Source organism: Pelodiscus sinensis, chromosome 5 (genome assembly GCF_052426305.1).
Source record: "Pelodiscus sinensis isolate ZL-2025 chromosome 5, ASM5242630v1, whole genome shotgun sequence".
NCBI classification, from domain to species: domain Eukaryota; kingdom Metazoa; phylum Chordata; order Testudines; family Trionychidae; genus Pelodiscus; species Pelodiscus sinensis.
In genome coordinates this window covers 23,761,576-24,042,132 of record NC_143056.1, presented here as the reverse complement: position 1 = coordinate 24,042,132, position 280,557 = coordinate 23,761,576, and the positions used below count along the sequence as shown (strand labels likewise).

The 280,557-nt window shown below is 44.2% G+C and overlaps 5 protein-coding genes across 16 annotated transcripts; 3 read left to right on the top strand and 2 right to left on the bottom strand.

Annotated features, from left to right (window-relative positions):
• Positions 1-10,078: 10,078 nt before the first annotated feature.
• Positions 10,079-77,304, top strand: YY1 (YY1 transcription factor). 6 transcript variants are annotated; one of them, XR_016349595.1, is made up of 7 exons: positions 10,082-11,014; positions 33,126-33,288; positions 44,502-44,543; positions 44,751-44,811; positions 50,661-50,819; positions 53,553-56,654; positions 57,508-77,304. XR_016349595.1 is itself a non-coding variant. In XM_075926571.2 (6 exons), the coding sequence occupies exons 1-6, from the start codon at positions 10,321-10,323 to the stop codon at positions 53,733-53,735; spliced, it is 1,302 nt and encodes a 433-aa protein (XP_075782686.1). In that variant the 5' UTR covers positions 10,082-10,320; the 3' UTR covers positions 53,736-77,304. The 6 variants fall into 6 exon arrangements, 5 of the variants coding, with proteins under 5 accessions (XP_089634484.1, XP_089634485.1, XP_075782686.1 ...); XM_075926571.2 differs by having other exon boundaries at positions 53,553-77,304; XM_014573930.4 differs by lacking the exon at positions 10,082-11,014 and adding an exon at positions 11,040-11,829 and having other exon boundaries at positions 53,553-77,304.
• Positions 71,242-82,149, bottom strand: SLC25A29 (solute carrier family 25 member 29). Its single transcript, XM_006123783.5, has 4 exons — positions 81,731-82,149; positions 79,925-79,968; positions 74,356-74,439; positions 71,242-73,372 (listed from the first exon to the last, which is right to left on the bottom strand). The coding sequence occupies exons 1-4, from the start codon at positions 81,762-81,764 to the stop codon at positions 72,629-72,631; spliced, it is 906 nt and encodes a 301-aa protein (XP_006123845.2). The 5' UTR covers positions 81,765-82,149; the 3' UTR covers positions 71,242-72,628.
• Positions 82,150-105,907: 23,758 nt separating this feature from the next.
• SLC25A47 (solute carrier family 25 member 47) lies at positions 105,908-120,165 on the top strand. The gene is made up of 6 exons (XM_006123784.4): positions 105,908-106,124; positions 113,355-113,398; positions 114,778-114,849; positions 115,297-115,479; positions 116,328-116,598; positions 119,167-120,165. The coding sequence occupies exons 1-6, from the start codon at positions 106,097-106,099 to the stop codon at positions 119,445-119,447; spliced, it is 879 nt and encodes a 292-aa protein (XP_006123846.1). The 5' UTR covers positions 105,908-106,096; the 3' UTR covers positions 119,448-120,165.
• Positions 120,166-123,944: 3,779 nt separating this feature from the next.
• WARS1 (tryptophanyl-tRNA synthetase 1) lies at positions 123,945-157,314 on the bottom strand. Of its 4 annotated transcripts, XM_006123786.5 has the most exons (12): positions 157,162-157,314; positions 156,294-156,462; positions 150,712-150,906; positions 148,807-149,017; positions 142,291-142,399; positions 140,632-140,751; positions 139,777-139,959; positions 137,466-137,566; positions 136,062-136,174; positions 134,489-134,662; positions 128,568-128,708; positions 123,945-127,055 (listed from the first exon to the last, which is right to left on the bottom strand). In XM_006123786.5, exons 3-12 carry the CDS (start codon positions 150,823-150,825, stop codon positions 126,897-126,899), a joined length of 1,425 nt encoding a protein of 474 aa, XP_006123848.1. In that variant the 5' UTR covers positions 150,826-150,906; positions 156,294-156,462; positions 157,162-157,314; the 3' UTR covers positions 123,945-126,896. The 4 variants fall into 4 exon arrangements, with proteins under 4 accessions (XP_006123848.1, XP_006123847.1, XP_006123850.1 ...); XM_006123785.5 differs by lacking the exon at positions 156,294-156,462; XM_006123788.5 differs by lacking the exons at positions 156,294-156,462; positions 157,162-157,314 and adding an exon at positions 157,012-157,146.
• A 43-nt stretch (positions 157,315-157,357) lies between these two features.
• WDR25 (WD repeat domain 25) lies at positions 157,358-280,222 on the top strand. 4 transcript variants are annotated; one of them, XM_075926566.2, is made up of 7 exons: positions 157,358-157,545; positions 164,696-165,431; positions 224,179-224,326; positions 247,957-248,087; positions 277,096-277,266; positions 279,333-279,473; positions 279,902-280,222. In XM_075926566.2, the coding sequence occupies exons 2-7, from the start codon at positions 164,757-164,759 to the stop codon at positions 280,121-280,123; spliced, it is 1,488 nt and encodes a 495-aa protein (XP_075782681.2). In that variant the 5' UTR covers positions 157,358-157,545; positions 164,696-164,756; the 3' UTR covers positions 280,124-280,222. The 4 variants fall into 4 exon arrangements, with proteins under 4 accessions (XP_075782681.2, XP_075782682.2, XP_075782680.2 ...); XM_075926567.2 differs by lacking the exon at positions 157,358-157,545 and adding an exon at positions 157,637-157,784; XM_075926565.2 differs by lacking the exon at positions 157,358-157,545 and adding an exon at positions 157,649-158,198.
• Positions 280,223-280,557: the final 335 nt, after the last annotated feature.

The window sequence follows — 280,557 nt, the reverse complement described above, 5'->3', positions numbered from 1 at the left end:
CCTTTCTCATCCAGTAGAATTGGCTCAAAGACTGATTTTAGCACCTAGTTACCATGGTGATGAGCATAACAACAATGCTTAGATAATTATATTATATTGTACTATCTAGTGAAATTCTTAAAGTAAAACGTACACCAAGAATAGTTTTCAGAGTCAATCAGTTTTGAAGATTAATCTTAACAACTTTTTTTGCATTGACAATTCTTTTCTATGTCTCTGTGAAGTTATGATGGTAGTGGATAAATGAACATCCAAATGGAAAATTCTGTTCCCGAAAGAATTCCATCTTCTAAAAAGGGAAGAAGGACAATCCAGGGAACTACAGACCAGTCAGCCTTACCTCAGTCCCTGGAAAAATCTTGGAAGGGATCCTCAAGGAATCCATTTTGAAGCACTTGGAAGAGGAGAATGTGATTAGGAATAGTCAATATGGATTCACCAAGGGCAAGTCATGCCTGACCAATCTGATTAGCTTCTATGATGAGATAACTGGCTTTGTGGACATGGGGAAGTCAGTGGATGTGATATATCTTGACTTTAGCAAAGTTTTTGATAGTCTCCCACAATATTCTTGCCAGTAAGTTAAGGAAATATGGATTGGATAAATGGACTGTAAGCTGGATAGAAAACTGACTAGATTGTCGGGCCCAACAGGTCTTTTTCTGCTGAACTGTTACCTAGACAGTCAGTCCCCAGCCTGTAATACTGCTTGGGATTCTTCCGTCTCAAGTGCAAGACTCTGCATTTGTCCTTGTTGAACCTCATCAGATTTCTTTTGGCCCAATCCTCTAATCTGGTAGGTCACTCTGGACCCTATCCCTGCCTTCCAATGTATCTACCTCTCCCCTTAGCTTAGTGATCGATGGCTCAATGTCTGATTGGCGGTCAGTTTCAAGTGGAGTGTCTGAAGGATCGGTTCCAGGGCCAGTTTTATTCAACATCTTCATTAATGACCAGGATGAGGCGATGGATTGCACCCTCCACAAGTTTGCAGATGACACTAAGCTGGGGGAGAGGTAGATACGTTGGAAGGCAGGGATAGGGTCCAGAGTGACCTACCAGGTTAGAGGATTGGGCCATAAGAAATCTGATGAGGTTCAACAAGGACAAATGCAGAGTCTTGCCCTTCGGATGGAAGAATCCCAAGCAAAAGGACCTGGGGATTACAGTGGATGAGAAGCTGGATATGAGTCAACATTGTGCCCTTGTAGCCAAGAAGGCTAATGGCATATTAGGTTGCATTAGGAAGAGCATTGCCAGCAGATCTAGAGAAGTGATTATTCCCCTTTATTCGGCTCTGGTGAGGCCACACCTGGAATATTGCATCCAATTCTGGGCCCCCCCACTATAGAAAGGATGTGGACGCATTGCAGAAGGTCCCGCGGGGGGCAACCAAAATGATTAGGGGGGCTGGAGCTCTTGACCTACGAGGAGAGGCTGATGGATTTGGGCTTATTTAGTGTGCAGAAGAGAAGAGTGAGGGGGGAATTTGATATCAGCCTTCAACTTCCTGAAAGGAGGTTCCAAAGAGGATGGAGAGAGGCTGTTCTCAGTCGTGAGGGATGGCAGAACAAGGAGCAATGGGCTCAAGTTACAGTGGGGGAGGTCTAGGTTGGATATTAGGAAAAACTATTTCAGGAACAAAGCGGTGAAGTACTGGAATGGGTTACCTAGGGAGGTGGTAGAATCCATCGCTAGAGGATTTTCAGTCTGTTTGACAAAGCCCTGGCTGGGATGATTTAGTTGGGGTTGGTCCTACTTTGGGCATGGGCTGGATTTGATGACCTCCTGAGGTCTCTTCCAGCCCTATGATTATATGATTCCTGTTTATAATAGTATAAAGCATAGACTGGAAAGCCATCTGCATTGTACTGAAATTGGAAATAATTTATTTTACAAAAATTTTATTTTGTTCTTTATTAGGATTTATGGTTATTTTCTCAGTTATGAGAGACAGAATTGCTGTTCCATGTTATGAGTACTGAGCTACACCTAGGGATTGTAATCATGGACAATGCTGCCGTTCTGGGATTTCAGGAACAGTTTTACTTTCATTCTAGGGTTCCAATACCAATATAAACTGTTAATAAATCTCAGACAGGTATGCTTTTGCTTTTAAGGCAACAAAATATTATATAAATAGGGCTCGACAAACTATGTAATCTACTCACCCATGGCGAGTAGATTACAACCTGGAAGAGCTGGGTTCGGGCGATCTGCGCATGCGCAGAACACTGGACAGTGTGGCTGGCAAGCGGGGCTCGCCACGGCTCGGCGAGCCCTGTAAATAGATATTAATATTCCCTAATTAAGAATATACATGTAGGGCTGTGTCTAGACTACATGCCTCTGTCGTCAGAGGCATGTAGATTAGACACATAGGCAAAGTCAAATGAAGCCGCGATTGAAATGATCGCGGCTTCATTTAAATTTACATGGCTGCCGCGCTGAGCCGACAAACATTTGATCAGCTGTTTGTCCGCTCAGCGCACTAGTCTGGACGCTCCCGCGTCGACATCAAAGCACTTTGTCGGCAGCCCCGTTATTCCTCGTGGGGTGAGGTTTACCGGGCCTGCCGACAAAGGGCTTTGATGTCGGCAGGGGAGCGTCCAGACTAGCACGCTGAGCAGACAAACAGCTGATCAGCTGTTTGTCGCCTCAGCATGGCAGCCATGTAAATTTAAATGAAGCCGCGATCATTTAAATCGTGACTTCATTTTACTTTGCCAAAACAACAAATCTACATGGCTCCGTCGACGGAGCCATGTAGTTTAGACGTACCCTAGGGTATTCTATTTTGTTTGGTTATTTTTCACCCTATTTCTGTGTATGCATTAAATTTACATTTCAGCCAGTATTTATGTTCCTGAACACAAATGGTACAGACCATAAAGCAATTTAGGCACCTAAACTTCAGAATCAGGCTGCATCACCTGCATCATCGGAGCAGCACCACTGCCATCTTGAAAACTTTTGCTTGGCTGCTAGCTAGCCCAGTAGACACCAAACTTCCCCATATAAAAGTTTCCTAGGTAACTAAATTATAGACTCTCCCTGAGTCTAAATTTGCACACAGATGCTTCCCTATAGGTGCCCATGTCTGGTGTATTTTCAGTATAGTCTTTTGAATTCCCAGGTCTCATTTCTGTCACGTGCTCTCTAGAGCAGTGCTCTCCAACCTTTTTACATCCAGGATCACTTTTTAAATGTCAGAACAAGCCAAGATCTACAGCCCCATCCTTCCCCAAAGATCCCACCCCTTCCTTGAAGCCCCGCCCTCTCTATTCTTCTCCTCTCCATCATTTGCTATCCCCAGCCCTTATACACTCTACACTGCTCCCTTCCCCCCCCCTCCCCCCTATTCTTCTGAAGGAAGAGGTTTTTCCAACATTTGGCCTGTCTAGACTGGACCAAATGTCAGAAAAAACCCTTCTTTCGGAAGCCCCCTTATTCCTTGTGGAACGAGGAATACAGGGGTTACCGAAAGAGCCTGTTTGCTCTTCCACTATAAAAAGAGGAAGAACAAACGTGTCCCTGGATGCGGAAGTTTTTCCGGGATATCTTTGGAATCCTGGAAAAACTCCTGCAGTCTAGCCGTACCCTCACTGGGTTGAGACAGAGTGTGTCGGCTCTGGGCTGGGAATGAGGGATTTGGGTGTGGGAAGGGGTGAGAAGTGCAAGTTCTGGGAGGAAATTTGTATGCAGGAGGAGGTGGAGAAGGGGATTTTGGCTCAGGGAGGGGGCTCCAGGCTGGGGAGTGTTAGGGTCAGATGGAGGGTTGGGGTACTAAGCAAGCCACAGGCTTGTGGATGTGAGGGTGCAGGAATTTGGGTTGGGGTATGTGAGGGGCTCAGAGCAGGGAGGTCCAGTGATGATAGGCTCAGATCTAGGTTCTGAGTAGTGGGGTTCAGGAGTGTTATGATGCTGCATACAGATGGGGGCTTGGCCCCAATTGGGGGGTTTGTTGGCCAGACTTCATTTTTAAATAAAATACAATGTCAAACACAAAAAGTTTCTGCATTGTCTTTATTTATGAGAAGGGTGGGGAACCTGTTTTGAGTCAGGGGTCACTGACGCACAGAAAAGTCAGTTGGGGGCCACACAAGTGAGATGCAAAAAATAACTCCTCCAGTAACCCTCCAAGCCTCACTAATGTGGCCCCAACTGTGTTAGTGGAAGCAGGGAATATGGTACTGGGGAAGGGTGCTAGTGGGTGTTAGGGTGGGGGCAGGGTGCCAATGGGGGCAGGGAGCGCCCCTCCCAGGAATCCTCCTCTCTCCCCTGCAGAGGAGGAAAGCCCCAGCATGCACCTCCTCAGAGGACAACTCCCCTCCCCCCAACAGAGGAGGGAAGCCCCGGAGCATGCCTCCTCTGGGGACGACTCCGCCCTCCTGCAGAGGAGGAAAGCCCTCCTGTGGGGACCTTCACCCTCCCCCCCAGAAAGTTTCTGGCACACCACAGACCTGGGGGAGAGAAGCACCCAGCGCATTCCAGAACCCCCGGAAGTGGCATGAAGCTGCAGGACTTCTGTCCACACCACAGGTAGCTGACACTACCTCCATTGTCGCTGGAGGTAGGTAGTGGGGCTTCTTGGGCCTGGGGGAAAATGAGGGGTGCCCCGAATGCCTTATGATCGACTGGTCGAGCCCTCATGATTGACCAGTTGATCGCGATCGATGCATTGGTCACTATGGCTCTAGAGGGTTTACATACAATCCTTTATCACGATAATGGCTTCTACGGATATTATAAGAAATGGCCGTATCAGTTACAATCCTCTAACCATTGAGCAATGGGATAGTCTGCTGTATGGGTCCCTTGGTGTATCTTGTTGAAGCAGTTCTGCTGTAGATAAATAATGAGTGAATAGACTAGAGGATTGGACCCCTGCTCTCCCACTGCCCAGGTGGGTACCCTAAGCACAAGCTACGGAGTCTCTCTAGCTCTTTCCCTGGCCCAATGACTATTTAATGACAGTGGAACAATCATTGGGCCAGAGTGCAACAGAGAAAATATATGTGAAAATGACACTGCGGTCCCGGGGTTAGAGCACCAATGTAGGAGTCCCTGAATCCTGTCCCTCTGCACCAGTCATGTTTCATTATTTCTTGACAGTAAAAACGTCAACAGGAGAGAGTTAGGGACTACCCATCTCAGAATATCCCATAGCTCAGGTGTAGAGAACTTTCAAGAGTGTACTTATTGGGTAGAGTCGACTGCTCACTTCTGCCCCCCGTTCTGCCTCTGTATCAGGGTGGGGAGCAGGAGCTGGTGCTGGGGGGGGGGGAAGCCAGCTTATAAGCCATTTCCCCTTAGCACCATCTCCATGGTGCCATCTGCCCCCACTCACTGCTGTCTCTGTTAGAGGTTGGGGGGCTCCTCCAGTTGTGCAATGGATTAAAGTACCTGCCTCCAGAGTGGGAGATGGAGGGTTCAAGCCCTGCCCACTCTGGGGAAACCCATCACCAGCTTCCCTCCTGTCCCCCTCACTGCTGTCTCTGTTACATGAAGCAGCCCCTGCCCACAGTGGGGGATCCCAGCTGGGTAACTTGTGAAGGACCTTAAAGATAAAAATCTTATCTGATGTAGAGGTGAAGGCAGAGTCAATGAAGAGACTGAAGCTGACTAATACCCCCTCTGAAACCTTCCTATGGTTTAGCTTTGACAGTATTTCAATCTATACCTCAGTCTACATTTCCACCCTGAATTTACCTCAGGTTTCCCCCTCCTTGTCTAAACTTTATCAATAGAAAGTATTTCCCAGGTAGCGGTAATACCTGCTACAATTAAGCTAAGTGTACACTGCAGGTTTTTTGCTCAAAAACGGCCAATTTTTGTGCAAAACCGCACGGAGCATCCACACCTCAAGCGTGTTTTTGTACAAGAAAATTTACAGTAGAACGGCAGAACTGGGGGCTTTTTGTGGTATAGGTAGATCTCTTTCTAGAAGGAGTAACTCCATTTTGCGCAAGAGTTCTTGCGCAAAAAGGTGTGTATGGACACTTAACGGGTTTCTTGTACAGAGAGCCTATCAGAAAAAGCACAGGTGCTCTGATGGCCATTGTTAATGACCATCAGAGCTTTCTTGCGCAAGAGCATCCATCCAGTATGGACGCTCTCTTGAGCAGAAGCGCATTGCTTTTGTGATGAGCTTTTGTAGCATGGATGCGCTTTTGCTCAAGAAGTTTTTGCAGAAGATCTCTTCTTACACAAAAAGCCTGCAGTGTAGATGTAGCCTGACATCACAGAATTTATTCTGAGCGTGACAGGGAGCTGCCTCCCTCCGCTCAGCAGGACATGCCCCCCTGCACTCTGAGCGCAGGGCAGAGGACACGTTCACCTGGTGGCCTGGGGCCTTAGGACCCGGCGCAGGTCTGCACCATGGGGATGAGGCATCTGACTGCGCTGGAGAATGGGGCCCAGGCACTTCCGGGGAGGGGGTGAAAGGAGCCCGCAGTGGGCTGTCACCCCTCAGCACCAGCCCATAGGACAGGTTGGGGACGCACGCTGGGGTCATTCTCGGGTGCCAGCCCACAGGACAGGGGGCGCAGGCTGACGTCATTCCAATGCACCAGCCTACAGGATGGGCGGGGGACGCGCGGATATCATCCCCAGGGGCCAGCCCAAAAGGAGGGTGGCTGGTTTAAAAAGGGGAGCGCACCCAAAGGACGGGGGGAAGGAAGATCCTGGCTAGACTACGAGGCCATGCTTCCCCCCAAAGGTGCCGAGAACACAGGGAGAAACCCAAGAGACTCTCAGGGCCAGAGGGCCAGCGCAGCGTCTTCAGGTAGCGACAAGGGGCAGTTCTCGAGTGAGGGACCTGGGACTGAGTTGGAACTCTGACGACGCCGGAAAACTCCAATAAGGCAAGCAAGAGAGAGACTAAAAGGCAAGGCTGGGTGTAGCTGGAACCAGACTAGGAGTCCCGGGGGAACCCGCCTTGCTACACTGAGTATGAGCCAAGAAAAGAGTTTGGTCTTAAGAACCAGTGACTTTATTTTCCACTAGGATGTAAATGTGTCTGATATTTGAGGTCATTTATAAGCAATTCACAAATACTTACCTATTTCTAAAATGGCCTAGTATATATATTTTAAAGACAGTGGTAAACAAAAACATCAGCCTTAATATAGAATAGATTGGTGCTAGGTTACAAGGGAAGTGATATTTTCTTCCACAGCTATTCAAATATTGGGTAGAATGTTCTGGATGATACAACTTTAACAGGACAAAGGATGGAATATTAGAAGCAGAGCGATCCAAGGCAGTGGGTTTTGGCAGTTTGGGAGAAAAAACAAAACAAAAAACCTTTAGTGGTAGTAGTAGCATAGAAAGAAGGGGGGTTGGTTCTGGAGGAGAAAGACAGTTAAGTTGCTTGAAGTATGTGAGACAGGAAAAAAATAAGTTGAAAAAAGGGAAGGGAAAAAAAAAAGAAAATCATTTCTAGTAAGATTAATGAAGAACACAAATAGCCCCTGGGGGAAAATTGTGTTGATCTTGGAAGGAGAGAGGCTGTCAAAAGAAGAAGAGAGAAGTGTGACAGAAAGGTAGGGCCTAAACTAGGGATGTTAACTATTATTTGTGTAAATGTGTAACCATTGGAAATGGGTGGGGAGGCAGGAGCCAGTGCTCCGGGAAGCCAACTTTTAATCTAGCTCTGAGAGCACCACCTCTCCCCTCCCCCTAGTGCTGCCCAGATGAAGAGATAGCAGTGTGGGGAGCAAATATGCATAGGGAGTCAGCTTGAAAGCCACTTTCCACGTGAACTGACTCCCACCTTCCCTTTCATCCCCCATGCTGTTGCCTCTCTATCTACCGTGGGAGCTGGTGCTTGTGGGCAGCCAGCCTTTAAGTGGGGATTGGCCCCCATGCTGCTGCCTCTGTGAGTAGTCCTACCAAAATCAAGGGCTTGCAGATCAAGTCACACAGAGGAGGAAGTATGAGAGCACAAAGTTAGAAAGTGATTAGGAAATAGGGATACCTGTTGGTTATAGTCTACATTTACTATATTTTAAATCTTTTCTATATCACATTGAAAAGCTACAGCTGATTTTTCATATGACTTGTTTTGATATGATTTCATCTTGTTTCATTAAGGCACTGATCACTTGAACTCTGTTTCATGTTTGAAGTTTTGCTGAACTTGGCACAAGTATACTAGGCAGCCTACACAAATTGCTGGAGATGGTTATTATTTGTCCTTAGTAGGGATGTAATAATGTAGTCGATTAACCGATAAGCAAAAGCTTATAGGTTAATGTATAGCTTATATGAATTTCCTCCCACCCTTACCAATAATTTTTTTAGCAGGCTGGCCAGCTGCCCAGCTGTCTTGGCTCGCGCTGGTTCTGGGACCAACCACCACTGTGGCTCAGACCCTGTCCCTCCCCCGGACAGTAGCTGCTGCCTCTATATCAGAGGCAGCCACGCGGAACGACAGGTTTTTAAACTGTTTCCTCTTGCGGACCAGCTCCCACCTGGCACCCTGCGCTGCTGCCTTTGATACAGAAGTAGCAGTGAGGAGTGGCAGGAGGCTCCTCGGAAGTGGGACAGGAGTGCACTGGCTGCCGGCCTCACCCCTGGGGATTATAGAATAGTCAACTAACGGGTAAGAATTCATTGACTATTCAATTAACCAATATTTAACATCTCTAGTCCTTAGGGCTATGTCTACACTGCAGACTTTTTGCGCAAGAACTTTTGCACAAGAGTTTAAAAACAATTTTACTGTGGAATTCCTAAATAAGTTTGAATCATTTCTATAAGCTTTTAAAAGGAATTCATTCTTACTAACTGGAAACTTTGAATCAAATTTAGTTTGACATTGTTTAATCTGTGACAAAATTTTCCCCAACCCTCCTCCTTGAGAGGACGAGTTCCAATGCAGCTATTAGTCATTACTGTTTTACCAGACCAACACTTACCAACAAAACACTCCAGTTTTTTTTCACTGTACAATTACCTAACTAATAGCAAACACGGTAGAATTGGGTTAGACTACTAGTGTTCTTAGATTGCTGCTCAGAGCAGGTCCAGGCCACAGAGAGGTTTACCAGCAATCGGATCTACAGTCTTACACTAGCGTTCCCACACTGACACTGAGATATGGTGGGGAAGGGGAGGAAGAGAGACAGAAGGAAAATAGTTAAGATACAGCTTGAGTTTTCCTTTAAATAGACAAGAGGTAGTAAGTAGCAGGTTCTTTTGTAGTTCGCTAGAGGTTCTTCACTTTCGAACCTAAACTGTTTGACTTTTTCTCCTTCGACAGACAGACGCATAGCAGTGACGAAGTAAACCTAATTATCCGAGCTTGTGGAAGTACTGTAGGTTCACAATAATTTCCTCTTCGTCTTACCTATTGCACAGATCCCACTGCAATCACCTCCGAGGGTGCATGTCTGCCGGTTAATATTTGATTTGGCCACACGGCTTAAAACAGCCTTTCCCTGAAACACGGGGACGCGCTGCACTAAAACGGCATCACCGCAATCTGATGCAAGTTCGTTAGAAAGCGTCAGACGCACCGCGCGAGGCTCGCTGAGCAGAGCGCTACCGGACCTCGGCCTTAGGAACAACAACGGAAAACGTCCACAGGCGGCGCCGAGCCAGGTTTTCGGAGGACGGGAGCGTGCGATCTCCGGGGCTCCACCACAGTCGGCTGGCTCCTCCCGCCGGAGCGGCCGGGCTTCCCTTCGGCCCGGCAGACCGGAGGGCGAGGCGACGGGGACGCGCTGCCCGGGGCACGCACAGCGCCGGCATGTCCCGACCGACGTTGAGATCCGGCGGGAAGCGGAGTCAAGACCCTAGAAACCTCGCAGAGCGTCTCCTCGGGGGGCGAAACGAGCGGCCGGGACAGCGTCCTCCTTCCCCAATGTCGGCGCGGGTCTTCCGCACGAAGCGGGGATAGGCTGGGATGAGCAAGGGGGCGTGCCCTACTGCCCAGCGATAGGCTGTTTATGGAAAAGGGCGGGGCCCCGGGGCCAGACGCTCTCCAGTAGGCTGCCAGGAGGTGAGGGGCGTGACCCCGGCGCTAGGCGCGGTGTGATAGGCTGCTTAGCGTGAGGGGTGAGTCCCGGCGGCGGCAGCAGCAGCAGCCTCCAGGGGCTGAGGTCCGTCTCGGTGGAAGTCTCGCGAGGGAGCGTAGCCGGGATTTGGCGGCTGGCTGCCTCCCTCTCTCGCTGGCTGCGAGGAGCTGCCTGGTGTTTGTGTGGAAGGGGGAGGAGAAGGAAGGGAAGCGAGAGGAGCCCGAGTCCCCTCGCCTGCCTACCGAGGGGAGCGGAGCGGACGCCCCCACCCGCTCGTCCCCTCCCTCGGCCAGCCATGGCCTCGGGAGACACCCTGTACATTGCCACGGACGGCTCGGAGATGCCGGCCGAGATCGTGGAGCTGCACGAGATCGAGGTCGAGACCATCCCGGTGGAGACCATCGAGACCACCGTGGTGGGCGGCGAGGAGGATGAGGACGAGGACGACGAGGATGAATGCTGCGAGGAGTGCGGCCCGCACCACCCGCCCCATCACTACCACCACCACCACCAGCCCATGATCGCCCTGCAGCCGTTAGTCTCGGACGGGGATCCCAGCGGAGCAGGGGGCGGCGCGGGCGGCGGCGGCGGGGGGCAGCTCCACCTGCACCATCACCAGGAGGTGATCCTGGTACAGACCCGCGAGGAGGTGGTGGGGGGAGACGACTCGGACGGGCTGCGGGCCGACGACGGCTTCGAGGACCAGATCCTCATCCCGGTGCCTGCCCCCGCCGGGGAGGACGAGTATATCGAGCAGACCCTGGTCACCGTGGCCGCCGCCGGCAGCAAGAGCGGTGGGGGTGGTGGCTCGTCCTCGGCCGGAGGGCGCGTTAAGAAGGGCGGCAGCGGAAAGAAGAGCAGCAAGAAGAGTTACCTGAGCGGGGGAGGCGGCGGCGGGGCCGAGGGCGGTGGAGGCAGGAAGTGGGAGCAGAAGCAGGTGCAGATCAAGACCCTGGAGGGGGAGTTCTCGGTCACCATGTGGGCCTCGGGTAAGTGCGCGTCGGGCCCCTCCCTCCCCGGGCACTAGGCCCCGCCGGTGTCCCACCAGCTCTGCCCGGCCGGTTTTGTTTTGAAGGGAGGCCATGTTTTGATGTGTGTGATGGGCGCCGCCATGTTCATCGCCAGGGCAAGTATGGCGGCTCCCCCGAAAAGATGGCGGGGTCTGCGCTGCTGCTGCTCCTGCTCCTGCCCGGCTCCGGCGGGGGGAAGGAAAGATGGCGGCGGCTGCCAAGATGGCGACGGGGGGGAGGGGAGCGGGAGGGGAGGCAGCGCGCTGCTGGCTCCTGGAGTAGGCCGCAATGGCGTAGTTTCTGCAGCAGGGGGAGGCGGGGTGTGCGGGCGGGCACGGTGCGGGGCGAACCCAGCCTCCTCTCCTCGCCCCTCTATTGGCTCCATCTCCGCCCCCTTCGCTTCTCTTTCTCCCCCGTTCCCTCTCCCCTGCCGTCGGCTCTCTCCCTTCCTTGCTCCCGCTCTTCAGCGCTCGGGTCTCCGCCTCTTCTCCCCCCTGCCCGTGCTGCCGCCCTCGCAGTAGCCTCCACCAGCTCCCCTTTCCGCCCAGTCTCGCTCTGCCGGGCGGTTCCCTCCCCTCCCTTCTGTCCGCCGCGCACCCGGGGCCCTATTGGGCTGCATTTTAATGCTGAACATGGGCCGCAGCCCCGGATGACGCGTGTACTTCAGGCCGTGACCGTTATTTCAGGGGGGCGGAGGGGAATAAATGGCTGCCTGAGCGCCGCCTGCTTCGGCTCCCTAGCTGCGAGCTGGTCGTTGGGGGCAGTGGGAGATTGCAGGCGCTGCTTGACGAGGCGTGAGTGCTGTGCTTGGGAAGGCATTTACAACTGTCTTGATTCCAAGCGAGCCCAGTGGGTGAGCCAGCCTCTGCACTGAGTGCTCCAGCCCTTTGCCATAGAGGGGTTGGGAGTGGGTGGCTCCTCTGGCTGTCATGCGGAGTATAGGCTAAGAGAGGGGAAACACCTCTCAAGTGTGGGGTGGTGGTGGTATGTCTATATCTGGTGGATACCAAAGTGTTAGGGCCCTTAGATATACCCAAGATAGGAGCCTGGAACTCTCCACCCCCCCCCCCCCCCAGAAGGAGGGGGTGGATCTTATGTCAGGGAAGCATTGGTCCCTGGTGGCATCTTGGAGGGTGGGAGGAGGATTTGGCTGTGGATCCTATCCTGGCCTTTGAAATGTTCCAGCTCTGCCTTTTTCCGTTTAGTAATAGTTGTGTCAGAAGCTTTTCAGTTCATCTACATTTTAGGAGCAAATAAAAAAATGCACCTGGCAAAGAAAGTTTTCGAAAAGAAGTGTGATGTCTAGCATGATATAAGATTTTTAATCTTTTATGATAGGAATAATGAAAGGTCTTGTCTGCAAAGTTAGGAATCAATCTGATTTTGTTTCTGGATTGCTAATGCCTTGCAATGCGTTTCATACTGTTTTCTTCCCCTTGTTTTAAAAGTTCTTGGTAGATTTCTGGAAGAGACACAATATAGTAGGTTGCCTATCAGTGCAGAGTTGTTACGTGCTGGGTGTTTTGGTAAGAATCTATAGTTTGCTGGTATTAATGTGTTTAGCAAATGAGTTATTTGCAGACATTTATGAATATAATTCAGTGTCATAACTTTTACAATGCATATTGTTGAGAGAACTGTTTTAATGTGGCTGTTGCATGAGTATTGAGGAATTCAGTCTTCCCTTGCAAACTATTCCTAATGTTAAAAACTTAAACAATGAATGGTCCTGCAGCACCTTAGAGACTGACAAACAATGTAGACCATATTATGAGCTTTTGTGGACACAATCCACTTCATCTGAAGAAGTGGATTGTGTCCATGAAAGCTCATGATACGATTTACATTTTTGTTTGGTCCTGCAGCACCCTTAGAAACTTTCATTGTTTAAGTTTTTTTCAGTTACAGACGAACTGGCTACCCTTCTGAGATTCTTTCTAACTTGAGTACCATATAACTTAAAATTTATACTCTGAATTTTAACTTCTAGTGGCCAAGTAGGTTGGAGAGAGAAAAATACAGTTTATACTAAAGCATCACCCACTGTACACTCGCGTCTGGCTATAGCTTATGCTTAGTTGTGGTTTGTAGAAGCTACTGTTAAAATAGCTGAAAATAAACGACAGAGGAACAACTGAGTAAAGGGCTATTGGAGACTGTCAAAATCTGTTTGTGACACTGTGCATATGAATTCTGCACTTCAAAGTGCCCAGTTGAGTGCTTGCTTAAAGTTTATGCATACAAATTAGTTGGTTTAAATGAAGCATAATATCATTAATGAGCCTGATTCTCTCATACATACCCATTTTACATTATGGTAACTTCATTGATTTCGGTGTTTTTTTTCTTATTACTAATGAGAGGAGAATTTGTGGTGGTTTTTTGTTTGTTTGTTTTTAAACTGCAGCTCATCTGAAGTGAGTTTTACCCATGAAAGCTTGTGATAATATATATTTGTTAGTCTTTTAAAGTGCCTCAGGACTACTCACTTTAGGTTATGAGTAACATGGCTTGACCCTCTGAGACTTCCCTCTGTCACAGTTTATCAGAGATTTTGAATCACACTGGCACAACAAACTAGATTACAGGGTAAATGTGGTGCAAAGATGCAGATGCTTATTTTTAATTCTTATACTAATAGTCTTCTCTTGGCAATCAAGGCAACTTTGTTAGGGCAGATCTACATTGGGACCTTACTGACACAGCTGCATCTCTTGAATGTGGTATTTGTATTGGGTATGAAAAAAATCTAGACCCCCCCCCAACCAGTTAAACTGTTTAACTGCTAAAATGGGGGGCAGCTTGGTCGGGCCACTATACTAGGAATCTTAAATAGCTATTAATTGTATAGTCATGTAACCACACAAAATATTATTAGTTACATGACTATTTGATAGTCCCTGGAGGTGGGGCTGGCACCTAATCTGGTCTGATACAGAGGCAGTAGCATGGGGTGGCAGGTGTGAGTTGGTCTGTGAGGGTAGCCAATTTAAAATCAGCTCCCTCATAAACCTAATACAGAGACAGCAGTATGGGGCAGCAGCAAAGTATGAGTTCCCCACAGACAGAGGCTGTGCTGGCATCCCACAGAGCAGCTTCTGTCTGCAGCAAGCCATGATTACACATTGACATCCCTCGTGAAAGATTAGCTGGTAAGCATTATTTTTAGTGGGTGATGCTTACTGGTTTCAGTTAACTCTTAACTGGTAGGGACTGAAGCAGGGGGCTGCTCTAGCCCAGAGTGGGGCCCGCCATAGACAGGCTGCTCTGGTTGTCTGTGATGTGCCAGGGCCCGCTGTGAACAGGGCCGGGCTGGAGTAGCCTCTGTCTGTGGCAGGTGTGTGCTCCTGTCCAGCCTTTCGGGAGGGGGAAGTGCCCCTTTAATCAGTTAAACATCACATCTAACCAGTTAAGTAGGACTTTGAATTCCTACTTTACTCTTATGGGAATGCCTATTTATCAATGAAGATATTCTAGCACCTCTGTGTAGACATTAGATACTTCTGTACAGTGTAGCTGGCTTCATAGACATGTGTAGTTAATGTTATGAGGGTCACCAAGACTATTCAGTAGGTTCATCCTATAAAATGTAAAAGCAGAGTCTGGAGTGGTGTGTGGGTGTGTGTGTGTGTATATATATGGTGACCATATCTTCTGAACCAAAAATAGACACACAGGAGCCATGCCCCAGCCTAATTAGCCACACCCCCATCCCTAGACCCCTCCCACCTGTCACATAAAGTCCCACCCTTGGAGGTAGTACTTCAAGGGTTAAGGTAGGCACGTGACCAGAAGTAAAAGGTGTTGTGTGACTCCTCTAAGAACTCCCATTGTCCTCTGCCGATAGAGATGGGTTTGGTTCCCACAGGACCTCCCCATGCAACTATACTGTAATTGCATTAATCCAACTTTAATTGCATTAACTTGGAGGAGAGGCCTGGGCTGCCTCTATTCAGTGATTATCGACTTTTTGGAACGTGAACCACCTGGCTCAGTGTAAACCTTGCCATGGACCACCAGTTGCTAATGGAAACGCACCATTAATTACATAATTATGCTTGAGCTATTTTGCTAGTGCTGCGGATAGGGTGAATGGTTTAATTTAAATTATTAAGCAGACTAAGTGTTAACTTTCTTGTGTGTGGTTATCAAACTTCATTTTAAATACAGTAAAATATTAATTTGACCAACACAAGGTTTCAATGGTTTCTTTACGGTAGGGGCGGGGAACCTTTTTTGGGTTGGAGGCCACTGACCCACAGAAAAGTCAGCTGGGAACCACACAAATGAGAAGCAAAAACAACTCCTCCAAAAACCCCCAACCCTCACTCATCTCGTCCCCAACTGAGACACCTCGATCCTCTGGTGTTCCAGCCCACAAGGTATGGGGATGGGACAAAGAGGACTGAGGTTCAAGGTAAGGATGTTAAATGTGGTTATCTGGCTAATAAAATAGTAAATGCAATTTGTATCAACTACGTGATTAGTTGATAGGTTCCACTCTGCAGAGCCACAATGGGGGTAGCTGCAGGAGCTGGCTGAAGCTGGGACTCAGCAGTTCTGGCTCTGGGAGCCACCCATGCTGCAGCTCTGCATTTTAAATATAAGAGGAGCCATTGAACTCTTACTACATTTAAAATGCAGAGGTGCAGCGACTGGCGCAAACTGGGCCTGCTCAGTCCCAGCTCGCACTGAGTCCAGCAGCCCCTCTTCACGGCAGACAGACCAGTCCACCATCAACAGGGAATGCTTGGCAGCAGCAGCAGCCTCTGTCTGTGGGAGTCCAACTTCCATTGGGATCCCCACAGAAAGGGGCTGCTGCCAGAGTAGCTTCTGCTATGGTGAGCCTCGGCCTGCCGTGGACAGAGGTTGCTTTGCAGCAGCCTCCTCTTTCTCTCCTCTTCCCCGCACTTCCCCCCCCCCCCCATCCCTCCACGCTTCTGATAGAGCCGGGGGGAGATGGCACAGCAGAGACTTTATGGGGGGAATCGGCTTTTAAGCCAGTTCCTCCAGCACCAGCTACTTCTCTCTTCTCTGCTACCTCTCAGAGGGAGGCACTAGTTCAGGGATTCCCAAAGGCCACATTTATTTTTCTGGGGCTCTGGAGTTAGTGGATTTTATGGACTCCCTTAGGCTTGGGCGTGGGGGACCAAAAAAAGGAGTTCAGTATGCAGGACAGGACTGCCATTATGTTGGATAGGGATGGGGTACAGGATCTGGGCAGTAGGGATGGGTTGCAGAAGGGGGAGAAGTTGCAGGGTCTGTGTGGGACGTAGGGTGCAGAGACTAGTTGGGTGTAGGGTCTCTGGCCAGAAGGAAGGGTGCTGGGCGGCAGTTTGGGGTAGGGAGTCACGCCAGGAGGGAAGATACAGGAGGAGTCTTGGGGCAGGGTGTCTGGTCAGGAGAGTATAGGAGCAAGGGGAGGGTGTCAGAGCAAGATGGAAATGCAGGGTTTGGGGGGGCAGATGGAAGTGAGTGAAGGGGATTTTGGTGCAGGGCCTGGGCATAAAAGGGGACATTTACCTGGCTTGGCATCCCCTTGCAGTGGGGAAAGCCTCCAGACAGCATGCTGTCATTCCCCCAGGGGTGGGAAGGGAGAGGGAGCTCAGCCCTCCTCCCCCGCACCCCCGATGCAGCAGGGATCCCAGCGCAGCTGTGGGGTGCAACACCAGGATGGGCTTACCACTGGGTGGGCATGGTGATGTTTGAAGAAACCCCACCCTTCCCCGCCAGACTAGGCTCATTGCCATTCCCCCAGAGGGGTGAGAGGAGGCACAGGGGAGAGAGTGGCAGCACATTTGGGGAGGGGGAATGGGAACTGAGCATGCTCCGAGGGAGTGGCAACCACCCCACCCAGGTTCCGTGCAGCCTCTTCTGGGGCACAGGAGACAGTTCAAAAGCACATGGGAGCATCTCCTTGGTACCTTTTGCCTTGGACCCTGCCACCCCTCCCCCTCCTGGCAGAAGCAGCTGCTATAACAAGCTGCTGCCTGCACATGTGGAGGGGGAGGCTGCATGGCTGGACCGGGACCCCATGTGACAGAGGTAGTCCCATGGGGGATAGTGGTGGTGCAGTAGGTGTTACCTGCACAAATTTCTCCATCCCTTCCACACTGTAGGGACACACACTTTTACCCAGTTCCTAGGGCTCAGGGTGCAACCCTGTTAATTTACACACCCACCCGTACCCAGTTCCTAGGGCTCAGGGCGCATCTTCCTGCAGGGTGGCAAGATCTTTAGCCACTGAAAGAGCCTCACACAGTAATATCCTTATCTTCTATTTATTGACAATTCCCAAACAAGCAGAATATACATGTTAAGCACACCATGTCATGCTCACCAATCCTGATAAAGACAGGCAGACTTTCCCTGTTGGCCAGGCAAGGTCAGTCTCTCTGGATCTTAGCCGCTACACATCATGGTTGTGCAGGAGAGTCCTGGCATCTCTTATCTTAGGCTGGGTCTCAGAGGTGAGTAGTTCTTCTTGGTGTTCCTTGTCTCCCTTTGGTCTTCTTCCAGCCTTTTGCTTCCTTCCTTCTGCTTCTGTTACTTCTCCTTCTTGGACCCCAGTTTATATAATGAAACCTGAGTCTTGCTTAAGTGTACCGTAACCAATTATTTTAGTATAACTTTACTAACCAATCATAACAATTACCTAACCAATCATATGCCACCACCTTAATTGATTTACACGTAGCAAAATTAATTATACAACAGACAGAAACAGTTACAAACCAGACTATCACAGTCAAACAATAGGAAAGTGTAATGACACTGATCATAGAATGAGGATTCCACAACCTCAAGTATTGATAAGCAGTTTCTTGCCAGACAGAATAGTGTGACTTAAGTTTTCTTTACCCATCTTGAGATCCTTTTCTTTATCTGGTGACAGTGGGGGAAACTATCAGGACAAAGTTGCCTCCTCACAGCCTGGTGTGACACTTTTTAATACAATTTAGATGGAATTGTATGCGACTCCAGGCCTTATAGTTAATGGCTGCTGCTCTTCAGTCTGGCTGCAGAAGGCGGCTTTGGTTCAGGTCTAGCACAGGCTTTCCAATATGGCTACAGAAAAGCCATATTGTTACAGTGGGTGGGGTAATGGCCAGAACCACACACCACCAGAAGCCTGTCCCAGCTGGCAAAGCTCCAAAGGGAGCTGCCTACGCACTATGGGGGGAGGGGGGAGAGGATGGTTGTTGCTGCTGCACTGTGCCAGGAGCAGTGGCGGTGCATGGACTCAGTCACTTCTTCCCACAAGTCCGTGTCCTCATCAAGTAGTGAAATGTCCAGTAAGGCTTTTCAGGACATTGCACTACTTGATGGGGCACTGGGACAGGGTACTTAAAATTGGGACTGTCCTGGAAAAATTGGGACACATGGTCAGTGTGGTATATGAACACAAGTAAAAGTCCTGAAACTTAACAATTAAGTCGGTTTTTTCAGAATTTCCAGAGTGTAAACAGAATGGGTACTAGAATAACATCAAAAGCATATCCCCAAAACTCCACTTCTCTTTACAGGGAGTATACTATTACCATGAAAGATATTAAAAGTTTGACATTGTGAATTTCACCTAAATATGGTTTACATTTGTGGCTTTGAAATGTTTATCACTGATCCAACTAAGTTAAAACTGTATACAGTGTGGAGTGAACAAATCATTAGTTTTCAGGGTTGTAGCCATGTTAGTCTGTAAAGGTGAGGCTACACAGCCCCGTAAAGTCAAAATGAGACAAATCTTAGATTTTTTTCAAAATAGCTTATTTTGAAATTTGGAGTGTCTACACTGTGCCAGGTTTCAAAATAACACCCTATTTTGAGACACCCTTGTTCCAAGAGGGTTAAGGGATAACAGGGATGCTGAGTTAGAACAACGTGCGTGCACTGAAAAATATTTTGAGATAACGGGCGGCTTGTTAAAACATGGGGTAGTTATTTTATAGTAGTACTTCCAGGGTTGTGATAGACATGGGCCGTAAGTAAAAGGTGTCCTGTCACTCCTCTAAGTACTCTTCCCACTGTCCTCTGCCAATAGGGATGGGTTTGGCCCCCCGCAGGATCTCCCCCCCCCCCATGCACCTATAGTGCAGTTGCATTAATCCAAGTTGGATTGCGTGATGAACTCTAACTGAAAACATTTAAAAACAACACATAGTCCTGCAGCACCAGAGGGTGTGTCTAGACTACATGCCTCCGTCGACGGAGGCATGTAGATTAGCCAGATCGGAAGAGGGAAATGAAGCCGCGATTAAAATAATCGCGGCTTCATTTTAAATTTAAATGGCTGCCCCGATCTGCCGATCAGCTGTTTGTCGGCAGATCGGGGCAGTCTGGACGCGATGCGCCGACAAAGAAGCCTTTCTTGATCGACACAGGTATGCCTCGTGAAACCAGGTTTACCTGTGTCGATCAAGAAAGGCTTCTTTGTCGGCGCATCGCGTCCAGACTGCCCCGATCTGCCGACAAACAGCTGATCGGCAGATCGGGGCAGCCATTTAAATTTAAATGAAGCCGCGATTATTTTAATCGCGGCTTCATTTCCCTCTTCCGATCTGGCTAATCTACATGCCTCCGTCGACGGAGGCATGTAGTCTAGACACACCCTTAGAGACTCAACAAAATATAGATAGTTTCATGAGCTTTTGTGGGCACAGCCCATTTTAGATAAATGGAGTTTAGGGGTCCTGGGTATTCTCTGCTATTTATTTGTACCTTGAACCCTTGAACTCTATTCATCTCAAGAAGAGGGGTGTACCCACAAACTCATGATACCATTTACATTTTTTGTTAGTTTCTAAGGTGCTACAGGACTATTTGTTGGGTTTTTACATTTTTTTTTTCAAATCTTTAATTGATGGGCAAGACTTTCTTATTTAGGAATTGAAATTCATCAAAGAGAAGACTAAACAGGTGGTACGTCAAGACCTAGATTTGGTGTAACTTGCCTCTGGGTATTTGAATGGGGAACCAAGGACCTTTTGCCTTCAGTTGAGCAGTATGAATTACTGCTTATTAGTTTTCCAATATTAATGAAGTGCTTTTCTGCAAATGAGCATTACCATACACCTTGTAAAATCATGCATGTATGGTAATCTATTAGATGTGAGCCTATGTATTTAACTTGATTATTTACTTTTGTTGAATGATTAAATCCGTTACAGTACTGTGTGTTGTTGGTAACCATTTAGGCTTGTCTAAGTGCTCCTGTCTCCTTTTTGTATTCTGCCATATCAGAACTTGATAATTGCAAGGTTATTTAATGTTAGTTTGAAAACAGTAATACTTCATAGCAGTTCTTCAAGCTAACTTAAGCTTTCTAGCTATTAAGCTGACTTCCTATATAGCACAATGATCCCTGATCTATCAAATATTTCTTCAAATTATTGCGAATTATAATAAGTCTTTAGTAGTACGGAGAGGCTAGTCAGTGGAGGAACGTGCTTGCCAAGTTCATCTCCGAGGTATTCTTCCAGTGCCATTTATGATTTGAGAAAATCGTCTCTGGGATGAGTGGTACTTACTGCTCGCTCTGAGGAAAAAGCCCTGACTTTATAATTGTAGTGGGGAAAATTCTGCAACTTTTGTGGCATAAGAATACACACTTTTTTTTATACACCTTCTTAAATGCAATGTATACTGATTCAATATAATGCATTGCTGTTCATCTTTCTCGCTGAACAAAATCTGTAACTTACTAGATCTGTTGCTCTTCGTTGTACCTGGTTTTGGTGCTGGTTTTGGACTAGGGATGCAAAATCGCAGTTAAGCAGCAAACAGGTCAAAGATTAGGTTAACCTAAATTTGATCCGGTTAACTGGCTACATGGGGTCAGGGCAGGGGTAAGGATGTTAAATGGCGTTTAACAGCTAGTCGATGGAATTTCCCTCTACTAATTGGTTAGTTGATAAGGGGGAAAACTGCAGAGCTGCATTGGGATTAGCTCCCAACCCTAGGAGCTAACCCCACTGCAGCTTTGCTTTTTAAATGTATTAAGAGCCGCCAGGCTCTTAGTACGTCTTAAAAGCACAGGCGCAGCAGGGAGGACCAGGCATAAGCTGGGGACTAGGTGATTCCTGGCTCATGTCAGTTCTCCACTATGCCTGTGCCTCCCCTGCCCTCCCATGTGATGTGAAAATGGTGCTGAGGGAGAACTGGCTTTTTAAGATGGCTCTTCCTCCCCTTTTCTCTCCCCCTCCCCCCCCCCCCCCCCCGTGCCTCTCTGATAGTAAAAATTTAAAAATCCCATTCTGTTAGTACTCTTACTGAACCTTGTTAAAGTGCTGTGCATGGACCTTTTTGCCAACTTGAGAAGATAGTATTGAAATTGTAGTTTCAGAGACTTGTATGTATTAATCTCTAAACTGAAAAGACAAGGGCCTAGACTTCACGCGCATTGTATAGATTCAACTAAATTTGCACTTCATTCTGTGAAGTCTCTTAAAACAGACTGACTAGCAAAAATTGATTTCATTTAATTTGGTAATACCATGAAAGTGTTGCATTGATTTAGTTGTGAAGTTTCTGAGAGTAGACAAGGACTAAGTCATCCCCTTCAACTATTGTGCATTGTTTAAAAAAACCAGAAATACACATGAATGTTGTGTGCTCAGACAGGAATTAACAAGATTACTGCTAGGAGAATTCGGTGGCTGTGTGGAATTCGTGGCACTTTCCCCCCCTCCCCCCCCTCAAAATAATAGATTCTTCTGGCGAGGCACAGCAGTTGCATCTTGTGCCCATCAGGGGCTGCTGTAGTGTCAAAGATGTCAAACAGTGGGTGGAAAAGGAGAGACTTGTTTCTCACACTGTGGTCAAGTAAAGGATGGGTAAAGATGGGCACATGGAGCTGTTGGCATGTGTTCGAAACTGGAGTTCAGAATGGCAGAGGATGTGGTGGGAAGGGAACACAGACTGAAGTGTGAGATCAGGAATTAGTGGGGAGACCGTATTGATCCAGGGCTTGAACAGAAAAGGGGCTTATGGGACACTTTGGGGAGGGGAAGATGCCCCTGCCTGAATGGGATAGGGGGCAGCAAGGATCTGCATGGGGGAGGTTCCTCAACTTCCTAACAATCCCCTCTCCCAAAAAAACCCTGTTCCATACTTCTCCCACCCCACAGTCCTCCAGGCTCCTTCTCTCCTTCAGCTCCTACCTCACCCATGACTCCCCCAAGTGTTTCCTTCTGAGGTGTGCAGGAAATACGTTTCTGCATTAAAGTACAGTAAACTTCCGATAATCCGGCACCTTTAGGACCCAGGGGGTGCCGGATTATCCGATATGCCGGACTATCAGAAGGGGGGGGGCTATGGGAGGTCTGGAGTGGGGTGGGCGGAGATGCCACCCCCAGACCCCTCATAGCCCCCCCCTTACGATAGTCCGGCTCTGCCCCAGGGGTCCCCGATTCAGCTGCTGCTGGTCAGTTTCAGCAGCAGCTGAATCGGGGATGCCTGCAATAGAGCAGCTGTGGTGCTGCCGGGTTGGTCCCGCAGCTCCGAGAAGCGGCGCTACGGCACCAACCCAGCAGCACTCCAGCTACTCTTGGGAACGCCTGGGACAGAGCAGCTGGGGTACTGCCCAGTTGGTCCCGTAGCGCTGCCCCTTAGCGCTGCGGGACCAACCCGGCAGGACCCCAGCTGCTCTGCCCCAGGTGTCTGGATTCAGCCAGCTAGTGAAACTGACGCTGCTGGTCAGTTTCAGCAGCGGCTGAATCCCAACGCCTGGGGCAAAGGAGCTGGGGTGCTGCCGGGTTGGTCCCAAAGCACCGCTCCTCGGCACTGCGGGACCAACCTGGCAGCACCCCAGCTGTTCTGCTCCCGGCTTCCCCGATTCAGCTGATGGTCAGTTTCAGCAGCAGGTGAATGGGGGAAGCCTGTCCGGCTGCCCCAGCACTTCCCGGAGTCCGGAGCATTGGATGCCAGACTAATGGAGTTTTACTGTAGTTCATTTAAACTATAAGTTACATATTAAATAGATTCCTTACAAGACACATTAACACAAAAATAATTTCCTTAATTCCCTTTCCTCCCTTTTTTTGAGAAGAGATGGACTTGTGTGTGTTTAGACACATTTGCTGACAGGTACTTTAAAATAAATAACCCAACTAATTGAAACAGGTGTGTTTGTTTCGATGTTTGTCACAGAATTCCCTCAGAAATACAAGATGTAGTGGTCTTGGGGGGGCTAAAATACGCAACCTATAAACATAATATATATTAGTTCCATCTCAATGGGCCTCCTGAGTTTTGAGACTTTGTGCTGAAGTTAGGGCAGGGGGGGCTATACTTTTTGATGGGGGGTGGGGAGGTTAGGGATGTTTAAACGTTGATTAGTCAATAAGGGCACCTCTGCTGTTGAAGTGCACACTTCAAAGGCGAAAGTGGTGTGAGGAGCACGGGGCTAGCAGGGGACTGAAGCATTGGACTCCCCCACTGGCTCTGTGCTCCCCATGGCATTTCAGAGCAGCAGCACTCATGGAGCCCAGGGTCAGTGGGGAGTCCCCAGCTGACCCTCGGCTCCACATGGTGCTGTTGCTTTGAAGCACCCCCTTCTCTTCCTTTCACTGGCTGCCTCTTTCTGATGGGGGGGGGGGAAGCGGGGAGCAACTAGTCATTCATGTCCCCAATGGGGGGGGGGGGAACATGCACTCCAAGAATATGCAAAGTGGCTGAGTGCCTCATTCGTCTATTAGAGGAGGTGCGGGATTTGGGATGGAGGTTAGGTCCTGAAGGGAGCTTGGGGTAAGGCAGGGAGTTTTGGTGAAGAAGGTGATTGAGACCTCAGGCACTGGACTGGGGTGCAGGGGCTCGATTGTTACCTATGGCAAGGAATTGGGGTACAGGAGGGGGTGAAGGGGTTTGAGTTGTGTGCTAGGGCAGGAGGGGACTGTGATATGGGAAACGGGATTGGGGGCAGAGGATTTGGGTATGTGGAGTAGGGAGCTGGGGTGCTAGAGACTGGCTCTGGTCAGGAGAGTTACCAGCCAGCAGCCCAGCACTTCCTGAAGCAGCCTGCCTGCCCCGTCCCCACACAGGCTTCAGCCATGTGCTCTCTGAATAACTACCAGCCCTGGTGCGGAGGGGGCATGATGCTTCTTCACTGCCTGTTACTGAAACAGGCAGCTCTGATTGGCCAGTTTCTGGGAAAAAACCAGCCAATGGGATTGTGCCTGGGGCAGGATCTGCTCCTAAAGCCTGGCCGCCCACCTGCGCCACCCCGCGTGCCCCCTGCCTCCCCGGCCCCTGCTTCCAGGCTCACAGATTTTAAAAGGAAACCACCAGGCAGCCTTGCGTGTGGGTGGGGCGAGGCAAGTGGGGAGCCTGCCTGTGGCTCCCTGCAGATGTCCCTGGGCCAGATCTGGTGGCTTGGTTTTCCTTTTTTTGCCCAGGCTTGAGTTAGGGGGTGTGTGGTTTTTTAAGTCAGTTTAAGATTATGCTTAGCCTTGCATAAAAGTATCTAGGAAGTTTTGACTTGTGAGCTTTGTGGGCTGTTATCTTTCTAGCATCTAGTACTGCCTGTTAGGAGCACAGGAATTGCCATACTAAGCAGACCAGACATCTAATGCCTGACTCGTACTTCAGGAAGGTGCACAAATCTCCATGTAATGAAGAACTGAGATTGGGTGCTTATAGGGAGAACTTATTCCCAATTGAGGCAAGTAGTGAGTGAACTATGTCCTCAAGAAGAGGACAAACTTTTTTTCGTTCTGATTCATAGAATCATGGATTTCTTTGTATCAAAATATTAATTTGCTGTCAAACTTGGAACAGTCTATCTCTCACCCTTATAATTGAAAAACATGACATTTAAAAAAAAAAGGATATATGAGTGAGTCTCATATTTGTAACATTTTATTTATCAAGTTGTCTCTTATTTGGCTGTTTCTACCCTAGAGTCCTAGTCTTTCAGTTTTTAGTCAAATTGTCTTGGTTATTTTAATCATCTATTTAAAATGAACTATAATGCCTGGTCACCATATAGAGAAAAGGTGTTTTTTGTTGTGGGGGTGTTGGTTTGTTTGTGTGTGTGTGTATTGTGTGTGTTTTTTTTTTTTTTTAAAGGGTCAGTTTCAGACTTGCTCTTTGCAATTAAAATGAAAGTACACACGACATCTAACCCCCTTTCCTCCCCATGAGTCCTCCAGTAAAATAGGAGATCATATTTCATGTTCTTGATCCTCCTACAGGGAGAGAATTTTTCTTTATGATGGATATGGAAGTTCTAAATCAGATAGAGGATTTTTAAACTGGATTTGTAGGTACAGGCAGTCCCCGAGTTACGCAGATCCGACTTATGTCGGATCCGCAGTTACGAACGGGGCCGTTCCTCTCCCTGGTCTCCAGCAGACCAGGGAGAGGAAGCAAAGCGGCGGAACACGTGGGCAGCGGACAGGGCTGTCCGCTGCCCACGCGCTCCGAGGCTTGGCTCTGCTTTGCCCCCCGCCCCTCCGGTCTGCAGACCAGGGGGACGGGGGGGGGGGCAAAGCAGAGCCAAGCCGCGGAGCGCCCGGCCAGCTGACAGCCCAGTCGCGTCTGGGCTGTCAGCTGATCACGCGCTCTGCGGCTTGGCTCTGCTTCCTCCCCCCTCCCCTCCCCCCCCCCCCCCCCGGTCTGCAGAATGCAGTACAGCACTGAATAGGTAAGAACCGAATTTTCCCAGCAGTGGGCAGCATTTGTTTCTAGTTCTGTTCAGAGGAAAAATCTAGTGTTGGTTGTTTGAACAAGTGCAGTAATCTTTAGTACCAATCCAGGACTTAGTATAGAAAATCTCACAGTGGTCTGAGGACTAACATTCAGTTGTGGGCTCTTCAGCATTTGCTCAGTAGCTGACGATGTGTCTGCTTTGTTTAATGCTGATTTATTGGCTTAGTTCTTAGAATAAAATGTTTTTGCTGTGTTACAAGGGGGATGAGCATGGACATGTACACACAGTCCTTTTGGTGCATTAAACACTTGTTCTGCTCTTATCACCACTCTCCCTCTTCTTATGACAGCCGCACCATTACATTTTTGACTAGGTGGCCTTTAAGGTCAGGTACAGGTTAAGTGTAACAAAATACTATCTGGAGGTGACAAATGTTTGTACTATTGCTTAGCTAGGGAGGAGCAGACGGGTCACCCCCAAACCAATGAGATTTCTGGCTATGCTGCAGTGAGTTACCTTGGAATAATTGTAAGTTCTGTAAGAACTTTTGTGCAAGGCATATTACTTTGATCACTGAAGGACAATATACCTTGATGTAGGAGGAATTCATTGGTACTGTAACTTCATAATTCCTGACACTGTGACTTTCTATTCCCTTACACTGGATGTTTGTTGAGATGGAGAGCTAATTGCACTGTCGTGATTAAGGTGACTACTCGACTACCTGATAAGCGTAGGCAGCAAGTGGGGGGGAGACAGCTTAAAAGCTGGTTCCTTCCAGCACTGTCTCTGCGGGGAGTGGGGGAAGCAGAGGCACTGGGGGGGGGGGGGCAAAATGGCGCAGTCTGGGACTGCTCAGTCTGGACATTGCAGCTCTGCTTTTTAGATGTAGTAAGAGTGGCTCGTACTACGTTTAAAAAGCAGAGCCACAGTGGAACCCCTTGATTGACTAATCAAGTAGTTGATTGAGTATTTGATGGAATTTCCATTAGCTTCCTAACTGCTATTTAACTTCCACTGTCCCAGTGTTTCCTGGCATCTTTACATAAATGTTTAAATGGGATTTTACATCCCTAACTTCAGCAGTTACCCCTGTCTACAGTGGGGGAGAGGCTGCTTGCAGTGCCATCGGCTGCTCTGGCCAGGCCGGAGTAGTGCCCTGCACCACATGCAGCAAGGGCTGCCATTCAACCATTAACTAGTAAGCATCTCCTGGTAAGCTTTTTCCAATGATAACATGGGCCAGGACTTACCCATTAGATGCTTACTGGTTAACTGGTGGCATACCTGCTTCTAGTTATGACCAGATCAATGTGTGCAATTCATGTATCATGTATCAGGATGGGGTAAAGAGGACAGAGAACAGCACTGCTCACAATATGAGCAATGTACATTAAAGGAAAAGCATCTAGTCCAGGGTTTCCCAACCTATGGGTTGGGACCCAAATATGGGCTGCCATTACATTTCAAAAGGGTCACCGGGTGTCTTCCCCAGGCGGCTCTTATGAAGCTGTTCACACATTTTTTTTGAATTGCCCTGGGTCACCAAGTCTTCCTGGATTGTCAAAATGGGTCCCCATCTGGAAGAAGTTGGGAACCGCTGTTCTAGTCAATTAGATGGGATGGAATGAAAGTTGTAATGGGAGGTTTGGTACTTAACTGGAGAATGTTGCTCGCTTTTCAAAAAAAAAAGTCTTCCAAACATAGTAACTAAGCAGTCCTTTTCCTGGAAGATGTCAGCAACCAATCGCCACAGTATGCTGTGTTGGCACAGAAATTTTCTTGTATGACTTTTAACTCTTCTTGTTCTTGTCCAGAACAATGCTGAAAGTGAGTGCAAGACCATGACTATTGGCATAGAATACTACATATTTCCCCACCTACAGAACTCTATTCCAGATTTTCAATTAAAAAAAACCCTCACCATGTGATAATGAAGATAATACTGAAAAGGGTGGTTTAATATTCCATCAGTTTATGCTCCTCTTCCCAAGTTGATGGAAGGCCTGAAACACTAACTCTTAGGTGCATCTTGTCCTATGCCTCTACTGAGGTTCAAAGACTGCAAAACTTGTGGTATCTTGAGGATTGGTGGGGGGAGGCTGCAAGAATTTGGCTAACGAACCAGGTAACAAGTGACTTGTTCTTGTGCCCTTTTAGGAGTTGGTGCAGCTCCCTTATGCACTTCCACTTTCCCAGAAAGGGGATTTATTTGAATTGCAGTATATTCTCCCTATTTTGTCATTCATGGGGTCAGATAACCGAGATCTCAAAGTAAGTCATCTAAACAAAATTGACTACAGAAGCTAAAGATTCAGTCATGGCATTTGGGAGAATTTGCTACAGAATTTTGTCTTTTTGTGCCACAAAGTGTGGAGGATCCTAATGATCAGGTCTAATAAATATGACCATTTCCACTGTTCCTACCACAGTGCCAGGCTGCTGCTTGATGAGGTGTTTTGGACACCTTTCAATTTCCAGGTAAAATCCAATAATACAATGTCATTACAAAGCACATTCTAACTTAAAATCGGGCACGCAGAGTAGAGTTGCATCAAAGTCAATAAGTTGCATGTAAGGGTACAACTTCACAATACAGTTAGCTTGAGCATGCTTGAGTTACAGTTGTGAATAGTTTTCCTTCACAATAGTATCACTAGGAGTTTGAAGGTGCCCAACTTACACTTGTGTATCACATATCCAGGGCACTGGAAATGTCCACTAGGAAAAACTTCCACTTCAGGTCTAGAGTTTACTCAAGCATCCTCTCTTGTATCTTCAGCAGAGACACACGATTCCACTTTGAGATGTCTGTATCATGCTAAATGTCCTCTTACAATCTCTCCTAATTCTCATAAAGGCTGTATCTTTGTATGTCCCCTGCAAGATTTTAGTTAGTCAGGTCAGCCAAACAAATATTGGAATTTACACTCTAAGGAGAGAGTGCCGATAGTGTCTTTGCATACTGATAAAGTGGTTCTTGGGGAGGGTGGGGGGCAAACCTGGCATTTGTCCATAAAGTCAATTCTAGATAGAGCACATTAGTCCTGTCCCATTTTACTATTGGAAAAGCTCTGGCACGTCAAGTATGTGAACACAGTGCTAAACATATGTTTAGTTAAATACAAAATGTTCAGAAAATAAAGATAATCTGTAGTAGGGATGTAAAATCCCATTAAAAATGTTAACCAGTTAAACTGTTTAACTGGCCCATCGCACTACAGATAGAGGTGGGGGTGCTGGAGCACATTGTGGGCTGCTCTGGCCAGGTGGGGTGCCGATTAAGTAAGTATGATGGTAAGGATTAACCCTTTACAACCATGTGAAAGCCCAAATTAGGGATGTAAAGCGGGGGGGAGAGGGGGTCCTTAAGCCTAAAATATCTAGGTAAGTGGTCCTGTGCTTAGAAAGATTAAATTTAAGTGCATTCCAGGAGCTACCTCATACCCAGATACTCTTGACCCATCTCCTTCTTGGGGATGCAAAAATGTAACTGCTAAAAATCATAGTGACTGCCTGCGCTGTGGGGTCTGCCGTATAAAGCTAGTATTTAAGCTTTATATTTTAAGCTTCCCCTGGCCAGAAAGAGGCTTTGTTGCAGCAGCAGGGTTGTTCCTGGGGAGGCAACTTGCAGGGGGAGTGGCCAGGCCTGCCATGGATAGGGGCTGCTCTGGTGGGCCCTGCAGGGCTGGAACCAAACCCTGCCTGAGGCTCTACCTCCTACTGGTTAACCTTTTTACATCCCTTCTTTCTTCAAGGCCCTCTTCTCCCCGTCCTCATCTCCCCATTCCCATCCTCACTCACTTTCACCAGGCTGGCAGGGGATTGGAGGGCAAGCTCTGATCTTGGACTGAGGTGTTCAGAATGTGGGAGGGAGCCTAAGCTGAGCCTGAGGCAAAGGTTTGGGGGCACAGGTTCTGGGAGGGACTTCGGGTTCAGGAGTGAGGCTCAGGCCTGAGATACCACTTACCTCAGGCAGTTCCTGGGTGGTGGCTTGATGTGGCTAAGCCTGCCCTGACCCTGTGCCACTGCCAAAAGCAGCTGGCTTGTCCAGCAGCAGCTCTGCAGCTAGAGGGGCAAGTGTCTGTTAGCTTCCCTTTGTCTACAGGTACTGCCCTCACACATTGGCTGTGGTTCCTGATCCTGGCTGAAAGGAAGCTGCAGGACAGTGCCTGAAGGCAAGGGCAGTGTGTAAAGGCCCCTTCCCAACCTCTTTCGGAAGCTGCTGGGGTGAACTAGCCGCTTCAGGGGCAGCGCAGGGGGAAATTGGGCTTCGTTCCAATGTATTGTTGGAATGTTAGCAGCCAGTTTGGCTGCAGGAGCCTCCAGAAAATTGAGCCTGATTCCAGGAGATGCCAGTGTTCTGCCCATGGATGGAAAAAATTAGAAGGAATGAATTTGTTTGCATGATATTGAAGTAATTTGCACTACCACTAGAAACCAAAAACTTAAGAGTTTTTTTTAATTACCATAGGGATAATTATTTCAGCTATGACAGGATAGACATTTTTGAACTCACTACTCAAGAGTTAAATTTAAGTAAAAAACCTAAAATAACACACTTGTGGTGTTGGTGTTACTGCTTTTAATCTGGATGTGAGTGTGAAAGATAATATTTGTGTAAGTGACAAAGACACTGTGTGAGGGTGACAGATTTCTTTGCCCCTTTAAGTATGCTGAACACATTCAGACATGGGAGCAGCTGCCAGCAAGCTTCCTCCATCCTGAGCTCTGTTGCATGCCCCCCACCTCTAAAAATGGGGTACAGCACTGGGCAGAGGGGAGATACCTTGACATCAGTGCTCCCTGCCTTGTACAGCAAGCATGAGGCTCCAGGCGGCAGCTCCAAGGCAGGGTGCAGGAGAAACATGGTAGTGGGGGAGGGACACCTGAAGTGCCAGCACTTGATTGCCTCCCCACCAAACAAGTCAGGATCACCTGGTTAGTGACCACTGATCTAGGTGAATCAGCCAGCAACTGAGATACAAGGTATAGTAGATTCTTCACCTGTGCTAGCTCCTGTGTAATTAATTGATTAGCTTAGCCTGGGTATGAGCTAGTGATGCTTTATTCACCTGTGTGGGGCTAGGATTTCTGGGGGCACATCCCATGGTTCTTTGTGCTATAGTAAGTTAAGCTGCTATATGCATTGTTCTAGTGAATTGGATCCCCTGTGGGTAGGGGCTTGCTCTAGCTTGGCGGCCCCAACCTGCTCCTTTTAATCAGTCAGCTGTTAAACATATTGTTTAATGGGCTAACTAACAAGGTTTTACATTCCTAACGATAACTGCACATGTAGCTTAGCCTGCACGCTCACTACAAATGGTGGGTTACCAGCTGGACTGAAATCCTCACTTGGACTTTTTCCTACAGCCCCACCTGAGTCAACTCACAAAAGCAGAAAACATCAGTAATTTGGGGCAAAAGCATTTTGTTTGTGGAAAAGATTGGTAATAGAGCCAACCCCTGAGTAAGAATATGGCTAATCATGTGGTAGAGAGCTCTTCACAGCAGTAATAGGCTCTTTGGAAATATATGCTGGTAAAATATAATTACTATATACAGGCAGTCCCCGGGTTACGTACAAGATAGGGACTGTAGGTTTGTTCTTAAGTTGAATCTGTATGTAAGTCGGAACTGGCATCAAGATTCAGCCGCTGCTGAAACTGATCAGTTTCAACAGCAGCTGAATCTGGACGCCAGTTCTGACTTACATATAGATTCAACTTAAGAACCCCAGGCATCCCCAAGTCAGCTACTGCTGAAACTGATCAGTGGCTGATTCCAGGAAGCCCGGGGCAGGAGCTTCCTGTAGTCAGCCACTGGTCAGTTTCAGCAGCGGCTGACTTGGACGCCTGGGGCAGAGCAGCTGGGGTGCTGCTGGGTGGCTGTCCGCTGCCTGCGTGCTCCGCGGCTTTGCTCTGCTTTGCCCCCCTCCCCCGGTCTGCAGACCAGGAGGAGGGGGGGCAAAGCAGAGCCAACCCTCGGAGCGCGGGGGCAGCGGACAGCCCTGTCCGCTGCCCACGTGTTCCGCCGCTTTGCTTCCTCTCCCTGGTCTGCTGGAGACCAGGGAGACGAACCCCGTTCGTAACTGCGGATCCGACATAAGTCGGATCCGCGTAACTCGGGGACTGCCTATATCTGAGAGAGTGAGTCTGTTTGGTTCAAGAACACCTCTTCAGTGGTAGAAGCTAGAATTACCAAATTTGGTTTGCAACTTCCTCTTATAACTTAAAGCAAGATCAGGGTTTGGTTGTTCCCAGAAATGGGATGTGTAGGGAATGGGATTGTTTCTCAAACAGAAAGAGAGCTGTGGTAACAAAGAGAGTTACACTGCACAGTGACCACAGGTGGTATCAAGCAAGAGTGCCCCTGCCTCCCCAACTGCCCTGAAGCTCTGTGCAGCAGCTGGAAGCTAGGCAGCACAGTTCCTGCTGCCCCAGGCTGGCCCTGCAGAGCATCCAGTGGCTGCCCCTTCCTCTGAGGCCCCTCACACCTCTCAGTCCCTGCCCTGACTCCTGCATTCCCCACATTCCCTGCCCTGAAGGACCTGAGCAATGTCAGTACATTTTCTAGTATTTCATAATAGAAGTGCAAGCTTGGTCTCTTGCTGTCTTAGGGAGGATATTGAATGCTGTAATGTCTCAAGAACTGTAAAGAGATCCTCTTTAGGCTCTGTTTATGCTACAGTGGTTCAACATAGATGCTTCCTATAACAATGGAAGAGGTTTTTTATAGCTGTATGTTATCTACCTCTCTGAACGGCAGTAGTAAGTAGGTTACTTGAGGAAATATTTTGTTAATCTAGCTGCAGCTAGAGTGAATTAGTGTCAACCTAAATTTTGCATCTTTCACAATCTGTTTTTCGTAGCCATAAGCAATGTAGCTAACTTGACTTAAGTGTTAGGTCTAAATATCAGGTCAAAGTTAGATAAATTGTGGTTTGCTGCAGGGAGCCAGGTCAGGAATAGGAAAGCAGATGTTTTATTTTTTGTCTTCCTTTTATCTTTTACATACCTGTTTGGCTTTGGTTACTAAAATCCTCCATCAGATTATCAGTGTTTTGCCTTCAAAAATAATCTCTGGAGGAGCAATATGCTCTTATCTATGTCACCAGACATATTTTGTGTGTGTGTGTGTGTGGTGGATTTTGGAAAGTATGTTTCATCTCTGATGATTGCTAGTTGTCGCCATAATTTTAGCACTATAACTAGATCTGTATACATCTAATTAAGAGAGGGGTGTGTGTGTTCACCTTGCCCAATTCCTTTTAACTGCTTACAAGTAGCATAGGAATCTAGAAGTGTTCTGACTTGGCTAGAGAACGTTAGAATTTGGCAGTAGCGAACTAGCATTGAAATACTGGTCGTGCAAGGCTTATGATAGATTTATATTGTTTGACTTTATATATGTAAATGTCCAGCGTAATCTTGTCTATTTCAGATGATAAAAAAGATATTGACCATGAAACAGTGGTGGAAGAACAGATTATTGGTGAGAACTCTCCACCTGATTACTCAGAGTACATGACAGGAAAGAAACTTCCTCCTGGAGGAATACCTGGCATTGATCTTTCAGACCCCAAGCAACTAGCTGAATTTGCTAGGTAAGTCACAAAAGAATATATGTTTTAAATCTAAAAAGAATTAGTCCTTTGTTTTCTTAAACCTTCAAAAATGTGAATACTAGCTGTCTAATTACTTTTGCCTGACTCCATGTGGCCTATATTACTTCACATAAGGAGCCTGTGAAACATTCAAAGGAACTTGTCATTAGAATATTCTCAGTATTTTGTTTTCATTAACCAAATGCTATAATCTTCTAAAATTTGATTTGTTTTAATTATGGCAGATTTCCACTCCCTGATCTTTAGTCTTTTGTAGGGCTTATAGAAATCAGATGTTCTCAAGTTGCATCTTCACGTGTGTCCTTACTATTGCTGTTTGAAACATTACATGAGGCTAGAAATGCATTTGAGTGAGAGAGTTACTTCTTGGTTAGGCTTGACAAATCAGATGTGGGATAGTCAAAAGTTCATCAGCACAGTAAGGAATAGGGATGTGAAAAGTTAACCTGTAATTGATGGGGGCTGGAGCAGCTCCCCAACCCAGATTCTGCTTTAGTCAGTTAATCAGTTAAGCATTATGTTAACCTAACGTTTAACTGATTAACCAAGATTTTACATCCATAGTAAGAACATCCAAATGTTCAGTGCTCTATCAAATTTAGTTTTTCAACGACTGGTTCTGTACAGTTTCTCAATCTGTTGATCCATATTTTCTTAGTAAGAGAAAATATCTTACTTTACCTATTTAAAAAAAAGTGTTTCCTGCAGGACCACAGTGACATCACCATATAACTCTGGATCCTGCAGCCCCTCTCCTTTGTGGTGGGTGGTAGTGGGACTCACGGGAAGGGGGGGAGGAGGACTGGGGTGCACACTGGCCCCCTGAACTGCTGCACAGTGGCTGGCTGAAGCTCTGTCAGTCACCAAGTGGCAGGAGGCAGCCAGTGTTTTAAAAACAGCTGCTTCATTGCATTGGTGGTGGAACCTATGTGTTGGGGGATGGGAGGGAAAGTACCAACCTGGCGAGGAGGGGCCTGGGGTCAGTGGGGAGGTGCCTGGGGGGCCGCCTCCACCTCCCCAATGGGCCAGGGAGAGTCCTGAAGTTGCTTATCTCTCATGAAAGGGGTTGGTGAGCGGAGTGAGCAGGGAGTGCAGCCCCCTAGTTTTTTATATCTTCTTTATAATATTGCAAAAAAACTTCAAAAGAATAAGGTTGCATAGTGAGCGCTAAAGTTCAGGAAATATAAGTATAGCCACAGCAGGGGTAGGTCCCAGAGCTGGCATGAGCCAGAACTGAGCCAGCCTTGCTCAGTCCTGGCTCATGCCAGGTCCAGCAGCTTTTAAGCTGGCTCCCCACAGCACCAGATCCTCCCCTCTTCCCACTGCTGCCTCTGATACAGTACCAGTACAATGGATAACTGCGTGGAAGAAGTCTAGCTGCAGTGACTGCAACTGAGCAAGGAAGAGGGATTCCAGCTCACTCAGCCACCGACCCCCAAAAGCTGAACCTGGGCAGGGTGCAGCCTGTTGCAGTCTTTTAGCTAAAGCAGCTCTTCATTGGGCAGCATTCTCCTGGAAGAGGCACAGGCCCCTGTCTCTTCTGGTCCTGCTCTTGTCCCACCTCTTATTCTCCTTGCCTGGCTGGCTGCTGAAGGAGCACTTGACTGCCGGTGGAGGTGGGGGGGCAGTTACCCCTTTTTGCCCCTCCCATGAGTCACCAATCATCTTCCTTCTATGTTTTTTAGGTGATAGCACAGTAGGACTGAGAACAGGATATAGTCTTCCTGTTGTTTGTGGTATCCAAGTGGCTCACCAGCAGGTAGAAAGAACTACTTCGGTAAACACATTTGTGTCTATGAATGGGCACGCTCAATCTAAGGGAAGCACATGTGCAGTTTAGCTTGCCTGTAGGAACTGTGTGGCACTAGAGTATGCTCAGTGCATGTTAAATCTGATTGTAAAGCTGCCAGCTTCTGGTAGCCTTTACTGAACATGTGCAAACTGCAGTATTTCTCCCCAAATTAGGCTAACATACAAGCCTTTGGGAAGACTTTCACAAGGATAGCAAGAAGACAGATTGCTGGTAACGTGATTGGAGCATGGGCTTGAAACATGGTAGTCAAAGTGTGGAGGCACTAGAACATCTCAATTAAATGGTGACACAAGTTTTTTAATGTTGGTAAAAATATATTTTTTGCTGTCCTGAATGCTAGGAAATGGTTAAACTGGGATTTTTTCCTTTAAAATTTCTAGTTAGTGGGCCTGCAGCAGACCTGAGAATTCCTCCTGTGTGCTTATAATATGTAGGTGTTGTAGTCCTACATTTTATCTATAACAAACTAATTTCAAAACAAGGTTCTATTACACGAAAAACATTTGCATTGATCTTAATTTGTCAGTATTATGTAGAGGTATTTTGTCAAAGCAATTTAGTTCTGTATATATCCTGTGTGTGTGTATATTGCTGTGGCTGCATCTCATTAGGCTAGTTAATTTGTTTTTAAAAATGAATGTAAATGTTTGGTTCTGGTGTGCTATTTATAACTGAGTGATTATCTTTGTTACAGAATGTATTTAATGCTCCTCTGGATATTTTAATGTGAATCATTCTTGAAAATACTAAATGTTATGCTATGGCTTGTCTTAATACTCAAACTGTTGTTGATAGTTGTTGCCAGGGTTGGAGTTTGAAGTTTTTTAGCTTTAACTATCACATGGGTTCTGTTGGGTCTTGTGCAGTACTTTTGTTTTTGTACCAAGGAGACATTTTTATAAAAAATATGATTTGCTTATTGTTTACTTTTTGCTGTCTTAGAATTTCTAGTGAGTAGCTCCATAAACCAACAGGAAAATTAAGTTTTGAGCACACAATTGTTCAGATTAGGGATGTAAAATCCTGTTTAAATGGTTAACCAGTTAAATGCCGCATTTAACCTATTAACTGATTAAAGGGAGGTGGGTGGTGGTGGGGGTGCTGTAGTCTGCCTGGAGCTGCCTCTGCCCTGCTGTGGACCAGGGAGCCGCTGCAGCCCCTGTAGGTTAACCAGATCCAGTAAGCCTCACTTATTAAGGGCAAAGCTTACCGGTTGACTATTCACAGCCCTAATTCAGATTTTCCTTGAAGTCATTTTTGTCTTTAAGGTTATTTCATCTGATCTTGCAGCCATTCCTGTGCTATTTGAATACCTTAGGAATGCTGTCATAATTCACAAACCTCAAAATTACGGGCCATTATGTGTTTATCACTGTCAGGCATAGTCTGCCAATATAATTGTGATGCATAGGAGCAGTAGGATGGACAAAACCTTCCTAAAATAGTAAACGCTTGTAGAAATTGCTTTCAGTAAATCTCTTTTAACACCTTTGCTTTTCATAGAATCATAGAATACTAGAACTGGAAGGGATCTCGAGAGGTCATCGAGTCCAGTCCCCTGCCCTCATGGCAGGACCAAATACTGTCTGGACCATCCCTGATAGACATTTATCTAACCTACTCTTAAATATCTCCACAGGTAGAGATTCCACAACCTCCCTGGGCAATTTATTCCAGTGTCTGACTACCCTGACAGTTAGGAACTTTTTCCTAATGTCCGACCTAAACCTCCCTTGCTACAGTTTAAGCCCATTGCTTCTTGTTCTATCCTCAGAGGCCAAGATGAACAAGTTTTCTCCCTCCTCCTTATGATGCCCTTTTAGATACCTGAAAACTGCTATCATGTCCCCCCTCAATCTTCTCTTTTCTGAAAGAAATAAACCCAATTCCTTCAATCTTCCCTGACAGGTCATGTTCTCTAGACCTTTCATCATTCTCGTTGCTGTTTTCTGGACCCTCTCCAATTTCTCCACATCTTTCTTGAAATGCGGTGCCCAGAACTGGACACAATACTCCAACTGAGGCCTAACCAGCGCAGAGTAGAGCGGAAGAATGCCTTTTTGTGTCTTGCTCACAACACACCTGTTAATACATCCCAGAATCATGATTGCTTTCTTTGCAACAGCATCACACTGCTGACTCATATTCAACTTGTGGTCCACTGTAACCCCTAGATCCCTTTCTGCCATATTCCTTCCCAGACAGTCGCTTCCCATTCTGTATGTATGAAACTGATAATTCCTTTCTAAATGGAGCACTTTGCATTTGTCTTTATTAAACTTCATCCTATTACCTCAGACCATTTCTCCAGTTTGTCCAGGTCATTTTGAATTATGACCCTATCCTCCAGATTAGTCGCAACCCCTCCTAGCGTGTATCATCTGCAAACTTAATAAGCGTACTTTCTATACCAATACAGGCAGTCCCCGGGTTTCGTACAAGATAGGGACTGTAGGTTTGTTCTTAAGTTGAATCTGTATAAAAGTCAGAACTGGCGTCCAGATTCAGCCGCTGCTGAAACTGACCAGCGGCTGACTACAGGAAGCCCGAGGCAGAGTTGCTCTGCCCCGGGCTTCCTGGAATCTGCCTCTGATCAGTTTCAGCAGCGGCTGAATCTGGACGCCAGTTCCGACTTGCATACAGATTCAACTTAAGAACCCCAGGCATCCCCAAGTCAGCTGCTGCTGAAACTGATCAGTGGCTGATTCCAGGAAGCCTGGGGCAGAGCAACTCTGCCTCGGGCTTCCTGTAGTCAGCGCTGGTCAGTTTCAGCAGCGGCTGACTTGGGGACGCCTGGGGCAGAGCAGCTGGGGTGCTGCCGGGTTGGTCCAGTAGCGCCCAGAGCGGTGCTGCGGGACCAACCGGCAGCGCCCCAGCTGCTCTACCACAGGCGTCCGGAGAAAAGCCTGGACTGCTGGGGGGGCATACTAGCTGCGCCTGCCCCCCCGCCCCCCAGCAGACCAGGGAGACGCAGGCGGGGGACCGAGACGCACCGTCTGGGCTGTCCGCTGCCTGCGAGCTCCCCAGCTTTGCTCCCCGACTCCCTGGTCTGTTGGTCTCCAGCAGACCAGGGAGATGGGGAGCAAAGCCACGGAACATGCCGGCAGCGGGACAGCAGCGGCGCGTCTGGGCTGTCCGCTGCCCGCGTGCTCTGCAGCTTTGCTCCCGGTGTCCCTGGTCTGCTGGAGACGGTCCCCAGCAGACCAGGGACACCCGGAGCAAAGCCGGGGAGGCGGAGGGGTCCTGTGCCTCTGAGGCTTTGCTATGGCAAAGTCCCGTGCCTCTGAGGCTTTGCTCCGGGTGTCCCTGGTCTGCTGGGGACGGTCCCCAGCAGACCAGGGGCACCCGGAGCAGCTTTTCTCGCCCCGGAGGTCGAGGTGGCGGGACCGCTGCGCTCTGGGCGGTCTTGCTGCTTGCGAGCTCTGGGGCGAGAGAGCCCTGTTCATAAGTGCGGATCCGACATAAGTCGGGGACTGCCTGTATCTAAATTGTTGATGAAGATATGGAACAGAGCCGGTCCCAAAACAGACCCCTGCGGAACCCCACTTGTTATGCCTTTCCAGCAGGATTATGAACCATTAATAAGTACTCTCTGAGTACGGTTATCCAGCCAGTTATGCACCCACCTTATAATAGCCCCATCTAAGTTGTATTTACCTAGTTTATTGATAAGAATGTCATGCGAGACCGTATTAAACGCCTTACTAAAGTCTAGGTATACCACATCCACTGCTTCTCCCTTATCCGCAAGACGTGTTATCCTATTAAACAAAGCTATCCGATTGATTTGACACGATTTATTCTTTACAAATCCATGCTGGCTGTTCCCTATCACCTTGCCACTTTCCAAGTGTTTACAGATGATTTCCTTAATTACTTGCTCCATTATCTTCCCTGGCACAGAAGTTAAACTAACTAGTCTGTAGTTTCCTGAGTTGTTCTTATTTCCCTTTTTATAGATGGGCACTATATTTGCCCTTTTCCAGTCTTCTGGAATCTCTCCTGTTTCTCATGAGTTTCCAAAGATGATAGCTGGAGGCTCAGATACCTCCTCTATCAGCTCCTTGAGAATTCTAGGATGTGTTTCATCAGGCCCTGGTAACTTGCAGGCATCTAACTTTTCTAGGTGATTTTTTACTTTTTTTTTTTTATTTTACCTTCTAAAATTACCCCCTTCCCACTAGCATTCACTATATTAGGCATTCCTACAAACTTCTCGGCGAAGACCGAAACAAAGAAGTCATTGAGCATCTCTGACATTTCCAAGTTTCCTGTTACTGTTTCTCCCTGCTCACTGACCAGTGGGCCTACCTTCTCCTTGGTTTTTCCTCTTGCTTCTAATGTACTGATAAAAAGTCGTCTTGTTTCCCTTTATTCCCATAGCTAGTTTGCACTCATTCTGTGCCTTTGCCTTTCTAATCTTGCCCCTGCATTCCTGTGCTGTTTGCCTATATTCATCCTTTGTAATTTGTCCTACTTTCCATTTTTCATAGGATTCCTTTTTTATTTTTAGATCATGCAAGATCTCGTGGTTAAGCCAAGGCGGTCTTTTGCCATGTTTTCTATCTTTCTGACACATCGGAATAGCTTGCTTTTGGGCCCTTAACAATGTCCCTTTGAAAAACTGCCAACTTTCCTCAGTTGTTTTTCCCCTCAGTCTCGATTCCCATTGGACCTTGCACATCAGCTCTCTGAGCTTACTAAAATCTGCCTTCCTGAAATCCATTGTCTCTATTTTGCTGTTCTCCCTTCTACCCTTCCTTAGAATTGTGAACTCTGATTTCATGGTCACTTTCACTCAAGCTGCCTTCCACTTTCAAATTCTCAACCAGTTCTTCTTCCCTATTTGTTAGGATCAAATCTAGAACAGCTTTTTCAACCTTCTGAAATAAAAAGTTGTCTCCAATGCAGTCCAAGAACTTATTGGATAGTCTGTGCCCAGCATATTTTCCCAACATATCTGGATAGTGGAAGTCCTCCATCACCACCAAATCTTGGGCTTTGGATGATTTTGTTAGTTGTTTAAAAAAAGCTTCATCCACTTCTTCCACCTGGGTAGGTGGCCTATAGTAGAGTCCTAGCATGACATCACCTTTGTGTTTAATCCCTTTTAGCCTAACCCAGAGACTCTCAACACTTCTGTCTTCTATGTCCATCTCCACCTCACTCCAAGTGTGTTCATTTTTAGTATATAAGGCAACACCACCTCCCTTTTTTCCCTGTCTGACCTTCCTGAGCAAGCTGTACCCTTCCATACAAAAATTCCAATAATGTGTATTATCCCACCAAGTTTCTGTGATGCCAAGAATGTCATAATTGTACTTATTTATTAGCACTTCCAGTTCTTCCTGCTTATTTCCCATACTTCTCGCATTTGTAGATAGGCATCTAAGATCCTGATTTGACCTTGCCTCCCAGTTTTGCCCTGACCCTCCTTTGTCTCTCTGCCATTGTAGCCCACGCTCCCTCCCATGTCCGTCCCATCTCCCAGGTCTCTATGTTCTCCACTTACCTGTGGGCTTTGCTCAACTGTCCCCGTCAAACCTAGTTTAAAGCCCTCCTCACTAGGTTAGCCATTCTGTATCCAATAGGGTCTTCCCCCTCCTCGTAAGGTGGACGCCATCCCTGCTTAGCAGCCCTTTCTGGAATAGCATCCCATGGTCGAGGAAGCCAAAGCCTTCCTGGTGACACCATCCTCACAGCCAGGCATTCACCTCCAGGATGCACCTGTCTCTGCCTGGGCCCCTACCTTTGACAGGAAGGATCGAAGAGAATACTACCTGCGCTCCAAACTCCTTCACCCGTACCCCCGGAGCCCTGTAGTCACTCCTGATCTGCTCAGTGTCACACCTCACAGTATCCCCACATTTTGTGTCTTTAAAACTTATAGGGCCCGTTTTAGAGAGAATTAGTTACCATGTGTATAATTCAGTTTTATAAAAGGACGGATGGGTGGCACAGTACACAGGTTCTGATTCTCTGCCGCCTGTTTTGGTGTTTGGGGCTTCTGTCCTGTTTTGTGTTGGGAGTTATTCTCTCCCCCTCCCCCCCCCCGACCCAATCAACTTGATCAAGCTCTAATTTTCTCTTCTCTTTGGTTAAAGCTTACTAACAATTTCAGTTTTTTCTTGCGTTCAGCTATCTAAATCAAGGTAAATGGAGCAGACTACAAAACAGGAAGAGAATAAAGTGAGAGCATTGAAGTTTGGCCATTGATTAGGGCATATGAAGGGCTTAGCGGCTTGTTTTTTGCTACAGTAACAAATAGTCATATTCAGTGTGCAGTTTCTTAATTGTGACTGAAAAATGTCAGACATGCTGATCACTTGAGGATTACTAAAATTTTACTCATCTAGTAATATTTTGAAAGTGACATGGTCTACCCCCATCGCTGTTTTTATGGTTTAACAATCTAGTCATAATTAGATTAGGTTTTTCTCTTCCTTGTTTCTGTGTACAAAATTCATGAGGAAATAGGAAAACTGGCTACACAGTGTTATGTAGAGGGGCTGTTGGTGTCTTCCATTCTGTATGTTCATAGAAGAATACAGTACTGTTTTGCAGAAATCACCTTATTACATGCTGCTTATTATCCATGGGAAGTAAGTTCTGAGGCTACAGTTAATCTCCAGATCCACAGCCAGCTGTAGGTGCATTAATATGAAAGGTGCCTTTCAATAACCTAGCAATTTTTTTCCGTGCTCTTCTGTAACCATGAGCTGGCAGATACCATTATGGCAGCAATTTGCTGTTCCTGGTCTATGGGAAGGGACGTGGGTTGGGCTATCACATCTCTGCCTTTTGGCTGAGACTATTCCACGATTGTCTGATACTAGAACCTAGTCTAAGTAAGCAGCAGCTGTAATTTTGCTGTTTATGGACAGTGGTATCTTATTTTTCTGGGGGGAGGGGCATATTTATTTAGAAACTGTAGCTTAAGCTGGGCTTTTTTTTTTCCTGAGGACTGTTATGTGGCTGAACTATTTAGAAACAGCAAAAGAAACTAAGGAAGAGGAAGTAAAATGTGAAGAAAGAAAGGGGGAAAATGGGTGGGAAGTTGCCACAGCCTTGAGTCTTAGTCATAACGTTCTCTCTCTATCTTCTTCCTTTTTTTTTCCTTTTAGCTCCTCCGTTTTTTTCATCTATGCGCCTCGGCTGTGTCTACACTGGCACCCTTTTCCGTAAAAGGGATGCTAACGAGACACTTCAGAATTGCAGATTCCGCGGGGAATTTAAATATCCCCGCGGCATTTGCATGAACATGGCTGCCGCTTTTTTCCAGCTCGGGATTTTGCTGGAGAAAAGCGCCAGTCTAGACGGGATCTTGCGGAAAATAAGCCCTTTTCCGGAAGATCCCTTATTCCATCAGCCAGCTGTTTTTGAGACATACCCTATGTATTTGGCAATAAAGCTCAACAGCTCTGTCCAATTGTCACATCAAGACGACTTGAAAAAGCCAGTTGACCAGTGCCCTAATGATTGCACCTGCTTAATACTGTGAAGCACCTTGAGGCTCCAGTTGTCATTGTGATAAGTTGGACTTGGTGCTCAAGTCTGTCCTGTATCTCAATGGTACAACCCAGAAATCTCTAATTTTCAACTATCCAATCCTGGTTGGGCTTGCTTCCTAAGTAATTGGGCATAAGACAAGGCCCTGATCGTATTACTGTGTGCAGTCAACTGTCAAGACCGCTTGACTTCACTTTATCTCAAAGCTACTCACTATTTTCTGAAATAGTGGGTCACCTCAGACCACCTTTATGGAACAGTGGCAACAGGTGGTGTGGCACTGTTTTTGGAGCAATGGCACATTTCTTAGCAGCCAGGCAACTCAGATCTGTGTTCCCTAGACATTCAGGATTAGTGCTCTCAAATCCTTTAGAATAATCATCTGAACCAAAAGATATCCTCCTTCATTAGTGGGATGTGTTGTGGTCATGGACTGTTTAACTTGCATCTTTACTGTTGGGGCTTCCTGCTCCTATGGAGCTCAAGAACTGTGTGCTATTTGGTTATAAAATGCCCTGTTATATTGATGGATGGATGCAGTTAACTGTGACACAATTCCTTGTTTGTGCCATCAGATACCAGAAGAAATGGTAGCTAATACTAAGTTGATCTATCAAGTAAAGAAGATATCTCTGGTACCAAATTAGCTGACTATCCACTTAGGGAAAGAACGACAGAGCTAAGGCACTCCTGACAAGATGATTCTGGTGTTGGAAGACACACATCCCTTATTGGGGTTGAGGAACGTGGGTGGTCCTTGTTGCGTCTTTCAAAAAATAATTGCCACTTCTGAAATGCGTAGAGTTGCTGTGTGGATCTTAATCCATATATTTACAAGACACTATTTGGTAGAGACTTCCAGATTGAATAACCATTTTGGTAGCACTGATCTGTCATTTGCTTAAGCAGTATTCATACTGTCAGTCTCCAAGCAAACAACTGTTTTGGTGGCAATGTTAAAAAAAAAAATCACTTCGATGTAAGAGCTAATTTTAACATTTAATGACGGCTCTTTGAGATGTATTGTGTCTAGGAATTCCATAATCCAGTACCCTTTTCAGATATGAACTTCTTTGGGATTCTATATTGGTGAATAGGCAGATATCTAGGGTACAGGGACAGCGTGAATAGCTTCTGTGGGTATCACAAATAGAATACATGTAGATAATTCATTTAAAAGAAGCTACATTTACTGTAAGGGAGGACACTTTTCTGTTTTCAGAGGATTACAAAGGAGCTTTACCTTGGGGCTGTTGTTGTTGAGATATTTCAAGTCATTTAAGATTAAAAAAGTCACAATTGCATTGTTAAAAAATAATAGAATACCAGTTTATATTTATGAAAATTTTGAATGTTTTCTACATTTGCTAATGTATGTCAATTTACAGCATAGATAAAATGCCATGCCAAAGGCCTGTTTTCACCTTCAACTGTTTTTACTTTGTAAATAAGTGGGCAGTGTTATCTCTCATAAATGTAGATAAACTTGTTTCTATTAATGTTTGGCTGAAGGAGTAGGACTGAATTGATTTAATAGATGCTAAAGTTTTATATTTTGTTTTTTGAGTGGAGTTATGTGAAGGGGGAAGAAAATTCTACATTTGTAAGTTGCACTTTCACTACAGAGATTATAGTACTTTAATTGAAAAATACTATTACATATATTTGCATTGTAAAAAGATAAAATATAAAATGAGCACGGTTACTTTATTCTATAATGTAACTGAAGTTGTTATTTTTGAATGTAGAAAACATCTAAAATATTCATAAATTTAATTTTTTTGTTAACATGATTAAAACTAATTGACTTTTAAAATATAATTACTTTTGTGTTGCTTGTTAACTGACAGTTCTACTTTTAAATGTACAGTGTTCTGTATCAGAGTTCATCTGAAGATCATCAGATTTTAAGGTTTGTATGGACTAAACTGCTTTTTTGAAAATGCAAAAATACTGTATCTTTAAATTTTGTAGTGAGGGGAAAATACATAAATAAATTCCAAGTGCAGTTGATGTGTTTGTAACTTGAAGGATTTTTAAATATTAAAGCCAAGAGGTTTTTCAGAGAGTTGCTTTTATACTCACAGTATCCTCTTTTTTCCTCCTTTTGTCTTATAAGAATGAAGCCACGAAAAATTAAAGAAGATGATGCTCCAAGAACGATAGCATGTCCTCACAAAGTAAGTGATAAGTCTGTCTTTAAGATACAGCTTAAAGCATTTCAGTGATCAGTCCCTTGGGGAACTGAATTTGGTGTGGTTAATTCTTTCTCTGTTAGGGAAAGAATAAACTAAATATTTCTGTTAAGGCTAAATATTGAGGCCTATTTCTTTAAATACAGTCACCTCCTCTTTAGGTGCTTTCTAGATGCTAAAAGATTTCTTCAACTCTTCCAACAAACTGAATTTTGTAATGCAAAAAGGAGCCTTATTTGCATGTAAGGGAGGTCATAGGAGGATGGCAGGGCTCTTTGTCCTAGTAATGTAATTTTCCATTGGACACTATGAAGTACGTCGTTAATCCTTTAGACTCAACCCAAAGCATACTTCTTTAAGTTTCTGTCTTGCTGTATCTCATCTGGTTCGATTATATTGTTAACTTGGAGGATCACTGGAAAACTTCATTCAGTAAAGGTCATGGGTGGTAACTCCCCAGCTCAGGTATGTGGATTTGTACAAGAACTAGCTGTGCAGACATAGTGGCAGTGACAGACGCTCAAGCTAGGCACCTGAGCTCAAACTATTACTGGAGGAATTCTGCTGCTGTGCAATGCAGAATTATGAAGTAATTAATGTTGCATCTGCAGAATTTCCTTTTTTGTCTCTGCAGAAATGGGCTGCAGATAGGGGGCCACAAGACCCAGCACAAAGCTAGGGGGATTCCCAATAGCTGCACTTAGCACACTGAAAGAAGGAAGTGGTGGTGGTGTGCAGGAAATTCTTGCAAGTCTAGGACCTATCATCAAGCTGTTTCTCCCTCTGGATTCTCTAGGAGAGTGTGTCTCTCCCTATTCCCCACAGGGCTGTAGGAAAGGAAGGGCAGTGACGTGGGAACTGGGTTGTGGGAGGAGAATCATCTCTCTCTACTGCTAAGGGAATTTTTGCTGACTGGCATTTTGAAATACCAAAATAATTGAAACTGGCATGATTATATAAGTGGTGTGTGTTGCCCAGTTTTCAGAATTATTTTAAAATATTGAATTCAGAATTACCCCAGGTCTAACTCAAGCCCATCCTGGCTCCAAGGTAGTCTGGCTAGTGTGAGCCTGCCACAGTGTCCACACAGCTATTTCTAGCACGCTAGTGTGAGCCCTTCTAGCACAAGTCTCTATCCAGGCTATCTCCCAGCTGCATTGTAGATATATACCTAGGCTACGGCTATACATGCTTTGCCGAAAGAGGCAATGCAAATTGTGTATTAGCATTTTCTCATGCCTCATTTACATGCTCTTTTGCTCTGTTTTTTGCACAAAAACAAACTGTATGGACATTTCCTTTTTGCGCAGAAACCCCTTTTTGCGCAAGATCTTTATGCGAGGCATAAAGATTTTGCAAACCCCTTGTGCAAAAATGAACTAAAGTGTATGCAAATGAAATATGAGAATGGTAATCCGCACTTGATTTGTATTGCCTCTTTCGGCAAAGCATGTAGTGTAGACAAAGCCCTAGAGTCTAGGCGCTCGGTCTTTCCAGACTACAGTACTTCTTTCAAGAGTGATTTTTGTCTTGGGTTACCCCAAATTTCAGTTCACTCAAAACTTAGAAAATCAGACACACACATGCAAGTATCATAGCACACTTAACTGACTGCTTGCTTATTTTTACCATCAATTTGAATATTAATATTGTACTTTTATTGTATATTATACAAAGCAATATTAACATTGTTTGTGAAATTGTAGTTTGTATTGACTTCAGTAGTGTTTCTCATGTAGTCTGTTGTAAAACTAGGCAAATGTCTAGCTGACTTTGCATCCCCTAAAAAACCTGAGTAGCCTCAGAGGTACAGATTAACCCAGAATGAGTCACTGCTCTGGACTACTTAATTCTCAGACCTTTCTGTGGCCACTACTTAAAGGAGGGCATTCATATCCCTTCTCCTTAAGGTTAGCACTTCTGTAAAAATGTCTCTATAGCTACTATATGCTGTTGTCGTAATGCCTGGTCCATAGTAACTTAGAATACTTATTTGATGGGGTGAACTTCTTCTTAAATGGTCCAAGATATTCTGAGATCTAGATGTACCCAGCCTTGATTATGAAGTCATTACAAGTTATGGGACTTAGGCTCACACTACCTACATACCAATAATGCTTGTCTGGGTAGATATTTAATAGTGTTCATTGCAGATAAGTAACTTGTAGAGAAGATGTTGTTCCATACTAGGCTTGAGCCAAAGTGTCCACTCTGGGAGCATTGACCTCCTGTTTAGCATTTAGATGGTGACTTTTACTCTCATGGTTTCAGGATGCAAGTTCACCTTTCCTTAAAATTGGAGACCTGGAGTTAAATTATTCTTCTCTCAAGGAATTATTCTTCGCAACTTTGATTTAATCTTGCTCTTATTTCTCTGCTTTAATTCTGTTTCTAATGTTGTGTTGTCAAGTGGGAGAACAAAAGTAGTATTTACTGCTTCTCTTCCACTTCCTCTCCCAAAAAAGTTCCTTTATCAATGTAGGAGTAGCTCTTAGGGCAACTTGGTTACATCTGCGTAACCAAAAAAAACCCCAAACCTCTCAAGTCTTTGTTTCTTCTCTGCACGGAATAGTTAGGATTTTTAAAAACAATATAATTTCCCCTTCCAGTATGTTGTGTTTTTTTTTTTTTTTATGTTGCTCATTTGTGAAGTTCAGCTTTTGAATAAATACATGGAAATCTGAAAGCCTGTTAATCAAAAGGATTGTAAAGCTCTTGGGGAAAACTCTATTTAGATGTGGTGGCTCCTTGGCTTTTCTGAACTTCAGATGTGTTCAGATAAAATTATTGCCAGGTTGATGGAAGTAGCTTCCAAAGAGTGAAGCCTGCAGATTGAAAGGTGGATCTCTAAATCATTTGCTGTTTTTTGAGCTTGTACTTCTCATGCAGTTGTGGTTTATTTTCATGTACACTCAAAATTTATATGGGGTCTGAAATCCATTAACAAAACAAGGCACTATGAAAATGTTTCATGCCTTAAGAGATCCATTGACAAGTGAGTTCATGTGTATTCCCATCTTATCTTTGTTCACAAGGAAAGCCCTGGTAGCTAAGTTAACTTAGGTGGGTTGAATTTGTAAGGGTGTCTATCTTTCCCATGAAATTCTGTTTTGATCCCACAAATCCATTGCCTCAACTCTTATGCTGGTGGGGTGGGGGGGGGGGGTGTGAGACCAAGAAACTCATCCTGTTGATATTTAGGGCCCTGTGAAATACAGGTTGAACCTCTGAAATCAGGATTCTCTGGTCAGCAACATCCATGGTCTGGTAGGAATATGGATATTGCTGGACCAGAGAGGCCTGGCTGCCCTGTTTCAGAAGTTCATCCCCAGAAAGGCTGGCAACAGCAAGGAGCGCAGCCCTACACCTTGGTAGGGAGCCTTGAGCTCCCGTTGCCCAGCAAACTCTGGCTCGGAGCCATTCACATCCTGAAGGTGCTGGACAAGGGAGGTTCGACCTGTAGTTTCACTGTGGATTTTTGGATTTGTTCTGATTTCTTCCCCCCCTCCCCCCAATAATCTGATATGGTTTTTTAATCAAAATTGTTTGATACATTGACAATTAAGTAGCCTTATAAATACATTAAAATACTCAGTATTAGGATTGCAATGGATAAATACTAGGATTGCACCGAATAAATGTCCTATAAGTTAACAAACATCCAGCAGATATGCAGTAAAAGTAATACTTACTTATTTAGGGCCCTGCATGGACACATTTCTATAGCGATGTCTAGACTGCAAGCCTCTTTTGAAAGAGGCTTTTTTGAAAGTATCTTTCGAAAAAGCCTCTTTGAAAAAGAGCATCTAGACTAATGGTAAGCCTCATTTTACAAGGAAGAACTTTTTTCAAAAGAGCTCTTTGAAAGAAGGTGTTCTTGACCACAAACAGAGCTTTTTTTGAGAGAGAGCATCCAGATGGCGGATCGCTTTTTCAAAAAAAGTTGTGGCTGTCTAGATGATCTTTCGAAAATCTTTTGAAAGAAGCTTTTTCAAAAGAATCTTTTGAAAGAAGCGTGTAATCTAGATGTACCCTAAATGTGGCTGTTGCAATCTGCTTGCCCCTGCAGTTCAAGTGCTGGGAACAGCAGGATTCTGTATTTATGCTTTGATTCTGAGAGTCCATTCATTTTCATGGTAGCTGGCCAAAAAGACATTAAGGGACCTTTTTCATAATATAGTTAGCTTGTTTTATATAATGGCATATGTATAAAATATGAAGCTTCTTACTAACATTGTAGCTAGTCATCTTCCTTTTGTAGACTAGTTTTGTAAAGAGATGATTACAAAGTTAGGCTTGCTTACCAGTATACGGGAGGGTGTGGCTGCCTTACAATATGTAGATAAGAGTCTCTGTCCACTAGTACATGGGATTCAAGAGACACTGGCTGAACTCCTAGATGTCTCTGATTTGCTAGGTGACTTTGGGTGTCATCCTCCGTGCATCAAGTTCCCCACTGTAAAATGGGTATTTATATTTACCACTTTTGGTTAGTCCTTCTAGGGTCTGATGAAAGCATTACATAAAAATTAGGGGGTAACATTAATAAGTAATTAACTTCTGTCCCTCATCTAGGTATTGGTTGGTGTTTAGTTGTATTTATAGTTTGCAGGACTGTTGGAAAAACACTTATTAAAAAGGATGCTTAGAGAGAGGATGGCAGAAACAGACCAACTAAGAAGAAATAAGAGCACAATTGATTGTAAGAAAGGGGATAGAAGAAATGTGTGGTGAAAGAGATGGGGATTTTAAAGGTAGCATGAATATTGATAAAGTAGAATACCTGGGAAAGTAGGATTCTGTAAAAATGGACCATAATTTTCCAAATCTCGGCATGGGAAATCAGTAGATTGGGAGTGCGCAGAAGAGGATAGCTCAGGCAAGATCTGTTATGACTAAGTAGGACTAATCTTGTCTTGAGTCTGTCTGCAAATGCAGTATTCAAAAAATAAGTGAAATCTGCAGATTCAAGAAGTGGGGGGTGGGCTCACTTTACATGGAGGTCAGAGACTCAGGAGTGAGATCTGTATTCTGCTTTCCTATGATGTAGCTACCAGATTGTGGCCTTTGGGTGAGGGGATGACAGGTGATGGCATGTAGGATCGAAGTTTTTGGCCCCACAAGTCAGGCTTCATGACCCACCAGGACCAGATCCTCCTTCCCGCTTCCTAGAAACCATACAGCTGTTACCTTTGTAATTCTAGTCAATTTGTCAGATTCATTTTGCTCTCAGTGCATTCTTCTGTAGCTGCTGTGCCTTGGAGACCCTCTTGCTTCTTTCTCTGTCAGGAACGGGAAACAGACAAAGAAAGAAGAAAGAGGGACAGTAGGAGATGGACAGAGACAGACAACACTTGCACCAAAGAATATGGGGCCCACCAAAGGTAGCGGTGGACTACCATCATTTTACCTTTTGCTAGCCCTTGGACTACCATGAATTTTTGTTCAGTTTATTCACCTGTGCTTCTGTTAATAGGATATAATCTTATGGGGAAGATGCAGTGTTTTATTAATAAAACTTGACTACATGTAGTACACTAATGTTGTATGGGTGAGTAGAGGAGTTTAATTCTCCCCCCTCCCCCCTCTTAAATTTATATTCATAGTCAGTAGTAAGCTGTGGTGATTTTGCTGTAAAGTGTTTTATATTTTTAACCTAAGTCAAAGTAAAATGTGTCATTGTGAGGGGATATTTCTTTCCAGGGCCAGCTTCTATTAAGATTTTTTTTTTTTCAGGGAGAAGGGGGTAGTAACTAAACTTTCATCTATGAAAACCCTAGAAATTTTATCAACTTGTTTGTGTAGTGATTAAGTTTATTATTATTCTCTTTAAGGGATGCACAAAAATGTTCAGGGACAACTCTGCTATGAGGAAGCACCTGCATACTCATGGTCCTCGAGTACACGTATGTGCAGAATGTGGCAAGGCATTTGTGGAGAGCTCCAAACTAAAACGACATCAACTAGTTCATACTGGAGAGAAGCCCTTTCAGGTATGGTCCCTTCTGAGACATGCAGATGTTTGCTTTTTTAAAAAACAAAAATTAAACTACAAGAGACTGTGTGCTTAGCTGACTTCCCTTCCAAGGAAGCACCTTTTCTCAAAATAAAATTGCATGTGGTGACTCAACATGCAAAATCAAGGCATGATCCAAAGTCTATTGGTACTAATAGCAGCCTTTCCATTGAATTTACAGGGTTTTGGCTCAGATCCTTAGAGAAGTTAGTCCAAGGCATAAGTTCTCTGGTTACTAATTGTTCATACTTAGGCAAAATCATGATTGTCTGTTTCAAGGTATATTTTGGAAATTAGTAGTCTTTCAATATTGTATTTGAGAACTCTTTGCCTCCTTTTTTTTTTTAATGTGATGTCTTTTTTTCCAGTGTAAATAAGGCCTCAGGTTATGCTCGTTAGGATGCATAAATGGATTGAATGTCTTTCACTACTCAGAATCATACTATGTAGCTTATCAGATCAAGATCACAAAGCTAGACAACAATATATTTATTCATTGTGTGGATTTTTCTTTAGAGTGGTTTTTGGAACACAATTGTAACCAAATTGCCTGAATACATTAAAATCTACAGTGGGGATGCTAAAACAGTTACCTGTGGGGTGAAAAATCGTTTGTCTCCACTTTGTCCTCTGTGTCAGCAGACACTTATTTTTCTTGCTCTATTTGATGCACTATTGACTAAGATGCTTAACTTTCAAGTTCTGAGTGTTAGCTTACAAATTAAAGCCATCAACTACCCACTGAATATTCTCTGATGCTGACAATTAATGTAGGAGATTCTTGAACTCTTGCCACCAGAGGGCCCCAGCCTACTTCCTATGATAAATACCATTCAAAAATTACTGTAGACTCTGAATTATACAACATGTAGAAATAAGTGATTCATGTTAAGATATCTATTTTTCATTAGTTTCTTCAAGAAACTAATTTGTCACAAGACACCAGTGATATTCTAAAAATGAGATTTTTTTTTTCACTACAAAACCCTCAACTTACAATTTTTTTGTTTGTTTTTTCGTGGTTTTTTTATAGTCACAAAATATTGTTCCTAGTAGCTATAAGAATAAAGTCCACAAGTCATTATCTGCATTACTAATCTCTAAGTGATTCTCTAGCTTAGTGGTTAGGGTATTCACCTGAAGATGGGACACATGAATTTAACTTCCTGTGTAATTAACACAGCATTGAGCAGAACAGGAAGTGAGACTTGATTAGATTAATGCCAAAAGGCATCACTCTGATAATCTATAGTTTTCATAGAACTTGATGCCTTGAAATCAGTAAGCTTTTTCTAGAAAGAATATTCCAGTGGCTGTGGAGATTTTTTTGTTAATAAATTTCTTTTATTTGTAGCTCCCTATCCCTCCCTAAAAGAAAAATCTGATCCAGGCTTTAACTACTCTGTGTTCATTTAAAGACAGTTGAGAAGCTGACTCATGCTTTATACTTCTCCCTTTTATTTTGAGTTGGCAACAACTCATAAAATATTTATTTGAACAGTAGCCCATCTCTCTCCCAAAACAAGGGGGAAATGGCAGAGTCTTTCAGAGCCTCTGCAGTTGAATGCAGTCTAGCTGCTTTTTTAGAACAGGTGAGAGGGGAGTTACCAAGTTCTAATGTGACTCTTTCCAGCAATCTCCTTTAGAGATTTAAAATCCTGTTTAATCAGTTAACTAGTCAACTAATTAAACAGTGGTGAGCAGGAGCTGCTTCTGGCTCCACATGGGGCCCGTCAGAGGGGCTGAATTGGCTGGGAGCTGGCAGTCCTCCACCTGTGGCAGGCTGTGGGTTGTTCCCTGGGTACTGGTTAATTGTTACCAGTAAGCATCACCTATTAAGGCTGCTGCTTACCGGGTGACCTGTTAACCAGTTACCTGTTAACATCCCTAATCTCCATTGCTTTGCTAAACTAAGAAGGCTCCAATTCTGCCACTGTTTGCAGTTATGGGTGGAAGACCTAATAGGGAATAGAGAAGTCCTCAGCTTTTTAGACCATCATGTGTTAGCTGTAACGTCTTCAAAACTTCTCCCAGAAACAAGCATGCAGCTGATATAGATCAATAAGTGTGGTGTCATGATCAACACAATTCATCACGAAATAAGCTAGCTCTGCACTAGCTTCAGTTTCATGGTGGATGTATGGGTATGCAGTGCTTATAGCTGTAGCTTGTTCTGACTGAAAGGTTGAGGGAAAATTAAAGTGAACAAATTGACCTTAACTATTGGTTGTTTAATAGTATTGTAATGCATAGTATTACTTCTGATTTTCAGCTAAGTCTCTTAATTTTAGCTAAATTTCCTTTTAAGAATGCAAAGGAGGAGTGTGTAGAGTAAGTGCTTGGCTTTTACAAGCTTGAAGTTTTGTTGAATCCAGAATTATTATTCATAGTAATCTACTATGTATATTGCAACTAATTTGAGGAAAAAATACCAGTTATCGGTTTTCTCCTTAGGCTTTCACTTAAAAAAAAAAATCATGTTAGATGATATGTAATGAATGATGTGCATATATGGAAAGACTGGCAGAGTTGTCTGAGGCAAAGGTAGTTTAATACTGCTATGAGTTTTCAGGGAAAATGTACTGCAGGATCGGGACCTAATATTGGTAAAGGGAATCCAGTAATGCAACCAAGAATATCTTGCTGACTTAACAAGTATCTGTTGCTCCAGTTGAGACTGTTTTTAAGCTATCACCTTTCTTTTCAACAGTGTACGTTTGAAGGATGTGGAAAGCGATTTTCACTGGACTTCAATTTACGCACGCATGTGCGAATTCACACTGGCGACAGGCCCTATGTGTGCCCGTTTGACGGATGTAATAAGAAGTTCGCTCAATCAACTAACCTGAAATCTCACATCTTAACACATGCTAAGGCCAAAAACAACCAGTGAAAGTAAGCGAGAAGAAAGCTCTTGAACTCTCAAAGCATCTTACAGGAGTATGGGAATAAATATGGCTCCCCTTTGTATATTGTTTCTAGGAAAGAATTTAAAAAAAAAAGAACCCTACCCACCTAAAGGACACGTTTTGATAAAGTAGTAAATAAAATAAATAAAAACTTTTAAGATGACGTTGCTAAGATGCTCTACCTTGCTCTGTAATCCAGTTTCAAGAACACGGTGTTTTGTAAAGTGTGCTCCCAACAGGAGGGGACAGTACATGAACTTGCATCAAAAAGAGACAATTCTTTATACAACAGTGCTAAAATTGGACTTCTTTTCACATTCTTATAAATATGAAGCTCACCTGTTGCTTACAATTTTTTTAATTTTGTATTTTCCAAGTGTGCATATTGTACACTTTTTGGGGATATGCTTAGTAATGCTATGTGTGATTTTTCTGGAGGTTGATAACTTTGCTTGCAGTAGATTTTCTTTAAAAGAATGGGCAGTTACATGCATACTTCAAAAGTATTTTCCTGTAAAGAAAAAAGTTATATAGGTTTTGTTTGCTATCTTAATTTTGGTTGTATTCTTTGATGTTAACACATTTTTGTATAATTGTATCGTATAGCTGTAATGAAATCATGTAGTATCAAATATTAGATGTGATTTAATAGTGTTAATCAATTTAAACCCATTTTAGTCACTTTTTTTGGAAAAATACTGCCACATGCTGATGTTCAGTGTAATTTCTCTTTGCCTGTTCAGTTACGGAAAGTGGTGCTCAGTTGTAGAATGTATTGTACAGGCACTGACCTTTTATTAACACCTGATAATATGTACATCCCATGTAATAGAAAGGACAACAATAAAACAGTGGTCCTAAAGAAAAGAGTATGGCAGAAGATAATCTGTAAGCACAGTCTATTTTCATTTTCTTTGTCCAGAATAATTACAGTTCTTGAACCTCCCAGAAATTGGAAGCTTAAATAAAACTCAAGTTTCCTTTACTTGGCATTCAATTACAATGATTTTTGATTAAGTAATACATCTGTAGCAAACATAATATACGAAAGTGGTAACTTTAGTCAGAATTGGTGACAGTAATCCTGGATTTGGGAGTAACCTGGACTCCCATTAATTGGGATAATGGAGTTGGAGAATTGGTGGTGTTCTGCCTCCAGAGCCAGCCAATCAGTGGAACCAATACAGTGCTTTTCTCCTTAGTCAAGGTAAGGGGTAAATGGAGTAGAGGTGTGTGCATGCCTGCTTCTTTACTTACCCAATGTATGGAGTTGGTTTGACTACTGGTGATGTCTGACTACTAAGAAAACTATTTGTTGCTTGGTTGAGCTAGCCTTAAAGTTTGGATCAGGTGCAGTAATGGAGATCTATTTGGAGTAAGGAACAAAAGACCTGAAAATTCCCAATTAAAAACACTAAGTTTTTAACATACACTATTATTTTCATGATTTAATCAGAAGGGATTACTAACTCTTGTTACAAATGTTGAGTAAGAAATCTGCATGTTCTGTAGTAAACAGTGAAAGAATAACACATACCAGAATGCGCACAAAAATTCATGGGTATTGTCTTAAAGGAATTTCCAAAACAGACTTAACATTCTAAAATATTGGTAAACTTCTCTGCATCTATGTGATAAGAATATAATCCATCAAGATTTTACAAGTTTAAACTTCTGTACTGCAACTTTTTTCCCAAGTTGTTGGATTTCAGTTTCAACTAGCAATGTTAACTAGTTACACAACCAATAACCCAATTTCCATATAGCAAGGATTTTCATCTACAAGTGATTTTATTCCTAAAACAGATCCTGCATCTCTCTGGCTTTGGGAAGTTTTAGGGGTAGAAGAAAAGTGGAGTGTTGGCTAACTACACTGGAGTATCTGTAAGACAATATTAGTTTTGGGATTTTTTTTGTAATGTGGCTTGGGGGGGGGGCATAGCGGTGAATAATTCACAGTTAGCTTCTATTCGCATTTTTCTACAGAAACTGATCATTATAGTTGCATAAATGTGGCATTTCATTTTCTGAAGGGGACAGCGAGAACTTAATCTAGTGTTACTAAGCATATGTCTGCATTTTAATACTTCATGCATGGTGTCTGAGTGTCTTTACCTCAGAAGGTGTATTTCTTTCCCCTCTGTGGGAAGTGGTACCTATTTTGTTTGACACTTCTTTTGAGGTTGGTTGCGGCTGAAGCAAGCATTGTACTTTATCTTCAGCCAATTTTGCCACTGGAACAAGAATGCATTGGAAGCCAGGTTATTGAATTTCATTCTGTATTGGTCTGCTATAAACATAACTCACCAGTGTCATCTAGTGAGTGGGGGGAGGGATTGCTCAGTGGTTTGAGTATTGGCCTGCTAAACCCATGGTTGTGAGTTCAATCCTTGTGGAGGCCATTTGGGGCAAAAATTTGTCAGGGATGGTACTTGGTCCTGCTGTGAAGACAGGGGACTGGACTCAATGACCTTCAAGGTCCCTTCCAGTTCTAGGAGACAGGCAATCTCCATTAATTTTTTTAAGTGTCTTTATATTGTGTATGGGAAAGCAGAGGTCCCATTGAGCAGCTTGGGTCAGAGTATTGGATCTCCTGAGTAGATGCTGACTCATTATTAAATGGGGTATATTCACAATTGTGTTTTACGTAACTTTGGTGAATGATTAGGAATACCTATAGAATAAACCTTATTTAATAGCTTATATAACTAAATTAAATTCACTTCTCTGAGTAGCTTTTAAAAATATAATTGGCACGTCTTATTCTTAAAGCTCTACACTTCACTGATTCATCAACTCCCATTGTGGACTTTGAGGATATTGCAAGCAGGAGGAATTCAACACTGCCAGTCTGCTACCCACAAGAACTTGCATCATGCCACTGAGCCTGCAAGCAAGTTGAGGTAAGGGGAGCAAAACTTTGCTGGGGCCCAGCGCTGTTGTTGCCAGGGAATTTCGGGGAAGGGGCATTAGTCTGTGCCCTATGCATCACGCACATTTGATAACCCAATTATTCTTACACTTCCTGTATTCCAACTCTGAGGGGAAGAACTTATGCTTATGTGTTAGGTCTCTGTTCTCAAAGCATCTGGTCTTGAAATAGTCTTAAACATGCTCCAGGTAATTTGCAAACTGTTTCTACCATTTTCACTTTCAGCCTGCCTTGCGAACATCAGCAAATTTGATGTGGTATAGGGAGGAGGTAGTCAGTACATGGCCAAAGCCCAAATCCAGACTGAGAGCCTTTTCAGCAGGTAACTTTGGTCCGGGTTTCAGCCCTGCATGGGGTGTAATTCAGTCCCAAAGCACGTCCTGCAGGACTGAAGCACCAGTTCCTGGTGGGCTGAAGCCCTGAGTCCAAGCATGCTTGCTTTGGGGCTGGAGCCCAAGCAGAGGCATGCTGAGACTTAGGGTTTCAGCCCTACTGGAGGTTCTTGGATCAGCACTTCAGTCTGGCAGGGAGATATGGGGAGCAAGGGCGGAGACAGGAGGCTCCTCAAACATTTATCAAAGATCAATCTGGTGCACCTGAACTTAAGCTATGACGATGGGAGCTCAGCTGCATGGGTTGACAGCCAAAAGCCAAGTAGCCCCTGGGATGCTACCTGTCATCCCTAATGAAAATCTAAATGGGCACCCCTGGGTTTCAGACCCTAGAGTGAGACTGTCCACAATTCCACCCATGCTGCTGAGGCTGCTTATTTCCTGTCTTGGAGAAACCTTTTCTGATTGGCTGTTTTCCTTACTCCCAATCAGGGCTGCTGCAGGAAGCCGATGGGTGCTCTCTGTCCCTCAGCAGCTGCCACTTTTACAGGAGAGAGGGAAGAGTTCAATGGCTTGTGGCAGCTCTGAGATTTTCTTCCCTTTTTACTCTTGAGCCTCTGCCTCTCCCTCCCTGCCTCCCTTCAGTCCTGCTGCAAATCACCGCTTCAGCCCTTTCTGGAGTCGTGTTGGGATTTGGGACTCTTCACCACTCTGAAGCCTCAAGAACTGCAGAAGGCGCAAAGGGGAGCCAACATACTCCCACCTCCAGTGTTTTTGACACTTAAGGTCTCCGTGTACATCATTGTGTTTGAAAACCCTGAAATTAAAACAGTTAAGTGTTGGTCCACCCTTCCATTTAATTTGTAAACAAACTGGATGTTAAAAGTGGGAACAGCAATCAGCTCTATGAAACAAAGCATATGAATTTTGACCCGGGTTCCTGTTTAGGATCACGCTAGATTGCATCCTTTAGTGAGGCATCCTTCTGCAGAGTATGGCTACTGCAGCTGAAAACCCTGTTTTGCAGAGATGAAAGACACTGATGCCTTCAGACAACTGCCACGTTGACACAACAACTGTTAAGTGCATTGAGATAATGGCATAGGATGTTTTCAAGCAGTTGAGAGAAACTGGAAAACTTGCCATGGCAAAGGATGAATCTTAAGATATCAGGGACACAGCACAGCCTAGCACTGGTTGGGGTTTTTTGTTTTCGGTTTTTTTTGTTTGTTTGTTTTTTAATGAGAAATTTGGAGGGAGGAGGTCTTCCTTATGACATACGAGTGAGGATTTGTTTAATTCTGTTCAAACTGTTCTAAGTCATGTTTGAAAGTGACTCAGATTGTCAGTTACTACATATGTTGCTCCTGCCATGATTGATACTCACTGACGGCTCAAAATGCCTGCAAGATCTGAACTCAATTTGATTTTTTTTTTCTGTCACTGCATAATCCATCAAACCACACTTTGTGGAAGGCTTAGTGGTATGTTTAAATGAATATCAGTGGCGATTTGAATTTGTCAACTTTCTTCAGTCTTAACTCCTCATTGCAACATGGACACTTCTGAAAGAAAACTTTTCACTTGTTTGAGGATGACAACTGCTAGTTGACCAAAAAAGTACTAAGAAAGCTGTGGGAAATTCGAGTTCATGTGGAAGATGTAATATTCAAGGGAGAAGAGCATAAGAGATACAAGCATGAGTACCTTGGTCTTCCTTGTTGATTTTTTTAATAGGCCACTTAAATTATTTCAACTTAAAGCTACAGGGGAGAAGTCACAAAAATGTAGTGGATTTCCACAGCAGTGTCGCTGTTTTTTGTTTTAACGTAATTTCTTCAAGAGTGATTTGGAAACTGGGGAGATGCTGCATCTCCCAATGTTGCTAAGCTGCTGGGACACTGCAGATGTGAAACAGATGGCAACATCTCTGGACCAGCCTCTTCAATATGTCCAGCATAGGTTCCAAGAAATTGGAAGTGTTAAAGACCTCTTCCTGTTTTTGTAAGCCCATTTGTGGTACAAGCAAATGGCACTTAGTGTGATTAAACAAAAACATCCTTTCTAGATGTTGAATACTACAACTGGAGCTTGCTGAATTACAAGCAGATGAAGCACTTAAGATGCAGCACACTGAAATGACATTGAAACTGTGTAGACCATCCCTGCATCCCCACTTAAGGAAGGTGGCATTTAATATTTTGACTGTTTTAGCTTGACATCTGAGTCAGTATTCTCAACAATCATTAAATCACATAATTGCTCCATTCTGATTGACAATCATATGTGCAATTGCCTTCATCTTGTCTTGATTGACCTCACTGCAAACTTAAAGGCCTTTGTTCAGCAGAGGACATATTCCCATTTTTTTTTCCCAACTGATGGCAAGTACTATAGTTATTTGATTCACACAGTTTATTTTAAATGTATGTTGCTGTATAAAATTACATTTTTGTTTTTCAGTACAACTGCTATGGTTGTAACAAGTATTTCATTGTAATTCGTAGTCATTCATTCTTTGCTTAATATACATGTAAGTGGGCATATTTATTACTGGAAAGACTTGAATCAGAATTCATAGAATACTAGGACTGGAAGGGACCTCAAGAGGTCGAGTCCACTCCCCTGTCCTCATGGCAGGACCCAGTACTGTCTGACCATCCCTGATAGAGATTTATCTAACGTACTCTTAAATATCTCCAGAGATGGAGATTCCACAACCACCCGAGGCAATTTATTCCAGTGTTTAACCACTGTGTACTTAAGGTTTTTTCAAACTCGGACTAAATGCTGAAAAGTTTTGAATGTTTATTATAATGTAGGCATATCTGCATATAGATTAGTTTTTTTTTTTTAAAAAACTAGAACCAGTTGTAGTGTGCTTAATGCTAATATTTACATCTGTTGGATATTTTACTAAGTATTTTCTCAATCTCAGATTAATTTGTTTTTCTGGCTGGGTGGCTGCCCCACACTGGCTTGAAGGGCTTAAAGCAGGCTGGAGGGAGCCTGCACAGAGTCCTAGCCGATGGGGGGGGGCAGGAGAAGAGCTTGGAAGGAGCCAACCAGAGGACAGCTTGCTAAAGCAGCCCAGTATATAAGGAGGTGCTCAGGAGAAGGTTGGGGGGGGAGGGGAGAGAGAGAGAGAGAGATGGGGAAGACTGGCTTGCCCTTGAGACAAAGGGGCTAGATCTCAGTGGCAGGTGAGACTTAAGGATTGCTTATGCTCCCATCCAGGGGTGACATAAAATTGTGGTGAGTACTGCTTTAAGAGCAGTGTCCTAAAGAGGACTTTGATCTGGGAGCGACATGGGTCCAGAGTGGTGATGGGTGAGACACCTACCAGAAGGAGGCATCTGCTGAAGATAGACCTAGTTCCTGAGTGACCAGCAGGAGGCACCACAGCTGGGAGTTGTGACCTGTTACAAGTCTTATCTTGGAGGTTATTTTTAGGTTTTAGAAGTTTTTATTTTATTTTTTTATTCCGTAAAAATATAAGCAATATAGGCCCTGAGTATACTTCACAGTATTGTATGTGTTCGTTGAACAAAGGCACTTTTCTGGAGTCTGGAACTTATGTCTTGGGGAACCCCATTGTTAGTAATAGTATAAGTTGAATCTCTCTAGTCCAGGACTCTGTCCAGCCCCAGATGTTGCTGGAGCACTGTGGGGGTGAGGGAGGAATGACTAGCAGAAAACGAGCACGGCAGGACCACAAATGTTGCTGGAGCAGAGCTTCGGGGCAGCTGGCAACCAGAGCCTGGCTGGGGCAGGCAGCAGGTAACTGGGGCCAGCGTCTAAGAGCAGGCTAGCTCCTATTTCTTTAGACATTCATAGCTTTCACACTGCAGTAAGAGCTTTGCAATATCCTAATGAAATCTACTCCCTCAACTTTTGTGTGTATATCAAATAGTCTCAATCTAGGTGGAAGGATGAATAGTACCACACTGACATTCTAATACAAGGCAAGGTTGTCTCCTGAAGGGAGCCTTGAAGAGCCACAGGCTACATCTCAAAGAGCCACTTGTGGCTCATGAGCCATGGACTGAATAGTGCCCGATAGGTGCTAAAGAAGAGGAACAGAGCACAGGAAGTCTCACTTCCCCCAAAACTTGCCGCCTGTGTATTTCCTGGTCCTGTCCAAAAAAGGAGGTTCTTACATTGGGGGATGGGCCCATAAATTCAGTGGAGATGAGATCATTCTCTTCGGTCTTTATGCGGTAAGAGGCGGCAGATGTCTTGGCTGACTGGACTGGCTCACCAGGTTAGCTTCTTGCCCTGAAGGAACTCTTCCAGAACTTTCTCTACCTCCAAAGGTGGAACAGGCTGAGTCAGCTCCTTGTGGATGGTAACCTGGTTAATTTTGTCCTCTTGTTTTCCTTCTTTTTGTGTGTGGTTCTGGCTTTTTAAGCGCTGTTAAAATTTTCCCAGAGTTCTGAGAGGTAATTGTGAGGGCTTAAATCAAATGATCCCCTCTGATTATCCCTGATAATGGCTGTAATGGTATAAAAGAAGGGGAAGAGCATGTCTATTCCTTGTGCTCAACACTCCTGGCTGAATGCATTCAAGGAGAAGTGTTGGTTGTTGCTACCACAGCTAGAAAAATAGGGTGCTAGTGTTAATAGAGTGCAGTCACAGATAAGGTTGTAAGTGACTGGTTGACTATCCAATAAGCATGTGCTTATAAGAGAGTTGACTGAACCTCTCAGAGAGAGGCAGCAAAGGGGGGTGCTGGTGCTGGGGGGGAGCTGGCTTAAAAGCCAGTTTCCCCCAGCACCCATCTCTGTGGGGGTGGGGACAGAGGCGTAGTGGGGAATTGGCGGTGTTTCCACCTTTGAAATGTAGCAAGAGCCCCACTCCTGCTACATGTCAAATGCAGAAGCATCACAGAAGCAGAGGGTGAGTGGGGGACTCAAGCAGCTCCCCGCTGGCCCCACGCTTCCTGCGTTTGCAATGTGCAAGAGCCCCAGAGGAGCTATAGTTCAAAAGCAAAGCCTGTGCAGGGAGCTCGGGGCCAGCTGGGGACTCAAGCAGACTGCCCCGGAGGGAGTGCAGGGCCAGTGGGGGACTGCTTGAGTCCCACTCTGGCCTCATGCTCCCCCTGCGTTTGAAACGTATCAAGAGCCAGCAGGGCTCTTGATTCATTTCCAACACGGAGGTAATTGAAGTTTATACAAATTACATTGATTTCGATTAGTTGATTAATCTAAATTTAACATCCTTAGTCACAGATAATGTCATGGGCATGCCTTCCCGGTGTGCTGACAAAACCACTGACAGTCGCCTCCTTGCTTTCTATGGCTTCTCACCACCCTGTCTCTCCCAGCCAAGGCACAGAGCTGAGCTAACTACCACTCCCCCAAATAAAAGAACAATACAGATCCTGAATCTTTTCAGGTCTCAGGAGAATGTAGTTTTGGGCCCAGCTTCCAGGAACCCAACCCCAAATGGGATCAGAATCCCAAATAAATGATTCAGGTAAGCCCCCTTTAACAATGAAAGGAGGATGTACACATTGATTTGTTCCCCTAGGGAACAATTATTTATACTGGGTTTGATAGTAAATAAGTGATTTTTATTAAGTGCAAACAGTAGGATTTAAGTGGCTGCAAATGAAAACAGGCTGAATTTAAGTAGATTACAAATTTAAAATAACAGAAAAAGAGCACAGCTAGTTCTGACCTACTAAAATGGTTCTTATTTCAGGTAAATCTGTAAGCCAGGGAAGCTCTTTTTCCCCTGGGGTCTTTGGTTCATTGTCTTGGGAGTTACATGCCAGCCACAGGCAAAGGAACAGCTAGCTTCCCATTGTTTTATAGATTCCACTTTGGATGGGAACTTGAGTTCTCTCCTCCACCTTCTATGGAAAATTACCTGGTCAGACCTACCCGTTGGGATGGTCATATGTATTCCTAAGACTGACCACTGCTTAGCCTCTTTTGTCCTTTGAGTCTGTTTACAATGATCACTCAGACTTTGAGGGGAACACCCTTGATGGTGTTAATTTCTACATTGAAAACCATAAAGCATTCTATACTCCGTATTTCTAACTTTACATACAAGAGTGAAACATACCAAAATAACAGATACAGATCCAGCAGATTCTTACATTAAAATGGACAGGTTACATGAGGTATTTTGTCCAAAGCATCTAAGTTATGCATATTTGTGTCCATAAGTCAAAGGTCTCATGGTGGCAGGGGGCTGGTGTCTGGTAGTGATGCAGGATGCAGAGTCACGTGTCCCCTTTGGATTGGGGTGCCAGGTAAGCACTCCACCCCTTCTCTCACATACCCTGTGTGACGTAGTGGGGGTATTGGGCTGCTTTCTATGCTGGCTCTGTGCTAACCCCCACTGGCTGCTGCTGGTACCATAGCCCAGAAGGACAGGGAGTGAGATATTATGCAAAGAGGGTCTCTCAACCTGTCTGACCAGCTACCCCCCAAGGAGAGAAGCAAAGGAAGGTGGAATGCTGCCCTGGCCGGGGGGCAGGACTGGAGGAGAGTGAGTTAGTTTCTGTCTGGGATCATGGAGGAGACAGCCTAGGAAAGGGGCTGGAATTTAGGGGCCCAGTTTTCCCCCTTATCAAGGAGGGCTGAGGCATCCTAGGCCTGCCCTATAACCAAATTACATCTGTGCTGTGCTGTATCCTGGAAAAGCAATAAACTCCCTCTATTTCTACTGGCTGCTGTTCGTGCCACTTCGGGGGTGCAGGAGACGGGGGAACCCCAACGCGTCGTCACACTGGTGTCAGGTGGGATGCACTGCACCCTGTGGATGGAGCTCCCCGTGGCGAGCGACAAGGCGCAGTAGAAGCAAGAGCCCTGGAGCCAGGCATGCTGGAGACAGAGCGAAGCGGTTCCTGGGAATCGTGGGGCGCTGCAGCACTAGACTGGTGAGTCTGCACCGAGGGTGACAGACGGGTTCCTCAGCTCCTTTGAGAGGGCCTGTGGACTGCTACGGGTCCCCCCAGATGACTGGCTGCAGGAGCTCATCCCCACGCTGAACCAGGAGGTCACCGGAGTGCTCGGTCAGCTGGAGGACCTACAGCCAGGAGATTACAACCGAGTCAAGGAGGCCCTGCTGCACAAGTTCGGGCTGACCCCCGAGATGTACAGGAAGAAGTTCCGGGGGGTACAGAAGGAGCCACGGGAGACCTATGTGGATCTGGCCTCCCACCTGGCGCAATACTGCCGCAAGTGGGTGTCTGGAGTTGGAGCCCAGACCGCAGAGGAGCTGCTCAGGCTGTTCATGATGGAGCAGTTCTATGAAGTGTACACACCCAAACTGAGGCTGTGGCTCAAGGACCGAAGACCAGAGGACCCCCCCCAGGAGGCCGGGAGACTGGCAGATGAGTTCATGGAGAGCCGGTCCGGGTGTGAACGGGATTCCTGGAGGGAAAGGGAATCGCGCAGAGACCGGATCTTGGCTGAGCGACGGCGAGAGTCATCTACGAGGCGAGCCCAAGAGACGAGTCGTCTGTGCCCCCAGAGAACCAGCCAGGGCCTGGACAGACAGCCCAAAGGGGCCCGCAGGGACTAACTTGCCAGCGCTGTGGGCAAAAAGGCCACAAGAGGGCTCAGTGCACCGGGTCCCATGATTGGGGACTTTCCAGGGTTAACTGGCTGGGGCTGGAGGAAGGGCAGGCTGCCCCAGAGGCAGGGGCTGGCTGGCAAACCTCAGCTGAGAGAGGGGAAGGATGCTCAGTGCACCTCCCCTGGGAGGTCTGACCCTCGGGAGGCAGATTTCTCCGTGTACCGGGTGGGGGCAGGGCGGCCCCTACGGAGCGAGTGCCTCATACCCCTGGAGGTGGATGGTAGGAAGGTGACGGGTTTTTGGAACACGGGGGCGGAGGTGACGCTGGCCCGATCCAACATAGTGGCCACAGTCCAGATACTACCCCACACGCAGCTGACCCTGAAGGGCATAGACGGGTCCCTGTTTAAGGTGCCTGTAGCCAGGGTGCATCTGAAATGGGGGGGCCAAGGAAGGTCTCAAGGAAGTGGGGGTGCACCCGCACTTGCCCACCGAGGTGCTGATGGGGAATGACCTAGAGGAGTGGCCCCATGAATCCCAGCGGGCTCTAGTCACCACCCGGAGCCAGAGCCAACGAGGGGCTGGTAACCTGGATCCAGGGGAGGCCTCCCGACAGGGTCCTCAAAGTACCATCACGGTGGACACGGGGTCCAGCCAGGCTGGGACTCCGGGCCGAGGCAAAGGTGGGGAACAGGTCCCGATCCCTGCCTCAGCGGCTGAATTCCAGGCTGAGGTGCAGGCAGACCCCTTCTTGCAGAGGCTGAGGGACCAGGCTGGGCTCCGGGCGGCTCAGCCCCTGGGGGGAGGTGGCCAGGAGAGATTCCTGTGGGAGCGGGGGTCCCTGTTCCGTGAAAGGCTTCCCCCCAGGAAGGTGAGGGCATGGGGGGGTCCAGCGGCAGCTCATAGTCCCCCAAAAGCATGGCCTCAAGCTGCTGTATTTGGCCCAGGATGTCCCTGTTGCGGGTCACCGGGGGATCCGGAGCACCCGGCTGAGGCTGCTCCAACACTTCTACTGGCCGGGGATATTTACAGCCGTGCAGCGGTACTGCCGGTCCTGCGATTCCTGCCAGAGGGGCGGGAAGGCCCAAGACAGGAGGAAAGCGGCTTGGGGGTCCCTACCCCATATGGAGGAGCCTCTGGGCTTGCTGAGAGAGTTATGGGAGGGGAAGCCAGCCCTGGATGGAGCATCAGGTGTGGAAGCCGCCCTGGCTGTCCAGAGAAGGCTCGCTGGGCTCATGACCCCGGCCTGAGAGACTCTGGCCTGAGATCAAGGCCAGGGGAAGGGTGGGTGCAACCACTAAGGACAGGCCTGTGCCAGTCGCCCTGGAGTGGTGCAGCGAGTGGACAGAGGGAAGCCAATTCATGTGGGGCCTCGCCACGGCCGGCCTGAGTCAAGGGGAGCACCCATGTGCCCAGGGCGGGTTCCCACGCAGAGGACCCGAACTTCCCTAGGTCACGAGCGGAGTGACCCTGCTCAGTTCGCTCTTGGAGGGGGGAGAACTGTGAAGTAGTGGGGGTATTGGGCTGCTTTCTATGCTGGCTCTGTGCTAACCCCCACTGGCTGCTGCCGGTACCACAGCCCAGAAGGATAGGGAGTGAGACATTATGCAAAGAGGGTCTCGCAACCTGTCTGACCAGCTACCCCCCTAAGGAGAGAAACAAAGGAAGGTGGAATGCTGCCCTGGCCGGGGGGCAGGACTGGAGGAGAGTGAGTTAGTTTCTGTCTGGGATCATGGAGGAGACAGCCTAGGAAAGGGGCTGGAGTTTAGGGGCCCAGTTTCCCCCTTATCAAGGGGGGCTGAGGCATCCTAGGCCTGCCCTATAACCAAATTACATCTGTGCTGTATCCTGGAGAAGCAATAAACTCCCTCTATTCTACTGGCTGGTGGAGTCTGTTCGTGCAACTTCGGGGGTTCAGGAGACGTGGAAACCCCAACGTGTCGTCACACCCTACAGCATTTTCCCTGGCCTGGCAAGATTTTTAATCTAGCATACCATGTTTCCCAAGGTTTCCAGACTTAGAAGTTCAAGTGTATCGAAGTGTTCTCTGAGGATTGGAGGGTGGGACGGACTGAGCATTCAGTCATGGGTTTTATTGCTACTGCTGACTACAGTGGGACCTTAAAGTGAAATGGTTTTTGCTTCTCTTCCCCTTCCTACTGTAAAACAGGGATAATTGCCTCCCTGTGTCCTGGGATAAAGTATAATGTCTTAGTGCACCTTTCTTCTAAGGCTGCCAGTCAACACTGTAATACGTTCCCTAAACCAAATTTGAGAGATTTTACTGGGATACAGAAACTTTTGAAGTAGAAATTTGCCCCAAACTAGTGTTCATCCATCTCATGGAAGAGCTGCCTTGGCAAGGAATAAAGAGCTGACATGTGTATTCCCTTTAAATAAAGAGCGCCCCAACTGTATGAAATCATAAGACATTTAAATATGCCAGTGTATTTTGCTAATAAGTAAAAATGGGAGTTGTCCGTAGCACAGTTCTGAGGGGGCCTGCTTGGCCCTTTTGATGTGCACTGGTCCATCTAATGAGTCGTCATTGGGTCTTGTTAACTGGGTCTGCCCATTCTGTTAAATGGGTCAAAGAAAGGAAATAGTTGCAACAGTTGTCCTTCCACGTAACAGCAGCATAGTTTCCAATTCAAAGCTGTACCCTAAACCAGTGCTTAAATTGTCCAGTTTCTTTCTTACAAAGCGAGAGTAGGTGAGGTTTTGAGACCTAGAACTGAAACTCTCTGTAAGAGGTAGGTGGTAGTCTTAGCTGTAGTGGTCAAAACCTATAGTTATTTAAATGGGATTTATGACCTCCCCCACACTGTTTTGTTAATTAGCATGCAAGGGAAAGCTAATAAATAGAGGAAACGGTAGAACACAGTCCCTAGTACTGAAAAACTTTTATAATAGAAAGATAAATTACACACAGTTCTGAGAACTCTTTGGCTTTTTAATGTAATTTGAGAGCAATGTGTTAGTCTGATGTAGTCCCTCAATTGGCTAGCTGTTAACAGCAGGTGTATGTCTCCTCCATCTCAGCTGGGGTGAAGGTACACAACATTCAATAGCTGTGTGCCCAGTTATCTAGTAATTGTTTGACTTACTCCATGGTATTTGAATGCTTTCCTGGAAAAAAAATCCTTTGCAACACAAACACTGAATACTATTGAGGTGTTAAGCTACTGCCTAATTTATTTCATAGTTAGAAGCAGCACAGATGTTTGTCCATGTCCTCGTTGTATGCAGTGCTGTACTCTTGATTGTTTCAGTATATTAGAGAGAAAAGAGATCTTCAGCCACTTTGTATTGGATTAACTTCTGCTGGTGAAAGGTGTTAGCCCTTGTGCAAACCTGAAGATAAGCTGTGGAAGTTTGAAAGCTTCTCTTGCCAACAGAAAGTGACACAAGGTGGAAAGGCAGTACTTTTTCTTGTCTGTCATAGGGATGCTAGCAAGTAGTCAACTACCCAATAGCATAAGCTTCTCCCTTGCCCCACGGAGGCAGCAAAGGGGGAACCCAAGCTGTTGCTGGAGGGACCCAGCTTAAAAGCCAGTTCCTCCCCCCCAGCACTGGCTCTGTAGTGCTGCCTGCCCCTCCCCCACCACTGCTCCATCAGAGGCAGGTGGGAGGGGGTGGGGGAAGAGGGGAGGCTACTCCAGCAGCAGCCCCTGTCCACAGGGGTCTCAGCAGGGAGTTGGGCACATTGTGGGCAGGAGCTGGTGCCAGAGCAGCCCTGATGGCCACAAACAGGGGCTGCTGGACTGAGTGCGAGCTGGGTCTGTGCAGTCCTGGCTCTTGCTGGTCTGGGATTCTGCACCTCTGCATTTTAAATGGTAGTAAGAGCCTGGCAGCTCTAACTACATTTAAAATGCACCCAGCATTAGCTGGGTGAGCCAACTCCTGGAGCTATCCCTGCTGTGGCTCTGCAGAGCTGTCCTAATCGACTAATTGTGTAGTCAATACAAATTTTATTGACTATATAATTAGATTAACTGCAATTTAATTTCCCTAGTCCATCCATTAGTGGCTTAGCTTCTGTTTTGGCTCACTGCAGCAAGATGGTTGCTTTCCACCACCCTGTTAACAGTAGTAAAACATTTTTTGGAGTTCTGTTTGAACTTTTTCTAGTGAACCTGGCTATTGTGTGGTTTGTGCAAAGTGATGTGCCAACCCTTCAAAGTGTGGCTATAACTCTTCCTACCCATCACAACCCTTCTCTTTCCTTGGTGAAACCACTTCTGCTCTGAGGCTGCATTGACTCTTTCCATGCCTCCTGCTCTTCCAATGTGCTGTTGCTGCTAGGATAGCTGAAGCAGTCTGGCAATAATTGACAGGTCATGGTTAGTTCTTAAGAGCAAACTGATTGATTGCTGTTTCTTTTCATTAAGTCTTCTATGTGGTTGGGAAACAAAACCAAGTGCAGATAATTCAGCTAAGTCAAACATGTGCCTCCCTCTGCCAAGCATCAGTAAATATAGTGAGACATGAATTGCCATGGAGATCACCCCACTGCTGGTAGTAATTAGATCATGTTCCTTAGGATCACATAATACCCATCAGAAAAAGCCTGCTCATCCCAAGTGGGTTTCTCCTCATAACAGCCATATGGGGTCAGACCAAAGGTCCATCCAGACCAGTATCCTGTCTGCCTACAGTGGCCAATACCAGATGCTCCAGAGTGAGGGATCACAACAGGTAATCCTCATGTGATCCCTCCTGTCACCTACCTCCAGAGAAACAGGCTAGGGATACCATCCTGCAATATCATACCCTTTTCTCATCTCCATCAAGTGCAGCATGGTTAGGTTTATAGCCAAGGCAATATCCAGGTCTATATTTCCTTTAACTGGACTGTGTAATTGGCTGGTGCATAATTGGCTGGATAACCGTAGTCAGAGTTGTTAAAGGTGCTAAATCCTGCTGGAAAGGGATAACAAGTGGAGTTCCTCAAGGGTCTGTTTTGGGACCTGTACTGTTCAATATCTTCATCAATGACGTAGATATTGGGATAGAGAGTACGCTTATTAAGTTTGCAGATGATACCAAACTGGGTGGGGTTGCAACTTCTTTGGAGGATAGGGACATAATTCAAAATGACCTTAGCAAGTTAGAGAAATGGTCAGAGGTAAACAGGATGAGGTTTAATAAAGAGAAATGCAAAGTGCTCCACTTAGGAAGGAACAATCAGTTCCATACATACAAGATGGGAAGCGACTGTCTAGGAAGGAGCATGGCAGAAAGGGATCTAGGGGTCATAGTGGACCACAAGTTGAATATGAGTCAACAGTGTGATGCTGTTGCAAAAAAAGCAAATATGATTCTAGGTTGTATCAACAGGTGTGTTGTAAGCAAAACTCGTGAAGTCATTCTGCCGCTCTACTCTGCACTAGTTAGGCCTCAGCTGGAGTACTGAGTCCAGTTCTGGGCGCCACATTTCAAGAAAGATGTGGAGAAATTGGAAAGGGTACAGATAAGAGCGACAAGAATGATTAAAGGTTTAGAGAACACGACCTATGAAGCCAGGCTTCATGAACTGGGCTTGTTTAGTTTGGAAAAAAGAAGATTAAGGGGGGGGACATGATAGCGGTTTTCAAATATCTAAAAGGGTGTCACAAGGAGGAAGGAGAAAATTTGTTCCTCTTGGTTTCTGAGGACAGGACAAGGAGTAATGGGCTTAAAGTGCAGCAGGGGAGGTTTAGATTGGACATTAGGAAAAAATTCCTGTCAGGGTGGTCAAATATTGGAATAAATTGCCAAGGGAGGTGGTGGAATCTCCCCCTCTGGAGATATTTAAGAACAGGTTAGACAGACATCTGTCAGGGATGGTGTAGACGGAGCTTGGTCCTGCCTTGAGGGCGGGTTGGTCCTGCCTTGAGGGCGGGGGGCTGGACTCGATGACCTCTCGAAGTCCCTTCCAGTCCTATGATTCTATGTAAGAAGCCTCAACATGGCTTTTTAAATATTATACCAGTAAGCATGAGAAGTCCCAGTAACAGCTTGCATTAACTGTGCATCCTGTTCAGTCGCCTCAGAAGTATGATTAGGGTTTAAAAAGTGGCATTACTGGGTTCTTAGTTTTTCTTCTATAAAAGTTTGCTTTAACAGAAAAGCTCTTCGTCCTCTTCCCTCCCCCCGCCCAAAAAAAGACTAGCAACTCACCCTGCGTTCACATGTGACTCTGGCTCAAGCATCAACTTACCTCTGATCAACAAGCCAGCATAGTGCTGGAGAATTAGCACAGCTAACAAGAATAAGTAAGTAATCAGTACTATAAAACTAAATAGTAGGCACAGAGCTGTTGTATAAGGAAGTGTGGTGTACCTAGTCACTCTTCTTGAGACTAGCTAATTAACAAGTGTGGAAAATAGTGTGGCGGGGGAAGGTAGCTGGATCTAGAAGACAAAATCCCTAATATCAGGATGTCTGGTCACCTTACTCTTCTGGCCACAAACTGTTTTTAAAGATGTTTCAAGTTGCTGACTGGTAAAATGTTGCTGTTTTCAGCATGAATGTGAAAGCTGAGCTATGGTAACAAGCCATAACTAGCAGGGGTGGCAGGGGGGAGGTAGAGGGAATAAATTCTTTCAGGCCATAAAATTTACACACTTTTGGAAGCCAAGTATTTTAGACCACTCAAAAGGTATGTTAAATACAGATGTTACAGAATTACCTCTATAGTCATAAGACTGAAGTAAGTTAAAATTTATTTCCTACATTTATATTACAGTCAAATACAGAATGCTATACAGAGGTGTAATTGTTTTCTCTGAACTGTGCATATACATATTAGGCATTTCACATTCAGTTTGAATCTCAGTGCAAGTAGGCACCAAAACACCCAACATACCTCCAAGGTATAAAGAGACATACCAGCTTTACAGGTTTCTCCAGTATATTTTGTTACAGTACAAAATGCTATGAACTGAAAGGGTTTTTTTAAAAGCATACACATATTGCACCTGTCCCAAACAGAAGTAACATGTTCAACATTCACTACCTCAATGAGCAAGCATGATGCTTTTAATGTGTTTCTCCTTCTCCATTTTTGTGCCATACAATGGTGGTTCTTATTACAAACTTTAAATAACTGTTAAGTCACTAAAATAATCCCTCTGAAGCACACTAAGAATTACCATGGATAACAAAAGGTTCCCCAGAAGCCTTTTCAGTATGACTTCATTTCCAGGTGCTGTAACCAAATGCAAAGTAAACTAGGATTGTGCAGATTAAAATTTGTCACCATCAAACCCTAATCTCATTTTAGGCATTGCAGCGTAACACCTCCAACCATTACTCCTCTATGGAGTATGGAGCCTCCACCTCTATGTAAAAAAGTGACTCTATACAAGTGACCCAACAGTTTAATATTAACAATTTGAGCAGTAACAAAGAAAGGACTGTTATGTATCACTGACTGCCATATTGCCTATTCTGAGAATGGTGGGAGTGACATGTAGTTACATAAAGCTCCCCAGAAGAATGAAAGCTGCTTGCACTAAAACCAGTTAATATGCCATGCAAACACACAAATGAATAAAGTGGAAGGCAGAGGCAAATCATGCTCTCAATCTCACCTGCCTTGAGTTTAACTGCAATTTAAAGAAACATGTAGGGGGATTTGAATGTTCCCTTTAAGCACAATGAAACAACTGTATAAAAGGAAGAGAAGTTTAAAAGGAAGAAATTTTATGGAACAGTTCCAGTTTTAATGGCTACAGGTATCCCTGTCAAATACAAAAAAATGCTCTTGTATTCAAATATTATCTACTTGGTCATTCAAAACCTGATTGGAAGAAAACCTGGTTAGAGACGAGATTCTTCAGACCACATGTAGCGATATGGCAGCAGTGTCTGTACAGTATGTTTCTAAAGTCAGATCTATACATTGCCTGCATTTTAACACTTTGATCATTAAAGGCAAACTGCTTACAGAAGTGATGAGATGAAATCCTAAGTAACAGCTTTTATACAGATAAATTGTGTAAACTCTATATAGATAAAACGTTTACAAAAAGCCCCATAAGATTAACAGAAAATAAACACGTAACAGATGTTAGATCACTGAACAATGAATTCATAAGCTTGAAGGCTGCTGGATTGCTGGACCTGGCTCACATTCACGTAGATTCTCTTCTGACCTCATATACATAAGGAAGACTGTTACAGTGGCAAAAGTAGCTGCATTGACTGGAAAAGCTCGGAGAAGTGTAGATGTAAGACCCCTTGTAAATACTCTCAAACCTTCCTCATGGTAACTCTTTCTAATGCAGTCCAGTATTCCATTGTATTGAACAATTCCTCCGACTCCATCTGCCTGAAGCCGGGACTTGATCACATCCACAGGGTAGGTTGACAGCCAGGATACAATTCCTGACATTCCTCCAGCCAACAACAGTTTGGGGATGATGTAACTATCCTCCACTTCACAACCTAAGTATCTGGTCAAAGAGTCGTATGTCAGGAAGTAAAAGCCAAAGCTTGGTGTCTCTCTTAGGAATGTGGAAACCATGCCCTTGTTGATGCCTCTCAAGCCTTCCTTTTGGTAGATTTTAACCAAGCAGTCCAGAGAATTCTTGTAATTCTTTGACTTTAGATTGTATTCACCTGTTCCCTGAAGTTGCATTCTTGTCTTAGCTAACTCCATAGGACAGCAGATAACACACTGAATGGCTCCTGCTGCTGAACCTGCAAGAAACTGATTTAGAGGAGTGTCTTTTCCAAGAGCACGAATGGTGTTTCCCTGAACGCCAAAAACAAGTGCATTAATGAAGGTAAGTCCCATCATTGGTGACCCAATACCTTTATAAAGTCCAAATGCCTAGAAAATAAAATTAAAAACAAATAGCTATTTAAGAATAGTGAAATGATTTTCTAAGATGGCACAGAAAAATAAGCGCTTCTACAGTTCCAATACTACTGTTGCGTTGACTTCTCAATGTCTGGTAGGGGGAGAGATTCACTTTGTTTGCATTAAGGCAGCAGTCTGATCAACAGCTAGCACTCTAAAAAGCATCTCTGTAGAAGGCCAGTGCCAGTTAAATGTTTAAAGTTACTGACTGCAGTGTCAACTGACCATCTGGTCTGACTTCCTGCCTACACAAGCCATATTTTACTCGGCTATGTGTGTGTCCAAACTAGTAACTTGTGGTTGAATTAGTTTCAGAAAGACTTCCAATCTTTGTTTAAAAACTTCAAGTCAGTGCCTGAAATTTTCCTGTCTGCATCCTGTTACTGCACAATTGGCTTAGAGGAGCTTTTTAGGGGTAGAGCAAAGCTTCAGTGCTCCATCCTTGCCACCCTGTAGAGGTTGGCCTAGGCCTGCTATGTGCCTCCCTGAATGTTCCTCCATGCCCCACTGAGAGACTGTCTGACTGCAGGGGTCACCAACCTATGGCTCACAAGGGAACCAAATGTGTCTCTTTTGGGAGATGCTGGGAGTTCCCTAGGTGTGTGCCTATTTCTGCCCACTTCCTTGTGCAGCAGCGCTCACCTTCCTGGCTGTTCCCAGGGCAGCTGCCACAGGGCTAGTGGCTGCCCGGTCACTCCTGGGGTGGGCTGCAGGGGTGGGCTGCATGATCCCAGGATCAGCCACACCACAGCCCACGCTGTAGCAGGGTCATGGTGTGGCTGTCACTGACAGCTGCATTGTGGCTTCAGTTCCAGTTCTTTTCAGGTCTAGATTAGTTCCAATGCTTTGTCAATCTGGTATGAATTTTTGGTGCAAACACTTAACTGTTTATAACAGTACCATGTATCTAATCTCATTAAATGCATCTGTTATATAAAAAGTTGGCTACTTACTGATTCCTGTCTAATTATAGACTGAAAGCAGTGGAAGGTCCCACGGTAGAGAGGCTTCTCTATACTTTGGACTTGAAGACGCACCTACAAGAAGTTCAGTGGGGAAAAAAATTATTTGCATGGCAAGTTCGATGTATTAGATACATTAGTGCTTGGTACCTATATAAAGAGAGATACTATAGTAGTGTCTACACAAAGCACACAGTTAAGATACCAGAGTGCCATAAATGGCTACTTGCAGTCATTTTACAGATGTTCAGAATTAATTGCTTTTGAGACAATGATAAAACCTTTGGGAAAGGGGGAAGCATTGATTAAATCAAGTCCTATTTACAGAAATAGAAAATATTTAGCCATTTTGAAAGTGCAATGGGGGGGAAGTGGTTATAAGTTTCACCTACGCTAAAAACCAAAGCCACCTTAATCTAGATTTTAATGATATATTTAACACTTAGGGATGTAATTGAGAATTTTTATAACCATGAATGTGGCCAGTGACAAGCTATCAGTCCTCAAATAAACAATTTGAGAATCTCTATCAAGATTTTCAAGACTGGCCAGTATTTTGTGGGTACCCAACTTAAGACACCTTAGTGAGAGCTGATTTTTCTTGGGGTGAGTGCTTAACACACACTGAAAAATCAAGTACTGCTAAGAGGATTTCAAATTGAGCACCCAAAATCACAAGGCTCTTCTTTAAAAGCCTAGGCCTGCTTTATATTTTTAAAAAGTGATATCCTAAAGTGTTCAATAGGCTTTAAAGCATATTTCTAAGCTATGAGGTGGTAAATGATCTTTATTCTGATTTATATATACTCCCCATGCAACATACTTCACCCTTAGATTTTCTAGACTAAAATGGTATATTTTTGGTCAGAAAGATGCTACCATAACTGATGGTGAGATTGGATAGGATGTGAGAAGGTGGCCCCATATTATATATTTAAGCTAGGTCCTGAAGACTCAAATTTGATTCCACCCATCCACCCACTCATTTGTCTCCTGCATTTAAAAAAAATGTACATTCAGATACATACACACACACACACAAAAAGCCATATTCTAGTAGCTAACACAGCTGTAATTTGTTACCCATAAGCATCACCCAGTGATACTTACCAGTAACCAGCAGCCCAGCCTATAGGATCCTGGTTAACTGATTAACAGGATTTTGCGTCCTAAGTAGCTTCTTATCATGGTAGTTAGAAACAACAAAGTTCTAGCTTTACCAGAGTGCAGGATTGTGAGCATTTTGAGGGGATACCTATAAGCCGTCCAATATGCTACAATTTCAAAGTGAAAAACCACATTTAAAAAAAACCCTAATTCTAGAGACCAGCAGTTTCCCAATCTTCAAGATGGATTCTTGACCCCAGTAACTGCTTAAAACTCCCACTGGTGTCAATGGAAGATAAAGCAAAGACCACGTGTGGGTCATGAGAGTTTTTGGCCAGGGCTTTTTGTTGAAGCTTCATAGTTTAGTTTCGAAAGTAAGTGTTACGGTGTTTGAGAAAAATCCTGAACTTTTAAACTGGGCCATGTAATATGTAAACTAAGTATCATGGGTCACTTTTAAAGAAGTTTGAACTAGCTAAGCAGAAGACCCCTTTTTTTGCCTGTCTAGAGATCTGCTTAAATCTCACTCTGTACTGAAATTTTATTTAAACAGATCATAGCATCTTAAATTTTCTACAGATAACTGAATAAATCAATGTGGCATGAAGGATTTATCAGCCCAAATTTGGGACTATTACAAGTAGCAAAGCTGTAAAATGAGCTATTAAGATTATTCCAAATAGTTCTTAAAGTTTATACTACACTATCATGAATAAGAATTTATTTTTACTGGTAGTATTTTTCATATCCCCTGGCTGTAAAGCCAAGTTACCTTGTCCCAACTGTACAGGGCATCCTTGCTTTGTCACCCTAGTATATATCCATTCTGCACTAGTCGTTGACACTTGTAGGAACCAAAGCATTAAGTCCTCCCCTTCCCCAGTCTTAAGTCATGCCAAAAAAAAAAACCCTAATTTGCGCAATGGAAGTCAGCTGTGGGGAACATTCAAAAAAATGTGGAATTTCTTAGACTTATAGCGAGGGTATATTATTTCCAAGGCCTAAAGTTTAAGAACAGGCCTGTAGGTGGGAGCCAAAACAAAAAAGTAATCAATATAATGGCCTTCTGTTGATACACATTTTAGTAGTTAAGTTTCTGGACTGTCATTGCTCATTAAAAGTGCTGTCATATGAGTGGAAATCAGGTAAATATTGCATTTTATTAATATCAGCAGAACTGACTCAAATGGGGCCTGCTTGTTGTGTTGTCTTGCCTTAAACTTTGTATTCATACCCATCAGTGTGAAAGAAGCTATTTGTATATGTATATGCAACCACACTTAAGTTACGGGCCTCAGAACGTGCTGTGAGTATCTTTGTGGCCCCCGGGGCTTCCAAAGTTGAGTAGCCCTGGTATAATGCTTCAATTTGTAGCCTTGACTGTGCAGAAGTGAACCTATCACTGGTACAAGATTGATACTGGCCTGAGGCTTGAGAGGTGGTAGTATTAGGCTTAAAACCACCAAGTTTAGAAGGGAGCAGTTTTTTTTTTAAATGGCAGCTGTTTGAAGATATGTCACAACTGGTCAGGGAGACAGGTATTAACTGGTATAGTGGAAGTAAGTGTTGGATAAATGCATTTTAAACATGGCAGTGAGCTATGGATAACGTTTTGAGCTGCAAATAGTTTGACACTTCCATACTATGTATTTTGGCTTAGTGTGCAAAGCTACAAAATTATTCTATATCATTAATCTACTGAAATTATCTTCCTCCCTGCACGTGACAATTCATGGTAATTTTTAAACAGACAGACCCAAAACTAACTGCGTCTTACAATTTAAAGTTACCATAATTTCAGTATGAGTGAACAGCAAAAAAAAAAGGCAAAAAGATTTAGTATGTACAAGTTTGGTGCATTTTAGGTAAGTCTAAACAAATACACCCTCCAGATTTAGTGGATCAACTAAAAATCCAGTTTCACAACCACAATGTGCACAACCGTAAGCACATAGTGAGAAATGTACACCAGAAAATGAGTTTCAGAAGAAGCCTAGACTTAATGTTCCCGTTAAAGGATGCTCATACCCCGCTCCCTCCAATTCAGATAACTAGTAGTGGGACCCATCAGTTTAAAACTTAAGGGGGGGGACTATGTAAGATTGTCTGTTGGAACCAATCATACATTTTGGAATAAATTAAGACCGAGAGAAACAGAAGTGTTCACCTGGTCTATACTTACTAGGTAACTCTCCAGTGATGAGGCTTATCTGTCATCTACAACAAAGTAACACTTTTGCTGTTAATGAAGACAGCCCCTAGCTCAGAAAGTAAAGGCAGTTAAAAGCAACAAAGCAATTTTATACATTACATCAACAAACCAGGGAAAGGAAGTTTGCCATTTCTGAGATTACACTGTTCGATTTGTTTTAGCATGATTTTAGAAATGTATTCTTTCCTATATGTTTCCACCATCCCCACAATCCCACCCTCCCTCTCCCCATGTTTTGGCCCTTAAGAAGCATGAGCACTACCAAAAAGTTTTACATGTTGAAGAGAAAGCAGAATTCTAGCTCTGATGCAGCTATAAGACTGGTTACAGATTCTTCGTATTTTTTTCCTCCTGCACTTCAATAGTGATTACACTAATACAGGTTAGTATTTTATTTCTCAAGAATGAAAAAGTAAGAACCTATTTTCTTCATTTGTATGAAAATGAGTGTTACCCTGGATTTAATAAACCAACAACTATTAAAACAATTATGGAAATGGACAATATTCCAATTAATTGTCATGATACTTAAGTCTATGGCCAATCCCATTCACTGAGCATTAAATAAACCTTAATTTAAAAAATTTAACTGCTAATATGTTCGACACTAGACTATCAAACCTTCAAACTTGAGCATATGGTTATTTTATATCCTATCAGTAATTCCACTGACTTAATACAGCTCCCAAAACCTGAAATTAAGCAAGTATGTTAGCAGTTTCACTTTAGCCAACGAAACTAGAACTACGCCATAAATGTGATTTAAATCTTTGCAGGTGTGAGGCCCTGGTATTTTTCCTCTGCATCAGCTTTAAAAAGTCACGAATCCCAGTAATACAATAAATGAGAATGTTTAGTGACATTCAGCTGAACAGCAAAGATATCCTTAAGTGTTTAAGTTTAATATTAAAATTGCTTGCATTGGACTGATAGGAACTTAATGCCCAGTTAGCAAGTCATCTCTGTAATAAAAAGCATGTGGCTAAAACAGTGATGCACACCATTAATAGCTGAAGGTTATTTCCCTTATTTATTGCATTTAGATAGCCAGCTTCATCTGAACTTAAATATTAGATAGCATGCTCTCTGGAAGAAAGTTTAAAGTTTTAGTATTGGGCACCAGTGATTTTCAGTATCATGTAATAGGGTAATCGTGTAACCACTGAAAATGTCTGTTACAGAGCCTGCAGTGAGTGTAGCATAAATTTAGCTTTTATACTGCAGAGCCTGCAGCAAAGTCTCCCCAGGACCAGAGCCGCCAGCCCCTGGCTCCCAGGGAGAAGGCTTGAGAGGCGAAGTGTAACAGACACCAATCACTGATAAGCATCTGCTTACTGGTTAAATTGTTAGTCATGTAAAGTAACCTCCCTATTGGGCACATCTATTGTAAGACTATATTTAGAACCCTGAAAGTTTGCAAATCTCTACGTCATAGCTACATCTGTGGCTATGAGGATAGCTGCAGCTCATTTTTGTGTATGCAAATTTTGTATTTGTGCAGGGCTCTAACTATATTCTGCCTTCACAGGTGAACTGGACTCAGAGTAAAGCTCTCAAAGTAACTAGACCCCATTTTGAAGTGACAAACACTTAGGAGCCTTAGGCTCCTAGACCTTCCCAGAGACGGTCAATTCTAAGAACACTACGCTTTTGCCTAATATGCCTTCTATCGCTAGCTACTTAAATTGACATTTAGGATTCATCAGTATACAATACCTACTGCTGATAGTCAATGTCTCTAAACAAAAGCTCAATTCTAGCTAGGAAGGTAAAATAAAGCCCAAGACAGCATGTCAAATGGTGAAACTATTGCTTCATGCAGTGAATTGCTTTTTGTTCACTAATGGTATGACTCACGTATTAATGCTTTTGGAATGAACAGGAAAGTTGTTTTAAAAGTAAAGATTCCAGCTCATAACAAAACAGGATTAAGTTACAAGAGGGTGTAGGCAGTTTTAGATGTTAGTGATAAACAGTTGCAGAGAAGCAAGCCTGAACCTAAAATTCTTGACAGTTTAAACCCTGCCCTGGTTTCAATCTTGCATTCAAATTATTTTCACTTGCTTTTAAAAATCTGGGCCTTCAAGTTTAGAAGACTATTTTAGAAGGACTGCTTCACGTTTTGGATCATGAGGCTTAAGCTTCTGCAATGCCACTCTTCATAATTTTTTTCCTTGTAAAGATTTTTGCACTCTCTGCCTAGTGTGTGTGGAAGTTAAACCTGTTAAAAAATCAACCCACCTTTACAGTGTCAAATGGATGTCCTACTAGAACTCCAGCAGCACCTGCAACAAGACAAATGGCAGTTGTAGGAGCTATTACAACAGTAGTATTTTTTACTCTTAAAGCAATCCACACTACAGTACTTCTAAGAGCGGGTAACACTGTAACATCAGCTATATTTTATTATAGTACAGGAAGGCACATAGAACAGGGGAAGGAAGTGGTGGATTCTCCCTCTTGATGTTTTCATATCAACATTAGATACTTTTCTAGAAAATATGCTTAGTCAAATAAGTCACTGGACTAAAGAGGTGGTGAAAATCTGTGCTGTGACTCGAGGTCAGGCTATATTATCCAGTGATCCCTTCTTGCTATCAAATCTTCATCCTCAGTAGGCAAATGTGGTACTGCAGGTATCACTTCTTCGTAGACATAGTTCTTTGACTGGTTTGTCTCATACTAGCTTTATTAGACAGGAGCAAAACTGAGAAATAAGACTTCTTGAAAAACAGGCTGACATCAGTCTTTCCAGCTGTGATGGAAAGCAGTACCCCAAAACCGTATCCCTGATAGTATTTGCTTTATTCCTGACAGGAATGAAGAAGTCCTCAGTACAGCATGGTTAAGCCAAGGAGTAAGAACAACAGGGAGAGTTTTGTGGCACCTTAAAGATTAATAGATTGATTAGGGCATAAGCTTTCATGGATAAAACCCACTTTCTCAGATGAATTGGAGTGGAAGTTACAGGAGGAGTATATGAAAGGAAGCTTGAGTAATGAAGCTAATTAAGTCTGGGTGGAATTGAGTCATGGACAGCATTTAGGGTGGAGAGGTGACTATTAGGAGAGGTGAAACTGCCTTAACCAGTAGGATTGAATAAGGATCTTAAAATTGATAGTATTGAGTTTGCAAGTTATTTCCCATTCAGTGGTCTCTCTATTGGTTTTTTAAATTCTTTTGTAGAAAGATGGCTATTTTTAAATCCACTATTAAATGCCCAACACTCAATTAGGGCTAAGATTCCTTGCCTTCTATTCTGAAGCCTCTGCTGAAAGTGTTTGAATAATGCTGTATTAAAAAAAAAAAAAAACTTAGTGCCAAAAATTCTTTAGTGATGATCCTTACTCATCCCGTTACCATTAGACGTTATTTAAATACGCAGGACTAGTGTATACTTGTAATGCTACCGTAAAGCACTGTGCCACTACTGACCCAAGCTATTCTAACCTTCCATCTCGCCAGGGCTAATACCTGAATGGTTCCTAGAGCCAAGCTTGATAACGAAATAAGTATGTGACAAGGGGCCCCTCCTTCCGGCCGCCTAAGTGCCTATAAGAAAGCGGCTTATGCCGCAACGAGGCACGTTTCCTACCAGCGTGATGGAGCGGCCACAAGAGGGGCCTGCGGGCGTGAGAGCCATGCCGGGTGGGTCGTGCACGGGGAAGAGGCAGTTCAGTACAGAGGCTCGGCACGTCGTGGGCAGGGGCAGAGGAGCGGGAGGATTCCTAGGCCCGCCGCTGGGGGAGGGTGCAGCGCTCAGCCCCCCCGCTCTCCTCCCCTGGGTTCTGGGCTGAGCAGCACGAGCGTTGCCGCGAGGAGCAATGTGACTCCGCGGCCTGAGTCGCGCCCTGCTCCTGCACCCGGCCCCAGCCGCGGGCAGACAATGGGTCCAGCCCGGCCCCCGCTAGGAGCCGAAGCCACTGGCAGACCCAAGCTGCCACGCTAGCAGCAGCCCGCAGGGCGGGGAAGCGCCCGCCAGCGCGTCGCGTCCATCACCCCCCAGCCCCTTACGTAACCGGATCGCAGGGGCCGCGCTCCTCTTACCGCCGACGCATCCCGCTAGGAAATCCAGCGCCATCCCGCTCCCCGCGGCCCCGGCTGTAGGCCCGGCGCGTGCTGCTCCCGCCGCTTCCTCCTCGCTGCGCGGGGGCACCGGCGCTGCTGCTCCGGCGGCTGCCTCGCGCGTCCCGCGGCGGTGCAGGGGCTGGCTGCGGGGCTCGGGATCTGTCGAGCTCGGAGGCCTCCCGCGGGCGGCGATCCCCGTGCACGATGCAGCGCAGCCTGCCCTGCCGCTCCGCTCTCGCCCTTTCTATTTCTGATGCTGCCGCGAGGAGGGGGCAGCGGGCCTTATGGGGAAGGGGGAAGCCTCCAATCAGCGGCAGCCGGCGAGACAACACCCCTCGGGGTCGGCGCTCCGCCCGCCTGCCGATTGGCGGCTCCTTGGGGTGGCTGCAGCGAGGGGAGGAGGCGAACTGGCGGAGACAAAGAAGCCGAGGCGCTGGGATGCTGCGCGCGCTTCTCTCTCGGGGCTGGGCTGCTCGGCGCCAGGCCAGCTGCCAGGCGGGACCGCTCAGAGCCAGGCGGGCCCGGGGGCAGGGCTGTGTCAGGCCGGGGCTTTTTGGAACAACGCGGCAGTGTTGCTCCAGCCGGGCGCGCTCTGCTCATGCCCGCTGCGCGTGCACTGAGGCTCTCTAAGGGCTGGCTGGGTCACCCTTAAAACTCCCCTGTGGCTGTGTTGGGGTAGGATAGCAAAAGCAGCGGGGCCGCCTACTAGGGATGCTGCTGTACCAGCATCGCATGCCCCGTGTCCACGCTAGGGGGCGGTACCGGTTCAACTAGTTTTTATAAAAATCGCGTTCCTAACCAAAAGTGGTGCAGGCCTGATGCAGAATGAATGAATCCAGCGAATCGATGCTAGATCATTATCAGGGCTTAGACTATGAAGGGTTAGGGGGTAGCCGCATTAGTCTGTACAGGATCAACTTAAAAAACAATAAATGGTCTGGTAGCACTTTTATAGACTAACAAAACATGTGGATGGTGTGATGCACCTGCTCAAAACCCAAAGCCTTGCCTTAAAATCATGCTGGGCAACAGCCAACCTTTTTCTTTTGTATTAAAACAAAATATATTTTGCAAGCTTCTATTTTAAATGCAGGGTGACTGACTTTGTGCAAAAATCGCACAGTTCTGGGAAGAGATTCCAGGAAAAATGGACCATGGGTATAAAATTTGTTATACATCAACAGCTTTGGTTACACAAAAAGTATATTGAAGGAGAACAAAAGGTACTAGCTAACTAGCATTTGATAGCCAAATCTGTAATGTTTGTATGTTAAAAGTCACAGAAATGTCTTGCAGGAAAGGAATGGCTTAGCACTTTAGAAGAAAGTGTGTTGGGAATAAAGCTACCTGGGCTGTAAAATAATGCAGTAAGTGTGAGAGAATTTAAGTTCAACACATACACTATTGGCAGCAAAGAGAGAGAGGATGAAGCATGAGGCCTGGTGAAAAGCCTAAAGCAGGAGTGGGGAATCAAAGGCCCGGGGGGGCTGGATGCAGCTTGCCTAAATCCTTCCCCTGAGGCTCAGAGCTAACCCTCCCCAGCATTGGGGAGCCTATCAGGCTGGAGCACACAAAATGTACTAGCCTGAGTTTGGGCCTTAAAAAGGTTCGCCAACCCTGGCCTAAAGCTTGAGCCAAAGTCAGCAAAAGCCAAGCTGTAAGCAGCTGCTTTTTTACGAGTTCACTGTCCAGCATATGGACTTGGCACAGCAAATGTTGCTGAAATACAGGCACTCCTAAGAAATACAAAGTACTGGGTATTCATGTGAATATATTCCAGAAGGCGAGCATATGTACACCCCAACATAAAGTTACAACATAAACACAAAAATCATGGAAGATAGCACAGGAAGTTTGTATAAAAGAGGAATCATAAGATTTGTCATGTGTCTATGACTAAGTTGAGTCCACTGTCACAAGCATATATGTGTAGTGTACCCATACAAACCATGAGGTGCTAATACCATGTGTCATCAACAATAATCAACAATAAACGTAGCTGAGTCACTGAAATAAGTCAGTGCCTTTGTCACCGAAATAAGTCTGTGGTCTTTCTAAGCAGCACTGTTGAGGTTTGCTGGACCAGCTATCTGTGCAGAACTAGGACAGCACACGGAGAGCACACAACATGCCTCTCACCTGACAATAGTCTTGACCTTCTTAATGCAGGTTCCATTCCTTTCGTCTTTGTCCTTCTTCCTGTCCCTTCCTACCAATGGAAAAGAGCATGTTTTAAATTAAATATAACATTTAATGTCATGTTCTCTAGGTTCCTTTCCCACCCTCATCATAGTAGTATCTCATTATTTTGACATTATGTTGAAATAACTGTTTGTAGTGTAAACGTGGACTATGTTATTTTGGACGTTATTTTAAAATAACATAATCCACATCTATACTACAAGCAGTTGTTTCGACATAATGTCAAAATAATGGTGATCTGAAGCACTTCTTATTCTGACTCCTGTAACCCTCATTTTATGAGGAGTAAGGGAAGTCAGAGGAAGAATGCTCTACCTCTGACTTCCTGCTGTGTAGACAGCATCAAAAGCCAAATTAAGCTATTTCGACTTAAGGTACGCAAGTGATGTAGCTGAGGTTGTATAGCTTCTTTCGGCTTTAGCCCCACTGTGTAGATGTATCCCTAAGTTAAGTGACTTGCTTATCATCACCTAGGGATGAAGCAATGGAGATAGGAAAAGAACCCAGCTTGCCTAACTCCCAGGCTATGTCTAGACTGCAAGCCTCTTTTGAAAAAGAGTGTCTAGACTACAAGTACAGGCAAGCTGGATGCTCTCTTTCGAAAAAGCACAGTTTGCATTATATAGCACCTTTTTTCGAAAGAGCACTTTCAAAAAAAAGGTATTCTTCCTCGTAAAACAAGGTTTTCCGCAGTCGAAAAAACTGCTGCATTCTTTCAATTTACTTTCGAAAGAACGCAGCAGCAGTCTTGACACAAGGGAATTTTTTTTGAAAAAAGGCTACTTTTAAAAAAAAAAAAACCCTGTAATCTAGACACACCATCCTTCTGCCTGGAGTATGTTCTTAAGGAAACTTGTCTGTGACACAAATAGTCTTTCTCTGATAACAGCATAGGCATGCGCAGTGCATTTCATTAGGGTGTGCACCCAAAGAATGTTTAAAGTGCACTTTGACACCCCCTCCCATTAGCCACACCCCGACCCCTGTTAACACACCCCTGTCCCCCATTAGCTACGCCCCTGGAGATAACCCTCTCTGGGCAAGGTGGGCACATGACCACTCCCTACAGTCCCCAGGCTCCCCCTCCCGAGGATCCCCCTTATCCAGCGCCCTCCCTCCCTCTGGGAAGGGACTGCAGCCTGCGAGCTCCCTATCTACATAAGCAGGGCCCTGACGGTGGATTTCCCCACCCCAAACTGGTTGGCAACAGAGTGGCAGCTGTCTGGGGTGGCCAGCTTCCAGAGGGCGATTGTGATGCACTTCTTCACGGGGATGGCAGGGTGCAGGTGGGTGTTGTGTCTCTAGAGGGCAGGTGTAAACCAGGCACAGAGCTCAAGGAAGGTGGCCTTGCGCATCCAAAAGTTGTGAAGCCACTGCTGGTCATCCCACTACTCCATGGCCAGTGGGTCCCACCAGTCCAAACTGATCTCCAGCCTGCAGAACCTTCTGGGTATGGTGGGATGCGGCAGCCAGTCTGGAGCAGCTCCAGCCATGCAGAGGGTGATGAGGAGAAGTTCTGAGTCCACATCCAGCATTAACATGTAGGCAGCTGGAAGCAAGTGCTGCAGATACTGCAGCATGGCCATGTGGATCCATTGCCTGCCCAGGGGCAGCTCCAGCTCCATGTTACACACCAAAGGCAAAAAGCTGTGGCGTCCACAAAAGGAAGGGGGCAACCACAGCAGGCACTGCTGAAGCTTTGCTGTCCCTCAAGAGAGGTCCGCAAGCAGGCAGCAAAAACAGAAATGGCTCTCCGGGGGTGGGGTGGGGGTGAGGGGCCTCTTTAAGCACGTGTCTCTGCAGGGCTCCGGCAACAGCACTCAAGAGCAACTGGTGACCTAAAGCCCGGCTAGATCCGGTTATATGCAAGACAGTGTCCGATAGTGTGGATGCTCTTGTCCACAAAAGCGCATCTGTGCTGGAGCTGGTGACAGTTCCCTCAGCTCTTGAAATATTGTGTCACAAACATTCCTCCCCTTGGGAGTGTGAAATCTGTGATATAACATCAGGGTAAAACTGATGTAAGAGAGCAGAGAATCTCAGTCCCTTCCACCCTTTTTTCCCATGGCATACAGGCTCAACACTTTGCTATTGTAGGGATGGATTGTCACTCTTCTCTGGGCTGTTATCTTATTGGTTTTGTTTGTTTATATTACTTAAGTTGAAGGAGAAATTAAACCTTTTGTTTTGAGAAACTATTGCATGGACGTTGTAAAAAATTTCATTCCCAGTCCATCCATCCAAATACAGGCCCAGGTGTTAGGCCTTACCAACTTGACAGCATTGCTGTAACTCTTTCCTGTTTTGCGTCTTGCGTCAAGAAACTTCCAAAATAACGTAGGCAGCTGTTGAACTGGTCTGTGAATGCATATGATTTTATCAAGACAAAGGCCATAGAAAATGGAACGTGGGAAAGATTTCCCCCTGAGGTTGGCCTTGAGGACCAGCAGATAAGGCAGAGGGAGATCAGAGATGAAGAAGTGCATGATGTTCTTTCTCATTTGCAGAGTGAATGTTGCTGGTAGTTTCCCAGGAGTGTGGGTCTCCACTCCTGGAAGAGCATTGTGCACTCAAGTGAATCTGACACATTTACATAATCCTGCCCAGTCTTCAACTGCACTAGTGTCTCTTTATTCCCACCTCTTTCCCCTTTGTTTTGTATGCTGTTCCTACTCTTCTCACCTGACTGCTGTCTTTAGCCTCTGGTCGTTGCATTATTATCCACATGTGGATGTTTTCTTACACTACTGAAATTACTGCAGCAGTCCACTTTTCAAATACAATGCAGGATTGGGACCTTGTCTCTCTTTCCCACTTTTGGCTTTGTAAATTCTGGCATATTTCCCCTCTGGCTGGGGCAGTGTCCTATTCTTCATCCATCAAGGAAGCGCCTTTCCCTCCTTAAACACACACATCTTCCTAGCAAAACACATTCAAAATTAACTGGTGGTTTATTGTAAAATGGGTTGTTTCTTGCGAAATAATTTCCCTTGAGCAGGATCAGTTCATATATTTCGTGTGTCAAATTTCATTGAACAGATATTTCCCCAGTCAGTAGAATAGCAGGATTAACATCAAATCTGAAGGGCTGTGTCTAGACTGGCCAGATTTTCTGGAAAATCAGCCGCTTTTCCGAAAAAACGTGCCAGCTGTCTACACTGGCCGCTTGAATTTCCACAAAAGCACTGACGATCTCATGTAAGATTGTCAGTGTTTTTGCGGAAATACTATGCTGCTCCCGTTTGGGCAAAAGTCCTTTTGCTCAAAACTTTTGTGCAAAATGGCAAGTGTAGACAGCTGAGATTTGTTTTCCGCAAAAAAGCCCCAATCGCAAAAATGGCGATCGGGGCTTTTTTGTGTAAAAACGCGTCTAGATTGGCACGGATACTTTTCAGCAAAAAGTGCTTTTGCGGAAAAGCGTCCGTGCCAATCTAGACTCTCTTTTCCGAAAATACTTTTAACAGAAAGCTATTCCGTTAAAAGCATTTCCGGAAAATCATGCCACTCTAAGCGTAGTCAAGGTGTTTGAGCATTACAGCTATTCATTGCCTAGATTTGAGCTGCTCTCCCAACCCCTTTACATACCATGGGTTGAAGCACTAGAAATCATTCAAGTTTGATCATCTGAAAGAGAAACTTGGAAATCTTTCCATAACTTTGAAACTTCTGTATTTGTTTATTTTAGAGGGTAGGGCCGGGGGGAGGAGGTCTGAATTTCTGAGATATTTCTAATGGGATGATGCCGGGGATTTGTAATTATTTGACACCCCAAAGAACAGTGAATATGACAGAGGGACTGTGTTTGTGAGGGACTGAGAGAGAACTCAGATCTTACAAAGACTCCCTGGTTCAGAAATGTTTATGATAAACCCTGGGAGAGGCTGAGTCATTGGATCATGACCACTTTCTCCTTTGGGCATGTTTATATTGTGTATCTGTGCCAAGATAGCTACATTGTATTCATTAGATTTAATTAGTGTTACTGAAATCTGATGGGATGAGTTGCACAATTGGAATGGTAAAAACAATGGCTATAACCTATTTAGAATGGCTCAAGTGGAAAAAGGACAGGGGGATTGGCACTATGACAAAAATGCATTACCTATTTCCAAGTCACCGGGAGCTCTGAAGAAAATGATCTTAAGTGCAAATTGATCAATATCCTAACAGATAAAGCACAAGATGGCGTACTAGGTGATATATGCTACAACCCAAAACCCCTGGAAGATCTGCTCCTTATGCACCTATCTACAATGTGTGGGGTGGTGGAAAAAAGCTATGTGATCATAGGGGATGTCAATTTGCATGACATATGCTATGGAGGTTTCATGCAACCAATACTAAAACATACTTGGAATTTCTAAACATATTAGATGACAGTTTTCTAGCCCAAAACATTTTGTAGGGAACATGGGAATTCTATATTGTACCTTGTCTTGACAAATAAAGAGGAACTGATCATAGAACTAACAATGAAAGGTAGCTTAGGAACAAGTATGACTTGTTTACATTTATAATATGATCTATAAGTTGGTGCTTTAAAAGGATCAATTTCACCAAGCAAAAACAATTCTGAGTTAAATCACCTGGGAGGAAGAATTAAAAGTCAAAAAGTTTGAATGATAATTGAGAATCATTAAGAACACCATATCACGTGCCCCAAAGTCACAATTGAAGAAGAAGGCAGTGCTAGCTAAAACCTGGGGGGGAAATGAAGGCAGCTGTAAAATAAATAAATACATAAATAAACTCAAATAAAATACTATGCAACAAATGTAAGAAAGGGGAAGTTAATAATAATGAATATAAATCAGAAGTTAGGAATTGTAGAAAACTGGTATTTCTATGTCCAATGGAGTAAAGGACAACAAAGAGAATTTTAAAAATATATTAGAAACAGAAAAAATTCTGACAATGATATTGGTCAATTAGCTGGAAATGATATAATTAATAATAATGCAGAAAAGGCAGAAGTGTTCAATAAATATTTCTGTATCATATTTGGGAAAAACAGATTATATAATCCAATCATATGGTGATGATAACATCCACTAGTATCTCTGGTAGTGATTAAACAGAAGAAATTAAAATTATACATTTAAAAATCATCAGGTCTAGATAAATTACATCCAACAGTTTTAAAAGAGCTGGCTGAGAAGCTCTTTGGGCTGTTAATGTTGATTTTCAATTAAGTTTTGGTGCAGTGGGGAAGTTCAAGAAGACTGAAAAAAAGTAACATTTGTGCCAATCTTTTAAAAGGGTAAATGGGATGACCCAAGTGATTATAGACCTGTGAGTTTTACATTGATCCTGGGCAAGATAATGAAGTGGCTGATACAGGACTCAGTTAATAAAGAATTAAAGGAGTGTAATGGATTATAAACTGGCTAAGTGATAGGTCTCAAAATATAACTGTATACAGGGAATCTCAAGTGGGATCATGCAGAGATTGATTCTTGTCCCTACACAATTTAACATTTTTATCAATGACCTGTGAGAAAACATGAAATCATCACAAATAAAGTTTGCAAATGACCCCCCAAAAATTGGGGGAGGAGTAAATAATGAAGAGAACAGTTCACTGATATACAGAGATCTGAATTGCTTGGTAAACTGGTTGCAAGCAAATAATGTGTTTTAATATGGCTAAATGTAAAGGTATACATTTTGTTCTTTAGGAACAAAGAATGTAGGCCATTCTTCCACAATGGGGGACTTTATCATGGGAAGCAGTGATGCTGAAAAAGATGTGAGGGTCAGGCTGGACAGTCAGCTGACCATGAGCTCCCAGTGTAATTCTGTAAGCCAGTGTTTCCCAATCCGTGCTCCGTGGAACCCTGGAGGTTTTTCTTTCTTTTCTTTTTTTTTTTTTTGCTCGACAAATTTTACCTTGGCAACCCCCTAGGGGTTCCTTGAAATCCTTTCAAGCTGAAAAGGGTTCCATGGCCAAATAAAATTGGGAAACACTGTTGTAAACAAAAGAGCTAAAGTGATCCTATGATACATAAACAGGGGAGAGGATTTTTTTTTTAATCTCTATTATGGCAACTGCTGTAATACTATGTCCAATTCTGGTGTCCATAGTTCAAGAATGTTGATAAACTGGAGAGGGTTCAGAGAAGACCCACAAAAATGATTAAATGATTACATTAGAAAACATGCATTGTAGTGGTAGACTACATTTAGTTGAACAAAGAGAATGTTAATAGGTGATTCATTACCACTATATAAGTATCTACACGAGGAACATAATAATGTGCTCTTTAGTGCAGCGGAGAAAAGTATAACATGATACAAAGGCTGAAAGCTGGAGATAGACAAACTGAGGCTACACCTGTGGCTGGTTTGAGGGAGTGGAGATCAGTTGATTTATTGGATCTAGTGAAGTCCTGCATTGGCCACAGATTGTTCTCCACTTGACCCTGGTACTCTACCACAGACAATAAGAGTAAGGTAAGTTAACGAGAGACTGTGGATAGTCAACTCAAGGTACGTTATTCACATAGCTGGAGTTGTAGATCTTAGGTCAGCTTACTACAGTAGTGTAGATGTTGCCTCTGACTGGAGATAAGGTATAAAATTTTAACAGTTAGTAATTTACCACTGGAACACTTTCCCAAGGATTCTCCATCACTGGCAATTTTAAAATCAAGACTGGATGTTTCTTCTTTGAGTAATGTCCCTATGGGTGCAGCAAAGCCTTCTGTGCCCGTGACCAGAGCTCTGTAGCAGCAGTGCCCATTGGACCACATCTATGCACCTCCCCCATCTCTCTCTCTCTATATATATATATCTATATATATCACATATGCACCTCCCCTCATTCCTTCTTAGTTTTAGTTTTACTGTTTCTTCTTCTTCTTCTTTGTTAAAAATGTTTTTTTCTTTACTCTATTTCATAGGTTTGGTTTTCACTTTCCCACTTCTTGCCCTTCCTAACCAGGAAGATTTTTCCCTAGCCCTTATGCTTGGATCTCCTGGGTTTAAGAGTTTTTTCTCTTGCCAAGGTACCTTCCTGGTAATGGATGGCCACCCACATTGTAGTCTCTGTCTGCGACACACCCCACAAAAGTGTTCCCACTGCCATGACTTCACTTCCAGAGCCAGAGAAGTCCAGGATATTTGGTTATGGCTTCTCTTTATGGAGAAATAACTATGTTCAGCATTGGACTCAATCCCAGGCCCTCCCCCATGTGAATTTACTGCTTGGATGAGAAGAAACAAGCTCCTTCCTCACTCCCTGAGGCACCGCTCATGAAAATACCATCAAGGTTAGTGCATCCGGTCATGTTGTGTCTGCTGTTCAAGAGTATTTATTGAATGGCTTCCAAAATATTATGTTCATAAGCTGTTAAATAAGTACACTTGGACAGCAGCATCTATGTTCCCTGTCCAAGGATATACATCAAAGTCAGTCAGCTTGACATCCTTGAATGGGGACATAGATTGAGGGCCTGTCTGAGTACCTCCAGTACTGTAATGAAACAATTGTCTAAATATCCTGACCAGGTCTTGGCACCAACTCTCGCCACTGGAGACCAAGACAGACCAATTATGGGCTCTACAGCAGTGTTTCTCAACCAATGGTATGAGGACCCTTGGGGTACTCGAGAGAAGTCTGGGGGGGTACATAAACACAACTGAAATTTGGAGAAAACTGAATTTTTGTTTTAAGTTTTACAGCGTTTTATTATTTTTGTACTATTTACACCCAAAAATTTCATTGCCCTCCCGGCTATGATGAAGTTGTTTAAACAAATGTGTTGCAATGGTAGAAAAAATTTTGTGTGTCTGAAAACTGTTGGTACTGGGGGGTACTTATAATTTTTGTTTTAAAAAAGGGGTACTTTATAAAAAAAAAAGATTGAGAAACACTGCTCTAGAGCATCAACTAAACTGTTGACACCTATGAAGTAGTTGGCACTGAGCAAGTCCTCAGCACGTAGCAAGTCTTTAGCTCCACCTGCTGGCGACTCAAGAAAACACATTTCTTCCTGTGCACCAATCCATGCATGGGTGCAGCTAATATTCCTACCTCCTCCCTGGGAGTTCATATACCCTAAGACCCAATTGCATCTGATATACCTGAGTTACCCCTGTTCAAACATGATCTCTCCCAACTTCCACCCTCTTCATGACATTCTTTCCTATTCTATTTGAGGACTGCACCCTCTTTGCTCAGTGATGAGGAGAAAGAAGAGGAGGAGTGTTCTATCAAACCCTCTTGATTGGGATAGGCACAAATGACTTCCTCTACTGCCGCTGATGACTTCAAGCATTTTCAAGAATTATTTCACTGGACTGAAATCTCCCTCCAGATTCTTTTTGTAGGAAGTGCAAGATCAGCAACATAAACTGCTCAATACCCTGCACACATCCTCCCCCTCCAAAATAGCCTCCCTGTTAATGATGCCCTTATTGATACTGCTAAAGCACTCTGACAGATCCTGACATTCATCCCTCTGACCTGCAAATAGGCAGACATTATGTTCCCACAAAGGATATGATTACATGGTTACACAAGTGACTTTTTCAGGCTACGTACATCCTCACAGACACAGCCTGCAGAAACTCTTATACGTGCCCATGAGTTTTAAGGACTTGCTACTGTGGTGGACACAGCCCGAGAACATCTGTACAGAGATTCCTTTCCTTTAACCAGCACCTACTGACCATGCTCCTAACACCCAACATCTCCTTAATTGGTTAGGGAGCACACCTTCACATTCATACAGTGCGGAGTGGCTGGTCCTAAGCCAAATCTACCCTACACATGAACCGCCAAAAGCTGCGAGCTGTCCATATTTTCTACATCATTTTATCCCTCTGATCTCATTGCACCATCAGGGTCATGGCAGACAAACAGTATCATCTGCATGTTTCCTGTTGCCACACAAGTGAGTATCAACAGGAAAGGTGAAGTGAGGTCCCACGTTTTTGGAAAGCACTGAAATTATAGAACTGGTGTATCCAACATGACATCACCACCTCAGTATGCATGTCTCTGGAGACCAGAACACCACTGTAGACTTGCTGAGCAGGAGAAATTTCCATGATCATAAATGCGAACTGCATACGAGAATCCTTCAGCTTATATTCACCTCCTGGGGATTCTCCACCATAGACCATTTTGCCACACCACAAAATAACCACTGCCTTCAATTCTACTCCAGACCTGAAATGGGATGCAGATTTCTGGGACATGCATTCCTCATCACCCTCTTTTGTTTTAAGTACTTCACAAGATACAGAGGACTGAGCCTGTGTCATCCTTATCACTCCAACATGGCCATGACACATCTGGTATACTTACCTCCTTCTCATGAGGATATATATTCCAGTCCCTCTTCATCAGACTCCTTTTGTAGGATTCAGGTTGCATCCTCCATCCCAATCCATAACTGCTCCACCTGAAAGCCTGACTCCTTCATGAATCCGGGATTTGGAAATAATCTGTTTGGAAGCCATTAAATAATTATCTTGAACAGTAGATGTGACGTGACTAGACATTCTAACCTCCACAAATGCACTGGATTCCAATGCTGGTGCGCCTCCCATCAAGTCAACACACTGAGCACTCCATTGTTACTTGTCCTGAACTATATTTTACATCTTAAATTACCAGGAGTAATTACTGGCTCCATTTGTGTACATTTGGCTGCCATCACAACCTTTCACTGCCATTGCGTCTAAACACACCCACTCACAAAAAGTATCCTGAAGGGGTTCCAAAATCTTTACCTTCACAAACAGGATCCGAGCCTGGTAGGGGACCCTGACTTTGTCCTATGCTCTGTTCCTAAGCCTGTGTTCGAACCAATGGCAATCAGCTCTTGCTTCACTTATCAATGAAATTGCTATCATCTGCCTGATGGGCTGGTGAAATTAAAGTTTTGTCCCTCCCCTCCCCCCGCATATACTTTTTCATAAGACAAGCTTATGTCCACACCAAAAATTTTTCCCCAAGGTACCATCCTCTTTCCATCTTAATTAACCTATCATCTTTACTTCTTTCTGAAGCCTCATAAAACCACAGGAGGCAGCATTGCACACCCTGGGCATGAGACAAACATTAACTTTCTACCTGGATGGAACCAAACCTTTCCAAAAATCATCACACTTACTCCTTTCAATAGAGAATGAATGTTACAGTCCCTCAATGTTCACCAGGCCTTAGCGATACAAGGGCACAGGTTTCTCTAAGAAATGCCTTTCTCAGCAGATCTCACAGGGTATACCTCTGTCCTACCAACTACACAATTCCCCCCTGGAACTTCAGTACATTCCACCCATTCATGCTCCACCTTCATTGCTATTCTCAGTAATGTCCCCATTGCTGACATTTGCAAAGTTGCCACACAAGTGAGCAGGAACTTTTGCCCATCACTGCACCATCACTCACCACAGCACAACAGATACTCTCCTCGGGTATATTGTCCTGTTACCAGATTTGCCCAATACTCTGGGGTATGCTCATTTATTAGGATTACTCTTATGGGACTGGGGGAAGGTTAACAATTCTATCCGTGTGCTGCTTGTGCTAACTTGTGCTTTCATATGGAGCTGAATTCTCCCTGCTGCCAATTCTCCCTCCCACTGTAGCTCTCCTGCAGGAACTAGGTTCCTCAGGACGGGGTTCTTCCCACCTTAGCAACACACACAGACACTCACACCCACTAACAGAGCATGCCAGAGAAGACTGGGTAATCAGCACTCACAAGTTGACCCCTCATATGTCCCTGGACTCAACAGGCTGGGTTTAACAGCAAAGCCACACTGCACCCTCATGAGCCTTTGGACTCAGTGGGCTGGATTAAACAGCACTTTAATCTGCCATCTTTATATGCCCCCAGGTTCAGCACCTCCCTATCCCCACTTTCACACCACAATCATTCACAAGTAAACCACACGATAAACAAGCCCCACATGATTTTGGGCACTACACGGATCTTTAGCTTGGGTACAAGAAATTTTGTTGCAGAACGAATGGGGAAGCCTAAACAACATCCCTTGAGGAAGAGTGAGTGAAAAAAGAAAGAAAGAGAGAGAAGCAACCAGCTTAACAATGCAAGTTATTTTATATATATATAGATAGATAGAGAGAGAGAGAGAGAGAGAGAGAGAGAGAGACAGAGAGAGAGAGAGAGAGAGACAAAACAGGTACAATATTAAATCTAAATTGAAACTGATTATAAATGTTAGGGCTAACTAACAATATAACAGTTTATATAGGGCAGAATCAGGAGGCTATGCTTGGGGTGTAGTGGGGTGGGGAGAGGGGAAGGAGAGAGAGAGAGAGAGAGAGCTCACCACTCCATGGAGTTTGAACTGATCGGGGTTCCCAGATGGTGATGGGAGCTGGGGTCCAGAGGGCAGGAGACAAGCAGAGCCGAGCTTCCAGCACAATCAGACAGGACATGAAGAAGTCTCAATGGAACTGATGCAGTTTAATCCAGGTATCAGAAAAGTTTTTCTTGGGCAAGGGTAGGAGTTTTTATAGGAATAGGACAATAGTTTGAAGAGAACACTGGATTTGTTTATGGGTAAACAGAGGTGAGACAATAGGCTGATCATACCTGATTATGGGTGATGTTCCTTGAAAGAGCTCACAATACAACTAGGCAGTTCCAGTATTTTGGATGTCAATAGGATCCATTACTAGAATTGGTCTGATAATGACTAATTTGGGTGTGAGCAGGCTTGGGTTCATTAGCATCTGGAGCAGGGATTTCCCATCAGGCAGTGCTTCTTTGTTTTCGGTATCCCATAGTTCAGTGCGGTTCCTGCTTTGGAAAAGCTGGTCTCCATTCTGTATGCTAACGGAGATGTCTCTCTGTGCTATCTTCCATGCAGATGAGGCTGGGGTGTTTCCTTAATTCTATCACCCTTGTCTGAAGCAGTGCAGTTTAGGTGTGTCTTCCCCAGCCTTTTCATTGCTTTGTCTTTGATTCTTGCAGAGGCCTGGGTGAGGGGGATGGTTTTCCATTAGTGTCACTCCCTGGCTCCCCAAGAGCACAGGGCTGGTAGGTGACAGTCCTATCATCTGCAGTGAATGATGCTCCAAAGCCCCAACCTTCCTATTAGGGACACTGCTTTCTAGTCACCTTCAGTAGAGCACTCATAAAGACATCATTCAAAAAATAACAGAAAGTTATTCCCCCATACAGAAACTGAGGTTCTTGTAATTGAGGGTCCCTATGGGTGCTTCACTACTCCTCCTCCTTACCTCTGCTTTGGAGCTTAAATGTAAGCTCTGCAGAAGAGAAGGAATTGGGGAGAGGAGGAGGGTCATACCACACACTGTTAGATATATGCAGATATATAGATATATAAGGGTAGGAATAAATGGTAAATTTTCAGAGTGGAGAGAGGTAACTAGTGGTGTCCCCCAAGGGTCTGTCTGGGACCAATACTATTCAACTTATTTATGAATGATCTAGAGAAAGGAGTAAACAGTGAGATGGCAAAATTTGCAGATGATACCAAATTGCTCAAGACAGTTAAGACCAAAGCAGACTGTGAAAAGCCTCAAAAAGATCTCACCAAACTAAGTGATTGGGCCACAAAATGGCAAATGAAATGTAATGTTGGTAAATGTAAAGTAATGCACATTGGAAAAAATAAGCCCAAGTATACATACAATATAATGGGGACTATTTTGGCTACAACTACTCAAGAGAGAGATCTTGGAGTCATTGTGGACAGTTCTCTGAAAACATTCACTCAGTGCGCAGCAGCAGTCAAAAAAGCAAATAGAATGTTAGGAGTCATTAAACAAGGGAGAGAGAATAAGACAGAGAATATCTTATTGCCTCTATATAAAACCATAGTACGTCCACATCTTGAATACTGCATACAGATGTGGTCACGTCATCTCAGAAAAGATAAATTGACATTGAAAAAAGTTTAGAAAAGGGCAACAAAAATGGTTAGGGGGTTGGAACAGGTTCCATACAAAGAGAGATTAAAAAGACATGGATTTTTCAGCTTAGAAAAGAGGAGACTAAGGGGGGGGGGGGTATGATAGAGGTCTATAAAATCATGACTGGTGTAGAAAAAGTGAATAGGGAAAAGTTACTTACTTATTCCCACAATGTAAGAACTAGGGGTCACCAAATGAAATTAATAGGCAGCAGGTTTAAAACAAACAAAAGGAAGTTTTTCTTGACTCAGTGCACAGTCAGTCTCTGGAACTCCTTGCCAGAGGGTGTGGTGAAGGATAGGACTTTAACAGGATTTTAAAAAGAGCTAGATAGATCATGGAAATCAGATCCATGAATGGCTATTAGCCAGGATGGGTAGGAATGGTGTCCCTTGCCTTTGTTTGTCTGTAAATGGGTGACAGGAGAGGGATCATGTGAGGATTACCTGTTGTGATCCCTCCCTCTGGGGCATCTGGTATTGGCCACTGTTGGCAGACAGGATGTTAGGCTAGATGGACCCATTGGTTTGACCCAGTATGGCCATTCTTATGTTCTTATGCTCTTATGTCCCATTCACAACATGAGATGGGAAAAATGCGCATATTCAGTCCAATAGGCAATGCAGATGAATCAGACACATCAGGTACTGCTGAACCGACAGTGGCACACACATAGAGAAGCACATCTCGAAGAACCTCAGTTACTGCATAGAGTAAATAACTCTCTCTTCTAAAAGCTCTGCTCTAGGAATTAACCTGGGGTAATTCTGTGGCCTGTGTTATAGAGCAGGTCAGCTAGATGAAGATCAGTTCTGGCCTTAGAATTCAAGGATAAGCTGCACAGTTGCAGCTCTAGTTTAAACCAGTTCAGTGTGTAAACACTTCAGTGTGTAAACACCAGCATATCTACTTTAGTGTAGATACTTCAGTACAAATATCTGTAGTCAGTTCTCCCAGAAAGGGCTTCTTGTTTGGTAGCAATTCACAGAATTGGTTGCAATTTTTCAAATACTAATTTTCTCTAAAAATGGCCTTTTTTCTTAACTGAAATGTTTTGGTAGAAAATTGTTGATCTTCTAAAATGTTCTTTTCTCAGGATATTTGGTTTCTCAAAATGATGATTGAAAACCATGATCAAAATGGTTATCCAAATCATTCATTTATTGTAGCCCCCATTTCAGTCACCATTTCAATAAACATGTTTATGATTACAAAAATAAATCAGAATAAATGGATCCATTGTCACCCCGTGAAATGACAACAGTGTCGACATTTTTTTTTTGCCAGAAGATGTTGTGAAGGTCAAGACCATAATAGGGTTTGAAAAAGACCTAGTTAGATTCATCATGGATAAATCCATCAATGGCTATTAGCCAGGATGAGATTCGTTGCCTCTGCCAGAAGATAGGAATGCGCAACAGGGGACGAATCTCTTGATGATTACCTGTTTTGTTCATTCCCTCTGAAGCACCAGGTATTGGCCACTGTCATAAGACAAGATACTGGGCTAGATGACCCATTAGTCTGACCCAGTATTGCCATTCTTATGTTTATTTTCCTGAGAGGAAAAGAATCACATGTTGATCATCTTTATTCACAGATAGTAAAGTAAAAAATCCTTGATTAGGTTTGTACAGTTCAAGGGTGACATATTTGTTAGACCTAATATTGATGACTTGATATCTGTTAGTCAGAAAATGCCACTAGATAATATTCTCTCTCTCTCTCTCCCATTTCTAGGTGCAGATGTGGCTTTCAAAATGGTGACAGGATGCAAAGTGATAGCTCTTTGATAGCAGAAGGAATAGAGGGGATTTCTTCATGCAGCTGCTTGCGAAAGATTGATGGAAAGAATGCAGATTAAGACACCCTTTCCTGTACTTGGAAATGTTTGATTAATCACAAAGGTGAAGCACTGTTAATAAATCATGTGGGGTTACTAAATATAACAAGGGATAGCTACTGAATAACTCAGCATGTGTGTAGCAGTAACACTTCTACTTCTTAGGTAATATTTGACTTTTCTGTTTGTGTTCATGCTGTATTAGCATGATACTACATTGTGGAGTAAAAGTTCTCTTCAGTTTGGAAAATAATGTCCCTTTTTAATAAAAACATAAAAAATTGTTATAAATCCGTTGAATCATTGTTAGTTCTTGTCCACGCTCGCCTCATTGTAACCTGTGATGCCATAATTGTACAAGGGGACATTGATAAGTATATTCATCTGAACTATGTACTTTAGAGTGTATTTGGGGCTTGTGAAAAGGATGAACACAATAGCACTGGGGAAGCCCTCAGCTTACCAGTGAAACAGGTATGCCAGAGACAGAGGTAGTTCAATTATCCCCTCAGGCTGGCCTACCAATGTGTCTCACTCGGGCCCACTGACAGAAGTGGGGCAAAAGGGACAGTTGCTCCAGAGCCCAGTGATTCAAAAAGGTCCGGGGCTTCCAATTACCACCTCTGCTACCACAGAACGATGGCGGCCCTTTAAATCACTGCTGGAGTGCCACACAGTGCACTCTGAGTGGCTCTAAGGGTGTGACATGCTCCAGGCAGCACTCAGGGCTGGCTTTCCCCCGTTCTGCCCCTGTGCCCAAGGGTCTGTCCCTTCCAAGAGCATGGAGCTGGCCTCTCACCTTACCCAGGGGCCTGGTAAGTCTTCTGAGCCTCCTGGTCTCACTCCAATAGTCCTTTATTTTTTCATCTTTGTACAGCAAGATTGAGAGTTGCTGAGTGTTACAAAAAGCAGCAAAAAATACCCTGGGTTGTTGTAGGTGAACACTGCTTATTATAACTGATAATACTGAAAAATATAATTATATTGGGAGAATGGGTGGCACAAGAATGCTAAGAAAACAGTTCCTTATTTTTGAAATACAGTGTTGGCAACACCAGGACCGGGTACAACCTCTGCTAGAAATATCTGATTCAGGCCTTGCTCCAACAAAGCATATATGTACCTATGCAGCCCTGTTGACACAGCACATGCTTAATTTCTTTGCAGGATCAGTACTTTAGTCTCCCTGATCATTCAGAGTAAATCCAGCCTGCTCCTCTGTAGCTTAGATGCCATCTGGATGTCAGAACTGGTGAGGTTCTACTGTGCAAGACAGGAGGCCCTATATGGGGATGTGGCATGAGCTGACCTCTCTCCCACTTTGCTTTCTCCTTTCCTCTCCAGTAGGCCTAAGGTCAGCCTTCCTTGTACAGCACAAAACAGCACAAAACAGTCGTCCTCCATTCATGGGCCATTACTGTTCCACTCCCAACTAACCTTATTGAACTGTTTACATTGACAATGTGTTGTGTTGGCGTCTCTTATCTCACTGAACTTTGCCAGACCTGTCTAAATTTTCAGAGATTAGCTCCTTTGGCCCCATAGTGTCTGAGCATGGAAAAATTGCTAGTACCAGCACCCTGCTCTATTAAAGCCACTCTTTTCTTCCCTCTCTCCCCCCAATAATTGGAAAATAAACCAATCCAAATTCCAGAAAATATTCACAATTTATCAGATAAACAATTAACCAATGGTAACATTTAGTTTGTATTTTCTAGCTCAGAAGGGGCCCTGGAGTAGAGCGTCAGTGTTTTTACTGATTAAGCAGCTGATAGCTGTGTTGTGATAGCTACCTTTGATACTGCCTATTTGATCAGCCAAAATAGTCCAGGTTTAATTCAGGTTACATTTGTTGATGTAGAGGACTAGATGACGTGTGTCCAGAAATGAGGTACAAAGCCATCCATCTCTAGATCATAAACATGAATCTTGTCCAGGTAGATAAGGACTGATTTCGGTTACCTGATGGCCCAGGGGCCTATCTGAAAAGATCTGGTGGTCTCAGTCTAGTTCCTATTGGATCAGGTGTGCCCAATGGAACCCACCAGCTTCACTACCACCTGAGCTGGCTCTGTGAGCAGAAAGACAAAGAAATGGCAGACAGGCAACCAACTCCCCAGAGTCCTAAAGAATGGTTCCCTCTAGTCCCGGTTTGAGCACAGCAATGAAGTGGCAGGAGGAATAGTAGATATGCAAAGTGTGGCTTCTATTGCTGCTCCTGCTTCATCATTAATCACAGCACCCAACCCTGCAGTGTCCTTTCTGGTTACTTGATAACCCATCTCTGGTGATTTTTGAGGTCATGTTATAATATGCTTTTGCCTTAACAAGATGTCCCCCATTAAACCTTCCACTGACAGCTCATTTAAAATTACTATGGCATCACTTGGGCTACTCCCTATCTGCTCCGGTGAAGTTGCCTGCGCAGGGGCGGCCATAGACTAGCAGCCAGCAACTGGTGCCCTAGGCAAACCATGCAATCGGCACCCCCACCTCCAAATCCCACAACGATATTGGGCCACCATTTGGTGCCCCATTTAACTTGGCGCCCTAAGCGACTGCCTAGTTCGCCTATATGGACGGGCCGCCCCGGTGGTCAAACATTATGTAACAGGTCTCTTAGCTGGCTAGCCTAAATTGAAACATACACTTTACATTTGGAAATGTCCAGTCTCTCTGGATAGACCAGTCATAAGGGATGGGATTTGGGACAAAACAAGCATCTTGGCTGGAGATTTTGTGGAATGTACTAAGCTGAGGTCAACAGGGAGTGAAATCACAAGACAGTAAACTGTGCTCCTAGCCTAGGTGAAAAGGCAAACAAAAAAAAAAAAATGCTGATTGGAATGCCTTATGCATCAATGCACTTGCAATGCTTTGTGTCTATATATGATAGGACATTTTAGCAGTGGGCAGAGGGATAGCTTAGTGCTTTATGCATTGGCTTGCTAAACCCACGGTTGTGAGCTCAATCCTTGCAGAGGCCATTTAGGGCAAAAATTTGTCAGGGATGGTACTTGGTCCTGCTGTGAAGATGGAAGACTGGACTCAATGACCTTACAGTTCTAGGAGACAGCCAAATTTGTAATGTAACGCTATTGACTTTCAATAAATTATACCTGGGATGAAGTCAACACAAGTTCCTTAGCTCAGATTCACCCAACCAAAGCAAACTGAATAATTTCTCCCTAACATGGTTTGGAATCAACATGTGCTGTAGCTATGTACAATGAGCTTCCAAACTCAGTCCCATGATCCACAGCGTCTTAATTTATAAGTCTAGCAGAGACCACTGTAAACATAGATTCATAGGAGATTAGGGGTGGAAGAGACCTCTGGAGGTTATTTATTCCAACGCCCTGCTCCAAGCAGGATGAACCCCAGCTAAATCATTCCAGCCAGGGCTTTGGCAAGCCTGCCCTTAAAAACATCTAAGGATGGAGAGTCCACTGCCTCTCTAGGCAACATATTCCAGTGCGTCACCACCCTCCCAGTGAAATAGTTTTCTTTCCCAGTGCAATTTGAGACCATTGCTCCTTGTTCTGTCATCACTGAGAAAAGCCTCTCTTCATCCTCTTTGGAATTCCCCTTCAGGTAGCTGAGGGCTGTTATAGCCCTGGGTAAACTGTTCCAATAGTCGATTACCCTCATTGTTAAATAATTGTGCTTTATTTCCTGTCTCAGTTATGTCTAGATTTAGCCTCCAACCATTGGATCTTGTTATGCCATTGTCTGCTAGACTGAAGTGTCCACTGTAGGGCTATGTCTACACTCGCGGCTTCTTGCGCGAGTAATATGCAAATGAGGCTAAGCGGTGAATATCACTGAGCCTCATTTGCATACCTAATGAACCACCATTTTTTTCAGAAGAGTCTCTTGCGCAAGAAGGAGCATCTACACTGCCCCTTCTTGCACAAGAAAAACGCTCTTGCGCAATGCTGTTCTTCCTGAAAAGTAATGGGTGGAACGGCATTGTGCAAGAGGGTTTTTCTTGAGCAAGACGGGGCAGTGTAGACGCTCCTTCTTGTGCACGAGCCTCTTCTGAAAAAACTGGTGGCTCATTAGGTATGCAAATGGGGCTCAGCGATATTCCACGTTTAGCCTCATTTGTATATTACTCACGCAAGAAGCCGCGAGTGTAGACATAGCCTAGGTGTTTATGTTCTGTGAGCAAGTCACTTGTTAAACTAAATAGCTTGAACTCCTGCATCTATCACTCTACAGCAGGTTTTTCAACTCCTTAATTATCACAGTTCTTCTCTGAACTCTCTCCAGTTTATTAATATCCTTCTTGACTTGTGGACTCTAAAACTGGACGTATTGATGTAGTGTACTGTGTATGTTCATGCAATTAACTCAAAGCACCAGTTTCTAGCAAGTGAGCTGGCTGGAAAAAAAATATTTTGAACTTTTTTGGTGGAGAAAAAGGGGCACATTTTTGCTAACATACACAAAACAGGTAGCTCATCAGGGTACTATTGGGTTCCAACAGCATATGGATATGCCAAAATGGCACACAGTTCATGAAGGGAATCGCCAATTTTAAAGCCTTCATGGTTGGGGGGTCTGTCAAAGTTGTTCCCCACTCTGGCATGACAAATGCAGAAGTGGGGGCCCGCAAGAGCACCCCAAAATCTTGTCTTTACAGGCTTTGGTACAAAAACTTCCCCCCTAATATCCGGATTTTGGGAAATCCGCTGCCACCACCCAAGTAAGTCCAAGAAACCAGGGAAGAGATCACTAGGGAAACCTCCTCCCTAAGGTAAAACTCTCCCCTGTCCCAACATCTGTTTTGCTTGGAGTCGGGAAAAACAGAGGGGACACAAAAAATCAACCAGTACTGATTAATTTAAAAAAACCCAACTTTTATTATCACATCAAAACTACAGTTACAAACATAGCAAAGTGGCTAGATGGGAAGAGCCACCAATTGATATTCTCAGGGAACCCCATGGGTTAAAACTTAGTTACAGAGGAAGACCAAACACTTAACCAGTTCAGACATTAGTTCCAAATTCCCAAACCAGGAAAACAACAAAATCTGATGGACTACCTAAACTTTTCCCTACTTAAACATTGTAAGAAGTCCATTTTTGGAGAGAGAAGTGCCTTCCATCTCCCTTTATACCTGGAAGAAACGGCTCTGCTTTTCAGACCAAGGAGGGAAAGATAAAAACTCCTTTGACCCAGTTTAAAATTCCTACCTGCATTGTTACTGGCTGACCAGATACCTGGCTAGGAACAAAGTTAACCCCTTAGTCACCAGGTGCTGGTCAGCACTCCTGATTATGACAGAGTCTGACATAGTTGGTTTTCTACTAGAGTCATGACCATAGTAGTCAGCAGGAGAGCTCAGCTTCAGTTGCTGCATTCCCCAGCACCTTCTGTACTAAGCAAACAAAATAAATCCAGTTTACTCCAATCCCATCCTCAATTGTTGTTTTTTCTGTGCCCTCCCAAAGCATCAATTAGACTGAGGCTTTTTATAGCCCTCTGTTCCTGTGCGTGCAGTAACCGACAGGAGGTGCGACAGAAGGCTGCTCTACGAATATGAATGCTGTGGGATGTCAGAGCACCCACCAGGCCTTGCAGGGAGAGAGAAGGCATCAGCTCTGCATGACCAGCATTGCATAAGTTGACCTATAGATCAGGATCCCTGCTTCCCATCAGGGTGGAAAGGTTTGTGGGTGGGAAATTGGCACCGGCTTCCATGGAGAGGCCTCCTTCTCCCAAAGAGCTCCCACCTGAGAGGTTACCTCCTAGAGCTACAGAATGCTTCCCTTTTCAGAGACAGCTCCCTGGTGTTTATGAGCACCACTCTTCCATGGCTGATCCCCTCATGTATATCTCTCTCCACCTCTGCTGTTAAGAGTTGGCAAGGGTTGGCTGAGAGCTGTGCAAGGCTGAAGAACCCCAACCATAAGTAGGAAGGTCAAAGTGAATGGCATGGGAAAACGGGATGGCATGCTTTGCCTTTGGCGAGGTCTACACCAGGGGAGAAGGTATGTGAATGGTGTAGCCTGAGTTGACGTACCAGAGATTGAATTTCCATGGCGTCTCCACCGTGAGAAGTTGATGAGAGAAACTCTCCCAGGGTATGTCTACACTACCTTCCTAGTTCGAACTAGGAGGGTAATGTAGGCATACCGCAGTTGCAAATGAAGACCGGGATTTGAATTTCCCGGGCTTCATTTGCATAGGCGGGGAGCCGCCATTTTTAAAACCCCGCTGGTTCGAACCCCATGCAGCGTGGCTACACGGGGCACGAACTAGGTAGTTCGAACTAGGCTTCCTAGTTTGAACTACCGTTACTCCTCATTCCACAAGGAGCCTAGTTCGAACTACCTAGTTTGTGCCCCGTGTAGCCACGCTGCACGGGGTTCGAACCAGCGGGGTTTTAAAAATGGCGGCTCCCCGCTTATGCAAATGAAGCCCGGGAAATTCAAATCCCGGGCTTCATTTGCAAGTGCGGTATGCCTACATTACCCTCCTAGTTCGAACTAGCGGGGTAGTGTAGACATACCCCCAGTGACTTCCCTCACTCTTCACGACCCAGTGGAGTTGATAGGGGCATAATCAGTGGTTGATTTAGTGGGTCCTTACTAGACATGCTCAATTGAACTTTGGGAGCTCAACCTCTGCAGCATTGATCTCCCAATAAGTGGAGACAAGCCCTTTGAGTGTGAAGGAATCTAATTTGAAGCAGTGCTTGTGGGTGACTCTTCCAAAATCTCCACTCCTGTATACTCTGCACCTAGGCAAGTGATGGAAAAGATCATCTCCTGTGGTAGTTAATACAACAGAGATGATGTGGCCTCTCCCTGTTTCTCATCACAGCTGGCCCACAACATTTTGGCACCTGAGGCGGGGAGCTCTAATGATGCCCCCATATGCACATATGCACCAGCAGCAGACACAATTTTCTACACTCTGGGTCCTAGTGGTGCCCCCCCACCCCCCTCACAGTCTGGCACCTAAGGTGGCCACCTCAGTTCGCCTCATGGTAAAGCCAGCCCTGTTCTTCATCATTGTTTTATAAGGCTGAGCATGTAGGGATTTGCAGGGCAAAAGGCACTGGAATAGAGGTTTCAGGTCAATGGTCTGCTTCGCCTCTTCATGAGATTATTTATTCACAATATTCTTGGAACCAATTCAATCTTTGTTTCTTCCTGCACATATATAGTTCATCAAGTTTCCCCAGAGTACATAACCTCTGGAGGAAGGTGGAGTTAGCTGGGTTAGCTTTAATATATTACGGACGATATCATTTCCAAAAGACTTAAGTTGGATTGTGTGTGGAAAGATTGAATTTTCCTCCTTGCTTCCTCTACAAGCCCAACATTTGATCAGGACAGTCAAAGCAGCAGACTTTGCGCAGATGGAGTTCATTGCTGGAGCCATTGGAGGTAAATAAACACATAAAATAGAATATGACGAAAGCTGTGTTTCCTTTTAATTCACAGGCAGAGTCTAATGCCACAATGATAATGCTACAATTAAGGGGTTGTCCATGATTTATTGAGAAACCACTATTTAAAAAAGTATTCTGCTAATTTAATTTAAGGATCAGCAAACTTAGAAAATGTTAAATGAATATAATTAATCAGCTGATAAGCTGAGGTGATTGCTCAGCAATGCTCAGCCTAAGTCCAAAAATACTGAACAAAACAACACGAAAACCCACATGTGACAGGATACAACAAGATGGGACAAACTGAATGAAGATATTGGCAGTCTCAGCTTGTATAGTGCAGCCTGTTATCTGATATCCTAGGGGATATGAAGTATTGTTAGACAAGCAGGCATGGAACAACTGAGGTAATTTACAGTATAATTAATAGCGTGGAGAAATGACTATTTCAATTAGCACAGAGCTTTGGATAAGTGCCATTTAGAAAACCTTATTTCCAATGTTAGGGGTTGTTTCAATGCAGTTTTAGGTTATGGGGGGTGCTTGTATGTATAATTAAGTTAGCTTTGTTTTAAACAATGAAACTCAGTCAGCAAAGAGTATGGTCTAATTACCTGGGAAATTTTGAGAGAAGAAAGCACTACATGATTAAGATTGATCAGACGTGGAGAAATGCAATGTCATCTTTGCTAGAGAGCATCAGAGACATTTGACATATGGCTGAGACATATGTTACAAGCAATTCCAACCAGGCTTCCAGAACCTCTGAACTTTGGCAGCCCTTTGCTGGTCAATTCAGGAGAGGTTTATTGCCAATGCAGGGAGTTATATAGGAGAACATACTGAAGGTCTGCCTCTATGTGATAATTGGGAGTCACAGTGTAGGGATGTAATAGTACAGTTGATTAACCTATTAACTGATGAGCAAAAGCTCATAGGTTAATGCTATAGACTGCACACATTTCCCTCCCCTACCCAACCAGTACATTTTTTAGCAGGCTGGTCAGCAGCCTGGCTCAGTTCTGGCTTATGCCGGGTCCAGGACCTATCCCCGCTGTGGCTCTGCATTTAAAGAGTATTAGGAGCTGGGTGGGCAGGTAGCCCGGCTCAGTTCCAGTTCGTGCAGTGTCCAGAAGCACAGACACTGACCCCCCCTCCTCCCCTCCTTCAGACAGGGGCTGCTGCCACCTCGAACTGCAGCAGAAGGAGCAGCACAGGGGGTACATCTAGACTACATGGCTCCGTCGACGGAGCCATGTAGATTTGTTGTTTTGGCAAAGGCAAATGAAGCCGCGATTTAAATGATCGCGGCTTCATTTACATTTACATGGCTGCCGCGCTGAGCCAACAAACAGCTGATCGGCTGTTTGTCCGCTCAGTGCGCTAGTCTGGACGTTCCCCCTGTCGACATCAAAGCCCTTTGTCGGCAGCCCCGGTAAACCTCATTCCACGAGGAATAATGGGGCTGCCGACAAAGGGCTTTGATGTCGACAGGGGGAATGTCCAGACTAGTGTGCGAGCCGACAAACAGCTGATCAGCTGTTTGTCGGCTCAGCGCAGCAGCCATGTAAATGTAAATGAAGCCGCGATCATTTAAATCGCGGCTTCATTTGCCTTTGCCTATGTGTTTAATCTACATGCCTCTGCCGACAGAGGCATGTAGTCTAGACACAGCCAGGGTGACAAGCAGCCAGTCCGCAAAAGGAGCTGGTTTTTAAACTATCTTCCTTCATGGACTAGCTCCCACCTGGCACCTCGCAGTGCTGCCAGCCCTGCCCTCAGGGACTATAGAATAGTTGACTAACCGATAAGAATTCATAAGGTTACTCAACTATTCAGTTAACCGATATTTAACATCCCTAGCTCAGTGAGCCTGGGTGGGATCTGCAATGACCTCAGGAGTAGGAGAGATGGATTTAGTCCCTTCATTGTGGTTCCTTTCTCTTCTCAGTTCTCAGTCATTGGACTGTGTGGTGGTTTGGGATCTTGGGCACTGGAGGGATATGGTTGACAATGACAAACTGTGAGAAAGAATCTTTAAGCCTTGTTACCAACTGCCAGATTGGGCAGCAGCTGTGCAGTAAGTGTATCTGTGGGAATGGGAATAGCAGACACTCAGTACTTGTTGGGTCCTGCTCTAGATAGATGCACCAGGGAGATGGCCATCCCTCTGTAATCCAAATTTTTGCTTATTTTAAACGCATCACATCGCAATGCACACAGAATCCTCCTACCTATTCCCTCAGGCAAACTTGCTGCTTTTCTATGCTGTGCAAGAAAGCAAGCTCCTCTGAGAGATTTTGTCCGGTATCTAGAGACGTTGAATGTAAATCAGTGGGAATTCTGTCTGTGCAAGGACATTAGGAGCTGTCCCAGTACCTTTTATTAGCAGTCTGATGTGGATGATGCCATTAGCTCTTTGAGGGGCATTTCCCAGATCAGAGATTTCCTCTGAGAACAGATATTTGTGGTTGAATTTTCCTGAGTCCTGCATTGATCTATGACTTGTGTTTGATTCTCTCATTTCTGACAAATGTTAGAGAGTTGAAGTGTCTTGTCTTGTGTATTTACACATTTCAAAATATGTTGCAAACAACTGAAATGGCAACATGACAGTGTTTCTGTTTAATTAGCTGCACTCCTGAGACCTTGACCTGTTTTTGCTTTTCAGAGAAAACACTATATGGCTTCTATTGGAGGATAGCAAAGAGGCTCAGCCCCTTTAAAATCCTGGCTGATGTCTATGGTGAAAATATCCAAGATGATAGGTTATCTACAAGCACAAACATGCACAGAACTATTTTGCAGCTCCTCACATGTGCACGTGCACCATGCACATGCACACAACCTATTTCACAGCTCCTTGCCCTGTCATTGCATCTGACGCTATTGAACAAGTTTAGAATCCAGGGAAGGTTTGAGCACACATTTACACTATGGGAGACATGCCTGAGAGAAATCAGAGGATGTCTGTTATTTTTTCATTGAAGACCATCTGCATAATTTGCATCTTCTCAATCCATATCCTCACAGGACTCACAAATATGTTACTTGTCAGGAACTGCTGGTGCAGAGAGGCACAAGCGGCTGTGATAACTGAATACATAAAAAATGAAACAAAATAAACAAACAAAAAATAGATGGATTGGGGATAAAGACAAGGACTCAGAAGACCTGGGTTCAGTTGCTTACATGGGTGACATTTGCATGTGCCTCAGTTTCCCCATCTGTAAAATGAGACCTGTGATTCTAGTCTCCCTTGTAAAGTGTTTTGAGATCTACTGCTGAAAAGCTCTATACAAGAACTAGGTAGTATTATTAAAACCCAATGGGTCCTCAACTTGATTTCACTGTTTATTTTCTATTCAACCTCCAGCAGCCAGGCACTATCTTATTGAGCAGGCTCTTTCTATAGGTTCTGCCTCCCCTATGCATTCTATTCAGAGTGGATCTTGTTTGGTTTTGCTGTGTAAACAGTACAACTGACTCAGGCAGCTGGCATGTCCTCCTGCCTCCTAGGTGTAGGCACCTGTGAGCAACAGGGCAGCTCCTTAGCTCCTCTCTCCCTGCAGTGTCTGGTCTGGGAAGGGGGAGAAGGGACCTTGTGTAAGCTACACACCTACTGGGTGTGGTATACTGTTCCACCTATGTGGTGTACGTATCTCACCTTTCTTTGGGGATGTGCTCATGTTTGGGGCTGTGGTGACTCAGTAAAGCAGCCACCATTTTTACTTCTCCCATGTCGCAACTCTGGCCAAAGTCACCAAGATGGCCTTGCTATAAAAGAGCTGAATTTACTACGCTCTTTACTTTGTGAATCTCTAGGAAATGTAACAACAGTATAATTTCCTCAGCTCCAAAAAAGGGTTTATAGTGCACATTAAGACAAGTAAATCAGCTTTCAAAACAACAGGACTAGTCACCATAAATGTCCCATTGATATGACTCCATTGTCACAGAGCCTGATTTCTTTTGAGGTCACTTGCAGGTCATGTGTTAAGCAGAAGTTAATCGTTCTGTGAGCTGTAATATCAAAAAATACTTTGTGTTTAGGTATTGTTGTTGAATGGAGGAGTGAGATATTTCGAACCATCGGCTGAGAAATATGGTGGAACGAAATGGCCATAATGAAAATCGATTTATTTTTGTTAAGTAAAGAAACATACAAGAAAAAGGTGGCACTGCCCATCCTCCCAAATGGTGACAGTAACTTTGCCTCCTAGAATTATTGAACTTTCAACTCTAGTGACTATTTTAATACCCAGAAATGTTCCTTGGTTTCTATATTTGGGGCAGACAAATCCCTGATGCATGTTAAAAGCTATGTCTTTACTGTCACCTCTTGGTAATAAATGTCAGCTGGTTCCCAGACAAGTTTTGTTGACCAGCGTGATATTGTGTATACCCCATCATTATGCCTCCTTGGCACCATCACAGTGGGGTGACCCTTTAAGTTTGCCTAAGCTAAAACAGCAAGGTCAGTTCTGCCATGTTGATTTGCAAAGCACCCACTTGGTTTGTGCTGCATGTTGTCCACAGCATTACCATCCGGACATTGCATCACATCACTGTGCAAGGATTCTAAATTCAGCTTGGCTCCTTTTCAAGGCCCGTTTCCTCGTTAAGCATTAATCCTTTGTTTTTGTTCATCTTTTGCACTGTATTGGGGTGTTCACTGCACATGCAAAACACACAGATGTGACACTTGCTTTATGGCAGTGGTCTCCAACCTTTTAAAGTATGAGATCCCTTTTTGAATTTAAGTGCAATCCAGGATCTACGTCGAACCCAGATACCTTTGCCCTACCTCCTTTGTGCCCCTTCTCCAAGGCCTCGCTCCTGCTCACTTCATCCTTCCTCTCTCCCCCATATTTCCTCCCTTTCATCAGACAGGGCAGAGGATTGGGGTGCAGGCTTTGGTTTTGGGCTAAGGGATTTGGAGCTTGAGAGGGGCTCTGAGCCTAGGTCAGGAGTTGGGGTGCAGTAGGTGGTTCAGGGTAAGGCTCTGTAAGGGAGTCTGGGTCTTGCGGGGCTCAGAGCTAGAGCAGGAGTTTGGAGTACAGGAGGGAGTTCATGACTGGGGCAGGGATTCAGGATGCAGGCTCCAGCTGGATACAGCTTACCACAGGTGACTCTTGTGGGGTGGTGCAGTGAGGCTAAGGCAGGCTCACCCCTGCCCTGGCCCTGCACCACTCTCAAAAGCAGCCAGCAAACTACCTCCCTCCCAAACCCTGTTGTGCTCCCCACCCCTTCTGTAGAGCTAGAATACAGGGTGGGAGAGGGGAACAGCTCCAAGGCAAAGGGCAGGAGCAACGGAAGTGCCAACCCTCGACAGCTTCTTGGCCAGACCAGTCAAGTTCACCTCTCAGAGGCTCCAAGATCTACCAGTAGATCCTGAGCTATTGGTTGGTGACCATTGCTTTATGGGCTCAATCCTGGAAGGTGCTGGATGCCCGCAACTCCCACTGAGTTGGCTGGGGCTTCCTATGCGGCTCTTGAAGAGTGCTCAAAAATGTGCTCCAACTTTGACCTATGAAGTTATAGAATGCAATCACCGGCTATCTCTGCTTAGATCAAGACGGGAGTCTTGCTGGCTGGAACCTGTAGCCTCTAAGGACAAACTCTCCTCCATTAACATCATTCTGTATTATTTAATACTTCTGGTATAATAGCAGAGGCCCTAGAAGGGGTGATTCAGTAACATCCAGAGGCCTAAGTGTTACCAAGGGGGAGACAGTGTGCCACATATGAAGGCTTAGTTCTTGCCCCAGAGACTTTACAGTCTAAAACAGGTGTGGGCATTCATTTTTAATGGGGGGGGGGGGGCCGGGGGCACTCCAAGATTTTGGCAAGTGGTCGAAGGCCACACTTCTGTGCAGGGGGCACGGGGTCTGGGATGGTGGATGGGGTGTAGAAGGGAGCTTAGGATAGAGGACTCAGATGCAGGAGGGAGTGTGGGGTCTGAGAGAGAGAGTTTGGGTGAAGGAGGGGGTTATGATCTGGGGCAGGAGCTTGGGGTGCAGGGTCCAGGAGGGGTTATGGGTGCAGGAGAGGATTCTGCACTTGGGGAGGGGTGTTGGAGAGGGTTCAGGGTCTGGGAGGGAGTTGTGACCTGGGAGAAGGGGAAAAAGGGGGTTCAGAGGGTTTGGATGATGATATGGGGCAGGGGAATGGGGTGCAGGATCAGGGAGGGGTATGTGTGCAGGAAAGGATTCTGGCCTGGGGGAGGGGTGTAGAAGAGAGTGCAGCACCTGGGAGGGAGTTGTGGCCTAGAGGAGGCGGGGAGAGGGGATACAGAGGGTTTGGGTGGTGTCCTGAGTAGTTGGGAGGAAAGTGGGAGTGGGGTACCAGAGGCAGTCTCTGATTGGGAGGTGCTTATCTAGGTGGCTCCCAGCCAGCAGCTCTCCAGAAACCTGAGACAGGATCCCTATGTGTGCTGTGCGGGCTACTCCATGTGACTCCAGCACAGGGAGGGAGGGAGAGAGCAAGGGGCAGGGGGGAGTGAGGAGGCTTCATTTGCTGCCCCTGCCTTCAGCAAAATTTCTCAGCTCTTATTGTCTAGAAACTGGCCAATGGGAGCGGAGGGATTTTGCCAGGGGGCAGGGACAGCACACAAAGCTTTTGACTCCCTGCCCAGACTGCACAGCAATTAGTGGCCTACTGTTTAAAGTGGCTGCAGCTGCTCTTTAGTGAGTGTGCCGGCGAGGTGGCGGCAGGCCGAATCCGGTCTGCTAGCTGCCTCTTACCCATCCCTGGTCAAAAATGAGAAAGGACATAAAAAAGGCAGGGAAATAGGAAACAAACAACTATTTTCTTGATATCACCTGTTAAAACTCCAGACACAACAGAAGTCCACTGTCAATACGGCACTGCACAGTCCATGAAATTAGCATTGTGCATAGCATATTCTTAGCAACACCTCTTACTTTGTCTTTTCCAAACTTGGCTTGCCCTATGCTGCTGTTATCTCTGGCATAGGTTTTTTTTTTTTTTTTTTTGGTCATTCTGAAATTTTTATTTACATTTGTCTCAGCCTCTCTTTTTTTGCATCTTTGTTGTTTGACAAGCTTTCTGGCTCCCTACATATTAGAGATATGCTATCAAAACCAACTTGACTTTCTTGAATTAAATTTCACTGCAATTCATTTAATTACTTCCTTTATGTTAGAAAAATGGCCCTGTAATTGTGTATATTTTTAACCTGGTTCAATAAAATGTCTTTCAGGTGGCTTATGTGTTGCTGTAGGTTATCCACTGGATACAGTAAAGGTATTGTTTGAACTTTACTTCTAAAACTTAAGTTCTCTCTCTTGCCCATTTTTCTACATTTCGCCCCATTTAGTAAATCCACTCAATGTGCAGCGGCAGTCAAAAAAGCAAATAGAATGCTAGGAATAATTAAATAAGGGACTGAGAATAAGACAGAGAATATCTTACTGTGTCTATATAAATCCATAGTGCACCCACATCTTGAATACTACATACAGATGTGGTTGTCTCATCTCAAAAAAGATATCTTGGCATTGGAAAAAAGTTCAGGAAAGGGCAACAAAAATGATTAGGGATATGGAATGGCAGCCATATGAAGAGAGATTAATATGACTGGGACCTTTTAGCTTGGAAGAATGATGACTAAGAGGGGATATGATAGAGGTCTATACATGACTGGTGTGGAAAAGTAAATAAGGAAAAGTAATTCATTCATGCTTAAATTCGACACTTTATGCCTGAGTTTGAATAAAGAATCTAATTACCTTACTCATTACAAAGATAGCTTCCCCAATTATCACCTCTAATATCATTAGCTCACAGACATTTACCTTCCCTCCCCCATCCCCTTCTGTTCTGAAATTTGATTTGTCCTTTTCATATGTGTTCATATGTGTTTTTAATTGTATCCTTTGGTATATATGGTTGTGACAATTTTCTTCCACTATTTGAGCTGAGGAAGTGGGTCTGGCCCACGAAAGCTCATCACCTAATAAACCATCTTGTTAGTCTTTAAAGTGCTACATAGTCCTGTTTTTTGATTCAGCTACACCAGACTAACACGGCTACATTTCTATCACTTTACTTTTCCCCATAACACAAGAACTTGGGATCACTAAAGGCAGCAGGTATAAAACAAACAAAAGGAAGTTTTTCTTCACATAACACACAGTCAACCTGTGGAACTCCTTGCCAGAGGATGTTTTGAAGACCAGGACTTTAACAGTGTTCAAAAAAGAACTAGATAAATTCATGGACAATAGGTCGTCCAATGACTGTTGGCCAGGATGGGCAGGAATGGTGTCCCTAGCTTTTGTTTGTCAGAAATTGGGAGTGTGTAACAGGGAATGGATCACTTTATGATTAATTGTTCTGTTCATTCCATCTGGGGCACTGAGCATTGGCCACTGTCAGAAGACAGGATACAAGGCTAGATGAACCTTTGGTCTGACTGAGTATGGCCATTTGTATGTCCTTATGTTAGTGATGTAACTGAATGCTTTAATTTTTTCTTTCAAATTCTTTATACAAATGCATTCTATAATTAACACCTGATAGTGTCTGCGGTCAGCTTGTTTGAGGACAAGATGTTACCGCAAATAAAATAGTGTGGTATTAAAATATTCATTAATATTTTCTGAATGTGTTGTCCTTTATAGGTGAAAGTTCAGACAGAGAGGAGCTATAATGGAATTTGGCACTGCATTCGAGAAACATACAAAGCAGAGAAAGTAAGTACATCTGGTTTAATACATTAAATTTATCATAAAGGCAAGTGTAACAAGAGGAACAATGATCCTATGAATCCACTTGTTAGCAGGTGATGAACCCGCTGAATGATGCTAAGTGTGTCATGCTGATTCATATTGCAAGTAGCCCATCAATTCCATTCTAGATAGAAGGGAGAAGAGATCTTAGAAGTGACCAAAGAGAACCTAGAGTTTGGAATGGGCAACCCTGAGACTGGACTGTACAAACAGCCAGCCCTGGGGAGAAGACTTAGGTTGAAGTTTATTTTATTGTTAATTTGTTAAGAAAGCTAACTTCAGGGTCAGGGTGAGTTTTGATTCTACAGTGTATTGATTGTGTTTTAGAGCAGACTTTGGTAGGGTATTTGCATTAAGGTACAGGTTATTTCCTTTCTTATCCATTCTTTCTCTTTCTCTCTTTCAAACCAGGTATCGGGATTTTACAAAGGCATGTCACTGTCAGTCTGTACAGTGTCGCTTGTTTCTTCTTTTTCATTTGGCGCATACAGAAACTTCCTTTATAACATCTGCAGATTAAGATACGGCACTTCAGATGCAAAACCATCAAAAGTGGATATTTCTGTTGCAGGATGTGCTACTGGTGCTGTTCGGGTAAGTAAATCACAGAAAAGGCCACACAAAATATCCTGTTTCCATATATGTGAAGCTGGAAAGATAGTGAATAGCTTTTGTTCAGACCTTATAGGAAGGTCATTGAAACCCACTGTTTCTAATAACCCTTTGTAATCTTGCAAGAGATTTTTTTTTTAAAGAAGCTCTACTCTTCCTCGGTTGTGTCCACATATGTTGGTTTGGATGGTAGAGTGACTCAGTCTTTCTGGGCATCTGACATTGTTTTTATTTTAGAGAAAAGGATTAAAATATTTAAAAACACTTATAATGAATTACAAATTTGTATTTCCTTGCTCCATCTGGTGGACCATTCAGTAAATAATTTTTCATAGCGGGTCACATTATATAGTTCAATTTACTACCCAGATTAATTCAGGAAAATCAAATAGCAAAGATTTCTCATCTCAGTTTAATGTCTCATATTGTTAATGGCAGTAGTTCCAGCCCACTGGTACATGTATTAGAATTGGTATAATGTACTGTTAACTTATGATTCCCTCCTTCCTTCCCTAATGGCCTGACTACTTGTTCTTACTGTTCAGTACAGTCTAATGGGCTTCTGTACTATGCCCCAGTGAACCACCTTTGCCTGCCTCTCATCCCACTCTGTGCCACTGTGTGCCTCATGCTTAGGTGGCTCCACGCTTGAGGTCTTCTAGTTGCTCTATGATGATTTAGGATGTGCTCAGTTGAATTGGAGGAGGCTGGGAATGGTTAGCCTTAGGCGATCTACTATTGCCTGGAAAAGTCAAGTGTGAAGGCAGGATAATGACGTTAATTCAAATTCTGTGAAAGTTTAAAAGTTGTACGTTTTTTAAATTTCCCAGGTGGTGCTAACATCGCCAACTGAGACAGCTAAAGTTCGAATGCAAACTCAGAAGCAATCACATTGCTCAGTTACAGCTTCCCACCTCCCTAAGCCCAAGTATCAAGGTCCTGTGCATTGTCTGAGGATGATAGTGAAGGAGGAAGGCTTTCGAGGCCTATACAAAGGTTGTTCAGCATTACTGTGCCGGGACTGCCACTCATTTGCAACATATTTCCTAACCTATAATATGCTATGTGAGTGGCTGACTCCAGCTGGAAAAAATAAACCAGGTACGTGGAGAAAAAGGGCATGGATATTTTGAGTATACACTCTCTGTACCTATCTCCTTGAAAGTTTGTCTCAGAAAAGGTCCTTATTAAAGGCTGATGAACACTGGCTTTCATCCACCAGGCTTACAATTATTGCATTTATATACTGCCATTCATTCAATTGGCTCCCAAAATAATTTATTTACTGAATGCACAATTTATATATAGTAAAATATGTCTGAGGTGACTATTTTAATGTATCAATAAGTCATTCAGTGTTGTTTTCATCACTCTCTAATTAGACCCTGCAAGCTAAACAAAGTAGAGTGGGATTCCTTGAATAAGTGGCATGTAGTGGACACCCAAAAATGATTTCTCAGTCAATAGGAATCATATTGCTTAGGAATAAATTCAGCCACCTCTGGGATGAAAGAGGACACATATTTACAAATGCAAAATGATCTTACTAAAGTTGTGTAGGATAGGACGCAAAAATTGTGATATGTGTTTGAAGATGCAGATGCTATTTACTCTAAAAAGAATGGAATTGAAATTTGACTGAACATGTTGGGGATGACACACCCAGTCTTAGATGATGTGCGAGGGATTGAGGAAACCATCCAGTTTATGGTAGGGCAGCGTTCTGCAGTAATACACTAGGGCTAGGACATTGGTTCTGTACTCAGGAGTTAATCCTACAAGGTGCCAAGTAGTTTGAACTCTCATTTGATTAAATCCTTTAACAAAGGATTTAATTTAATCAGAGAGAGTGGCAAGTCCTCAGTCCCTTTCCGGACTGAATTCTAGAGGGGGGGCAGTTAGTGCATCATCACCACCACTTCCTGCAGGATGTGAGTCTTCTTTGAGCAATCTCCCATCTGGGTGGTTTCCCACCCAACTCTGTTTGGGTTGTGAAAGCAGACCAACTTCATGAGACTGTAATTATTCCAAATGTAGCAATCTCTTTCATGCACTCGGAACGCTTAGTTCCCAAGCTATGCACCTTCTTTGCAGATAGCGATGGGGAGGGATTCCAGCAAATGAGACAAAACAATCATTCTACATTCTGCAGCACTGTATGCTCTACATGCTGAGGCTGTAATCTGAAAGCCAAGGCCTTTGCATTATCCCAGACACAGCAACAAAAAATGCCTTAAGGTTCTTAATAGGCAAATAACCCCAAAATGCCTCCCCTTTGGGCTAAGCCTAACTGTGAGATATTTCTGCAAAGATTATTCTTGGGGAGAAAGTTATATAAGAAATTGGAATTGGGGGAGAGGGAGGACTCCAGCTGCAGAGAAACTGAGCACCCAAGAGTTGGAGACATTCATCATCATGTTCCAGGCAAGTTCCAGGGCAGCCTTAACTACAATGTCTCAAAAACAAATACTATATTAAAATAGGTAAAGTGCCTCCCGCCACATGTCTTACAACGCTACATGAACACTGAGTATGCTGTGAAATCAAAATGTAGCACACTGAAAATATTGGAACAATATATAATATGCAGGTGATAGATACTCTGTAGAATACTACTACACCCAATACAAGATAGCTATCTGGAGTAAGAAGTTCCAAAGCCTAGTTTCATTAAGAGCACAACTTTGACTTCTTCCCCTTTACGAATTGCATAAATCAGTGGTCACCAACCAGTAGAGCCTTTAGTGGTAGTTCCTAGAGCCTATGACAGGGGATCCTGACTACTTTGGCCAGGAGGTTATCAAGTACCAGCACTTCAACTGCCCTTCCCCACACTGCCTTGCTGCTCCTGCCCTCTGCCTTCGAGCTGCTGCCTGTTTGTCTCCTGCTTGCTGTGCAGGATGGAGGAGACTGAGGAGGGGGGACGCTGAGATGTTAGGGTATCCACTTCCCTCCACTCCTGTACCTCAACTCCACAAAGTGAGCAGGGTGGGGCCTTAGAGAAGAGATGGGGCAGGGCCAGGGCCTCGGGGAAAGACGAGGAAGAAGGAGGGGAAAGGATATTTGGGTTTGAGGTAGACCCTGGATTGACTTAAATTTAAAAAGTGATCTTGTGCTCGAAAAGGTTGGAGACTACTGGCATAAATGGTCAAGCGCACTGCAGATTTATTTAACTTTATTTCAGCATCAGGTCAGGCCCTGGTCACAACTGGAGGCATGATATGAAACTTGATCATATATTAGCAGTGCTGTCTGAATTATTATATAGTTTAAGGGGCGTATATACTTTAGTGATGGGAATAATACAACCTCCTGGAAAGATTAGAATGGTCAGATGTGGCATGATAAATCTAGTGGACTGACTGAACTTCAGTTGAAGTCAATAGAAAGTCCAGCCACATGAGGAGACTCTGATCTCACTTATAGTGTCATAATGCTATTGATATCAGTGGTGTTACTTCAGACTTAGAGTGTTGTGAGATCAGGCACACTGTACAAGGCTAATTGTTAGTAAAACTGTCTCTTTCTGCAGGTTTTGCTCTTCTCCTAAAACTGTTCACAGTGTTAGCTTTGAACAAATAGCTGAGAAAGGTCTCTCTGGAAATGCTTAGCACTGTATCATTACCAAGCTCTGATTAACTACTTCTGCTGTTGGTTTTCTTTTGGCAGACATACCGACAGTGCTTATTTCTGGTGGCAGTGCTGGAGCATTGGGGTGGGCCGTGGCTACTCCTATGGATGTAATTAAATCGCGGATGCAAGTAGATAACTTGGGACAGTGCAAGTACAGAGGACTCATACACTGCATCAGAGTAAGTGTGAGAGAAGAAGGAATAAGAGTTCTTTTCACAGGACTTGGATTAAACTGCATTCGTGCTTTTCCTGTGAACATGGTGGTATTTGTAACATATGAAGCTGTAATGAGACTTGCAGAACGTCTTATGAAGTAAAAGCATATTACATCACTCGGTTCTAAGGTGGCTGCTTCCTCTGAGAAGGCTTTTCATATAACAGATCACGCAGACAACAGTCCATCAAGAGAGGACTTGAGTGAAATCAGTAGACTTATGGGGAAGAGAAATACAGAACTGGAGAGAAATGGTTGATTACTACTACACCAAGTCCATCTAGTTGTCTCATCAAGTTGTCTCCTACCCTTGTACAAACTTCATCTAACTTGTGTAGCACCCTGTAATTGTGCCTCCGTGAGACACAACTGAAAATACTGAATTCAGGACAAGGTTCTGAAAAATAGGGTAGATACACCCCAAAACTAATGGTTATTTTTCCATAAGATATACCAAACCAGCAACAAAGGTAAACTTCTGTTTCATCATACTGGCTAACAAGAAGTGAGAAAAGCAATTTCCTTAATCATTGCAGTCCTTGTATTACCAACAAAACACCAAACTTATTTACCAGTGGTCATTTAAAACCAGTTTAATCAGATAAAAAGGTTCTTTTGATCCCAAAGGACCCGTCACATACCCAGGTCAATATATAACTCAGATCTTACTCAATAAGAATGCTGTTTCTAAAATCTAACGATTTATTTATAAAAAAGGTGAGAATAAAAAATGGTTAAAGGAATCAAATACATACAATACTTGCAAAGGTATTGTTTGTTCAGGCTTGTAAAAATGACGGAATAAACTGTTGGCTTGTTAAGTCTCTGGTTGCTTCTAAATCATTGGAAGGTTGTTTGTCTCTTGGTTAGAATGCTCCCATTAGGATAAATTCATAGTCCAGAGGTTTGAGCAGGAAAGAGACTGAAGCTGGAAAGAGGCGACATGGAGATGTTTCTAGCACCTTTTTTTATAGGTTCTGCTTTGTGAAGAGCACTCCATTGTTTCTAAGACAGCCTGTAGCACAGCTAGTAAAATATTAAAGGTAAAAGATGGAATCTGGGGTCACATATCCATGCACCATTCTGCTTAGTCACAATAGAAACCATTACCTATACTCCAAACAGCACGGTCACAGGAAAGTCTATTCAGCATAGGTGGGCATCTTCCACTGTGAATTAAATGCAGGCCCGCCGATCGGAGGAGAGGGTGGGGAGGGAGGAAAAGGGCAGTTGCCCCAGGGCTTAGTGATTCAAAGGGGTATAGGGCTCCCAGCTGCTGCCACTGCTATCGTGAGACTAGTGATGGCCAGAGCCCCAGGCCCTTTACAGCACAGCTATCAGGGCTGCCTTGGCCTGGGGGGTGGGAGTGTGGTGTAGTGTGCGCTGAACAGTGCTGAGGGCTGTCTTGTCCCAGTGCAGTCCAATAGACTCACACATGGGACAAAGTGGCAATTCCCTCCACAGCAGGTAATAAAATCCCAAACCCTTAACATGTGGCTTGAGGACACAGTTCTAGGCTTGGGGGGAGAGGTGGGTTTGTCTCCCCAACAATCTCCCTGCCTTGAGAACGAAGGGAGACTCATTGCGCTGCGATGGACCCTCCGGTTCTGAGATGGCACCGGACTCCTCAGTCATCGCAGAGGGGATAATTGCTGCTGGCAGGTGTCTTCATGCTGCGGTCAGGCTACATGCTGTACCAGGACGTCCCCTCACCACCAAGGTGTGCAGAGCTCAAGGGGCAGGTTACAAAAACTATACTAAAAATCCCAACTTTAGTCTCCCACCCTAGTGCTTTGCCAGCCTCAGAGCAGGACCTGGACCAGCAGCTGGAGCAGTGACACCTTGTGGTGACAGGGAGCTGGAGAGCTAACGCAGCCTGGTAAAGCAAGTGGCGAGGAGTGTTTCCCAGCAAAGCCATCTAAACTGGAAGCTGCCTTGAAGAGAAAAGGGCCAAGCTGAGGGAGCTTGTGGTCACTTCTCCTGGGAACACTAAGTGCAATTCTGGGACCAGCTCCCCACACAGCCTGTACTGCTCTGTCTGTGGCTAGCTCCAGACTTCTCCAACATGGTTTCTGTCCCTCCAGGTCTCCCAGGGGCAGACATCTTACTGCCTATTGGTCGGTCTAGCTCAGAGAATGACAAAATATGGCCCATGGGCTGAATCTGGCCTGCCAAGCCACGAGATCCAGTGCCCGGCTCAGCAGGAGCCTCAGTCAGGCTCCCTGCCTGCCCTGCCACTGCACGCTGCTCAGAGCAGCTCTCTGAATGCTGCGAGCACAAGTCTGGGGAAGGTGGAAAGAGGCTTCATATGCTGCCCCCACTCCCAGCACAATCTTGCTGCTCTCATTGCCTGGAAACCGGCTAATGGGAGCTGCGTGTTTGCCGGGCAGGCAGTATGCAAAATATCCCTCCCCTTCTGGGCTTGCAGGGTTCAGAAGAACACATGGTCCCCCTCAACCAGCTGCTCTGAGTGGCATAGGGGGCATGAAAGGCAGGAAGCCCAACTGAAGAACCTGCTGGGCTGCTGGCCAGGAGCTGCCAAGGAAAGCATTTCCTGGCAACACCCTATCTCTGGCATCCAAGCTCCTTCCCCCCCCCCCCCCCAGCCCTCTGCCTCCCCTCCTGAACCTCTAGCATCTTCCAGACCCTGCAGCCCAATCCTCTACACCCCTTCCTGCACTTCTGCCCCAGGTCACAACCCCCTCCCAGGCCCTGCATTCCCTCCTGCATCCTTCCTCCAGGTCAGAATCCTCTCCTGCACCCATACTCCCTCTCAAGCCCTGCCCTCCCCAGGTCCCTGCACCAGGTCTCAGCCCAATCCCTTGCACCAGGTCACAAAACCCTCCCAGACCCTGCACCCCCTTCTCCAGGTCAGAATCTTTCTTGCACCTATGCCCCTCCCCCTCCTGGACCCTGAACCCTCTTCTGCACCCGTGTTTCCTGCCCTAGATCACAACCCCTTCCTTCACCTAAACTTTCTCCCAAATCTCAGACCTTCTCCTGAACCCAAGCTCTCTTTGGTACCTGACCTCCATCCCTGACCCCGCACCTCTTCCATGAATATCATGGAAGCATGCAGTTCCCCTGTCAAAAATTATTGCCCACACCAGTCTAGCTATTCTTCCTGGGCTTGCACTTGTCAATCATTTGACCCTGCCCCTCTTGCTAGCAGGTGCCCTGCTATCCTCCCCAGGACAACAGGGGCCCCCGGGCACTCTAAGCAGTGCCTCTCCATTTGTATTGCCACAGATTCTGAATCTGCCCTTGATTTTCCTTTTATCCCAGGGTCAGTGCCACCTCCCCACTCCTCCTCCCCCCAAGAATGTAGTTGCGCTCCTTGAGGATTACACAGGTTAGCATGCTCGGTCTGTCACCCCTTCTCATTCAATATAATGCTTTTACAAATGCCTGTTTCAAACTGGCTTGCATTGCAGAGCTCTATCCGCTTAACAAATCTACTATGCTGCTTTGCCAAATGGATCTCTCCACAAAAGGCAAAAACTGTTTCCTATTCAAATAGAAATTGGTCTTCACACCAAATGCCTGATTAATAAAACAAACCAACCCACTTTTGCTGTAAGTCTAACCCCATACACTATGTATGTGCCATAGAGACAGGTACATTGCAAATACACCAACCAAGCAAAATGTTTTGATTTGTGAATGCTGGGATCCAGGAATTGACTGTTCTGTTTTGCTTAACGTTGCCTTGACATGAGCTATTAATTGCAACTTCAATGATCAGGGAACTATTTATTCTGATAAATTATCCAGGCTGATGGCCAGTTAGCACAAGGAAGACAACACATTTGCTGATTACAAAACATGTTTTGCCAGAAACTGCAGCTTTCTGTGCAAACAGAAGTCTCTTTTCTAACATGAAGCTAATGGCCTTCCACTTAAAGCAGTGTTGTGTTAGAGGTGCCAATCTGGTGCTTATATTTTTGTCTTGCTTTTTAATTCCTATTTCTGGAACAATGTTCTCAAGCATTGCCATGTGGTTTCCAGGGTGCATGACACTACGAAGTGAGACAATTCAGCTGAGACTAGTCACAAAGATTATTTGTCATTCTCAGCCACACTTCATTCTGGAGAGCCATGTTTCCACTTTTTTGTTGTTCTTGTCATATCACACCCACCGAGATACTGCTGCAAGAGTTTTGATAGCTTTCATATCCTTAACTACCCCCATATTCTTCTACGAAGAAATTTTACCCCCCAATTACAGAGAGACACTACTTAACTGGAATTCATTTACAAATGTGACATTGTCAGCTTGGACTTGAATAAAGATATTAACTGGTTAATGCATTACAAAAGCAATTTCTTCTGCTTTTGAAATCCACATTTTCACACAAAAAAGATCAGAACTTAAGGATTCCTCCAAGAGGTAATTTCCACGTTCAATGAAATTACAGAAGATCTGAATTGGAGGCAACTTTAGGCCTTGCAGAGTTTGAACAAGCAACATCTGGGTCTGATTGAATCAATCTTACAATGAGCAGAGAAAGGGGCTAAAAGAAAAAATGTGAAATGAAAGTAGATGCCCCTCATTAAGTACTGAGAGCTGAAATGAAGAAATTAAACACAGAGACATGTGTCAACTTGATCCTATTTTTTATTATACTGAGATGAACAAAATACCAGCAAATCAAGGAAAAAATGTCAGTTGATCATTGTTACAAAAGCTCTCATGGATTTCACTGAAGATTTTGAAGATTCTGCTCTCCCCTGACCTTTAAAATTTCTCTGGAATTTAACTGACATTTTCCAGTGGAAATTTGAATTTGTCAGTCTCCTTTGGGAAATATTAATCATGCTGTTGTTATATGTAAACTTCAGTTTTCAGAGACATACTTTTTTGTAAGCAAGCACTTTAGTACTTTACTAAAATATACCAGCAATCATGTTTTAATTCATTCTGGTTTCACATTTGTTTCTAGTACTCTCCAATTAGATTTTAAATACAAAATGATTCTTTATGTCTGAGTTACAGAATTATATACCCAGTTCCATTTTCTCCTATAATAATTTAAGTTTGTGGTTTAATTGAAATAAATTAGGATTTATAGTGCTACAGTGCCTGGGAAATCAGCACAAAAAGAAAACTGCTCTGGAACTTCTTCAACGAAATTAGAAAAATATCAATAATTCAATATAGCTGGATCTTATGAGGAGTACAGATCAAATATGGTTCAAATTGCACTGTGGAAAGATAGAAAGGTCACCATTAAAAATCCACATTAATCAGAGGGGCAACTTTTTACACACAGGCATGGTATTTCACCTTTCTAGTACAGAGTAATATTTTATCTCTTTAGATATGACAGAATGGAAGTTAAGTTAGCTTGCCCACAGGTTGGGAAGGAAGATAGATGGAGATTATTTTAATTTTTAAAGACATGGGAGGTGCTTAGATATTATGGTGATGGATTTTGTAAATGGGTAGCTGCTATTAAAGTTGACTTCCATATTCTAAACTCACTGTGATTTTATCTGTGACTAAAATTTAGGCCACTATATTTTAGGAGAAAAAAAACCTTTGTTTTGCAGCCTGTTTTGCAAACTCTTAAATACCCATGAAAAATACTTAGCATAAAGTCTACATAATTAAGCTAATTACACCTCATACTTTTTGCAAAGCCAGTTACAAACACACATTTTATTTCCCCTACTTGCTTTAATGATTTTTATTATCAACATCTTTACGTTTAACTTTTCCTAACTATATAGTTTGATTTTAGACATAAATTTCCAAGATTAGGTCAGGGATGAGAGTAAATATTTTTCAGCGCATGAACAATGAAGATTAAACAAGTGGAAGCAAGATCTCAACTTTAACAAGTTTCGTAATTACCCCCTGGTCCCATGTGGATGTATGTCTGTATCATATTAAAAAAATACATTCAACATACTTTTGAGCAGCAGCTGCCAGTTACACCAATTTGAGAGACTGCAGGACAAGGATGCATTGGCAGAATTTTGAGAATGGGAAAGGAGAAACTGCATTCTGCCAGCTCTAAGCAGGACTATTAGTACTTAATTTTCTTACACATTAAGGGCCTGATTCAAGTTAATAGAAATGCTCTCATTGACTTCAGCAGACTTTGGATCAGACTTTTAAAGTTCACTCATTAAACATCTCCTTTCCTATCTCACAATAACCCACTATCTAGTAAGGTATGAAAAAAGTTGGAGTGTACCTTTACACAGCTAAAGGACTAGTAGGGCATTGTACATCGTACACGTCACAGGTTTCCAGTATGTATGGAAGTCCTGACAAACTGATTTTTCAGGGGTTCAAACTGCTTCTCACCTTTCATACCAAATACATAGTATATCAAATCAACTCTTAATGGCTGGAATCCTAGCTACTTTCATTTCATTGTAAATGAATGTCTACTATCACAAGATCAGAGTTTTCAGTGTATTTCAACTGCATTTCTAATTCTGTCATCCAGGCAGGTATGAGTCATAACTACACGTAAAATTGTTATAGTTTAGATCCAGCCTAAAATGCAGTGTTTTTCAGCAGTATCAAATGTTGACTGATTGTATTGCTATTGCATGTGTTGCTCTAAAGAGTGTAAGGGTCTGTTGCTTAAAGAACAAGGATATGGAAATAGAGTACGGGTATTTCAAGGAAGTAGATTTCCTAACAAATGCACAACTTACAACAAATACTCCAATCTTGTGACTGATACAGTAAAACTGAATGAACAATAAAACCACAAAATCCTTTTCTGTAGCAGTCACAGAAGGAGTTTTTCAGCATAATTTGAGGTATTTTAGCTCCCAGTAACAGAAAAATAATTGGTATATCTATAGTAACTTCCATCTGATAAAAACTTTACAATCATTAGTGAATTGGGCCCATTGCACTGGAACAAATGTGAAAATGAAGGAAGAGGAGGTTCTGTGATTTACTAAAAGGCTGTGGCAGAACCAGCTTCACTCACAGTTCTCTGCTTTAGCAACAGATACATGCATCCTTCTTATCTAGTTTAATGTTGGGAACACATTCCTGTACTTTACCCTGTAAAACTCACCTACTATGTGCAATATGTCCCTGAGCAGCCACCATTAAAACTCCATCCATTAAGCTGAGCTATACAGGACGAAAATGTGGATCCATTAAGAATTTCATTTTTCTTTGAGATGTAGACTTTTACTGGCATATATAGAACAATGTACAAGTCAGACTTGGGCATTACAGTAGAAATTTTATTATTATTTTTTAAGACTTTCAACTTAAATACTGTAATAGAATCCTCTGCTAAGCAATATGGCTCACCAAAGACTCTGACAGCTCTGTAATTTGTGTTACAATAAAACTGATACCTGACCTAATGAGTTTTGGTTTTTAAATACAGATATGAACAATGTCTTTACAATTCTTCCAAACGCTCACTGATCATACATTGTACATAACTTATTAGAAGTAACATTTATAAAGTACTGATTGCAACCTTTACATAATTACGGAGTGATGACATACAACAGAAAACAATTCAGTCTGGTTCCTATCTATTGATAAATTACATCTATATCATTAAAAATCAAATGCCAATTTCCGTGGAGTCATAAATTGTTTCACCATTTCATCTGTAATCTGTTTGCGTCTCTGCTGATGAGCTGCTATCAAGGGCTGCAGTGTTTCAATAAGCACCTTCTTTAGCTCTCCTGTGAGCAGTGCTCCGCTTGTATAAGCCTGCAAGAAAGCGTCAGCTGTTAAAAACTTATCTGGTCGTATGGAAAAGGACCTGAATGTTGAGCATAATCTCTTTAAAAGCACAGCTCCTGGCCAATACTGAAGTGATACACTTCAGAAGATCACCTGATATCACAGTGGCAGTGTAATTTGCAACATTACCTACTGATTTTTAAAGGGTTAGCACCACAGTACAACAATTTTTTTAAATTTAACATGCTTCTGTGAGTAAAACTAAGTGAGCAGAGATTTAACTTGAAAATCCAGTTATTAGCTACAGGAAGCCATTTTTTCCTCCCTAGGATATCAGTATAATCAAAAAGTAGCAGTAGCCAGCTTGTACTTCACAACAGCATACCCAAAACTGTTGCTTTTCTTTCATGAGGTTCTACAGAGATTCTATACATGGATAGAGGATCCTGTTTATACTGAATGGCCCTGAAAGTCTATTTCCACACTAGGAAATATATGTGTTTTGCTAGCAGTGCATTCAACTGCACAGCTGTTAAATGGCTTAGGGGCAAACGTATACAGTACCAAACTCTTCAGCACAGTGTTAGAAACTGTGGCTAAGGCTTAGGGCAGCTCAGCCTTGGTTTTGAAGTGGTAATAAAAACAGTTTGGTTTCATCTGCCTTTACTATTAAGCCATTTTTTCGTATTTGTTCAAGCCACAGTTGTTGCTAATACCCAATGGCTACACTTCTTAAAGCCCAAATGTAATTATTCCAATACATTTCAGTGGACTTTTGGTCTTTTAATGACATTTCACTCAGTTAGGAAGCTGCATCTACAATGACAGTTTTTTGAAACCCTCCCACTATTTCACTATAGTGGGTGTAGTTTCATTAGTGCTAGGCTAGGTGAGGTATTTTTGTCACCAAATCTGAGACAGCATGGTGGTAAAATCCTGGCAGAAGGTCTATTTGTGCATTAGCACTGGAAGTGCAGTGCTTTGTTGATGCAGTGCTAGGAGATTTTCAGAAAACCTCTCTGAAGAAAGCATGTCCCATTGTGCTTCTGGAACATACAAGGACTTGGCTGCAGTATTCTATGGGGATAATGAATGTCCCTAACTCTGCCTCCTTTCCTGTTCAGGGAAAAGCTGTGGGGACAGAAAGAAAAATTGGCAGCTCCTGGTCTTTCTTACAGCTATTCTGATTGGAGAAAGTCAAACTAGTCTTGTTACAGTGGTTTTCAGCAGTGAGTGAAAGTACTGCCTGGTTAGACCCATCAATGATCCTTACAGGCAGAGTGGTGAGAGGGCCCTACCACAACTCCTGGGACATGGAGTTATTGTAAGATAGGTTTTAGAGGGAAATTACTTATATTATCATCAAGATCTTTTCTGTGGATTTTATTGTATATATACAAACATGTAGAAAGCTGAGTTAGTCCACAAAGATCTAAAATAAACTTTTCACTAACTTTAAAAGCTACAAAGGTTTAGGAGACAATGGACACTATACAAATATGGTTTATATGCACAATATACTTTAAGTGGGCTCCTTACCTGCTTCATTTTTTCAAGTTTGTCATCATCTTCAAGGAAGAAGGTGAGATACATATAAGAGACATCCACCTCACAGTTACCCCCATACTTCCTGTGTTCTTCAATAGTATCTTTACCTCCAGAGAAGGCATGCTTATTGATCTAGAACAAAAATAATTATTTATTGTATAAGTTATGTCAAATAGGGATTGCAGTGTGAAGGGCCATAATCACTTATATTAATATTATATACCAAAATTGATCTTAAAGACTAGTTAAGTTGCAAGCAAGAACATATTTGTGCAAAGCCTTAAAGCCGGGCAATAAGCCTGAGCCTGATGCAGAAGGCAATGGGAAGACACGACTAGGGGAGTGACAAGATGTGAGGAGCAGTACAAGATGATGGTGCACACAATCAGTCCATAAACTGGCCTGTTAGGTATAATCAAGTTGCATTACAAATTTACCCAGATTTTCATTAAGAACACCTAGTCGTTTCTGCTGCCACTGTCACCATATGTAAGGAAGGCTATGCATTATTATTATTGTACGAAACTATCTTCATACAAATAGCAGCAAATTGTTAAGTATATCCTATATTCACCTCACTGAGAAATTAACTTTGAAGGAGAATGAAACAGAACAGACAGTTTTAAAGAGATTAGACAGAGACTAAAACTGGTAGGATTTAGTAACTATCATCAGTGATGAGAGAAGGAGACAGGAGCTGAAGATAATGGCACAGGCTGGAAAGACACAGTGTCCAGCACCTTCATTTTTGCTATTTTCCTTTTTTAAAAAAGCCTTCTGTTTACAGACGAATCATAGAATCATAGAATAATAGGACTGGAAGGGACCTCGAGAGGTCATCGAGTCCAGCCCCCCACCCTCAAGGCAGGATCAAGCTCCGTCTACACCATCCCTGACAGATGTCTATCTAACCTGTTCTTAAATATCTCCAGAGAGGGAGATTCCACCACCTCCCTTGGCAATTTATTCCAATATTTGACCACCCTGACAGTTTTTCCTAATGTCCAATCTAAACCTCCCCTGCTGCACTTTAAGCCCATTACTCCTTGTCCTGAGGAACTCCACTTGTTATCCCTTTCCAGCAGGATTTAGAACCATTAACAACAACTCTCTGACCACGGTTATCCAGCCAATTATGCACCCACCTTATCGTGGCCCTATCTAAGTTATATTTGCCTAGTTTATCAATAAGAATATCATGCGAGACCGTATCAAATGCCTTACTAAAGTCTAGGTATATGACATCCACCGCTTATCCCTTATCCACAAGGCTTGTTATCTTATCAAAGAAAGCTATCAGATTAGTTTGGCATGACTTGTTCTTCACAAACCCATGCTGGCTATTCCCTATCACTTTATTACCTTCCAAGTGTTTGCATAGGATTTCCTTAATTACCTGCTCCATTATCTTCCCTGGGACAGACGTTAAACTGACCGGTCTGTAGTTTCCTGGGTTGTTCTTATTCCCCTTTTTATAGATGGGCACAATATTTGCCCTTTTCCAGTCTTCTGGAATCTCCCCTGTCTGCCATGATTTTTCAAAGATCATAGCTAAAGGCTCAGATACCTCCTCTATCAGCTCCTTGAGTATCCTGGGATGCATTTCATCAGGACCTGGTGACTTGCTGACATCTAACTTTCCTAAGTGATTTTTAACTTGTTCTTTGTGTATCCTATCTTCTAAACTTACCCTCTCTCTGCTTGTATTCACTACGTTAGGCACACCTCCAGACTTCTCGGTGAAGACCGAAACAAAGAAGTCATTGAGCATCTCCGCCATTTCCAATCCTGTTTGGGATTTATTGCTAGTGCTATAACTAGGTATTTTAGTTGTACAAATATCTAACCTGCATATGAATCTTGCTAAGCTCTGGATTTTAAACGATATCTTGGGTCGGTGAGGTTCATGGGCCAATTATTCATTGTCTGAAAACAATTTTGTAATCAATTTTGAATTTGCCATCTTCAAGTTTTAAGGCATTTCCCCTCATTCTTGTATTATGAGACGGGGTGAACAGCAACTCACAATCTGCCTTTTCTAGACCACTCATTATTTTATATATTTTTATCATGTCTGAACATGCACCTCCACAGAAGGCAAGCAATTCCAGTCTTTTGACTCTTCAAATAAGAATTTTTTCATGCTTTGAATAATTAATGTTTCCAGTCTCTGAATCTCATCCAATTGTTCAATATACTTACAGAAAGGGACGACTGGTACTGAAAGCAGAATTCCGGCAGAGAGCATACTATTGTTTCATATACAGGCAGTCCCCGGGTTACATGGATCTGACTTACATCGGATCCCTACTTACAAACGGGGTGAGGCAACCCCACACTAGCTGCTTCCCCCCAGCAGACCAGGGAGACGCGAAGCTAGTGCCCCCCCCCCCCAACAGACCAGGGAGACGCGGAGCGGCTTTTCTCAGCAGACACCTCAGCTTGAGAATAAAGGACTGAGGGAAGTGAGGTGTGGGAGAATAAAACTGAGCTCTGGAGAAATGTTTGGCTAGAGTTTCCCCTACAATATGTACCAGTTCCGACTTACATACAAATTCAACTTAAGAACATACCTACAGTCCCTATCTTGTACGTAACCCGGGGACTGCCTGTAGTGATATTTTCGGTATAATTCTTCCCCTCATTCCTTAAGTGTGCAAACATTTTGGAATGCTTCTGCACACCGAGCAAAGGGTTTCATTGAGCTGTTCGCAACAACAAAGTCTTTTTTCTGAGCTGATGAAGTTAATTTTAAAATCCAGTTACATGTATAAGCAGTTGGGATTACTATGCCATGAATTTAAATGTACCATAATGTTGACCAGTCAGCTAGTCCGGTTAGCTCCCTCTCAATATCCTCACAGTCTCGACTAACTGAATTATAGCTTGAATCTGCAAATTTTACCACCTCAGTGCTCATATCAGTGCTCCAGATCATTAAGGAAGTTATTAAAAATCAGCTGTAGTACAGAATCTTGTGCCACGGCTTTTTTGTCACAATGGATTTTTGCTATTTATTCCTACTCTGTTTTGTCCCTTAGCCAATTGTTGATAGACAGTACTTTGCCTTTCTCGCCAGGACGTCTTAATTGCCTCTTGGGATGAACTTTTTCAAAGGCCTTTGAAAGTTTAAATCAACGTTAATTCTCCTTTATACAAAATTTTACTTACATGTTTGAAAAATTCTATTTTAAGCCATAATTTTTCTTTGCAGAAATGTCTATCATATTGCTATCTGATATTTATAATTCTATCTTTAATTATTGTTTTAACAGTTGCAGATATAGGATTTCCTGGGCTACAATACCTTGGATTGCCCCGTGAGTGCATCTCAGGGGTGAACCAAAGGGCCTCTGTGGGCCGGATCTGGCCCGCTAAGCAGACTGATCTGGCCCGCTGAGGTCCAGCCATTCCCCCACCCCCTATGCCAATCAAGGCCTAGGGACAGAGGAGTACACAGTGCTTAGTCAACCCTGGCGGTTGAGTCTAAGTGCCATGTGTCAGAGGGCAGGGAGTGAGAGGACCCCCACCCCCAAGGCCAATCAGGGTCCGGAGGTGGACAGGAAGCACACAAAGTCTCCTCCTGCCCTGCCCTGCAAGGAATGCACGACGCTTAGAAGTGCTGTGCGCTCCTTGCAGGGTGGGGCAGGGCAGGGGGCAGACTTCATGTGCTCTCTCTGCCCCCAGGTCCTGATTGGCTTGAGGGTGGGGAGGGAGAGACAGTGCGCAAAGTCTCCTCCCACTGCCAGTCTCCTCTCCAGGGGGACAGGGGCAAAGACTTCACGCTCTCCTCCTCCCACAGACCAATCAGGATCTGTGGGCAGGGAAGCACAGAAGTGTCTGGCCCACCCCTTCCACCTGAGGCCCCACCCATTCTGGGGCAACCCAGGGCCTCTTCAAAAATTTCTGAAGTAGCCCCTGGTCAAAAATTATTGCCCACCCCTGGTGTATATGTTTCTGAGAGGCTGGAGGGAAACTACTTCTATTGTATTTAAATGAATATCACTATTTTAAAAGGTAGGGGTTAAGGTTGTTTCCCCTCTCCCAATAAAATAGAAGAGTTAATCTACCTACTTAATGCCAATTTCTGCATAATTGTGGAATTTTCCCCGCACAAATGCAAAAGGACACAATTGTGAAGCTGTAATTATAATTCTTAAACAAATACTGATGCCACACACACACAGCAGTTTATATGCAGAACCCAGATTCTTCACAGAAAAAAAACTCATGAAAAAGACTCTAGCTGCTACATTATCTAACAGTTTGTCAAACATGTTAGGAATGCTGCCTAACCAGTCATACACACAACAAATCTTTCTCTGCCATTGACTGACAATGACCCCTCCTTGATCAACACATGGGGTGAACACTCCTCTTCTGAACACTTAACTTCTTAAATACAAGGATGACTCATTCTTTGTGCAAAGTACACAGTGAATCATGTCACATGCACACACCTTGTCTAATTTAGTCTCCTATCATTATGCATGTCTGATTTTCTTCAGAATTAAGTGAGTTATGGGAATACACTGGAGAGGAAATAGAAACTGTTTTTAACACCAAAGAGAAGGCTAATGTAATATTTCTGTGCGCCAACTAATTAGCTGGAGAAGTGCATGGCAGCAGCAAATCCACTGAGCCGCAATGAAAGTTTGGCCTGCCTAGCAACTGTCACTGTGTAGCACAGTGATATTTGGTGTCATAGAGTAGTCAACAAAGAACAACAAGAACTCTTCATTTGATTTATATCACAGATTGCCAGTCTTTAAAATTATAGATATCTGCTATGTATTTGTGGAATAGGGATATTGCCAGACCTTATTCTTATGGCAAAACTCTGCAGACACCAGTTGAACAAACAGGATTTTTAGTACATTAAATATTATTCTGGTAGTTTAGCTGACAGGGCAAAAGATCAGACTAGGTTGGTTATGTTTGTCTGACTCAGTCAATTTCTGAAGATACATCAGAATAAATTCTAAAAAGGAAAAAAGATGTGGATGTAGGGCTGCAGCATGAAATCACCCCTTTAATAAATTATATCTACCAATGTGACGTGATGTATGTAACCTCATGAATTGTGGCTCAATTTTTATGAACGGGATTTTGATTAATTTGTTAGTAACCTGTTAAGAATTGCCTTTGGAGAATCTGTTGTTGTAACTTTTTCTTTTTGGAACTTTTTTAATATAGTGTAACTGAAACCCCATTTTAAACTTTGTATTGCCTTAACTCTGTTAAAGTTAGGTGTAAGGAATCAGTCCCTGAAGCCAGCTTGTCTGGAGACCAGCTGACAGCACCACTTTGATGGCTGAAGAACAAAACAAACGAGCCCTGCAAAATAACCCACCGAAGGGAGAGGGAGAGGGACAAAAACTCCATTGAGAAAAGAAGATCCAAGTCCCATCTGCTGTAAACTACTGACTCATGGTCATACAGTGTTCTGGGGCAGTGCAACACCACAAGATCTATGGACTAAAATTTACAAAAAGATGGGTGCAAAACTACAGAATTGAGTCTTTCGGTTCTACAATCATCCTCTAGGAGCATCAGTGCACATTAACACGACCCTGCTCCTCTCCTCATGTCTAGACCACCTGGCCAATGAAATATCATGAGCAAGTGAGGCTGGTAATTATATCCCATCTGTAGAACTGTGTGCATGAGTGTCAGTATGTACAGTGGGTAATTTTAATAGTTAGGGTTAGTAAATGAATTCTGCCTTAAAAAATAGACGTGGCATATTGCCTTATCCCCCAACAAGATTCTGCTAGTTCTACAAGCATTAACATGGGTATGTTTAAAATAATGGTCAACAAAATGAAAAAAAGGGCTTATTGTAATCCTCAAGCAAATTATTCCACAGAATATAGAGCTGTATTTGTTTCCCATGTTGTGTAGGTTCTTACCTTTGTCTTGATCTGCTTGGGTGTGTCAGTGAGGAAGATGGAGGAATTGGGGTCACTAGCACTCATTTTTGTCTGTGCGCCTTGCAGTGCTGGGAAGAAGATTGAATGCAGCAAAGCTGGTTTAAGATATCCAATCCTTGGGGCTACATCCCTGGTCATTCTAAAATAAGGATCCTAGAACAGCCAACAATAAAAGCCTTGAATAAAATGGAATATGCATAGTTCCGAACTGTTTGATTAGAAATGGTTCAGGTTCCAATCAGTGACCTTCAGGAAAAATCTCTCTGAGTCAATTTAAATCCATTAATGAGTGCCCGGGCAATGCCCCTCTGCCATGTACATTGGCTAAACTGAACAGTCTTTATGACAAAGGATTAATGGACACAGATTGGATATTCAAAATGATATCTCTCAGAAACCGGTTGGGGAACATTTTAACCTGCCCAGGCACTTATTAATGGATCTCAAAGTGACTATATTATTACAAAGCAAAAACTAGATGAGGAACTTGCCTTCATTTGCAAATTTGACACCTTTAATTAAGGTTTGAACAAAGACATGAACTGAACAGGCTGCTACATTCTACATCCTAATGACATCAAAAGTTAAGTATTAGGCACTTGCAGCCCACTCTATTAGCTTCATTTAGCATGGACACTCCAAGTGACAAGATTTTTACCTGTAAATGGCTGAAGGTGGGTTATGTTAACCGGTGTAACTAACCTATTGGTAATGCTTAGGAAATAGGAGATTACATCAGAGATATAATCCTTACACAAAAGACAGCTGGGGGCAGGAAGCACCGCCAGCCAGAACGAGGCTGACAAGTTGGATTGGAGCTCCACCAGCGGGCCTGGGCAGCATACTTGCTGGACTGGTGGCCAAGAGGGAAAGCCCGGGAGAACCTGACGCCTGACCTTCCCTAGTCTGGCAAACCCCCTTGTTTGGAACTGTTCAGGTCCTGAGGGTGCCGAACCAGGGAGCTCCAACCTGTATTAGAATAACCACCAGTTTGGAGGTCTGTCTGCCCCATTCTTTGCAGTTTACCCTAAGTGAGCAATCTCTCCATGGCCCCCGAGACCTCAGTTATAGGATATAATGCAATAGCTCGGTACTAGACTTAGGAAACATGAGTTCTATTCCAGGCTCTGCCATGGATATGGTAGGTGATCTTGGGGAAGTCACTTCCTTTTCCTGTGCCTCAGTTTCCCCAGCTGTAAAACAGGGATAATGATATCGATCTTTGTAGTGCTTTGAGTTCTACTGATGAAAAGCACTATAAGAGCCACACATTACATGTGACCATAGTACATACATTTGCAAACTAGGGATTAGTTGGATATCATGACAAGTTCAAGACTTAATGGGAATCCATATGAAATTAGTAAAGTGCCTACAGGGCTCATAAGCCTGCATTATTCCTATTAGGACACAGTACAAGACCTATCCATATTCTCAGACTTCTGCCTAAGGAGGTTGCCTGTGAGATGGATGTTTTCTAATTTTTTGTCACCCCAAAAAATCTGATGGGTGCATTTTAAAAATCCCCAAACCACATAAAATAATTTCTAACCTGATCAATGGCACATGGGATAAGACACTGAATGTCTTTCTTGTCTTTGAAGATTTGTGGAAATGATGAGCTAAAGGATGGAGCAGCTTGGATAGCAGGAAAACTGATCTTCCCTAGGAAAGAACACACTTTTGAGCATTTTTATTTGCCCCTTGCCAGTTGAATAACATTCAACACACACAAATATTTAGCACTACAGTAAGAGAATTAAGAGTTGTATTACAGAGATGGATTTAGTCTATTACCACATAAAAAAGTGAATGTTTGAGTTCAGCAAGATGAGAATTGCTGTCTTTCTAAAAGGTATGTTTTAGACCCCACACTGTGAGAAACTGTGCAGACTGTGTGAGTGTGGGGAGTTAGGCTGGCCCTTTCTGGCTTTGGAATCCGTGAATCCCCATTCATTCCCTTCTTTCACAGGCCCTAGGGAGAACAGAAAGCTCCGCACTGCCATCAATATGCTTATTTTTCATTAAGAATGTGACTATCATCTAATCTCATGCTTCAGACTTTTCCAAAGATGCCTTTTGCCCTCTCCAGGAGAAGCAGAGGAGATGGTGTGTATTACCTCCTTGCCTGGTTTCCCAAGGCTGAGATTCACAGCTCAACTCCCTCTCCAAATTGAAGAGGGGCAATGGTAGATTTCTCCAAACTGGAAAAAGAGTGCTCAGTGTCCCCACATAGCCTAAATAACCGTGGCCATTTATAACAAACCTCGTTTTTTCTCCCTGGAGCCCAGCCAATATGTGGGAATCACACCCTAGAATATAACAATAAATTCTGAGAAGCTAAAAGAGGCCTGAGGAGTTTGAGAACAGGGCTGGGAACCAGAAACTTGAGTTCTAATGATATCTTTGAGCTTCAAAGCCATTTGGAACTATAAGCACCTACAACTATATGAATGGAAGCTGTGGCTGCTCAGCACCTCTGAAAATTAGGCCTTTAGCACTCTATTTTTCAATCTGAAAAATACAGATAGTGTACTTATACCTTTTTGAGACTAGATTAAAACCTGGAAAATGCATTTAAGGTAGAAAGTGCTATAGAAGTGTTATTATTAGGTATTAGTTATAGCACTGAATTACACAAAGAATTACTCTCTACACTGTGGACATTGCATGAATGTCAACAACTTCTGTATTTCATACTTCATTGCTATCGAGGCCATAAACAGCCGCCCTTACACTGGGAAAACTTACAGTGGTAGCTAAAGGTGTTTTGCCTAAGTAAGGACTCTAGGACTATGTCCTACGTGATCAGTTCAAAATATTAATATTTGTGCTACTCTGGTCAGTTTTTCCAATGAGCAGCAGGTGCTAGTCTGTTTACACAATCAAGGTGCCTTTGGTATCACACAAAATGCAAATAGCAGTCCTTTCCAGTAACTCACATTCATTTTCTTACCAATGCAATCACTGTCTGTAAAGCCAAAGATCCCCTTCACTTGATTAAATGTAACATGCTTCTGAACCTTTGCAATATTCTTGTAGAATCCTGGACTCATTCTGTAAAAAAAAGAGGGGGGGGGGATATAAAGGCGAAGAATTTAATGTCAAAGAGGGGAGACTAATTTTCTGTAATAGCATCTAAACAACACAGATATATTTTTATACCACCACAGAAGCACTGCTTCTGGTATTTGTTAAAAAATTAGGTTCTAAATTTATTGATAATCTAGATTTAATATTTATGAAGTTTATAGCCTTTTCTCCACAAGCTAACATACTACTTGGTCACTGGGGCTGGCTTCACAACTGGTTTTCAATGGAAAACTGGGTTTTTAACCAAATTAACTGTTTGCTTTTTGTAGAAAATTTCAGTTTTTTTGTTAAAAAAAAAAACCCAACAACAAACAAACAACAACAAAACACCCTCAAATCCCTGAAAAATCAAAATACTAATAGGTAGGTGGCTCTGGGGAATTGAGGTTCAGACACCTCCTGTTTCTGTTCTCCTCTATGGGCTGAGATTCCTGATGGAGATTATCTTCTATGATGCATCGTTGCCAGGGACTTCTTCCTCTCCAAGAGGGAAGACTGCAGTGTATCATGGGAGACCACAAGTCAGGTTGGCTAATATGGAAAAGGAGCTTGACAAACCAGAACAACGACTTCCATGAGGCACCATTCCCTAATCAAGAGGAAAAAAAAGACCAGTTCTGTTGTTCAGGAATGGCCATCTTTTGGTCTGCAACTAACCTTTGTGAAGCTAATCCCTATGCTATCATCCCCAAAAGTGAATTTTGCAGCAACAGGACCAGGTAGCTACCATAGAAAGGAAAGAAAACAAGATACCTAGAGACACCTTTCTTCAAGAGGAAAGGCGTGGAAGTTCTTTTTGCTAAATGGAAAAAAAAAAAGAATGAAGAAAAAAAGAAATGTTTTCCTTCAGGGAAGAAGGAGTAGGCAAGTCTAGTGAAAACTTCCAACTCTGTCCCCTAAGTCACCAAGCCCCACAGGAACTATTTAATCAATCATCACCATCATAGTATCTGAACATCTAATTTACATGCCTTCCCTAAGCATCCATGAATAGATTATTTTCTTGTGGAAGAAAATGTAGGTATCTGAATTAATTTTGTTCAAAGTTGGCTTGACTAGCAGGTCTCATTAAGACAGAAAAACCATATTAAGAGAACCCATATTTTACATGCACAGGCACAAGAAGGCAGTTAGGCTGTGTCTACACTAGCAAGTTTATAGAAACTCACAGCTGTACCAATACAGATGTGTCGCTGTAAAATTACTCTCGTAGCCACTCTCCTGTCAACATAATAAATCCACTTCAATGAGCTATGTTGGCAGGAGAAGTTCTCTTACTGACATAGTGCTGGGCACATTACCATGAATGCTGGCAAAATGTATGTTGCTTAGTGTATGGTTTTTTCACATCCTGGAGTGACATAATTTTTGCTGACATATGTGGTAGTATGGATTTGGCCTTAATATTAACTTTTCAACATTTCTTGCTGAGTGTGTGTGATTTCTTCCCCTAAAATCTTGCATTAGTTCTAAATTTGTCATAGAATATGAAACACTACATACACTTATGTATGCAGTAAGTATATACGACTACAAAATGCACTATAAACAAAATATATCTGTTCTTAATCATAACAATTTACAAATGTTTAATTCACTTTCCTTGGAAAGAAGATTAATGGACAATCAACTATATAACTTTACATCTTTGGGAACATTTGTCAATAATTGCAGATTCATGAGAATTTTTAGCAATACTGCAGCCCGAACAACTGTTAGTCAGCAAACATTGCTATTTCTGTTCAAGGCTAAAATAGGTCTCCAAATACACTTTAATATGTTTATACAGCATGAGTGTGTTTACATATGGTATGGGTGGAACTTTCACATGCAGTCTGTCTTGTTTTATCTCAGCTCCCACTGAAGTCAATGGGAGTTATACATAGACACGAATGGGAGGAGAGGTAGGCCAATGTAGAGCGCGTTGAAAATCCCTCCTTAAGCATTATTTTTGACATTGGCAGGTAGGAAGAAATGAACTAATTTGTTAGAGATAGTTCACATAATCTTGTTAATTAATCTTTACAATGGAGAGTTTGGGACTTCTCAGCTGCATTGTTCTTCCTTATAACTATATGCTGTGTCTACTGCCATTAAAATTGGTATAAAATACTTGAAGTTTTAGGTCTTGGAAGTTCACAAACTTGCCTGAATATAACCCATTATCATCTTACCCCAAGTAGTCAAGATCAGAAAAGATAAAGGTTTTATTGATGTCAAAACCACAGGCTATGATGTCTTTTGCATTTTCCACAGCATATTCAGAAGCTTTCTCAATTGTCAGATCTTTCCACAGGTACTTCTCATCATCAGTCAACTGTACAACCAGCGGAACATTAAATACTTCTTGCAGCCATCTAATAGAAATTAAAATATTTTATTTTGTATAACAACTTAAAGCAAATGGGTTACACAGCCAAAATATTTAAATTAATTCAGGCAATATAAAAGTAAAGGGGCTTGATTCTCCACAGATTTATACCTTGTGTCATAAAATATGCTTATCCAAAATGGATGGAAAATTGTGCCAAACCAGAGCTCTCCACTCACTCACCTCAAGACTAGTGCTTTACGTGCATGTGCCATAGAAATAAATGGTTACACAGGGGAGTGGAGAATCAGGCTCAAGGTTTCTATTGCTGTGTTAGTGATCACACTGTACTTTTGACTCTTTTCTTTAACAAAGAAAAATGTGTGCTCCACGTAGGAGACGTAATGCTGGTGTATAGACAACAATAGACTTACTTTAAGCAGGCCACTGTAAGAGTTTCATTAACAATATTTTTGCATTTAATTTTATATACAGCTGAAATAACACAGACAGTCATAGGACACAGAATCATAGAAGATTAGGGTTGAAGAGAACTAAGGAGACTCTTTAGTCTAGCCCTCTGCTCAAAATAGGACCAACCCCAGCTAAATCATCCCATGTACCATTTTTATAGCTTTAAATGCTGTTCAAAATTTCAGAAGAAAAACAAATATTTATTTAGTAATAAACTAAAAATTTAGATGTCAAAGTTACTTACTTTGTGAAAATAAACGGGATAAGATGACCAACATGCATAGCATCTGAGGAGGGACCTCTACCTGTATAAAGGTAAAAGGGCTTCTTATTTTCATATGCATCAAGAATGTGGTTCATATCTCTAGAAAATAAAATAGAGGAAAAATGATATGACTTGGAGAATTTAATAAAAAAGGTTAAATAAATAAACCTGTAGGTGAATAAATCAGCTCCAAAAGGAACAACTGGCAAGATACAGTAAAAATTTTGAATAGAAAAATGAAAGCTTTTAAATGCAAAATGTATTCACAAACCAATTATAGTAACTTAAAAAAGTCTTATAAATATATAGTACACTTCATAAGAATTATTTTTAAAAAAGAGAAGGTATTGGCTGAGCATATTTAAAATATTCAGTTAAAAAAAATAAGTTATTTAATCGAAAAATGTAGGTTTTGTATATGCCCTGTATGATAAATTAAGGACTCAAGACTGTGTCTAGACTACATCCCTCTGTCGAGAGAGGGATGCAAATCAAGCACTTCAGAAGTGCAAATGAGAAGGGATTTAAATATCCCAGGCTTCATTTGTATACTCATGTTCCGAAGCTGTGCTGATCAGGCTCAGTGTCGAAAGTGAAAGTAAAGTGTAGCCGCGGCTCTGCCAACAGCGGGGAGCTTTTTCAGCACTCCTGTACGCCAAAGTGCTTGATTTGCATCCTTTTCTCAGCAGAGGGATGCAGTCTAGATGTAGCCTAAATGTCTATTGGGATCCATGTATCTGTGTTGAGTCTCATTGAAGTCAACAAGGACTCTGCACAAGCCTGGAGGTCTATGCTAGCAGATCCCAATAGAGAAGAGGGGCCTAAACATACACCCATGTTTGGATATTATACTATGTTCAATGCATGAAAATATGCATTCTTGGAATGATAACTTTTCACCTACCAACAAACAAAACAAAAACAAAATCAAAATCCCAACAACACAACAGAAACCCAACTCCTTCTCCACCCCTCTAATTTCTTACAACAATACAAAACCTTTGAAAGAAAGTTATACTGGAGCCCAAGCAGATTTAGTTCTTGTGATAGTTTATAATGCTTCTGAACCCAGTTCTGTTATTGCTACATATGTGGAATGAATCACACTAAAATATAAATGCTATTTACTTCAGGAAGTGTTTACTGTTTTTAGTATCTAACTTCAAGAGGAACTATGACACTTCAGAATTTCTAGAATTTCAAAAGAAACTGTTCTTTGTTAAAACAGTAAGTTGAAAGAGCATTCTTACTTTTAACATAATTGTATTTTCACTTGCAATCTTCCATGTTATTACTTTATTCAGTCACAAGACCATACACCGAAAGTGTGATTTCTTATAATCCGTGACTACAGCAAAGGTTTTGCTTTTCCCTTCTAGTTTTTCCCAAACTTCCCCTACTTTATTGGGCTATATTTTACTCCCAGCAATGATACTGAAAACCAAGAGAAATTTCACTAACTTGAAGCGCTTTTATTTTGGGTTTTTATTGGTATAAATGAGAACTGGATGTGGTTTTCTGTGGGATACAGGTTGCTCCTGCCAAGATTAATAGAAATTGCATGCACCCCGATCCATATGTTTCTGTGTTTACTAGCCTCTGAATATTACCAGAGGAGCAAAAGAAAACCTCACCCACCTATGAGAAAAAAAGATGCCTCTGCGCAGAAAGTGGTGAGGTGTTTTTCCAGTAACTCTCTCTATTCGATTGATTAGCTCTTTATCAATTTTACTGCTTCCAAATCGAACTGAAAAAACAAATGCACAACAAATTATAAGTATAGCTAGCTAAAACCCACTCATGGATTTAAACAAGATATTGTTCAGGCACAATGGCAAAGAAATCATCAAGTGCATCATATCCTAGGCTTCAGACCTCTAGCTCGCACCTACAGGCAGTCCCCGGGTTACGTACAAGATAGGGACTGTAGGTTTGTTCTTAAGTTGAATCTGTATGTAAGTCGGAACTGGCGTCCAGATTCAGACACTGCTGAAACTGACCGCCAGTTCTGACTTACATACAGAATCAACTTAAGAACCCCAGGCGTCCCCAAGTCAGCTGCTGCTGAAACTGATCAGCAGCTGATTCCAGGAAGCCCGGGGCAGAGCAACTCTGCCTGGGGCTTCCTGTAGTCAGCGCTGGTCAGTTTCAGCAGAAGCTGACTTGGGTCGCCTGGGGCAGAGCAGCTGGGGTGCTGCTGGGTTGCTCCAGTAGCGCCGCTCCTCGGTGCTACTGGACCAACCCAGCAGCACCCCATCTGCTCTGCCCCAGGCGTCCTGATTCAGCCGCTGCTGAAACTGACCAGCAGCGGCTGAATCAGGACCTGGGGCAGAGCAGCTGGGGTGCTGCCGGGTTGGTCCAGTAGTGCCCAGAGCGGCGCTGCAGGACCAAGCGGCAGCGCCCCAGCTGCTCTGCCCCAGAGTCCAAAACAAAAGCCTGGTCTGCTGGGGGGGGGGGGGGGAGCACGCTAGCTGCGCCCCCCCCCCCCAGCAGACCAGGGACACGGGGAGCAGAGCCGCAGCGGCAGCGGGGTGCCGCGCCTCTGAGGCTTTGCTCTGGCAAAGCCTCAGAGGCGCAGGACCCCGCCACGGCTGCGGCTTCAGTCCCGGTGCCTGTGCTCTGCTGGGGACGGTCCCCAGCAGACCACAGGCACCCAGACTGAAGTGGCAGCAGCGGCGGTTCCCCGCGCCTCTGAGGCTTTGCTCTGGCAAAGCCTCAGAGGCGCGGGACCCCCCCGCGGCTGCGGCTTCAGTCCGGGTGCCTGTGGTCTGCTGGGAACGGTCCCCAGCAGACCACAGGCACCCGGACTGAAGCCACAGCCGTGGGGGGGTCCTGCGCCTCTGAGGCTTTGCCAGAGCAAAGCCTCAGAGGCGCGGGGAACCGCCGCTGCTGCCCCTTCAGTCTGGGTGCCTGTGGTCTGCTGGGGACGGTCCCTAGCAGACCACAGGCACCCAGACTGAAGCGACAGCAGCGGCGGTTCCCCGCGCTTCTGAGGCTTTGCTTTGGCAAAGCCTCAGAAGCGCGGGAACCCGCCCGGTGCCCCTGGTCTGCTGGAGACGGTCTCCAGCAGACCAGGGGCACCGGAGCAGCTTACGAACGGGGCTTTCTTGCCCCGACCTCCGGGGCGAGAAAGCCCCGTTCGTAAGTGCGGATCCGACATAAGTCGGATCCGCGTAAGTCGGGGACTGCCTGTAGTTCCAACTGGAAAGAGCTCTCTCAGAGGTGTGCTGTAGGTAAACCCCCTCAACCAAGGGAGTAACTAAGGGTGAGTTTACACAGCAGGGCTTATTTTGAAATAGCTTATTTTGAAATAGGGAATGTCTACACAGAACTTATTTTGAAACAGGAATAAGGGAAGTTGGAGGAAGAGTGCTCTCATACCATGAGGGTTACAGGCGTCAGAGTAAGAAGTCCTCCAGTCTGACAGTATTTTGACACTATTTCAAAATACAGGCAGTCCCCGAGTTACATGGATCCGACTTACATTGGATCCCTACATACGAACGGGGCTTTTGTCGCCACGGAGGACGCGGGCGGTGGGACCGCGGTGCGTCTGGGCGGTCCTGCCGCCCGCGTCCTCCGCGGCGAGAAAAGCCGCTCCGCGTCTCCCTGGTCTGCTGGGGGGGCCACCCCAGCAGACCAGGGAGACGCGGAGCAAAGCCGCGGAGGACGCAGGCGGCGGGACCACCGAGACGCGATGCAGTCCCGCCGCCCGCGTCCTCCGCGGCTTTGCTCCGCGTCTCCCTGGTCTGCTGAGGGGGGGCGCAGCTAGTGTGCCTCCCTCCCCCCAGCAGACCAGGCTTTTCTCGCCGACGCCTGGGGTAGAGCAGCTGGGGCGCTGCCGGGTGGTCCCGCAGCGCCGTCCTTCGGCGCTACTGGACCTACCCGGCAGCGCCCCAGCTGCTCTGTCCCAGGCATCCAGATTCAGGCACTGTTGAAACTGATCGGCAGCTGATTCCAGGAAGCCTGGGCAGAGCTGCTCTGCCTCGAGCTTCCTGGAATCAGCCGCTGATCAGTTTCAACAGCGGCTGACTTGGGAACACCTGGGGTAGAGTAGCTGGGGTGCTGCCGGGTTGGTCCCCGCAGCACCGAGGTGCGGCGCTGCGGGGACCTACCCGGCAGCGCCCCAACTGCTCTGTCCCAGGCGTCCAGATTCAGCCGCGGCTGATTCCAGGAAGCCCGGGGCAGAGCAGCTCTGCCTCGGGCTTCCTGTAGTCAGCCGCTGGTCAGTTTCAACAGCGGCTGAATCTGGACGCCAGTTCCGACTTACATACAAATTCAACTTAAGAACAAACCTACAGTCCCTATCTCGTATGTAACTCGGGGACTGCTTGTAACTGACTATGGTGTAGATGGGACTAAGAATAGTGCTAGCTATTTCAAAATAGTGTTGCAGTGTAGACGTACCCTAAGAGTGCTGGGAGTTGTTTACACTGGTGCTTTACAGCTCTGAAACTTGCTGCGCTGGGGTGTGTGTGTGTGTGTGTTCTCATCCCTCAATGAGAAAGATACAGCACCATGAACACAAGCTCCACCTTGACTATATACAAAGTAAAGAAATATTTTTTCCTTTAACCTCAATTATTTTTTATCTTACGAACTGTAAGAATAAAAGATAAAATGCTTTCAATTAGATGCACATTCTTTATGTGGGCTGCATTCCCTCAATTCTAACATTACTTAACCTGGCCATGGCTCATATACTGTCTGACAATTCAACAGTGTGATGACCTTATTTCAGAGCCACTTTAACAATTCTACATCGTCTCCTCTGTCCAAGTTCTGGGAATCAAGCTGGGGGTTAAAATAGGGCAGGAAGGACACTTGGGCTGTAGTCATAGTGCACCGTGCACCCCATATTCTGAAAGTTACGTAACAATGCAATCGCTTCAAAAGTTTTTTTTTAAAAAAAGAGCAAAGAATTCTGCTCAAATTTTAAAAACAGAAATTCACAAATTAGAGATCAACCTCTGGACATTTTCAGTTTCAAATATGAATGTTTCTGAAAGATACTAACATATAAAGACACAATATAATGGAAACTGGTCCTACCAACTGTATTATATTTTACATTAAGAGGTTTTTGTAAGTTACATTAAAACGAAATGTACCGGGCAAATTAGTCAAAACAATAGTAAAGAATAAAATTGTCAGGCATGTAGAAGAACATAATTTGTTGGACAAAAGTCAACATGGTTTATGTAAAGGGAAATCATGTCTTACTAATCTATTAGGGTATGTCTACACTACCCTCCTAATTCGAAATAGGAGGGTAATGTAGGCATACCGCAATTGCAAATGAAGCCCAGGATTTGAATTTCCCGGGCTTCATTTGCATAAGCGGAGCTCCGCCATTTTTAAATCCCCGCTCGTTCGAACCCCGTGCCACGTGGCTACACGCGGCACGAACTAGGTAGTTCGAACTAGGGTTCCTCGTGGAATGAGGAGTAACGGTAGTTCGAACTAGGAACCCTAGTTCGAACTACCTAGTTCGTGCCCCATGTAGCCGCGCGGCACGGGATTCAAACGAGCGGGGATTTAAAAATGGCGGAGCCCGCTTTATGCAAATGAAGCCCGGGAAATTCAAATCCCGGGCTTCATTTGCAATTGCGGTATGCCTACATTACCCTCCTATTTCGAATTAGGAGGGTAGTGTAGACATAACCCCTTCAAAGAACTCTATGGGTAACAAACATGCAGACAAAGGGAGATCCAGTAGATATAGTATACTTAAGATTTTCAGAAAGCCTTTGACAAGATCCCTCACCAAAGGCTCTTGTGTAAGTTACATTGCCATGGGATAAGTGGGAAGGTCCTTTCATGGATTGAGAACTGGTTAAAAGACAGGAAACAAAGGGTAGGAATAAGTGGTAAATTTTCAGAATGGAGAGGGGTAACTAGTGGTGTCCCCCAACGGCCAGTCCTGGGACCAATCCTGTTCATCTTATTCATAAATGATCTGGAGAAAGGGGTAGCAGTGAGGTGGTAAAGTTTGCGGATTATACTAAACTGTTTAAGATAGTCAAGACAGAAGCAGACTGTGAAGAACTTCAAAAAGATCTCACCAAACTGAGTGATTGGGCAACAAAATGGCAAATGAAATTTAATGTGGATAAATGTAAAGTAATGCATGTTGGAAAAAATAATCCCAACGATATGTGCAGCATGATGGGGGCTAATTTGGCTACGACAAATCAGGAAAGAAATCTTGGAGTTATCGTGGATAGTTCCCTGAAAACTTACACACAGTGTGCAGCGGCGGTCAAAAAGGCAAATACAATGCTAGGAATCATTAAGAAAGGGATAGAAAATAAGACACAGAATATCTTAATGCCCCGGTATAAAACTATGGTACGCCCACACCCTGAATACTGTGTACAAATGTGATCTCCTCATCTCAAAAAAGATATTTTGGCCTTGGAAAGGGTTCAGAAAAGGGCAACAAAAATGGTTAGGGGTTTGGAACGGGTCCCATATGAAGAGAGGCTAAAGCGACTGGGACTTTTCAGTTTAGAAAAGAGGAGGCTAAGGGGGGATATGACAGAGGTATATAAAATCATGATTGGTGTGGAAAGAGTGAATAAAGAAAAGTTTTTTATTAGTTCCCATAATAGAAGAACTAGAGGAAACCAAATGAAATTAATGGGTAGCAGGTTTAAAACTAATAAAAGAAAGTTCTTCATAAAGTGCATAATCAACCTGTGGAACTCCTTGCCAGAGGAGGCTGTGAAGGCTAGGACTATAACAGAGTTTAAAGAGAAGTTAGATAACTTCATGGAGGTTAGGTCCATAAAAGGCTATTAGCCAGGGGATAGAAATAGTGTCCCTGGCCTCTGTTTATCAGAGGCTGGAGATGGATGGTACGAGACAAATCGCTTGATCATTGTCTTCGGTCCACTCCCCCTGGGGCCCCTGATGCTGGCTACTGTCGGCAAACAAGCTACTGGGCTGGACGGACCTTTGGTCTGACCCAGTAAGGCCATTCTTATGTTATGAAATGCAAAGTACTCCACACCTAGGAAGGAGCAATCAGTTTTACACATACAGAATGGGAAGCGACGGTCTAGGAAAGAGTACTGAAGAAAGGGATCTAGAGGTCATAGTGGACCACAAGCTAATATGAATCAACAGTTTGATGTAGTTGCAAAAAAAATAAAACATGATTCTAGGATGCATTAACAGGAATGTTATGAGCAAGACACAAGAAGTCATTCTTCCGCTCTACTCTGCGCTGATTAGGCCTCAGTTGAAGTATTATGTCCAGTTCTGGGAACCACATTACAAGAAAGATGTGGAGAAATTGGAGAAGGTCCAGAGAAGGAAGACTGAAATAATTGGGCTTGTTTAGTTTAGAAAGGAGAAGACTGACAGGGGACATGATAGCGGTTTTCAGGTATCTAAAAGTGTATCACTAGGAGGAGGGAGAAAAATTGTTCTCCTTGGCCTCTGTGGATAGGACAAAAAGCAATGCAAGTTTAATATGGACATTAGGAAAAAGTTCCTAACTGTCAGAAGGGTTAAACACTGGAATAAGTGGCCCAGGGAGGTTGTGGAATCTCCATCTCTGGAGCTATTTAAGAGCAGGTTAGATAGACATCTATCAGGGATGGGCTAGACTACTGTTTCCCAAATAGTGCCCTGCGGAACCCCGGGGTTCCCTGAAGTGAAAGTAAGGGTTCTCCGAGAAGCCAATCACTCCTCCTCCCCCCACCCCAAGCCAGTCTTAGGGGCAGGCGAGCTGGGCGGTCACCCGGGGTTGCCATTTTCAAGGGGCCACCGCAGTTTTAGGGGTGGGCCAGCATTTTGGGGTTTTTTTGCTTGCCCGTTATTCCACCTTTTTTTTTGGTTGACCAGTTTCCCCCGGCCTTTTTTTTTGTAAGGGTTCCATGGCTAAATAAAATTGGGAAACACTGGTCTAGATGGTACTGGGTCCTGCTGTGAGGGCAGAGGACTGGATTCAATGACATCTCGAGGTCCCTTCCAGTTCCAATATTCTATGAAAGTGACACAAGAGAAACATCCTGGCACCCCAGACCCCTTCTATTTAAAATGAGAAAATATAGTAAAATATTTGCTATTTTTACAGTCATTAGAGTCATCTTTCAGATGTTAAATTTTAGCAATGATGCTTTTTAAAATGAGAGAGTAGAATACCTATAAGTTTGTCGTAGTCTACACCTTTTGCATTGGATGTCTGCACCGTCCAAGGGTCTACGAAATCCTCATCCAGTGCGGTAGTGGGGCCATTATTACTCATTGGTGAAAAATCTACTGGAGGAGAACCAGCTTTGTAATCTTGTCCTGTTGCTGCTTTATACTTCACTTTTAATGACAATAACAACTTCACTGCTGCATCAATTTCATCCTGCGCCAAGGAAAAATAAGATGGAATTCACTTAAGACAAACTATGTTACTACAGCTTTGCTCCTTCAAAAACTTACACACATGCATTGAGTACAATGGGACTACAGGTTGATCCTTTCAAATCTGGGACTCTCTGTCTAGCAACATCTGTGGTCTGGCTGGGGAGCCACTGGTGTCAGTAGAGCCAGGCAGCGGCTGGGGAGCTCACGCTCCAGCTGTGGAATCCCTGGAAACTCCCAGTGGCAGTGGGGCCAGAGACCAGGCAGCTTGTTTGGGATCTGCCCCTGGCTGAAGCAGGGCTGGTGGAGGTGGGTGGTTAGAATCCTCAGCAACAGTAGGGTGGGGTGACTGGGTGGTCCCGGCTAGGGAACCCCTGGCAGCAGCAGGGCCTGTAGTGGCCAGGTGGCCCCATCTGGAAACCCTGGGAAAGAACCTGCGGCAGTGAGACCAACAAGGGCCAAGCAGTCCCCTGCAGGAACCCCGGGAGACCGTGGGGGAGTGGGTGGGTAGCCATGCTAGGCCAGCATTAGTGGGGCCAGCAGCAGGGCAGGGAGCTGCCAGGAGAGGAGCCTGAGAGCCGGGCAGACAGCAGGGACAGCACAGGTCCTGAGGGTTCCAGACCAGGGAGGTCCAACCTGTATTCATGTGCTTCAAGTTAAGCAGGATCAGTGGCCAAGTTAAAAAGAAAGGAAGTGGCATGTAGGACAGTTTCTTAATGCTCCTTGTAAGCATATAATAGGAATTTACTGTGTAATCTTTGGCAAATTAATCAAGGCCCTCTGTGCTCCACTTTTCCAAATGTAAAAGAGGGACAAAGATATTTACCTGCTTCACAGGGAAGTGGTGAGGCTTAAATCATTTAAGAATTGAGTCAGCAGTTATGCTTAGATAAAGGTGCTATAAAATTATTATTTTTCTAGAATTACTCCTGTAGTAGATATATTTAACTTTTTTTAATTTGCTAGTACACCTTGATAAACTGTAATACCTTCTTTACAATTCACATAGTTATTTTATGTTCTATATAATTTAATGTTATTGTAACAGCTCATGCATGCACACACAGTTATGTGCTAAGATTTCTTATCAAAGTTTCACTTGGAAAAACAAATCTTTAGAGCCAAAACCTATTGCCATTCCCCATGTAGATCACCTACTGAATTTAATTCTATTTGCACAGAGACTGATGATGGGAAAAGGCATTCAGAGCTAAACACTGATCCCATTTAGGTTAGCACAAAATTGCCTAATGACTTCTAGAAGACTGAGTAGCCCCTGTGTGTTCAGACATAAAAAACCACTTTATAAAAATATTACTATAAAATAGTGCTTTGCCTCAAAATTTGGAAAGGTCGGTATTACTACCAACATTTTAAAGTAAGAAAACTGAAATGCAACAAGCCTAACAGACTTAAGGAAGGCAACATAGCAAGTCAGTGGCAGAATTAGAATATTGGCCCCTAAATTTAGTTACTCCCAATTCCTTCTTCAGGAAAAAACAACTTTGGTCATTTTGAGTAAGATAATAATAATAATAATAATTACAAAGTCTGTATTTAACAAAATATTTAAAAAAGCAAAGATTATTTTATTACTAGAATATTAAAATAGCATCCCAAGACACAAAACTGTTCAATGTGCTAAGAGTAATAAGCTGCAAAATGGAAACAGTTCAACAAATGAAACAAAAATACCGTTGATGCTTTCTCTGCTTTCAGCGATCTGACTTTTTCTCCTTGTGCAGTCACTCTTTCAAACAGCTCAAGTGGACTTGAAATGCAAGAGTCACAGTTCTGAAAATCTGCCATTTTTCAGGAGTGTAAATTATCCCTTTTATTCACAATCTAAAGTATTTTATCCAGCAGGTTCAAAACAGCTGCAGCAACAGACTGGAGAAGGAGAACAGCAAAGAAATACCAAGATCATACATTTTGTTTTATTATAATTTTAAAGACTTCTGTTCAAACTCTTTACCCATCTGACATGATGCCATTTAAATTCACCCATGGAAAGTAATATGTTTGAAGATTGTTTTTTCAGCACTAGTTTTCTGAAACTAAAGACACTTAGCACAATGGAATCCAGTTTTACACCATATATTTAGACTTTTGAACTAGAGGATGGGCACTGCACTGAAGGAAATAAAATCACAGGTTGATTCATAACACTGTTCCTCTAAAATATATGTATGAGCACTAATTAAATTATGCTCGCTTATTTTATGTCTCAACTTGTATTCTACTTCTCCCCTCTATACAACCAATCTTGCAAAAAAAAAATCCAAAAAATATATCTTGGGTTCATAATATATCAGCTAAACTTTTTGTTTTCTTTATCTCCTGAACCTGTTATTTGTCCCTTTTAATATTTATTTCTCACTTTATTTAAAGTAAAATGGCACATTTATGACAATTAAGTAGAATCTCAAAGTTATGAACACTTTAGGAATGGAGATTGCTCATACTTCTTAACAATATGTTATGTTATGGTTGTTCTCTCAAAAGTTTACAACTGAACACTAACTGAAATCAGTTTTGATACTTTACTATGTAGAAGAAAAATGCATGTAGCCATCTTAATTTAAATGAAACAGACACAGAAATAACTTCTTTACTTTGTCAAATACTTTACTGGGTGATCTACCTGTCATCTAGTCCCAGGTTCTATAATGAGAGGCTTAGTGATACCCAAAGCATGGAATTGTGACCATGATCAGCTTGGCTAATAACCATTGATCAATCTATCCTCCATTAACTTATGTAATATTTTTTTCAATACAGTAATACTTTTGATAGAAATGTAGCCGTGTTAGTCTGGGGTAGTTGAAGCAAAATGCAGGACAATGTAGCACTTTAAAGACTAACAAGATGGTTTATTAGATGATGAGCTTTCGTGGGCCAGACCCACTTCCTCAGATCCACCATTTGATCTGAGGAAGTGGGTCTGGCCCACGAAAGCTCATCATCTAATAAACCATCTTGTTAGTCTTTAAAGTGCTACATTGTCCAGTAATACTTTTGACCTTCACAACAATGAATGGCAATGAGTTCCAGAGACTGACTGCGTTGTCTGAAAAGTATTTCCTTATTATATCGTTGAGATGTGGTGACCAGGACTGCATGCAGTATTCAAGGTCTGGGTGTACCATGGGTTTCCACAATGGCAAAGTGATATTTTTTATCTTCTTACTTATTCCTTTCTTAATGGTTCCTAACTAGGGATGTGAAAGGTTAATTGGTTAACTGATAGAGGCTGGAGCAGCTCCCTGCCTACCATGGGCAGAGGGCTGCTCTAGCACTGCAGGGGGCCCACTGCGGACAGGGGCTGCTCTTGTTCAGAGCAGCTCCTGTCTGCGGAGTACCCGGGTGCTCTGCAGGCAGGGGCTGACCCAACATCCAGAGCTGCTCCAGCAGGGGGCTGGGAGCCAGTAGGCAGCCCTAGGGCAGGGTTGGGTGCAGGAGCTTTGTGGACTAAGGGCTGCTCCAGCTGGGCTGGAACGGTCTCCAGTCAGAATCCTGCTTTAGTTAGTTAACTGATCAAATGTTAGGCCAACCTAATGTTTAACAAGTTAATGTTTAAATGATTAACCAGGATTTTACATGCCAATAAATCCTGACTAACTGTTTGGACTGCTGCTGCACATTTAACATATGTTTTCAAAGAACTATCTACAAAGACTCCAAGATCTCAAGTGGTACCAGCTAATTTAGACCCCATCATTTTGTATGTGCTGCTGGGACTATGTTTTCCAATGTGCATTACTTTGTAATTATCAACAGTGAATTTCACATACTATTTTCTAGCCTAGTCACTCAATATAGTGAGATTCCTTTGTAACTTCTCCATTGCCAGGTTTGGATGTACAGCCGCTTCCCGAGTTACGGCCACCTCCACTTACAACCATCCGCACTTATGACCAAAGCTGTCGTAAATGCTGATCTGAGTTATGAACAGCAATCCACGCTTACGAACAGCACGGTCACCATGTAACTCTATGGGATCCGAGTTACGAACACTTGGAGTTACGGACCAAGTGTTTCTGCTGTTCGTAACTTGAGAAGCGGCTGTAACTATTATGAGTTATTGTGTATTGTCTACAAACTTTGCCACCTGACTGTTTACACTTATTCCCAGATCATCTGTTAATATGTTAAATAGCACAGTTCCCTCCCAGTACACATCCTGATTATTTACAGCACAGGGAAGTCTCTTATTAAAAGACCCACGGAGCAGAGACTGACCCAGCATTTCTGTTCACTTGCTTCCCTGTGCTGTAAAATGCAGAGCGGCAGCTGGGACGGGAGAGGGTTGTATGCTGAGTCATAAGAGACCCACAGAGCAGGTACTGACCCAGCAGCTCTGTGAGCTGGCTTCCCTATGCAGAGTGGCAGTTGGGGAGATGCAAATAGTCAATAGTGCTCCTGCTTATCGGTTAGTCAACTAGTCACTAACATCCCTAATTCCTACCCTTTATTTCCTATCTTTGAATCAGTTTCTGATTCATGATGGGACCTTCTCTCCTATAACTATTTTGCTTAAGAGCCTTTGGTGATGAACTATGTGAAAAGTTTCTGAAGGTCTGAGTATACTGTATTTACTAGATCACTGTTGTGCACATGTTTATTGAGTCCCTCAAAAAACTGTAATAGAATGGTGAGGCAAGAGTTCCCTTAAAAACTGTATTAATTCTTCCCCCAATATACTGTTTTCATACACGTGTCTGATCATTTTGTTCTTTACTATACTTTCAACCAATTTGCCTACTATCAAAGTTAAGGCTACTTACTGGCTTGTAATTGCCTAGAACGCCTGAAAGTTTTTGAAAAAATTGGCATTGCATTAGCTATTCACAAGTTATTTGGTACATAGTCTGATTCAAGTTACAGATTACGTATCTCAGTTAGTAGTTCTGTCATTTCATATTTGATTTCCTTCAGAATATCTAGTTATGTTGACTTATTACTGTTTAATTTATCAATCTGTTCCAAAACTTCCTGAATTGGCATCTCAGATCTGGGACATTTTTTCAGATTTGTCACCTAAGACAAATGATTCAAGTGTGGAAGTCTCTCTTACATCATCTGCAGTGAAGACCAATGGAAAGAATTAAATTAGCTTCTCTGCAATCGCCTTGTCTTCCTTGAGTGCTCCTTTAATACCTCAATCATCCAGTATCCCTGATTATTCTTTGGCAGGCTTCCTGCTTCTGATGTACTTCAAAAAAATATTTGCTTTTAGTTTTTGAGTCTTTTACTTTTTCTTCAAATTATTTTTAGGTCTGCTTAATTATACTTTTACATGCTACTTGATTTTTTGCTCCTTTTTATTTTCCTTAGTAGGATTTGGCTTCCAAATTTTAAAATATGTCCTTTTGTGTCTAACCACATCTTTTACTCTATTTTTAGCTATGGTGGGGTGGGTTTTTGTCCTCTTATTATTTTTTGGGGGGGATTTACATATCATTTGCACTCTCTAGGATAATGTTTTAAAAATATTTCCATGAAGCTTGTAGGCATTTCATTCTTATGACTGTTCCTTTTAGTTTCTATTTAACTAGCTTCCTGATTTTACTGTAGTTCTCCTTTTTTATGTTAAATGCTACTGTAGTGAGTTTCTTTGGAATGTTCCCCCCCTACAAGGATGTAACATTTAGTTACTTTTTGGTCACTATTGTTGAGTGGGTCACCTATATTCATTTCTTGGATCAAAATCTGTGCTAGGGATGTAACAGTGTAGTCGATTAACTGATAAGCAAAAGCTTATAGGTTAATGCCAAAGACTACACACATTTCCCCTGCAACCCTTGCCAGTAAATTTTTTTAGCAGGCTGGCCAGCAACCCAGCTCAGTCCTGGCTTGCACCAGGTCCTGGACCTACCCCTGCTGTGACTCTGCATTTAAAGTGTTTTAGGAGCTGGGCGTGCAGGCAGCCCAGCTCAGTTCCAGTTCGCACTGGATGCAGGAGCTGCTGCCATCCTATCAGAGGCAGCAGCGCAGGGCGACAAGCAGCTGATCTGCAAAAGGAGCTGGTTTTTAAACTGTTTCCCCTCGTGGACTAGCTCCTGCCTGGCACCCCACACTGCTGCTGTCCCCGGGGATTAGAGAATAGTCAACTGATAAAAATCCATGAGGTTACTTGACTATTCAATTTACCGATATTTAACATGCCTAATCTGTGCATCACTTAGGACTAAGTCAAGAATTAACATTTCCCTTGAGCATTCCATGACTAGCTCCTCCAAGAAGCAGTCATTAATAGTGCCCAGAAATTTTCTCTCTCCATCCCAAACTGAGGTGACAAGTTTCCAGTCAATATGGGGATAGTTTACATCTCTCATTATTATTGGTTTTCTGTTTTTGTAATCTCTCTAATTTCTCTGTTACCATCCTGGTCAGATCGTTAGCAGCATATTCCTGCTGCTATATCCTTATTATTAAAAATATAGAATTTTTATTCATAACAATGCTATGGTATTGTTCGATTCATTTAAAATTTTGCTATGTTGCTCCCCCTCCCCCACATATAGCACTACTTGCCCACTGGCACAAGCTATTCTGTCATTCCTATACATTTTGTACTCTGATATTACTGTGTCCCACTGATTAGCACTTTTACTAAATTTCTGTGATGCCTACTATTTGACCATCCTTATGTAGCTCAACGTGACAGTGACCAGTGCTAGATGTTTCAGAGGGAATTTACAAAACAGGGCAATTTCAAATGAGCCATCCCCTGCCGCATGGTTCCAGCTTCTGGCAGATGGAAATTTATGGATATCTGGACTATTGTGATTTGCTTCTGACCACCTTTGTTAATAGTCGCCAATGAACCTATTTAATTATGTTTTGAACCCCATTACATTTTTGGTCTTCACAACATCCACAGCAATGAGTCCCACAAATTGACTCTGCATGGTGTGAAGAAGTACTTTCTTTTGTTTTAAACCTGCTCCCTATTAATTTCATTGAGTGAACCCTAGTTCTTGTGTTGTGTTAAAGGGAAAATGACACGTTCATTGCTTTCTCCACACCATTTGTGATTTTAGAGACCTCTATTGTATCCTCCCTTAATAAACTATTTTCTAAGCTGAATAGTGTAAGTCTTTTTAAATCTTTTTTCTCATAGAAGCAGTTCCTTACACCCAATAATAGTTGCTGCCCTTTTCAGCATCTTTTCCAATGCTAGCATTTTTTTTATATGTAGCAATCAGAATTGCACACAAAGGTGCTGAAGTACCAGGGATTTATATGGAAGCATTATCAGATTTTATACTTACTATTCCTTTCCTAATGTTAGCTTTTTTAACTGCCACTGCACATTGAGCACATCTTTTCAGAACAGATCTGCACTGTTCACTTGGGTATGCAGAGAGTTGTTTCAGCTGTGCCAGTCCCAGAATGTTAGACACAAGGTAGATGCGGCAATATCTTTTATTAGCTGAAATCCTGTTGGTAAAAGAGACAAGTTTTCTAGCTTAAAGAGAAAAAGAGATCGGTATAATGGCAAAACTTGTCTCCCTCACCAGCAGAAACTGGGCCAATAAAAAGCCACCCCCTCGGGTAACAGCTGTCAACATGCTATAGAGCAGTTGTTTTCAACTAGGGGTGCGTGTATCCACAGGAATACATAGAGATCGACCATGGGGTACATCAGCTCATATAGCTATATCCCTAATTTTACAACAGGCTAGCAAAAGCACTAGCACATCAGTAAGCGCCATACAGACAGAAGAAACCAAGCACCTGTTCAATGACGTGGTGCGGTGACACTCCGTATTTCTGTGTCTGATTCTGTAAGAGTCTCAGTCAGGTGAAACTTGAAGGGGGGGGAGGGGGACTTGGGTCACAAGACAAATCTGACTCCGAAAGGGGCACAGCAGCCCGGACAGGTTGAGAACCTCTGCGCTAGAGCAGGACCAGACACCCTGTGCGGACTCTGCCAGCTCCGGCAGCGCAGGGACCAGCGCGCTCACGCCTCCCTGCCCGGGGCCTCACCAAGGGAGGGGTCCGGCACCGGCCGCTGCTCTGCGGCGTTTCTCTCCCAGGCCCCAAGGCGATGCAGATGAATGAGCCCACAAGGGTGACCGCACACCGGAGCGCGCCCGCAGGCCTCCCCGCAGCGTAGCCGAGCCCCGGCCCCCTTACCCGGCGAGGCCCCGGCTCCTCTTCTCGGCGCCTCTGTCACCCTCAGCACCGGGCACCAGCCCCGCCCAGAGCCGGCGCGTCGCGTTGCTCAACCCTGCCCGGTCGGAAACGCGTCCCCGGGCCGGAACCATTCGCTACCCGCGCACGCAGGGCAGCCGGGCGCATTTCCTCCCAACAGACAGAGCGCGGCATTGCCGGCGCTCGGCCGGGAAGCGCTGGGGTGTGGCCCGTGGGGGCGATTTACGCGCGGCCGGGCGCGCTCCGGGGCTGTTAGCAGGGCGGCCCTTGTTTCCCCCCGGCTGCCTTTGCGGGGCGGACCCGCCGCTAGCCCCCGCGGTGCGTGTTTCTGGGAAAGGGCCCTCGTGGGGGTCGCTTCCCTCTCAGGTAACTGACGTGGGTTCCCCGCATAGGCGGGTCACGTGGCGGTCAGGCTCGCCCCGGCACAGGAGGCGCCTCCTCTGTAGGAGGAGCTGCAGGGCCAGGCTGCTGCGCACGCGCGCTCGCCCCCGGGGGTGGCTGCCAGGGACTCCTCTGCCCACCGGCTGAGGCGCTGGGAGGCTGACGCCAGCGGAGGGGACGGTTGCTGCGGAGGGGACGGTTTCACCCGCTCATAAGCATTCCGGGTAGTTCTCGTTTCAGAAGCGGTTCCTTCGGGTCTCGTTGGACGCCGCGGGCTGAGGGACACGAAGGGGATTTTTGAATTTTGGCTTTAACTGAAACGTTTAAACACGTTCGAAAAACAGTCCCACCGCCCCCAGCCTGAGCATCCGGAAAGAGGGGTTGCTCTGCCTGTGGCCTGGCGCTGCCATTCTGGGTGGGCGGCGGCCTTTCTCTCGTGGCCCGGGGTGAGACGGGCCGGAGGAGATTTGAACGAGCTACAAGCGCTGCCCTGAGATTTTGAAAGGCCTGGTTATCAAAGCTGAGAACGTGCAGCCACACTAAGTGTTGGCCCGGGTGGCCATTTAGGTGCCGTATTGGCCTTTTGTGTGTGCAGTTTGTATGCTGCCCCATGTCTTTCCAGCGTAATGTATGCTCAGGTACATGCAATGCATATACTGTGTTTGGCGTCTAATTCTCATGTAAAAACACATACGTAAACTTTCCTCATGAAAAAGTCTGTAGAACTATTTAAGCTGCACTAACAACTTAAAACTAGTACCTTGTCAATCCATGCTGCGAACACAATTAGGGCTGTAAAACTGGATAGGCTTATCATTAACCCCAATGGCTTAGGTGGGCTGGTAGGATCCCACTCCAGCCATGGCAGGCAGACCCCAGCAGTGCCAGCTAGAGCAGCCTCAGTTAGTAGTTAACTGGTTACACAATATAACATTGTTTAACCTGTTATCTCTTAAAACTTGTTATTGACATACCTGTGCATAACTGTTGCAGTACTGTTTGGAAAAAAATCTTAGTTATCTATGGTCCATTATTAAATTGGGAGGATGTATCTGCTTGGGACCTGCAGTAGTCTTTCTTGGGCAGGGGTGGGTAATTTTTTATGCGGGAGGAGACTCCAAGATTTAAATGGTCAAGGGCTGCATTTTTCTATGGAGGTTGGATGCAGAAAGAAGTTCAGGGCATGGGATTGGGGTGCAGGAATGTATTTTGACCTGGAGGAAGGGTTTAGGAAGGGCGGCAGAGTCTGGAAGAGAGTTGTGACCTGGGGTGGGGATGGTGACCTTAGGCATGGAGTTGAGAAGCTGGAGGGGAAGGGGTGCCAGAGGCAGGCTCAGCCAGGAGGTGCTTACCTTAGGCAGCTCTGAACCAGCAGCCCAACAGGGACTCTGAGGTAGGCTATTGGCCTGTTGCACCCCCCAGGGTGCTCAGAATAGCTAGAGGCTTCCTCCATGTGCCTCTCTGCACTGTGCCCCCTTGGTGGGCCAGGAAAGGTGGAAGATTTCATGCACTGCCCCCACCCCAGGCTAATCTCTGGCCCTCAGGGCAGGGGCTGCATGTAAAGTGTCTCGCCTCTCCCAAGGCTTGTAGTGCCAGGTGTTTTGAGCAGCCTCTGGCTGCAGCTTACAGTCTGCCTCAGGGTCTTGGTGGGGCGGGTCATGGGCTGGATCAAAAGGCTTGGTGGGCCAAATCCTGCCTGCCCTTGTTCTTGGGTCTGGTACTATGAAATGTTAATGAATTGAATAGTGGAGTGGAGAGCGTGCTTATAAAATTGTGGATGAAGTAAATTAAGCTTGCAAGTACTTTAGAGCAGCGATTCCCAAACTATGGGCCGTGGCCCAGTACCTGGCTGTGGGGAAAAAAATACTGGGCCTCAGCGTGGCTGCCAGGGTGTTCCGGGCTGCCAGGGTGTTCCGGGCTTCCAGACTGCCCGTGTAGCGCCAGGTTCCCCAAGCCCTCAGCCGGGCTGGGCATATGCAGCCGTATGTTTCAGGCTCCCGGCAGAGGCATAGTGAGGGTTACCAGGTGAGCTCTTATTGTTGGCTGTGGAGAGGGGATGGGAAGTTGGATATGGGCCGCAGGGAAGCAGGGTCGGGGCAGTGGAGCTGCCCGGGGAAGATGGGGGGGGGGGGAACCGGCCCGGCGGAAGCAGGACTGGCCGGGGGGGTGGGAGCAGTGGGGCTGGCCAGGGGAGATCGCGGGGAGTGGGGGAGAAAATGCCTGGTGGGGGCAGCGAGGCTGGCTGAGGGAGATTGCGGGGCTGGCTGGGGAACCGGCCCGTGGAAACAGGGCTGGCGGGGGCAGCAGGGCTTGCCAGGAGTGATCGGGAGAGAATCGGCTGGCGGGGACATAAGGGCTGGCCCAGGACGGTGGGGGAGGGGAGAGAGGGGGGAGAATTGGCCAGCGGGGAGCTGGACAGTTCAGGGCGCGCGCAGATCCTGAATAAAAATTTAAAAGCAGTGCCTTTTAAATATCCCCACTGCTGACAGTGAGGTTTAAAGGCACTACAATGTGTCAGAATGGAGAGAACCTGGTGCATTCACCATCCAGAATGAGAATATGGATAAAAAATTCCAAAGATGGTGTCAGCTTTCTGAAAATAAATGAGCCCCTTTTCAATACACGATGTGGTGGTGCAGGGTTTTATTGGACTACTGTCCATTTTTCCAATCCATATTCCCTTAACTTGCTGGTAAGAATGTTGTGGGTGGCTGTATCAAAAGCTTTGCTAAAGCTGGCCGTGGGGGCTTTGGGAGGACCCAAACCAACATATTTGCATATTTGTCATTTGTTTAATGAATATGCAAATATGCAAATTACTGTTACCAGTCCTCTGAAAGCTTGCAAATGGATTTACTGGTCCCCATGTCAAAAAGTTTGGGAACCCCTGCTTTAGAGAACAGGATTACAATTCAACGTGACCTTGAGAAATTAAAGACTTGGGTTAAAATAAAAAAGATGAAATTTAATAAAGGCAAGTACAAAATATTACATTTGAAATATTGCATTACATTTCTAATATATAGTTACAAATAGGGAATAATTAGCTACACTGTAATCATGCTGAAAAGTGAGCATATTTAGTCTTGAGAAAACAAAAAGGAGGATAAGATAACTGCCATGTTGCCTTTTACACATTTTTCTTCTTTTCTTTGCACAGATGAATCCCATTTAAATTAACAATTTCATGATGTAGCACAGATTAATTTGGTTGTTTAGGGAATAGTCCCAGTTTTATAAACTTCAGATAAAGATGTGAGTTGCCCTCCAGAGGGAGAATGTAATGTTTTTTCATACTTATCACTATACTGGTTTTTAAAACTTCTGCAAAATACTTAGCTAACTGTCCTGCAAAGGGATTTGAAAGAACAGACCTGTAGTTGTGGATAGAGTCCTGTTTGAGTCAGTGAGATGCTGTTCAGTAGTAAGTGTTTGTGCTAGGGGACTTCATAGTAAAATAGAGGCACAGCCTAAAGTGCAAAGCTCTCTAGCTTGGAATAAAATAGGGATATTAGAGTCCTGCTCTATTTATACCAGAGTTCTCCCCCTTGGAGTGGAGCAGAGGTATTTTGGTGGTGATACCAGGTGGGCTCAGTGTCAACATTCACCGCAGCTGTGCCATTTTCTGCTCCCAACACTCTCTGCACCCAGCACTGGCTCCACTCTGACAGTTGCATTAACCTTCCCCCACTCTGAAAGTTTAAGAGGGGAAGGGCAGATATTATATCTTTTTTTGGTCTGGATTTAGGGATGTGTGCAACCAAAATTGTAACGGGGTGTGTATGGGGAAAGCACAGCTAAAAAAGTTTGAAAACAGCTGATATATACAAAGCTGATATTTGTTTGCAGGATTGTATATATGCATGCAAGTGACTTTATGCATATCAATAGTCCCATTGAATTCAAATGGACTTCTCAGATGCATAAGTGCTGAGACAGACAAGTGGACAGGCTGCCACTGCTATGTCCCATTTAAAAATGAAGAGTGGCAGCATGACAGTTGTCCTGAGACCCAGCGGGGGACCACAGAATGAGCCTGCGTCTTTGCATGCTGGCTCCTCTCTGTCCCTTTAAGAGTACAGGGAGTGGGGGCGGGGAGTGATCGAGTATTCAATAATGCTACCTGATAAGCTCCTCCTTATCAGGTAGTTGACTACTCCTTTACATCCTTAATTCATACTAGATACACATCTCTAAAAGACATTTTATTTCAAACTGGTAGACTTACCTGCTATTGTCCGGGGGTGGTGGTAGGGCATACAGATCCCCTGCCAGTGCTCCCTGGGCCCAGCCCAGGGGGGCCGAACAGGATGGCCAGCTGCAGCTGTGCTAAACAACCTGGCAATGCTGGGGGAAGCTGTTGCAGGGGTCACAGTAGTGCTCCTGAGGGGGGCAGAGATGGGGAAGGTGGGACTTCCTCCCCCTCCTCTGGTCTGGTGCTGGGGTAGGCAGAGCCACTTACCTGGGCAAGTGAGAGGCAAGATGGAGAGCCCAGTCCCCAGATGGCCACTCCTTTGGTGAGGATGCCCCCACTGGTCTCTTTTTGCAGTATTGCTTCCCAGTCACTTCCCAATCTGTATGTGTGACTACTGTAGAGTAGGGAACCTCAGCCCTAGGGGCTGGATGCGGACCCCGACTTGCCTGGATTCAGCCCCCGAGGCTCAGGGCTCCTTCCCAGCAGTGGGGTTCTGTACTTGCATTTGAGCCCTCCCGCTGCCCCACCATAGGGCTGGAGCACTGAAAATCTGCTAGCGTGGTGCCCCTAGGCTCTGGTGTGTAAGAAGAATATGAGGAGTGTCTTTCTCCTCAGTGAGGAGCCACACTTCAGTGAGCAGTGTTCCCTCTAAGCTTTACAGGTGATTAATCAGCCCCGCCCAGTCAGGGGCTCAGGGTGTAGTGGAGTGGTCCCCAATGTTTTGGGGCTTCCGGGTGCCTGGGCCGCTCACGGGCCATGTGCTTGGAGGCGGGGCCAAGCATGCGCCGCACGCCCAGGGCCGGCACCTGCATGTGTTGTGACCCCGGGCAGGGGCCGCCCAGGCGCTGCATGCACGGGGCTGGCACCGGCACATGCCGCGAACCCGGGGCCAGGGCAGGCACCAGTATGTACTGCGACCCCGGGGCAGGGGCCACCTATGCACTCAGGGCTGGCTCCTGCCGCACACCCGGGGGCGGGGCCAGCCCAGATTGCTCCGCGGGAGCACATAAATGGCCCGGCAGGCGCCATGGTGCCCGCGGGCACCACATTGGGGATCACTGGTGTAGTGCATACAGTTCATTGACTGGGCAGGGCTGATTAATCACCTGTGAAGCAGTGCTGCTGTAGAACATTGTCAGTGAGGTGGCTTTTTTTTTTTTGGTTTCTCACTTGTGTGGGCCACCCCTTCCCCCCCGACTGATTTTTCTGTTAGGCAGTGGCCCTCAACCCAAAAAAGATTCCTCACCCCTCCAGTAGTGGGAGTACTGCCATAAATCTCCTTAGCCAATATTATGGCATGCAAGGCCAATTTCAGCTTCTGTTATTGATTACATAAATGGCTAAAATCCATCAAATTACATTTCTGCTCATAGTAAGCACAAGCATGTATGCTTGTGTTTTCTAGAGACATCAACATGCCTAAAAATTTTATGATGACTCTTAAGCCTTTGATGTAAAGTTGAAGGTGTTGCTGAATTTACTATTTCGGTGTGGTTACATGTACAGTTGCCCTTTTAACACATTCTGTGATCCATTTAGCTATTGTGGTTCCTTTTTTCTTTTATCCTTTGAACTCCAATATGATGAAAGAAAAACTGTCACATTGGCTGTATGAGTAGTTGTAATTCTGCACAAAATTACTGTGATGGAGTGGCACTAACATTTCACAAGTTCCCTATCGGGACAAGTGTGTGTGCTTGCAATCTCTTAGTTCCAGTTGCCTCTTTGGTGACTCAGCCCTTCAGCTGAGTCGCCATTGTGTGAATCAAACAAAAACTCCTTCCGGGTACAACTGTAACAAGTGCCCATCTCAGTGCCCTCTGTCATGTCCCTTTCCCTACTCAGAGGGGGCTTCCTCTCCTGGAAGCAACATCTTGTCTCAGAATCCCATCACAGTCCAGCAATCTCCAATAGCTCTTCACACAGAGCTGTCCACAGTACTGCTGCTCTCAGCCAAACAGTCAGCATACCAACAAGGACTTAACAAACATTTGAACTATCTCACCCATTACCAAGATAGTTTCCCCAATTATCACCTCTAATACCATTAACTCACAAACATCCCACTCTCCCTACCTCTAATATCATCAATTCACAGACACTTACCTTCCTTCCTCCCCCCCCCCCCCCGCATCCCCCTCCTGTTCTGCAATGTGATTTGTCCTTTTCATATTTGTTCATTTTTTTTTAATTGTATCCTTTGGTATATATGGTTGTGACTACTTTCTTCCACTATTTGATCTGAGGAAGTGGGTCTGGCCCACGAAAGCTCATCATCTAATAAACCATCTTGTTAGTCTTTAAAGTGCTACATTGTCCTGCATTTTGCTTCAACTACCCCAGACTAACACGGCTACATTTTTATCACTATGCATACCTTGAGGCCTCCAAAAACACTGACAGCTGTCAGTTCCTTCAGCTCCTTTTATGGGCATTTCTTGTCATTGATTGGCTTCTACCTCTGCAGTCACTCTGGCTTGGAGGACTTATCTATGGCTTCTCTGGGGCAGAGTGTTACAGAGCCATAAGGCTTGCAGCAGGGGGCCTCAGAGTCTGGCCAACCCTGTCACAGTTATATATCCCCAACCAACTGCATAATTTTTTATTATCTTGTTAGAATAGACCTGATGGCAAGTCAGGTTTAAAGTGTGCTGTTATAACTGCATGGATAAAACTTGTGCTTTCCTTGTAATCCTTTATATCAGTTTTGTGGAATGCAGCTTATTACCTATGCAAAATCTGACTAATATTAACAAAGATCTTAGAGATACTGAGATGAAAGATGCTCTGGAAGTGTAAGTATAGGTATGTTGAATTAAAGATTAAATTGTATGAGTAAATATGCATGAAAGTGCATAGTTATTTATATTTGCAAAAAATGTTAAGTGATTACGACCTTAAATATTTTATAGTCTGAATTATTAATTCCTTTAATTGCAGATATCCATCATTTTGGAAGATTTCAGCACAGAGATTATTGCATTTTGCATATTGGACCAGAATGAATTCATCATTAGTTGCTTATGATGATTCAGATTCTGACACGGAGACTGGAGAGGCTGAAAATGAAAATCTTTCTAGCCCAGAAGTTGGACTTGAAAATTCTGCTATGAATCCTGTTCAGCATTTTGCATCTGGTGGCTTGAACACAAAACCTACACACAAAATGCAGGCTGTTGAGTGTATTGACAGTACTGGCAGAAGTATTGTTTGTGAAGGTTCCCCTGCATATCAGATACAGACTAATAAGATGGATTTGTCAGACATTTATCCTTGGAAAGACTATTCTAATCAAGCTAACAAGTTTTCAGGAAATGGCAGTTGCTCTCAGAAGAGAGTAAATCAGGACAAGTTTGTTACCATAAAGGGAATTAGACCCTATGTCCCCAAAAGACTTAGACAAGAAACAACTTCTCAAGTGTATGAAAAAAAAGAATCTGAAGAAGAGAGAGAGAGTTGTGCAACTAAAGCTGGTATACCAGAAGAGCAAATTTCCACAAAGGTTTCTGAATTTATTAAGCCATATTTAGGGTCTAAGTATAAATCAACTGAAATCCCAAGAAACCGGGTATTTCAAATGTCCAAACACAGCGGTCCAGTTAATAAAATCCAGTGGTGTCCTGTACAAGGATGGAGCCATATGCTTCTCTCAGCTTCTATGGATAAAACTTTCAAGGTAATGTACTTAAATAGTGGAATGGTTTACACTTAGTAAAATAGTTGGGAATGGTTAATACTTTCTGAATGCCCCATTCAGCTTCTTTGTCTTCCTGAATCTGATACTTGATCTCGTGTGTGTACTGCCTACCAAGACCTAGACCAGATCCTTTGCAGGACCAGACCCTATTCTAAGCTTGATACTGCAAGCCCTCTCATGCACACAGTCCAGTTTTTCCAGTAGTAATGAAGGATCGCAGGGAGGCTGTGGAATCTTATTGTCTAATCTGCTCTTACAGACCTCCAGTCATCTGTCAGGGATGGTCTAGATCAGTGGTTCTCAATCTGTGGGCTGCATGTGTCCTAACTGTGTGCTAAAGGCCATTGGGCCTGCATGGGAGTCTGGGCTGCCTGCTGGGGTTGGGGTCTCTGGCTGGCCCTGTGTAGTTAGGGACACTGGCTGGGGGTCAGGGCCTGGGAAAAGTGGCAGAGCAGGGGTGGGGCCTCAGAAGGGCTGTGGGGGGGGGTCCCTGAAAATTTAAAAATCAAAATGGGGGCCCTTCTTTTGCTGAAGTTTGAGAACTACAGTACTAAAATAAAGCATGCGGAGAGGATTTAGAATCCATATTTCTAAAGCAATTCAGTTATTGAACATAACTGTTTTAAGAGTCTAGAGACTATGATAATGGTGCTTTTTAGGACTTGCTATTGATTTTATTAGAATTTACAAAACAATGCTTCTGTATTACACACTATCATTTTTTTTAAATTGAAGAAGCCAAATATACAGCAGAAACTCTTGGTATGAAATAGGAAAAAGATTTTGTATGAATTCTGTCACCCTTTATATTTTGATTCTTTAAATTTTTTTATTGTAATTTTCAATATATATATATTTGTGATAGAAGAATACATCTAAATCCTCATGTAAATAAAGGATGATTTATTAGAAGCTGGGAATGGGTGACAGCGGGGATGGATCATTTGATGATTACCTGTTCTGTTCATTCCCTGGCATTATCTACTTTCAGAAGTTAGGTACTGGGCTAAATGGACCTTTAGTCTGGCCCAGTATAGCCATTTGTATGATTTTTGCAATATTCTCTAGAATACACATAGGGTTTTTTAAAATGCTGAGGCAGATATAGGTTGCCTAGCTGCAGGGAACACGAGAGCCCTTTAAATAGAAACAGCTGAAAGAGCTCCCAGCACCTCTAGCGTGTTGCCGGAGATGCGTGATTCCTTTAATCTGTTTCTATTTAAAGGGCTGTTGTGTTCCCTGTGGCTGCTAGGTAACACTGCGTGACAGGCCTGGAGAAGGCACAATCTCTTTAAATAGAAGCACATAAAAGGGTTTACAGCTCCCCACACCTCTTGCCCGTTGCTAGGGAGAAAAAGATGCAAGCCCTTTCAGCAGTTTCTATTTAAAGGGCTTGCGCCTCCCCACGGCTTGTAGGCAAGGCGTGAGGAAGACGCGAGCCCTTTAAATAGAAGCAGTTAGAAGGGCTTTTGCTCTTCTCCTGCTCCAAGGCAATGCACTGGAGGCAGGGCCTGGAACTGCCTTGCAGGCTGGATCCAAGCCCTAGGTGGGCTGGATGTGGCCTGCTGAGAGGCTTTTGCCCAACCCAGCTGTAGAGCATCACCCTTAAAGTCCTATAGAGCCCTCTGCTCCTGAGGCAAGCAGAGAAGAAACATCTTTCCTTTCTTATTCTCACCTTTTCTTACAGTCAGTATGTACTTTGGCAACCCTTTGGCAACTCTCCAAAAATATGAAACTGCTTGCACCAACATAGTCATCTTGTTCTATAGAAATTATAATGTATCAGTTGGTATATCTGATGAGCACAACAGTGAGAGGGCCTTTCCCCTGTTTAACTAAGTACATGCCCACTGTTTTCCCACATTGTTGTGGTGGATCTGGTAGACCGTTTACAGGTGGTACTGGTGTTACTGATGCCCAGTGTCAGGCTTCCTTTGACCAAAAGATGGAGGTTTGAAATCAGAGTTTTCCTTCTAGGTAGGTTGACTTTCAGGACTGAAGAGAACCTTACTTGCCATGAGCTGTCTGGTTATTTTTAAAACATACTTAATATCTGCCTTTCGCATGCCTATTTTTGGTTATAAAACAAATAAAATGCACACCTCTGCCACACATGAAGGATATTTTGTTGGGAACTTTCATGGGGAGAAAATCCTGAGTGTTGAAGGGCTTTTCAGTTTAGAGGAGAAAGGCATAACAAACTAGTAGCAGGAAGCTGAAAGCAGATGAATTCATGAGAAATTAGGGACAAAGTCTTTTTGTTTTAAACAGTGTTATCCATCTTGTCTTGATCAGTAAGAAAGGTGAAAGTTTTGGAGATGGAGAAAACAAACAAAATCTAGAATAATCTTTCCCCTAGAGATCTGAAATCACTAAGCTGCAATTTTCAAATGAGTTTAAGGGAGTTGGGTGCCCACATCCAATTGATGTCTACATGCTCTCCAGCACCTTCAAAAATTCCAGTCTGTATATTATCAAAATGATAATTTGGCAGACATTAAATTAGTATGTCGAACAGAATATTAACATATTTAAACATTTTTTAAAAATAAAGCTATATATGTGCAAAAGTGCTTTTGTAACCCACAGATCTCTTGGATGTGGTGCACTGTCCCACCAAGTGGCTTCGAGGCCACTTACAGAGAGAATAGTGAATCTGCTCTACAGCCTTAGGCAGCCAGCTTTTAGCTCATGTGGTATTCTGCCTGTTGAGAGACTGCGTTGCACTTTCCTGAATAGGGACGGACTTAATCATGTAATATCAAGCCTTCCTGAATTGGGGCCACCATGTACAACCTATTTAATGACCAATAATGGCAAAAATGCTGTTCTTAGTAACTCTTCAGTAACAAATGCAAAATAAAATTAAGACTCTATGGGAGGCTATAAATATTTAAAATAAACCTGCCTAAAGAAGAAAATTAAAATGTTCATTATAGAATAATTCTCAAATGTAATATTAAGAAAAGTCCTCCAGCTGCGTGAGACTTCTGAAACATTTTAGATATTAAATTTAAAAAAATCTGTTAGCCATAAAGTATAGTTTATTATTAAAAATTAACTAAAAAGTATTTCATTTTATTTCTCAAAAGTAAATGTAGGTTTTTAATAGTGCTTAAGATTACCACCTCTGAGGTGTTGAAAATCTGGGTACTGACTACCACTTATCACCAGAAACAGATCACACTCCAACCAACAAAAAGTCTCTTAGTGTCAACTATAGCAAATTATGACTAAAACGATTGAGATGTTTTACACACATACATGCCACTGTACTAGTGTTGCACCATATTATTTTGCTTTATCATTTTTCTTATCCTAATATGATGCTTCTGTCTCAGACGACCAAGGTGTGAACTGTAGAGCAGAGTTTCTCAACCTTTTTCTTGTTGGGGCCTGCCCTCCTCAACGTGCTATAAAAATTCCAGGGCCCAGCAGGGTAGGAGGCGCTGGGGGAGAACTTTGGGCTCTTGCCTTGGGGGGGAGGGCTGAGGCATAAATATAAGTTTACTTTTATTGGGGGAGGCAAGGGTTGGTGATGCTTAGGCCACCTCTGCATAAGGGGATCCAGGGAGGAGGTGCTATCTTCACCTCCTGACTCATCTCAGCAGGCCACTCATAGGGTTGCCAGGTGTCCGGTATTCACCCGGACAGTCTTGTATTTTTGCTTCCTGTCCGGTAAAAATAATTCAGAGAATACCAGACACCTAAGATGTCTGGTATTTTCTGAAATTTTCCCTGGCCAGGATGCGAAAATGCCGGGTACCTGGCAACCCTACAAACACTCAGCGCCCAGCCTTTCCCCCCCTTTCCCTCCCAGCCCCCATGCTTACCTGGTTCTCCAAGGCTGCCGGCACAAAATGGCTGCTGGCCAAAAGACCTAGGGGAAGCAATGCTTCCCTTAGGTCTTAGTGCTCAACTGTTCCCCTGTTCCTATGCCTGTACTCACTCTTAAAGGGGACATGCTGTTTGGTGTGTTTCTCCCCCCCCCCCCCCCCCGTTTGTTCTTCCCTTCAACAAAATTTTTTCCTGTGGTGTTTTTTTTTGGGGGGGGGGGGGGTGTTCGGTATTTTTGTTTCCATCTGGCAACCCTAGCCACTCAGCCTGTCTGGGGGGGTGGGTGTGGGTGTGTGGCGGGAGTTGCAAACAAAAAATATAACTCAAAGGGAAAAGACAGCTCAGAAAGTTTGAAAACTGCTCATGGCACAGGTAGGGAGTAGCTAGGGGCTATGCAGGTAGGAGAGCAACTGGGGGGGGCTGTGTGTGGGTGAGGGTGGCTCCCAGCTTCAGGTCACAGATGGGAACTGTCCTTCCCTTGCCCCCATCATATTTCATGTTATAATCAGCAAAACAGTAAAAATACTATCCAAACTAGCTAAAAACCAGGTAGGTGGCAACCCTATTATCTGTAACATCTTTAGCATTTTAACATACTCTCTTGTATGTATCTTTCAGGCCAGTAGGGGGCACAGTTAGATTAAATATGGGCATTACAGGGTTCCGAGATTTAATTGTATAAAGGGTTCACTGTCACAGGCCCATGAATCTCTAATCATGTGGAAAGAGCACTTTGTAATATAAGAAATCAGGTAGTGGTGTAGAGCTTAAGGATTTTTTTTCTTTCCAGATGCAAATTTTTGGAAAAAGTATGTGATTGAAAATGGTGAATTGAAGTTCTAAAACGTGGATTTTTCTCACAGTGCCACATTTCTTTGAAATGCGAAATACTAAGTAGTACATAAAGTGCTTATGAAAAGGTCATGTGAATATGAACATTTGAGATCTGTTAAAGAAGACACAGGAGTATGTAACATGAAGAATAGACAGCCAGAATGGATGATTTATTAATCTGAGCTTCAAGTTTGAAACATTTAGCCTTCTTGGAACAACAGGTTTGAATCCAAACAATTCTGACTCAGTCCTTTGCCATTCAATGGCAGGATTCATGGTACTAAGTAGACAATTTGTCGGATAGTAAATATTTGTAGAATTAAATTTACATGCTTCAGTCATGCAATCTGATCAGTGCAGCCACATCTATATGTTTGCATTGTCCTAGCGAAGTCAGAAAAGCTTCCCGTAAGAATGGGGTCCTGGCAGTGAAGATTAGATTGACCCTGGTTGATCCTGCATAGTTTAGAAAGTTTGTTTTTGTTGTTTTTGTTTCTCTAATTACAATAGCCATAAGACTATTATTTCAACTTTGTATCTGGTGAGAATGCGCAGCCAGATAGCTTTTTGCATTATTTCCTCTTTTTTTGTTTTGTTTTTTTGTTTTTTTGTTCACGTGTACTTGAATACTCACACCACCTTAATTTTTTTGTCACAAACTAAGAATGTTGTATTCTTAGGGTTTATATAGGAAGAAAGAAAAAATGAATAAACTGTCCTGTGTATTACATTCCAAATAGGAATTTATTACTATAATATACACATGGAACTTGCTACTTTTGAAGTAATGTATGGAATGTGATATACGCTCTGCCTTTAATAAGGAACACAGAATAAGCAGCCCACAACTGTTCCAATGTAAGGACCATAGAGGGTCCTTTATCCATATCACCCTTTCAGATCAATGCTAGAATAAAGGTCAAGGGGCATTTTTCAACTGGTGTCCAATTTACATGTGAAAAGGAAAAATCAAACCTCTTTTTTTGTTTTTCTAGACAGAGTATGAAACACTGTGGAAGGAGAAAGTTCTCCAGGAAAAATAAAATGTCTAAAGTTGTGTGTAACTTATGGTGGCATGTAAAGTACAAATATTGCATGTCCAGCTGCACTGATATAAATAACAGTGTTGATGGTGAGACCTGGTCTACATGCCTGAATCCCCAGGATATATACCTTGCAAAACTCTTTGTGTAAAAATAAAAAAGTTAAAAAACAATGAAAAGTCTAACAAAGCATGTAGATGGTATCATGAGTTTTCGTGGGCACAACCCACTTCTTCCGAAGGACTTCTAATACTCCAGTCTTCTGAAAAAGTAGGTTGTGCTCATGATACCATATACGTGTTTTGTTAGTCTTTAAGGTGCTACTAGACTTTTAGTTGTTGTTTTTTTTAATTTTTCCTGTTGCAGACTAACTTGGCTACCCCTCTGAATCTCTGTGTAGTTGCTCATATGGTTATCTTGCTGATTTTAGCTGTGTAGTGTTCTGGAGCCTTTCCACACCACGGTGAAAAGCTTCAGCAGTGGGAAGCTGCTAAAATTTTTTCCTGCTGTCTCTTGTCTGCTAAACATTTTCACTGCAGCCTGTAGTGCAGCATGCTGTAGAGCAGGGGTTCCCAAACTTTCTGACATGGGAACCAGTAAATCCATTCACGAACTTTTTGAGGACCGGTAACATTCATTTGCATATTCATCAATCAAATGATGAATATTCAAATAAGTTGTTTCTGAACCTCCCAAAGCCCCCAGTGCCAGCTTTAGCAAATCTTTTGATATGGTCACTCACAATATTCTTGCCATCAAGTTAAAGAATATGGATTGGCTAAATGGAGTGTAAGACAGACAGACAAAGCTGGTTAGACCAGGGTTTCCCAAACTTTTTACTTTAGTTGGAACCCTTTTTTTTCAGTACTGTTTTTTGCAGCCCAAAAATATAAACACATAAACTGAGAAAATACCAGACATATAACATTAGGTACGTTTTATTATTACTAGATGTATCAGTTTGTAGTTTCAAACTGCCTGGTTGCTAAATGTGCTCAGGCTGCATGAGTGTGTCTACCAGCCAGCCAGTTCGCAACTACTGCAGGGGGTGAGGGTGGGGGGCACAATAGAATCCCCAGGCTGGACTCACTCGTGCTTTGTGGGGTAGGGGGAGGCCATCTCCCTGAGATGTACATATGGCCGGGTCAGTCTCGCTTCCCCCGCTGCGCCTCTGGCCAGCCCTTCTTCCCCCAATCCCCTCCCGAACAGTCAGTTCTCCCCTGCTTCTCCTCCCAATCTCCCTTGGCCAGCCCCGCTGCACTCTAGCAGGCCGGAACACCCCGGCAACCACACTGACGCCCGGTATTTTTTTCCCTGTGGCCTGGTACCGGGCCGCGGCCCCTAGTTTGGGAAACGGTGCTGTAGAGAGAAGTGTGGATGCAGCCTTACGTTCGCTGCAGTGTGTGTAGCTATATTTCAAGCCTCTCGTGTATAGGGATCTGTAAAACCATACAGAAAAGAGATAGAATCACCAGGCAGGGGAAAGATGTTGGCTTGGGGCATGCTCTCCCCCATCCAGGACTGCCCCATCTCTGAACTTCCTACCCCTTTGTTCATTAGAGGAGGGCTCTCCCCCAAATTCATTCAGGAGTATTTCTGGCTGTTCCCCATTGTCAGGGAGCAAGGGGAAAGTACAGTTTGCTCCATTCCTCACGCTGGCTGGGAAGCACAGGGGGCAAACAAACCTGGACCTGCCCTAGCCAGGGGTCATGCCCCCCTCCTCTGGTTGTGCCTGCTGGAGTTGCAGCGGTCATTGAGAAAGCAGCTTGGGGACAGGTGAGAAGCACTATGATGAATGAGGGCTGGAGTAATCCTCTCTCCCTGGGGTAGCTTACATACTGAAACCCCCCCTCTCCATCCCAGAGTAGTGATTTAAATGCAGAAAAAAAATTGATTTAAGGACCCGAACAATACCGGGTAAATCTTTTAGTTGCAAATAACTTAGTCAGTCATTTCTCCATCCTGGTGCATTTTGTTTTAAGAATGACTATTTCATGCTGCTTTTAGAATGGCAGAAATACAATTGTTTTTAAAAGGACTTGAGGCCTATACTTCATGACTAAAGTGATGAAGGAAAGAGAAATAGATTGAAATAAATCAGGAAGACCATTTAATCAGCATTAATGCATTCCAGATTACTTGGCTGTATATGACATGTATTTTGGAACAGTGTCTCCTAACCTTTTTGCATACAGACTCCTTTTCAATCTATTCAAATTTTATGGATCTCCAAACAATATAGCTGTTTTCATACATTCCATTATTGATAATCATTTGAACTGTACTATAACGTTATCTAAACAAATATAGTAGTATTGAGAGAGAATACAGGGTGTCCACATTGAAGTGCAACAACTTTGAGGTTCCATATTGAATAATGCAAACATAAGAATATGTACACGACTCATAAGTAATATGCTTAAGATACATTTGGCATATGGGTACATATTAGCGTGCACCATTTGTAGCACAGACTGCATCACACTGATCTTCAATTTCTCTCCACACATTGTCTAATATCACAGGTGTCAGTCTGAAACATGGAAGAATATAAGGACCGAGACTTAGATATACGATGTGGTATCTGTGCAAGATTCAACATTTTCACATTAATACAGAAAAAAATATAACGCTTCAAGGTCGTTATATCTCTGTGTGGACATCCTGTACTTTACTTAGTGAGGTGGCTGGTGCTGTAGAGTGGATGACCAGGGTTCGACAAATAGATTACATCCCGGAAGAGCCGGTGCGGAGTGATCTGCGTATGCGCAGAGCGCAGAACCACGCGGCTGGCGAGTGGGCCTCGCCGCCGCTCGGCGAGCCCTGTGGATGACAGAGTGAGGATGTCTGGTTGGATTGATGACGGTCTCAGCCTTAGATCTGATTCCATGTTCACTCAGCTCTTGTACTTTGATTTTAATGCAACCAGAGTGGAAAATCCAGTCTCACAAAGATAAGTTGTTGGAAAAGGCATCAATATTTTGCACTCTTGTAAGTAAGTTCTGGACACTCAGTAACAACTTGTAGCCAAAAGTCAGTCAGGAGCTTTTGTTTGAAGACCGGCTTTAGCGAGTTGTCACATGATAGTTCAGTGAGACTGTCTTGTTCTTGGGATGTCAAACTTGTGTATATGTTGATAGCAAGGGCCACAAATGGGTTTCTGATCCAGTCATTGTTTGTGTTTAGTAACAGGAAAGTACTCACACAGCTGTACATTGAGGTTTTGCATGTGCTCTCTGATTTCTCATTTTACATTGTCTGTGAGTTGCATTTCTGAGCTGGCCAAAAAATTGGACAGATTGTGGAAAGAATCATAGTTGGACTGATCAAATCGAGATGTCCACAGGCCCAATTTTGTTATGGACATGGAAGATGGTTACAGACTTTCCCTATAGACTTAGATTAAGCCCATTTAGGTAGCTGAAGATATCAGCTAAGTAAGCCAATTTAGCTAGCCAAGGAAAATCAACGAGGTGATGAGAGAGCTCATAATGATGGTCCAGCAAAAAAAATCCTCACTTCATCACACAATTCAAACAGGTGCAAGAGAACCTTTCCTCTCAAAAGCTAGCGAACTTCTGTGCAAAGAAGTTGGCTGTGATCACTGCCCATCACGTCACACAAAGCTGCGGATAGTCTTGAATTCAGTGGACAGGCCTTGAAGATCTTCAATTTCATCACCAACTCATCCAAAACCACCCTTAGGTCAGCAGGCATTTTTTTAACAGCTAGCGCGTCCCTGTGAATGTTGCAGTGAATGAATGTAGCTAATGGTGCCACTGCTTTAAGTTGAGTGACTACTCTTGTGTACTGACTGGTCATTGCACGAGTCCCATCCGTCCTGATCCCCATACATTTTGATGAGTCAGTATCATGCTCCCTCTTGAAATCGCTCAACACATCAAAAATAGCCTCGACAGTTATGTGTCAGAGCAAAGATTTGTAAAAGACAAAGTTCTCTTGTCTTAAAAATATATTCACCGTGTTTTGTTTCAGTGTGATGCTGAAGATTAGCTGGTTTTAAGCTCTCATTTCACAGCATCATCTTACAGAGTAAGCATAATGGACATGGTCAGATTCATTGCAAGTCCATGTAAACACTAACTCCAGGTATACATCGCTGTAGTTTCGCATTTTCCATTTACTTTGTTTTGAAGTGGAACTCGACGTTCCACAATAGTCTCCCGGTTCCTTTCTTTTCAGCATCCCTGTTTTGATCAATCCAACTAAAAGCTTCCTGCCACTCTGATAGCTTTTGAATGGTTAGAGCAAGGTGACATATTCACGTAACAGGATCGCGGAACTAAATATTTAATATATATTTGTGATTAACAATATATGAATATTTATTAATTAAAATACATAAGTGATTTTGAGCCCACCCAGTAGGTGCTGCTGGCCAGCAGCACCTAACACCTTGTCCTGTCCTGGGAAGCAGTGCCGCCACCCTGGCCCGAGGCCAGCTTGGGGTAAAGCTGGTAGCTTGGGTGCTTGGCTCCCTCCCCAGCTCTGGGCTACCCCCCCTCTGGGCTAGGTCAGGGTGGGCTGACCTGTGGAGAAGCTGGTAGTCAGAGTGTGTGGTCCAGGCCCCTCAATGAACCCTAGAAACACTAGGTAAATCTTCTAGTACTGCATAAAGTTAGGTGGAAAAAATGCCCTAGTGAGAGTCCAGATATTCCTAATTTTAGAAGAGAAGAAAAACATTCCAAAATGCCAAAGTGCTATGTGACCAAAAAATATGGAGGTTGTTGTAATGAAATTTCATCTCAACCTTATTTATGGTGGAACTACTGCACTGTTAGAAGTATATGATTTCCCCTCCTGTCTGGGAGGTTTCTTCATGTGGTGCTTTTGTAGTACTGTACTTCTAATACATTAAGCTAGAGATAGGGGCAGGATGTTTCACTAAGGGTAGGGGGAAGAAGTGTTGGGAGCTTTTCCCATGGCAGTACAGAATACTTTAATCTTCTATAAATGATAGCTACATTTGTAAAGGAATATTTACAGTCCAATTTGGGAAGTATATGTGTGAGGAATGTGGGACATGGACACATGATTGCTTGTCTGAACTGCTATAGTATGAACTCTCAATTTATTTCTCTCAAGATAATATTAACATTTTTATACATCCTTCATGTTGAATTTCTGCTTTATGTGAATTCTAGGAAGGCATAATATATTTAATACTAGCATACTGACCGAGCATTGCTTGGGTCTTTAGTTGGGGAAGGGGAGGCCTCAGGGCAGTTGGGTGCAGGAGTCAGGGCAGGGGGTTGGGACCTGAGAGTGTGAGGGCTGCTGGAATCAGAATTGGGGGGTGAGGAGGGGCTCAGGATGGAGTGGTGTGTGCAGGAGTCAGGTTCTTAAGGCAGAGGCTTGGGGGTGCAGGAGGTTGGTTGTGTGGAGGGACTCTGGGTCAGGCCAGGTGTCGGGGACTGAGCTGGTTGGCTGGCAGCTTGCTGGGGCATCAGGAGCCATGCTGACTGGCCGGCAGCTCATCAGCATGGGAACCTTACCAATGTGTAGTATCTGGCACCATGCAGAGCCTGACTTCCAGCTGGCCTCTCTCTTACTGTGCACTTGTCCCCCGGTGGTTATTCTGCAATATAACTGTGGCTGCTAGCATATCCCTCCCTTTCCATTTTATGAGAATTAATTATATTTCGGGCACATCCCATTGTCCTGGCACAGCCAAACCCTTACCTTGCTTTAATTTATAAGAGGAAGCTGCATACCAAATTTGGTGGTCCTAACTCTTGTCATTTAGCAGGAGTTCTTGAACAAACTGACTCACAGACAGACACAGAAACGCTCTCAAATATATAGTAGATTAATGCCATGTATTTTTGCTTCCTGGAATCAGCTGCTGATCTGTTTCAACAGCAGCTGAATCGGGGACCCCTGAGGTAGAGCAGCTGGGGTCCTGCCGGGTTGGTCCTGCAGCACCGAGGGGCGTCGCTACGGGACCAACCCAGTAGCACCCCAGCTGCTTTGCCCCAGGTGTCGGGATTCAGCCGCTGCAGAAACTGACCAGCAGCATCAGTTTCACCAGCAGGCTGAATCCGGTCGCCTGGGGCAGAGCAGCTGGGGTGCTGCCGGGTTGGTCCCGTAGCGCTGCCCCTCGGCGCTGCAGGACCAACCCGGCAGGACCCCAGCTGCTCTGCCTCAGGGGTCCCCAAGTCAGCTGCTGCTGAAACAGATCAGCGGCTGATTCCAGGAAGCCCCAGGCAGAGCAGCTCTGCCCCGGGCTTCCTGGAATAAGCTGCTGGTCTGTTTCAGCAGCAGCTGAATCGGGGACCCCTGAGGCAGAGCAGCTGGGGTCCTGCCGGGTTGGTCCCGCAGCGCCATCCTTTGGCGCTGCGGGACCCACCCGGCAGCACTCCAGCTGCTCTGCTCCAGGCGTCCCCAAGAGCAGCTGGGGTGCTGCCGGGTTGGTCCCGCAGCCCCGAGGGGCAGCGCTACAGGACCAACCGGGCAGTACCCCAGCTGCTCTGTCTCAGGCGTCCCCAAGAGCAGCTGGAGTGCTGCTGGATTGGTGCCGTAGCGCTGCCCCTCAGCGCTGCGGGACCCACCCGGCAGCACCCCAGCTGCTCTATTGCAGACATCCCTGATTCAGCTGCTGCTGAAACTGACCAGCAGTGGCTGAATCAGGGACGCCTGGGGCAGAACCGGACTATCGTAAGGGGGGGGCTATGAGGAACCTGGGGTGGCATCCCCTCCCACCCCACTCCAGACCCCTCATAGCACCCCCTTCTGATAGTCAGGCATATCTGATAATCCAGCACCCCCTGGGTCCTAAAGGTGCCGGATTATTGGAAGTTTACTGTATTTATACTAGCCAGATTTGATGGACATATTTCACAGCCTGCATTACATCAAGAACTATATGAAACTATATTTGTGTTTTCAAAACTGTTTTTTTCTGTCTACACTGGAAAGCAAAAATAGCAGATGAGGCTTATATTTCTAGAAGTTTATTCCTATATAATAAGCTGCCTGCTTAGACCTGTTGTGTCATATTGAAAGGAATGGAAACTGAAGTCTTCTGCTCATCCATATAATGAGTGTAGCATTGTCTGTAGAAATGTGAATTTCCTCATCGCTATGATTTTTACCCTGTCCTGGCAGGATCGCTTATAAAGTTATTTTAGTTTTCAAGCCAATTCAGTGCTTGGTTTCTCAGATGAAATAGCCAATATAGATGATAATTCTGTGTGTGTGTGTGTGTGTGTGTGTGTGTATGTGTGTGTGTGTGTGTATATATATATATATATATATATATAAAAAAATATGACATGAATCTGTTTACTAGGTAAAGAACTCAGATCCCTGACTCGTTTAACATAAGTCCACAAATAGCTGTCAATTGATAAGACCTTATCACTAGTTCACTAGTGACCTGGGCTCTTTTCAAACTAGTGATCAAGTGGTGAGAGCTTTATTACATTACCAGTCCTCTGAGCTGTCCACTTCCCGTCTTCTAGGGGAGATTCATTTTGAAGTCCAACTGTCTTGTCTGTGTTCCTTTAACTGCTGTCAGAATATTTGTAAGACTGATGGTCGATGAGCCTTTTCTCAGAAAATTTCTATCATGTTACATGTGAAAACTCTAAAAACACAGAATTGTGCTCTGTGGTGGTAAATTTTTAATACTACATTCTAAAATAACAAGTTGCATCCATCATGTCTTGCTTACAACTCTTCTGGGATGTTAATATCAAGAGTGGTAGCAAGACATGAGAAATACTTCTCCTACTTCACTTAGCGCTAGTAAGGTGTCATGTGGGGTATTGTGTCGAATTCTGAGCACAATAGTTTGGGAGAGCAACAAAAATAATACAGGTTGAATCTCTTTGGTCCGGGATTCCCTGGTCCAGCAATATCCAGACCATGGATGTTGGGTAGTTGGGATCGGGAGCTGGCTGGGAGTGGAGCAGGCATGGTGCCAGTCCTGTGGCAGAGGCCAGGGAGACTGGCCAGGGACAGCAGCAAAGCCCCGTGACTGAAGTCGGTGGCCATGAGGGGAGAGTCCAGAGGCTGGCAGCAAAGGGTCTGGAAATGACCATCCCCATTCGGCAAACTCCCTCGTTCAGAACTGGTTAGGTTCCGAGGGTACCTATCTAAAAAATACGGCCTATGAAGAAAGATTGAAAAAAAAATTGTTTTTTAGTCTGGAGAAGACTGAGAGAGGAGATACTCTTTATAACAACCTTTTACTCATCTGAAGGCTAAGGTGATAAATTGGTCTCCTTAATCATTGAGGAAAGGGCAAGAAAGAATGGGCTTAAATTGCAGCAAAGGAGATTTAGGTTAGACACTAAGAAAAACTTCCTAGGGTAGTTAGGGTACCTAGAGAGTTTGTTGAATCTTCATCATTGGAAGTTTTTAAGAACAGGTTAGTAAAAAACCTGTCAGAGATGGTTGAGATAATACTTCATCTGCCTCAATGCAGGGGACTGTACTGGATGATAAACCAAGGATCCTTTGAGTGCTACTTTTCTGTGATCATCAGGGAGCCATCAGAAAACCTCTCCTGATGATATGAGATGTACGTCTGATAGAGTGCTGTGTTACTGGTCTTGTGAAATAGCACCATCTCCTTACCATCATTACCGGCATGGGAGGCTAGAGAAGAAAGGAGAGGATAGTAGGGGGCAAGCAGACTTTCAGAATGATTTTACAAGTAAGAGAGAGGCTAGGTTAATCTCTTTCTAATGCTGAATAGCACTTTAACAAGTAATCTTATTATGGATGTGAACGACTAGTCAACTATCCGATAAGCAAATGCTTATTGGATAGTCGACACTAGTTGACTAGTCACTTCTCCCCCCCCCCCTTGCTGCCTTTATCAGAAAGAGGCACCAAGGGGGAAGGGAAGATGAAAGGGACGCTTCAAAGTGGCAGCATTGCATGGAACCTGGGGTCTGCTGTGGACTCCCCTGCTGACCCTGGGCTCCATATGGCGTTGCTGCTTTGAAACACTGCATTAAGTGATCACATGTCTCCACTTGGTCTCATAATGGCTTTGGTAATCTCCCATGTAAATGTGCCTTTCTTTGTCTTTAGTCATACCTTCTTGTTTTAGAATGAAGTATCATGAATTACTCACACTGTACGCTACTTTCAAATGCGAAAATTAAAGTGGACGATAAGTATAGGCGATAGGGCATTTCTCCCTTATATATTTATATATAATGTAATTTAAAGACTTATGATTGAGAGTGCCTAGGACCTTTGAAGATCTTAATCCAGCCCTGAATATCAGTGCTCTACATTCCTGCTGTTAGGGGAGGGAATGTTGCATGTGCCGAGAGATGACATTACAAGGGTTTTCTTGTGAATGTAATTACTTAGGTAATAAAAATATTTTGCTGCACAGCACTCAGTTGACACACACGGGCTGTCAAACTTGAGTGATTAGCACATTACACTTTGTTAAATAAAGCAGCATGTCAGAGACTTTGTCATAGAAAAGTAGGGACCTCAGGAGGTTATCTTGTTTATCTTCCCCCATGGAGGCAGGACTAGGCTTTTCATGGAATGAGCATGCATGTAAGAAAAAACTTTACTAGCTTAGAGTCATCAAGCTAGAATCCTTTCATTTAGGTTTTTTAAAACTTGCTAATTATTAAAATACAGAAACAGTAATATTTAGGTATATTTGTAGAATTGTGTATGAATACATATTTGCCAATAACTGTAATGCTATTTTTGTCCAAATATTTGAAATTTTTCCATTTTTAATCTGTTAAATGAGAGAGACTTTTGAATACTCATTATTGTACTTGTTTAAAATGATCATTGTGTAGGGAGGATTTTAGTTGACAACCAAAACTGACTGTACTCGTATCTAGATAATACAGATCAAGACTTAATAACCAGTTGTTATAAAAGTAATTTTATAGAAGTCAATAACGTACATCAGTAAAATATAGTTCATGGGTGGTAAAAGTGCTTGGCTTTGGCCCCCTTACACAGAAGTGCTTGGAATGCACAGGTGTCTGCAGCATACTGTTTCAGTATGTTATTGCTTAAATATGTTTGAGATTTTTGTTTCAAAGATTTATTTTTTAATTATTTTCTCAGTTGCTTCTGGCGAAGCTGTTGTCAAGGAAACAGAAATCCTTGTAATGCCTTGCTCCACTTTGTCTGATTCATTGACTAGAGATGACTTGTGTAGTATTTATCCTGATATAAGTAACAGGTGCATTATTCTGCCTCTAAATCAGAGGTAGGGAACCTTTTTTGGGGTCGGGGGCTGCTTACGCACAGAAAAATCAATTGGGCTTCACACAAGTGAGAAGCCAAAAAAAAAATTTTTTTTTGTTTAAACCCTTCACTGACGTGGTCCCTGACTGAGACGGAAAAAGACATTTCCCACATTCCCCTCACACACCAGAGCCTTGGGGGGGGGAGGGAGGTGGCCCAGACTAGTAGATTTTGTGTGCTTCAGCCCCACATGGAGACAGTAGGGGGACTGGAGCACCAGCGTGGGGGCTAGATCCAGGCAAGCAAGAGACTGTATCTGGCCCTGGGCCTTAGATTCCTCTCCCCTGCTCTAAATGGTTTCTTTTGAAATGAGTTTATTTCCTTGATTATGAATAGCCTCAGCCTGGCCTGGCATGCGCAGATAGCCCGAACCTGGCTCTTCCGGGATGTAATCTACTCACCACAGGTGAGTAGATTACATAGATTGTTGAGCCTTGGATATTATTACACAGATGCTGTTTTACACTCCAGGGCCCAAGTTCTTGGAACACAAAGACCAAGCAGGGAAACACTGCATCTTCTCTGGCCTAGGAATATGTTAAAATCTTACAACCCCATTGCAATGATGACCTCATCTGTCTTGATACACTTATGTAATGCCTCCAGGTTTGGGGCACCTGGGAGTTTGTAGAGCAGCATCCCTATAGGAAGGATATTCCTTGGGAAGCTGTATGGCTGCTTCATGGCCCATTTTTGATGACATACCTGTTATAAAAAGATTATAGGAAACTGATGAACGTCTTCCTCTTTCTCTTCATGAAAGAGCTAGGAAGTGAAGAATTGGAAGAATACAACATGACTGAGGAAAAATGTGTTCTTCATATACCAAAGAACAGCCACTACATCACCTATGCAGAGGATACCTGTAAGATATTGAAAATGAAAATGTGGCCTGAAATAAGTGGTACAGTCAAAAACCTGGGTTATGCTTTTTTTTCTTTGATATATGGAATAGAGGACTGATAATAAGCGTGTATAGGTTTAAAGATTTTTTTTTCTTGCTTTGGAAATAAAAAACTTAATATTTTTAATATCTTCCTTGTTTTGTTGGGAGTTCTCCCAGGGGCCCTCTCATCCTTAGCTTGAAGGGAGGTGGCATTAAGTTTTTATTTGAAGAAATCTTTTCCTGCAGATGTGTGCAAAATATCCAGTTAAATAGAAGTTAACAGAGGCAAGCAAAAAATATTTTATTATCTGTCTGTATAAAAATAATTCCCTCCCTTAATCAGATGTCACTTCCTTGGTATCGTAAACCCACTACTACTTCAGTCAGACATAGACCCTTTCAGGAAAATCAAAATTGACAAGATTTGAAAAGAAAGAAGAAGGAAAAACTTTTTTTTGCAAAACCTTTTCAGGCCTTTGTATAATCATGAGAACAAGAGATACACGCTAGGGATGTTACATTTTGATTAATCAGGTAATTGAGTAGCCGATGGAATTTTCATTGACTACTTAATTAGTTGATAAGGTGTGTGTGTGTTTGTGTGTGTTCACAATACCCGCTGTGCTGCTGTCTTTTAAATGTAGTAAGAGCCGCCCATGGGGCTCTTACTACATTTAAAAGGAAGAGGCGCAGCAGTCAAGACCTGATGCAAGTGGGGCCTGCAGCAGTCCCCACTTGCGCCATTTCCCCAGCTGTGCCTATGCCTCTCCTGCTCCCCCATGGAAACAGTGCTTGGTAGGGTTGCCAGATGGTCCCCCCCCAAAATAGCGGACACGCGGTATTTTGGTCAAGCAAAACAAAACAACCCCCCTCCCCAATGCAAGCTAACCCCACTCTGGGCGCATCAGAAGCGGGGGGGGGGGAGGAGGAGGGATTGGCTGGGACTCCTGATGCACCAAGAGTGGCGAACGCAGCCCCACCTCCCACCCTGGGAGTCCCAGCTGGGAGGCGTGGCCACGATCGGCGCTGGGAGCCTATGATTGTGCAGAAGCCTGGTGGGGGTGGGGGAGTCCTAGTCACTCCCCCCGCCAGGCTTCTGCGCAATCACAGGCTCCTAGCGCTGATCGTGGGCCCGCCTTCCAGACGCTCTCCCCACCCACACCAGGCTTCCGTCCAGTGTGCAGCTGGAAAAATCAGAATACCGGACATTGCACATGTCTGGTATTCTCTGTTTTTTTTTTTTTTAACCCGACAAAGAGCGCAAATACTGGACTGTCTGGTAGAATACCAGATACCTGGCAACCCTAGGCTTAGGGGAGCTGGCTTTTAAACTGGGTCCACCTAGCACTGGCTCCTGCTCCCCCTTGCTGCCTCTGATTCAAAGACAGCGGTTTGGGGGGAGCAATTAGTTAACTAGTTGCTTAAATCCCTAATGCATACCCCTCATGTTTTCCTTTTACAGGTCAGTTTCAAGTCCTACAGAACAGTCCCTGGGTATGAAGTGTATTATTTTGCTTTTTCCTTGTTCTGGAAAGCTTCTTAGAACATGTCATGATTTTTAAGCTTTGAAAAAATAACACAATGAGAAGGAATAGTTTTTTGAGTGCTTGCATATGTCCATTCAACTTTTGGTGTATGCATCCTCTTACAAGCAATTTATTGGAGAACATTTTTCCCTCAGCAATACCCATTAGGGCGATTGAGCTCCCTCTGCTGGCACAAGGCTTGCTGGTATAAGAGCATAGGACTGTCCCCAGGCCTCTCCCAAAGACAACTGTCAGAGCAATTTTACAGTAATTACTGTATTTCTCTGAGTCCTTGTACATAGTGCCATCTTTTGTTGTTTCTAGCTAAGATAGTCTAATTTATTAATAGTTTTTAACTTGTGTTCCTTTGTACTAGGTTTGATACTGAAACTATGCCACACTCACCAGGGACTGAGTCCTGCAACACTTGCACTAAACCCTTGCTGTTCAGTGACCCACAACTGACATGCTTAAACTGCTTGGGAGGATCCCATATCAATGACAAATGTCACATCTCTAAAGAAAACTTAAATCCCTTATAGAGGATTAGAGCAGTGAGATTCAAGAATTTATTCATGGAGGTAACGCTTCAACCTCCTCCAGAATCATCTCACACAGAGAGCATCCTGAGTATTTTGACCTCAGTGTTGAGCAAACTAGTTATGTCTGTGCCTTCTAGGTAAGGATGTTAAGAAGCAGGTAACTGACTAATCGTATATTCGATACAATTTGTATTGAGTATATGAGAGTCGATAAGGGCCTCCGCTGCGGCTGCAGCTCTGACGTTTAAATGTAGTAGGTGCTGGATGGGCAGGGGGTAGGTCCAGGACCTGGCACAAGCTGGGACTCAGCAGTCCTGGCTCACCGGGTCTTGGACCGCTGCACGTCTACTTTTTAAATGTAGTAAGAGCCGGGTGGCTGTTACTATATTTAAAAAGCAAAGGCGCAGAGGGGGGATATATCCAGGACCCAGCGCAAGCTGGGACTCAACAGTCCTGGCTTGCACTGGGTTCCAGGTCACTGTACCTCTGCCTCCCCTGCACACCCTCTCCCCCCCCCCCATGGAGATGGTGCTATGGGGAACTGGCTTTCAAGCTCTCTCCCCCCCCCCCCCCCAACACTGTCTCCTGTTCTCTCCCCTTGCTGCTTCTGATACAGAGGCAGCAGGGAGGGGAGTGAGTAGTCGAGTAGTGACTCGACTAGTCACTTACATCCCTACTTCTAGGTCCAACTCATCGGTGCTGAAGAAAAGGCTTACAGTTTTCTTCTTATATACGTAGCCAGGTAAGTACCTAAATCTAGTAGAGGCAGAGACGCCGAGAAATACTCTAGAGACAGTCTCTCAATGGGGCAAGTTCCAGCTAGAAAGTGAGGTTCACTATTTCCAGAACTCGTGCCAGGTCCATTGAAGTCATCATTGGAAAAATGTTTGAGGCAGATCCCTCAGCCCCTGCCGTGTTTATCCACTCTGGGGGTATACACAGTTTCAAAAGACCTATTTAGTCTCTCAGTATTAGTATCCCTCGCAGTACATGAAAGCTTGTACTTGGTATCGTTGCGTGTGGCTCCTACCTCACCATGTCAGGACATCACAATATTATTACCTACCAAGTCTAGTCAAAGGTCCTGGCAGTCTACGGTCAAGCCAGTGATTATTTCCCCAATACCTTCTTGGGCATTGGGTATCTGTCCCTGGTCCCATCTGGCTTAATGTTCCACTCCCCTCCCACCTCCACTTAGGGATGTAATTGACTAGTTGAGTAGTTCTCAACTAGTTGCTTCACTCTTCCCCCTCCCCCCCGCCTCTTTTAGAGGCAGCAAGGGGGGGGAGCAGGAGCCAGTGCTGGGGGGAGTGTCAGCCGACGGTCAGGGCAGGGTGTGTTCCTATACCTGTCCCTTATGACCGGCTGAAGTTCTTTTAAATTGTGCTTGGTTCTGTTACAGCAACTGAAGGAGTCAGGTTAAAGCTTAAACAGTTACTATTTTATTGTTACAGGGTAAACTTAGCTGTTAAATGCTACTGCTGTGTTACAGATAACACAGCCACTACAAAGGACAGGACAGAAATTACACTAAGAAGTCACTTACAGGTACCATGAAACCCTTTTGGTTCTCTGAGCTCTTATTAAATGCATGCAAAATAGACACCTAGCAGGTATATATTCTCACCCCTGCGTTCCAGACTTGGCGTGGCCAGCGTCTTTCTCTCAATCCCTCGGGAAGAAGTAGGACGAGGTTGGGCGTTCCACAGACCTCGGGAGACAATCAATACCTGCCAGCAGGTGTAGATGATTGAAGCTCAAATGGGGTGGGCTACTAAACCCCTCTTTATACCCGTTGGGTCATGTACTAGCCATCAGGGTGACGGGAGGCCCTGGGTCGTCAGCTAGCCCATTTACTGTCTGGTTTCTGTTTATGGTAGAGTCAGGGACAGGCAGCACACCTGCGTTCCCTGGGCATCAAAGGCTGACTGCTTTTCTCTTGCTCTCTGGGGGGGGGCCGGCGGAAACCAAGATGGGGTTCATGTCTGGCTACAGGGAGCTGGCTTAAAAGCTGGTTCCCTGCAGCACTGTCTATGTGGGGGGTGCAGGGCTGCAGCAGGCAAATGGCGCAAGCAAGGACTGAAGCAGTCCACTGCTTGCACCGGTTCTCGCTGTGACTGCTTCAGCCTTTGAGACGTACAAGAGCCCTTCAAGAGCAGAAGCCCTGCATGGGACGCAGGACTCAAGGAATCCCCAACTTGTGTACAAGAGGCTCTTGTACATTTCAAATGCTGAAGTGGCTGCAGTGGGAACCGGTGCAAGCAGGGGACTGCTTGAGGCCTCTGCTGGCCCCTCCTTCCTGCAGCACCCTCCCTTGCTGCCTCTGTTTAAAATGCAGAGCTGCAGTATGGGTAGCTTCTGGAGTCGGCACGAGCCAGGACTTCCCAGTCTCAGCTTAAGCAAACTCCTGGAGATATCCCCTCTGTGGCTCTACAGAGCAGTCCTATTGACTAATCAGATAGTTGATACAAATCCGATTAACCTGATAACCGCATTTTAACATCCTTACCTCCCAGTCCTAGCGTTTGATTCATATGATTCATTCTCTGACTCACAGGTACATTTATCTGTGTCCCATCTGAGACAGAGGATATACACTGCCCACAGCTCCCATGTGTCTGTCAAGGGTAACAGTTTCAATGTTGATTTCCGTTCAAAGGACAGTGGCTTGGTCAAGGACGGATTCTGGGCCCATATTGGTGCCCCTTTTTGGGCACTGGGGGATGTTCCTTTCCACACTTGGTATTCCCCACAACAGTCTTATGCAGTGTCACTGAGGCCTCTCTGAGGTCACCAGCACAGGGTAGATCAGTCTGCACAAGCTCTTACCCACATAAGTACCAAACAGCCAGCTGCTTCTCAGTTTCCCCACTGCACATCAGGGAGCAGCTACCTTCCCCGAATCCTGTGGCCTCCCCTCCTTTGTCTCCAGATGAAGAAGTGGGGACTGTAAGTGATTTACCACCACCAGAGGACAATAGGGCTTACCAAGACCTATTGAAAAGGGTGGCCTCTGTTCCAAGCAGAGAAGATGAATGAAAGTTCCCACAAGTTGGTGGACATTTTGGTATTGGCAGCCCTGCCAAAGTAGATCTGCCAGTCAATGAAGTTATCTTGGATCCAGTCAAAATATGATGACAGATTACCATTCTTCTTGCCTCCCACACCAAAGTGAGCGGAGAGGAAGTATTCTGTCTCCTTTCAAGGGTATGAGTATTTGTATTTCTCCCCCTCCCCAAGATTCCTTGGTGATGGTAGCTGTTAATGAACAGGAGAGACAAGGATATCAGGTGTCCTTTTTTCTATGCTGGGGAATTCCCGGAGAGGACCTGTTTGCAACAAAGGTAAAATTTTTGTCTGCCCTGACCCAGAATTTCTCTCTGGGGTAATCTCTTAATTTCCATTTCAACAAAACAATCTGCTTGCCCCAAGCACATAGGAATGATGAGAGGTTTCATTCATTGGATGTGAGAAGAGCTTTAGCTTTCTATCTGGACTGTACTAGCACTTTAGTTGTTTATTGTAGTTGTGGATGGGCTAACCAGTCTCCACTGAGAGACTCTTGTCCTGGATCTTATCATTCATTTGTTTATGCTACCCGTTTGCTGAGGTACCCCAACTGCCATTGGCACATTGCACTAGAGTGCAAGCAACTTTAGCAGCCTTCTAGGCATATGTGCGCATCATTGATATTTGTAAAGCAGCAAAGTAAAATCATAGTATTAGAAGGGGCCACAAGAGACATCTAGTTTATCACTGGCCAAGATGCAGGATGTGTTTTGTCTAAACTTGTGCTTTCCAACCTTTTTTATACCATGGACTGGCAAACCCATTCACAAACTTTGGGTGGTCATTTTATTTGCATATTTGCATATTCGTTACACAAATGCATTTGCATAAAATCATTAGGATCAGAGTTTGCAGATATCTACAGCACTAAAAAAAAATTGCTAAAAGAATTCTTTCCTTTCTTATCTTAAGCTACCTCTGTAAACTTTGTTTGAAATGTAATCGTGCAAATGTCATGAGTTGGTCTTTTGTTCCAGTATTCAAAAGCAGCCTAAAAGCTTTTAATCCACATGAAATTTTGACACCACCTCATACACCAGGGGTCAGCAACCTTTTCAAACCAAAGTGCCAAACTACATCAAAATTCAGAACAAGTGGTCAACGAAGAGCCAAATAAGAATGCCCATTTGCATGACTGAAAATATACAATGTAATAATATTGATAACTGACATGATGATTAATAATAGCATAAATGAAACATTGTACTCACAGACTTTTATCTTTTCACATGTTTCTTTGAAGTTTACAACTTGGCCCCAAGAGCTGCCATGAAGTAGCCCAATCCTGGCCCCCAGAGCCATGTGGCGGCTGCTGGAGCTGAAGCCAGCTGCTGTGCAGTGGCTTAAGGGTCCAGGGCTAGAGTACACCTTGGCCACCTGAGCCGACACAGCATCAGGCTTCAGCCCCAGAGCAGCTGCAAACAGCCAGCTTCAGCTCCAGCAGCCACCAGTCATGCACCCAGGATATACCCCCACCTCATGGGCGTGGCCTGGCAGTGTGCCACAGTCTGGCAGCCAGCGGTTTGCAGCCCAACACTGGTTCATGGACCGGTGGTTGGGAACCACTGGTCTAAACCCCCCAAGATAGTTGGCTATTCTGCCTCTTTTTGAACACCGTTTCATTTCCCTTCTTTTTGATAGTTTTGGGAAGTATTTCCTGAGATTTAATATAAATCTGCTATGCTGTAGTTTGAACCCATTGTCTTGTCTTGCCCTCTGTGGCAGGAGAGAACTGTGTTTCTCCATGTTTTCATGTCCATGTTTCAAGTATTTATGGACTACTATCTTATCCCCACACTTAATTCCTCTTTTCCAAATTAAACATACCCAATTCTTTCAGCTTTACTTATATGCTTGCATTCCATCCTTCTGGTCATCTTTGTCTGGATATTCCAGTTCCTCTACATTCTTTCTATGCATTGGTGACCAAAATTGGACAGAGTACTCTAACAGTCTTAACCATCTCTGAATAGAGTGGCAGTATCACCTACTGTGGCTTGCATCAACAAAGGCATAGCACACAATCCAAGATTATATCGCCAGTTTTTGCAACAGCATTGCATTGTTGACTCTTGTTGAGGTGGTGATTCACCACAATGCCTAGATCAGGGGTCTCAAATTCCCAGCCCATGGGCCATCCCTGGTTGGAGCACTTGTGCAGTCTGTCCTGGAAGTCCTGGGGGCAGAGGGGACTGTTTGTTCACATTTCCCATGCTCTGCCACTTCTTCCCATCACCCCGCACCCTCCCGTCATGGCACCGCATCCTCCGAGAGATACAACCTCTGGGATTACCAAGGGGGGCCTAGTGTGAAACAGCAACAGTGATCCGAGAACCCTGTCCTACATCTTTCTCAGTGGTGTGGTTGCCAAGCCAGTTATCCCCAATTCTTCATTTGTATATTTGTTTTTTCTTCTCTGTGTAGCACCTTAATGGTCCCTTCTGACCTTAAAGTCTATGAGTCTATGAGTCTATGTTTGTCTTGGTCATCAGAACATGCTTTTGCTTCACATTGTGCTCTTTCCAGAGATTATGCTAACTTTGGATGGGTTGTCTTATAATCACTATTTAAGCAGACTACAAGCCCACCTCCTTGCATGTTTTACTTGTGAGTTAGCTAAAGAGGAATGGATGTGTGTGAACACGCAAATAATTAAAAACAGTTACTACATTTCTGTTGGAATTTGAGATGTGTTGCACATATCCATTCCATGACTTGTAGGGTTGCCAGATGGTTTCAGAAAAAATACCAAAGCCCCTCTCCTCCCCCCCCAAAAAAGGCCCCCAAGAGAGTTAAGTGTGTGTGAAAAAAAAAAAAAAAAAAAAAAGTGTGCCCCTTTAAGAAACGAGTGGTGAGGCTGCCAGCGGCCGCCCACCATCTTACCTCCCTGTGCTGGGCCGGACAGCTCCCCGGGAAGCACTAGATTTGCCAGGCTGCCTCCATATTGAGCTGGACAGCTCCGAATTTTTGCCTCCTGGCCAGGAAAAAAATCAGAAAGTACTGGATCTTTTAGGTGTCCTGTATTTTCTGAATTTTTTTTACCGGACAGGAGGCGAAAATACTGAACTGTCCGGGTCAGTATCAGACACCTGGCAATCCTAATGACTTGCGCTCCTTCCCCTCTCTATCTGAATCTGTCCAGTACAAAGGAAGTGGAAGGGAGGGGTTGGCCCTGCCCCCCTTTTTTTTTTTAACAGTGTGCAGTGGCCTGCCAGTAGAGGGAGCTCCAGCAACCCTGGTGGATACTGCTGAAGAAAAAAAAATCTCTGACAACAGCTCCCTAGGATCATAGAATCATAGGACTGGAAGGGACCTCAAGAGGTCATCGAGTCCAGCCCCCCGCCCTCAAGGCAGGACCAAGCTCCGTCTACACCATCCCTGACAGATGTCTATCTAACCTGTTCTTAAGTATCTCCAGAGAGGGAGATTCCACCACCTCCCTTGGCAATTTATTCCAATATTTGACCACCCTGACAGTTAGGAATTTTTTCCTAATGTCCAATCTAAACCTCCCCTGCTGCACTTTAAGCCCATTACTCCTTGTCCTGTCCTCAGAAACCAAGAGGAACAAATTTTCTCCTTCCTCCTTGTGACACCCTTTTAGATATTTGAAAACCGCTATCATGTCCCCCCTTAATCTTCTTTTTTCCAAACTAAACAAGCCCAGTTCATGAAGCCTGGCTTCATAGGTCATGTTCTCTAGACCTTTAATCATTCTTGTCGCTCTTCTCTGTACCCTTTCCAATTTCTCCACATCTTTCTTGAAATGTGGCGCCCAGAACTGGACACAGTACTCCAGCTGAGGCCTAACTAGTGCAGAGTAGAGCGGCAGAATGACTTCACGAGTTTTGCTTACAACACACCTGTTGATACAACCTAGAATCTTATTTGCTTTTTTTGCAACAGCATCACACTGTTGACTCATATTCAACTTGTGGTCCACTATTACCCCTAGATCTTTTTCTGCCATGCTCCTTCCTAGACAGTCGCTTCCCATCTTGTGTGTATGGAACTGATTAGAGGGGGTGAATGAAATGGGCAGAAGAAACACATCTCAAAGTACAAAAGTTGGGCCACTGGGATTTTTTCTGTTCCTAAATGTAAAGTATTAAATTTCAAGAATGCATCACTTAAAATCTTTTACAGCAGTCTGGAAAAAAAAATATATGTGCATCTGTGTGTGTGTGTCAGTTTGTTCTGGAACTCCTTTTAAACAGTAAGAGCTAGGGCTCCCAAATTTAGTATGCAGCTTCCTCTTCTCCTTACTTAAAGCAAGCTCAGAGTTTGGTATTGCCAGGACAACCAGAAGTCCAGGAAAGGAACTGTTTTCCATAACTTGCAAAGAAAAGGGCTGCTGTTTGGAGGGATGTGATATGAGAGGAGCAGCAAGCCTTCAGGGAAGATCCATTCTATAAAGTGTATACTGGGGGCAGCTGTATACAGGCAAGTGTCATCTTGCTTGTAAGCACACTGGGTAAGTAGTTCCGTGCCTCAAACCCTTTTCTCCCCTCCCAGCCCTTGGCTGCAATGCTGACTGGGGGTGTGAGGTGCAGAAAAAAGGCCTCTGGTGACCAGAGAGTTGGGGAGAGGGAAAACACCATGCTGGAGAGACCCCCGCCCCCCCTCCACACCTTCAACTCCCCTTACCGCTGCAACCTCACTCTTGCATGTTCCTCGCCCCCAACCTCCTGCACTGCCCCCTTACATATCCTGAAGGTTGGACATTGATTCCTGGCCCCCGCCCCTCCTTGCCCTGAAGGACCCAGGCAATGCTGGGTAAGATTGCTAATATAATATAATGTTTTGTGTGTGTGTGTGTGTGTGTGTGTGTGTGTGTTAAAGAATTGAAAGTTAAATTAGTGTTCTTTTCAGGAGCATAGCTTCATAGATATGCACGCTCTTCCTTTCTCTCTGCACATTTATAAAATCTACTAAGAAAGGTGCAATGTATTTTCCACTTGAGTTTCTTTACCTCTCTTTGTCAGTGCTGTTGTCAAGGCAACCCAAATCTTTGAGAAGCTCTGCCCTCCTCTTTCAGATTCTATGTTGAGAGAGATTATTTGTATCCCAGTGTTAGCAACAAATACATTTGCATTAAATTTCTGTTCTTTCTAATGTGTTCATGTGCTTGCTTATTTTTTATTAAAAGCAGATTTAATTTCAAGGATCACATAAAATAATTACATATTGAGGATCATAGTCTATGGGAATATACTGCAGACCTTTAGTTAACATTAGTTTCTTTGTATTAACTTTAGTATAAACAGCATTACCACACACAAATATATTTAAATGTCATTAAGGCAGTGCTAGCCTTTGTGGTCTCATAGAGACTGCGGGTCCTTCTAATTTAAGAGGACAAAAAATGCAATGAAAAATTTCCACGTTAATTTAAAAAAATTCTAGCCCTTTGTGAAGTTAGCCTTCAGAATACAAGCCAATTAGTAGAGTTGAAATCTTGTTTCTGAAATTTTTCTAAAGGTCAAAGATTTTTCAGTTTCCTTATTAGTATGTTAGAGGAAATACCTATTAATTCTGACTTTGAGTAGGAGCTGAAAAAGAAGCTACGATACAAAGTCTTGCCACACTAATGCAGACTATTATAATTGAAAAAAAATCTTAATTTGATGCAGCGTTTGCCTGTGGCATAAGGTTCATTCACCATCTGCATTTAGGAGTGGCACAATTGAGCTGCTAGTGGGCTCCTTGCTTACTGCTCTGCATCTGACATCTGGGTTTGGTCCCTGAAATGCAGCTGCACATAGTCAATGTACTGTCAGATTGACCATCTTACCTGCTTGTCTGCTAGGAGAGCAATGTTCCTTCTAATCTTCTCTCCATGTGTAGAATTATTGTTTATGTGCACTGAGAGATGTGCGAGTGTACACCACCACTAGAAAAAAACCCTTAGCTGTGGGCATTCTGCTAATATGCAGGGTGGCATTTGAATTTCTCCTTATTGGCCACACCATCACATAGCTTACAGGAAACACTGTGCAAGAGGTGTCCAGTCTGCAAAGATGGTCAGAAACAAGGACAAAGCAGTTTCCTTTAATAGGAAAAAGGACAGGCCTTGAAAAGAGAGGGACACAGTAATTCTATAGTTTATAAAAAGTGAGATCTTGTTATTTATTCATGTTGTTGGCTGTCTGAGATTTTAATAAGAGGAAGGACTAAGTAAAAATAAAAATGGGAAGGATTTAATGTAATGGGGAGGGTGGAAATTAATGGGGAGGATATGTGTGTGGAGTTAGTGGACAAGTATTTCACAGTACTGACCCCCGCAAAAAATGCTAAGCCTTGTCTCTCATTAAGGCCATGAGTCAAACTAAGGGGGTTTTCACCATGTTAGGTAGTTCTGAGGTGTTGCTGGGCAAGTGTGTTATCTTGGCAGTGAAGTTATTCTACTGCACAACTTCTAGTTGCTACTATTTATTAAAAATTTGTTCTTGTTTGAAGACCATGAGAATTTTGTCATTGACTTCAGTTGGTTTGGATTAGGTCTAGATTGGGGTGAAAGTAATTTACAAATCTTCCCAGTATGGGGGCCCGGCTTTAGGGTTGCCAGATGGCTTCAACAAAAATACCGGACACACTTGACATTACAGTCTACCATACATCTTATTTAGAAAATACTGTACATTTATATTTTCTCAATTTTTTTCCTGAACTGAAAGCTCAAATACTGGACTTTCCGGTTCAAAACCAGACTCCTGGCAACCCTATTGGCATGGAAGGGGCATGGCTTTCGGCTGATGGGGCAGGTGTGCTCTATATGGAGCCTGCCAGGCCCTTTTTAATTGCTGGGCCCCCCCATGCAGTTTCCCCTTTTGCCACTCCACCCTCATCGACAGCCCTGCGAGATGCAACATGCTGCCATGTCAGCTGTGTACACCTTGGTACCCAGAGGCCATCTTTCTGCTCACTTTCACCTCTGGTTTATATACTGTATAATTTATGTAGTGCCTTTCACCTAAGGACTTTACAAACAATTAGCCTCTCAACACTCTCGTGAGACAAATAAGCATTAGTATTTCCCCTATTTGCCAAAAGGTGAATATTGATGCAGATGTCAGCTATTTGCCCAGGCTTACACAGTGAGGGTATGTCTACACTTGCCCCGTAGTTTGAACTAGGGAGGCAAATGAAGCATACCCAAGTTGCTAATGAAGAGGCACCGGGAGCAAAGCGGTAGCGGCGGCGGGGTGCCGCGCCTCTGAGGCTTTGCTATGGCAAAGCCTCAGAGGCGCGGGACCCCTCCCCCTCCCCCTCCCCGGCTTTGCTCCAGGTGTCCCTGGTCTGCTGGAGACGGTCCCCAGCAAACCAGGGGCACCCGGAGCAGCTTTTCTCATCCCGGAGGTTGAGGTGGTGGGACCGCTGCACTCGGGGCGGTCCCGCTGCCTGGGAGCTCCGGGGCGAGAGAGCCCCGTTCGTAAGTTCATAACTCGGGGACTGCCTGTATTCAAGGAGAATTGAGGGGCCTCTAGGCTGGCTATGCTGGGAACCACAGCTACCTCCCAAATCAGAAATAAACAGGTTTCACTTAGAAAAAACTCATTACTTAGGAGATTTTTCTATGTTTGCTGTAAACTGATCTTGTGTGGCTGCCTGTCCACCCTTCCTGTTTCCTGTAAGAGACTTTTAAAGGGCAGAAGGCTGCCCTTAATCTTCTGTAGTTATCTTGAGGTAACCTTTCAGTTTATAGGGGAAAGGTTTTAATTATTCTACATATGATATTCTACAGTCTTTTCAGAATTGTCAGGTCTGACTGTAACAGGAACTGATGAGACTCTTTTGGAGGCCTTTTTTTTTTTTTTTTTTTTTTTATTGGGTCCAAAAAATATTCTGGCTGCTTCTAGAGGATACAAGATTAGTGGCCCACTGTCTTGACGCAGCATTTCCTATGCTTCTTTGTTCTTCAAGTTTCAAACATCATAATGGATTGCCATTTATAAATTTACAAAATACAACACAACGTTCATGATTGATGTAAACAGGCCAGGAGGCATTCCCTTCAAGAAAGTCTCATGCCTACTCTCTGGAGCCCTAAAAATCCTACACGCCAAGGGAGCTAAAGGAACTCAGATATGAAACTGAAGAACAACTAAATGTGGTATGTAACTTGGCACTTAAATTGGCCTCTGATGGATAGCTAATGTATTTTAAAAAGGCTCCAGAGGCTATCCTGGCAATTATTGGCTGGTAGGCCTAAATCAAGTACCAAGCAAATTGGTTGAAACGTTATTAAAGAGAATGATCAGAAACAGATTAAAATGAGATGTTGAGTCTGTACAGCTTTTGTAAAGGGAGATCATTCTTCAACAATCTATTAGAACTCTTTGGGGAGGGGGCATCAACTAGCCTGGGTGATGCAGGTGATATAGTATACTTGGATTTTTAGGAAGTTGTTGACAGGCTCCCAAGCCAAAGGCTTTTAAGTAAAGCAGATAGTTATGGGGTTAGAGAAAGGATCCTAGTCATGGATCAGTAACTGGTTAAAAGATAGGAAATAAGGTACAGGAACAAATGGTAAACTTTCACAGTGGAGAGAAGTAAATAATGAGGCCTGACAAGAATTTAACCTGAGACCAGTGCTGTTCAACATACTAATAAATAATCTGGGGGGGGGGGGGAAGGATAAACAGTAAGATGACCAGAGCTCGACAATTAGTGTAATCTAATCGCCCATGGCGAGTAGATTACAAGCCAGCACAGCTGCGCAGCACAACGTACCAAACTGTGCATGCGCAACGTACCAAACTGTGCAGCTGGTAAGCGGGCTCACCGCTGCTTGGTGAGCCCTGAAGGTGACAGTTTGCAGATGTTACAAAATTACTCAAAATAGTTAAGTCCAAAGTTAACTGTGCAGTTATGAAGGAATTTCACAAAACTGAATGAACGGACAAGAAATTCACAAATGAAATTGTGTGTTAATGAAAAGTAAAGGCCGTTGACTAACATAATCCCAACTATACGTACAACATGATGGAATGTAAATTAGGCATTACCACTCAAGACAGATCTTGGAGTCATCGTGGATTGTGCTCTGAAAGCATATGCTCAGTGTGCCGCAGCAGTAATAAAAAAAACTACCAGAACAATTGGAACCATTAGGAAGGAGCTATATAATAAGGGATAGCTCAGTGGTTTGAGCATTGGCCTGCTAAACCCAGGTTTGTGAGTTCAATCCTTGAGCGTGCCATTTAGGGATTTCGGGCAGATCTGTCAGGGATGGTACTTGGTCCTGCTGTGAGGGCAGGGGACTGAACTCAATGATCTCTCAAGGTCCCTTCCAGCTTTATGAGATAGGTATCTTTGGTATGCCAACAGCATGGATAGTTCATGCAGTTCTGGTTGTCCCATCTCAGAGATATATAAAAAGTACAAAGGACATAATGATTAGGGGCATAGAATATCTCTCATATGAGGAGAGTTTAAAAAGGCTGGAACTGTTCATCTTTGAAAAGAGATGCCTTGGGGGGATATGATAGAAATCTATAAAAATCACAAATAATGTGGAAAAAGTGACTAAGGAAGTGTTGGTTATCCCTCACAGAACACCAGATCTAGGGTCACCCAATAATATTAATAAGCATCAGGTTTAAAACAAACATACAGAAGTACTTCCTTACACAAAGCAGCCAACCTGTGGATCTTATCGCCAGATGTTTTGAAGGCCAAAAATATGACTGAGTTAAAAAAGAATTAGGTCATTTTACAGAGGATTGGTCAATCAATGATTGTTAATCAAGATGGGCACAGGTGCGACCCCCATGCTCCAGATATAATTAAGCCTCTTAACGGCCAGAAAGAGAGACAGTGACAGCACATGGATCATTCAGTTGCCCTTTTCTGTTCATTCTCTATAATGCATCTGGCACCAGTTCCTGCTAGAAGACAGGATATTGAGCTAGATGGACCATTGGTCTGGCCCAAATAGGACTATTCTGATATTGTTTGACTGGAGTATTATTTGGTTCAACAGATGCACTGTAGGACTTGTCAAATCAGTCTTCCACCTTTTAGTTTGTGGATCAATTGCTCCAGTGATGAGTCTCTTCATTTCCAGGGAAAACATTCTATTAAAGACAAAACAATGAAAATGCCAAGGCTGTTAATGGTGTCTTGTTACTATTTGAAAATAAATGAATAAGCGCAAACTCTTTTATTTTTTTATCTCCACCTTTTGGTGGAGGAATTCATACTAAAGAGTTAGAATGGAATGGGAATAAACAAATATTAAGTACTGTTTTCTTTACTTAATGAGTAGGAATCTATCTAAACAGTTACCTTTGGTATCGAGGGGACTTTCTTCGCTAAAATCTCTCATGTAAGCTTCTACACACATTTCTATATGAGCAAGTAAGCAAAAGCATCTCATTTTACAAAGTAGCAAAATATTTGATTACAGGTCTAATTCTAGTTTGAGGTGTTTTCAGATACGCTGGAATCAAGGCCTTGCAGCAGATGAATGTAATTATCTTTGTGAATATGCACAGACATATTATGTTCTTTAAACGTCACAATTGGAAATAGTGCCATATTGCTAGTTAATTGACAGTAATTGCTAAAGGCAGTACTTGTGTTTCTGGAATTTCTTACCCACCAAGCAAAACATTTTTTGCATGTATAAATTTTTAACCCATTCTTAAAGTACTTCTGTTGCTTAGTCTCTCAGCATTTCACCTTTGGTTTGCACAGATAATAATGTTAGTTAATATACCTTAACATTTTACTTTGCCATCTCTGTTTCAGATAGCCAAGACCTTTAGTGGCTAAATCCCAAAATTTTATAACTATTTTCCCTTATAAAATGCAAGTGGCAAGAACTTCTTCAGCTTTTAATCTTTCAACTTATTCAGAGTCAAGCCATTATGTATTGTATATAAGGCTGTCAATTCACATGTAATAACGCCTGCGATTAATGCAGGGCAGGATTAACACATTAAATTTTAACGCATTAATGCTGCACTGCCCCTTTGAAGTGCCACTCTGGTGCATCAAAGGGGCAGTGCAACGCGAAGCCTGGGACCCTGGGCTCCACTGCCCCTTTGAACATAAGAACAGCCGTACTGGATCCGACCTAAGGTCCATCTAGCCCAGTAGCCTGTCTGCCGACAGTGGCCAGCACCAGGTGCCCCAGAAAGGGTGGACCAAAGACAATGATCAAGTGCTTTGTCTCCTGCCATCCTTCTCCAGCCTCTGACAAACAGAGGCCAGGGACACCATTTCTATCCCCTGGCCTTTTATGGACCTAACCTCCATGAAATTATCTAGCTTCTCTTTAAACTTTGTTATAGTCCTAGGCTTCACAGCCTCCTCTGGCAAGGAGTTCCACAGGTTGACTACATGCTGTGTGAAGATGAACTTTCTTTTATTAGTTTTAAACCTGCTACCCATTAATTTCATTTGGTGTCCTCTAGTTCTTCTATTATGGGAACTAATACATAACTTTTCTTTATTCACTCTCTCCATACCACTCATGATTTTATATACTTCTGTCATATCCCCCCTCCGTCTCCTCTTTTCTAAACTGAAAAGTCCCAGTCGCTTTAACCTCTCTTCATATGTGACCCGTTCCAAACCCCTAATCATTTTATTTGCCCTTTTCTGAACCCTTTCCAAGGCCAGAATATCTTTTTTGAAGTGAGGCCATCATATCTGTACACAGTATTCAAGATGTGGGCATACCATAGTTTTATACAGGGGCAGTAAGTAATTATTAAGGGGCACTTAATAATTCCTAGCATCCTATTTGCCTTTTTGACTGCTGCTGCACACTGGAAGTTTTCAGAGAACTATCCACGATAACTCCAAGATCTCTTTCCTGATTTGTCAAAGCCAGATTAGCCCCCATCATACTGTACGTATAGTTGGGGTTATTTTTCCCGGTTGTGCATTACTTTACACTTATCCACATTAACTTTCATTTGCCATTTTGTTGCCCAGTCACTCAGTTTGGTAAGATCTTTTTGGAGTCCCTCACAGTCTGCTTCTGTCTTGACTGCCCTAAACAGTTTGATATCATCCGAAAACTTTACCACCTCACTGCTTACCCCTTTCTCCAGATCATTTATGAATAAGTTGAAAAGGATTGGTCCCAGGACTGACCCTTGGGGGACACCACTAGTTACCCCTCTCCATTCTGAAAATTTATTCCTGCCCTTTGTTTCTTGTCCTTTAACCAGTTCTCAATCTAAGAAAGGACCTTCCCTCTTCTCCCATGGCAATGTAATTTACACAAGAGCCTTGGTGAGGGAACTTGTCAAAGGCTTTCTGAAAATCTAAGTATAGTATATCTACTGGATCCCCCTTGTCTGCATGTTTGTTAACCCCTTCAAAGAACTCTAATAGATTAGTAAGACATGATTTTCCTTTACAGAAACCATGTTGACTTTTGTCCAACAAATTATGTTGTTCTACGTGCCTCAGAATTTTATTCTTTACTATTGTTTCAACTAATTTACCCGGTACTGAAGGTAGACTTACCGGTCTGTAATTGCCAGGATCTCCTCTAGAGCCCTTTTTAAATATTGGTATCACGTTGGTTACCTTCCAGTCATTAGGTACAGAAGCCGATTTTAAAGGGTAGGTTACAAACCACAGATAATAGTTCAGCAATTTCCCATTTGAGTTTTTAGAACCCTTGGATGAATGCCATCCGGTCCCGGAGATTTGTTAACATTAAGTTTTTCTGTTTGTTCCAAAACCTCCTCTGACACTTCAATCCGGGACAGTTCCTCAGATTCATCACCCACAAAGGACAGTGCAGATTTGGGAATCTCCCTAACGTCCTGAGCCATAAAGACTGAATCAAAGAAATCATTTAGTTTATCCGCAATGGCTTTATCGTCCTCGGTCTCTCTCACAAGGTTCCTGGAGAGTCCTGTCTTATTCTGGCCTCCATAGTGGGATAGCTTCCCACAACAAGCCACCACTAAATAGCTTGGGGTTATGGAACCACACAACAGTGCCGCACGTGGCCCATGGTAATGCCCAAACTCAGTATCAGTTCCTGATCAAACATGGTGATGTGGAGGAAAATGATCTTGTTCATGGGAACCTGCCAAGAGGAGGAGGTGGGGGGGGGGGAACGACCCATTAGCACACTCTCCAGCAAGTGGAGTCTGCTGCTCACATACACCTGCCCTCTCGCCTGCAGGCTCCTGGCCTGGCTGGCACTTTCACATGCCTGCTTGTTCCTGGGCCGTGGGTGATGCAATGCTCCTCTGGGAGGTCTGTGTCCCTACTGGAAAATTCCCACTTTCTAGGTAACACATGGCCTTGTGTGAAGCAGATTTCCATAGTCTGAACTGAAATCTTTGGTGTCAGCTCAGAGATTAGGGCTAGGCTTCATACACAGTGTCTTCTGTGATGAGTGCCTTTGTAACTTTTCTTCGCAGCTGGGATAGCTGTGAGCATCCCCCACCTCCCACTCCATCTACCCGACTCAGAGGGATCCTCAGACAGAAATGCACCTAGGAGGAATTCATGAGGGAGCAGTTGACCTGCCTGCAGTTCCTCATCCAGAGGCTCAAGGAAGAGCTCCAGGAATGGGCCACTCACCAGGAGGAGTGTTGAGATGACTAGGAGGCGAGAAAGGACTGCATGAGCCAGGGGAGCAAGGGGTAGGCTGTGTTGCTTTGGATCATTGTGAGCATGTCCATCTTTGACTGATGGTGCAGTTGGGGAAAAAAGTGCCAGCGTGCATCTTTCGGAAGAGGCAGGAGTTCTGGAAAGTGTGGGCATCATGTGCCTTTCCCAACCATCCAACATTGATGTCCGTGAAGCATCCCTTGTGATCTGCAAGGGTTTGCACACCATGGAGAAATGTCCCTGCCTGTCAATGAACTCGGAGGCCCAGTTTTTGGGGGCCAGGATGGGGATGTGTATGTCGTCTATCCTATGATACAGATTTCACAGAGGGAGACCAGTATAGCATAGGCTACAAGCACAGAAGGCTGGGTTTCACAAGGGAAGACCAGATTTCATGGTCCATAAAGTGTTTGTTCTGGCTGTGAATTTGATATGCCCCTAATTATAGACCATCCCACCAGTTTGGGATATCTGTCATGTTTTCTGCCTGTCTGCCCTGAGGTAGGCACTCACACCAGACAGTGGGACAAACATTTATTCATAAACTTTGTTAAAATTCAAACCAGTGTATGCTTCAGTGTTGAGGTAATACTTGGCTTCTGAGGAAGGATTGAATAAATTGAAAGAAATTGCAGTGGAAACAGAAATATGCCCAGGTGAAAAACTGAGTTTTGGTCTCTCATAGGAAATGTACATGAAAACATCTCACTTCATATAAGATGATTTTCAGACAATGCAGAGGATAAGAAAACAGGTGCAAGGTTACACACATTACATGCAAATGAACTAACAGGAATAGGTATGTAAGCATATACTAATCAGGTAGTCAACTAGTCGCTTATCGGGTAGTCTGTGCTTTATCGGGTAGTCAAGTAGTGACTCAGCTAGTCACATCCCCCCTTCTACTTCTATGAGGAAGAGGCTCTTGCTGAATTTCAAAGGCAGAAGTGCTTTGGGGAACACGGGACAAGCAGGGACTCAAGCAGTCCCCACTCACCCTGAGATCCCCACTACTCTTCTGCCTTTTAAATGTAATAAGTCACGGGTGGCTCTTACTATATTTAAAAGGCAGAGGTGCAGCTGGGATAGCAAGCACCCCACCTTCCCCATATCAGCTAATCAAGTAGTTTATGGAAATTCTGCCAACTACTCTGATTAATCAAAATTTGATATCCCTAAACAAATATTAGAAAAAGATGTTACATTAAATAGTTATCTTTGCATTGTTTAGAGAGAACCCGAATAGTCAATAGCTTCACAGAGACCAGCCATTGTTTCTAGGGCAGCCATAGGTCTTGCACCATGGGCTTTCAGAAGTTTTTTTTTTCCATTTTTTAATAATATTGTGCTTGGGTTATTTAAGTTATACTTGTGCTATGACCTAAAAGCCAATGCTGTCAGCACTCTGTTGCTAGCCAACCCTAAATATGCCACCCTGTACCCTAGACTGGTGCAAGGATTGAAATTTTGCCAGAGTCAGGGATCTTTCAGACTTCTTTTCAACTTCTCATTTCCAGCTTCCATTTATGTTGATAAGAGTTGTAAGCACACAATGAGGAGAATGTAAACAGCTGCACTGCTTTTTTCTAGAGGACATACATCGTAGATTAAAGGGAAAAAACATGATTTTCACAGAGGAAGTATCAGTGAATGTATAATAAACAAGAAAGTGTTGAATTGACATAGATGGAATATAAGAAAAGGAAAGGCCTATGTGTTTGCATTCTTGACCCTTATAAAACTTGGCTAACTATTTCTTTCCACCATGGAGTCACGGTTTCACGTCTGTTGCACCTTGTGTGGATGGCCTCCATCCAGACTATTGAATCACTTCCTCAACTTTTAATCACTTCTTAAAGCTTTCTTTTCCTCATCGGTGTATTATGGACTGTTTTGCTGTAAATTGTTGTTTCACTTACTTCATTTTAAGGGACAAAAAACAGGACTATGTAGCACTTGAAAGATTAACGAGATGGTTTATTAGGTGATGAGCTTCCGTGGGCAAGACACACTTCCTCAGATCAAATAGTGGAAGAAAATTGTCACAACCATATATACACCAAAGGATACAATTAAAAAAAAGAACACATGAAAAGGACAAATCAAATTTCAGAACAGAAGGAGAATGGGGGGGAGGGGGAGGAGGTAAATGTTTGTGAGCTAATGACATTAGAGGTGATAATTGGGGAAGCTATCTTTGTAATGGGTAAGAATTAGTCTTTATTCAAACTTAGGTGTAAAGTGTCAAATTTAAGTATGAATGACAGTTCAGAGGATTCTTTTAAGTGTAGTCTTAAAAGGCCTTTGAAGCAGGATGCAGGTAATCAAGTCGTTGAGACCATGTCCTTTCAGGTTGAAATTGCAAGAAACTTTTTTCTTTGTGATCCTGTCTAATATCTGTTTTGTGGGCATTGATCCTGTGAAAGTATCTGAGACGTTTGTCCAGACGGACACACTCGGCACATGATAGCATAAATTATATTTCTGGATGTGCAGGAATATGTGTTCTTGATCTTATAACTCACTTGGTTAGGTCCAATAATGGTATCAGCAGAGTGAATATGTGGACAAAGCTGGCAACGGGGTTTGTTGCAAGGGAAGGTACCAGGGTTGGTATTAGTGTGGTATTTCCTGTGGTTGTTGGTAAGAATCATCTTGAGGTTAGATGGTTGTCTATAGGAGACTATGGGTCTGTCTCCCAGAGCCACTTGGAATTTAGTATCCTGTTCCAGTATAGGCTGTAGTTTATTGATAATGTGTTGGACAGGTTTAAGTTGGGGGCTGTAGGTGATGAAAAGTGGTGTTCTATTGTTGGTTTTCTTGGGTCTGTCTTGAAGTAGATGGTTTCTAGGTATTCGTCTGGCTCTTTCAATTTGCTTTTTTATTTCTCCGGGTGGGTAGTTGAGGTTTATAAATGCTTGGTAGAGATCCTGAAGTTTCTGGTCTTTGTCAGTGGGATTAGAGCAGATGCGGTTGTATTGAAGGGCTTGGCTATAGATGATGGATCGTATGGTATGTGCTGGATGGGAGCTGGAAGCATGTAGGTAACTGTATGAGTCAGTGGGTTTTATGTAGAGGGTGGTGTCTAATATTCCATTGTTGATTTGTACTGTGGTGTCCAGGAAATGGATCTCTCGTGTAGAATGGTCCAGGCTGAGATTGATGGTGGGGTGTAGGTTGTTAATCTCTGTGGCATGTCTCCAGTGTTTCTTGGCCATGCGTCCAGATCATAAAGATGTCATCGATGTAGCGTAAGTAGAGAAGAGGTAAAAGGGGACGGGAGTTGAGGAAACGTTGTTCTAGGTCAGCCATAAAGATATTGGCAGACTGTGGGGCCATGCGTGTACCCATAGCTGTGCTGCTGATCTGGAGGTATAAGTTCTCAAACTGGAAATAATTGTGGGTGAGAACAAAGTTACATAGATCTGCTATCAGATTGGCAGTGGTGTCCTCTGGGAAAGTGTTTCTAATTGCTTGTAATCAGTCTTCATGTGGGATGTTGGTGTATAGAGCTTCTACATCCATGGGGGCAAGGATGGTGTTATCGGGGAGGTTATTGATGTTTTGTAGTTTCCTTGGGAAGTCAGTAGTATCTCGGAGATAGCTGGGGGTGTTGCTTGCGTAGCGTTTGAGAAGAGAGTCTACATAGCTGGATAAGCCAGTAGTGAGCATGCCGATACCAGAGATGATGGGACGTCCGGGATGTCCAGGTTTATGGATTTGGGGAATCAGAACAATCCTGGTCGGGGGTCAGAAGGTGTTTGTGTGGATTTGTTCCCGAGTAGCTGTAGGGAGGCTTTTAAGGAGACAGTGTAGTTTCTTTTGGTATTCCGAGGTGGGATCAAAGGAGAGAGGTTTGTAAAATGTGGTGTTGGAGAGTTGTCTGGTTCCCTCCTGGTTATAGTCGGCCTTATTCATAATGACCACAGTACCCCCTTTGTCACCTGGTTTGATTATAATGTCCAGGTTGTTTTTGAGACTCTGGATGGCATGGTGTTCAGTGCGGCTGAGATTGTGTGTCGCTTGTTGTCGTTTGCAAATAATGGTCAGTCTGTGCGTTGTTGCGGAAGCTTTGTATATAGAAATCCAGATTGTAATTCCAACTGTCAGGGGGAGTCCATATAGAATTATTTTTCCTTTGGTGTTGATGGGGGGGGGGGGGAGAGATCTGGTAGGTCAGATTGATGTTCATTGGTGGTTTGGAAATATTCAAGACAAACTTTCTAAAGTACTCCACACCACAGGCTACAACAGCAACTACCTCAACCCACAGGATAATATTGCTAACCTCTCCAGCTACAAACTCAATCCAACAGAAGTCTTTCTTATCCCAGGGTCTCTTTCTGCCCCACGTCCCCCACAAACTGGATACAATTTTGTGGTGACTTTGAGGCTTTTTTTCGCTGCCTCCGCCTCCAAGAATATTTCCAAACCACCAATGAACATCAATCTGACCTACCAGATCCCCCTATCAACACCAGACTAACATGGCTACATTTCTATCGCTATTCATTTTAAGGGTGATTTATTTAGAATTAAAATCTGTTTTGGGAAGAAGGTCTGGTGCAATTCTCCCTGTTCAATCTGCAGTTGGTTGGAAAGGTTCCAGTGAAGGGTAACTAGAGCCAGGTCTTCTAAATCAAAGAAGAAATGCCAATGGGCTTTAAAGAGAAGGGTTGCTAGAGAGACATTTTGAAGACTACTGCCTCAGAGCTCTCAGCTGCAACCAGCTTACCCCTAAGTTGCATTGCTATTGGAGCAGTGACCAACATAGTGGCCCACAGTGGCGCTTTCACACAAAGGTTTACCGTGATTCCCATTATTCCCTGTGTTCTGTTAGTAGAGGGGTCGGCAACCTTTTCAAACCAAAGAGCCAAACTACATCAAAATGCAGAACAAATGGTCAACAAAGAGCCAGTACAAGAATGGCCATTTGCAGGGCTCAACAAATAGTGTAATCTACTTGCCCATGGTGAGTAGATTACACTCCGGAAGAGCCGGCGCGGAGCGATCTGCGCATGTGCAGAATGATCCGCGCAGAGCACAGAACCGTGTGGCTGGCGAGCAGGGCTCGCTGCTGCTCGGCAAGCCCCGGCCATTTGCATGACCGAAAATATATAACTTCTTATTGATAATTTACATGATGATTAGTAGCATAAATGAAACTTTGTACTCAGACTTTATTTAATAGGACTTCTACATCTTTTGCACATCTTTGAAGTTCACACTATAATTGGTCAAATTCAGCTTCATGCATGCATACAGGCTGTTTTCCGTCAATCTTTTGGCAGGGGCCTAGGGATTTGGGGATGCAAGAGTCTGGGCTGGCGCCTCAGGGTAGGGGATTGGGGTGTATGATGGACTCTGGCACAAGGTTGGGGTGTGGGGGGTGCAGGAATGTTATGGCAGGGGACTGGGGATATGAAGGGTGCAGGAGTTTGGGGCTGAGGGGCTCAGGGCAGGGGGTTCAGATGTATGATGGGCTCAGGGTCGGTGTGTGTCTGGGGTGCAGGAGTGTTATGATGCTGCGGCCAGATGAAGGCTGCACCCCAATTTGGGGCTTGTTGGCCAGGCTTCTTTTTTTAAATAAACTAAAATTTGTCCCAACACAAAAGTTTTCAATACTGCCTTTATTTATGGCAGGAGTGGGGAACCTTTTTTGGGTCAAAGGCCACTGACCCACAGAAAAAAAATCAGTCAGGAGCCAACACTAGTGAGAAGCCAAACCCTCCCCCCCTCCAAAAACCCCCAACCCTCACTGATGTGGCCCCCGACTGAAATAGCTCACTCCCCTGGTGGAGAGAGGAGCAGGGAGGACTGAGGTTCAAGGCCTCAGACTAGATTTACTCTTTACAAGCTCTGGGGTGGGGTTAAGTGTGGGACAGGGCTGCCAGTGAGTAGGATAGGGATGGGGGATCTAGCGGGGCTGAGTTGGGGCTCCAGAAGAGCCATATCTGGCTCCCTAGTGAGCCATATTTGGTTCAGGAGCCATAGGTTGCTGTTCCCTGTGTTAGCATATGGAGATGGGAATTTACCTTGTATTCCTGACTTCTCCACTGGGTGGTCATGGACAAATCTTTTAACATCTCTGCTTAAATTTCTCCATCAGTAAACTGGGGATAGCACTTTTAAGTCACTTTGAGCTTTTTTACAATGAAAAGTGCTAAATAAGTACAAATTATTAGTGTTAAATATTGTTTATTGTATTATTGTAGTGCCTAGAAGTCCAAATCATGGATCAAGGCCCGATTATGTTAAGTTCTATGTAAACAGAGCAAAAAGACGAGCTTAAAATTTTAAGACAAGAGTGACCAGATAAACCAGTAGTACAGGGAAACAATGAGACAATACTGCTCAGAATTATAGGCATTGATCTCTTCAACAGTAAATATTATATGTCCCTGGTTGTTCTTTACAGTAATAGCATTTAGTACATGTTGCACAAGGAAGTACACTAAGCAAAGCTGATTAGTGTAATAAATATTTGAACATCTGTAGGAAGAAATTGTACCATATCAAGTGGACCATTTTTATTACATTAGACATAAAAGCCAGCTATTTCCAACTTGGATGCCTAGAGTTAGTCACCTAAGTTGCTATTTCGGACCTACCATCAAAAATGATTTTTAGAGGTATGGAATACCCACAGATCCTCTGAAAATCAGGACACTTAAATTGAGGTACCGAAAGAGGAACTTAATTAATTAACCCGATTGTACCCAAATTAAAAAAAGGATGAAGATGAGATGTTGTGCTCATCTTAATGTAAAATATCCTTGCTTTTGCAATAACTTGTAATTCAGTCTTTATGTAGATTGTTCCATTTTGTTTGATTTTACAATGATAATAGGACTTGTAATGGAAAGAGTTTATAGTTGAAATGACACATCAAAATTGTCCTTTAATGTCATCTTAATGGGATCCCTCACATATTACATTGAAATGGTTATTTCACAGTGGCGTGTGATGGCATCATTTACAGACTCCATAAATTTTGTATTGATTCAATTAATGAATGTGTCAATGAGTTTCTAAGTCTAAATTTCTATTTGAGAATAAAGAAAGCAGCATTGGGGAAAAAACTGATTTATATGTAGCATCTGTTTTTCAAGGAAGCATTTCTGCTGTCTTAATATTAGTAAGATACTCAGTATTTATAACATTAGAAAAACTAAACACAAGGAATGGTCTAGTAGCATCTTAAAGACTAACAAAACACGTAGACGGCATCATGAGCTTTCAAGGGCATAACCCACTTCTTCAGATGACTGGAGTATTAAAAGTCCAGATCCAAGAATAAATAAGGGAAGGGGAGAGGAAAAGAGGGAAAAAAAAGGGAGAAAAAAGACAGCAAATAGATTGTTCAAGTAGTTACAAGAGGCTGATGAGAGCAGTTAACACTTCCATTGTTTGTTTGGTTAAGTCATTAGGGTGTGGAAGGTAGTGTGCAAGCTAGCCCATATCCCTGTTGATTCTGATAAGAATCAAAATTGTAAAAGGCCGCCTACAGACAACCCCCTAACCTCAAACAGATTCTTTCCAGGAGCTTCAGGGTGTAGCGGAGTTAGTCTTCCAGAAAAGAAACAAAAACAAAAACAAAAAACCAGCAAGCAAATGGTCTAACAAAACACGTAGATGGTATCGAACTCTGGTCATCTGAAGAAGTGGGTTGTGCCCACAAAAGCTCATGATACCATCTACGTGTTTTGTTTGGTAGCGCTTTATAGACTAATTATTTCTAGTAACCACGTAACACACCTCCATCATAATCATTCATGAACCCACCACTTCAATCAGTCCTGATGTGTTTTGTTAGTCCTGAAGGTGCTACTAGAGACAATTCATTGTTTAAGTTTTTCTAGTTACAGGCTAACTTGGCTATGCCTCTGAAGTATAAGATACTAGTTTACATTTATAAGGATATTGTTAACATCACAAGGTCATAAAAATCCAGGAGCATTAAGTTGATTTTCTTTCCAGTTAGGAAATTAGAATTATTTGTTTATCATGACATTGCTGCAAGGTGATTAGCATTGTAACTTACTGTGCAACCTATGCTAACACAGTATGACAGTGTTAGAGACTTTAAACTGTCATTAACCTATCACTATAACCTCTGATTGTCTTTAAGCCTATGACCACATTTATTTGAAGCAATTATGTTGTATTTATGAAACTATCTTAAGTCAGTTATGTAATTCAGAGCCTAGATACTACAGAGATCGACAATATAAGGTGTATTCATTTACTATAGATACTAGTGCAGCCTTCAATTCAAAGTACTGACATGAAAGCTAACAACACCGCTAAATGTTACAATAATACATGGCTTTTACTCCCTCTGAATTGCCCCAGGGAGTAAAGATGAGGAGGGTTGTCACAGGGTACACTCACCAGCATGGCACCTTCAGCTGGTTGCCTTAGGGAATTAGCTTGTTGTTTCATTGGGCGCCTTCCTCCAGCTGGTATCTCCCCGTGTTCTTCTTTAACCACAGAGTCCTCTTTAGGACACTGCCCTTCGGCAGTGCCCACTCCAGTCTCTCTGTGCCCCCTTCCAGGGGGTGGGAAGGGGAGGAAAATGTTTACTCCACTGCACACTCCAGGGTTTTCCCTTCTTCCAGGGACTCCCAGTTCACCTGTACCTACCTTGCCTCAGTGACCCACTGCCAGTCTTCATCTAGCCCCTGCCTCCAGGGGGGAGGGGGGGGGGCTGCAGTCAGTAACGGCCACACATCTCTGACAAAGGGGTGTGGACCTGTTGCCACTACCTATCATGGCTGCCTCCAGTAGCTTCAGGCCTTGCAGTCTGGGGGGCTTACTTGGCCAGAGCCTCGTTCGTTCGTTCGTTATCTCTCTCCTCCCACCCCCAGGAAGCCTCCTGCTTCCCTAGCAGTCAGGTCCTTACTGCTCTTCAGCCAGGAGTCCTTCTTTATATAGCTCCCAGCTGGATATTCATTAGCAGAGCTGCCTCAGCTGGGGCTTCACTCTCAGCCCTCACTCAGGGCTGGTGTTTTGCCCTTAAAGGGCCAGTGCAGGGCAAACGCCCTGTCACAAAGGGTCATGACCATTCCTTGTTGTACTGATCTGCAGGGTAACCTTGGAGGGAACAGATTGTATCATCTAAAGATGTTTGCATCTCCCTGAAGTACAATATTTATCCATATGCCTGCTGAGATAGTACACCTACATATTAACTCAACACAAAATGTTTGTTAGAGGTACAACTTGATCCTAAATAGACAAACCAATGGGTCTGAGTCAATTTATTTCACTGATCTATATAGATTCCTTTGCCTAACAAAAAAAATCCCTACCTCTTACTTAAATCCTACCTTAAATTCTAAATGGGCTGGACTGATCCTTCAGCTGCTGTGCCGCACAATGTGATGCTTTGAGTTATTGATCAACTTGATAGTATTAAATATTTGCCTGTAATTTTCTATATTATGAAATGAAATCTGGATCCATATTGAGAACTGTATTCTAGCCAAATCCTCTAGATGGGCCACTGTGGTATCAGTAAGATTATTTTAGTTAAATCTCTCTGATCCTCTCTTTTATTGTGTTTGAAGAGGATAATAGAGTAACTAATAGACAGTAGTGCTGGAATAATTTGTATAGTGGGGGTATTGAGACCCATTGAACCTATTCACATAAGATTAAATAGGTATTAATTAGAGATGTAAAAGAGTAGTTGATTAGTTGACTACTCGTTCCCCTCCCGCCCCCCGCCTGGCTGCTTCTGTTTCAGAGGCAGCAATGTGGGGGGGAGCAAGAGCAGGTGCTGGAGGAGAGCTATCTTAAAAGTCGGTTCCCTCCAGCACTCTCTCCGTGGTGTGGAGGGAGTCATGCCAGGCAGAGGTGCAGCGGTCAGGAAACCAGCATAATCCAGGACTGCTGAGTCCTGACTTGTGCCAGGTCCCGAACCTATCCCACGAGGCTTTGCCTTTTAAATGTAGTAAGAGCCAGGAAGACCATCCTTATTAATAATAAGGATGTTAAGAAGCAGGTAACTGTCTCATCATGTACTTGATACAATTTGTATCAAGTACATGATTAGTCAATAAGGGGCCCCGCTGTGGCTCTGCAGTTTAAATGTAGTAGGAGCCGGATACACAGACAGGCCAGCTCTTACTATATTTAAAAGGCAGAGGCACAGCAGTGTAGGTCCATGACCTGGCTCATGCTGGGTCTAGGACCTATCCCTGCTTCTGGCTCTGCAGTTTATAGGTAGTAGGAGCGGGGCTACCCGTGCACCCGGCTCCTACTACATTTAAACTGCAGAGCTGCAGCAGGGCCCCTTATTGACTAATCATGTACTTGATACAAATTGTATCAAGTACATGATGAGACAGTTACCTGCTTCTTAACAACCTTACTGTTAATGGTGGAGTATTAAGGAGAATGCATATCTAAATCTATATATTTAGTGGAGTCTCTATATGTCCTCCATTGTTGTTTTTACAGATTTTAATATGTAAATTCATGCCCCATATACAACCAGATAAAACATTTTTCTCCCAAAATGTATCTAAAAAATGCAGTTTCAGATTGACTGAAACATTGTGAGTTCATGTTGAAAATTATCTCCAAAGAGCTTCACTTCTGGATATTTATAAAATCTGTTTTGGTCTACCCTTTTGCATCATTTCTGTTCTGTATAGGTTCTTATACTGTGCTCATCTTTGTAGTATTATAGGGCAGCATTTCCCAAACTGTGGTCCATGGCCCGGTACTGGGCTGCGGGAAAAAAAATTCCGGGCCTAAGCGTGCCTGGTGGCTGCCGGCCCTTAGGCTGATTCGACCCATTCGGTCGAATTGGGCCCCAGGACCCTGCACCCGGAAGTGCCGGCGAGTTAAGAGTCGGGGCCCTGCTCCAGCGCTTTGTGGAGCTGAGTCTCTCCCCGGCTCTGCCTGGAGCGGGCCCCAGATCCCCCCCTGCCAGTCCCCCTGCGCATCCTCCCACCCCGCCTCCTGAGTGTCCCACTCGGCCCCGGACGTCCCTGCTGTGCACAGCTCCTCTTTGCCGCCTGCCATCCATGCGCGGCGTTGCACCTGGACGGGGAGGACGCCTGGGCATGACGTGATGTCACGGCCCGGGGTTTTGAAGCCCGCGGGAGGCACGTGGCGGGGCCCGGCTGCCTCCGGGGCCTGAGTGCAGACTCCGGCCCCGCAACGTGGAAGGAAAAGGTGGGGAACCGGATCATGCGGCGGCGGAGGCGAGGTGAGAGAGGAGAGGCGGGGGGGGGGGGAGGAGTTTGGGGGGGAGGGGAAGGCACCAAGGGACAGGGGTGCGGGAGAGAGAGACAAATGGCAGGGGGCCAAGTGCAGACCATGAGGGAAAGGGCAGGAGGGGCGGTGTCAGTGGGAGGGGGGACAGGGTGATGCTAGGAGAGGAGAGGAGAGGGGAAGGGCACTGGGGGCTGGAGCAGGAGGTGCTGGGAGAAGGCTTGAAAGAAGGAGTGGGCATGAGGAAGGTCAGGATGGAGCAAATTGTGTGTGAGGGCACAGAGGGGCAGGAGGGGAATGGGGCAGAGACTGGTGAGGGGGTGGGTATTAGGGAAAAAGAGGGCAAAGGGAGGCACCAGGAGGGTGCAGGGCTAAGGGAAGGTGCAGGTGCCAGGGGATTCTGGGGTGAGGAGGAGGGGAGAGCTGGCCACTGGAAGCAAAACTGGATGGGGGAATCAGGGCAGGCTGGGGAGATTGGGGGGCTGGTGGAAGCAGGGCTGCCGGGGGGTGTGAGGTTGGGGGCATAGAGCTGGCTGGGGAAGATGTGGGCGGGGTGGGAGAAGCGGCCGCTGGAAGGAGGGCTGGACGTGGGCAGTGGGGCTGGCCAAGGGAGATTGGGAGAAGAAGTGGGGGAGAACTGGCTGCCCGGGAGGGGGTTGGGGGAAGTGGGGCTGGCCAGAGGCGCAGCAAGAGGACCGGGAGGAGGAATGAATCGGCCTGCGGGGAGTGGGACTGACCCGACCCCGTTCCCCCCCACCCACAAAGCACGAGTTAGTCTGGCACAAGGATTCTACTGTCCCCCACCCCCTCCACACCCCTCGAGTAGTTGTGAACTATCTGGCTGGTAGACACACTCATGCAGCCTGAGCACATTTACCAGCCAGGCAGTTCGAAACTACAAATTGGTACATCTAGTAATAATACAACTTACCTACTGAGAAAATACCAGACATGTTATATGTCTGGTATTTTCTCAGTTTGTTTTTCATGTGTTTATATTTTTGGGCTGCAAAAAGCAGAACTGAAAAAAAAGGGTTCCAATTAAAGTAAAATGTTTGGGAAACCCTGGTCTAACCAGCTTTCTGTCTGTCTTACAGCCCATTTTTCCAATCCATATTCCTTAACTTGCTGGCAAGAATATTGTGGATGACCATATCAAAAGCTTTGCTAAAGCTGGCACTGGGAGATTTAGGAGGACCAGAAACAACTTATTTGAATATTCATCATTTGATTGAGTATGCAATTGAACATTATTGGTTCTCCAAAAGTTCGTGAATGGATTTACTGGTCCCCATGTCAAAAAATTTGGGAACCCCTGTTATAGGGTATGTCTACACTACAGTGTTATTTCGAAATATTTTATTTTGCAAGTTATTTTGGAATAGATTATTTCAAAATACAGGCAGTCCCCGGGTTACTTACAAGATAGGGACTGTAGGTTTGTTCTTAAGTTGAATCTGTTTGTAAGTTGGAACTGGCTGAAACTGATCAGTTTCAACAGCGGCTGAATCTGGACGCCAGTTCTGACTTACATACAGATTCAACTTAAGAACCCCAGGCATCCCCAAGTCAGCTGCTGCTGAAACTGATCAGCAGCTGATTCCAGGAAGCCTGGGGCAGCGGCTTCCTGTAGTCAGCCACTGGTCAGTTTCAGCAGCGGCTGACTTGGGGACGCCTGGGGCAGAGCAGCTGGGGTGCTGCTGGGTTGGTCCAGTAGCGCCGCCGCTCCTCGGCGCTACTGGACCAACCCGGCAGCACCCCAGCTGCTCTGCCCCAGGTGTCCTGATTCAGCCACTGCTGAAACTGATCAGCAGCGGCTGAATCAGGACTCCTGGGGCAGAGCAGCTGGGGTGCTGTCGGGTTGGTCCAGTAGCGCCAAGGAGCGGTGCTGCGGGACCAACCGGCAGTGCCCCACCTGCTCTACCACAGGCCCGGGGCTTTGCTCCACGTCTCCCTGGTCTGCTGGGGGGAGCCACTAGCTGCGCCCCCCAGCAGACCAGGGACACGGGGAGCAAAGCCGCAGCGGCGGCGGGGTGCCGCGCCTCTGAGGCTTTGCCCTGGCAAAGCCTCAGAGGCGCGGGACCCCTCCGCCTCCCAGCTTTGCTCCAGGTGTCCCTGGTCTGCTGGAGACGGTCCCCAGCAGACCAGAGGCACTGGGAGCAAAGCGGCAGCGGCGGTGGAGTCCCGCGCCTCTGAGGCTTTGCCGCTGAGAGGACTCTGAATCGCATTTAAGGCTGGCTGGAACCAGTTCCAGCAGGGTACCAGGTCAGGACTTACTATGAGGGGCTGCTGCCTAAAGCCATCTGAGGTCTGTGCTTAAAAGGCTTCTACCCTGAGGAGAGCTTCTACCCTGAGGAGCACTAAGAGCCTTCCTGGTCTGCCCCACTGTGGACTTGTGCCTCATTCCTCCCTCACGTCCTTCTGCTTACCCCTCCCTAACCTCCCTTCCTGATGTAAAATAAAATACACGTATTTTCATGAACATAAACTCTCTTTATTTAACAAAACTGGGGGTGGGGGAAGGAATGAAACTCTGGTGAGACTGAGGAAAGGAGGCAGGAGAGGGAAGAAGAGAGGGTGGTAGAGGAGAGGGGGAAACCTGGGAGGAGGGAGCTGGAAGGGGGAAGCGAGAGGAAGCTCAGGGCTCAGGGTTGGGGGTCTCACTGGACCAACTTGATTGTCATGCAGACCTGCTCCTGGGTTCGCATATGGCCTTTGGTGGCCAGGCTGGCAGCTATGTGTTCCTCTGTCTAGTGTGGAGATCATGGACGTTGGGGGCATCCCCCCCAAACCTGAATAAGGTTCATGATCTCCACCCTGGACCAGCAAGGTGCCTGCCTTCTCCGGGCCCTGGCAGTCTCCTGGGAGCTGGCAGACTGCTCCTGGAGAGCGGTGGAAGACTGGCTGCCAGTGCCTTGCTGGCTCATGTTTTGGGGCCACTGTGTCAGGTGCAGTGACTGCTGGCTCTGGGCTGGCAGACTAGGTGCTGGCACAGGCGCTGTGGCCAGAGTCTACCCCTGTAAGGGCTCCAGGGAGAAGGGGAGGGAGAGAAGTATTCTTGGTGAGGCGGGAGTGGCCACCAGGGCACCCTGGGAAGGCTGGAGGCCTCCTATTTCAAAATAAGTGTCTACACAGCACTTATTTCGAAATAGCTATTTCAAATTTGGCGTTATACCTCGTAGAATGAGGATTACCAAATTCAAAATAAGTGCTCTATAACCTTACCAAATAAGGTTTGGCTGTGTAGATGCCAGGAAAGTTATTTCGAAATAACTTGGCTGTGTAGACATACCCATAGTGCCTTCTAGCAGTGTATTATACAACATAAGTAATATCTGTCGTGATGTTTATTCTCTAATCCTGTCCCCATGCAGTCAGTGAACTGTAGTATATGAAGGCACGGACTCGGGCTGGTGCAAGCATGAAATCATTTTATTGTAAGATTACAACTATCTTTATCAAACTTCCCAAAAGTCCACATCCTGCTTTTCGTAAACTGTGCTTCTTCACAGTCCCAAACACAGCATTCTCGAAGGTCGTTGAGTCAGGCAGATGTTGTTATTGTTGGCTCAGGACTCTTGCTTGGTTTCGTCCTTGGGATGCCCTGTCACGCGGCCAAAGCACTATATTTGTTGATTCTCTACATCTTCCCCTCTTTTATCCAAAGCAATACCATTAATAAGTAACAATGTCATCACACAAGCCTCAACTTTCTGAGCAGAACGAATACAAGAAAAAAGTAAAGAATTATAAAAAACACAATAAGAAGCCCACTTGCAAGTCCAATAAACACCCACATGCACAAATTTAATCCAGAAAACCACGTAGGATTAAGCCAAGATAAGTCAGATTGCAAAGTAGCAAAAACCTTTTGTGTGGTTAATTCTTGCAATTGCTGAATTTGGTTCTTTAATTGAGCATGCAAAGAATGAACATGAGAACGTAAAGAAACATCAAAGGCACCCTGCAAATGGTGTTTAACAAGGTTCCAATCATGAACTGATGAATTCCAGGGGAGGGATGTCACACAGAGACCTCTAGCAGTGTGCTCCCAATCACAATGCAGAGACAACCCAGTCTTTAAGGCTGCATGCCTATCACCAAGCCAAATTACTGCGGCTTCTAGGGCCTCAAGCCGCGCCAATATCTCTTCATCAATGGTCTCCTGCGTTTGGAACTCCAGTGTAACGTTTATTACAGTTTCCCCTACCATTTTTGCAGTCTTAACCGACTGAGTTAAAGAGGCAATAGCAGCAGTGGCAGAAGCAAGAATAATAATTGCTGACACGAGAGCAAAAATCAGCCACCCCAAAAATTGCTTTGTACGTCTACGAGTGTTAGTAATCTCCTCCTGCAGCAGCCTTGTAAGATGGCCTTCCCAGTCTCGTGTGAGATTAACAGGAATCCATAACTCAGGGCGTCGTTGAAGAGGGAACACAAAGGTTACATTATCACTCATGGAAATGCAGGTCTTATATCGCACCTCAGACAACATAACAGAATAACAAGAATGGGACAAATTACATCTCTTAAAACTTGCATTTTTTGCCAAGGCAAAAACATATGGATGCGAAGTACAAACCATAACACTATTATCTAGCTGCTTAATATAATTAGATGTATAATTCTCTAAAATCAAACTCCCTAAACTATAACCCATAAATGCTAACCCTATCCGCCACACCCCCTTATGTAACGTGGAGGCCGTGGCGTTATCCCCATTAGTAATAAATTGTAACACAGGACCTGCAGAGCCTCCCCCATGCCATGAAAGGCTATGATTATACTGGCCGAAGGGGACAGTGCGATTGTCCACTTTATCCCACAGCATACCGTGAGGGCCCCAATCCACAACCGTGCTGAATTCGCCCCGGAGTACCAGGGGGCTGCGTCCACGACATGCCTGCCAAACTGGTGCCGCGTCCGCTGATATACTCTTTATCATGCAGCGGGGCAAATCAGGGGCGTATGGCTCCCAAGAGTCATTACCGCTTCCGTGCATCCCGGGAATGCTCAGTAAGGTATAGTTAACCCTTCCGTCATGCTCCCGCGCCACTAGGTGCAACTGTGGCTGCACGGGCACACAACCTGAGTCATAAAGGGTAGAAAAGCAAAGCAGTGGGAGGTCAGTGACAAAGGTGACTGGTAACATTAACGACCTCGGTTTCTTGTTCCGCTGTAGGGGGTTCGACACCCCTCCCACCAATCGGTACCATTGTTACTGATGGGTGGTGAGGGATCCCACCACGTCACAGGCCTGAATACGGGGGGATCAATGATGTGCACCCAATACAATTGTGCTGTCACAGTATGCACACAGAAACCGCTCCACAGGAACCACAAAAATGCAGCGGTGTCCGTCATGGATTTGTCGCTACGGATCGGCAGCGGTCCCTTCATTCTCAAGTTGAATCTCTTGCGCTGATGGCGTACCAATCCTGGCTGGCTTAACAAATCGCACAGGAAGCCAATAGGGACCTGAGGGAAGAGAAACACAGGCATACCCACATCCCCACGTGATTAATGGTATGGGACCTTGCCACTGTCCGGATTCCAGGTGTCTGTAGTAAACCTGTGGCCGCTCCGGCCACGCAGAGTCTCTCCCAAAGTGGCGCTGTGCTGCCGTGAAAGACAAATCAGAAAGATTTAAAAGTTTAACACATACATAGCTTTGTACAAACGCTTCTGTGGGGTCATTCCCATTGGATTCCCCCTTTTTTGTTTATCAAGAAGGGTCTTGAGAGTGCGGTGCGTGTGTTCGACAATCGCCTGGCCCGTGGGGGAGTGTGGAATGCCTGTGGTGTGGCTTACACCCCAATCCTGCAAAAAGGACTGAACTTTGTGGGAGATATAAGCGGACCATTATCAGTTTTAATAGAAACTGGAACATCCATAACAGCAAAACAATATAACCAATGCCGAACAACATCACGAGCCTTTTCTCCCGCATGGGCAGTAGCAACAATAAGGTGGGAAAAGGTATCAACAGTAACATGTACATAGCGCAATCTGCCAAATTCGGAAAAATGGGTCACATCAGACTGCCAAAGTTCATTGGCCCATAGGCCTTGCGGGTTAACACCGCTAGGTACTGGTATGGTAGATAGACGCTGGCAATCTGGACAGGCGCGAACTATATCTTGCGCCTCCTGTTTAGTAAGGGAAAATTGCTGAGATAATGATCTAGCAGTCTGGTGAAAAAAATCATGTGAAAGTTGTGCTTGTTGTAACACATTGGGCCGGACAACTGGCATAGTCAGGGCATCAGCCACAGCATTACCCTCTGTGATGGGCCCCGGGAAAGTGGTATGTGAGCGAATATGGACCACAATGTACAGATGTGTCCGAGCCAATAAAAGGCGTGACAATTGCAAAAAGAGCTGAAAGAGGAAGCGATTATTGACTTCCTTGAGAAAGGAGCCCTCCAAACGCTGTACTATTACCAGACACATGTCGAATCTACAACAAGATTTAACTGTTCCTCCGAAAATAGTTCAAAAGCACGCACAGCCGCGGTGAGCTCAACAATTTGGGTTGAGCCTTGCACACGGAAAACGTCCGAGTTCCAGGGGGCATCATCGCCATCCCTCCACACAACTACGGCCTTGCCAGTGTTCCCTGAGCCATCAACAAATACAGTGCGTGCGCCAGGGAGGGGGATGTGAGAAAGCATGGTCCAGGGCTGCAGAGGCAGTTGTGGCAAAGATTGTAATAGCCGATGGCATGGCAAGGTGTACTCGATCCGCCCCAAGTAATCGGCCAGCGCAATCTGTAAGCTAAGGCTTTGAGACAGCCAAAAATCAAAATCAGCGCGTGTCAAAGGAATATGAAGGACAGAAGGATCTGCTCCGGTAAGTTGTTGGCAACGGACACGACCCTGAGAGATTAGAAGAGCCAGCATATCCGTTGCCGTGGTAACCGTTTTTGAAAAGGCGTGCGGAAGAAAAAGCCACTCCAAGGTGTGCAAAGATAAGTTTGGGGACATGGGACTGTTGTCCCACTGGCCAATCAATGAATAAGGCTGAAACATGTGGTAGATTGAAAACAGTCGAATTGGAAGGTACGCATCTCGGCGGTGACCAAAGGCCGTCTGTATTTTTTCCGCTATGCGCTGTAACGCGGCCACAGCTTTGGGTGTTAAAGCACGATGTGAGGACAAAGCAGAGTCGCCCCTCAAAAGTTGAAACAATGGAGTCAATTCTTCTGTAGTGACCCCCAAGGTTGGCCGAATCCAATTGATAGTACCTAAAAGTTTCTGTAGATCATTTAAAGTGGTGATAGACGTGGCAATTTTCAACAGCTGCGGGCGGATCTCAGACTCGTAAAGTTTCCACCCCAGATATCTCCAAGGGGGCACAGTTTGAACTTTCTCCTCAGCGATACACAATCCATATCGTCGCAACAGTCGAGAAGCCAAATCATATAAAGCCTGTAGGACCGCTTGATCAGCAGTGGCAAAAAGAATGTCGTCCATATAATGGTATATAATGGCCTGTTGGTGGCGGTTTGGAGCCTATCCAAAAATGACACACAGAATTCCTGGGGGCCTTGGCGGACCGTAACAAAAGATGTGTCCCTTCGGCCCGCATCAGGGACCTGTCATAAGGCTCGAAGGGTCAGTGATGTGGCTTGCATAAATACCAAGCGATTCATCTGAGCCTGAGCCTGGGGAGTAGCATATTGGCTCTGCCCTATAAGTTCATCCATGCCAATGTTTACCCCATTGGTAATATTATCCATAACTTGCGACGTAACACCGTCACGATACTCGGTGTCCCAAACTGCATACTGCGCCGGGCTAAGTAGCAGGCGTAATAGCACGCGCCAATCATGCGGGACCATAACATATGACTCCGAAATAGCCACAACCAAATTCATCGTATAAGAAGACTGTAATCCATAATCCTTCACAGATTTGCGTAACTCTTTTACGAGTTCATATGGCAAAGCCTCATATCAGGCGGGCCGTTGGGGCTCATATACAATTGGAAAAGCCTGTAGAAGCTGCACATCTCCTCGCTGAAGAGCCTCACGTCGGCATTCAGATAAAACCCCTGCCTGCTCATTATGCGAGGGCGCCGCCAAGGGGGGCCCATATGGAGTGACTGTGTGGCTTGCGGACCTGTATGAAGAAGCAGGAGCTAATGCTGGGGCAAAAGGCGGAGGGGCTACAATCGAGGACCGAGAAACAGCTTGTAGCCTCTGAGTCTGTAAAATTTGCTCTGCCGTCGGCGCAGATGCCACCAGGGCCTTGACGGGCTCGAGCGGCGGGTACGAGTCAGACCCTACGCCGACCGCCGCTGTCCCTGTGTCAAAGGGGTTCACGGGCCCGCCGTCCTCAGATTTACTGTCCTCAGGGCCGAGGCACAAGTTGTCAGGCTCCGGGGAGACCGGGACCGTGGTGTACACTGGCTCACAATCCTCCCTGGGGGGTTTTGGGGGAGGGGACGAGGGATCCTCTGGGTCCTGATATAGCCTGGGATCAAATGTTGCCGACGCTTCCTTCAGGACCTGCTCGGCGGGATGCAATGCCCGTATGGCTGTATAAACAGTTCGCCACGTTACTATGATCCCTTTGGGGAGGAATAATGCAAGATGTTCAGAGGTTCTCAATTCCTTGCCCACCTTCTCCCAGAAGGTCAAATCATAAGAACCCCCTTCCGGGAACCACGGGCAATGGTCTCGTATCCAAACCAACAGCTGAACCAGCTGTACAGGGGGAACCTTAAACCCCTGTTCCTTCACAATGCGCTGAAGATCTCAAGCTGCAGTTTTTGCTCTTTCGTGGCAGACTGCCCCATACTGTTATTCTGTCCGCGGCTGCTCACCTGTTCGTCCTACGAATGGTGATGTCAGTAATTTCGTGAGCTCTTCTCAACAACTTATCCTCCGTCCAGCTGCGGATACACCACCAGTTCGAATCACTCGTTCACTTCAAGCCCTGTATCAGGCGCCATTTGTGGTGTATGAAGGCACGGACTCCGGCCGGTGCAAGCACGAAATCGTTTTATTGCAAGATTACAACTATCTTTATACCCTCTCAAACTTCCCAAAAGTCCACATCCTGCTTTTCATAAACTGTGCTTCTTCACAGTCCCAAACACAGCATTCTTGAAGATCGTTGGCTCAGGACTCTTGCTTGGTTTCGTCCTTGGGATGCCCTGTCACGCGGCCAAAGCACTATATTTGTTGATTCTCTACAGTGAACTATCTTGTTTTGGTAGGTTTTTAAAAAAAATTGTATATTTATTTTAGTGAAATTCTCTGTGCACTGGGGCAGTATGTGCTGTGGTTTGGGATGGCTTTTCATTATTGGGGAATTCATTTCACAGTTTTGAAAGAATGTTCTCTCTCTCCTGACATTGAAAAGAAGTCGTTTGTGTTGCGTCCCATACCTCCTGATATGATCATCACCAGGGCTCAACAAATAATGTAATCTACTCGCCCATGGCGGAATAGCCGGCGCAGAGCGATCTGCACAAAACCGCGTGGCTGGCGAGTGGGGCTCACTGCCGCTTGGTGAGCCCTGGTCATTGCTCTTTTCTCAGGAGACCCAATTAAGTCTCACATGCTTCCAAACCTACTGAGTCTAGGCACAGTGTAGTCACTGTTTCTAGTTCTGGCATCAGGTCCACACTATAGGGGAAGATTGGCTTAAGGTAGGGAATTCCAGCTATGTAGAAAATGTAGCTGGAGTCAAGCTGATGTATCTTAAACTGAGCTTCAGTTCTTTTCTTACAGCAGGAGGTTGATGGGAGAAATGCTCTCACTAACATCCCTTACTCCTCACAAGTAGGAGTACTGGCACTAATGGGGGCATTTTCAGTGTTTGATTTAGCAGATCTTTACTAGACCCTCTAATTCAAACTCTGGAAGATCTACTGCCTTAGCATGGCTCTTCCTGCAAGTGGAGATGTGGCCAAGAACTCTAGGAGAGACTCCAAGACTCAGACCTGTCTTTGACTCCCTTCCTTGTGATGCGGGTTACTGCCATTCTAGAACTCAAAATCAATGTATGTGATCTCCTGAGCCCTAACAGTCTTTAGTACACCCTCCCCCACCAAGTACAAAAAAGCTGTGGGCACTTCAGACTTCTAAGTAAGCCTCTTTGAAGCAAACATGATAGGAAAGAAAGGAACACAGGCTTAGCAAAGGAATTTTATAACTATGCCGTCAACCTTTTAGGATAGGCATTGTACCTCCTGCTCTCGCACTCCTACAAGTCTTACATGTGAGAATTGATTACTCTGTACAAAACAGAATCATATCCTATAAGTAAGCCTCTCTTTCTCTGCCTCTTTCTTTCCCTGTGGCTACTGTGAGAGTCTGTCTCCTCTATCCCCTGCCTTTCCATGTTATGAAAAACAGTCCCTTTCCAGGGACTTCCCATTTTCGTAGCACAACCAAACACTGACCTTGCTTTAAGTTAGGATAAGAGGAAGCTGCATGCCAAATTTGGGGGCCCTAGCTCTTACACTTGAGGAGGAGTTCTTCAACAAACAGGCTCACAGACACATACAGACACACTAAAATATATAGAGAGATTTATGAATTTGATTTTTTCTTACAGCTTAGCATTCCTAGTTAATGCTATAAAAAGAAAAAGACAACCAATCAGGTGTTGACATTTGCCGCATTTATTTTGCTTTTAATGAGCATTTAATTGTCTTAAATATAGAAATATAATTAACTGTATCTTACTAATTAATAATTGAATACAGTGGAGTTATTTGACTGTAAATGAGGAAAGAATTTGGCTTTCATGTTTCTGAGATGTTAAATTCTTTGAGGCAGGGACTGTGTCTTTTCTATATTATGTAAATTGCTTAGCACATGTTAACCATTTTATAAATAATAATGCAGATCAAGGCTTAGAAAATGAGTAGTTAATTAGGGTAGAAAGAATAACGACTTGGTGAGTTCACAGGCCATTTTTGTTTGAAATATTCAGCAAGGTTTAGGCTATGTCTAAAATGCAATCTTAAGTCAAGTTATGATAGGTCAAGTTACAGTCATTGCATTAATTAATGCAGTGGCTGTGTTAATTACTTCAGTGTCTGTGTACACACTACAGATGCTAAAATGTGTTTAGTTGTGTAATTATGTTATAAGGTTACATGTGGAGTGAGGGCAGGTGGCTCTTGCCTGTAGCCCCACACTGCTGCCTCTGTATCATGCTGTTGCACCGGCTTCCGCCTGACCCCTTCCCCACACTGCTGCCTCTGATGCATGCTGCTACACTGGCTCCTGCCTGGTCCCTCACCCACACTGCTGCCTCTGATATATAGGCAGCAGCATGTGAGGGGCAGGCGGCTCTGCGGGAGCCAGTGTGTGCAGAGAGCTGGCTTAAAAGCTGGCTCCCTGAGTGCTCTGGCTCCTGCCTGCCTCAAATCTGTTAAGGGTTGTTATAAAAAGGACGGGCATCAATTGTTCTCCATGTTCAGTAGAAGTAGTAATGGGCTTAATGTGTAGCAAGGGAAATTTAGATTGCATATTACAATTTTTTCCTGACTATAATAGTTGTTAAGTTCTTCAGTAGGCTTTGGGAGTTGGGGAAAGTCCATAATTTAATGTTTTTAAAAACAGTTTGGATACACATGTCAAGGATGGTCTAAGTTTACTTGGTCCTGCCTCAGTGCAGAGGACTGGACTAGTTAATTTCAAGGTCTTTTCCTACTGTATATTTCTTCTATTCTGTAAAAATATTTTCATAATTTAAGGGAGTGCAGTATTATTTTAATCCCGTCTTCATAGCAAAATCAAATCTGTTAAACTATACAAAGCTTTCTCAGCTGGGCTAATTGATTTGTTCTAATTTTTTTTTCAGAAGGCCAAATAACTTAATTACTGCTGTTTTTCAATTTATATTTAGAACTGTCCTTGTTTCTTTTTAAGGTCTGGAATGCTGTAGATACAGGCTGTTGTTTAAAAACGTACTCCTGCCACAGTTGTGCTGTTCGAACTGCTCAGTGGTCTTTGTGTGGAAGAAGAATTCTCAGTGGTGGCTTTGATTCTATGCTTAATTTAACAGATGTTGAAACAGGTAAAAGGTTTAAAGTTACATTTTTAATGCTATTTTTCAACTTTTGCCTGGATAGTGTGGCATGAGACTATTCTCCCATAAGAGCTTAAATCTCAAAATATCAAGGCCAAAATTTGGGTACTTAAATGTGGATATAATTAACTACACTTATGATACTTGAACAGGTGTGCTAATTTTCAGAGATATTGAACACCTAGAGCCCATTATTTTATATAAGTAGGACTCCATTTCAACAAAGTGCTGAAATTAGGTATAAAAGTCCATGCTTATTCGGAAGAGCATTAAGCACATATGCTTGACTTTGAAGTTGACATTATTGAAACTTACACATGAAATTAAGCATATGCTTAAGTGGCTTGCTAAGTAGGTATGGACTTAAGCATATGCTTAAAGTTAATTAAGTAGATAATATGCTTTGCTCAAGTGGTACCTAATTATTTGTGTAGGCTCCTAACTTTATTACTGAAAGTTTGAAAATTTTGGCTCAAACTCATTAAATAGTGATTTGTAGAGTCATGAACTTAAGGTTGGATTTCACTTTTGTTACCTCATTAGTCTTGTTTCTAAGGTGCCATTTTTTTCCATCAGGCTGCTTTAACAATTGGAAGGGCATATTTAGTGAGTCTTCCAGATCTTCCCACATTCTTTGTTTAGTCCATTATTTCATCAGTCCTGAAATGGAACCTATGCAGTTAAATCCTTGCACTTTCATGGAGCTTCATTGACTTCAGTGGGGCTCTGCATGAACACAGCATCCACCTGTGCCAAGGTAACTGTAAGAGTGGTACTTATAATAGCGCTTGCCTGCTGAAGAGAGACACTTTAATAAATCATGGCCATTTAATTTACATTGAAATATTATTTAACTGTTTTACAAAGTAATTTATTTAATGTGAATATAATTTTATATTTAAAGAGGCTATATTTATAAAGTCGCATCTGTCTAGTAGATTTTTTTTTTCCTGATGTAAAATGAAAAATGACCTTGTAAAACAAGTTCTGATGTCTTTTGGAGAGTAGAGTGGCTGCAGATTAAGCATGTAACAATCCTCTTCTAATGAATTAGGAATCTGGACAAAAGACTGAGAGAACTGTTTATACAAGTAATTAAAGAGAAAGTTCCTTTCCCTGCCATAGGAATCGATTTCCCAAGATTTGTCAAGCCACGTGATTTTAAATTCAGTCATGGCTATCAGGTGGTTGCTGTATACTAAGGGTACGTCTAGATTACATGCCTCTGTCGCCGGAGGCATGTAGATTAGGCTACCAGGCATAGGAAAATGAAGCGGCGATTTAAATAATCGCCGCTTCATTTAAATTTACATGGCTGCCGCGCTGAGCCGACAAACAGCTGACCAGCTGTTTGTCGGCTCAGCGCTGTAGTCTGGATGCGCGGGTGTCGACATCAAAGGCATTTGTCGACCACCCAGGTATGCCTCCTGGGATGAGATATACCTGGGTGGTCGACAAATGCCTTTGATGTTGACACCCGCGCGTCCAGAATACAGCGCTGAACCGACAAATAGCTGATCAGCTGTTTGTCGGCTCAGCGCGGCAGCCATGTAAATTTAAATGAAGCAGCGATTAGTTAAATTGCCGCTTCATTTTCCTATGCTTGGTAGCCTAATCTACATGCCTCTAGCGACAGAGGCATGTAGTCTAGACGTACCCTAAGACAGTAAAACATATCTAGTACTGAAATATTGACAATCCTGGAGTATTCAAGCTTCACACAAGTATAAATGAGTTTGCCTGGATGGAATTGTGTAGTTAATGTATCAAAATTTTAATTTCAAATAGACTTTATTGTGTCATCCTTTCTCCCGAGTCTCATTTCAGTATTTTTTTTTTTCATTTTCATTCTAATTTAAAACTAACTGTAACTCTAACTGAACCTAATGAGCTTAAATTCCTGTGCAAGCTCAGGAAGTTATGCATATAATGACTGCTATTGCTAATGGGAATTTGACACAAAGTATATTTATTCCAGAGCGCTAAATCAATATGGATGAAATCTCTGTCTTATAAAATGTCAATACAAATTCCTAAGAGATATAATTCTTAGATTATATAGTAATATTTTGTGTCTTCTGGCTGCTTGACTTACAGAACTACCATGAATCAATGTTTAAATAGAATTCTTTCTTGAATTAATTATTTTTAGTATTTCTTTTGCCTGTAAGGGTAATTTGAATATTAAAATATTGCCAGCATTTAAGACCCTGGCAGAATGAGTGGCAAATGAGCTGATTTAAAGCTCAGTATGCCAAGTGGAAATGGTATACTTCTAATCTGTTAGGATTTATGAATCTCCGGTATCTTGTAAGGGCCTCATTTTAGGAGTCGGTAGCACCTGTAGCTCCTGGTGACTTCAGTAATGGTGTCCGTACTTAGAACCTCTGAACATACCAGGCCCAAGATGACTAATAAGCCTCCAAAATAGTATACATCCAGCCCAAACTTCCCATTTTCCCACAGCTGTAAAGTTATCCTTGTTCTCTCCTACATTTAGTAACTCTTTCAGAGAGCCGCGAGGAGTCCTGTGGAACCTTATAGACTAACTGAAGTGTTCGAGCATAAGCTTTCGTGGGCAAAGACTCACTGCGTCAGATGCATGTCTTTCAGAGAAACAGGTCAAGTAGTTTGCAGCTGGAATCCAAATCAGACTGATATAAAAAGTCTCATTTCCATTTGAAAATACTAAGCCAGTTATTAGGATCAGATCTGCATTAATTCACTGAACCATTCACCCCTCCCTATTCTTCATTACTTCTCAGATTTCATCTTAGATTAACTGCTGATAGATGTTACAACTACGTCTTCATAAAAGTGACTCATTCTTTTTGGGGCTAGTGTTCTTAATTATCTTTCCTTGCTAGGTTGAACTCACTGTCACTACATTTAAATATAGTGAATGCACACCCATGGTGCCATATAAATAATAATGCCACCTGCAATTAGCAGCTTAGCCCTAAACTCTGTTCTTTGTACTTCGTTCTTGCCATTTTGCTTTTTTCCAACTATGTGTATTAAACTTTAATCTCTTCTGTCCTCATTTTCAGTACAGTTTCTGTGTGTGTAAATTGCTATGTTTATGTAGAGGAAGGGAGTATAGCCCAAAATTGTTTTCATCATGTAGATTCCTTTTTTTAAAGCTGTAGAAGAGAATTAGCTTTAAAAAAATCCAGTACATTTATATTATATTGGCCCTTTGGAAGGTTTTTTTGATATTTTATTTTTTCCTTGGATCTAATATTCTTCTACCCTTTATTTTATACCTGTTCTTTTGAAAACGTTAGTATTCTTAGAATATAATGAATCAATGTTATAAATTAAAATTCAAATCCTTGTATGTCAAATGTATTAGCATTTCATATTTATTCTTATTTTCAATATTACAGTCTTTCTGTCTTGCAAGCTACTGAAAAATGCAAAGGGCGAAATCCTCATCCTGTTGAAGTCAGAGAAGTGGGGATTTCACCTAAAAAAATATAAAGAACAAAACGTTGTATATTCATGTTTAGTACAAAGCTCTTCTTTAGAATGACATCTAAATTAGTCTATTAATAATGAAAAACTATGTTCATCTTTAGTTTATTGAAACAAAATTTAATGTTTAAAAATAATTTGAGTTGGGGCAAATTAGTATTGCTAATGGCACACCCACAAAAATCTGTTGGCAGTCTTGTAACGTCCTCACAGACAAATATTTTTGGTCGAATACAGTACTTTATTACAAGAAGTTGATAAAGTTGACACCACTTTGGGTGAGATAAGCTTCTTTATTACAAGAAGATAACATGCCAATTAAGTCTCTAGAAATCTTGTTATTAATTTTATATATAGCCATTGATTTACCACTTGAATCTCTGGTCTTTGGTAATAAACTTATTCTTATTTACACTTTAAATATATCTGTGTGTTTAGTAGAATTGTGTTCAAAGATCTAACTAACAACTTGGTGTTTACTGTTCTTTGGGAACAGGAGGCCAAGTAACTCTGTGAGGCTACATCTAGACTACAAGCATCTTTCAAAAAAAGAGCGTCTAGACTACAACCAGTACTTTCAGAAACGCAAGCCGCTTTTTCGAAAGAGAGCACCCAGGCAGTCTGGATGCTGTCTTTCGAAAAAGCACAGTTTGCATTACATAGCCCCTTTTTTCAAAAGAGCACTTTTGAAAAAAGAGAACTTTTGAAAAAGAGCACTTTTGAAAAAAGGCGTTATTCCTCACTAAACGAGGTTTTCCATGGTCGAAAAAACTGTCGCATTCTTTCAATTTACTTTCAGAAGAACGTGGCAGCAGTCTAGATGCAGGGGAAGTTTTTTTTTAAAAAGGCCACTTTTTTTTTTCCAAAAACCCCTATACTCTAGACACACCCTGAGTGGTCAGTGGAATAGGGACTAGACTTTACAGGGAATGCTCTGAACACTTGGGGGTTGATGTATGCCTATTGCTTACCTATGAGGAAAGTGAGGGTAGTGTTTGTGTTGCCAGAGGTTGATGGTTTTAGGGAGCTGACCCACAAGAGGCACAGATGAGACTTTCCTCACACTAAGGACAGTTAGGGGGTGGATGTGTATCCCTGGAGGGTGTCATTGTGTCCATAAGGGAATTTTTTTCCTAATTCAAATGTCAGTGATTGGTTTCTGCCTGAAGCATGAGGGTTTATTAATTTTGGAGATTCTGTATTTTAGAGGTTTTTTAAATTTTGGTTCTAAAATTGTTTGCTTTTTCACATCTGAATTTTGCCCATGCTAAGTTGAGTTTTGTGTGCTCAAACTGAATTTGTGCACACAAATTGAATATGTCCACATAAATCAAAGTGATGTTACGTGCCAAAATATTGATGTGGAAAATTGCAAAGACCTGTAGAGAGAATGTGTTGACATTGCTTGGAAATTTGGCTTTGTGCATGTACAAGATGCATTATATTTACTAACCAACTTCAGATTTTTCTTAGGTGCCTATTACCAGGTACTTTTGTGCTAAATTAATAATATTGATTGTGTGGATATGAGGAGTCTGTCTGTGGGAGACTAAAGAGACAATGGAGAAGAGAAGGAAAAGGAGAAAAACGTTACATTAACTGATGCATTGTAGTGCTATTAAAAGTAATTTGAGCTTCTGAGAGGAAAGCGACAATATAACAGAATACAGTAATTGCAAAGTATTATACATAGTACATTTGAAGGGGATAGAGAGCTTTGCATTTGTTGACATAGAAATCCCGTCATTGCTTCAGGAAATGGAAATGATGGACATGAGATAATATATAGACTAATCTTGCAGTTTTTATGCAAGCAAAACTCCCTCTTTATTTAATGGAAGTTTTGCTCATGTAATGGCTATAGGATGGAGACCATAGGACAGGGAGGAGGTTCAACTGATGATGCAAAGAAAATAAATGAAGAGTTCACTCCTACTTTAGTGAGGTTCAAAATAGAGTGTTTGCTTTAATTTTTTTAACTCAGTCGGTCAAAAGTTATCCATTAGTCTGATTTCAAAATGATAGGCTCTGATTTTAGCATGGCTTTTTTAAAAATTGTCATTCATATATTGTAAAATAAGGGCTTGATCCCATAAGCACTTAAATAGGAATTCTCAAGGTTACTCATGTGACTAGTCCCATCGACTTCTGTGGGTATATTCACGTGAGTAAAATTAACTGTGTACTTAACCTTTTGCAAGATGAAAGACTAATACTGTGCTGTAAGTTTTAGATTTTTTTGTAAAAATACAGTTGATCTGCTTTATTACTCATTGTCAGTGTTTCTTAAATACACTTTTGTTATCTTTCCAGAATTTTCAACGGTATACAAAATATACAGAATGGTTATATAAAAAAGGCAATTCTGTCATTTTTCAGGAATATGTTTCAATGAACAAATTACACCCTTGTGCAGTGAATGCAACCATAAACGTAATTAATAACATTTCTTACACACAAATTTACTGTAAATGAGTGAAAAATATGTTTTCCATAAGATCTCTAAGGTTGCTTATTTCTGTTTTACACTGCCCTACTTCAGATATAGTTTTTCATTATAAAAATGAAACTCTTCTGTTTGTTCTAGTAATAATTTGCAAAACCTTTCCATACTCCAGGAATCAGAGAAAATATTTTTGTTGTTCAGTCGCTCTTTGCAACTACCTATTTTTCGTTTCCTCTCTTCCCCTGTTAACAGTTGAGTTGATCTATAATTTACATAAACATAGCCACATATTCTATGAATGCATCAAAGGCTATGTTTCCAGAAAGTTAGCAATCAACTTTTAAAATAGTTCTCTGTAGAATGTGTATTACTACTCCTGTATATCACTTATTATTTACGTCTCATACACTTTTTAAACTACTAGCCATTATTTTTAGATGTAATTCATATGGTCAGCAAACTTTAGTAGGCTATTACTATTTTTCTTTATATTTCTATACCTGTGTGTATATGCACAGCCATAGAAAGACACACACACACAATTTGTATATCACTGAATATTTATATATTAGTATAAGTCAAAAGGAGTACTGTAATCACATATATAGAATTCCGGAAAAAATAACATTGTTTACAAGCCTTGGGTACCATTCAGTCTTTCATATTATGGTAGAGACAATGCTCCATGATGTTCAGAAGTACTTTATTAAGTGCATTTCAGATTGCCTAACATAGCAGTGACATTACAGCTCATTAATTTAATATGCACCTCCCTCATAGATACCAGGGCACTCAATACCCTAGTTTGTGCTACTAAGATTACATCTAACTTTAAAGGGAAATGTAGGTTATATAAAGTAGTTTTAAAAAAATTGATAGGTTTTGTTGCTTGTTTTATTTTATAAAGCTTTATAGAGTCCCTTGGGGTATGTCTACACTAGAAAGTTAGTTCGAACTAACGGACGTTAGTTCGAACTAACTTTCCTATGCGCTACACTAGCGCTCCGCTAGTTCGAATTTGAATCGAACTAGCGGAGCGCTTAGTTCGAACTAGGTAAACCTCATTTTACGAGGACTAACGCCTAGTTCGAACTAGCTAGTTCGAACTAAGGGCTGTGTAGCCCTTTAGTTCGAACTAGTGGGAGGCTAGCCCTCCCCAGGTTTCCCTGGTGGCCACTCTGGCCAACACCAGGGAAACTCTATGCCCCCCTCCCGGCCCCGGACCCCTTAAAGGGGCACGGGCTGGCTACGGTGCCCGTGCCAGGTGCAAGCCTGCCAGCACCCAGCTAGCAGACCCTGCACCTGGCACGGCACAGAGCCACCCACCCGATGCCCCCCAGCCCACCCCCTCTTGCCGGGACCAGGCTGGCGGCTCCCGGGAGCTTGCCCTGGACCGCAAGAGGCGGGCACCTTCCTGGGCTAGTGCGGACATCGTGGACCTCGTCCACGATCTCCGCACTAGGCACAGGAAAGTGGCCGTCTAGGGCAGGAGAGCTGCCAGCCTGGCCACCCAGGACCAGGTGTGCATGAAAATCAAGGGGGTCCACTGAGACCCCCGACACTGAGCCCTGAGCTTACAATGGCCGTACTGGGTCAGACCAAAGGTCCATCTAGCCCAGTAGCCTGTCTGCCGACAGCGGCCAACCCTAGGGACCCTGGAGGGGATGGACCGAAGACAATGACCAAGCCATTTGTCTCGTGCCATCCCTCTCCAGCCTTCCACAAACTTTGGGCAGGGACACCACTCCTACCCTCTGGCTAATAGGACTCCATGGACCCAACCTCCATGACTTGATCTCACTTCCCTTTAAACTCTGTTCTAGTTGTAGCCTTCACAGCCTCCTGCAGCAAGGAGTTCCACAGGTTAACTATTTGCTTTGTCAACAACAACTTTCTCTTACTAGTTTGAAGCCTGCTACCCATTCCTTTCCTTTGGTGTCCTCTAGTCCTTCTTTATGGGAACTCATGAAGAACTTTTCTGAATGCACCCTCTCCACCCAACCCCTGCTTTTATAGACCTCTATCCTGTCCCCCCTCCGTCTCCTCTTTTCTAAGCTGAACAGTCCCAGTCTCTGTAGCCTCTCTTCATCTGGGACCTGTTCCCAACCCCTGATCATGTTAGTTGCCCTCCCCTCTCCCAGCCTTTCTCTTCCCCTCTCCCACCTCCTTTTCCCAGTCTCCCCCAGTTTTTTTCAATAAAGACAGAGTCAATGTTGGAAGAAACGTTATCTTTATTTTGTACATCAATAAGAAGGGGGGCTAGGGAAGGGCAAGTGGAAGGAGGTGAGGGAGGAATGGGGTACGAGCCCCCGATGGGGAGGACTGGGCTGGCTCTGCGGGCTTCTGGGGGTGGAAGCTCTCCTGCAGCCCCCCAATTACTCCCTCTCCCCAGATGGCAGCCTGCGGCAAGTGCAGCCGGGCTGATGGCCGAGTGGTGTGATGTGCCCAGTGTGGGCACTCAGGGCACTCCAAGCCAGAACTTCTTTGCAAGTGGGGCACCCCTTAGAACTGTGTGTCCGGGGTGGGGGTCGGGACCCTTTAAGCGCAGCCCTCGGCTAGCCTGAGACAGTATCTCCATGCTCTAAGTCCTCCTTTTATGCCCTGCCGGCACTGCTTCCGGCCATCATTAAGCCCTGTTCAGAGTCCACTCAATGTGGACTTACTAGTTCGAACTAGCAAAACGCTAGTTCGAACTAGTTTTTAGTTCTAGATGCGTTAGTTCGAACTAGCTTAGTTCGAATTAACTAATTCGAACTAAGTTAGTTCGAACTAGCGCTGTAGTGTAGACGTACCCTTGGGTAGTAATACTTTGCACTACCAAGTGGGAAACGTAGTTCTGCTGCCATAGTTTGTTTATTATTAATTATTTTTTATTTGTGAGAGTGTCCATTTTAGAAGCCACCGGTGATAATCCCAGCAGGATTGTTATAGCCCTCCATCTTTATTATAAAGATAGAATAGTGTGCAGTTTGCTGAATTGGAATCATTCAGCTGATACCTCAGAAAATGGTGGCATGATTTTTTAAAAGGCACTCAGTGCCTTTGAATGAAGCCCCAAGACTTTTTAATAGTAGGATTTTGTCTTTTTCTCCTTGACAAAACATTTTCCTCACAGCCATTGCTGAATAGTAACATGCTGAAATACTGTTTATCTATAACCCTACACTTGAGATGTGACCACTTTTCATTGGTTTTGTATGCAAAGTATGTAAAGTGCTTTGGAAAGAAAAAGGATGAAAATAATATTTAGTTTTTCTGAAGAGTGTTCAGCTTCTTAGCTGGAAAAACCTGTACAGCATACCCAATATTCACATTTTAGGTTCATTTAAAGGTTAAAAATGTTAATGTCCATCTGGATAGCTAGATGATAAGCCTTTATCTCCTTTAATAGGATTTTTAAGATGTAGAAAATACAAGACACTCCCAGGTAATATATTTCCAAAAATGTTACCCTAGTATTCAACATTGTAATATGCCATTTGAAATAACTCACCACAAGTGATATTTCCAGTTGTGTTGAGCTTTAGGCCAATTTTGCTCCCACTGAAGACAATGAGAGTGAAGTGGGTTTGGCCCACGAAAGTTCATCACCTAATAAACCATCTTGTTAGTCTTTCAAGTGCTTCATAGTCCTGTCTTTTGTTTCAGCAAGACCAGACTAACATGGCTACATCTCTATTATTATTAATCTTAGTGAGAGCAGTTAGGTAAGATCCACTCCATGTGCAGCAGCAGTCAAAAAGCATACAGAATGTTGGGAATCATTAAGAAAGGATAAATAATAGTACAGAAAAATCATATAGTCTCTATATAAATCCATGATACACCCACATCTTGAATACTACATGTAAATGTAGAATAGTGATAGAAATGTAGCCGTGTTAGTCTGGTGTAGCTAAAACAAAATACAGGACTATGTAGCACTTTAAAGACTAACAAGAAGGTTTATTAGATGATGAGCCTTCGTGGGCCAGACCCACTTCCTCAGATCAAATAGTGGAAGAAAATAGTCACAACCATATATACCAAAGGATAAAATTAAAAAAAATGAACACATATGAAAAGGACAAATCACATTTCAGAACAGAAGGGGGATGCGGGGGGGGGGGGGGGGGAAGGAAGGTGAATGCCTGTGAGTTAATGATATTAGAGGTGGGGAATAACTCACAGACATCTACCCTTCCCCACCTCTAATATCATTAACTCACAGGCATTCATCTTCCTTCCCCCCCCCCCCCCCCCCCGCATACCCCTTATGTTCTGAAATGTGATTTGTCCTTTTCATATGTGTTCATTTTTTTTAAATTGTATCCTTTGGTATATATGGTTGTGACTATTTTCTTCCACTATTTGATCTGAGGAAGTGGGTCTGGCCCAGGAAAGCTCATCATCTAATAAACCATCTTGTTAGTCTTTAAAGTGCTACATTGTCCTGCATTTTGCTTTAATAAGATTAGGACTTTTCAGCCTGGAAAAGAGACCGTGATCAGTGGGGTATGGTAGAGGTCTATAAAATCATGACCGATGGCAAGTAAATAAGAAAATGTTATTTACTCCTTCTCATAACACAAGATGTAAGAGTCACCAAATGAAATTAATAGGCATCAGGCTTCAAATAAACAAAAGGAACATACAAAACATAGCCTGTGGAACTCGTTGCCAAAGGATGTTGTGAGGGTCAAAACTGTAAGAGACAGGATTTAGAAAAAGAACTATATAAGTTAATGGAGGATAGATCCATCAATGGCTATTAGCCAGGATGACCAGAGGTGCAAAACCATGCTCTGAAGTGTCCCTAGCCTTTGATTGCCAGAAGCTGGGAACGGGTAACATGGAGGATCGCTTGATAGTCATCTGTTCTGTTCATTGCCTCTGGGACATTTAATACTGGCCACAGTCAAAAGACAGGATACTGGATTTGATGGACCTTTGGTCAGATCCAGTGTGGCCATTCTTATTTATATTTGTACTTTTGAAATCCTACCATAATTGGTGACTTGCTGTTACATTGGCAGGCCCCCTCCTTTCCCTGATCCATCCCCTATGCCTGAAGCAGGGAGAAGCCAACTCTAGCCTGTAAAAAAGAAGTATTCTGCAAGGGCCAGCTACACTTCTTTTATGACCCTGTTATTCCAGAAATGAATAAATGGACTGCATCATATGGCTCAGTGAGACATTTTGTCACATCAATGTGTGTCGACAGGACCAAACCACATTTAAGACTCATGCTAAAGGCTTGCAAAGTCCTCTGTGCAAAGAATCACAATGATCAGTCATAACAGATGGAAATTAAGTTAATCTGGTGTCATCATTACTACTTTAATTTGTAGGTTTCATTTAAAAATACTAGAACAAAACTCCCACTATGAAGTTGTATTTTAGAAGAGTGTACAAATATTAATACAATGGTGAAGTAAATAACAATAGTAAAGGGACAAAATAAGGGAAAACTAAAAGTAAATTAATTCTACCAATATAATTAGTCATACAGGCAGTCCCCGGGTTACGTACGAGATAGGGACTGTAGGTTTGTTCTTAAGTTGAATCTGTATGTAAGTCGGAACTGGCATCCAGATTCAGACACTGCTGAAACTGACCGCCAGTTCTGACTTACATACAGAATCAACTTAAGAACCCCAGGCGTCCCCAAGTCAGCTGCTGCTGAAACTGATCAGCAGCTGATTCCAGGAAGCCCGGGGCAGAGCAACTCTGCCTGGGGCTTCCTGTAGTCAGCGCTGGTCAGTTTCAGCAGAAGCTGACTTGGGGGACGCCTGGGGCAGAGCAGCTGGGGTGCTACTGGACCAACCCAGCAGCACCCCATCTGCTCTGCCCCAGACGTCTTGATTCAGCCGCTGCTGAAACTGACCAGCAGCGGCTGAATCAGGACCTGGGGCAGAGCAGCTGGGGTGCTGCCGGGTTGGTCCAGTAGTGCCCACGGGCGCTGCAGGACAAATCGGCAGCGCCCCAGCTGCTCTGCCCCAGAGTCCAAAACAAAAGCCTGGTCTGCTGGGGGGGGAGCACACTAGCTGCGCCCCCCCCCCAGCAGACCAGGGACACGGGGAGCAGAGCCGCAGCGGGGTGCCGTGCCTCTGAGGCTTTGCTCTGGCAAAGCCTCAGAGGCGAGGGACCCCGCCACGGCTGCGGCTTCAGTCTGGGTGCCTGTGGTCTGCTGCGGACGGTCCCCAGCAGACCACAGGCACCCGGACTGAAGCCGCAGCCGCGGGGGGTCCCTCGCCTCTGAGGCTTTGCCAGAGCAAAGCCTCAGAGGCGCGGGGAACCGCCGCTGCTGCCGCTCCAGTCTGGGTGCCTGTGGTCTGCTGGGGACGGTCACCAGCAGACCACAGGCACCCTGACTGAAGCCGCAGCCGCGGGGGGGTTCCGCGCCTCTGAGGCTTTGCCAAAGCAAAGCCTCAGAGGCGCGGGGAACCGCTGCTGCTGCCGCTCCAGTCTGGGTGCCTGTGGTCTGCTGGGGACGGTCACCAGCAGACCACAGGCACCCTGACTGAAGCCACAGCCGCGGGGGGTCCCGCGCCTCTGAGGCTTTGCCAGAGCAAAGCCTCAGAGGCGCGGGACCCCCCCCCCCCGCGGCTGCGGCTTCAGTCAGGGTGCCTGTGGTCTGCCTGGGACCGTCCCCAGCAGACCACAGGCACCGGATCTCAAGGGGCAGCAGCAGCGGTTCCCGCGCTTCTGAGGCTTTGCTCTGGCAAAGCCTCAGAAGCGCGGGAACCCGCCCGGTGCCCCTGGTCTGCTGGAGACCGTCTCCAGCAGACCAGGGGCACCGGAGCAGCTTACGAACGGGGCTTTCTCGCCCCGACTTCTGGGGCGAGAAAGCTCCGTTCGTAAGTGCGGATCCGACGTAAGTCGGATCCGCGTAAGTCGGGGACTGCCTGTATCTACAGTAAAGATTTAATTCTGCTGGCATATTGACACAGTAAATATTTTGGGTGAAATGTTGGCCCCACTGAAGTGGATATCTAAATACAACATTCAGACAAACATCTTGCAGGAATAAAGATCTACATCTTTGTTCAGGAACTCCAGAAGTACAGTGAATACATACATTCACTTTAACATGCATTTTCTGTTTTATGCCTCTAGGAGCTTTCATTTTTACTTTATTAATAAAAGGATTAAGCTCCCTCAATTCCCACTGAAGTATGAGGGAGATGGGGGGAAGCTCTGCAGCTAGTAAGAAGTAGTACCTCACTATATCTGGCCCTGGAAAAATGTTACTGTGTGTATTAATATTACCAGTAGCTTTTGTAAACAAAATTGGATAAAGTGTTTGCATAGAAAACGTATCAGTGGTTACTTCTAGCATGCTGGACTAACAGAAAATTAAAGTTATAATGATCTTTCTTAGCTGTTTCTATTGCAAATGTTGAATATTTAATATGTTGACTAAAGGTCTGTCAGTGTAGTTCCCTGTCAGTTGTCACTCTATCACGTATTAGATAAAGGCTAAGGTCAAGGGTGGGTGGGGAACCTCTGGACCACAGGCTGCACGCAGTTTGTCAAGGTTAGCCACTGGTGGGTCACAAGACGGTTGATTTACCTGAGTGTCTGCAGGAATGGCTGCTCACAGCTCCCAGGGGCTGTAGTTCGCCGTTCCCAGCTAATGAGAACTGCAAGCAACCGTGCATGCAGACATTCAGGTAAACAAACTGCCTGGCAGCCTGCCTGACAAATTGCAGGCGGCCAGTGCACAAGAGGATCCCCACCCCTGGCTTAGGTGAACATGTAGACCAACTGTCGTGTGAAGTACTGTTATGAGATATTTGAACAAAAAATCAAATGCTATAATTAATTGAAGTAGGGCTGGTGAAAGACTTCACCGGGCCCTGGGCAGCGTAAGGAGGGGCTTGATTCTGGGCGTTTAAAATGAATGAGGCTTTCGGCAGCAGGGAGGGGCCAGAGGCTGGTCTCTGGAACGCTGGGTCCTTTTTAATTGCTGGGCCCTGGGACAACTGCCCCCTTTGTCCCCAACCTCATTGGCAGTCCTGAATTGAAGTGATGGCCCTTTGTGATGCTATATGTGCATCTTGGAAATTCCTGATGATTTAAAGCAGGGGGACTCTACCAGGGCTACATGTACCCATGGGCGAACACAGAAATTTTCCAAGTAGTACGTCAACTAATCTAGACGTTTGCCTAATTTTACAACTGGCTACATAAAATGCACTAGCAAAGTTAGTACAAACTAAAATTTCATACAGACAATGACTTGTTTATAACAGAATCATAGAATGATAGAACTGCAAGGGACCTTGAGAGATTATATTGCTCTATATCTTATACACTGAACTGTAAGTACAATATTTATTTTATAATTATATGGAAAAAATGAGAAATAATAGTGTTCTGTGACACTTGTATATATTTTTTTCAGATTATGTAAGCAAGTAGTTTTTAGTGAAGTGAAAGTTGGGGCTATGCAAGACAAATCAGACTCCTGAAAGGGATCTGGAAAGTTTCAGAACTAATGATGTAAAGTATTCATGAAGTAATACCGTAAAGCACATCTCAAAAAGGTACAGTAAGATTGAGGTATCTGAAGTGTGACAAAGAAAAATAAATGCAGCAATGCTAGCAAAACACCAAAGCTAAATCTAATGGAAGGGAGCATGCATAGCCAAAAAATGTAATTGTACTGTTGTGGTGATAGATGAAGTATAAAAGCCTGAATATAACAGGATCAAAATCAGGGTGAAATGACTGCTAAGAAAGCATTTCTAAGACCAAAAAACATGAATATTGTTCATAAACTATCATGTAAAATAGAGACTGCATAACAGTATACTTGTATAATGGAAGACAATTTAATAGCATCAGTAACACTATGAAATGATATAGGAAAGGAAAAGAATAACTTACTGAATGTTTAGTTAGGTCAGAATGTAATTAGCTTGGTGGAATTTAGCATGGTGTTGCTCCCATACTCTTAACAAATCATTCCATGGGATCTTTAATTAATACAAGTAGTTAGGTCAATTTTACATTTCATCTGAAAATGGTTCCTCCAGCAGTGCCATGACCTAAATTCTTGTCCTTCCCTGTATACCTACTGTAATGCTCTACCAGTGCAAAAGACAACTTACAGCTAAAGGGCAATGATCTGGAAAAAGGCTCAGCAGTGAGGTGGCAACAGTTTTAGACAACACAAAATTATTCAAGGTAGTTAAAATCCAAAGTATCCTACGAAGAGTCACAAAGGGATCTCACAAAAAGGAGTGACTGGAGAACAAAGTGCCAGATGAAATTCAGTGTTGATTAATGCAAAGTATTGTACATTGGAAAATATAATCCCAACTATACAAACACAATGGTGGGGTCTAATTTAGCAATTACCACTTACAAAAGAAATTTTGGAGTCATTGTGAATAGCTCTCTAAAAACATCTACTCAGTGGGTAGTGGCAGTCAAGAAAGCTAACAATGTTAGGCACTATTAGGAAAAGGATAGATAATAAGATAGTAGATATCATAATGTCAATACATAAATCCATGGTTTTCCCATACTTTGAATATTGCATGCAGTTCTGGTCACCCCATCTCAAAAAAAGATATATTAGCGTTGGAAAGGGCACAGAGAGAGGCAACAAAATTAATAAAGGGTATGGGTTAGGTTCCTATGAAGAGATGTTATAAAGACTGTGCCTGTTCAGCTAGGAAGAGATGACAAAAGAGGAGGGATGTGATAGAAGTCTATAGAATCATGAATGGTGTGGAGAACACGCATAAGGAAGAGTATATACCACTTCATATAACACAAGAACAGCTGTCACCACATGAAATTAATATGCAGCAGGATTAAAACAAACAAAAGGAATTACTTATTTATACAGGACACAGGCACCCTGTGGAACAGATTACCAGGAGATGGTAGGAAGGCCAAAACTGTAACAAGTTCAAAAAGGAATTAGATAAATTCATGGAAAGGTCCATCAGTGGCTACTTGCAAGGTGGTCAGGAATGCAACCCTATGTCCTCAGTGTCACTAGCCTCTGATTTCCAGAAGCTGAGAGAGGACAACATGGGATGGATCAATCGATGATTGTCCTGCTAATTCCTTCTGAAGTGTCTGTCATTGGCCATTGCTGGAAACCACATCCTAGACTAGATGGACCATTAGTCTGACTTACTCCCCATCCCTGTATTGGGAATTGAAGAGATGGGGTGGACTAAGGGGAAGTGGAGATCCCCATACAATGCTTTATTCTCAGCCCATGGAGAAGTCCTTAGGACAGTGGTCCCCAACCTTTTTAAGCATAAGATCTCTTTTTGAATTTAAGTGCAATTCAGGATCTACCTAAAACCCAAAGACCCTTACCCCACCTCCTTACCGCCCTCTCTGAGGCCCTGCCCCTGCTTACTCCATCCTCGCTCACTTTTATCAGGTTGGGGACAGGGGTTTGGGGTGCAGGAGAGGTTCAGGACTAGGACTGGGGTTCAGAATGCTGGCTCCAGCTGGGCACCGCTTACCACAGGTGGCTTCTGGGTGGCGGTGCAGGGGGCTAAGACAGGCTCACCCCTACCTTGGCCCTACACCACTCCCAAAAGCAGCCAGCAAACTCTCTCCATCCCTGCTCCGCTCTGCTCTGTGGAGATGGGATACAGGGTGGAGGAGAGGCACCTTGACATCAGCACAAGCACAGCAAATAGGAGGCTCCCAAAGGTAAGGGGCACCTCCAAGACAGAGGGCTTTACCTGTCAGAGGTTCCAGGATCTACTAGTGGATCCCAATCTACTGGTTAGTGACCACTACCTTAGGGAATCACTCTAACCCAGCACAATTTAGCATTCTCTGAATTACACCGGGGTCCACTTTGGGAGCTAGTTTTACTGAATAGTAGACACTTATTAGTAGCAATGTATCAATGTCCTTTTGTTATGTTGCTCCTAAGCAGCTTCTGTTGTTATGGGGAGCTTTGACAATTCACAGTAGGAAAGGTGTTCCTGGAGAAAATATTGCTTGTAAGCCGTAGTTGCTCTTACAAGGTGTTGCTGCAAACAATCATCTATTGTATCAAGAGCAATTGCATACAAAATGGAACAGAATTGAATAGAAATCCCCAACTTTGTTCGTAAAGTTTTGTGTTTTAAAATATCTTAATAGTTAAAATGACCATTTTGTAGACTTCCTGTTTAACAAAAAAGTTCATATTCAACTTTTCACACTTTTTAGCCTCTTTATATAAATTTATTTTTTTATTGTTTGATAATTTGCTTTTTCCTTTATATCTGGCAACACTTTAGATGTCTGATTATTAAATCATTGTGTTTTGTTTTTCTTTGCTTTTGTGCATGGGCTCTGAGTGAGCACACATAATGAAATCTCACTTTTTGAGAAAGTGACTCAGAATGGCTTGTTAGGCTCCCTAGCCATGTAAGATTGGCTAATCCAGTCAGAGAGTTGGGATCAATTCCTGAGTCAAAGCCAATCAGATCACCTCCAGAGTCAAGAAAGTAGTGTGAAAATTTATTACATTTTTACTTTCAACCTTATACAAAAAGGTGTTTTTATAGAACAAAAAATGTTTATTAATAAAGAAAATTGGTCTGAAAGTCTGCTTTGCTTTACATCTGGTGAGGTGCATATTTTAAGGTATATAGGAGCCCTTGACTTACTCAGTACTCCGGAAAAGTGAGAAAGCAGTGAAGTGGAAAAGTTTGCAGACAATACAAAATTACTCAATATAGTTAAAGCCAAAGCTGGGTCACTGGACAACAAAATGACTGATGAAATTCAGTGTTGATAAGTGCAAAGTAATGCACATTGGAAAACATAAACCTGTCAGTCCCCGTAATACACGAGGTTTGAAGGGATGCCGGAAAGGATGAGACCACAACTGGGGGTTTTAAAAAGCACAAACTGATTTTATTTTGATGGCGCCAGACAATCATCAGAACAAAAATTAAACAGATTGCCAGACAACACAAAACAATTCCCTGAGGCTTTTCTAAATCACAATAATTCCCAATAACTGCCCAGGGGTTAGGAACAGTTGAATTAACACTGGTATTGTCCATAGGGCTGATTATTTACACAACTTTATACAAGGAAACAGTAAAAAACCTAAACCACAACTATTTATAAACTAACTTAGTAACTTTTTAACCACTGTCACTTGACAAGCAATAAGGACAACTAAAAAATCAATTAGGATAGGGATGATGGTGGTGGTGGTGGTGGGGGGGGTGGTTATACCAGTTCTGGAGACAGCAGGAACACAAGTACCGGTCACACGCTCATAAACTGTCTCCACTCGGGTCGACCAACTCAGAGTACGCTCAGTAAGACTCGAGAGCGGGGGGTGCAAGGCCTCTGGGTGATCAGGCCAGGCGTTCACTCGATGCGAATCCCCAGTGAGAGAGGGGCTGCCTGCCTGTTTTATTGCCTGTGAACTTATCACCCCATAGGTTGGTTTTTGGTGGGTGGAGTAGCAGGCCTGAGCACAAGTCAGCCCATTGGCTGATCTTTCACTGCAATGGGTGGAGCGAGCAGGGGAAGATTATTAATTTACATGCCCTTATATGGAAAACACTCCACCTCACAGACAGAGCCCCCTATACCAGCCTTAGAGGTATTACAGGCTATGGCTCCCTGCGACGGGCAGCCATTTCTGATGTTCTGTCTCTGACAAAACCCAACTGTCATACACACCGTTGAAGTTAAATTAGCTGCTACGGCTCAAGAAATAGATCTTGTAGTCATCATGGAAACATCTACTTAATGTGCAGTGGCAATCAAAAAAGTTAATAGAATGTTAGGAACGATTAGAAAAGAGATAGATAATAGGACAGAAAATATCATAATGTCACTATATACATCCATGATACATCCACACTTTGAATACTGGGTGAAATACTGGTCATCCTATCTCAAAAAAAGATATGTTATACAGTAAACTTCCAATAATCTGACACCTTTGGGTCCCAGGGTGTGCCGGATTATTGGATATGCTGGAGTACCGGAAGGGGGGCTATGAGTGGTTGGGGGGGGAGCACGGTAGGGAACTGCGCAACGTGGGCAGCACTCCAGCTGCTCTGCCCCCGGCTTCCACAAGTCCGCCGCTGCTGGAACTGACCAGTGGCGGACTTGGGGAAGCTCTGCCCCTGGCTTCCACAAGTTCACCGCTGGTCAGTTTCAGCAGTGGCGGACTTAAGGAAGCTGGGGGCAGAGCAGCTGGGGTGCTGCCGGGTTGGTCCTGCAGCGCCACCCCTCACCTGAGTGGCACTGTGGGACCAATCCGGCAGCACTCCAGCTGCTCTGCCCCCGGCTTCCACAAGTCTGCCGCTGCTGAAACTGACCAGCGGTGGACTTGGGGAAGCTCTGCCCCCGGCTTCCCTAAGTCCGCAGCTCGTCAGTTTCAGCAGTGCCGGACTTAGGGAAGCCGGGGGCAGAGCAGCTCCAATTGTCCGGCTGGCCAGAGCACTTCCGGGTTCCAGTTGGTGCCAGACTATCGGGAGTGCTGGACCACTGGATGCTGAACAACTGGAGTTTTACTGTAATTGGAAAAAGAACAGAGAAGAGCAACCAAAAATGTCTGGAGGCATGGAACAGCTTCCATATGAAAACAGAGGAAAAACAGTGGGATTGTTCAGTTTAGAAAGAGAGGGTATGTCTACACTACAGCACTAATTCGAACTAACTTAATTCGAATTAGTTACTTCGAACTAAGCTAATTCGAACTAGTGAATCTAGACCTAAAAACTAGTTCGAATTAGCGTTTTGCTAATTCAAACTAGCATGTCCACATGGAGTGGACCCTGAACCGGGGTTAAGGATGGCCGGAAGCAGTGCCGGCAGGGCATCAGATTAGGACTTAGAGCGTGGAGCTACTGTCTCAGGCTAGCCGAGGGCTGTGCTTAAAGGGACCCGACCCCCACCCCGGACAGACAGTTTTTAGGGGTTCCCCGCTCGCTTGTCTAACTCGATGAGGGACAGCAAAGCAGTCCTGGCTTGGAGTGCCCTGAATGCCCACACTCAGCACATCACAGCACTCAGCCATCAGCCCGGCTGCACTTGCCGCAGGCTGCCATCCGGGGAGGGAGGTCAATCGGGGGGCTGCAGGAGAGCTTCCACCCTGAGGAGCCCGCAGAGCCACCCCAGTCCTCCCCATCGGGGGCTCGTACCCCGTTCCTCCCTCACCTCCTTCCACGTACCCGTCCCTAGCCCCCCTTCCTGATGTACAAAATAAAGGACACGTGTGTTCAAAAATAGAAACTCTCTTTATTGAACAAAACTCGGGGAGACTGGAAAAGAAGGTGGGAGGGGGAAGAGAGAGGTTGGGAAAGGGGAGGGCAACTAAAATGATCAGGGGTTTGGAACAGATCCCATATGAAGAGAGGCTAAAGAGACTGGGACTTCTCAGCTTAGAAAAGAGGAGACTGAGGGGGGATATGATAGAGGTCTATAAAAGCATGAGTGGTGTGGAGAGGGTGCATAAAGAAAAGTTCTTCATTAGTTTCCATAATAGAAGGACTAGAGGACACCAAATGAAATGAATGGGTAGCAGGCTTCAAACTAATAACTGAAAGTTGTTCTTCACAAAGCAAATAGTCAACCTGTGGGACTCCTTGCTGCAGGAGGCTGTGAAGGCTAGAACTAGAACAGAGTTTAAAGAGAAGTGAGATAAAGTCATGGAGGTTGGGTCCATGGAGTGCTATTAGCCAGGGGGTAGAAATGGTGTCCCTGGCCTCTGTTTGTGGAAGGCTGGAGATGGATGGCACGAGACAAATGGCTTGGTCATTGTCTTCGGTCCATCCCCTCCAGGGTACCTGGTGTTGGCCGCTGTCGGCAGACAGGCTACTGGGCTAGATGGACCTTTGGTCTGACTCAGTACGGCCGTTCTAAGTTCAGGGTTCAGGGTCGTGGGTCTCACTGGACCACCTTGATTGGGTGGCCAGGCTGGCAGTTATCCTGCCCTAGACGTCCACTTTCCTGTGCCTAGTGCGGAGGTCGTGGATGAGGTCCACGATGTCTGCACTAGACCAGGCGGGCACCCGCCTCTTGTGGACCTGGGCAGGCTCCCGGGAGCCGCCAGCCTGGTCCCGGGAGGAGGCTGTAGCCAGACAGACCGCCATCTCATCAATAAGCTGGCCTCGAGGCTGCGAGAAGTACCCGGCTGGCACCCATGTTGATTCGAACACACAAAGTCCCTGGGAGAGGAATTTCCCACTGAGAAAAAGAATGCCCAGTACTTCCAATTTAATCCTCTCAACTCTCTCTTACAAGTGTAAATTAAGTTCACAATTCCCTTGTAAGAACTGGTCTCACAAAAGACAGACCAGCACCATTTGGCATCACAGATAAGAAAGAGAAATACGTGACCCCATGAGTATAAAGGTGGGTACAGCAGCGCACTCACTTTTGAGTGTCATTCTACCCTCTACCTGCTGGTCGGGTTAGGTGTTTGACCTCCCGAGGTTCTATGGGGACGCCCACCTTGTATTTTCGTCTTTCCTAGGAATTGAGGGACCGGCCCTGTCCAGACACGCTGGAGTCGAGAGGCACAGAAGGGGGTAAAAATTGTATCTGGATGTGGTCCTCTGTCTTAAGTGTACACAGACTTAGAGCTCTTTAAAGGTTAAGCTGTTACTTGGTACTATTATTTCTGTTTTTCCTATCTTTATCTTCTATGTAACCATTTTTAAGATCTATATTTTGCTAGCAGTTAAGAAATAGAACAATAGCCATTGCAACCCTATGATTTATAAGCTTCCTCAATAAACCTGTAACTGTTTAAGCTTTAACCTGACTCCTTCAGTTGCTGTAAAAGAACCAGGCACAATTTAAAAGAACTTCAGCCGGTCTTAAGGGACAGATATAGGGAGAGCTTGGGCGTTTGGATTTGTGTCACTCCCAGGTGGTAGATCCGTTGGGGCACTTCTCAGCCTCCCCCAGGCTGCCCGCTGCAAAGGAATCACAGATTCTAGCAGCTAAAATCTGAAGTGTAATAAGCTCTCCCTGCAAACTTATTGGGGCACTCGTCAACCTCCTCCAGGTTGCCCACTGCAAGGGACCCCGGTCTCAGCAGTTGAAGTCTCGGGTGTATAGCACGCGCACACACCACTCACTGCCCTGACCGTCGGCTGACAGAGGGGGAGGGCTGGGTGGCAGCGGGTGGCTGGCTCGAGCCGTGCCAGGTGCAGGGTCTGCTGGCTGGGTGCTGGCAGGCTTGCATCTGGCATGGGCACGGTAGCCAGCCTGTGCCCCCTTAAGAGCTCCAGGGCCGGGAGGGGGGCAGAAGAGTTTCCCTGTGGTGCCCAGAGTGGCCACCAGGGAAAGCTGGGGAGGGCTAGCCTCCTACTAGTTCGAATTAAGTGGCTACACAGCCCTTAATTCGAACTAGGCATTAGTCCTCATGGAATGAGGTTTACCTAGTTCGAATTAAGCGCTCCGCTAGTTCGAATTAAGTTCGAACTAGCGGTTTGCTAGTGTAGCGCCTATCAAAGTTAATTCGAACTAATGTCTGTTAGTTCGAATTAACTTTGTAGTGTATACATACCCAGAAAGAACTAAGGTGATGGGATATTAGCCAAGATGGTCAGAGATACAACCCCATGTTCTGGGTATCCTTAAACATCTGACTGCCAGTAAGAGACAACAGGGGATGGATTACTTGATATTCATCCTATTGTGTTAATTCCTTTTGTAGTATCTGACACCAGGCACTGTCATTGGACAGAGTCCTGGACTGAATGGACCATTGGTTTGGCTGTGTTCTTGAGTTAGTGCATACCTATATAATGTATTTTCAGTGTATGTAGTCATTTTTTATTCTTGAATGAAGATACTCTATGTAATACAATAGAATAATAAATTGTGAAATTCTGAAAAACTTAAATACATTTAGCTTAGCATATGTTGCTATTTCAAGTAGTATTATAGTGAACGTACATGTTCTTTAATTTGATAAGTATAAAAGCAATGATCTGGACATAAAACCTATAAATTAATGTACCTGAATTTCTTGTGGCATTAAATTTATGACTTGGGAAGTGTTGTTTGCAAGCCATTTGCTATTAAGACACGGGATCCTGTGAAGATTACCATACACAGTTAAATTTAGAGAACAGTGTCTCCTTGGGAACAGATATTGCCTCAGTATGAGGGTATGCAAATTATTTTCTGTTGTAAGGGCAAAATTCACCTCTCTTTTACAAAATCAAAGCAAAATCCAAGCTAGCAACTCAGGGGAATTGCATGAGGTTGGTCAGATGGAATTCTACTCCCTGCAACAAACACACATGCAGGCCACCGGATTGCAATGCAGCCCCTTCTCTAGCTATCGGAGTAACAACTACAAGTCCTCTGCACAAGAGTCCCCATCTGTGAGATCTGCATATGTAAACCCTGCATGCCATAAAGTGAGACCTTTGTGGAACTCCCATCTGCAGTGTGCAAGTGACTCAGAAGTCTCCCTGCACAAATCTTGTCTCTGCAAAGGCACTTCCGAGCAAATGGCATAGCAGGCCAAGAGTAGGATGAATTTCACCTAAATGGAATAAAGTTATTTCAATTCCAGATTTTTTCAGAAATTTAAAATAGTCCCATGTGTTTGTTACCATTGATTTTTGGCAACCTACATTATATTTTATTTATTTGTTTGCTAGATACAAGTGTAGAATTTTATTTAATAAGAATATATTCATGTTAAAATTTTAACCCTGTTTTTTTCTTTGTATTTTAGGGACACAGATATTTAGCAGCAAAAATGAATTTAGGGTCAGCACACTGAAGTTTCATGTTTCTGAGCCGAATATTTTTATTTGTGGAGGATTCAGCCCTGAAGTTAAAGCCTGGGATATAAGGAATTGTAAGGTAACAGATGTCTGATAAATTTCTTGTTCTCCAGATTATTAACTTGTCTGATATAGATGCATTCTGAAGGGTGGGGAGTGTGGGTAGGTAATAGGACTTTGTTTTTGAATGGGGAGGGTATAATTAGAAAATGAGAATATGTTTTTGTCACTGTTACTTGCTCTGTGTTAAAAGGAAATAAGTAAGTCAGTGTTTCTGCTCTGTTTAGATAAAAAACATATATTTAAAATATTTTAAAAAAAAGCCTTTTCTTGTTCTGAGAACTATACAATACAGTGACTGTTGGAAGATGGAACTGTCAGAAATTAATGAGTAATGCATTTTCACTGGTACATATTGGTGAATAGATAGGAAAAAGCTGCCGCGCAGCTCAGAGGGAACACTGATTGTGAGATCATTTTAAAAACTGATATACTTGTCACTATCTTTGAAGTTGGTAAAAATATTTTCTGTGTCATAGTTAGGGATGTCAGCATGTAGTGGTCTACAAAATTAACTGATAAGCCACAAGAGTGGGGAAAGCGGGAGCTGGTGCTTGTGGGGAGCCAGTTTTTAAGGTGGCTGCCCACAAGCACTGTATCTCATGGAGCCGCCTGCCCCTCCCCACCTCTGCGCTGCTGCCTCTGAGGCAGCTCCCCACCTGTATCGTCTCATGCAGAGCTGCTTGCCCTTTCTATGCTGCTGCTTCTGTATCAGAGGCTTCCTAATCCGAACTAGCTACTCCGTGCCGCGTGTAGCCGCGCGGCACGGGGTTCGAACTAGCCGGCATTTAAAAATGGCGCCGGCCGGCTTCATGGAAATGAAGCCCGGGAAATTCAAATCCCGGGCTTCATTTGCAACTGCGGATGACTACATTACCCCCGCTAGTTCGAACTAGCGGGGTAGTGTAGACATACCCTCCGAGAGGTAGTTTTACTATACTGACAATAGTCTCTTCTGTTGCTGCAGTAAATGTAATTGCAGTGGTGGCACTGTAGTATTTGTGGTATAGGCATATCCCTACTATACATTACCCTTATTATACGCTGGTGCTGCATCTGTACTGGCAAGATTTTGCACAAAATCTTGCCACCTGTCTACACTGGCCGCGAGTATTTGCGCAAGAACACTGACTTTGTACTGTACAAAATCAGTGGTTCTTGCGCAAATACTCCAATGCGCCTGCTCAGGGATAAGCCCTCTTGCTCAAGTATTCTTGCACAAGAGGGCCAATGTAGACAGCCATGTTAATTCCTTGTGCAAGAAAGCCCGATGGCTAAAATGGCCATTGGAGCTTTCTTGCGCAAAGGCACATGCCAGTATAGATGCTCTCTTGCGCAAATACTTTTAACAGAAAAACTTTTCTGTTAAAAGTATTTGCGCAAAATCATGCCAGTCTAGACGCAGCCTGGAAGCTTAATTTTCAGTGGTCATTCTTCAGAGTATATTTTTTTGGGGCGTGTTTAATGTGCTGGTTTTTAGCAAATCTTAAACTTACATTTCCAGGGCCAAGTAGCCATCATATTTTGAATGTCCTTTAAACAACGTGAAATTTATCTGACTCCTGCACCTGCAATTTTGTGATGAACTCTGGGAACATATTATAGGAAGAATATTGGCACAGTAGAGGGTGTTCAGAGAAGAGAAAATTAATAGGAAAGTATTAGCTAATTAGATGTATAATAAGTGTGTCAAATGGATTGCTTTTTGTGGGAATAACTGTAAATATGATTTAGTATTAACAATTCATTTTCCGAGAATTAATATATACCAAAAAAGGGCATTTTAAGTCTTAGATGTAATGATACAATAGCATGTTTGTTGCAGTCTTTCACACACTGAAACCTGGAACTATTGCTATTGCAAACTGGCTAACTAGAAACAAAAATGTTAAATCTATGTTCTATCAAAACATTGAAGGACAGATTTTGTGTACACCGAGTGGTGCCTTTCTGCATAGGACGTCCTGTTGATTTGAGTGTAGAGTAAGATGTTACTCATTATGAGTAAGGCTAGAGTTTTTGCGTAGAAACTCGCAGAGCATCCACACTACAAGGCTGTGTCTAGACTGGCCAGTTTTTCCGGAAAATCAGCCGCTTTTCCAGAAAAACTTGCCAGCTATCTACACTGGCCGCTTGAATTTCCGCAAAAGTACTGACTTCCTACTGTAAGAAATCAGTGCTTTTTGCGGAAATACTATGCTGCTCCCATTCGGGCAAAAGTCCCTTTTGCGCAATACTTTTGCGCAAAAGGGCCAGTGTAGACAGCTGAGATTTGTTTTGCGCAAAAAAGCCCTGATCGCGAAAATGGCTTTTGCTTTTGCGGAAAAGCGTCCATGCCAATCTAGACGCTCTTTTCCGAAAATGCTTTTAACGAAAAACTTTTCTGTTAAAAGCACTTCCAGAAAATCATGCCAGTCTAGACCTAGCCCAAGTGCGTTTTTGCGCAAGAAAAAGTACAGTAGATCATCAGAAGACAGGGCTTTTTGTGCAAGAGTTATTCCTCTTTCTACAAGGAATAAGTCTTTTTGTGCAAGAGCTCTTGCGCAAAAAGGCATGTGTGGATGGACAACAGGGGTTTCTTGCACAAGAAATCCCTATCGGAAAAAGCACAGGTGCTCTGTTTCTGTGAATGGCAATCAGAGCTTTCTTGTGCAGGAGCATCCATGGCAAAAAGTTCTTGTGCAAGAAGCCTGCAGTGTAGACATAGCCTAAGATTGGCAAAATCTGGCCTTTAGTTGATGTGGCTAAAGCCAACTTAAAGTGAAAATTTTCAAAGTAAAACCAACCAATGTTTCATAGAGAAATGCAGGGCTCCAGGTTGCAGCTTGTTAATGGTTTGATTAATGGTGAAGTATAAACACATACCTCATAAGTACACAGGCTAGTTAACTAAGCTGATATAGTGAAGAAAGAACAAATGCGCACTGATTCAGAAGTTAGAGATTTAATATACAGTTATTTCATTCTGCTGGTACTGAACCAAGCTTTGTCTACTGATGAACAGATTATTCAAATGACATTATATTGCTATATTATGGGCTGCTTAAATAAGGTTATAAAATCATTGGAGATCATATAAAGACTTCACGCTTGAGATGTAAGCAGGTAAACCGTTTACTTCCATCCTCCGTCAGGGACTGCTTATCAGACTGAATCCTCCTGCCTATCAGATTACTTAACTACTTTTCAGTCTAGACTTGGGGTGAACGTCCCATCACAGGCCCCACAGGAGCTTTGCAAAGACCTCAGAGCGGATGCTGCCAGAACAGAAGGTACAGGAGAAAACACACACACAGTAATCCAAAGAGAGTTTAAAATATAAAAATCTCTCCGGGACCTAAAAGAAAAAGATTTCACGTAGCTGTAAGAAGTTTACTGGTGAAAATAAAAGGGGCTCTTGGAGCCAAGCTGAAGAATCCAGATCTCACTTCCTTATTCAATGCAGGTTTTCCTGTCTATGAAATGGATCGCTGATTATATCAACTTTTAACCAGTTTACATAGGTGAACCACTCAACATTAAGTATGCTTTCTGCCAGGAGATGAGGCGATTAAATTGGCACGAGTTGCGTTTTGTAACTCACCCTCTGATAGCCAAGTAAACAAACAGGAAGTCCAGTGGGAAGTGTAACAGTTGCAAATTTATAAGAATTCTGAAGTTCTCAAGCAAACTGAAATTCAGTGAATTTGTGACAAACCCTCTATAGTTAACTGGTCAGTTGAATTACTTAACAACTGTGGGATAGCTTGCATTGAGTCCCTAATTACAAGGGGGCATCAGAGCACCATCCCAGGGTCAGAAAGTCAAAGTCCTTTCAGGTATTCATAATTCAGTCTATTCAGATATTTGTGGTATTCATTTAAAAGTTGAAACGTATTCCCCCTTGTCCCCCAATGCTGCCAAACAACTCTGCTGACCAGTGTGTGGCCTTGTCAACACTTGTGGTGGCATGTGGTGTACATCTAGTAGCACATTGCAATGAAAAGCAGCCTGCTTTCATACTGTTGTATGTAGCTATGCATTGCAGTCAAAGGCTCCAGCAGCGGGGACACTATACTGCTGAATGTGAGAGGCACTGTTTAGATATGCAGAGAGCCATATAGGATACTTACTGTAAAGTTATGGCATCCCTTTATTTGTCTAAGCCACCATTTACACTGCTCTTTATACCCATGCTAATGCATACCTTAGCATGGGTATAAAAAGCAGTGCGCTACCACGTATACGCTGACTTAAAAGTACACATAGCCTATGAATGCAGGTTAGTGTCTTAGTTCAGTCTACTTACATTCCCCTGGAAACAATTGGGTTTTATCTGAACTATAGCCTTCCTTGCTCCCAAAACTTCAGCCAATCTTTAGCCTTGCAACAATGAGGTGGAATCCTTAATCAGTCCAGTTTCCCTGCATGGCCTCATAAGCACTAGTCATAATCTAATGCTACATTTTGTATAATGTATCTATCCTCATGTTGATACAGTATAGAGGAGCATAACTAGAGTTAATGGGATGAAATTCATAGGAAAAATTCAGGATGAAATATGTAACCAAAAAGCTTTTCCTGATGGTGTGATGTTCCAAGCTATAGAACAGTCTCCCTAGAGAGTTGGTGGAAGCAGTAATGTTTAGGACTTTTAAAACTAGACTGAACACAACATAAGAAAATTTATGAACAATGGAAACAATTCAGCATTAGCATAGGAATGGACGGAATAAAAATATATCTTTTATTTTTATGTCTTTTTGTCTTTTGATTTATAAAATAATACATAATTATACTTTTGAAGTTTAAGAAAAATCAGTTATAGCTATATGTGCAAGAGAGCTTATTCATAACATTGTTATTACAGTTCTCAGTGTTTGAATCTCATTAAAGGACAGTTAAAAGCTAATAAATTTATAACGTGCAAATACAGTGTCGTTTCCTTGGAAACATTCTAGTACAATTGCTTTATGATGAACCATATTCATTTTAAGAATTGTGTAGTGAGAAGCCTGTATAAACTGGTGGAGATGTTTGTGCTCTTGTGGTTTCTGTAGAAACAGCCTAAGCATAATCATATTCAGATCACATTGGGTAGAAAAATGTAACATTTTAGTAATGTGATACTTTGGGGAAGGGAGACAAACGTTATTCCTCTTTCAAGGGCAGAAATCCTTATTGAGTCTATGGGTAAGATCGTCAAAGGAAGATGGAGCAGAGGCATTTGTTAATCCATAACAGTATTTGTGTATAAGTGTCTTAATTTACACAGTGATCCTTTCTGCATGTGAAAATACACTTCTGTAATGGATACAAAAGTTGCATGCACAGCAGTGAACTGTTTAGTAAGAATAGGGAGGGAAATAGGGTGGAGCAGCTTGCAGGATCAGAATCTTAGGGCTTGTCTATGTATGGAGTTATTCAGTAGCTATTCTTGAATAACCCCTTGTGTAGATAAGGTCTTTGTGTTAACACCTTCAGATGTAACTTGTAAAAGTGCATAATTAAATGTTGCTTTATCATTTGGAGGGCTCATTCAGCATTCTGTAGTGCAGGGGTGGAGAACCTCAGGCCCGGAGGCTGGATGTGGCCCTCAGCTTGCCTAGATCTGGGCCCGAGGCTCAAGGTGTCGTCCCCCCCAGCATTGGGGAGCCTGTGCTGGTGCTCCAGACCCCCTGCTGCCATCTTGGGGGTGGAGTGCACAAAATCTACTAGGCCCGTGGTCACCAACCAGTAGATCGCGATCTACCAGTAGATCTCAGGGGCTCTAAGAGTAGCTCTTGAGCCCTCTCTGAACTGCGGAGCAGCTACTCACCGAGCAACAACACAGGTGAGTAGCTGCGAGGAATAATGGGAGCTGGGAGGTTGGGAGGGCTGAAACACCCCAGCCAGCTGACTGTGGCTGTCAGCTGAAAGAGGCTGCCCCGCGTTCCATCTGATCAACGGCTTCTCCTCTGCGCCTGCCCACGTGGAGCTTGGTGCACCCTGGCTGAGTGCCATGGCCAGCTGGCCGGGCAGCCACTTCTTTTCTCTCCAGCCCGGCTGCCCTATGCTCAGCCCAGGGATGCTTTGTCTAGCTCTAGCTGTGCTGGAGCAAGCTTCCCGGGCTGAGCGCAGGGCAGCCAGGCGGGAGTAAAGAGAAGTGGCTGCCTGGCCAGCTGGCCATGGCTCTCAGCCAGGGTGCACCAAGCTCCGCGTGGGCAGGCGCAGAGGGGAAGCCACCCGATCAGCTGGAGCAATGTTCAGCCTCCTCCGGGCTGAAGGCCACAGCCAGCTGGCCAGGCAGCTTCTTCTCTGCACCAGCCCACGTGGAGCGTGGTGCACCCTGGCTGAGCACCACTTCCAAATGTTGGAAAAACCTTTTAAAAAAAGCAGCAGTATAAGGATTGGGGATAGCAAGTGATGGAGAGGAGGAGAATAGAGAGGGCAGAGCTTCAAGGAAGGGGCAGGGCTTCAAGGAAGGGGTGGGGCGGTAGATCTTGGCTTGGTCTGTCATTTAAAAAGTGATCTTGGGTGTAAAAAGGTTGGAGACCACTGTACTAGGCTGTTTCTCCCTCTTCCCCCCTCAGCACCCCCCCCCCCCCCGCCCTCCAGGCTCTGATATGGAATGTGGATAGTATCTTTTTCCTTCTCAGTTGGGGGCCACAGTGAGCATTCCCCCCCTTCCCCGTTTCTCACTTGTGTGCAGCCCCCAACAGATTTTTCTGTGGTTCAGTGGCCCAGGGCCCAAAAAAGGCTCCCCACGCATGTTGTAGTGCATTAAACAGAAAAATAAAAAATATTATTTTTCCACCAGTTTCATTATCCTTTCCAAAGAAAATGCTTAAAACACACTCTTTATAGTGTCAACCAACTTGAAGTTTAATTAAAAAAAAAAAAACAGTAAATTTCATGTCCATTTTTAATTTGTCTCTGTAACTTACAAACATTTTACTGTGAAAGTCAGATTAGGCATTCAGCATTTTATCTACAGCTGCATATTTTTTTTAAAGTATGCTTTATGTGCCTCAGTAGTCAAGATTTTGTTTCTCAAAACAGAAGAAAATTAGCCAACAGTGCCATCAGAACAACAACCCTTGGCTACGTCTACACTGGCCCCAAATTCCGGAAAAGTCATGCAAAGCAGGTAAGTCAGAATAGGGAAATCCGCGGGGGATCAGGTAGGAATAAGAGATCCTCCAGAAAAGGGCTTTATTCCAGAGGATCGCGCCAGTCTAGACGCTTTTTTCCGGCTTTTCCCCAAGCCGGGAAAAAAGCGGCGGACTTGTTTATTTAAATCCGCGGGGGATATTTAAATCCCCCGCGGATTTCCCTATTCTGACTTACCTGCTTTGCATGACTTTTCCGGAATTTGGGGCCAGTGTAGACGTAGCCCTCCTGTATGCCTTCAGTGGCATCTAGGAAAACCCATCCTGGGCTTATGCTATGGTATTCTAACCCAAAGGAATATATTTTTGTGGAAAATAAAGCTATAGAGTTTCTGACCTTTCTGTCTATGACATTACCATCTGTTTCAGTAATTAAAATTGCCATTAAAATTCTGCAGATTGAGAACTGAAACATAAGTGAATTTGTCATTTGTTCATTTGCTCTTGTAAGTGCTCTGTTCTGGTCTTTAAATGTGATGAAAGTTAATAAGGCAACTAGGATTTTGCAGTCACAACAAAACATAGGAAGATGTAATGTTAATATAAGTTATAACATGATTGAAATGAAATATTTCACATTATGAAAATATATCCTGTAAAATGTGCTGAGATAGCATTTCATTTATACTTAATCATTTGACAAATGATTTCTATTGTATTAGAGAAAACTCTTGTACAAATTAACTTTTTCTTATGCTGAAATGGAGTTTCTTGTTTGTATTAGTGTAGCATGATGAAGTCTCAAATGAGATTAGGGCGAGGATGGGTGCAGGGGTGGAGCAGGAACAAATGCTGGGGGAATGGGTCCACAGGGGGTGGCTGCTGGACTGCTCAATTGCAGGGACCAGTTGGTTGACAGTGGTAGTGTATGCCACGGGCGTGCTCTGGGTCTGCTGGGACAGCTCCTGCCAGATGGTGGGAGGTATGTGTGAGTGGCAAATGCCACTTGCCAGGGAAGATGCTACTGGGGTTCCCTTCTCTTCCTTCCCCCAGCAGGGTCTCAGTGTCTTCTGTCTTTCCACGCTTGACTGGGAGCAGATGCTGTCCCAAGAGTGCAGGCATGACCACGTACCATGTGCAGCACTGCTGTGGGTATCCATGACCCCAGCCTCCTTAATGGTGGCGTATGATGGGAGGGTATCCCAGCATGGACTCTGGAGTAAGGCAGGCCTTTCCAGAACCGTGGGACTGGTTTCTGTGTGGCAGCCTCAAGTGGCTGTCTTGCTTCAGACTGGTGTTCCATGTGTACCCACGTGTACAGGCGGCTGTGCAATCCCCAGGCTGAGAAGGCCAAGTGAGGAGCATGCCGCCCGCTGCCTCCTCCCGTGTGTGTCTAGGGAAAGTATTGGAACTCACCTGATGGGACTTCCTTGTCCGAACCCTGGGAGACATCCTGGGAGGAGGGTGCCAGCTCCAGGGAGACGGTGACCTCCCGGGTGGTGGGCATTGCGTCCTGGCTGGCCTCCTCTTTCTCCTCCTCCTCATCATCCACAGCTCTTCCCTCCTGGAAGCTGATGACTAGTGTGTCCAGGCCAGAGTCAATGATGGGAGAGGACGGGACCAACCCCTCCTTCCAGAATGTGGTGCAGCTGCTTGAAATAGCAGCACGACTGGGGTGCCACCCCTGAGCAGGAAGTCCATTCCCTAGCCTTTATGTAGACCTGTATAAGTTCTTTTGTTTTCATGTGCACCTGCTCCTGGGTGCATATGTGGCCTTTCTAGCCTAGGCTGGTGGTCATCTGGCCATAGACTTTGGCGATCCAGTGCCTGGTGAAGAGATCCTGGAGGTTAGTCTCCTCTCCCCAGACCACAATGAGATCCAGGATCTGTGCACCAGATCAGAAAGGGGTCTGCTTCTTCCACTCCTGGCCCAGGCCTTGTGAACTGGCTCCTGGCTCCTGGCTAACAAGCAATCCTAGGGAGCTTAGTGGGAGTGCAGAGGTCTGCCATTGTTGCATACAGGACTGGTGCTGTGTGGCACAAAGCTGGGAGGGATGGTGTGGTGCCACAAGCAGTTTCCCCTGTGGCTGCAGCTTTAAAGGCTGTAGGGGAAGGGAAACTATAGAGGTTTGAGGGGTGTGAACAGAGTGGGTACCAGGGCATCTGTGAGGAGCCCTGTAGGTCAATTATTTTGAAATAAGCACAGTTGTGCCATCCACACTCACTCTATTTCAAAATAGCAATTTCGAAATAAGCATTATTCCTCATGAAATGAGGGTTTATTATTTCAAAATAAGATGCCCATTATTTCAAAATAATTTTGAAATAACACACTTGCTTTGTAGATGCACACCTTGTCATTTTGAAATAACTCTGTAGTGTAGCTGTGCCCTATGACTTTCCTAAGGCCACACGAACAGTTGGTGGGAGTTCTGGGATTTGAACACAGATGTTTCCTAAGAAAAATGACAACACAGAACCATTCTTCTTCCTCGTGGCTTATATAAATCCTGAGTAATAGGACTTGATGAATGTGAAATGCATCTACGCTGTGGGGTTGCCATTCTGGGGCCAGCATGCAGTTCACTTTATGTGAGACTTCAGATTTAAAAAAATCATATATCACTATACATAATGCACTGCATACACTTCATGCAAAGAAATGCAATGGACCATCAAAAATAAGTCTCTTAAATTCAGCCTTACTAAATGCTATTCATATCACCAATATTATTAGAATCTATTTAAAAATGCTTTCATTTGCTTAAATCTTCTTCTTCTTTCGAATGTCATGTTCAACACTATATTTCTTCATCAAAGTTGGACGTCCAACCTCTCCAGCCGGTGAGCAATGTTGCTGGTTAGATTGTGGATATCCGCCAATGAGCCAGTGAATTTTTGTGTTGGGCATTCCGCAACAATGTGATGCATAGTTTGCGGACTGCCACAATCATAAAGTGGAGATGGCAACAAATTCCACTTACACAGTGGATAACCACATCTGCTCTGACCAGTCCTAAGCCAGTTTAGGACACACCGTAGTCTCTAGGGAAGATCGAAGCCTTTCTGCTCAGTGGTGGGATCCGACACAAGATGTTTGTTTGGGACGTCTACTTCCTGCCATTCAGCTCGCCATAGTTCCTTGACATTGGCCGTGACGTTTTTTGCTCGCTGCCAGGGAGACTTACGGGATTTTAGACGTGATGTTGGTGGCTGATCAAAGTATTTGTGGATGGGAAGAGGTTGGCTGCTGCGGTTGATACGTTGGTATAATCTGCATTCCTGCTCCCGTCAACAAATGCTGGGTGGGGCAACGTTTGCCAGCCTGGGCCCACCATGGACAGAGGATGCTTCACGGCAGTAGCCCCTCTTCATGGGGGGCCTCCACTCCCCCGGGCAGGCAGGATTCCAGCACAGCCTCCATCCCCAACCCCAGTGCTGCTGCCTCTGTTAGAGAGGCAACAGCGGTGTCGGGGGGAGGTGACTCCACAAAGCTGGTGCCCATGGAGAACTGGTTTTTAAGCTGACTCCATGAGAACTAGCTCCTGCCTGCTCTCCCATACCGATGCGACCTCTGTGGGAGGCAGCAAGGGGCGGGGGGGCAGGTGGCTCTGCGGAGCTGGCATGTGCAGAGAGCCAGCTTAAAAACTGGCTCCCTGTGTGTACCAGCTCCTGCCTGTCTCTCTCACCCACTACCCTACTGCTTCTTTATCAGAGGCAGCAATGTAGGGGGTGGAGAAGCATGCTGTTCCACTGGATCCAGTGCTTGTGGCTTAAAAGCCAGCTCTCCACAGGCATTGCTCCCAGCCTCCTGCCTCCCTCTCCCTCCTTTGCTACCTTTGAGACAGCCCAGGCTTATCAGTTAATCGTTTATACAACTGTACTCTAACATCTCAATTACAAACCAAAATATTGCTTTATTGGTTCTCAGTTGCTTTGTTTACCTAAGAATGCTTCTTAAAGTAAAAGAGCAGTTTTTCATTGTTTTTTGCCTTTATAACCTAGATTATAAAAATTACATGCATTCTGGGGTATGTCTACACTCCAGCACTAATTCGAACTAACTTAATTTGAATTAGTTAATTCGAACTAAGCTAATTCGAACTAGTGCATCTAGACCTAAAAACTAGTTCGAATTAGTATTTTGCTAATTCGAACTAGCATGTCCACATTGAGTAGACCCTGAACCGAGGTTCAGGATGGCCGGAAGCAGTGCCGGCAGGGCGTCAGATTAGGACTTAGAGCGTGGAGCTGCTGTCTCAGGCTAGCCGAGGGCTGTGCTTAAAGGGACCCGACCCCCACTCCGGACAGACAGTTCTCAGGGGTTCCCTGCTCGCTTGTCTAACTCGATGAGGGACAGCAAAGTAGTCCTGGCTTGGAGTGCCCTGAATGCCCACACTCAGCACATCACAGCACTCGGCCATCAGCCCGGCTGCACTTGCCGCAGGCTGCCATCCGGAGGGGGGTGTGTCAATCGGGGAGCTGCAGGAGAGCTTCCACCCCGAGGAGCCCGCAGAACCACCCCAGTCCTCCCCATCGGGGGCTCTTACCCTATTCTTCCCTCACCTCCTTCCACTTACCCCTCCTTAGCCCCCCTTCCTGATGTACAAAATAAAGGACACGTGTGTTCAAAAATAGAAACTCTCTATATTGAACAAAACTCGGGGAGATTGGGAAAAGGAGGTGGGAGAGGATGGGAGAGGAGAGGAGGAAACCTGGGAGGAGGGAGCTGGAAGGGGGAAGCCAGGGGAAGGAGGAGGAGGGGAAGTATCAAACTATGGTATGCCATATCTTCAGTACTGTGTACAGATGTGATCTCCTTACCCCAGAAAAGATATTTTAGCCTTGGAAAAGGTTCAGAAAAGGGCAACTAAAATGATCAGGGGGTTGGAACAGGTCCCATATGAAGAGAAGCTAAAGAGACTGGGACTTTTCAGTTTAGAAAAGAGGAGACGGGGGGAGGGATAGATATGATAGAGGTCTATAAAATCATGAGTGGTGTGGAGAGGGTGAATAAAGAAAAGTTCTTCATTAGTTCCCATAATATAAGACCTAGAGGACACCAAATGAAATGAATGGGTAGCAGGCTTCAAACTAATAAAAGAAAGTTCTTCTTCACAAAGCAAATAGTCAACCTGTGGAACTCCTTGCTGCAGGAGGCTGTGAAGGCTAGAACTATAACAGAGTTTAAAGAGAAATGAGATCAATTCATGGAGGTTGGGTCAATGGAGTGGTATTAGCTAGGGGGTAGAAATGGTGTCCCTGGCCTCTGTTTGTGGAAGGCTGGAGATGGATGGCACGAGACAAATGGCTTGGTCATTGTCTTCGGTCCATCCCCTCCAGGGTACCTAGTGTTGGCCGCTGTCGGCAGACAGGCTACTGGGCTAGATGGACCTTTGGTCTGACCCAGTACGGCCATTCTTATGTTTTTATGTTCTAAGCTCAGGGTCGGGGTCTCACTCGACCACCTTGATTTTCATGCAAACCTGCTTCTGGGTGGCCAGGCTGGCAGCTATCCAGCCCTACACGGCCGTATTCCTGTGCCTAGTGCGGAGGTTGTGGATGAGGTCCACTATCTCCGCACTAGACCAGGAGGGCGCCCGCCTCTTGCGGCCCCGGGCAGGCTCCTGGGAGCTGCCAGCCTGGTCCCGGGAAGAGGCGGATGGCTGGGTGGCAGCGGGTGGCTGGCTCATGCCGTGCAAGGTGCAGGGTCTGCTGGCTGGGTGCTGGCAGGCTTGCACCTGGCACGGGCACCGTAGCCAGACCGTGCCCCTTTAAGGGCTCTGGGGCCGGGAGGGGGGCAGATGAGTTTCCCTGGTGGTGCCCAGAGTGGCCACCAGGGCAAGCTGGGGAGGGCTAGCCTCCCGCTAGTTCGAATTAAGTGGCTACACAGCCCTTAATTTGAACTACTTAATTCGAACTAGGTGTTAGTCCTCATAGAATGAGGTTTACCTAGTTCGAATTAAGCGCTCCGCTAGTTCGAATTAAGTTCGAACTAGCGGTTTGCCTGTGTAGCGCTTAGGAAAGTTAATTCGAACTAACGGCTGTTAGTTCGAATTAACTTTGTAGTGTAGACATACCCTTTGTGTATTACAGAATTGTGGATTGATATTGTTTTAATTTGGTGAAAAGGGTAATGTCCTGTCTCTGTCACCTCCTTAAAAGTCCATATCTACTTTCTTTACCCTTCGGGTCCTATTTAGTGTTTACCAATCTTTTGACTTTTCCTGTAGGGTAGAGATATGCTGCCTCTGCAGCACGGGTGGTCTCTCTTGACTTAGAAAATTAAATCATCCATGCTAAAAATCAAAACTTGTAACTCTGAGGGTATGTTTACACACCAAAGTTATTTCGAAATAACAGCTCAATAAAAGTTTCAAAATAACTTTACCAGTGTCTACACAGTGAAACTGCTATTTTGAAATTAAATGGAAATAGTGGAGGGCTTATTTCGAAGTTGGTAAACCTCATTCCATGAGGAATAGCACCAATTTTGAAATTGCTGTTTTGAAATAGGGGGCCTCCAGCCCTTCCCAGGGTGCCTTGGTGGCCACTCTGGGCACAGACAAGAAAACTCCTCTTCCTCCCCCCCTCCTGGAGCCCATAAAGGGGTTGACTCTGGCCACGGTGCCTGTGCCAGCTCCAAGCCTGCCAGCCCAGAACCAGCAGTCACTGTACCTGACCAGGTGGCCCTAGCATGAGCCAGGCAGCCAGTGTCAGCCAGCCCTCTACCGCCTCCCCAGCTACCATTCTTCCTCCCACTCCTTCTCCCGCTCCTGCTTCTTCCTCCCCACCCTCCCAGGAATGCCGAGGCCCCTGCACCTGCGGTGCTGGGAGATAGTTGGGCTGGCAAGACCCGCAACCCTGAGCCTTGAGCTTCTCTTCCCCTTCTTCCCCTGGCCTCCCCCTGCCAGCTGCCTCCTCCTAGGTTTCCCCCTCCCATCTCTCATCCTCCCTCCTGCCCTCTCCCACCTTCTTTCTCGAGTCTCACCTTAGTTTCATTCCCGCCCACCCCAGTTTTGTTCAATAAAGAGGCTTTGTTGTAATCAACACGTGTCTTTTATTGTACAGCAGGAAGGGGGGTTAGGGAGGGGTAAGTGGAAGGATGTGAGGGAAGAATGAGGCACAAGCCCCCAGTGGGGCATACCAGGGAGACTGTTACTGGCTGCAGAACGTGCTGCCAGGCTCGCAGCAACACATCTAGGAGAAGCACCAGAGTGCCCAGGGCTCCATGCTGCAGAGTGCTGTGGTGTCCTGAGTTAGGGCAACCAGAGCACAGAGAAAAAAATGCTTTGCTGTCCCTCAGCAAGATAGACAAGCAAGCGAGGAAACCTTAGAATTGGCTGTCTGGGGGGGGGGGGTCCCTTTAAGCACAGGTCTCAGAAACCTTGTGTGGCTGCTGCCTGAGGCTAACTCCTGACCTGATGCCCTGCCAGAACTGGTTCTGGACAGCCTGAAATGCGATTCAGCGTCCTATCAGTGTGGACGCGCTATTTTGAAATAGCAAAACTCTTATTTCAAAATGCATTTTGTGTGTAGATGTGTTATTTTGAAATAAGATATTTCGAAATAACGCTGTAGTGTAGACATACCCTCAGTTTTAAAATCAGACTGGAGCATGGTATCCCCCAAATTGAGACTCTTAGCACTTTATTCCGACACCATTTTATTCGTGGATGTCCTTAAAACTCTCTGAACATACTCTTATCACCAGTTCCCCTCCATATCACAAAGCACCTTCCTCTAATGTTGCTTCCTTCAATACATACGGGGTGTTGCAGTTATTGTTGCAATATTGGCAGCTAGAAGCACCTACTAGCAAAATCACTATGCAATATGCAACCTTACATAATATCTAACTGATAAGTATTAACTCACAATGAGCAATGGAACAATTAGTCCATTTTCTAAGACTTTCAGAATGCAGTAGATCAGAAATGGTATTGTGCCCTGAAGTACTATAAAGGAATTTAAAAGGTTGAAATGTAAGCAGGTTTGTGGTCACACGTGTATTTTTGAAAACAGCTTCATATATGTTTTCATTACGTACAATCTATGTGAATAATTAAAATATAAGGCCCCAGATTTAAATTAAATTCCTTTGGTTTTACCCCAGTGTAACTGAGATTAAAATTTGGCCTGTGTTCTTATTTGGTGAAAGAAAAACTTCTATTTGGTGATGTAATTATTGCCCATTGAACATAAGGATGATGGTACATGAGTGCATCTCGAGCTGTAATATTGCCACAATAAAACTGTACAAGAGTGGCAGTAAGGTAGTTAACTAGCATGCTTGATCACCAGTGAGAACGTCTTCATACTTCCCTCCAGCCTCCTTCCCATTTTAAGTTTAGTTACACATTAGCAATGATTCCTGGGAATTTTTGAAGTTTTTTTTAGCATCATTAAGTTTCAGAGGACACTGTTATTTCCTGATTAAAGTGGTTAGTATTTGGAATTAAATTGTTCAGAGACCAGTAAGCAAAACCTGTTGCTCAGAGATGAAAAAAGCAGATTGCCTCCCCCTTTTCTGGCCATTATTTGTTCTTCAAGCCATTTAAAATGGCTGAATCTGGCTCTGAGTGGTCAGCTGAGAATAGGAAAGCTCCGAGCTGATGTAAAGCATTTTAGCCTGCTCTTATGCCAAATACCCGTCTCTGGTGTAGTGCCTGCCTCCAGGCACTCCCAACCTCAGGGAGTGAGGGGAAAGTGCACAGTTTGCTGCATTCCTCACTCTGCTGGGGAGTGCAGGGAGCATGGAGAGACACTTCTCACATGGTCCCAAGCTACTGGGGCAGTCCTCTCTCCCTGGGGCAGCCTGCATACTGAACCCAGCCTGCTCATCCCCAGCAATGATTCCAGTGAGCATGTACATTTTCGTTTTCATTTTATTTTCCAACCCTCCCCCCAACAATTAAGTACTTGAGCAATTCCAGGTACATCTTCTAGTATTTAGTGCTTTCGTGGATAATTCTATAAAGACGTTAAATAAAAAATGTGTGTCCACTTAAGAAGAAATTGATAGACAAAAGCAACATGGCAATTGTTCTGTTCTCCCTAGAGTGCTTGTTTATGTGCATTCCGATCAGATGGGTGCACACATGCATGCAAGGAAGCTGGAAAATTTGTGTCTAGCAGCAACAGTCGAGTCAGTTTAGGTGCCCTCTGGAGTGGCACTGACATGGCACTTGATATGTAGCTTTGCTGACCTGTTAACCTTCCTTCAGTTCCTTCTTACAACCCAATGACTGCAGGCGCTCCGAACAGCAGATAATGTAAATGGTTGAATAGTATTGTTCCAGTTTGTAGTTAGTTGTTAATATCAAGCTTATGTCAACAAATGACCCCCACTCTGAGTGTTTGAAGTGTCTGAGTGAGGGTCACCAAAAAGAGAAGTGCCACATCAGTGAAAGCTTTCGCCCTTGGACATTGAAGGATTGTGAGCAAAGACTCAGGATCCTGCTTTTGGAGGCTGCACTTTACCCACAATCCAATCCAGGGCTGGCTGACCTGACTTGTAGTACCTTTCTCAGTGCAGAGCTCTCTGGTGCCAAGGATGTTTGATATGGCACCAAGTAAGGAACAGCATCAGCATGACACCGACCATAGGGGGAGTCCATGCGACTCTACCTCCTCTGTGCCTGAGAAGAAGCAGAGGCATGAGAGGAGCAGGTCTTCCAGTCTCCAGAGGAAGCAGGCTGTGAGGCACCAGCCACAGCAGCAGACCAACATAGCACCTATGAATACATTGACTCGTGCTCTGCAGGAGTTTAGAGTCGAGTTCAACCCATCATCACTCCCTGGACCAGCATGGCAGGGAGCATGTGGCGGCAGCCAACTCCCCAGGAACAGGTGCATGCCAGGATCCAGGAAGTACCTGCAGAGCAGAGTTTAACCATAACAAACCAATAAGCTAATGCTTATTAGTTAACCAGTTAAACTCTTAGGGTATGTCTACACTACTCCCCTAGTTCGAACTAGGGGGGGTAATGTAGTCATACGGAGTTGCAAATGAAGCCCGGGATTTGAATTTCCCGGGCTTCATTTGCATAAAGCCGGCCGGCGCCATTTTTAAATGCCGGCTAGTTTGGACCCCGTGCCGCGCGGCTACACGCAGCACGGACTAGCTAGTTCGGATTAGGCTTCCTAATCCGAACTAGCTGTACACCTTGTTCCATGAGGCGTACAGCTAGTTCAGATTAGGAAGCCTAATCCGAACTAGCTAGTCCATGCCGCGTGTAGCCGCGCGGCACGGGGTCCGAACTAGCCGGCATTTAAAAATGGCGCCGGCCGGCTTTATGCAAATGAAGCCCGGGAAATTCAAATCCTGGGGTTCATTTGCAACTCCGTATGACTACATTACCCCCCCCCAATTCGAACTAGGGGGGTAGTGTAGACATACCCTTACATCCCAACACCAGACCTTTTGTACACACATAACAGGGTGTTATGTATTGGTGATGACAGACAATATAGAACATCATTGTTATATCAACAAATGGGGATGCATGCTCCTCTCACCTGTGCAGAGAAGCCCTTCTTCTATGGGACTTTTGTATTGAACATTCAGTCCACCTGCAAGCATTTTACATTCCTGGAGCATAGAACAAGTTGGAAGGCGACCTCAGCAGGTTTTTCCATGGACATGAGTGGTCTCTTTTCTCAGGCATGGCCAACTTACTCTTTCAAAGGTGGAGCACTCCCCAAGTCGATTGGTTCACCACATTCCACAACAGGAAGTGTCACCAGTTTTGCTTGTTAGAACCACAGTCCGGGATCTTGCAGCAACACATTCCTCCTCTCATGAGAAGGCCGTCTTGTCTACACTTTCACTCTAATTCCATTGGTTCACAGAGTACTTCTCAAAATCAAGAGGGATCGAGCATAGATCATATTAATAGTGCTAGGGATGTGTTAGTGTATACATTTAAATGGTTAATCGATGAGCCTGGCTCATTGGTTAACCCTCATGGTTCCATGTAAGGCCCTCCCACACTGTCTGTGTTTCAGAGGCGGGGGGAGGGAAGGAGGCAGGAGTCAGTGATCGCAGAAGGCCAGCTTTTAAGCCGGCCCCCTGCACATACAAGCTCCTGCAGAGCCACCTGTGCCCCACCCACTCCCACCTGTCTCCCTGCGCTGCTAACTCTGTATCAGAGGCAGCAGCATGGGTGGGGTGACAGATGAGTCCGTGGGAGCCAGTGCTAGCAGGGAGCTGCTTCCCCCCTCCGCATGTGAATGTGTAGCAACTGAAAATTTCAGTGGTTACAAATTTATAAAAAATCTGCTTTTTAACATCGCTAAATAGCGCTGCCTGCTCTTGTCAGTACTGCTATGCAGCCTCCTGGACATGTCAGCAGAAGTGCCAATCCCACTTTCGTTTTACTCAGACCTGCTGAAAGAAGACCAAGGTCATTTCCAGCATCTGAACCTTGAGTCCTTACATTTCACAGCCTGGAAGTTCTGTGGCTGAATCCCAGGGAGTTTCTTGCTTAGACCAGGTTCATCAAGTCCTCATAGGCAGTAGGAAACCCTCCACAAGAACCATGTTTCTGGCCAAGTGGAAAAGGGTTTGCATTTGGGCAACACAGTTTGGCTCATCTCCTGTGTAAGCATCAGTGCCACTTGTTCTACCCTACTTATTTCATCTGAAGCAGCAAGGTTTCTTGATTTAATCTAAAAGGTTCTATCTGGCCGTCATGTAAGCATGGACCTAAGACAAGTCCTGTCACGGTTCTCCATTTGAACCGTTGGCTATATGTTCATTGTTTTACCTCTCCTATAAGGTAGCTTTTCTGATGGCTATCACCTCGTTCAGAACAGTGTCAGAACTCAGGGCCCTAACATCAGAGTCCCCCTACATCATGTTCTCTTTAAGAACAAGCTACAGTTAAGACCTCATCCTGTGTTCCTCCCTAAGGTGGTCTCTCATTTCCACATCAATCATGACTATTCCTCCTGGTGTTTTATCCTAAACTGAATTCTTGGACTCAGGAAAAGAGACTCCACACCCTGGATGTATGCAGGAACTGTTTTTTATTATTGTGAGAACTAGACCATTCAGAAAATCGGTTCCGTTGCAGATAGGATGAAAGGCCAGCTTTTGTCTTCTCAGTAGATCTCCTGGATAATCTTCTGTATCCACAAATGCTACAGACTTGCATTATGACACGTTCTACCAGGGCACAGGTTTCATCCACAGCATTTCTTGCTCACTTTCGAACTCATGAGATATGCATTATCCATCCTCACGTTCACTGCGCATTATGCAATCTCTCAGCAGCTGGAGATGACATGGCCTTTGGCAAGGAAGTACTCCAGTCAGGCTCTGACCCCACGTCCTAAAGCTTACGTCTGTGATTCACCTGATTGGAATGCACATGAATAAACACTCGAAGAAAAAAACGGTTACTCAGCTTTCGTAACTGTTCTTCGAGATGTGTTGTTCATGTCCATTCCAAAACCCACTCTTCTATCTCTCAGTTGGACTATTGCAAAGAAGGAACCGGGGGATTAGCAGGTCGCCAACACTATAAATCGAACCCCATGTCAGCGACATTCTAGAGGCCATGTAGTCAGATGTGATGGTTGCTGCTAGGCAAAAAATCTGTTTTCATGCATGTGTGTGATACACCTGATTAGAATGAACACGAGCAATACATCTTGAAGAACAGTTATGAAACGTGAATAACCATTTTTTTCTTTCTGAAGCAGATAAAGATTATAATTCAGGAGAACAAGTTAGCTCTATAGCAAGTGATTTTTGATTTCACAAATCCAGTTTGAAGAGCTGTGTAAAATAAGATATCAAACTGCATTTTCCATTAAGCAGCACATAGATGCATCTATTTTTAAAATTCGCCAGTGAACATGTAAAAACTGATCAACAATGGCAGATTAGTTATGGTGTAAACTAATTTTTGTATAGATGTCCATTTTAATTATTTCCCCACTTTTTGACCTTTCTCCTCATTGAAGGTATGCTCTCTTGCTATGTGGATCCCAAAATGTATGTAAAGAGAATTGCATGTGGCAGCCCTAGAGTATGCCATACTTATGTTCTGTGTAAATATGTATATTAAGTAAAGGCTTCAGACAAACATTGTATTGCTGAGGACCCAAATGTGTTTGAGTTAAAACCTCTGACATTTTAAAAAATAGAAAACTGCCACTTCGGATTTCTATTTAAGATTTTCATTCATTGTTCCCTTTTACACTGAGTTAGCCTTTGTCCCTTCATGCAGCCTCTCTCCTTCCATGTGTCTGTTTTGTGCATCTACGATCTCTGATCTTTCCAACTGTCATGGTTAGAATTTGACTCCTCTTTAAAGATTCCTGTTGCTAGGTAACCATCTCTTCCATTTCCTGTTCTATCTGGGTGCTAGAATGCCCCTTTTGCATTAATAGCTTCTTGATTTTTTTATGTGATTTTTCTCTTAGTTTAAATAATTTCCAGTTTTGCTGCAAGCACTAGAGATTCCTTATATTTTATGATGCCTCATTCAGAAAACAGCAATAGTATGTAGGAGTTTGGGGGTTAAAAAAATCCTCCTAACAGTTTACTTTCCCTTGCAATACTCTACAGAGTTATCCATACATAGTTTTCACAGAATTATAAAGCAAAGGTTAAATATGCAATTATCATTTTGGGCTTTAAAAAGCTTAATTGTCTTTTCTTTTGTGTAAGATTCCTAGGAATTTAAGTTTGAAGGGAACACATTCACTTTTTCACCATCTAAAAAGGCAAACTGATTGCTGAAAATTATGTAAAGTTTGCAGACTGCAGGCTTACATCTTATCTTGTTGATTTTGTTATAATGTGTGAGCACTACCTGCATGATCCAGAGTCTACAACTAATTGCAAGTATTACATTTCCCAGCAGATGAGACAAAGCATGTGAACAGCTGGAGCAACTGCTCCCATATCTGTATGTAATGAGATGAAAGGTATCCAGGGTGTCTCACAGTGGAGACCAGGGGAGGCAGTTTTAAAAGTGTATATTTAATTTTCACTGGTTTGTTTAAAATGTGGTCAGAGATGGTTAGGTGGAAGATTTGATTGATACTTGTCATTTTATTTTTTGACATTTTAAAATCCTTGGTTTTTAGATGTTCATTATTAAAGGAAACAGCTTGTGTTGACCTATACCATCTGTGAGCAATACAGGGGCTAATCAGTTGGGTCACTACTGTCATTCTAAATGTGCAATTGGAGCATCATTCTCTGAGCAGCTAGGGCAGCACTTTCACTGTCTATTATTACAAAAATATTCAAAGTTAAGATGATGATAAGGATCTTACTCAAAATCTGGATTTCATTGCTTTAGTTGATTTTTATCTGTGTCCATAACTGTTATGTTTTTTCAGTTTTTACATTATATATTTCCATTTATATTGTCCCTTTCATTCAGTCAACCAGCTCACTGTACTGTGAGTGAAAGAGGGAAAATTTAGGCAAAGACACAGGGGCAGACCCTTTTAAACAATACCATAGATCTTTAAGGTCAAGAGAAGACCTAGATCTCAGTGAAAGAGTCATCAACAATATTCAACTTAGCCTCAGAAGGAGAAGAAGCTGAGGTGATCCTGACTGGTCATCCTGTAGCACTATAGAGTCCAACTCTTTCACCCTTGATGGCTAATTCCATATACGTGTTGAATCTTTAAAATACAGGACTCTCTGGTCTACTCTAGCCATGAATATTGCTTGACCAGAAAGACCTAACTTGCCAGGTTCAGAAATGTAGCCCTGCGCTCCCCAGGCAAATACCCTATCCCCTAAGCCAGTGTTTCTCAACCTTTTTGTTTATAAATTACCCCTTTAAAAAAATTATAAGTACCTCCAGTCTAACCCAGTGCCCTCCTCCCTCCCCTAGAGCCAGGCACCCTCTAGCGCCCCCGCTCCAACCCAGTGCAATCTCCCCTCTCCCAGAGCCAGGCAGCCCCAGATTCTTTTATTATTTTATTAACACCCTGGGTCTCACCAGAGCCACCGCTGCAGCCACATGCTTCTCCCTCCAGGTGTTGGGGCGTGTGTGCAGAGCGGCCGTGAACTGTCCAGGCGCATGGCTCCAAAAGACAGTCGAACATTCCCTTGAAGGCAGGTGCTGCTGCCCCCTTCCCAAATCTTGAACATTTTTTGTGCTTTAATTAGGCCGGCCAGATGGCAATTTAACATGGAAAAACAAGGACATGTCTGGGAAAAACTGGACGAATGGTAACTCTACCTTTGAAGTGCATCCTGCCGCCCGGCCCTGCCTTGGTGCTTGTCTGCAGGGAACAAGTGACCCGCCAGTTCCAGGTTTGTCACATGGGGCTGTGTGCTCCCACCCCAGCCCGCGGCCCCCCCCTTGCATGGAGCCCGGGGGCAACTGTCCCTCTGCTCCCCTCTCACTACGCCACTGGCCAAATCTGTCCCCCCAACTTGGAACTGCCCAGGGTCTCACTGGAGCCGCCGCTGCTGCAGCTACGCGCTTTTCTCACCAGGCGCTGGGGCGCGTGCGCAGAGCGGCTGTTAATGTCCAGGCGCGCAGCTCTGAACATTCAATTTGACAGGCACAGGCTGCCACCCCCTCTCCAATCCCTTTTTCAGGGCAAAATCCTGGATATTTTTTGCTAAATTTCTGGTGCTGGGGAGGCTCAGCCCCAGTGGACTGGTGCGGTGGGGGATGCAGGCAGTGGGGAACATAGTTCCAGCCAGGACTGGAGTCAGCGTAGTCAGCGGCTGGGTGCACAGCCCCGGCCAGTGCTATGTGGGGTGGGTGCAGCTCTGGGTGGGGCTGGCGATCAGGAGCACAGCCCTGGCAGGAGCTGGAGGTAGCAGGGCTGCTGGCCCCTAACCAGAGCTGATGCGGTGCAACCTTGACCAGAACTGGTGCAATGTGGGGCTAGAGGCAGCAGGACTGGCAACAGAGAGCACAGCCCCGGCCAGGAGTGGAGCATACATCCAGGTGGGGAACCTTGACCTCCCCTGGTCCAACAAACTCCAATGTTTGGGACAACTCAGGTACTGAGGGTGCGAAACTAAGGAGGTCCCATCTATACCATCTCTCATGCTTTTCATATCAGTGCATTATGTTTGTATGAAAAAGCGAGAGAGAAACGTGGCATATAGGATTAGTGTGTTATAATGGAGCTTTTTTGAGGCTTCCTGACTCTACAAAGCTGCTCTGCATGTTTGGTAGCTGGAGACATTTGGTAGCTGTGCTTCTCATTTCTGCGGGAGCACCTCTAATAAGTTTGCCTTTACTTCATAGGCACACTATCTCACTGATTGGCATTACTGTCAGAAAGTATTTCCAGGTAGTCAAGCTAAGCCAACAAATTTGAAAATTAACAAAATTATGTAATAACTAATTGTCAGCTTTCTTTGATACAGATTTTGCCTTGCAAGTGAGTAAAACAATCTTTCAGTAAATGGAAAATCATTTCCATATCCCACAGATGTGTAGCATGGCTTCTTATATATTTCTTTCCTCACAGACCATTATCAGTATCATAATTATTTTTTTCAGAAAATACTTTACATTTCAGTTCCTTTGCAGTAGTTCTGAAAGATACAGATATTTCCTTTATTGTTCTTAAACAAGAAGTCTTCATGCTGCTGTGCTATTGGAGTGAGGACCTTTGGGTGAAAATCTTACTCTTACTTATTAGTCTAGTGTCTACCACATACTTTTAAGGAAGGAGCAAGGACCAATAGCATAAGACTAATGTAGGTTAAAGTTTTCGGGTGTCTTCATGCACTGTCCTCAGAGTGGCCTGTGAAGTTTCCAAGAGCAATTAAAAAGGTATCTCTTTGTTCCTCATAAATCCAATTTCATTTAAATTAGGTCTCTTATGCACCGTATGCAAGAACTAGTTTGTACTGGAACCCACAAAAAAAATATTTTAAATATCCAGCACAAAATTGCTGTATTGCTGGATTTTTAAAATAATTTTTTCCTGTGGGTTTCAGTACAAACTAGTGGTCTGATCACACAATCCACAATCTTCTTCCTTCTGTGGAAATACATTACACTCTCATAGCAGCAGCCATCTCTGGGCACATGTAACACATTTAAAACATCATGAGCTATTGTGGGCAAAAGCCACTTCATTAGATTTTGCCCACGAAAGCTCATACTGTCATATTTATTTGTTAGTCTCTAAGGGTATGTCTACACTACAGCACTAATTCGAACTAACTTAATTCAAATTAGTTAATTCGAACTAAGCTAATTCGAATTAGTGCATCTAGACCTAAAAACTAATTCGAATTAGTGTTTTGCTAATTCGAAATAGCATGTCCACATTGAGTGGACCCTGAACTGAAGTTAAGGCTGGCCGGAACCAGTGCCGGCAGAGCAACAGGTTAGGACTTAGAGTGTGGAGCTGCTGCCTCAGGCTAGCCAAGGGCTGTGCTTAAAGGGACCCGACCCCCACCCCGGACAGAGTTCTCAGGGTTCTCTACTTGCTTGTCTACCTCGATGAGGGACAGCAAGGCAGTCCTGTCTTGGAGTGCCCTGAGTGCCCTCACTCGGCACGTCACAGCACTCGGCCATCAGCCCGGCAGCACTTGCAACAGACTGCCATCCAGGGGAGGTCAATTGGGGGGCTGTCAGGATCCAGGAGGCCCTGCAGAAGAGCATCCACCCCGAAGAACCCGCAGAGCCACCCCAGTCCTCCCCATCAGGGGCTCGTGCCCCATTCCTCCCTCACCTCCTTCCACTTACCCCTTCCTAGCCCCCCTTCCTGACGTAAAAAATAAAGGACGTGTGTTCAAAAATAGAAACTCTCTTTATTTAACAAAACTGGTGGGAGGGAGGATTAACCTCTGGGGAGACTGGGAAAAGGAGGTGAGAGGGGGAGGAGAGAGGGTAGATGAGGGGAGGGGGAAACCTGGGAGGAGGAAGCTGGAAGGGGGAAACCAGAGGAAGAAGGAGATGGGGAAGTATAAAACTATGGTATGCCATATCTTTAGTACTGTGTACAGATGTGGTCTCCTCACCTCAAAAAATATATTTTGGCCTTGGAAAGGGTTCAGAAAAGGGCAACTAAAATGATTAGGGGTTTGGAACAGGTCCCATATGAAGAGAGGCTAAAGAGACTGGGACTTTTCAGCTTAGAAAAAAGGAGACGGAGGGGTGATATGTTAGAGGTCTATAAAATCATGAGTGGTGTGGAAAGGGTAAATAAAGAAAAGTTCTTCATTAGTTCCCATAATATAAGGACTAGAGGACACCAAATGAAATGAATGGGTAGCAGGCTTCAAACTAATAAAAGAAAGTTCTTCTTCACAAAGCAAATAGTCAACCTGTGGAACTCCTTTCCACAGGAGGCTGTGAAGGCTAGAACTAGAACAGAGTTTAAAGAGAAGTTAGGTAAATTCATGGAGGTTGGGTCCATGGAGTGGTATTAGCCAGGGGGTAGGAACGGTGTCCCTGGCCTCTGTTTGTGGAAGGCTGGAGATGGATGGCACGAGACAAATGGCTTGGTCATTGTCTTTGGTCCATCCCCTCCAGGGTACTTGGTGTTGGCCGCTGTTGGCAGACAGGCTACTGGGCTAGATGGATCTTTGGTCTGACCCATTACGGCCATTCTTACGTTCTTATGTTCTAAGCTCAGGGTCGTGGGTCTCACTGGACCAACTTGATTTTCATGCAGACCTGCTCCTGGGTTTGCATGTGGCCTTTGGTGGCCAGGCTGGCAGCTATCCTGCCCTAGACGGCCGTATTCCTGTGCCTAGTGCGGAGGTCGTGGACGTTGGAGGCCTCCCCCCAAACCTCGATGAGGTCCACGATCTCCGCACTAGACCAGGCGGGCACCTGCCTCTTGCGGCTCTGGGCAGGCTCCTGGGAACTGCCAGCTTGGTCCTGGGAAGAGGCGGAGGGCTGGGTGGCAGTGGGTGGCTGGCTCATGCTGTACCAGGGGCAGGGTTTGCTGGCTGGGTGCTGGCAGGCTTGCAACTGGCACGAGCACTGTAGCCAGACCATGCCCCTCTAAGAGCTCTGGAGCTGGGAGGGGGGCAGAAAAGTTTCCCTGGTTTGGCCCAGAGTGGCCACCTGGGCAACCTGGGAAGGGCTAGCCTCCAACTACTTCAAATTAAGTGGCTACACAGCCCTTAATTCGAACTACTTAATTCGAACTAGGCGTTAGTCCTCGTAGAATGAGGTTTACCTATTTCCAATTAAGTGCTCTGCTAGTTCAAATTAAATTCGAACTAGCGGTTTGTATGTATAGCCGCTATTAAAGTTCATTTGAACTAACGGCTGTTAGTTCGAATTAACTTCGTAGTGTAGATATACCCAACGGTGCCACAGGGCTACTCATTGTTTTTAAAGATACAGACTAACACGGCTACCTCTCTGAGAGTTTTTAACATTTAAAATAGTTTATCTATATATACAGTTTTATTAGTGAGAGGTAGACACCAGAATATATTCCATCAGTTGACTGAGATAAATTCCTGTTTTAATACCTGTCAATCAAATCTTGGGCCTATGTCAAAGTGCACTAAACATCATGAGAGCTGTTCACTGCCATGTGTGCTGGCTCTGCACTGGATTTATGGACCCTCATAATAGTTGGTCCTAGAGAATCAAAAGGGGGAAAGAGACCCAGCCTCATTGTCTCTATAGGAAAAAACAACAAATGGTCTGGTAGCACTTTATAGACTAACGAAACATGGAGATGGTATCATGAGCTTTCGTGGGCACAGCCCACTTCTTCAGATGACCAGAATTATGAGTTGGGGATATGAAAACTCGAAATAAATAGGAGAGGGAAAGGGGAGGAGGGAGAGAAAGTAAAATGGAGGAGGCTGGAAGACAGAGCATCACCCGTCAAAAAATGAGGAGTAACGTTAGTTCAAACCAAGGGGTTTGATTCGAACTAAAGCATCCTGGAACACACTTTCTGGTTCAGATCAGCTGGCAAGCGGAATAGCGCCTGCGAGAGATTATGCTAATGAAGCGCAGGATATTTAAATCCCCGCTTCGTTAGCAATTTTGGTCAGCAACATTTGCATCCCTAGTTTGATCTAGGGAGCAAGTGTAGACGTGCCCTCACAGACTAACTCGACTATCCCCTGAAGCTGTCTCTATAGAACTCACCAATCGCCACAGTGACCACTTCCAAAGCTGTTCAACCTATCCTTTGGAAGTCACTGCTTCCTTTTATGCCATCTGTGAACTCTCTGGCTACCATTAATGGTAGTTGGTAGGTGGAATCGCAGATGCTGCTTCTCGGAAGAGGGAGTGGTTGAGCCAACTTTGTGGGGTCTTTGGCCCTCAAGACTTGTGTTGGATTCCACAGCTACAGTTCCTGAGTACTTTTGATGCACTAGCAAATGGCATTGAAATTTAGCATTAAATTTATAAAATAAAAAGGAGCATAAAGTGGCACTAACAAGTGTTTGTTTCCTTGTTTCTGCAACAAAGAGGCTAATCTCTTAAAAAGGTTTGATAGAAGTTTATAAGAAAATAATGAAATGCAGTAACTCCTCATTTAACACGTGCCTGCTTAACACGTTTTTGCAATAGCACGATTTTTTTTTTTTAGGGAATGTTTTTTGAATTACACAACTGTCCCTGGAATAACACAATTTCTCCAGCCGGCCCGTTGCCAGCAGCTGCACAGGGTTTCCCCGCTCCCCTGCAAAGCGGCAGACAGTTCGCCACTTGCCGCGCTGTTCCCCAGCAACCCCCTCTCACTGGACGCAGTGCAGGTCCCGGCAGACCCATCACAGGGGCATAATCCCAACCCAATCCCTCTCCCCTCCCTTCCCTTCTCTTTCCTTCCCCAGAGCCAAACACCTCCCCTCCCTGCTGTAACCCAGTCCCCTTTCTCCCCCAAACTTATGTCCCGGTCCCAACAGACACTATCGCTTGAAATGCAACCCCCACCTTTTCCATTATTTTCAATGGGGAAATTGACCCTGCATAACACGTTTTCACTTAACACGATCATTTTCTGAAACCTATCTATAGTGTTAAATGAGGAATTGCTGTAATGCTTCCTATTTATTATTTAATTTTCCATTATGAGTTATTAAATACATATTGTGTGAGGTTATAATAATGGTTCCTTAATAAACAGATATAATAAAGTACCTTTTAAATACAAGCATTCTACTCTGTTATCCTATATCTGTATTTAAAAATATGCTTTATGTGGCTTTAATGCAATGGTGCCCAAACCTTTCCTGTCATGTTTCTCTGCCCCATCACCAGTAATAGAATTTGTTCGTGTCTCTCCCTCCCCATTAGTACACAACCAAGGCTTCCTCAGCATAGGCATTTGGACTGAAGGGCAGAGCTGGGGTCAAAATTGGGGATGGAGGAGGAGATGGGTCTAGAGGTGGAGTTCGCCTGGTGAATACGTGGAGGAGTGAAGGGCAGTACTAGGCCAAGGATGGAGCAGGAGATGGAGTAGGGATGTAAGTGACTAAGCATATACTCACCGGGTAGTCAAGTAGTGACTCAACTAGTTGCTCCCTGCTGCCTCTGTCAGAGAGAGGCAGCAAGGCGAGGGAGCAGGAGCTAGTGCTGGGGGGATCTGGCTTAAAAGACGGTTCCCTCCAGCACCGTCTTCATGTGGGGTGGGGGGTAGGAGAGGCAGAGGCACACCATGTTTCCTTCTGCTCTTCTGCCTTTTAAATGTAATAAGAGCCATAGGCAGTTCTTGCTACATTTAAAAGACCGAAGCACAACTGAGATAGCAAGTGCCCCACCTCTCCCATCGACTAATAGAGTAGTCGATGGAAATTCCATTAACTACTTGATTAGCTAATTAATCGAAATTTAACATCCATGGGACGGAGTGGAGCTGTGCCTGGGGGCAGAGTGGGTCTAGAGACCACTGTTTTAATGGCATACCCGAGTTTATGCTATGAAAATATACTTGTCACAACTTTAAATGCCCTCACTTACAGTGTGAAATAGAATCTGTCCCAGCATAATGGTTGTTCTTGTTACATAGGTGATAAAAACCTACAAAGCAGCAGTACAACAGACCTTGGATGTCCTCTTCCTTCCTGAAGGAAAAGAATTTCTTACAAGCACAGATGCAGTAAGCCGGGACTCAGCTGACCGCACGATCATTGCATGGGATTTCCACAGCTCTGCAAAGATTTCCAACCAGATATTTCATGTAGGGTTAACAATTATTATTTGAATACTGATTTGGTACATTGTGAGGAGAGTAAAAAGCTTTTGTTTTTTTTAGGAACTGCTGTGAATTATTGATCAATTTTTCCGCAAATAGGGATGAATGCAGCTTGTATTAAATCACAGTACTTATGTACAATTTGAAATAAGCTAATATAACCTTACAGTGATGTGTAAAATGCAACTTACTAAAAAGTGAGAGCTGTTGTTTTATTTTAGGAACCGTTATTTATTCTCTAACTATGAGTGAAGTCACCTAGGCTGTGTCCAGACTCAGGGGTTTTTTCGGGAAAAGTAGCCTTTTCCCGAAAAAACTTCCCCTGCGTCCAGACTCAAGCCGCGTTCTTTCGAAATTATTTCGAAAGAACGCGGCTTTCGATGGCGGTAAACCTCGTTTCATGAGGAAGAACACCTTCTTTCGAAAGTTCTCTTTCGAAAGAAGGCGTTCTTCAATGTAAATAGGGCTTCCTCGAAAGAGAGCATCCAGACTCGCTGGGTGCTCTCTTTCGAAAAAGCGGATTGCTCTTTTGAAAGATCTGCCTGCAGTCTAGACGCGATCTTTCGAAAGAGGCTCTTTCGAAAGATGCTTTCGAAAGAGCCTCTTTCGAAAGAAGCCTGCAGTCTAGACATAGCCCTAGAGAATTGTGAGTGCCCTCCTTGGAAAAGGATTTTCATTTCACTGGCTAGTTACTGACATTTCAGATAGGGTTAGGCAGGTACACAGGTAGAAATGTCAGTGTGTCCTGCCAATTGTGTACCAAAGTATTTGTTACAGTATCACCTTTCCCTTTCCAGTCCTTTTCCCAAGACTGCAGAAATGATATATTTAAGCTGATCACAGATGAAGGATTTTATCAATTAAATGTTTGATCAATAGCAAAGTAAATGCATGTAAATACATAGCAAAGGATAATAGCAGAGGCAAAATGGTGCTGGCAAAATAATTACTTCAGCAAACACAGGTATAGAATTCTTTGCAATATGTAGCAGTCCAAACAAGTAATTCATTTATCTGTTCAATTGTCAAAAAATGCTTGCAGCTTCACAAGACACTTAGGCTTTGTCTACACTACAAAGTTTTATCACCAAAAACTGCCTTTTGGTGTCAAAACATTCGGATATACACATTACAATGTGACTTTTGTCAAAGAAAAACATCCAGTTTCTGTGACAAAAAACTTCCATCCCTTCTCCCTTTATTGTCAACAAAGAACCAGAGTGGACACTGCTGGCTGTTTTGTCCACAGAACTGGCTTTGGCCAGTATCCCACAATGCCTGCCCCAATGGCTCTGCTCAGTGTTTTGATCTCTGCTGTCTGACAGGCATGCACCCCTCCCTTTTCAGAATTCTGGGAAGTATCTGACAGCTGAGTGAGCTGCTCTGTTTGGGGAAACAAACAAAGAACAAATTATTGAACTGCTCCTTTTCTGTCCTGCATGAAGAGCACAGCAGCAGGCAGGGTGCTGCTGCAAGGGAGGGGTATAGGCTGCTGTGTTGCTTTCACATTCCTCAGCACAGAAAACTCACAGAGCTACTCATGATGCCACTGCCAGCAGCTGAGGAGGCTGGGAGAGAACTTGGAAGGAATCCCAAGATGCAATGATTAGCTCTGCCTTCCCACTTCACTGCACTGTGGTATACATACCCACAGTGGATTGCTCATACTGTCGAAGAGACCATGGGACCTTTAGTCTTCCCAGAGGCTGCTTGAGTGCTTTTGAACTAAAATTGCTTTTGTATCCCTTTGTAAAGGGAATAATTCTTCCCTATGCATTTGCTCAGCTTCCACTCAGCCCAGCTAGTTAAGATAGACAGACATCAGATTTAATATTTACCCCATGTAAACTTTTAGGAGTGTGTATTGAGAAAATTGGGCATGGATGATTTTAAGTTTCTTCATAGTTACATATCTAAAATAGGTCAGTGCTCTCCCATCTTCTGATTATTCAGATATATTAGATCTACAAAAGACTGCTTGATTAATTTGAACAAGACTATATTTCTAGCAACAAAAATACAGGAATGTTATCTTCTCAACTATTTTTTAGGAGCGTTATACCTGTCCGAGTCTTACGCTGCACCCTAGAGAACCTGCATTTGTTGCTCAGACAAATGGAAACTACATGGCATTGTTTTCTACCCAACGACCATACAAAATCAACAAAAGGAAAAGATATGAAGGGCATAAGGTATTATTCTTCACTGGGAACTTAAAATATTTATGATTATAAGTAATATAACACAATTTCTGTTCCCTTAACGTGTTTGCTGATACTGTTGATTTACAAATAAGGATAGACATTAATTGACTTGCTTCTTTTCCTGTCTGGTTTCCTGTAATGTAGTTAATTAGAATGATACAAATATAAAGACAATGGATTGGGGACTGAAATAATGGAAGACTTTGTGAATTGTTAATAGCTTCACCAATTATTGATTGGCTAGTGCTAACAATTTAAGGTTGTAATAAATCTGTTGGAATAAATACCTGGGGAAATAATTAGAGCATTTTGTATAAAAAGTGACATTTTTACTATATTGCTGCATTTTCAAGAGGTTGAATTAAATTTTCCTAATTAGCATATTGATATACACTCTTAATCTTCACTCTTTACAGGTAGAAGGATTTGCAGTGGGCTGTGAATTTTCTCCAGATGGAATGCTTCTAGTGACAGGAAGTTCAGAGGGAAAAGTATTTTTCTATAACTATCACACTGCTAGAATAACTCAAACATTGTCTGCACATAACGAAGCATGTGTGAGTGCAACTTTTCATCCAGTCCTTCCATCACTTCTGGCAACGTGTGATTGGACTGGAGATATCAAGATCTGGCAATAATAAAACGTTACCATTCAGAGTGATTCCAGCTAGACCACTTTGAAGACATGGGTGCTGGTGTTTCTTAAGAAATAAATCAGTATATATAATTTGAATATTTCTTGTAACTTTGAGGTAGTCAGTCATTTTGTATATTCCATGTCAGGCTTCTAAGAGCAGGATTTTCAAAAGTCTGTACAGCTGGTGTAAGTCTGGAAGTCACTAAGAGTTGTGCTAACACTGAGGTTTTTTGAAAATATCATATAAGATTTAAGATTAAATATCTTTTTTTAATCATGTGATGCTTAATGGGGTAAAACGCATGCTTTGTGGCAAATACTAAATTATACCAAAACATTAAAAAAACATTTTCAGATGACTACAGGTCTCTGCATGTCCAAATCCTTGCTGCTCTTTATGAGGTTAGCACTAGGGAGTTCAGGGAAATATAATAT

Excerpts from the sequence above, each read along its gene's own strand:
- SLC25A47 (XM_006123784.4), top strand. The coding sequence starts at position 106,097 with ATGGAGTTCATTGCTGGAGCCATTGGAG. Across the intron at positions 106,125-113,354 it reads CATTGCTGGAGCCATTGGAG|GTGGCTTATGTGTTGCTGTA; the intron begins GTAAATAAACAC and ends AATGTCTTTCAG. Across the intron at positions 116,599-119,166 it reads AGCTGGAAAAAATAAACCAG|ACATACCGACAGTGCTTATT; the intron begins GTACGTGGAGAA and ends TTCTTTTGGCAG.
- SLC25A29 (XM_006123783.5), bottom strand. The coding sequence starts at position 81,764 with ATGGCGCTGGATTTCCTAGCGGGATGCGTCGGCG. Across the intron at positions 79,969-81,730 it reads CCTAGCGGGATGCGTCGGCG|GTGCTGCTGGAGTTCTAGTA; the intron begins GTAAGAGGAGCG and ends GTCTTGTTGCAG. Across the intron at positions 73,373-74,355 it reads CTATAATTAGACAGGAATCA|GCATTTGGACTTTATAAAGG; the intron begins GTAAGTAGCCAA and ends TTTATTTTCTAG.
- WDR25 (XM_075926564.2), top strand. The coding sequence starts at position 164,538 with ATGCTCTGGAAGTGTAAGTATAG. Across the intron at positions 277,267-279,332 it reads TTTCCAACCAGATATTTCAT|GAGCGTTATACCTGTCCGAG; the intron begins GTAGGGTTAACA and ends ACTATTTTTTAG. Across the intron at positions 279,474-279,901 it reads AAAGATATGAAGGGCATAAG|GTAGAAGGATTTGCAGTGGG; the intron begins GTATTATTCTTC and ends CACTCTTTACAG.
- YY1 (XM_075926571.2), top strand. The coding sequence starts at position 10,321 with ATGGCCTCGGGAGACACCCTGTACATTGCCACGGACGGCTCGGAGATG. Across the intron at positions 44,812-50,660 it reads CGATAGCATGTCCTCACAAA|GGATGCACAAAAATGTTCAG; the intron begins GTAAGTGATAAG and ends ATTCTCTTTAAG. Across the intron at positions 50,820-53,552 it reads CTGGAGAGAAGCCCTTTCAG|TGTACGTTTGAAGGATGTGG; the intron begins GTATGGTCCCTT and ends TCTTTTCAACAG.
- WARS1 (XM_006123786.5), bottom strand. The coding sequence starts at position 150,825 with ATGGCAGATTTTCAGAACTGTGACTCTTGCATTTCAAGTCCACTTGAG. Across the intron at positions 149,018-150,711 it reads AAGCAGAGAAAGCATCAACG|GATGAAATTGATGCAGCAGT; the intron begins GTATTTTTGTTT and ends TCCTTGGCGCAG. Across the intron at positions 140,752-142,290 it reads GGCATCTTTTTTTCTCATAG|AGATATGAACCACATTCTTG; the intron begins GTGGGTGAGGTT and ends TTTATTTTCTAG.